Below are 288358 nucleotides of genomic sequence, written 5' to 3'. Positions count from 1 at the left end.
GAAGAAGACTTCAGCAGTTAGTGGTAGATGGGTGACACCCCATTACTAAAACTTAATTACTAAGTATCTTGGCCCAGATATCCTAAATATTTAAATAGTAGCAACAGTTATATACCTGTTTTTTGTAGCTCCACTGACAACATCATTTTGTTCCCAGGCACGCTGACTCATGCCTTTTGTGAAAGTTTTACTCTGTACCAAATGATATTCTGGAAGCAGAAACAGCCTTAAAGTTGAGTGAAGGGACAGAATCCTCCATGGATTGGAAGGATACAGAGTGTACACAGAAGGGCCAGGATCAAGCCCCCTACCATGATGACATAGCTGATTTAAAGAAAGAATAATGGCACCCACACAAATCTGTTACCAGCCAGGTATGTTGAACACCACAAATTTGTTAAGAGAAAAAATGATTTCTATCATCTTTATGCTGATTGATAATCTCTGTAGTATAAATTTTGATAAGGATACTTAAAACGCCAAGCAACAAACTCAGATGGTTTCTGATTCTTCTTAGGGTATATTACATGTAATCTAACCATTCCTAAGGTAAAGATTAGAGTTTATTTATACATGCATACAGATAGCATTGTTTACACAGACGTAGTCTTAAATGCAAAATATCCCTCATGCAATTTCAGTTTATTTTTGCCAATAATGATTAATATATACAAAATTGTTAAGCTATAAGTAAGAATATGAGATATCTATTTTTAAAGATGAGAAAAGTGATGCACAGAAACTGACTTACTAGTTTTGTGGCCTTAAGCCAGTTGTTCAACCATTCTAAACCTCAGATTTTTTATCTGTACAATATGGTCGTTGCGATAAACATATGTGATAATAGATGAAAAATTATCTTTCTCAGTGCCAAGCATACAGAATGAATTCAATCAATTTGACTTTTAACATTCAAATGAAATTTAAATGAATTAAAAAATTTTAAGCCCTCAGTTGAATATCTGATATTATTGCCTCAAGGCAGTAATAGAATTTTATTATTAGATGAAAGTTTGAAGATAATCTCAGACCAATTGCTCCAAGACACAGGAGCTTAAACAAGTTCTGGTCTTACTTGAGAAGGAGTGAAAGATCTTATAGCTGAACATTGACAAGGGTCTAATTTTGGTTTTAAAACAAACAAACAAAAAACAGAACCAGCATATTTAAAAATTAAATCTACATAATTGTAGTTAGCATAACTGGACTGGGTATATCCCATCCCCAAAAATGTGCATCCAAGATACCTGTGCTTCTTAGAAGTGTCCTATTATGTCAAGTAGTTCAGTTTTCCCAGAATCTTTTCACTACCATCCTGCTGGTATTATATTAACAGATAAGTGACATCATTCCACAAGGCCTCCTGCAGATCCTATCTCTGGCTTTAGTCTACCACTTTCAGGCCTGGCCTAATCCTGGGTTTGGACCCATACTGATGAACCATCTGGCAAGAAACCAATATGCTTCTAACCCTGGAAAATACAGGAGAGAACATGATATGGAGGTGGCCAGGGTTCCATTTATGAAGAATGTGTGCAAAAATGCCAGTAGACATGAGGATCTCAGAATCCGCTGGGTAATTTGGGGTCTTTCCACAATTTCTGGCATAAACAATGATTAAAAAAATATTCAGTCATGATTTTTTTTATTTCTAAAACTCTAACATCTATACCCTTTTCCCTTAAAGTTTTAGATGGTAAATGGATATGAGGGGCTCTAATTCAGCCTCCCAAACAACATCCACACTTACAACACTTCCCTTGGATGGCAGCCAGTACCTTGATAGATCCAGTTATTGGAAAGTCCTTAGGAACATTCAACTGAAAAAAAAAATGCTGTTCTGTAACTTCCAGGTGCTAGCCAGAAAGTCAAGCCTAAAACCACAGAGTTTCAAAGTTGGCAAGAATCTCAACATCATTTTACCCTCTGGAACTTCCCTCAAACAAATCAAATTTCTTTTCCATATTAAAGCTTAAATGGGTTACCCTTTCTTGCATAACAAACCATCCCTAAACAACAAACACTTATTGTTTCTTATAATTTTGAGCCTCAGAGCATTAGTCAGCTTTTTATCACCGTGTTGGAATATCTGAGAAAAATAAAAGAGGAAAGATTTACTGTGGCTCACAGTTTCTGAGGTTTCAATCCCTGGTCATCTGGTCCCACTGCTGTGGACCTGTGGTGAGGCAGAACATTATGGAGGAGAAAACACGATAGAACAGATCTGCTCAGCTCATGGCAGCTGGAAAAGAAAAAGAAAAAAGAAGGGGCTGGGGACAAAATATACACTTGCAGGGAACTGTCCCAGTGACTGACTTCCTCCAACTGGGATCAACCACCACCTCTCAATAATGACATCAAAATATGAATCCATCAATGGATTAATCCATTGGTGATGATAGAGCCCTCATGATCTTATCACTTTCCAAAAATCCCCACCTCTGAACATGCTTTCATTGAAGACCAAACCTTCAGAACATGAGCCTAATTCAAACTATAAGAGCCAACTAGATGACTGTTCCAGTTAGCCCAGTGCAGCTGTGACTGGATGGTCTGTAATGATCTTATTCACGTGTCTGGCAATTGTCAGGGCAGTGGTTCTCAAGGTAGCCTCAGCTGGGACAGTCTGTCTTCACTCCACATGGTGTCTCCTCCTCCAGTAAGACATCCTGGGCTTCTTCACCTCGTATCTCAAGGATCCAAAGAGCAATGCTTCTCAAGACTCTGATGCACTGTTTTCTGATGTCCTCTTGCCCCAAAGCAAATCATACCATACACTGGTGTGTTAGATAGTGCTCCCCATTCCAATTAATATCCTTCCCAGAACCTCAGAATGTAAACTTACTTGTAAATAGTGTCTTTGCACATGTAATCAGTTAAGTTAAAGCGAGGTCATCCTGGACTAGGCATGGGTCTTTAATCCAATGTGATTAACATCCTTATAAAAAAAAAAAAGAGAAGAGGTACAGAAACATACAGGAAGAATGTCAAGGGATAACTGAGGTAGAGAATGGAGGGCTATTTCTACAAGCCAAGGAATGTCAAAGACTGGGAGAACCCAGATACTAAGGGAAAGACATGGAGCAGACTCCGCCAGAGTCTTCAAAGAGGGTGTCGCCCTACCAACACCTTGATTTAGGACACCTAGATTTGACAACTATGAATGAATAGATTTCTACTATTTTAAGCCACCCATTTGTGGTAGTTAGGCAGCCCAAGGAAACTAACACACATGGCCAAGTGATGATTCAAGGGATGGCTCACTACTAAATGAGAAGAACTGAATCACCATATTACAAAATGATGTGCACATGGGGGTGAGAAGAGTTTGTGGCCATGTTTTCAATCTACCAGAGATCCCTTCCAGTGTATGACATATTATAATATTTTCCCATTATCATCCTTTCCAGGATAACTCCTAGAACAAGGTTTCAATACCTTTTTTTTTTTTCATGGCAAATATTACCTTTTATTGTTTTTTTTTTATTTTTTTTTATTTTTTTTATTGTTGGTTGTTCAAAACATTACATAGTTCTTGATATATCATCTTTCACACTTTGCTTCAAGTGGGTTATGAACTCCCATTTTTAGCCCATATACAGATTGCAGAATCACATCAATTACACATCCATTGATTTACATATTGCCATACTAGTGACTGTCGTGTTCTGCTACCTTTCCTATCCTCTACTATCCCCCCTCCCCTCCCCTCCCCTCCCCTCTTCTCTCTCTACCCCCTCTACTGACCTTCATTTCTCCCCCTTGTATTATTTTTCCCTTTCCCCTCATTTCCTCTTGTATGTTCTTTTGTATAACCCTGAGGGTCTCCTTCCATTTCCATGCAATTTCCCTTTTCTCTCCCTTTCCCTCCCACCTCTCATCTCTGTTTAATGTTAATCTTCTTCTCATGCTCTTCGTCCCTACTCTGTTCTTAGTTACTCTCCTTATATCAAAGAAGACATTTGGCATTTGTTTTTTAGGGATTGGCTAGCTTCACTTAGCATAATCTGCTCTAGTGCCATCCATTTCCCTGCAAATTCTATGATTTTGTCATTTTTTAATGCAGAGTAATACTCCATTGTGTATAAATGCCACATTTTTTTTATCCATTCGTCTATTGAAGGGCATCTGGGTTGGTTCCACAGTCTTGCTATTGTGAATTGAGCTGCTATGAACATCGATGTAGCAGTGTCCCTGTAGCATGCTCTTTTTAGGTCTTTAGGGAATAGACCAAGAAGGGGAATAGCTGGGTCAAATGGTGGCTCCATTCCCAGCTTTCCAAGAAATCTCCATACTGCTTTCCAAATTGGCTGCACCAATCTGCAGTCCCACCAGCAATGTACAAGTGTACCCTTTTCCCCACATCCTCGCCAGCACTTGTTGTTGTTTGACTTCATAATGGCTGCCAATCTTACTGGAGTGAGATGGTATCTTAGGGTGGTTTTGATTTGCATTTCTCTGACTGCTAGAGATGGTGAGCATTTTTTCATGTACTTGTTGATTGATTGTATGTCCTCCTCTGAGAAGTGTCTGTTCAGGTCCTTGGCCCATTTGTTGATTGGGTTGTTTGTTATCTTATTGTCTAATTTTTTGAGTTCTTTGTATACTCTGGATATTAGGGCTCTATCTGAAGTGTGAGGAGTAAAGATTTGTTCCCAGGATGTAGGCTCTCTATTTACCTCTCTTATTGTTTCTTTTGCTGAGAAAAAACTTTTTAGTTTGACTAAGTCCCATTTGTTGATTCTAGTTATTAACTTTTGTGCTATGGGTGTTCTATTGAGGAATTTGGAGCCCGACCCCACAGTATGTAGATCGTAGCCAACTTTTTCTTCTATCAGACGGCGTGTCTCTGATTTGATATCAAGCTCCTTGATCCATTTTGAATTAACTTTTGTGCATGGCGAGAGAAAGGGATTCAGTTTCATTTTGTTGCATATGGATTTCCAGTTTTCCCAGCACCATTTGTTGAAGATGCTATCCTTCCTCCATTGCATGCTTTTAGCCCCTTTATCAAATATAAGATGGTTGTAGTTTTGTGGATTGGTTTCTGTGTCCTCTATTCTGTACCATTGGTCCACCCGCCTGTTTTGGTACCAGTACCATGCTGTTTTTGTTACTATTGCTCTGTAGTATAGTTTTAAGTCTGGTATCGCTATACTGCCTGATTCACACTTCCTGCTTAGCATTGTTTTTGCTATTCTGGGTCTTTTATTTTTCCATATGAATTTCATGATTGCTTTCTCTATTTCTACAAGAAATGCCGTTGGGATTTTGATTGGCATTGCATTAAACCTATAGAGAACTTTTGGTAATATCGCCATTTTGATGATGTTAGTTCTGCCTATCCATGAACAGGGTATATTTTTCCATCTTCTAAGATCTTCTTCTATTTCTCTCTTTAGGGTTCTGTAGTTTTCATTGTATAAATCTTTTACCTCTATTGTTAGGTTGATTCCCAAGTATTTTATTTTTTTTGAAGATATTGTGAATGGAGTGGTTGTCCTCATTTCCATTTCAGAGGATTTGTCGCTGATATACAGGAATGCCTTTGATTTATGCGTGTTGATTTTATATCCTGCCACTTTGCTGAATTCATTTATTAGCTCTAATAGTTTCTTTGTAGACCCTTTTGGGTCTGCTAGGTATAGAATCATATCATCTGCAAATAGTGATAATTTAAGTTCTTCTTTTCCTATTTTTATGCCTTTAATTTCTTTCGTCTGTCTAATTGCTCTGGCCAGCGTTTCGAGAACTATGTTGAACAGAAGTGGTGAAAGAGGGCATCCCTGTCTTGTTCCAGATTTTAGAGGGAATGCCTTCAATTTTTCTCCATTCAGAATGATGCTAGCCTGAGGCTTAGCATAGATTGCTTTTACAATATTGAGGTATGTTCCTGTTATTCCTAGTTTTTCTAGAGTTTTGAACATAAAGGGATGCTGTACTTTGTCGAATGCTTTTTCCGCATCTATCGAGATGATCATATGGTTCTTATTTTTAAGTCTATTGATGTGGTGAATAACATTTATTGATTTCCATATATTGAACCAGCCTTGCATCCCAGGGATGAATCCTACTTGATCATGGTGCACAATTTTTTTGATATGTTTTTGTATCCGATTCACCAGAATTTTATTGAGGATTTTTGCATCTAGGTTCATTAGAGATATTGGTCTGAAGTTTTCTTTCTTTGAGGGGTCTTTGTCTGGTTTAGGTATCAGGGTGATGTTGGCCTCATAGAATGAATTTGGAAGTTCTCCCTCTTTTTCTATTTCCTGAAGTAGCTTGAAAAGTATTGGTGTTAGTTCCTCTTTAAAGGTTTTGTAAAATTCTGCTGTATACCCATCCGGTCCTGGGCTTTTCTTAGTTGGTAGTCTTTTGATGGTTTCGTCTATTTCCTCGATTGATATTGGTCTGTTTAGGTTGTCTATATCCTCCTGACTCAATCTGGGCAGATCATATGACTTAAGAAATTTATCTGTGCCTTCACTGTCTTCTAATTTATTGGAGTATAAGGATTCAAAATAATTTTTGATTATCTTCTGTATTTCTGAAGTGTCTGTTGTGATATTGCCTTTTTCATCCCGTATGCTAGTAATTTAAGTTCTCTCTCTTCTTCTCTTCGCTAGCATGGCTAAGGGTCTGTCGATTTTGTTTATTTTTTCAAAGAACCAACTTTTAGTTTTGTCAATTTTTTCAATTGTTTCTTTTGTTTCGATTTCATTAATTTCAGCTCTGATTTTAATTATTTCTTGCCTTCTACTTCTTTTGCTGTTGTTTTGCTCTTCTTTTTCTAGGATTTTGAGATGAAGTATGAGATCATTTATTTGTTGGTTTTTTCTTTTTTTAAGGAATGAACTCCAAGCAATGAATTTTCCTCTTAGAACTGCTTTCAGTGTGTCCCATAGATTCCGATATGTTGTGTCTGTGTTTTCATTAATCTCTAAGAATTTTTTAATTTCCTCCTTGATGTCTTCTATAACCCATTGATCATTCAGTAACCTATTGTTCATTCTCCAAGTGATGTATGCTTTTTCCTTCCTTCTTTTATCGTTGATTTTCAGTTTCATTCCATTATGATCAGATAGGATGCATGGTATTATCTCTACTCCTTTATATTGTCTAAGAGTTGCCCTGTGACATAATATATGATCTATTTTTGAGAAGGATCCATGTGCTGCTGAGAAAAAAGTGTAACTGCTTGATGTTGGGTGGTATATTCTATATATGTCAATTAAGTCTAGGTTATTAATTGTGTTATTGAGTTCTATAGTTTCCTTATTCAACTTTTGTTTGGAAGATCTGTCCAGTGGCGAGAGAGGTGTGTTGAAGTCTCCCATGATTATTGTATGGTGGTCTATTAGACTCTTGAACTTGAGAAGAGTTTGTTTGATGAACATAGCTGCACCATTGTTTGGGGCATATATATTTATGATTGTTATGTCTTGTTGGTGTATGGTTCCCTTAAGCAGTATGTAGTGTCCCTCTTTATCCCTTTTGATTAACTTTGGCTTGAAATCTATTTTATTTGATATGAGTATGGACACTCCTGCTTGTTTCCGAAGTCCATATGAGTGATATGATTTTTCCCAACCTTTCACCTTCAGCCTGTGTATGTCTTTTCCTATCAAATGTGTCTCCTGTAGGCAGCATATTGTTGGGTCTTGTTTTGTGATCCATTCTACTAGCCTGTGTCTCTTAATTGGTGAGTTTAAGCCATTAACGTTTAGGGTTAATATTGAGATATGGGTTGTTGTTCCAGCCATATTTGTTTATTTATGTTACTAAACATGGTTTGTTTTCCTCTTTGATTATTCCCCCCCCCCCCTTTACTGTCCTACCTCCCACTGTTGGTTTTCATTGTTATTTTCCATTTCCTCTTCCTGGAATGTTTTGCCAAGGATGTTTTGAAGAGATGGTTTTCTAGCTGCATATTCTTTTAACTTTTGTTTGTCGTGGAAGGTTTTAATTTCATCTTCCATCCTGAAGCTTAATTTCGCTGGATACACAATTCTTGGTTGGAACCCATTTTCTTTCAGTGTTTGAAATATGTTATTCCAGGATCTTCTAGCTTTCAGAGTCTGTGTTGAAAGATCAGCTGTTATCCTGATTGGCTTACCCCTAAATGTAATCTGCTTCCTTTCTCTTGTAGCTTTTAAAATTCTCTCCTTATTCTGTATGTTGGGCATCTTCATTATAATGTGTCTAGGTGTGGATCTCTTATAATTTTGCACATTCGGCATCCTGTAGGCTTCTAGAATTTGGGATTCTGTCTCATTCTTCAAGTCTGGGAAGTTTTCTCGTATTATTTCCTTGAATAAATTGCTCATTCCTTTGGTATGGAGTTCTATACCTTCCTGTATCCCAATGACTCTTAAGTTTGGTCTCTTAATGTTATCCCATATTTCTTGGATGTTCTGCTCATGGTTTCTTAACAGTCTTGCTGAGCTGTCTATGTTCTTTTCCAGTTGAAATACTTTGTCTTCATTGTCTGATGTTCTATCTTCTAAGGGTTCTACTCTGCTGGTAGTATTCTCAATTGAGTTTTTAAGTTGGTTTATTGCTTCCTGCATTTCTAGGATTTCTGTTTGTTTGTTTTTTATAACCTCTATCTCCCTGTATAGTTGATCCTTTGCTTCCTGGATTTGTTTGTGTAATTCATTGTCGAAGTGATCTTTCATTGTCTGATTTTGCTGTCTAATGTTTTCCTTGATACTCCAGATCATCTGAAGCATATATATCCTGAATTCTTTATCTTACATTCCATCTGCTGCAGCTGTTACCTCTTCTAAAGTTGAGTTGACCTGCATTGCTTGTAGTCCTTTCTTTCCTTGTCTTTTCATACTGCTTGCGTTTCTTTCTTCTTGGTAAAACTGTTGTGTTTTTGAAATTTCGCCCCCCCCATATATTTATATTGCTCTTGTATAGTTGAAAAGTCTCCCTTGCAGGTGCGGGCGGGGGCTCTTCTCTGCCCCTCCTCCAATTGGTGTGAGGTGTCTACCACGCCCGCGGACCCCTGGGCCTGATCTGCCGTTCTGTCGCAGGTCTGCCTACCTTGCAGGTGGGGGCGAAGGCTCTGCCCTGCCCCTCCTACCACGCCCGGGGACCGCTGGGCCTGATCTGCAGGTTGGTCACCGGTCTGCCCACCTTGCGGGCACGGGTGGCAGTTCCGCTCCGCCCCCACTCCAATTGGGGTCACTTGACCACCACGCAGGCGGGCCGCTGGGCCTGATCTGGGCGCAGGCGAAGGCTCTGCTCTGCCCCTACTCCAGTGGGGGTGAAGTGTGTACCACGCTGGCAGGCCGCTGGGCCTGATCTGCCGGTCTGTCGCAGGTCTGCTTACCTTGCCGGCGCAGGCGGCAGCTCTGCCCTGCCCCTCCTACCACGCCCGCAGACCGCTGGACCTGATCTGCAGGTTGGTTGCAGGTCTGCCTACCTTGCGGGAGCGGGCGGCGGCCCTGCTCCTCCCCTCTGGCTCGGCGACAAATCGAGAGACTCGGGTATCTGTGACTCACCCTCCCTACCAGGGGACCAACTGTTTCCGTCGCCGCTGGCACCGATGAAGTTCTCTCCTCGGCCGCTCTCCGATGACATCAGATCTCTGCCATGCTGGCATCCCCTGTTCTATGGCTGAATCCCATTTTCTTCTCTTCCAATAGGCGGAGCTGTGCCCTCCGAGCCGAGCTTCTGCCCTCTATGTGCTGACAGAGATCCCTGTAAGGTGGCTCCTGGGAGTCTCTCAATCCTGTTAGTCCAGAGCCCTTTCACTTATCCAGCCCCTCCCCCTGTTCCTCCTCCCAGCCAGCCAGCCAGGTCCTGTTCACCGGAGGCAGTTCCCGAAGGATCTGATTACACTTGCAGCCCCACCGCGTGTCCTATATCCCGAACGATGAACACCCTCTCTGTCATTCATCTAAGCCCCAGTGCTGTGGTGGGGTGATCTGGGAACCAACAGTTTAATTTTTCCGGACCCCTTTGGTGGGCACGCCCCCAGAAACTGGCGGCTAAGATCTTGGGTGTCGCCGCTGGTGTTAAGGGGAGGTGGGGATCTGGAATCCCCTCTGCTTCCCTACAGACACGCCCCCGGAGAGATTCCCGAGGTTTCCTGGCTGCTTGTATCTGGAGGGGGTGGGAGTCACACACCTGCTAACGTGGATTCCGCTGGGAAGGAATTCTGTCGGCGGAACTCTGGTGATGTCACCTCTCTGCTATGGCGGGCCCCAGGCTCCTTGCCGGAGTGTCCGAAGGGAGGGGTGGGACTGGTCTGTCTCTGGTTGGTTTCAGCTCCCGGTTTGCTATTTCATGAAGGCTTGGCGAGAGACCTCTTCCTAGAGTCCCTGCACCGCTCCTGCTGCGCTGCGCCTCGGAGGCTATCCGCCCTGACGTGGGGGCCGCGTGCAGGCAGCCGACAGTCGCCGAGTTGCGCGGGCAGCGGCTGGCGGGTCTGGACCTCTGCGCTGCGTGGCGGAGATTCACTCGTCTAGGGCAAACTGTCACCTCCAAAAATCCTTCCAATTCCCGGCCGGTCTCTCTTTAGTGGAATTTTGCTAGGAGTTTCTCAGCAGGTCGAATCTAAGCGTATCCATGCGTCTCTCTGACCCCGTTGTTGAGGAGGTACTGAAAGCGCTGCCTCCCCACTTGCCGCCATGTTGGATCCCCCTTCAATACCTTTTAAATGTAGGTTACTCTCTAGTAATATTATAATTTCTTCATATTCTTCTTAAAAGGCAGGCCACAGTGTTACTACATACTTCAAAAATATTCTCTTCAGAAATGCTATTCAGTTTCATATTAGTAGGTTGTATTTGGCTGCAAGTGATAGAAACTTCACTAACAGAGGCCTACGTGAAACTTTATTATTTTGCTTAACAAGAACTCTGTTAATAGCTAATCCTGATTAGAAACTTTGTAATGTCCGCTCTTGTATCAAAACCTCTGAAATTCTCTTAGTCTTTCCTGCATCATTGCAAGAAGTCTCCCTGAATATCATACTCTGTATGTAATATTTGTATGTGGTCATGTCCAAATTGAGGTGAAGGGCTGGAGGAAAAAGTAAGAGAGGTTTCCTGTTGTCTTTGTCATATTATCAGGAAGGAAATAGATCTCCCAGAAATTTCCCACAGTCTCTTTGGCCAGACCAAGCCATACCATGACTCCTATCTCCCGGAGACTTTGAAAACTAGTTTCTGCTTTTTTAGTTCCATTGTGGATACCATCAAGGGAGGAAAAGGCTGGGGGATACTTTTGATTATAGTATTTAGACAGCCAACCAGGAGATGAACCTCCTCAAAACACATGAAACTTTGAGGCATGGCATATCGATGTGGTCACTTTTATGGAAGGGGTTTTTAGAAATGACAAAGAAATTGTCATATTGTGTTCATTATAGTAATTAAGCATGAGGGTTCTGGGTTCAGAACCCATCTTCTAATTTACCAGAAAAGTGAGTTCTTATAAATTACTGCACTTATCTAAGGTCTCAGATTCTGCATGTTAAAAATAGAGAGAAAATAATCATAGCTTACATCTTAGAAATAGAAAAAATCATACCTAGACAGTGTTGCAAATATTAAATTTATGGCACTTATTACAATTTCTAGCCCATGGTAAATATTTAAAAATACATATTAGTCTGTTTTCTATGCTACTATAATGAAATACCTGAGGCTAGTTAACTATAAAGAAAGATTCATTTTGGCTTATGGTTCTGGTCCAAGGACAAGGGACCATATCTGGTAATGCCTGACAGAGTTCCAAGGCAACACAAGGTATCACATAGTGAGAGACAGGGAATATACATGCAAGTGTCTTTTATGGTCTAATTTCCTCCTGTTATAAAGCCACCTGTGTTCAATCATGAGAGCTTCATCCTGGTGACCTTATCTAATCCTAGTCACCTCCAAAGTTCCCTCTTCTAAATATCAAATTGTTTCCACCTTCTTAATATGTCAAAATGGGAATAAAATTTCAGCACATGAGCCTTTGGGGACATAGGCACACTCCCACAATTCCATAAGGTAAGGGACAGATATAGGACAAAGAACAACCAGGTTAATTTATACATATCTACATAAAGAAACCTGAAAAAACACATAAGGAACAACTAAAAGTGATTACCCATGGTAGAGAGAACGGAGACTTTCTAATGAATACTTCTAAAGTCTTTTAATTGCATAAATATGTATTTTCTAGTTTAAAAAAAGTTGAATGTCCCCATTATGTATTCAAGTCAATTTGGTTCATGGCTTCACAAAGTCTATCAGGAAAAAACAATTTGCTAAAAATGTTCATGGTAGTTATCTTCCAGTGATTGAGTTAACAATGTTTGTTGTTTGGGCCAAATATAATCAAAAAGGTCCTTATATGCAGAAGAGAGAGGGACAAGAGTCAAAGTCAGCATCATGGAATGTGAGAAAGAGTCTCCTGGCCACTGCTGGTTGTAGGAGGTGGGAGGAGAAATCAGCCAAGTGATCCCTGCAGCTTCCAGAAGATAAAAAGGCAAAAATATGGATTCTCCTTGGAGCTCTAGAAAGGAACATGACTTGCTGACTCCTTGACGTTAGCCCAGTGAGACCTTGTCATAAGCAAGTTGTACCATTAACACAGACAGGACAAATTTGTGTCTTTCCACCATGCCAGAATTTATTGGATAGTGATAAATTTACAAGCTACATTAATTTCATTGGCTTTAATTAACCAAGTACTCTTGGTTTCTCTTGGTATCCATGACCTAGACAATCACAAATCCTTTCATTCCAATCAATTCCTAATATCCTTAACACTCAAGTCACAGATCACACTTGACACAATGATATGCAGGTTTCAGAACAGCTGAGAAAAGATTAAGGCCACTATAGGACTTAAAGAGTAAAAAGATACAAATGCAAAGTCACTGAAAGTGGTCAGGTAAAGATTTAAAGAACCCAGCCACAGAGCTGTCAAGGTGAGGAGCCAGACAGATGGCAGTTCATAAGTGGGCAATGTCACGGGCAGGAAAAACCATGCTGAGCTAAAGCTTGGGGGTGGGCGAAAAGTCACTGATATGACAATCTTCCTGAGCAAGACTCATAATAAGTGACCAGGTGACAAGTCAGTGTGCAGTGCCTAAGTCTTGGGGTACTCATCCTTTTATAAATCTTAGGTAAGGGGGTTGGTTACACCTGGTGTGGTTGATAAGCTCATGTGCCTGTTGTTCCTGATAAAATTTAATACACCCATATGTCCTTGCACTCCTGACTTAATTTAGTAATCTCATAAGTGGTCATTTTTTTGTTAGTACATGTAAATAATTTATTAGTTTGTGACTTAGGGTTATGCTGGGCAAATGATGGTTGTGTACTTGTACAACAAGATATCGAGTCATTCTGCCTGGGCACTTGTACTCAAAATGGAATAACTCAGAGTGAGAGGGGAGTAACCCAGGAGAGCCACAGCCCACACTCTCTGCAGACTTCTACAATTATATGGAAATATGTTTGTGTTAAGTCATTATTTTATTATAATTTATTATAGCAGCAATAGGAAACCAATATAAATCCCCACATATTGAATAATGAATGTTATTTTAAAATCAGAAAAAAATAATATTTTTAAATATTCTGCTTATAAGCAAACTTGAAGTATAACCAGAGCACAACATCAAATTGCTGAGTTCTCTCATGAGATGATATACACCATTAGCTTGTGAGTGTTCAGAGACTTGGCCCCAAGGTAACTGAGCAATCTTCAAAATGCATAAAGTGGCAAAGCATGTGCTCCCAAACTCCTGGTATTGATTTTTTTTTCATTCTTTTGTTCCCTAGTCCTTCACCTACACCTCTCAGATAACAGGCATGTCACATAGCTAGTCTTCAGAAAAAGTGTACATTTTATAAGAAATGTTTTAAAAAATAAAGCTGTAAAAAAGGAAAGACACATATCAAAAAACATCATTTTTAAAAACAGCAGAAAATGTCCTGAAATACCAGACAGAAATCTGTTTCTAATGTGATGTACCTAGTTTTCCAGAGAACAGGAAATTGCCTGTTATAAATGCATTGTCATGATGACAATGGGAAAAAGCACAAGAATTGCACAAATTCCTTTGTGCTTCACTGTACGCTACCAATGTCGAGACCTAGAAAAGCTTTATGTTGTAGTAGCTAGATTTTTTTTAATAAAAAATAAAAGTAGGTTGGAAGGTCTTCTTTAAAGAATACAAGCTAAGTGGTCCTTATGAAAAAAGAATTTAAATTTTTTTAATTGATTATTTTTTCCTGGTTACTCAGATAATACACACTCAATGTAAAAAAGTTAGAAGTTACAAAAAAGTACGTAGAATGTTAATCATTCATCCTAAGAGGAAACCATTTCTAAAATCTCTTGCATTTTTCTTTCATTTATACTTTTTCATAGTAAAGATATAGTAGTAATATATAGCATATATAATTTTTTATCTTGTTCCTTTGCATTAATATTTAAAACAGCAGCCTTTCACTTGGAATATAAAACTGCACAGCCATAATTTTCACATTGCATAATTTTCATATTTGCATCCATCGCGTGCCTATACCAAAAAAAATATTCACACTTTCTTTTGTGTTGAATAATTAGTTTGCTTCTAAGGCTCATTATTTATAAATAGTGCTGCAACAAACAGCTTTATACATAATTATTTTTCTACATTAACGATTATTTCTGTAGAATCAATGCTTAGAAGTGCACTAGCTGTGCTAAAATTTGTGAATATTTTTAAGAATCTAATACATATGACTGTGATTCTTCCAGAAGATTTATCTATTTAACCTTAAGCAATGTTTGAGATTTTTCTCCAATCATTCCTTGGTATTCAGAGATTGATCCCAGGACCCCCAGCAAATACCAAAACTCAAGAATATTCAGTTTCATATAAAACAGTGTAGCATTTGTATGTAACCTACACACATCTCTCCTATACTTTGCATCTCTAGTATAAGATTACTTACAATACCTAAAACAATGTAAATGTATGTAAATAGGTCTTAAATGTATTATTTAGGAAATAGTGACAAGGCAAAAAAGTATTTCTATATACACACGTATATACACACACACAATATTTTTCAAATATCTTCAGTCCATAGTTAGTTGGATCTGTGGATACAGAATCTGTTTATACAGAGAAATAACTATATATTACCAATTCTTAGAAGCACAGATTATTTTTACTTGTAAATTTTTATAAACTTGATAAACAGAATATTTTTATATTTATTTTAATACATTTTAATTAGGACGAATACTCTATTACATACTCTTTCATAAATTTTCTAGTCACATAATTTGTCACTTGTTTTTTAGAGCTAATTTAAACCAACACGAGAGATTACTGTATGGGTGACAAGAGTAATAGTTTATTACGGCATTGGTTTCAGATCCAATGTACCCAGGATATCTTCCCTGATGAGTGAGATATGACCCTTCCAAACATTACCCCCAAACAACATTTATATCTATTTAAAAAATGACTAGTGAATGGCAAGAAATAAATAATTCTCAGAACTTTCCTAAAAAGTATTTCATTCAGAAATTGGTGGTTCAGGACTGGGGTTGTGGCTAACTTGTAGAACTCTTGCCTAGCACATGTGAGGCACTGGGTTTGATCCTCAGCACCACATAAAAAATAAATAAATAAATAAAATAATACTATAAATAAAAAAGAAGCTGGTGGTTCAGAGGAAATCCATATTTATCTAAGAAATTCCTAATGGAAGGAAATGGCAGTAGGCAGAGCAGAGCCAAGAACACAAAATAAGAATCAGAAGGTTCCACAGTATGTTGGATGTTCCAGGAGAGGATTCTCTTTAAGAGATGTTCCCCTATTGAACAAGGCATCCTTATATCCCTATTCTATATACCTGTATGAGGTCTGCTCTTTGAAACTTCCACTTGCCTACTTAGATATGTGTGGCAAAATGCTATTCCTTGCTTAGAATCCTTTTTATAAAAAAGTAAATATTTATGTACTCATCTCTTCAAGAAGACCACAAGACAGGCACCATGTGTATCAGTTAGGATTACTTTGGTTTCTACTAACAGAGAGTCCAACTAAATATGGGTAAAAACAACAAGGGTATTATCATCTTGTATTAAAAGAAGTAGTAAGATAGGCTCTTCCAGGGTGATCAAGTGAGTGGACCAGTATGACTGGCTTTAAGCTGGCATCTCTTTGATCTTAGGAGCGTCATCTTAGAGTTTTCAGATAGCCACCATAACTCTAAATATCCTGTCCTCAAACAACAATGTCAAAGAGGATATTTTATCCACTTTATCAGGAAAAAAAAATATTTCCCACAAGTCCACAGCTGAATTCACCTTTCAATAAACTCATCATAATTGGTCACAAACTACACTCTAAGTAATAGCAAAGGGGAACAGCATTGCTATAATTGTAAAATCACAGTTTGTTGCTGGCCTGGACTTATTTTCTCTTCTATTGTGTTAGTCAGCTTTCCATCAGTATGACAAAATGCCTGAGACAATCAACTTAAAAGAAGGAAAGGTTTATTTTGGCTCATAATTTCAGAGGCTTCAGTCCATGGTTGCTTGGCCCTATTGCTTTGGGCCTGTAGCAGGATAGTACTTCATGGCAGGAGCACATGGCAGAGAGGCTTGTTCTTTTTACAGCAACTAGAAAGCAAAAATAGAAATAAGAAAGTACAGGGTTCCAGTATCCTCAAGGGCATGTGCCCAGGGATCTAGTTCTCTTCCACTAGGCCCTACCTCCCAATGGCTGACAACCAAGCCTTAAGCATAGGGTCCTTTGAGGGTCACTTATTCAAACCATAGCAACTTCACATAGATAAATTCCAGCTTCTGTTTGGATGGGAAAAGCAGAGGACTGACTGATGTGTTAGCAACTAATGTGTCTAACACATCCAGTCTTATCAACTTATATTTCCCCAGAATTTAGTAAAGTCCTCCTTGCATAGTATGTTCAGAGAGAATATTTGTAGGCTAAGTTAATAAATGAAAGAAAAAATATTTGGAATACCTTTGTAAAATATCACCAGTGCATTCCTTTTTACCAAGATTATTCAAGAACTATGAAATAGTATCATATTTTGTAGAATACTAAAAGGTTAACCTTCATGAAAAAATTCATTTTTTTTTGAATGAAGATATATTGTGAATTTGATAGCTTCAAAATTCTTTGAAATTACAAGTAAATAAATGACAAAAAATAGGTCAGACTCGTTTGACAAATTTGGGCAGATTGAAGGAGACATTTCTAAGGGAAATATCAGAACTGTGCCACAGTGGCTTTATTAGTCACCTTTAAATTGACCCCAACAGTAATGCTGCTATTCTATTTTCAGATAATTAAGCTACTTAAATAGTGCCTAATTAGTAAAGTAAAGAAATATTGCATTTGCTATTTATTAGGTTGGTTCCCATCTCTATGATCCCACGAAACCGTCATTGTGACCGACTCTTTGTCGGGTTATACATCCTCAAAGTCAATCTCTTTCCCTCCTCTCTAAGGACAGAGAGAGGTCATATTCAGTGGCTTTTTACAGAGGGCTTTGTGCTTCCAGTCCTGGGCCACAGATATTCTTCAAAGTATATTCTGAAGACATGGTCAGCAGTATCTGTGCTTCACAGTATCTATTTCCTGGTTATTAAGTAACTATCACTCCTTTTTACCCCCAAGAGCACCAGCCCTTTCTTATAGGTGTGGCTGAACCTAGTTGGAAGTTTTTGTTGTTGTTTTTTTTTTTTTTTTCTTTTGATTTGTTTTTTTGCACTTGTAGAAATAGCCTCATCAAATCGCATTGATCCTCAGGGACCTCAGCACCAGCCAGGCCAGTTCGCCCTCTTCAGTCCTTAGGCCATTTGGCATTCTATAACAGACAACTACAGACTGGAGAGGATTCTCTTTAAGAGAGGTTCCCTTATTGGACGAGGTATCCTTATATCCCTATGCTATATACCTCTATGAGGTCTGCTCCTTGAAATTTCCACTTGCCTGCTTACTCCTCACCATTCTGGAGTCTGCAAAGTCCAAGATCAAGGCTGTGGCAGATTGGATACCTGGAGAGGGTGCATTTCTGGCTCAAACATTGTACTGTCATCACTTGGTGGATGGGACAGGGAGTTCTCTGGAGCCTTTTATAAGGACACCAGTTCCATTCACAAGTACTCTACCCTCATGACGTAGTCACCTTCTAAAGGACCCCCCCCTTCCTGAGATCTTCACATTGAGGTGGCGGGAACCAACATTCAGCCTATATCAAGGGCTCTCTTCTGAGCTGAGATGCTAGATCTAGCCAAGCAGGACCCATCCTCAGAGGTACAAATTTCAGACCTACAGGGTGTATCTTCCAAGACTTAAAGTCTTTGCAATTCCAGCCTCTTCCATTTGTTCCCTCAGTCCTAACTGCTTCCTGCAATTGCTATCCTAAAATACCTTAGAACTTTCTTTTGATTGTTTCTGTTGCCTAATTAACAACTTCATCACAATTTTTATATTAAAGTCTCTCTGCTCAAATCTCTTGTTTCCTGACGTTCAGTCTACAGTTACCAATCCATGGCATTAAGCATATACAACGGATGAGCTAAAGCATTGTCATCCCATACTAGGCATATATTGTTTGATATTATGCGGGGCAGGGGGTGGATTCTGAGCTTAGTGGTGCTTGGGGAAGGAGCAAAGAAAGACCAACTGGAACCCCTATCCTTTTCCCTGTATCCCCAAGATGGCCTAAATTTAAGATCAGCAATATGAAGTCTCTACAGTTTCCTAAGCCCCTTTCCTGAGAAGGTAATTTAACAACTTCCTTAACATCATTTAGATATGTCCCTTGAGGTATCTTGCTTTCCCAACCCAAGTGCCTTATTAAGTACCCCCTCTTGTTAAATGCAATATTCCCACAGAAGGAATTCTAGCGATCACATTTCTTCCCCTGTTGCTATAATTCCAATGATATTTTACCACTCCTTGGAGTTCAGCACCATGGAAACAAAAGAATATCAAGGTTACATAATTTGTTCATTTTACATTCAACCACCATCTCATCCCAGGCCCTCTGCTCTTTATCTTTCTACTAGAAACTGATCCTCATACCTGGTTTGCACCAGGAACAGCTCTGATCTGGTGGCCTCACAATTCTCTAGAGAGCAAATACAATCCAAGACTTCCATTTCTTTAATTTTTTTGGTTCAAAACATCCAGAAATGACTGATGAGCCCTAAATAAATCTGAAAATGAATCTTCTCAAGAAAACTTTGTTCAGCAGCCACATAATAATGGACCTTTAAACTAGACTCACACAATTTGGCTAGCTTCTGAAGGAATTTATGACAGACTTTTAAGACACAATGCCAGTTCTTAAGGACACTGACACCCAGGATTGGACACAACAAGTAGCTGCACAAAGCAATAATAGAAAACAAGTGCAATAGACTCCGTGGTAGAGAACTTCCTGAGGGCTGCAGTGATCTGGGAAGGCTTCACAGAGAACCCAAGCCTGAAAGTTGTCCACTAACCCATGAATTAAGTGGGATGTCAATGTTGTTCAACTTGCATCAATGTGGACTCTGAGCATAAAATTGTATCTCGATCTGTCTTCAAAAAGACAACAAAAGATAGAAAATTCAGGCTATAATCTAACACTGTCAGGGCATCTTCTAAAAATCTACTACCTAGGAGTATTGCACAGGATGTTAGTCAGTTTTTCAGGACAGATCAAATTGTGTATTGATTTTCAACTTTGTTAAATCTACTTCCACAGACAATGTCTCTAAGAAATGCTACCATCATGCCATCTGAAAAGGTATTTTGATCTTCATAGTCCAAACAGTTCAAAAGCAGAAAAACATAAAATAGAAGGTATGTAAGCACAAGTGTAAGCCCTCTTTGCTCACAGATCCATCTGCTTCATACAGCAGCAGGGCTGGCCCCTGCAGCCTCTTTCTCAGGCTTCTCTGGCCACTATCTGCCACCTGAGGTCAGCCAGTGGCAGGCTGGAAGAAGGAGAAATCAGGGTATTTCTCCTCTTCCTCACTGCCTCAGCCAGGATCTCTGTAATTCTAGCACCTGCTGAGCAGACCACCTGGTTCAGCTTCTTCTGGGTAACTCCAGTCCCTGGCCCCTGGTAGCATGACTTCCTTCTTCTGTTTAAGGATGGTAATGTATTCCTGCTGCTACTAACCTCCGATTAATCTCTGCTCCTCCACAGGCTGGGTGAACAAATTGCATGCCCTCTGTTAACAACATTAGAAGTAGTTTGTGTTTCTGGTTAAACACAAAGGCTTTCCTATTGTTTCCTGCCATGTGGAAGGAGCTCCGTTATGAGATCATCGTGGCTTCTCTTGGTTCACTTAGCCACTTACAAAGGAGTAAGTGGACTTAATTGGTGAGTGTGGAAAGAGAATCAAGCAGTAAGAACCCAACCTCTTCCTTTAGCCTTTCTTTTGAAGTCAGCCGCCTTCCATTAGTGTGTTCTCTGCTCTGCTCTCAACCACATGGTAGAAAGGTGTGACCCTGGAGAAGATGCCTGCAGGTTTGCAGGGCTGCCTACAGCAGGATAATATTAAATTTCTGGATTGAGAAGCCCAGTTGCCTGGACTTGCAGGTACATTGTATTGTATTAACATTATCAGTACTAAACATGATATTTTGATTCTTCCATCTGTGTCACTTTTGTTTCTTTTATCACATTCAATCCAGTTCTCAAAAAAGGAAGGCCCATATTGAATACATGCTCGGAAACCTAGAATGTATAACATTCATTTACATTATGTTCTAATTACTTGTATTCCTAAAGTTGTTAAATCAATTAAAACTAATATCTAATCTCATAAATAGCTGACATTGTGCCAGGAATCATTCTAAGTCCTTTACATAAGTTTATTTACCTTTCCCAATAATGCAATATTTATTACAGGTGCTCCTTGACATCCACTGCATTCTGATAAACCCATCATAAGTCAAAAAAATGCATGTAATTCACCTCCTATGGTTTGGATATGGATTGTTCCCCAAAGATTCAAGTGTTGGAAGGCTGGTCCCCAGTGTAGCAATGGGAAAGGTGCCGGGACCTATAAGTGGTAGGGCCTGGTGGAATGTGATTACCTCACTGGCAGTGCTGCCCTTGGAAAGAATTAATGCTGGTCTCACAAAGTGAGTTAATTCTCACAAGAGTGGGTTGTTATTAAAAATAAACAAACAAACAAAAAACAATCTTGGCCCCTGTCTTTATCTTTGTGGCTTCTCATCTCACTCTATGATCTTTTCTACATGTGCTTCCACCTTAGGATGCTATCCACTATTACACACTTCACTAGAGTCCACCAGAAGCCAGCACTCTGCCCATGGACCTCCAGAACTGTGAACTAAATAACCCTCTTCTCTTTAAAACTTATCTAGTCTTAGATAATTGTTATAGCAATGAACAACAGACAAAAATGACACTCAACTTACCAAACATCATAGCTTAACAGCACAAAACACTATAGAATATGAGTTGTTCATCCACACATTTGCTTGACCGACTAGAATCTGGCGTCCACTGCTCCTGCCAGCATCACAAGTGCACATCACTAGCTCAGAAAAAGATCAAAATTCAAACTCAAAGCACAAGTCCTACTGAATGTATATTGTTTATGCACTGTCATTTTTTTAAAAAAATCATTAAGTTGAACCATCCTAAGTCAGGGGCCCTCTGTATCAAAAGTCCTGTTTGCATCCAAGAAGACTAGAGCATTGAGATATCATATCCCCATATTTGCCTAAAGTCACACAGAAAATAATTAGTTGAACCTGGAATCAAAGTTTAAACACCAGGCTATAGAATCTGCACATTACAGCACCAGGCTATGCTGCCTAAATTCAAATTTTTAACAAATGAAACTGTACTTCATAAAATATGATTGCATTTTCAGTCTTAGGTATATTATTTTCAAATACCCCTACAGCACAACATGTAGTCTTAGTTTTTGCCACACCTCAGTTTTGATGTAGAACATGACATTATTTCCTTCTCCAAAAAGACCTACTAAGCAATGCTGATTTTACCAGAAATTTCAGATGAAATATGAAAAAGGGAATTTACATCAAGTACCTGATAATAAATTAAAGTGCTTTTAAGCAGTGGATACATTCCTGAAGATTCCTGTTATTCAACTCTTGCCACTTGAAAAATAAGTATCCCATAGAAATAAACATAAAATCAGATCATAATATTTTATTACAGAAGAGGTTGCTAATATTTTCATTATTACACTATTTTGAATTTGAATAGTTAGACTTCTCCTAAAATAAACAAAATGTATATATTTCCTGTATGGCTTTCATAATGGAGATGGGGGAGGGTTCTTTTTCATCTTTCCACAACAGAGCAAGTTAACTCTTGCCTCCCAATTCCTGAAATCTTAACACTATTTGCCTTCCTACCCTCTCTACACTTAGCATTTAGTTCTACCTCTTCCTAAGACCCATTTACCTGTACACACCGTGAGAGTTAGCAAAAAAGGATCTCTCCAGCCACAAGAAGAAAGGGGAAGAAGTGCATATAAACTGCAATTAAAGAAATCTTATTGAAACAAAGATCATAAATACTCTAAACTGATCACTTCATGGTATAAAATAACCGGGACTATCATTACTATAGCTATAATTTACTATTATCTGCCTCTTGAAATTACTCATATTTATTGTATCTATATGGTGACAACACTGTATGAAGTTGTTCTCTTGTGAATCACTTTCTTACTCTGTTTTCAATACTATCACATTGAAGACAATCAGTGGAGGAGAGGAAGAGGACCGAGGAAGGGAAAAATAGTGGAATGAATCTGACCTAACCTTCCTATGTGCATATACGAATATACCACAGTGAAATTCACCATTATGTATATCCACAATACACAATAAGTAAAAAGCAGAAAGACCAGTAGACATAGAGAACTGGGGGAGGGAAAGAAGATGTGCTGAGAACTAAATTAATGCAAATTATATTTCATGCTTTAGTAGTTATGTTAAAGTGAGCCCTAATGTCACATCTAACATAAAAATAAATAGATAGATAGATAGATAGATAGATAGATAAGGGAATGGGGCTTTAGCTAAATGGGGCTTTTGCCTAACATGCACTTGGCCTTGGGTTCAATCTCTGGCAATGATAATAATAATAATGTCACATTGATAGCTTGAAATGGGCCATAGTAGGAGAATTTATGGTACAGAAATTGGCAAAGTTTATAAACAAGAGGTATTTACCCCAGAAAGCCTGTTGTCAATCATTTACTAGCACACACTAGACATTGATAAGATGATTGATAGATTAGGTAGATAGATAGATGTGTATACACTTATATAGTCACACAGACAGACTGAAAGATATACATACATAGGTATGTAGTTAGCTTAATGTTATTTTCCTTACAGAAATACCTCTGTGTTTTCTCTGACAACAAATCTTATAAATTTCAATAAAACTGCTGCATACGTATATTTCCCATTAGAATTTAGAAAACATGGTTTCATGCCGGGAATGAAAAATAAAACACAAACAACCCACTGGACCTCCTTTCATGTAAAGGGACAACAATAGAGAAAGGTAACTAACAATATGAACCATGTAGAACTGGTACAAAGAGCTCTTTGAAAAGCGAGAGGGAAAATGCTGAGCTGACACAAGTCCCAGAGAGCACATTTATGTCTTCTAGATTATAGGCAGTCAGCATAAACATTCTCCAATAGTAGGGTACACTTAGAAACCTTCTCTCTAAACAAGAAAAATGATATTTCAAATTGCAGTGAAGGGTAACCAATTTCTACATAAGAGAGCAAGATGAAGCCAATTTGCAGAAAACTTGAGAACCAGAGAAATGGGGGGTGATTTTCTGGGGAGATTTTATCCACTGCTATCCTACTTCAACAAAAATAAAAATTTATAATGTAATCATATTTTATATCTAAGGGTTTGATTTTATGACAATACATAGCCATAGCGGTGACTATGGCTTGAGACCGCAAAGAGCAGAAACAGTACTGCTTCATGTTTTATTCGAGACAGTACATATGTTCTACAAACATGTTTGCAAATGCAAAGTGCCTTTAATATGAAATGTTACATGTTTTATGACTGTGGTTATAAACGTTAAAATAACCACAGGGTAGAAACAATTCTATTCAAATATTTGCCAAGTTCAAATCTCATCAAGAGGAAGATGTACAGATTATTCCTAAGGGCCCCACATTGCAAATATTCCATGTCATTAGGGAGAAATAAGTGTAACGTGGAAAACCTGCAGAACCAGCTTCGGGTACGAATGTGGTCTCATATTTAATAACCCAGGCACTCCATCCCTGAGTGATCTAAACTCTTTCTCCAGGAAAAAATCTAGCGGGGAAAGGTGCTTACTCAGTTCAAAGAGGACCATTTATGGTTCACAAGACAAAATTAAATTGTTTGATCAGGGAACCATGAACCCCAGTTTATAACTTCCAGTACTTCTGTTGTGATCTCTGAGTGCCACTAATAAAATTGTGTCTTGCTTTTGGCTACTAAGTCATCCCTGGCTGAGTCAGATCTTTGTATAGGTTGCAGAGACACTACAGGCTCTGCTTCCCAAAAGGTCATCTCCTTTGATTTGTGCTCATAAGTTCATAATACCAGTCAATCCAGAGAAGTTTCTAGCTTACGGTAAAGCTCTGTTGGAAAAAAATTAAAAACACTGACCTCCACAAATAGGGACAGTGATGGTGAATCTGTGTCACTGCTCAGATCCACCTTTCTTCATGGTGAACTTCCCTTTGGATCCTTCATTTGCTTTTGGGATGGGGGGCACTACATCATGACCATTTAAATCCATCAGAAAAAAATATACATAAAACCTAAGAAGAAAAGAGGATTGCATTTCAACCTGTCTTCTGAAGATATTCCTTGGCCTCCTTGCAAACATAGTTACCTCTTCATGGTAAAACATCCTAAATATTGTCCATGCAAGTCCACTTTGCAATGGTGCAGCAAAGAGGAAATCGTTAATTCAAGTTATCCCAAAATCTGAAAAAGAAAATCTGTTATGATATATTCTGTATCTTCTAAGACAACTGACCACTTTGGTATCTTTAAAATGTAGAGTCTCGCCAGACATATTGCATCCTAAATAATTTAGAAGACAATCGGGGCTATGATAAATGCATGCACAAATTCAATAGGAGCACAGAGTACAGAGCAATTAAGTTTGACTGAATAGATATGAGCTCCCCAAAGTAAAAACTATGTGATCTGGGACTGAAAAGTGTCAATCATGATAACAGAGAAAGGTGTTTATGGGCCAAAACAGCCTAAGAGAAAAGGATATGTAAATATTTGAAAGTAAAGGCGAGCCATTTACCCAGTGTAGAGACACAGGTTTTATGGGTATCCAGGAATAAAGAGTGTTGAAAAAAGAGAATTACATGTAGACCCATCTTGTGTTCAACTGTGAATACCGAGTTTGAACTCCATGCTGAAAACAATGGGAAGGATGAAGAGCGGAAGGAGTAATGTATGGGAATCTGTAAGTTAGGGAGATAACAAATGCCTGTGCAGAGAGTGGACAGGTGGGGAGGGGAGCCTGAAGTCAAGAATGTGATGTTGTTCTCACTGTCCAGGCCAGAGATGGCACAGCCCTGAGGGTAGGGGCAGTGTGGCAACCAAAGGGAAAAATCTGATTCTAGCAATGCTGCAGGGCAGATTAGCAAGCCCTGGGGAATAGCTGTGTACACAGAGAAATGCAGAGAAAAAGTCAGAAATGATACTGAGGTTATGAAACTGCACTAGGGAACATTAGAGGAGAAGAGTTGTAATGGGGACACACACACACACACAACACACACACATATACACACACACATAAATGGATTTCTTTTGGCACTTCTACTTTGAAGTTCCTGTAGGACATCATATGAAGAAGCACTTTCTAAATTTACTTTTTTAAAAATGATGCTTTCATTTGTCTGGAGGCTCAAACTGGTAATAACTGCTGCAAAGGACATCTAAACACTATAAACCAAACTTCTCATCACACACAAATATACAGCTACAGAAACATTTCACCAGAAATAAAATAGAATAGGTTGAAAATATATATTACTTTCAGATTTTTTTTGTATTTATATAATGAATGAAGCACTACAAATCAATACAAAAGAAAAAAAAAAGATGATTCAATAAATAGCAGAGATTCACATATGGCTATTTGGAAAATATAGATAGATAGATAGATAGATAGATAGATAGATAGATAGATAGATAGATAGATAGATTTAGAGCTTTACCTCATACTATGCACCACATTAAGTTAGAGAAAAGGGGAAAAAATGAAGGTGAATATTTATTCAACCTTTGAACCTCAGGATGGGAAATATTTTTTTATATTTTGGAAAAATCACAAAGTTTATGATTAATAGATTTGACTATGTAAGAACATTTTATCCCTCACCTTCAATGAACAACATTTACTGAGTCAAAAGACATTTAAAGATCTATATATTTCAAAATAATGTATATGCTTTTGTTTACAATCATAAAAAATAGCAAGTGATGTCTAAGTAATAAGAGATGGTTCTATTTTTTAAAATGATCCCTGTTCAACTTCTAGATTTCACCAGTAAAGGGAATGAGTGTACCCCTTTCTTTGGGCTCCTCCCCTTTCATTAGGCTGGAATACAAGGACTAATAGTGGAAGATGGAAGACCCATATTGACAGAAGACCCACAAAATAGAGCCTAGATGCCCAACACAGAGATACCTTCTCCCATGCAGGGTGAGCAGAGACCTACTCAGCTCAGTTTACTATGTGATGACATTGTATAACCATGTATACAACCAACTTCAAAAAATAATAAGCTTGGGCTGGGGTTCTGCCTCAGAGATACAGTAATTGCTTAGCATGTGTGAGGCACTGCGTTTGACTCTCAGCACCACATATAAACAAATGAATAAAATAAAGGTCCATCAACACTAAAAATATTCTTAAAAAATAATAATAATAAACTTTGCCCACCAATTAAATGTGGCAATACACCTGTGAGGATTTCTGGTACCTCTCCATGCCAGAGAACATGGATGAGAAGCATCAGCATGTAGAGCTGTTTCCTGTTCTTACATCATTTAAGAAAGATACCACCCATTCTTATATTTTTAAATAATGTATAAACAAAAATGCACTGAACCATAGAAGAAACTAGATCAAGTTCTTAAAGAGAATGTGTTATCTGTTAAAAAAGCATGCAAGTTGACAATTTCCCCTTGTCAGTACTGATAAACAAAGCCCCTAGATTAAAGTATTTAAAAGTTTTGAGAAATTGCTAATTGTGCCCCAATAGTCATCTTTCCCTACTTCTTTGGTAATAAACCACTAATTTTTATCTTGGAACACAGTGGCCCAAAATAAAATTTACATTTCAGTCTCCCAAAAAGCTACACTTGGCCAGGTGACTAAATTCTGGTCAGTTGGGGTATAAGTAACCTTGAGTTGGAATCCATGTGTTAGGACGGCCGCGAGAGCTCATGGTAAGGAACCTGATCCTCACTATTGATGTCACCTTATTAGTTATGAATTGCGTACTCTGCTCTCTGTTCATGGACAGAGAAAGAAATCTCTTCTTCCTTTGAGCCCACTCTTACCTTGAGCTTTCTGTTATTTCCATTCTAAACCTAAATGTTACAAAGACCAAAAACATATCATTGTTCTATATTCCCAAAAGAATCAGAAAGAAAGGTATGCAATATTAAAACAGTACTATGGAAAAATAAGCACATAATTTAAAGGTCTTTAAAATGGGAGTCAGTATTACAGGTCAGCAACATCCACTATATCTCAAAATCCTTCTTATTTTTCTCGTCTTTTAGTTCTCCAAATGGTAAATCCTGTGATTCATTAAAGTTCCCCAGTCATTGCCTTTCTGCTGACTCAATAATACATTAGAATCACTGCTTTGTTGTTTTGTAGTATACTATAAAGAATTAACTTAGTCTCCTATGTTATTAGAGAAAAAAATTTAAAATAGCTACTTTCAAAAATCAATTGTAAGGCTTTAGAGTGGAATAACAAATTTGGCAATTGGCCCACATTGAAATATTGTATTGACTATTTCCTCCCTACCAGAAAAGCACACTCTAACCAGACAATATGAGAAGGAGCTTATCTCTGTGTTTGAGTTCTAGAAAGAATTGCTTAATGAAAACAAATTTCAGAAAGGTTATTATTAGTCACTCTCACACTTTCCTCAGGTGTATGGCCGCACTGAAAACTATGAACAATGGTAGAACTTAGGCATGTCTCCAGGGAAGCAAGTTAGGAACCAAAGGAAAAACCCAACTGGCCCTTGAGGTGTGGTAAGGAGGACCTGGGAAAAAAACGGGGCTTGGGGAGAGGATGCGGACAGACACAGCTACTGCAAAGTACAAAGGTTCTATGTGTGTGCATGTCCGTATGCACATAGATACATGAAAAAATTAATTCAACAGGCAAGTCTCAAAAATTAGATTGACTGTTTTTAGTAAATCACTATCACTTCCCTTTAAAGGAAATAGAGATATATAGGCAGTTAACTTGAGGTGCAATATTTGATATAGAGATTGCTATCATCAGCAATCACCTTGAGTAGAACAGTAATTGTAATAAAAATTTATATAAAAATTGATTAATTAATGTTTTTTTTTTTTTTTTTTGGTCTCATCTTTGAGGCCTTAACTTTTGTTGGTTACTTTTTTATGGTTTATCAAAAACCCCTGTTTATTATAGATGCCTGCCTCACTCTGATTTCAGAAAATGAAAATAAACAATAAAAAAATTGATAGTTAAAAACCTACCATAAAGAATATTTTTCAGTGGGGACGGGTACTGGGATTGAATCCAACCACTGAGCCACATCCCCAGCCCTTTTTATTTTTTTATTTTGAGACAGGGTTTCACTAAATTGCTTAGGGCCTTGCTAAGTTGCTAAGTTTGGTCTCAAACTTGTAATTTTCCTGTCAGTCTCCTGAGTCACTAGGAATACAGGTGTACTCCACCACACCTGGCTAAAGAATTTAAAACACACACAATTTTATTTTGAAATTCCAACAGCTGAGGGGTTCAAACTCAAAGTATAAATCAACCAGACTAAGATCCCATTAGTAATGTGTTGCTTAACTTGAACACTAGAAATATTTCTTTAAACCTAAGTCAGCATTATTTTGCTGCGGAAAGGACCTTAAGAGACTATACTTTACTCTTTGGGTGGATCAGTGAAGATAAAAATAATCATCAATAATCAGTACTTATCATTTTAGTCAAGGAGTATAGCCTTCACTTGCCCCTCTCACTCAATAAAATCCTGTGGGAACGGTGCTTGAAGGAGAATATCTCCAAATACCACCAACCTTGTAGTTTTGCAGAATAACTTAGCCTGTTTATGTTCTTTGTAAAATTCACACAAAGACTCTCCTTCCTCTGGACTCGAGAGGATCACAGAGATGTAAAAATCCACTAGATCAAGTCTATGGCCCAAAATTTAATTTGATTTCTCTTAAGATCAGAATACAACCACAGGTATTGGAAAAAATTCAAACCTGGAGGATTCTCTCTGTCCATCCTTCCTTCATTTTGCTCAAAAATACCTCAAAAAAGTTCTAAGGAATGATCAAAAAAGGGCTAAATGTCCCATTTGACATACAAATCATCTAATTTTCTCTTTTCTGATTTTTTGTACCTAGGCATAAGTCCTCTGATCATAGTTAGTATTGTTTGACAAAAAAAAAAATTATAATGTATTTCTGCCTCAAAATAATCATAGATTCCCTAACCTGCAACATTAAATAAAAAGATAATATTAAGAATAATGTAATCAAAGTAATGGTGATCATGTATTCATACATATGAACAAAACTGGGGAGAGAAACAGGGAAAATGTTAATGTTGGAGGGGTCTTCTTGCACAAGAATGCCAGTTAATACATGTAGAAGTAATAGAGTCAGAAAAAAATCATTGTTTTGCAACTTCTTATCTGGTAATTGAGACAGAAAGATCCTAAGTGGATACTAAGAGTATACTAAGAGTGAAAATTTGTTGGAGAGCAGGATAATCCTACGGTCTCGAGCTTCCATCCCACAGACTCCTCTTTATTTACAAGGTAAAGGGGTACCTTTATATTGAGAAGACATAGCAGACATGACCTCACTTAGTGGCTAAAGGGTTCGGCATTGATAATGACAGATATGCACCTCCTGATGGGATGCAGCAGGAAGTATGCAGGCAAGAAATGGTCCTTCAGTGAGGGAAGTAGAGCACACTATCAAAATATCAAAAAACAAAAGACTACAAAGGACTGTTCTAAATAGAGGAGATTTAGAAGACTTTATGAAAAAAAAAATACATTGAATAACTTTTGTTGGATTATGAATAGAAAAGCTATGTGGAAATTTTACTGTAATAATTGGGAAATTTTTAATATGAACTGTATATTTGATCATGTTATTGAATCAATGTTAAGCTTATTGGCTATACTAATAGTATTGCAGTTACGTAAGCTAAAGCTCTTATTCTTGTAACTACATACTGAATTATTTAGAGATAAGCGGTTATAATATATGCCTTTGCCTTCAAGTTCAAGAAAATGTATATGTGATACACAAACATACACACACACATGCCACATAACACCAAGAGAAAGGTAACAAGAAGTGACAAACGTTAACTGGTAATGCCAAGAAAATAATTCAGTGTTGTTTACGGAACTCTTCTCTCAACATTTTGCAGCTTTGAAATTTTTCAGAATAAATTGAGGAGGAAAAGGGGGAAGGGAAAAGGAGACGTTGATTGATCTGGAAGCTCTTATGCATAAAATCATATAGAAGATGTTTCCTGAAGAAAGTTAAGAGTATACCACTCCAAAATAGGCTTCTCTGGCACATTGACTATTTTGAATGAAAGGCACTTAAAGAAGACAGGTGCAAGAAGATCTCTCTGACCTTCATTCTATTTCTTAAAAGCAGTAGATGAAATTCTACATGAATGATGTCCTCTCTATCTCAGAAGGAAAACAATGTTCTTATCATCAAGGATGGGCAATTAAATCCAAGGGAAATTCACACATACAAAACTTGTTAAAGTAACCTTCACCTTCTCTACCTAGTTAACCACTCTAGCATTACCCCTTTGCCTCCTCACATTTCATACCTTACTTCTATTACTGTTGCTTTACTGTTTATTGTTTAACTATTATTTAGCAAACGATACCTAACTATTTATTTGCTTTACTATTTATTACATCATTATTCTCTATTATTCCAACTCAGAATCTAAGTAACTGATTCTAACTGCTTCTTTGGATCTGCATTTCCTAGGAGGGCTCCTGTGCAGTCTAAAGCCTATATTAAATTTCTACACTTTTCTCCTGATAAAACCCATCTTATATCAATATAATTTTCCAACCCAGCTGGGACCTTAAGAAGATGAATGTCGAGTTTTGCAACCCTTGCAATCTTGTTACATAATTTAAATCTACATATCAGATACAATAAACACTTCTAGAGAAAATATCCAAACAGTTTAACTAAAAGATTAAATTCTGTTAAAGTTATCTAGAAGTAACGTGGTATATAAGTTTTAGAACCATATGACAATGATTTTTAATATTAATTTTGCCATTTACTATTTATGTAACCTTGGGCATGATACTCATGGTTAACTTGACATCTCTTGCTTTTCTTTTTTATAAAACAAAGAATAATGCTTAATTAATACAGATGTTCTGACTGTTGAATACTAAAATGCCACTGTTCAGTAGTTCTCAAACTATTGTTTGAATCATGGTCACCTGGAAGGTGCCGCAGTCTGGCTGGGCACAAAATAACCAAGCCACCATAAAAACTTGTAGATTCCAACAGCAACTCTTTATTCCCGAACTCTCACCGGCACTCTACACGCACGTTCTGGGAAAATCCACTCCCTTCACAGGCCTCTGCGTACCAATTCTCTCAGAACCCCTGGAGAACTCAACGGGAACTCAAGGAGCGGGCGCCTGAGGCAGCAGGATACGCCCTATTCCCAGAAAGATCCACCCTAAACCTGGAGCCACCCTAATCCAGCAGGATCCACCCTAAACCTGGAGCCACCCTAATCCCTGAGCAGGGTCACCTTAACCAAAAATGCCATGTCATTCCTACTTGGCTATGGCTCTCAGCAGGAAGGCTTATCCCCAAACCCAGACATTCTAAGGCAGGCAATCTGAGATGGGGCCCAAGAACATGCATTTCCAAGTTTCCAACTGATTTTGCTAATTCTGTGGTCTGGGGACCACACTTTGAGAAATAGCACTATAGATATGCAATTAAGTATAGACTCAGAAAGAGAAAGAATTCTATAGAACCAGAACTCTCTGTTAATAGGGCCTGTTACTATTATTACTCCAGCAGGTGAGTGAAGTCTATGCCTTTCTGCTGTGATTTTCCTGATAGCCCACACAGATAAAATTCCATTTACAGTTTCAACCACCTCCCTGTTCCAATGCAATGGAAGCACCTGGCCATATATTTGGAAGTGAATGACCTCTGAAATGAGTCTATCACATCAATACCTATCTGTAAGATGCTCAGAGTACTTTGCACCCTGTAGGCCTTCTGTAAGTGCCCAGCACAAATCCCAGAGCCAGTCCACCAAGCTGCCCTCAGCTCTCATTCCTAACTTTCTTCTGCACTCCCTGCTAAACAAAAAGTATAACCAATACTTGACCTAATTATGTTCAGCCCTTCTTATGTTATACCCAGGGTATGGCCTCAGAGATACACAGAGAAATCAGATTCCTTCACACTGGACCATGAGAATCAGAAAGACCTTATTACTATAGACCTTATGTGCCTCATATTGGAACCTTCTCCTAGTACTGTGCAGACAGTTTTGAGAGTGCTTTGCACTCTGACTTGGATTTTTAGAGCTCAATCCTTCATGGATGTTTATCAGAGGAAGAATGTAATATATTTTAAAGAGCATGGACCCTGGACAACCAAAGATTTCAGTTAGAATCCTGGTTTGATTACTAACTAGGAGGTCCCTGACCAAATTACTTAAGATCACTTGAGCCTCGGTTCACTAAACTATACGCTGGGAATAACATTACTTGACCCATAAGATTAAGTGAGGCAACGCGTAATAAAAGCACTGATCTTGGTGCCTATCCCCACAAGTAAAAGATATATTAGGTTTTATAAAAGTTATAGTGATGGTGAAAATTACAATAACAAATGACAAAGGAGGACAAGGAAGAAAAACATGCCTATTCATGAAGCTAACTCTCCAGCTATCTTCTGGACAGTTGCTGCCCTACTTTCATCCATAGACATTGAATTTCCACCATGCTCATAGCCTCCTTCAAAGGACTTTAAAACTAAAGTAGAACAACAACAACAACAAAAATCATTCTAATGGTTATCCTAAATCTTAATCCCTATGAATGATCATTGTGCTCTCCTGTGGTAGAAAGGGTTTTTTTTTTTTTTTAAGTAATGGAGATTGCTATGCTTCTTGTAATTGCAGAGAATGTTCCCCAGGTCCTCTAGCCAGGCAGGGCCATGAATCTGGAGGACAGAAACATTGCTCTAGGCAAGTTAGGTCACACAGTTATCTATTTTGCATTCTCATGAGACAGAATCCTGAATAAGTAGTAGATGAAAGAACAAGGACTAAGTTAGGGCAGCTGGATTTCAGTCATGATCCGTCACCATTAATTATTTGTGTAGACTTAGACATTATTTGGGGATCCTCACTTTCCCCACATATAAAGCATCTGCTCACACTATGGATCTCTTCTGTTTCACAAATCATGATTGCCTCCACTTTGGCCCTGGCTTAATCTCCCAACTTGGAAGAAGAATCATATGATTGACAATGATTTGTCAATTTCAAAGTTCAATTCATGACAGTCCTGACATTTACACAGTAGCTGGCACCAAGTTCCAGATGGTCACTGTGATGAACCATATTGACTGAAGAGCAGCAGAAAATAATGCTGCATTAAACTGGGTTTTAAGGAAAGGCAGTAAAAAGATCTCATGAATATACATTTATTGTATTGACATTTCTGTCATTCCATTTATGCCCTACAGAACAAAAATAAATGCTTTTGGCCTTTGATAAAGCTATAATCAGGTAACAAAATTAGTTGCACAGCATGACTTAATTATTAAAGAGCATATATAGAGTTGCACACACCAAGATAATAATGGTAGTTAACAATTAATGATAGTTACAGATGTTTTTAAAATTGTTTATTTGTAATTTTTTCTTAGTATTTTCTGATATTCTACCATGTGCAGGTGTTGCTTTGTGAAAATAATTTTTAAAAACCAATATTCCCAATCCTAATTTAATCACTGTCTCACAGCCTTTTACAGTTTCTCTGTCTGGAAAATAATTCAGAATACAACACATCTAATCCTTTTATGGATAAAAATCTTTTTATGAATAAAAAGAGAAAAAAACATTTATAATTCCCTAGCAGCCATGTCTTCCTAACCAAACAATTTTTTCCATCAAACTCTATCCTAGTCTTTTAGAAACTCTCTTACTGAGCAGCTCTTAGATTACTGTCTTTGTTGTCACTGTCCTTCATAAAAAAAAAAGCAGCATGTGCTTAGTCTGTCATAAAGCAGCGTGGTAAATTTCAAAGCTCAGATTCCACTGCTTTTCCTGAAAGTAGTTATGGAGGTTTCATGTTGAGTTCCCCTAATAGCCTGAGGGAGTCAGGACTGGGGGGTTGAGAACCGGGCTTCCAACAGGACTCCAGATTGAACCAGGACTCTGCCACTCTAGCTCTGTGCATCACTGATCCCTATTCAACCTCTGATCCCCTCAGTTTCCTCATCTGCAAAATGAATATGATAATGCCTACCATACCATCTTATTAGCACCAAGTGAGATCCTGCTTGTAAAGAGGCATAGTTCAATGCCTGGAAAATAATACTTGTTATTGGAGCATTCAGTGGCTCAGTAAATTGAACTATAATTTATTTTAAAATGAAACTTCAACTTCTTCACAAATAACTTCAGAGATTCAAAATCCCATCCCCTCCTCATAGGTGTTTTATCTTTGAGAGAAATAAATATAAAGAGTATCTCGTGGAATCTTTCTGCTTTGATTTTGTTATATCAAAACTCTGCCTACACAATTTCTCAATTTGAAAGTTTTCAAACACTCAAGTGAGCAATTTTCTGTTTCTTAATAAAATGATTATTACTTTTCAAGAGTAGAGCTAGTATCTAATCAATCTAATTATACCAACACTTCTCTTTTTTTGAGTTGGAAAGAAATTTAGAAGTAACTGGGTATTTTCTATTCAGACAGTTACTATTAAAATAGACCATGTTTAGATATTCAAAACATTAGTTTTTAAGTTCCTAACACTAAAACAAACAAATAAAAATCATTGTTCAATTTAAAATTCAAAAATTCAAAGGAAATGAATGGTACAGTATCTGTTAGTATATAAATTTAATCTTTCTTAATTTTCAAACAGTATCCGGTAGTTCACTATCAAATGAGACTGGGGGAATATTTAAAAGATCAACTCCATTATTTTTAATATTTCATTAATTTAGTTACTAAAATGTTGTTCTCATAAAGTAAATTATTCTAATAGTTAATACTGCTAGCAATATTCTAGCTATGCTATGTGAATGAGGAAAGTTCTTAGCCCATCTTTAATTGTGTATTATAATTTGTACTTCATAGAGGCATCATGAGAATTAGATGAGAAATACATAAATCATTTAGCAGAAACTGAATATAATAAGTTCTCATTAAATATTATATAATATTATGTCATCATTTTTATGACAGAAAATATAAGCATTAGAAAGGGTAACTTCTTTTCTTTAAAGAAGACTATCTTAGAATAGATTGGGTTCTTATGAAAAGAGAAATTTTTTCTAGTCTATTTTCAAAGTATTATTCAAGAGCAAATTAATTTTTCTAGCTATTCTCTTATTTAGCTTAGGAGAAAACCTCTTGAATTCCTCTTCTCTCATCTTACCCACTATGAGAGTTACATTCATCTGGTTGAATTGCACCCTGCAATTATGATTTTTCACACTGTGAAACCATTTAAACATATAAAAGTATACATAACACAATGTGAAAGACACTCTTATATATGCTGATGTTCAAACACCAAGATTAAGCATATGTTAATATTTTGCTTTGCTTCAACTCCCTAACTTTGTTTTCTAAAGCATGAGATGTTACAGGTACCTATATATCCTGAGCCCATCATCTTTCTCCCCAGAAGCAACCACTACCCTAAAGCAGCCAGTGTGTTATCATTTTCATGGATGTTTTGTGTTTCTGTTACATATGTAGCATCTATAAATAGTAATTGTTTTTTAAATGTACACAAATGTATTTTACTTTAAGTATTCTTTGCAACTTGTTTTTTTTTTAACTCAGCATTGCATGTTTTAAAAATTAACCATTTTTACTTATAGATATCTGGATCATTCATTATAAGTCTTGAAGAGTTACTATTTGAATAAGACATAGCTTATGTACTTATTCACTGTTAGTGGATTGTTTCCCTTGTTACAAACTTGCTTAAACAATTTCCCTATTCCAAATACTTTGGTTTTCCTAGGGTAAAGAAGTGAAATAGTGGGTGATATATGCACCTTCACCTTTACAAAGTATTCCAAAATTGTTTTCCAAGATGGTCAAACCAATTTGCAATCCAACATGAACAGGTCTTCAACCTCCCCCACACCTTCACTAACACTTTGTATCATCAGATAGACTGGATTTTTCCAATTTGTTATTAATCTATCTTGTCACATTTGCCTGAACTATTTGCCAATCCAATCATTTTCCAGGAATTTCATAATATTTTCCAGAATAAAGTCTTTGTAAATATTAGAAAAAAGAACAAATGAACACATGATTCTAAGAATTCAAAGATTGTTGAAGGATATTTATTTTCTTAACTAAAAAGACAAAAATCAAGAATAGGAATGAGTCAGTATCTGAACATGTAAATATGAATAAAAAATCAGTTCTGATCCAGTAAACAAAGAAAATCATCATCAAAAAAAAATCTTCACATTCAATGCCTGCTCTAAAGTTTAGGTTAACTAGATTGTGTTTGTTACTTAAAAAATCAGAAATGCTGTAATTCTCTCTTCGCCTTTCTCAGAGACAGCATACAAATGTATGAAGCCTTCATAGAAATTAATAAATATTGCCTGTTGGGATCTTATTTCCATATTTCATTTATCTGACAAATCAAGATTAGCTCAATAATTTATATATTGGTTGAAGATAAATTAATGAGCTTTGTGCACTAGGGTGCTTTTATGTAAAGGGAAATGAATATGAATTTTCCATGTTACAAATGTTTTGCTGCTAGGTCTTTATAAAAATAAAAACCACAAATGTGAATGCCACTATTATTTTATACAAAGAAATAATAATGTGGTGATAAAATATTACACATTTTGCCTACCAATACTGCAGATGTAATCTACCTGCAGACAGATTATAAAGAGTAGCCTTGTTTTTATAAAAATTAAATGAGTCTTAAGATTTAAAATGTTTCGTTGCTGTTGCTTCTGTCATTTTGTGTTTATTATTCTTCTCTAGTTTATAAATTTTGTCACTGAATGTTGATAATATTCAATTGTGCTCTGTGTCCTTGTATGGTCTAATCATTAGGATTTATTCTAGGTAGCCTTGCCACAAAGTACATGGAAATTTCTAGAAATAATGTCTATACAGACACATTTAAAAAATGAAGCTCATATTTGTTACTGACCTTGTATTTATGACAGCCATGAAGCTGCTCTGATCTTAATCTCAATAAGACACTCTTTGTAGAATGCTAAAAATAATTTCCTAGAGACTTATTAATTTTGGATAAAATACATGGTGTGTCCTTTCATTTTTCACAACTTGTTTCTAACAGAGAGTGGGAAAATATGACTGCTTGATTAAAGGGCCTTTTGAAATTGTCAATGCTTGATCACTTGATATTCAGTAGTGATTCAACTAGTTATTTTTATAAGTGTAATAATGTATGAAGAACCGATTTTTAAAAGATAAAATGTACATATTATTAGTAAAGCAATATAGTGACTTGGGGTACTCAGGATTTTTTTAAAGAATTTACCTTTATTTTATTTATTAGTTTTTATGTGGTACTGAGAATCCAACCCAGTGCCTCACCCATACTAGGCAAGTGCTATACCACCGAGGTACAACCCCAGCCCTGGGGTATTCATTTTTAAACAATGTTGTAGTTACAGTTATTTTCATGAAAAAATTCATACACAAAATTGTTAAAAGTTTATCTAAGGTAAAATTGTATAACTATTAAAAGAAAATAGAATCAAAATTATATATAGCTTATATTCCAGGGCGCATGCATTTCACATAATAGCTAAAAAGCATGGCATAGTTAGTATACTACTGAGAACATTTTAGGATTAAAGAAAAAAAAATAAATAACAGAAAAAAATACTTATATTTTATTTTGGGATTAATTTATTCCCAAATAAAACCATTTTTTCACAAATAAAACCATTCATTAGACTTCTAAATTACTATTGCATCCCTGGAATAAAGTCTACCTGGTCACAGAGTACAATTATTTTTATATATTAATGAATTCTATTTACTAATATCTTAGTAAATATTTTGTTAGGGATTTTTGTGTCTGTATCGATGAGAACTTTTGCATCTGTATTGATGCGGTTTCATTTTTGTAATGTCTTTTTCTGGCTTTAGTATCAGTATCAGGATACTAGCTTCATAAAAATGGATTGAGAAATGTTCTCTCTCTACTGTTTTCTGGGACAGATTGGGTAGAGTTGGTGTTCTTTTATAAATGGCTAGAATTCTCTGGTGAAAGCATCTGGACTTGAAGATTTATCAAGGAGTTTTTAAATTACAGTTTCAATTTATTTAATTGTCATAATGTTATTCAAGCTACTCATTTAGTACTGAATGAGTTGTTGCAGTTTGTGATTTTTGAGAAGTTGGTGCATTTGATCTAAGTTGTCAAGGGTACGTGTAAAGAACCATTTGGAATACTCCCTCATGTGATTTCTAGATGATCCACAGTGGTATCTTCTATTTCATTCCTGATATTGGTAACTTGGGTCTTCTCTCACTTTATTTCTCTGGCAGTTTTCCTACAGAATTGTCAATTTTATTGATCTTTACAAAGATCTAGCTTTTTGTTTTATTGGTTTTCTTTATTATTTCCAATGTCATTGATTTCTGCTCTTATATTTATTACTACTTCCTTTCTTCTGCTTGGTTTGGATTTCTTTTGGTCTTTTGACCAGGCTCTTGAGGTGGGAGCTTAGACCATGGATTTTAGCATAAATATCTTATTCTTCTCTGCTTTAGCTGTATTCCACAGATCATCTTTTTTTTTCGGGGTGTCGGGGAGGTACCAGGGATTGAATTCAGGTGCACTCAACCTCTGAGCCACATCCCCAGCCCTATTTTGTATTTTTTATTTAGAGGCAGGATCTCACTGAGTTGCTTAGGGCCTTGCTAAGTTGCTGAGGCTGTCTTTGAACTCATGATCCTCCTCCAGTCAGCCTCTAGAGCCACTGGGATTATAGGTATGGCGCCTGGCTCCATAGATATCATTGATAAGTGTCATTTCCATGTTCATTCAGTTCAATGCATTTTTTTTCATTTTCCTTAAGATTTTCTCTATGATTATTTAGAAATGTGTTATTTATGTGTGTTGTTCTGTTCTAAGTATTCAGACATTTCCAATCCAATTTTCTATCTCCTTATTAGGATACCAACCAAGTTGGATTTAGGGGCCCCTCTAATCTAATAGAATCTTAACTTGATTATATCTGCAAAGACCCTATTTATAAATAAAGTTACATTTACAGGTTCCAGGGATTGGGACCTGGATATATTTCAGGACCAATATTCATCCTACCTCAGGAACTTGATTTTAACTCTAGAAAAAATATTGGGGAAAGGATTGTTCTCTAATTGGTTTTTTTAAATTATTTTTTATTTGTAAATGTCTTTTTATTTTATTTATGTATTTATATGTGGTGCTGAGGATTGAACCCAGGGCCTCACACATGCCAGGCAAGCACTGTACCACTGAGCCACAATTCCAGCCCCTCTAATTGGGGTTTTGATTTTGTTTTTGTTTAACAAAAACAAATACAGAAACTTTTACTCACAATTATATGATGGGTGAATTTTACTCATGATTATAGGATGGACTATGATGGGTAGAATTTGGATGAGGGGCAGTAAATTAATAATTGGCACAAAACTTATTTTATTTACAAAAATTTCTTCAGTTAATTTGATGATGAATACAGAAAATTCCAAATATAGGACAAATATATCTATTTTCTTTTATAACATAGTCAGACTTTTTATAATGCTAAATGTCCCTGAATAGGTATTACTTTTAAGTTTGTCTTTCTCACTTGAGATGGTTCTTGGGAGCCAGGGTCCTGTCCTGCACAGACGAATCCTAGCCTAGCGCACACAGATGTTCCATTATTAATACACGTGCATTCAGCAGGGTGAATAAATGAAACCAAACACTGTAAGTGATGCAGTTATAAAATTTTCTTTCACAAGACCAATGACAACATCCTCAGCCAGCAGAGGTTATGGCGATGCTTCCACTTTGGTCCTCACCCAGATCCACAGCTCTGGTTATCCTAATGGTCCACATGTAGATCCCACTCAGATCTGTGGTAGTCTGGCTTTTTCTGACAGGCCTTTCTGCTAGTGTGATGTGAGTAAGGTACTCTAAATCTTTCTGTGGGAAAGTCCTCAAAAATTCAGTCCAAAAAATAAGGTAAGAATCTTCTCTAGACATAACTGAAGTCCACGTTAGTCAAAGTTCATCTTTAGCTCCATTCCATTTCACTCTTCCTCCCCCAACCCCATCTCCCCTTTATCAGGACTTCTGGCTGTATATTTTCAGTTCTTTTTAAAGATATATTTACAGTTACCTATTCTATTTATTTTTATATAGTTTGAATAGATCAAGATTTTTAAGTTTTAAATATGAATAGCCAGTTGTCCCCACAGTGGTTTTTTTTAATCTTTTATTTATTGATGTATAATGTTACATTTTTAAAGTTTCCATTTATATTGATGTCTCCTTTTGAACTCGCTTTTTTGTTTCACTAACCTTTTAATTTATTGCTGAACAATAGCAAACTGATTCAATTACTGTAGTTTACAATGAATATTGGTACCTGGTAAAGTAATTCCCGCAAACATGTTCTTTGTCTTGATTATTCTTGGATCTTTAATATTCCTATGTGGTTTTGGATCAGCTCAAAAATTTCATGAGAAAAAAAAAAAAGTCTAATGGGTATTTTGCCTGGAATTGAATTTACTTATAGTTTAGCAGATTTTACATCATTATCAGATTCTTTGAATCTGTATACAGTCAACTCTCCATTTTCAGGTCTTACACTTAACATATATAATATATTTAATATATTTAAAAATACTTAATAACTTTCTCCATAAAGATTTTTTATGACTCCAAACACTGTTCTGAAAAGTTACTTGTGTTTTCTAACTTAATCTTCATAACAACTGAGATAAATAATATTATAATTAATATTATAATTAATATAGATAAGACAACTGAGACACAGATTACCTATTTTGCCCTAAGTCACACATCTAAGGGGCATAACTTGAATTTGAGCACATGTATGTATAATATCACTGGAAGAGAGTCACTGTGTCCTGGCATTAGCTTGCCTGCGAAAGGATGGTAGAACAAGGTCTTCAACAGAACTGGAAACTTGTAGCAACTGTGGCTATAAGTGGAGCCAGCAAGAGGGGTTTTTCCTGCCCAAAACTCTGGAATACAATGAAGTTGGTGTTGTTTTTTTTTTTTGTGTGTGTGTGTGTTCGTGGTTAGAATTACAAACACATATAAACTTGATAAAAATAAAAGCATAAAAAAGAAATACCTAAATAGCCTTAAGAGTTGTGTTATCTAACTGCCTAATCATCTAATAAGAACTGAAGAAAAAACAAAGTGATTTTTGAAATGGACATTTTTTTTTCTAAATTCCATAGGTGCTTTCTAATGGGAGAATCTACCTTATACTAAACATGCCAGTGCAGATCTTTAAGAAAGTTGTTAGAACTGCCACTACAAGCCATTAACACCAGGGTAAATTAATCTCTTCATGAGGCAAAAAGTAATTATTATGAACTCTATCCTGAGCTAGACTCAACATGTTTTCAGATTGATGTCTCCCAAATGAACACTCATAATTTGTTATTGTCTGTCTTGTAATTTTGCTGTAGGCCTACCTGATTTGTTTAGGTTATTTTTACTGTGTTTTATTCATTTGTGAATATTTTTTAAAAATCCTCTTCTCACCATCAGATTCCAGGGTCCTTCTTTGGGTTCTTTTGAGCCCAGCCCCTATGGTTCTGAGATTTTGCCAGATTCTGCAGTCGTCCTTACAAATCACGAGGCAGGCAAGTTCCTGCTGGGAATAAATCTGAGGACTGAGCCTCACAGTCTCAGCAAGGCTCTGCAAAATTTAATTAAGAATCACCTCAAACCTTCACCACAAAAATAAACAATGGCTAGCGAGTCATACCATCTCACTTGCTTCTCATTCCTTGCAGCTCTCATTTTTCAAATAATTATAGAAATTAATGTGCCTGCCTCAAAATGGAATTATTCTCTAAAACCCTAAGGTTATTCCAAAAGCAAAGATAAAGTAATTCTTCTGTGTAGACTATTTTGTAGCATATCTTAATGATTATTTTTAAAACAAAATAACTTTTCTAACTGCAGCTTTACATCTCTTAGGCTAAAGCTCATCCTGCAACATTCTATAAGATTATGTGATAACATTCATCTTCCAATTTAATTAACTTATCCAAATAAAAATTAGTTTTATTTCCCATATGTTAGATTACCAAGATATCCCATATCTCCCCCCAAAACCACTCACTCCTAAATGGCCTAAGAATCTATGAAAGCAGCTCAGGCCAAAGAGGCCAATAGTATTCTGGTGGTAGATGCTATCCTGGTAGCTATTACACTGACCTCTTCTTGCTTTTCACAGAAACTTGATTTTATTAATTGTCCTCCAACTAGCCATTTCCTAGAGGGCACCCATTTCCATCCCAGCAGGTGACTCCTGGTAAGACAGAACCAGTTGTAGTTATTTTATCTCCCTTGGCAAATATTTGATGTGTGGACATCTGACCCTACTGTGTCTGCTAAGATGTCACAAATAGGCTGAAGAATTTTGGGCAATGTTTTCCTTCTCTCAAAACTGACCTAAGCCAGGCATGGTGGCCCATACCTGTAATCCCAGCTCCTCAGGAAGCTGAAGCAGAAGAAAAACATGTACCAGACCAGGTTGGGCAACTTAGCAAGACCTTGTCTCAAAATAAAACGTAGATGTGCTGGGGATGTAACTCAATGGTATAGCACTTGCCTAGCATATGTGAGGACCTGGGTTTGATCTCCAGCACCACAAAAGAAGAAGGAGCAGTAAGAGGAAGAAGAGGAAGAGAAGGAGGAGGGGGAAGAAGAGGAGAAAGAGGAGAAGGAGAAGGAGGAGGAAGAGGATGAGGAGAAGGAGGAGGAGGAGGAGGAGGAGGAGGAGGAGGAGGAGGAGGAGAAGGAGGAAGAGGAGGAGAGAAAGGAAAAAGGAGGAAAGAAAAAAAGGACAGAGAGAAAAAACAAAAAGGTGACTCTATTCAACCATTGAGTTAACCAATAACCAAGTGAAAGTAAATCTTCCATATAGACTATTTGGTAGCATATCTCTAATGATTATTTTTAAAACAAAATAATTCTAACAATAGTTTTTTTCTCTCTTTGATAAGAGTTCATTATACTGCAATATTCTATAAGATTTTTTTTTTTAATTCTCTTCTAACCATAAAATTCTATGGTCCTTGTCTATGTTTGCCTCATGGTTCTGACTCTTCAGTCATCTTTAAAAACCACTGAAGCCAGTGAAATAGTTCTGCCTTCTGAAATTCTGATTATTTAAGGAAATAAACTAAGGAACAGAATTAGTTTAAAGTAATAGAAAATCCAGCTTGCAGGGGTTTAAAAAAATACTTTTTATCTTTCTCTTGCAACACAGTCTAGAGATAGATACAGAACAGGCCTAGAAATGACTGCTATTGGGTAATGTAGAAGGTGCCTACATTAAAGTATTAAGCACTATAGAAAGAAAAATATGGATTTAAAATAGGAAATTAAATACAAGGGAATGTGAATTACCCAGACCACAACATTCAGTCTAGAATAATGACTTGGGCTATGTTGAAGGTTGTGTTTACTTTAATTTGCTACTAATCAGCCAAAAAAACCCAAAAACATGCAAAAGATAAATGTGAGGCGCAAGGAACAAGTGAGTGAACAAACTCCCTGTGATACCCAGTTTGTCAGAGAAATGCTCCAACATATATATAGAATTTGATAGAGTGAAGACTGTCATATATATATATATCTATATATATATATATATATATATATATATATATATATATATATATATATATATATATCTCCAAGAGGCCAGAACTGTAAACTGCCTGTCTTGATACTGTCAATCTACGGAGGAGCAACTCAGGATCAAAGATCTACTCTATGGCCAAAAGAGAAGAAAAAAGTCCTGCCAAGACAAAACATCTTGCTAGCCTTAATTCTGTGAACTTAGAATTGTATTGATAAAAGACCAGACTAGATTTAAAGAAATAGGTATAAAGCAAGAAAGTCAATACAAAACATCAGATCCTTGGAACTGGATTGCTGAGTTCAGAAGACTAAAAATCAAGTCAACGTGGTCTGCCAGATTTTTCTCTTATGTTATAGATCAATCTGTGATGTACAGAGAACCCTCAACCTTGGGAAATACAGAAAATGGTGTATGATGGAAATTTTATATTCATTAAGTTTATTTACTCAACAGTTTCCTACAATCAAGTAAAAAAAATTAAGAGTCAAAGAAATAAGTCAAGCTTAATAAAGTTAATGAACCAAATACACTAGCGAACTGAGTGGCAAGTGAAAGAAACTTTTAAAAAGCAATTGCTGCCATAAATCCACAAACTCACTACCATAGGAAGTGGGCTACAGAGGCTATTAAACTGTGTGTAAAATAATGTTGAAAGCAACAAAATACAAAGGTGGATTCAAGTGACAGCTTGCAGTAAAAACACTATGTAAATATCAGTGTTTAAAATGGGCTAGAGTCATTTCATGTAGGACAGTGGTCCTTAGAGTGTAAACCCTGGACCAGGAGTATCAGCAACATCTTGAACCTAGTGCAGATTCTCAGCTTCCACCAAGAACTACAGAAACAGAACCTCTGTGGCAGAGGCAGAACTCTGCATTCTGACAATACTTCCCTCCAGGGATCCTGATGCACTCACCTTTGAGAATCACTGCTGTGGGGACAAGGAGCCCTAACCAGCAGGCAGTGTGATAAGGTGACCACCAGCTGCGATGTCACACCGACCTGAGTTTGCCTCTCAGATCTATTCTTCTAGCTACATGAAGTTAGGCAGGTACTCACATCCTCTAAGCCTATTTATAAGCATACCTTTCTTAGAGGTTTATTGCAAGGACTGACCCAATAACATCCATGAAATATGCTCAATAAATAATATTTGCTATTGTTTCATCATCAACATCATCGTAATGCTCCCTAAAGGTATGACTATATTATTTCTCTGTATATGAAAACACTGATTATTCAATGTTCTATATATTCTATAAAAGAAAACAAGAAGGTGTCATCTTGTAGCAAGATTTGTGTATTAATGGTTGAATTAATTACAATGATTATTCTATGACACTATATTTGACATTGTTCTAAATGCTTTGCATATATTAAGTCATTATATCCTACTTCATCCTCAAAATAACCCCATAAAGTAAGATCTTTTATTAACCCCACTTTACAGGTGAGAAAGCTGAAGCAACAGAGGCATGGTTAAGTGCCCAAAGTTACAAAACTAGAACTTGATAGTCAAGATTCAAATGCCTTAAAGTTTATGGACTATACTGTATCACTTCTCAAAGCTAAAGATTCTTTGACACTTAAGGCAGGTGTTTCAGTTGTCTAGAAAAATACACTTAAGTGGAATATCTCATTATCCAAGAAATCAAAGAAATGAAACACCCTCATCCTCTGCTACCTGCTCTTTGAATCTCTCTTCCATCTGCATTAATGCACCCAAGCAATTCCACAGATAAGCTAGTAGCCTTCGAATTGCAGTGACTGTTCTCTCTAAAATGGTAGGAAGAACAGAGCTGTGAGAAATGCACACAATGAGAAAATTCATTGAGCTCCCCAGCTTCTCATTTTCTCAGTGCAAGGGCATTCCAGGATAATAGAACAAACTATTACCCTCCGGCAGCAACAGTATCTCTGCTAAGTCTGAGTCAGATGCTCAGGCACTTGAATATACTAGGAGGGAATAAGAGAACAGAACTCAAGGGGTCAGATTACCTTGCTCTGAGCTGCACTCTCTATGCCTGAGCAAACTGCCTGGTTGCCCATGTCTGTCTGGATGTTTGAAGGCTCCCTGACCTTGCTTGATGGATTTTATTGGGCATTTGTCAAGGCTTTCAAAACTTCTCAGTGTCAAAACAAGAGCATTCAGACTCCAAGGCTGCAACAAAAGGAGGCAGTCTTTTGAATCAAGCCAGATCAATTTTACCTCTAACTCTTTCTGTCTCCAGCTTTTGAATGCCTGCCAAGTTCTTTAGGTTTCTTCAAGGTGACCAATCCAAACAATTCACATGCTGTTTCAACGATTCTCAATTGCCAGTATTTCCAGGGAATTCTATGTTGGAATAAGGAGGAAAACTCTCCCTATGTATTTCCTACTGCCAGAAAACAATCTAAAATGAAAGTGAGAAAATGCAAGATTAGGTTTTCCTCTTATTATTTCGGATGAAATATTCATTGGACCAGGTTTTTGGCAGAATAGAAATTTCAGTAAATGTGCTACTCCTCTTGTTAGTACTTACTGAAAATGGCATCTCATTTCTCACGTGCATTCCCTGAACATCTTATCTAATGTGTTATGGAAAAAGACATTCAAAAGGAAATAGCTCTGCTTTACTCTGTAAATTTTTCCACAATCTGATCTACGGAGAAAAAACTAGAAGCAATAAGATTTGTTGTAGGTCAGAGCACAGTGTTTCCTTCTCTGTCTCTGTTCATTTGTGCCAGTGTTAAGTTTTTTGACTCTGAGAAAACTTCCCCTCACTTTCCATCCAAATGGCCTACAAAGAGTTACTGAAAGTAAAAGACCCTTGAGATTATCCTGGATGTGTAACCATATTAAGAAATCAATATTCACTTTTAGCTATGATAATAATATTTTTGTCAAGTCAAAAAATTGTCAATGTCAAAAAAATTTTTTTTAATTGTGATACAGAAATTTGAGGTAAATGTGATGTTTTTATAATCCAAGGAAAAAGGGGGAAAGTTAACTTAATCCCTTCCAGGGAGTCTCTTTGAGGACATACTCCAGTAACTGGTCTTGATCTTGTCTGTTTCATCCTTTTCCCTTCGATGCTCAATTTCAAAGCTTCCCAGGGCAGTTTCTGTTTCCACTTAGGGAAACCATCTCCCCCTGAAGACCAGTGCAACACAGTGGACTCAGGAAGCTGTTTCTCATAGACTGAGTCATTAAAGCTAGGATGAAATAAATAGGGCGAGGCTATGGAGTGGGTGATAGCAGTACCTTGAGGACCTGGCTGGGGCGAGGTCCTTCACTGGTATGTGGCAAAGACATGCCTACTCACTGTTCCTGGTCATTTGAGAAGTAGTCATTGAACAAACTGTGCCTCCTCCTGCCCCCTCTCTCCCTCTCTCTCTCTCTCTCACACACACACAGGAAGCAATTTTCAGAGGTAAACAGAATACATTTATACTGAAGAGAAGTCAGTTTCCTAAAGAGTCAATAATCTTCACTCAGTCACTTTTCCAGTAAGGAGACAGCACTTTTCACAGGTAATGTCCTTTCCAACTACTATCCCCATATTCATCTTCCAGTTTCCAAATCACAAGGAGGGGATAGTTGGTAGGTAAGAAGTTTCCATCTTTTCAAACAGAGCTATCTGTCCTTGCTTGCCAGATTTTGGCCCCCAAAAGACCCACTGAAATCTCTGAATTTCAGATTTTTCTATACTTAAGATTTCAAGTTGCATGTTCCCCTGGGCATGAAGGACAGCACACCCTCCATCCATAAGGCCTGCCAGGGAACAAGGGGCCACTGGAGATGGAGTGAAGGTTCAAAACAGCCACATTCCACCTCCATTCTGGGTCTTTCTTTGATGCAGCTTCCTTTTCCTGGAACCCCTCCCCAACCCTAAAGTCTCCCCCATATTATCCCTCATCACTCCTGTGTTTGCCCTGGGTTTCCTTCAGCCCACCACCACTCTCATACAGCTCTCTTGAGTGTAAGCAAAGACCTAAAACTCAAAGAAACTAGTTTTTTTAAAAAAAAAAAAAAGAAAAAGAAAAAGCATTGAGAGACAAACAGGATCCAATCAGATATCATGAAAAGAACTACAGTTGTCCCTCAGTATCTGTGGAAGATTGGTTCCAGGAACCCCCAGCAGATACCAAAATCTGCAGATGCTCAAGCCCCTTCTATAGAATAGTGTAGTATTTACATATGACCTGCACATCCTCCTGTATGCTTTAAAGCATCTCTAGATGACTTATAATACCCAATAAAATGTAAACCCTGTGTTGTTACAGTGTCATGTTTAGGGAATAATGGCAGCAATGAAAAGTCTGTACATGTTTGGTACAGGTACATTTTTTTCAAATATTTTCCATGTGTGGTTGTTTGAATCTATAGATGTGGAAGGCTGACTGCATACCTGGTACTTGTGATAGGAAAAAATATGAAAAGAATTTAAAGTAGAATGACACAATAATAGAGTAGTTGAAACAAATCACATGGATCAAATGTACACTTTCTGTAGCAGAAAGTATTAAATAATGGATAACTTGAATCTGAAGGATTGAGGCCCATTGAGAGGCAAATGTGTTAGAAAAGTTCCAAAGATTTCTGTAGTTCTAAAGCTCAATGTCCCAGGTAATATATATCTCTGGTTAATATCTGGCCCCTGACATCTGAGAGTGTTACCTCCTAAAGTAATTAAAATACCAAACCTCGCTGACCTGCATGGGAGCTTGGGCTCAGGGTATGCCCAAGTCCATCCCACTAACAGCAGACACCCACCTGAGCTCAGGCCCAGCCCAGACCTGCCTCAATGACCTACACAGAAGCCAGGGCCCAGGATAAGCTTGGGTCCACCCCGCCACCACCACCACCTAGGAGCTCAGGTCTAACTCACTTTCACCTTGAGACACTACAGCCATCCCCATAGCCTTCCCTATGCAGTAGCCTCTATCTTGGGACAACAGACAGGGCTTAGAAGCAGCTGCATCTTGGAGCAGGCATCCCAAAGCCAGTGTAAGGCCAACCCTTTCAGTCCCATCTCTGAAAGAAGTTGCATCCATCTTGGGACACCTCCACTGCTATCTCCAGCTACCTCCTACTATTGCCACTACCACCTATAACTGTAAGAGCATCCATCCTGGGACACCAGCAGGGTCTGGAAGCCCACCACCAAGGTGAGATAGAGATAATCTGCACAGATATTACAAGATTATAGGGTAAAAACTGTAATACCTCAGATCCACACTTCAAGTAAGGAAATCACATAGACAACATGAAAAAACAAGGAGGAAAGTGCCCCAAACAAACCAGGATGCTACAAAAACAGGATCCATGAACAGTGCAGTTGATGAAATGTCAGAGAAGGGGTTCAGCATGTTTATAATTAAAATTATCTGTGAATTAAAGAATGACCTAAATGAGCAAATACAGGCAAAAATTGATCACTCTAACAAAGAGATAAGAGAGTAAATACAGGCAACCATTGATGACACCAATAAACAGATAAGGGAGCAAATACAGGCATCCATTGATCACACCAATAAAGAAAGAAGGGAGCAAATACAGGTGGCAAGAGATCACTTCAAGAAAGAAAGAGAGATTCTGAAAAAAAAATCCTTGAAATGAAGGAAACAATAAAATAAATTTTAAAAACTCAATAGAAAGCATCACCAACAGACTAGATCACTTGGTATAGAGAACGCAATGAGATAATATCAGAAAATTTCCCAAACATGAAAAATGAATTGGAAAATCAAACACAAGAGGCTTATAGGACACCAATGTACAAAATTACAACAGATCGACACCAAGGAACATTATAATAAAAATGCCTAGCATACAGAAAAAGGATAGAATCTTAAAAGCTACAAGAGAGAGGAATCAGATCACATATAGGGGGAGACTAATTTGTATCTCAGCAGATTTTTTTAAGCCAGGAGATCCTGGAACAGAATATACCAAGCTCTGAAAGAAATGAATGCCAATCAAGATCTTATATCCAGCAAAACTAAGCATTAGATTTGATGATGAAATAAAAACCCTCCATGATAAACAAAAGTTAAAAGAATTTACAACTAGAAAGCCTGCACTACAGAACATCCTTGGCAAAATATTCTATGAAGAGGAATTGAAAAACAACAATGAAAATCAGCAAAGGGAGATATTACACTAAAGGAAAAACTAATAAAAGGAGAAACCAAGTCAAGTTAAATACCAAAAGTAAACAAAACTGGATGGGAATACAAATCATGTCTCAATAATAACCCTGAATGTTAATGGCCTAAACTCACCAATCAAAACATATAGACTAGCAGGTTGGATTTAAAAAAAAATAACCAACAATATGCTGCCTCCAAGAGACTCATCTCATGGGAAAAGATATTCACAGACTGAAGGTGAAAAGTTGGAAAAAATCATACCACTCACATGAGCTGCGGAAGCAAGCAGGGGTTTCCACCCTCATATCAAATAAAGTTGACTTCAAGTCAAAGTTAATCAAAAGGGATAAAGAAGTACATTTTATACTGCTTAAGGAAAACATTCATCAATTATAAATATATATTCCCCAAACAATGGAGCATCTATGTTTATAAAACAAATTCTTCTCAAGTGTAAGAGTCAAATACCACAACACAATAATTCTAGGTGACTTTAACACACCTCTTTCACCACTGGATAGGTCTTCCAAACAAAAGCTGAACAAAGAAACTATAAAACTCAATAACACAATAACTTAGACTTAATTGACATGTAAAGAATATTTAATCCTTCAACGAGCAAATACACTTTCTTCTCAGCAGCACATAAATCCTTCTCTAAATAGACCATATACTATGCCACAAAGCAACTCTTAGCAAATACAAAAAAGTAGAGATACTATCATGCATTCTATCAGATCATAATGAAATGAAATTAGAAATCAATGATAAAATAAAACATAAAAACTACTCTAACACCTGGAGACTAAATAATATGCTACTGAATGAACAATGGGTTGCAAAAGACATTAAGAAGGAGATTAAATAATTCTTACAGGGGAATGAGAACACAAATATAACATATCAAAATCTCTGGGACACTATGAAGGTAGTACTAAGAAAGTTCATTGCATGGAGTTCATTCCTTAAAAGAAGAAGACGTCAACAAATAAATGACTTAACATTACATCTCAAAGCCCTAGAAAAAGAAGAACAAATCAATACCAAAAGCAGTAGAAGAGAGGAAATAATTAAAATCAGAGGCTGAAATCATTGAAATTGAAACAAAAGAACAATTTAAAAAATTGACAAAACAAAAAGTTGGTTCTTTGAAAAAAATAAATAAAATTTACAGACCCTTAGCCATACTAATGAAAAGAAGGAGAGAGAAAACTCAAATTACTAACATATGTGATGAAAAAGAAAATATCAGAATGGACACTACAGAAATACAGAATACCATTAGAAATTATTTTGAAAACTTGTACTCAAATAAAATAGAAAATATCAAAGGCATCGACAAATTTCTAGAGTCATATGATTTGCCCAAATTGAATCAGGATGATATACACAATTTAAACAGGTCAATTTCAAGTGATGAAATAGAAAATGCCATCAGAAGCCTACCAATCAAGAAAATCCCAGGACCAAATGGATACACAGTCAAGTTCCATGAGACCTTTAAAGAAGAACTAATACCAATACTCTTCAATTTATTTCAGGAAATAGAAAAGGAGGGAGCACTTCCAAACTCATTCTATGAGGCCAATATCCTGATTCCAAAACCAGGCAAAAATACATCAAAACAAACAAACAAACAAAAACAACAACAACAACAACAAAAAAAAACCTTCAAACCAATATCTCCAATGAACATAGATGCAAAAATTCTCAATAAAATTCTGGCAAATTGAATACAAAAACATATCAAAAAGATAGTACACCACAATCAAGTGGGGTTCATTCCAGCGATGCAAGGTTGGTTCAACAAATGGAAATCAATAAATGTAATTCATTACATCAATAGTCTTAAATATAAGAACCATATGATCATCTCAATAGATGCAGAGAAAGCATTTGACAAAATACAGCACCTCTTCATGTTCAAAACACTAGAAAAACTAGGGATAACAGAAACATATGTCAACATTGTAAAAGCTATCTATGCTAAGCACCAGGCCAACATTATTCTAAATGGACAAAAATTGAAAGCATTCCCTCTAAAAACTGGAACAAGACAGAGATGCCCTCTTTCACCACTTCTATTTAACATAGTTCTTGAAACACTGGCCAGAGCAATTAGACAGACAAAAGAAATTAAAGGAATACCCATAGGAAAAGAAGAACTCAAATTGGCACTATTTGCTGATGATATGATTCTATAGAAGACCCAAAAAATTCCACCAGAAAACTTCTAGAAGTAGAAAGTGAATTCAGCAAAGTAGCAGGAGACAAAATCAACACTCATAAGTTAAAGGCATTTCTGTATATCAGTGACAAATCCTCTGAAAGGGAAATGAGGAAAACTACCCCATTTACAATAGCCTCAAAAAAAATACTCAGGAATCAATTTAATGACAGAGGTGAAGACCTCTACAATGAAAACTACAGAATGCTAAAGAAAGAAATTAAAGAAGACCTTAGAAAATGGAAAGATCTACCTTGTTCATGGATAGACAGAACTGATATTGTCAAAATTACCATACTGCATACCATACTGCATTTTCAATCAAAAGGCCAATGACATTCCTCACAGAAATAGAAAAAGCAGTCATGAAATTCATCTGGAAAATAAGAGACACAGAATAGCTGAAGCAATCCTTACCAAAAGAGTAAAGCAGGTGGAATCACTATACCAGACCTTAAATTATACTACAGAGCAATAGTAATAAAAACAGCATAATATTGGCACCAAAATAAACTTGTAGACCAATGGTACAGAATAGAGGACACAAAGACTAACCCACATAATTACAGTTATCTTACATTAGACAAAGGTGCCAAAAACATACATTGGAGAAAAGATACCCTCTTCAACGAATAGGGCTGGGAATATTGGAAATCCATATGCAACAAAATGAAATTAAATCTCTATTTTTCACCATGCACAATACTCAACTTGAAATGGGTCAAGGACCTAAACTAAACCAGAGACACTGCATCTATTAGAAGAAGTAGGCCCAAATCTCCACCTTACACGATTAGGCCCAACTTCCTATAGCACAAGAATTAATATCAAGAATCAATAAATGGGATGGATTTTAAACTAAAAAGCTTCTTCTCAGCAAAAGAAACAATCAGTGAGGTGAATAGAGAGCTTAGAATTTGGGTACAAATTTTTACCATATGTACATCAGATAGAGCACTAATCTCTAGGATATATAAAGAACTCAAATTTTAACACCAATAAAACAAATAACCCAATTAATAAATGTGCCAAGGAACTGACAGACACTTCTTAGAAGAAGATATATAATCAATCAATAAATATATGAAAAAATGTTCAACATCTCTAGCAATTAGAGACATGCAAATCAAAACTACTCTAAGATTTCACCTCACTCTAGTCTGAATGGCCACAGTGGAGTAAAAGGCACACTCATACATTGTTGGTGGGACTGCAAATTGGTGGAAAGCAGTATGGAGAATCCTTGGAAAACTGGGAATGGAACCACCATTTGACCCAGCTATCCCACTCCTTGGTCTATACCCAAAAGACTTAAAATCAGCATACTACAGGGACACAGCCACATCAACGTTTATAGCAGCACAATTCACAATAGCTAAACTGTAAAACCAACCTAGATGCCCTTCAGTAGATGAATGGATAAAGAAATTTTGTATATACACACATGGAATATTATTCAGCATTAAAAGAGAATAAAATCATGACATTTGCAGGTAAATGGATGGAGTTGGAGAATATAATGATAAGTTAGCCAATCCAAAAAAAAATGCCAAATGTTTTCTCTGATTTAAGGATGCTGATTCATAATGGGGAGGCATGGAAGGATTAGATGAACTCTAGATAGGGCAAAGAGGAAAAGCGGAAGGAGAGGAAGGATTGGGGGGTGGGGGTAGGAAAGACGGTTGAATGAGATGGTCATTATTACCCTAAGTACATGTATGAAGACATGAGCGGTGTGACTCTACTTTGTGTACAACCAGAGATATGAAAAATTGTGCTATATATCTATAATATGAATTGTAATACTTTCTGCTGTCATATATAATAAATGAATGAAAAAAATATCAAACCTAAAATTGTTTGAATGACATAATTTTCCTAAAGAAAATTAATAGCTTTAAACCAGGAGAATAAGTATACATGTGATTAAGTTATTCAAACCTATAGTCCTAATATTTTCAAATATCTTAATCCTTGTACTTAAAGAGAAATTGACCTATTACTAAAGTATATCATCTGTATGATTCAAAATTAAATTGATGGGACTGACTAATTCATTTACATTAAACATCTTACATCAAAATCCATCTGTATAATAAAATTTAAGAAAGCCTAATACTTAATAAACTTTTATGTGAGACTTGAGGGTGACTCCTTAAAGGCATCTGACCCAGTGTGCTGATATCTTTATTCCTTTTCATGTTTTCCAGTGTGTGTGATGGCTGCCGACGAGAGGCCAGCTAAGATCATGAGATGGCCTTAAGGATGGAAGCTATATGTTAAGCATCGCAGAGCACAAACAGCCTTAGATCTCTTTTATTTTATTTTTTAAATATTTTTACCTGTAGATTGACACAATACCTTTATTTATCTAATGTCATATGGTGCTGAGGTTTGAACTCAGTAACTAACAGTGCTAGGTGAGCACTTTATCACTGAGCCACATCCCAGCCAAGGCCATGGATCTCTGATGACAGAATGGAGCCCATCTTACAACTTCTTTAAGAAGTAAGTCTCCATCTTGCTTAAAACCATTGTTATTTGGGGGTTTTATATTACAGGCATTTGAACTTTATCCTAAAAGACATCAGAATATTTACACGTGTTGATAAATTTTGCTAATTTAGCATTCTTGCAACAAGGCTCTTAAAACCAACACATAGAATCTTGCTTTAAAATGCCATACCCAACATTTATGCCATTTGTTAAAAAAAATGATAGATTCTATAAACTTGTGTTACTAATCTATATAAAGTAAGACATTCATAAGGAAAAAAAGCCTTGAGTTCCTTAAATCATTCAATTTTATGTCATAGAGTTAGAAAAGATTTTGAAAGTGAAAATGAGAAAAGTCTGGTCCTGCTACCACCTGATGAAGCCAAAAACTCAAGAGACTGGTGGGAAAAGAAAGAGCTCTAGTGGCAACAATCTGGCAGGTGGAAGATGGAGACTTGATTTCTTCCTGCCAGGGGACAGATTCCCTCTTGTCAAGGGTTGCATGTGTTCAGCTTATAAGGGGTTTCAGGAGAGTCTAATTTTAGCCATAGGCAGGTGGGTGCTGGAACCGTCATTAATTCTTGCCGTCATTCATTCTCTTGATGTGGATTCCAGGATGCCCTCAGGTACCAGGCATTCCAGATTTTCCTGTTTTCTATAAACCTAAATACAGATTACTGTTTAGAAAGTCATGTGACCAGTGTTGTTCTTTCATATTTTCCCTTATTCTACCTTTTAGGCAAGGCTGAGTTTGCCAGTTATTTATCTGGGGGAGTGAAGCAAAACAAAAACAGTGAAAAAAAGACTTGCTAGTACTAGGAATGAGTTAACCCATTCACGGCTTTAGGTGTACTAAATGAAAATGGTAACCACAGCCATAATGTGTATCAGATGTTGCAATAAACTCTCAGGTAGAATTCACAATATTCCTATGAGATAGGTATTATAATTATCCTCATTTTACAAATAAGAAACCTAAGGCACAGAGAAATTGGTAACTTACCCAAATTGATACAGCTGGTAAGAGGTGAAACCGGCATCAGCATCTAGCAGCTTGATGGCAGAGCCAGCAGGCAGGTGAAAGATGGAGACTTGCACCCAAATTCCCACTAAGCAAGTCTAGGTTGAGAAAAGTTTTTTTTTTCTTTTTTAAAATGGTATTTCCAAAATAAAAATAACTAAAAAGTGCCAGAACTGAGGCCCAAATACAGATTTTCTTATTTAAGTTTTTTTCCCATTGAAGCAGCATTGATACCAAGCAGTTTTTAGATTAACCATACTTTTTTAGACTACTGAAATGTTTAGAAGCATTAAAAGATAAATAAAACACTTCCAATAATTAAGCATATGCTCAAGTGTAATACACATTAATCATCTTTCAAAAGAAGCAATAAAGATAATCTCTCCTTGAATGTCAGAATTTCTGATTCAATAGAAATTATCCCAGCATCTAAAAAGTTCCAATAGAGCTCTATCCATATCTAGACTTATGTACAACAGAGAGAAGATTGTATGGTTTTTCTACAGATAAATAGATCTTTGTCTTTTATTGCTAGTTGCCCCAAAAGTATTACCAAAAAAATTGCTTCATATTATGTAACATTTTAATTTTTTTAAATCATTAATTTTAATTTTTTAATCATCATTTTTTCTTCTAATTAAATAGCTTCTTTCACCTCCAGATTTGTCTCTTTACTTCTAACCCATGCTCCATATTCTGTTCAGTGTTCTTTCTCAGTGTTTTCCTTCTGCACAGTCATTTTTAGATCAACAGCAAATCAGGGAATGCCAAAAGACCCCTGAGATGTAGAATTGCACCAACCAGCATGGGAAATTTTGACAGGCTTTGCTTACAATAGATTGCAGCAGCTTCCATTAGAAATGTATGAGTTTCTGAAGCCTGGGAGGCAAACTGGAGTCAGAATATCATGGATTCAGGAACAGAAGGAGAGTGGTTCCAATTTAACTGGCTAAGGTCAGCTTTCCAGAGTTTAGACCAAATGTATGCCATGAGCTGTCCTTTGCAGTCGGCATAGACAAAGAGATCTACAAGAGAGGAGCAGCTTCTGCTCCTGAACTTGACTCCCAAGTGCTCTTACCTCCACTGCCTCCAGCTCCCACAAACTTCTTCTGCTTCTCTCTTTGGTGTTTTCCCTTCCACTGACTTCTTTTCTTTGGTACAAATACCTACATGCAATCCTGGATTAAGTATTGACTCTATCCATTTGGTGGATTTCCTGGATTTCAGAGTTGGCAGGAGTCTAGTGATAACTGCTCCCTCTTTCCAGCAAATGTTCTTTCTGAGACTTTTTGGGGTTAGAGGAAAAAAAAATATTATGATTTTCCGATAATCTACTAAGCACTGCAATGAATTATGAATCTCTGAGCAGAAAGATATATCATCCAAAAGGCCCAAACACGATTGGCAAATCTTTCATTTGAAAGCTATGGCTTATTTCAATTAATTAGGAAACCATCTTATTTAAGTCTAGCATTCTTTCTAAATTAAAAGTTACGGAATTATAAAATTTTATTTGATAATCATGTACATACCACTTATTGCTGTTTTCAATTTGTAATAAAAATTCTGTGGATTTTTCCTACCTCATCATTGCTCCTTTTCCTTCTTGAAATATTGCCTAATCTGACATGGCAACAACAAAAAAAAGTGTGAGATTTTTCTCAAGAGTTCCTTTTCACTTCTAATATTGTCTTCTTGGTCAATGAGAAAATAAATTGTAATCATATTTATTTTCATTACTATTTATCTTTTTTATATACCAAAATTCACACTCATTTCAAGATAAAAGACATAATATATAAAAGAAATGAAGTACTTTTGAAGTGTCCCAGATATAAATGTGAAAACACAGAAATATTTTTTGGGGTAAAATCAATATATAAAGATAGAGACTACCTTCCCTATAGCGTATGGTTGTGATTTTGTACTTATTCACATAATTATTTGATGATTTATATCATTCTGATGTGACATGAATTCTATAAGGATCTGTATCCTGTCTGTTTTGGCTTACCACTCAATCTCCAATATCCATCTCAGTATTAAGAACAGGTAGACACTCAACAAATTGCACTGAAAACATTAAGAAAAGGAATCTTCAGTGACATATAAGAACCATGGCATGGGGCAATACATAACTTTTAGAAGGGACAAATATTTTTATTATTTTGAATGTGGTGATATCAAAGCTTAAAAAAATTCCACAGTTTAAACACCTGAAGTTCATGGTATGTCAATTATATTTCAATAAAACCACTTTTTAAGATATAAAAATCTTGGCAATACTATGCTAATTATACCATCTACAAATTCATGAAATGTTTTATAATAACATTTTACAAAGAAACCAACATTACTAGAATATTGTTTGGTAAATTTTGGAAAAGAAAAACACTTTGAATTAAGTATTAATTTTTTACATCTTGGCTCCAGGTACATAAACATTATTAAAGCAAAAAATCATACCATTTAATTAGCTTTTTATCATCAATTTGAAATAATGCTATTGAATTTAAGATCTTCAAACTAGATATCATGATAACGTGGGTTATTTTCTCTTGAAGGTGCATTTACTTTTTTGAATAAAATACTCAACAAATGTTTTCCCCAAAAGACAGTGTGTGAATTGAATCCTATTGAAAATATACTGGAGGTACTTATTCTTTCTAAATTCCAGAGTATTTTCAATTATAATGAAAAATATTATTACCCATTTTTGTTGGAAATTCCCGGTACATGAGGAAGATAATAATGTTCAAAGACATTACGACTGAATTAAAATATCACTAGTGCTTGAAAAGAGAATGGTACTATAGGCATGAGAAATGAATCACAGGCATGAGACAAAAGGATTGATTTTATCATTATGCATAGTAAGTGACTGAATTATTCATTGACAATAGATTTACAGCTTTTGGTTAAAATCAGTTTCAATTTAAAATCTGATCACTTAATTTTGACAAAACTTTTTGGGACATAAGATTTTTCTGTCTCTCTAGACTTGCATATTTTGAACACATTTTTATATGAAATTATATAATTCGTGGTCCTTTTAATATTTTAAAAGTCATTCATGTTGTAGCATGCATTAGCATTTCATTCCTTTTGACTTCAGAATGATATCCTATTATGTGACTGAACCACATCATATTTATCTATCAACCAGTTGGTGAATAGCTTGGGTTATTTCCTCCTTCTGGCTACAAATAATGTTGCTCTGAACATTCGTGTACAAATTTCTACGTGGATCTCTCTTTTTATTTCCCTTAAGTACATACCCAAGAGTGTAACAGCTAGATACTATGGTAATTTCAAGTTTAGTCATTTGAGGAATTGCTGGATTCCAAAGCAGTGGTACCATTTGCATTCCTATCCACAGTATGTGAGTGTTCCAACTTCTCCACATAATCTCCAACAAGCATTATCTGTATTTTTAAATAGTCATTTGAGTGTATATGAAATGGTATCTTGTGATTTTGATTTGCAGTTCCCTGATAGCTAATGATATTGAGCATCCTTTCATGAGCTTAGTGGTCATTTGCAGATCTTTGGAGAAATGACTATTCAGATTCTTCGCCCATTTTTAAACTAGTTTTTTAAAAATTATTTAGCCATAATAGTTCTTTATATATTCCAAGTACAAGTTGCTTATCAGATATATGATTTACAAAAATCATTCTTTGGGTTAGAGTTTTACTTTCTTGGCATTGTTCTTTGAAGTACAAAACTTTTGTACTTTTAGTTTTTAAGATATCCAGTGTATCTCTGTTTTCCTTTGATGTTCGTGTTTTGGTGTCATATGTAAGGAATTGTTATAGAGTTCAAACAAAATCACTCCTATTTTCCTCCTAAGAGATTTATAGTTGATTTAACTTTTATATTTGGATCTCTGATACATTTTAATTAATTTTGGTATATGGTATGAGGAATAGTCCAGCTTCATTCTTTGACAGGTACATCTCCATTTGTCCAAATATCATTTGTTGAAAAGACTAGTCTCAGCCTTTTCTCCCATTTAATTGCCTAAGCATGGAAACATAATTTCTAATCTTCTTAGCCCTAGTAGTGATGTTCCCTGTGTTCTTTTATTGTATGTTTTCCTTTGGAATATCAACTACTCTTTTAGTCCATTTTCTACTGCTATTACAGAATACCCATGACTGGTAGTTTATAAAAAATAGAGATTTATTTCTTACAGCTCTGGAAGCAGGGAGATCTGATATCTGACATCTAATGAAAACCCTCCTGTTGTGTCATCCCACGGCAGACAGTGGAAGGGAAAAAGGGCATGAGAGAATAGGAAAACAAGAAGGAGATGAACTCCAATTTTTAACAAGCCTATTGCACTATAACATGACATTAATCCATTCATGAGGACAAAGCCTTCATCACCTAATCACCACTTGTTAAATTTCATCTCCCAACGCTGGTAATTGTGTTTCCAGCACAGGAACTTTTGGAGACACATTCAAACTACAGCAACTGTCACCTGACTCTGGGTCCCTGACAATCACTTCTATGTGTCTGAAGTTGAAATCTGGATCCTGGGACCAATAGAGTTTTACTAATGTCTACACCCTGCTATGACGGTAGAACATAGTGGGTGTGTTTGCATACAACTTTATTTTCTCCTATTACTCAATAACACAACCCATCCTAATTCAAAAGGAAAGCTAAGGACATATTTTTCTGTTAATTCCCACATGCCACAGTTGTTCGGAATGTGATGAAAGTTGCAATGTAAAACTTATTATCTTAGAGCATAATTTAGTTGGTAAAACTGAGGAAATTTTTGTGGGGAAATGCAAAGGAAAATGACATTTAATATGCTCAGAACTGGGCATATTGGGACTCCTAATATCATTTGTTTAGAAGGCTAATTAGAAAAAACAAAAGATCTTTATATAATGTTTAAGACTTTCTAAAATCTGGCACCTTTAGTCTCCATCCATGGATTCCCAATGAGAAGCGTTTTTGTAATCAAATCAGTCTATTTGTTTCCCCAAATATATTCTTCTATTATTCCAATTACTTCAGATATTCATCAAACAATTTTTATTGAGTATCCATTAAACGCCAAGCACTCCTACCCTAAAAGAGGTCTCTCGCTCATCTCTATAGACAGAACCCTATTTCAAGATCTGGCTCAACAATGCGGTTCACCGCAGATCTTAGAATCTCTTCTTCTCTCAAGGTCTGCACTTGTTGCTGCTTGTCTATTTGACATTAGGTGCCAGTCATTCTGTTGTACTACTGGTCAGTTTTCATTAGTACCTTGGTAATCTACTAGCACTCTGGCTCAGCACCTCATGTGTGCTGTATACTCTGTATTCAGTATATATTTTGCACATGATGATCAAGAGTGGTCCCTAGAGAAGCTGTCCTTAAATAACCTTCATCTTTCCAAGTTCATCAGCAGTGGTTATAAGACCTGAAAGTTTTAAAATTATCTTGCAGACATCTGAATTCTACTACAGATTTTGTGACAAGTGGGTTCCTCATATTGCTGGAAACAGAGTTCCCTGCCAGGGGTTGGCACACACTGTACTTCTCACACAATGGAAGGTGAGAAGATCTGAGATCTTTGGAATGAAGCAGATGCAGATTAGTGCAATACTCAGTTGCAATCAAGTTTATGAGCCAATAAAAACGTGTGTGGTTTTTAGCAAACAGGAAGGAGTGGTTTTTCAGAAATGTGGGAGTTAGAATACACTTGCAATTATGGATAAAGTGGAAGTATAACCTGGGAAAGGACACATGGTAAGCTATAAACTATACATGCAATGATCTTCTAGGTATGAAAAACCATTTTCATTTCCTGTATGCATGACCTATATTGTCAACCTTGCTGATGAATTGTTAATGGGACACACATATCAAAGAGAATGCTCTATAGAAAACAAATATAACCTCTGAAACTCCTTTCTGATAATTATTATTCGTAAGAAAGCAAAATTGAACTTATTTGAGGGATCATTAGGAATTAAAAAGTAACTGCTCATAAATCACATAGTGTCATGCTGCTATGCACTAATTTTTTGGGGAAAAAAAACAGTTCTGGCTTTATAGAAAATTACACTTCAAATGTTAATCAGAAATGTACTATATTTTCTCCAGTTTATGTTAGCTAACTTCTAAAGCTAATACTTTAAAAAAAAATTTCCTTGCTGAACAAACTTAATTTGCTTCAGATTCATATTCATTGAGCCAGAAGAAGCCTGTTTTATGTCATGAGATCCTGGGACTCAGGAGAAATAAAAATGGCCAGTGATGACAGTCTTGATAAGACTATGTTCATTTTTTACTTTTAGAAGACCATACTTTTAAATCGTGACCATCACTGAAAGGGACACATTTATCTTTGAGTCCTGCTCTGCCCTGAAATATTCTGTGAACACTGGGAACACATTTTCTTTGTTCTGATCCCAGCCCCTGAATGAGAGCCAAGTAGAGTGGGTTCCTCATAAATATGCGTTGACCACCTGCCTGGATATTCCTGTAGAGCTGTACTCCGATTAGCAAATGCTACCTGCAGGAAGCAGAGGAAATACAAATGGAGGTAAGATGCTATCATTTCTTTTCTTTCTTTCTTTTTTTTTTCCTTGAAGCTTGGGTTATGATCACTTCTCAGCTTGAACGCTGCAGATCTCTCACTTCAGGATCTAAATGGAGTTTAAATAAAAGGCTCCTACATGAAGTCCTCTTCCAGTGGGTGCCCGGAGAAAGAAAACAAGATGAAAGAAGAAGTAAAATGCTTCTAACTTAGTTTATTCCGTTCTCTCCAGTTCAGCAGCTTACCAGAATCTATACAGAACCTTAATCCAAACTTGAATGTGAAATCAGGAACAAATAAAAAAATACTGTATTTATTGACGATTTAGTGGCATAAATCTTATTATATGAAATAAAAAGTAATAAGGTTGCAATAGTCTCAAAGATATGGGACACACAATTTAATATCTTTATGTATTTTATAGCAAGATCCTACTCACCTTCTTGGATAAAACTACTGCGTCCAAATTTCTGCAGGTTTAACTAAAAGCAAAAACCTGAACAACACAAATGAACCACCTGCGCAATGATTTAGTTAACTTTAATTGCAATTTCAGAGCTTTATGAAGCTGCAGAGCATAAACTGGTGGGAAGTACCAGGCCCACATGCAGATGGGCCCAGAGGCACCCAGACCCCAGGGGCAGGAAGCGGATCAGCTCTAAAGACCTCAGGTCTCACTGCCTGTTGCTAGTGAGCAAGTGGGACTCAGAATGAGTTCAGCTGACGGTGCTGAGGGTAGGATTCCAACCAGACGGTAAACACGCAGTCCCTTTCCAGCTGGAGCAGGGACCTAAATCTGGTCATCGCAGACCCCTTCTCCAGTCTGCACACTCAAGACCCATCAACACCGCTTTCCAGAGGATGGGAGGCTCCTTTGCAATTAAAAGCCATAGGGTGCCGAGAGGGCATACATAAGCATGCTACCTCCACGACTCCTCTTCCCATCTGGCCAAGATTTGGGAGTGACGCAATGGCATGGATGGCCTTGATGGGGGACACGGAGAACGGACACCGCGGGGAGGATCGAGAGCTACCGGGCTTAGGAGACTGCAACTGTTCTCCCGCCCCCAGGAGTGGTACAGTCCGGGGCGGGGCGGGGCGGAGGAGTCTCTCCGTGGTCTCTCCCCGCCCCTTCCCGCCTCCGAGCCGGGCTGCGGCGGGAGCGAGTAAGCGCGCGTCCGTCAGATCCCTCCCCCGGCGCCGGCGACCGGGCTCCGCCCCTCGCCGAGCCGCCCCCTCCGCGGCTGCAGGGAGAGCTCGCCCAGCTTTGCGGACGCCGCCACCGTCGCCACCGTCGCCACCGTCGCCTCTTCCTGCTACTGCTGGCGTTCCCGGGCCGCTCCCGGTGGCGGCGCTGCCCTGGGTGGGCGGCGGGCCCGGGCGGCAGCTGAGCACCCGGCGCGGCGCATCCAGTTCTCCCGGCCGCGCGGCGCCGTGACAGGTGCAGAGTCTGGGCTGAAGTCTCACCTGCAGCCATCGCCGCGATGCCCACAATGCGGAGAACAGTGTCGGAGATTCGCTCTCGCGCTGAGGGTGAGTGACCACCGCAACAGGGGGGCTGTGCGCGGAGGAGGCGCGGAACCAGCCTGGTGCAGGGCTATGAGTGAGCGAGCGTGCACGCGTGAGTGTGTGTGTGTGTGTGTGTGTGTGTGTGTGTTTATGTTTATCCGGCCAGAAATACCTTGTCCCACCTCTTTCCCTTGACAGTCGCCAGACTGTCGCGCCCGGTCCCTAGCGGACCCTTCTCCCTGCCCTGCCTGCAGTGCTCTCACAAATCCTTTCCAGGGTCCAGACCCTCCGAATTGATACTGGGAGAGAGCCCCAAGGCTTGCTTTACACCGCAGCGTGACCATTAAGTCCAAGTCACCAAGCGCACTTGCTTGCCCAACTCGCCACTAGCCAGCGAACCTCCGGGTTCTTAGCTTCCTCCCCACCCTAAAGAACAGATCGCCAACCCGCCGCCCTCGCCTCCAGCGCCCACCTCTTAACAGCACCCACATCGCAGCTCCAGGGGAAGCGGATTTGCCCTTCACAAAGTGTAAGAGCTTTTGATCCATAGTCCCTTGCCTCTCTAGGCGCGAGGATTCTTAATTGGAGTTCGGTGCTTAGTAGGTGACGTGCATTACGATCTTTCATTCTGTCCTCTGCAGTGAAGTCTCACCTGGCTGAGTCTCTTGGCTGAGGTTTCGTTTTTGTTTTTCCTTATGCCTGAAAACTGCACTTTGGCCAGTTGAGCTGATTTGTAGACGATGTTTTCTTTGCTCCACCCAGGGCCAGCTGTTGAATGGCTACACTTGTCCACTTGTCGGTACTGAGCAACAGATGCCAAGGGTAGAGGCAAGGGAGGTTTGGTGGGCGAAGCACTCGTCATCCCAGCTGAGGAGCCTCAGCATCCTATCTGTCCTGTGGCAGCATTCAGTAAATATTCCTTGATTTTGATCAGGGCAAAGCCAAGACTACATATCCCGAGTTTTGTTTTTCATTGCCATAAACCTATAGTTGAACCCTGCAAAGAGGATAACGTGTTTTTGAGAACTGAGCTATCTTGTCACCATTACTGATTCTCACCCTTCCTCCCCACCCCCACTCTTCAATGTCAGGCTGGTCATAATAGTGGTTTTAGGAGAAAAAGAAATGTGTGTTTTACACACACACACACAAACATACACACACGTGGGGTGGGTGGGGAGTCCAGGGATTTAAGGCAGGGCATTTTATTTTTCCTCTGTAATGTCCTCATTTGAAAATAGAGTTCCTGGGCTCTAATATCTAGGATTTTCTGATTTCAAGACTTAGGAAAATATTAAACTGCTCTGGGGAGAGAGCCACATAGAGTCAAAACTAACCTGTGTCCAACAGGAATTTAATACATACTTATTGTGATAGCAAAAAAAAAAAGTCACTTATAGGACGTTTCAGTTTTATACAGTTGAATAGATAATATTTCTTTTAAAATGTACACAGTAAATATGTACTCATTTTTACACTTCTAAATGAAGTTAATTTTGCTGATCACCCTTTGAACTGTAGAGGTGATAAAAATATAATATAATGGTGATAGTTGGTGTTTTCAAATAATAGCAATTGATGGATCAGATATTGTGGGGAATAGGAACAAGAAGTAAAAAAATCTAAAAGAAATGCAGAAAATCCTGTGGTACATGTGAGGATTTTATTAGCATTGAAGGCCTGCAGTGTTCTTTTTGATTGGCACATGTGTTTTACAAAACACTTTCACAGAGTTTATGGGATCTTATAATGCTCCTAGAGGTTGGCAAAGGTGGAGTACCATCTGCTAGTTGAGGAAATGATGGCTCAGAATGGTTTAGTAACTTGCCCAAGGTCAAGTGGCTAGTTTAGTGACACATTTGGTATACAGCTCTGGGAAAACAAGGGCTGCTTCTTACTTAATCTTTGTATTCCCTGTGCATCTAGCACAGTGTCAGGCGCATTGTGGTGCTTGGTGAATGACCCTTTCCTCCCATATTGGTTGATTTGCTCAGAACTGTGAGGACAAAGTAATAACTGTGTGGGCCAGCAGTGTGGATTGTTGTCTGCTCTTCCCACATCTTTCTTTCCTGAGCAATGTTCTCCTTCCATAGCTCCTGCTTCCTAAAGGGCCTTGCTCTGAACTGCAGTCCTTTGGGCCTCAGCTGATTGGATCAGGCTGGGCTCCTGACCCAAGGGCATCGAATCCATTGGTGACTCACACTTGTAACCTTGTGGTTTGGCTACAAAGATCCTGTGTGTTATTATATCTCTCTTGGGAAGTATTAAGGTTAGAAACTTTTATAGTGAAAATCAAAGCAGAAAGGGGCAGAGGCAAATAATCTGATGGGGGAGAATCTGATGACTGTAATAGGTCATGCTAATTCTGCTGAAATAAATAAACAAAACCCATGAATAGATAGGAAAGAAAATGGAAGAGATAGGAAAATGCAGATGCTGAGAGAAGGTGGCCAGACCTTGGACTTGAAGCCCTTCCTAAGTTTTCTATTCCCAGTTCTCAAGAAGTTTAAAAAAAAAAAAAAAATCTCTGTTTGTCCCCCTTCTTGAAGTTACTTGAATGGGTTTCTGTTCCCTGAATCCAGATTGGCCAGATGCATGACTGTCTTGCCTGTAAGTTGTTTGTAACCAAATTGGAGAGATAGGACTGAAATGAAATAAGGAATAAATAGTCTAAGAGGGGCTGTTGTTAATTGAATATTGTGCTTGTTGTGGGTATTATCTGTCCTGTGCAAGATCAGGAATTTAGTACATGCTTATTCCTGAGCATGTGAATAATTCATTGAAGTATGATTTGATGAGTTCTCCTGCAGTGCTTTTCAAACTTTAAGGCATGTAGGAATCACCTGGGGATCTTGTTAAATAAAGGCTGATTTAGAAGGTCTGGGGTAGGGCTGGAGCTATTAGACTTCTGATAAGCTCACAGTTTATGCTGGAAGTTGCTGGTCTGCAGGTAACAGTTTTTAAAAGATTTTGCCATCTCTTGCAGTGCTTGGGAGGGCATTGAAGGTAAAGAGTAACGACATGAAAACAGCAAATGTGGCTTATTGTAGAGTTGTTAAGGAAATTAGCTAGGAACAAAAGGGAAACTTGGAAAGGAGTAGGATGTAAGTTTGGACAGGTAGAGCACTGCTAGATTACAGAGCATTTTGAATGCCAAGATGAGTCATTTGGATATAGAATCGAATATGTGAACAAGATCTTAGAGTTCATTAATCTAATTTGAGTATGACACTAATGCGTAATAACTGACAGAGCCAGTCTGGAGCCAAATCCTTATAAGAGAGTGACATCCCAGGAGAAGCATCTTAGATAAACTAAGAAATGCTGTGGATGGGCTGGAAGGACACTCACTGAATAGGCTCTATTGCCAATAAAGTCTTAAAATAGCAAAGGTCAGGATTAGCACTGAAATGGAACAGTAAAAATGGGAAGGGAGGAATCAGATTTCTATCACTAAACTCGTTCCACAGGTACTTGGGACTTATCGGTGAGCACAGTGGTAGAAGCCTTGTTCTTGGTGGTGCTTCCTTTCTAGTGAGGCATGAGAAAAAGCAAACACAATAAATAAGCAAATGATAGTAAGTGCTACTGAGGAATAAAGAGAAGGTAAGAAGGTAAGGCCAGTGGATTTCAGTTCTCAGAGGGTTGGTCAGGCTACCCTTCATTGAACAGTTGAGGCAAGACAGTTAGCCTAGTGGGGACCTGGAGGAAGGGTGAGGGAACAGGCAGAGGTAAGGGTCAGACAGAGGCTTCAAGGCAGGAGAGTCTGGAATGTCAAAGGAACAGGGAGGGCGAGAATAGTAGGAAATGAGCCACATGGTGGGACTTAGCTGTATAGAATAAGAGGCAGTTGGATTTTTTTTTTTTTTTTAAAAGCAATTCTCTCAAGCAGTAATTTTGAGTTCTAATGTTTATAATATTCCATGTCTTTAAACCTCATTAAAATGCAGTTTCTTTGGCTGCTTTATGAAGATTCTATTGAGTAGACCTGAGGTGGGCCTGGGGAACTGCAAAACAAATGAGCCCCCTTGGATATTCTGGAGCTGGTTCAACTCTTCTTTACAGTCTTGAGCCAACTGGTTGAGAAAAATTCCAACATCCCCACCTCCCACCCCCAATTCACCACATACCACACATTCTGACTATTGAACCTAGGGCCTTGTGTATGCTAAGCAAGTGCTACATCCCTGATTGAGATAATCTCTTACAAGATAAGGAAGTTGAGAAAGTGGGCCAATACCTTAAGAGAAGATCAAATTTTAATGAAATTGTAAGACATCCAAATTGACAGGCTTTAAAGCTACTTAGGAATTTTGAAGTCAGATGTGGGAAAAAAAAATCATCTTTGGAATCTTGAATTCAGAGATAACACTTGAAACCCAGTCAGTATATAAGTTTGCCCGAAAGCAAGAGTAAAAACCTAAGGTTAAGATTTTAGGTGTCTTCTACCCTGGCTAAATTAAATGGATATCTAAACACAACATCAGTAATCTAGAAACAGGGACTGAAATAAAGGTAGCTTATACACAAACTCATGAGGGATATTGGCTCCTTATTCCTTTTTGCTTCACCATTCTGAGCAGATGACTTCCATAAAGTCACAACAAAATTGCTGGGTGCCAGCCATCTTGTAGAAGTTCCAGGCAGGAAAAAAATGGAAGGGTTGTCCTGAAAAATGCCATACAGAGAATAATGCTTATTTTTGCATTGGCTCCCATCTTCAAGAGAAGCTGGGAAGTGTAGTTTTCCAGCACAGCACATTACTCAGCAGTGCATTACTAAAGGAAAAAGAGAAACCAGTTAAAGGGTAGGCAACAGGCTCAGTCACACCAGGTATTCAGATTGCCAAAAAGTCTTGCTTGAATAAAACAGGAACTGTTTTTAGAGCTTGTGCTTAACAAAATTACAAGCATTAAGTTGTTCAGAACTAAAGAAATGTACTCAGAAAAACACATACCCATCCAATGGTTTGCATTTTCTTCTGCTGAATATGATAATGATAAAATGGAAGGCTGTTCCTGGTTATGTAACACATGTGCTGTGGGATCTGTTTGGAAGTTGTCTTAGTGTCTTAGGGGGTTTACTAAATAACAACTCTAAAATGTTTGCAAGTGTATAGAATACTATGTTTCATTTACTTAAAAGATAACAAAAAGGACAGGAAAATTAATTTCTTGTTAAAGGAAATATTTTAGGAGGCTATTTCAGTTCAGATCAAAGATGACTAAGGTTTTTTTTTCCCTTGGATGAACATGCATTACCTACCTACTGTGTGCAGCTAATCGGGTGATGGGACAAAATGGATGGTGAACGAAGGAGACCCCAGCAAAAATGTGGAGATGTGTTCATGGCTTATAGCTGAAGTGACGCGGAGTGTAGTGATACATCATGTAATTAGTATTTCACATTTTCTAAATATGTCGTTTTATTTCATGTTATTCTAACTGTGTCAGAAATACATTTTTAGGTTTTGTAATCTATGGCATGAAATTCATTATTTTCCTCATCCTCAAAAATAGTGAAAATTGAATTGTGCACCTACATGACAGCCGTGGAAAGTTTGCATATGTCTTAGCAAGCATTTGAAGCTAGTGAAATGTTTGCTATGTGGGTCTCAGGATTTCATTAGAATGGTGGTGCTGGGAAGACATAGCTTTTGCTTTCCTTCTTCACCCCTCACCAAAGCCTATACCTTTCAGTGATCTCATCCTCTGCAGAGTAAAATCCTTCAAGGCACGAGTTTTTGTCTTGTCTTGTTCAGTGACAGGTTGCTCCCTGCAGGACATTAATGGTAGCTCATGTGTTTGTTGAATGAATCTGTGGCCTAGAGATGAGAATGCAGTAGAATCCAGGTTGTGAAATACTCTGAGCTAAGTCCAGATGTACTTAGCACCCTTTTACAAGGAACCCCACACCACCATGAGAGGATTTCTGTGATTTCTTCACTGTTGTACCCTCCCCCATCTCAAGTTCTACAGTTCTGCTTGTTTGTTGAATGAACTGACACAGAGCTTTGTTCTGAATGGAGGAGGAGCTTATTACCTTTGTTCTTTCAATTGTAGAAGTACTGCCTGAGCATTGGTAAATCTCACATCGCACAGAGAGTAAAATCACCCCAGATGATGCCATCGAATATAATCATGTTGTGATTGTACAATTTTATAAATTTTATGTAAGATTTGTATATTTCTTAAATGTTCTCATTTTGTATATGTCCTTCTAGCTATTTTCCAGAAGAGGAGAAAAATAAGATCATACTCTACATTATTTTTAATCTTTTTTCCCGTTACCTAGTATTTCATAGACCTCTATGTCCATATGATCTAGAATTGTGTAAATTCAATGGAGGGTGTGGTTTTTGTCTCTTGTCGCTTCTTACATCTCTAATTCTTAGAGCAGTGATTTGAACTTGCTAGGGGCTCAGTCATTATTTATAGAATGCACAAATTGGTGTCATTGATTTTGTGACAGTTTAGTATTTTTACCTTAAATACAGTTTACTAAGGAATGTCCTGTGAGTGGGCATTTAGGCCATTTCCGTTTTTGTTTGTTTGTTTGTTTGTTTTTGTTTTGGTGTTTTAAGTAGTTGTTTTAAAAAAACACCAAAAAAAGTGTTTGTACACTTCTCAGATTATTTCTTTGCGAAAAGTCTCTAGAAATGGAATTTCTGGGTGAAAAGGATGTCTCTTCTTATGACTTTTTTTTGTTTTGTAACTTAGACATGTAAGCTGGAAGCTATTGGTGTTGAAACCAAACCATTGGTCTGAATTATTTCATTTTAAATACCTTTTCAGTTAATTTTTATCTCTCTGGGTTTTGCAATTATATTGTGTATAATAAAGCGGATTTTTTTTTTTTTTTTAAATCAGGGATTGAACACAGGAGTGCTTAACCACTGTGCCACATCCCCAGCCCTATTTATTTTTTTATTTTGAGACAGGGTCTCGGGGCTGAGGATATAGCTCAATGGGTAGAGTGCTTGCCTTGCATGCACAAGGCCCTGGGTTCAATCCCCAGGATGAGAGAGAGAGAGAGAGAGAGAGAGACTGACTCACTAAGTTGCTTAGGGTCTCAATAAATTGCTGAGGCTGGCTTTGAACTTGTGATCCTCCTGCCTTAGTCTCCTTAGCCACTGGAATTACAGGCATGTTATGCCCAGCTATTTTTTTTATTAGTGCATTATAGTTGTACATAATCATTGGGTTTAATTTGACATAATAATATTGACAGGGAGTTTAATTTACTCCATTTCAGGCCTCAATTTCCCCCCTTTCTCTCCCCTCCTCCTTCTCTAATTTCCATTCTTCTACTCTATTGGTCTACCTTCCACTCATTTATTGATTTTTTTAATTGGTGCTTTATAGATATACATAAAGATAGAATTCACTGTGGTATATTTATACATGCACATAATATAATTTAAGCTAAGTATTTTTAAATGTTTTCAGTTAATTATTATGGGAATAGGTATTTGTTACTTATCCTACAAAAACAACAACAACAAAAAAAAAAAAAAACCCTTTTTTAATCTGCTGGAATACCATGGACTCCAGTTCTGTTTTTAAGGTTTCATACAGTGGCCCCTACATAATAGCTAAGATCTTTCTCATTCTATTAAGAATTAGATCAGAATTTAGACCAGCTGGAGTTTAGCTAATAGTTCCAAGGAATCTTGTTATATCAAATTGGCTTTCATATCTCAAATCAGCACTAAGAAAGAGAAAACATGAGTCACAAATGCTAGACATGTATGCAATGTAAAATATTCTAGTAGACACATTTAAATTATAAAACAGGTACCATTAGTTTTAATAATATATTTATACTACTCAAACCTTAAATATATTAATATAAGTAATATTTATAATGTTAATATATAATAGTAATATAATGTTATAATAATATTTTATTTAGTAATGTATCTAAATAAAACTTAATATATTATAAGCATATGCTTCCTGTAACCCAGTATATTAAAAGTATTATTTCAACATTTATTGATATAAAATTATAAATGAGAGAATTGACATTCCTTTTTTACACTAAGCTTTCTAAGTCTGGTGGTTATGTTGTTTGTACAGTGTATCTAATTTGGATGCGTGCTTGGTAGCCACAGTGACCACTGGCTCCCCTGCCGAACAGCACAGCTATAGATTCACCCTCCAGCTTGTGCTAGCTTTGTAGGACTTCCTAGAATTCTTCAGTATATAAATTTTTTTTAATGAAAACCCAGAGCTCCAAGAAAGCTTATTAAAAATACATGTGTGGATATACTTGTCCTCCAGCTTCCTTGCTGACAACAGGAGGCAGTCACTTATGTCCTCATAAAACCTCACACATTGTGTTTGTGCTTAGATAACACTGCTTTTGACATGGCCCCTGTGGCAATTTAGGGAATTTATGTGAATACATGTGTCATCTTTGGAAGTCTTGTGGTTTTTTTTAAAAAAAAAAAAAAAAAGATTTGGTGGCAAAACCCATCCTGCCTGTCTTCCTATTAGTTTTTATTTAAATGTTAGCATAAATGTGAAATACTTTGAGCAGTACACTTTATGTTCAATATCACCACCTCTTTCGTCAGTGTAAAGGGACTGTGTGTCTGAGCGTCATGGATTATTTACGCCTCTAATTGATGGGGCACAAGGAGGTGTCAATTTATATATATATATATATATATATATATATATATATATATATATATATATATATATATTATTAGTTGCTCAAGACAATACAATGATCTTGACACATCATACATGGTGTCAGTTTTAAATTGAGCCTCTGTTCATTAGTTTGTCTGAGCTATCTTTGAAGGAGGTGACTGATCCATGTAGGGCTGTGCTCAGTAGCATCTGGTTAGTCAGGTGACAGTTCAGGCGGAGACTGCTGCCAGGAAGGACAGAGCTAAAGCTCTCCCAGGTTCTGGACCGGAAACCACTTTAGTTGATCTTTCAGATAAGACTGTTTTTGTGAGTGAAGCCGGTGAGCAGAGGGTAAATCAGAGGTGGTTTGTTCTGACACCAATCTAGACCAGCTGGGTTTCCGGAATGTGTCCTTGTGACTTTCCATGGTCCTGAGGAAAAGCTAATTTGGTGTAAAAGAAGTTTTCTTCCAGCTTCTGCAGACCCTCTTTTCCCTTTGCCCCTCCATCACACCCACATAGACTTAGCCCGATCCCTGACCTGAAAATCTCTGAGGTAGGGGGGCATTTAAGGAGCTCCGACTCCGCACTCTAAAGACCTGAGCACCGTTTCCCTGACCCCTCAGTGCCCGCCACACAGCTCCATGAGAGCTCCCGCCTAAAAACCCTGCCTCGGTCAGGTAGGAGGTGCTGATCACCGCCCCTGGCTGGGACCCCAGGGCTCTGCACTGGCCTGCTAAGGTTTCGGAATATCATGTACCTGCACTTTCTCTCCTGTTGCTCTTGGCAACTCATCCAGACCAACTTGTGGCCCCATGCAGGGCGCCTTTGGTTCTGAATGCATCTGCTGCCCATGACCACTCCTGCTGGCCACGTCCTGCCACTGTCTTCATCTCGGTGGCTGTGAATAGTTGACTCCTTTCAGTTCCCATCTCTCCTTTCCTTCCCCTTTCCTGTCCCAGACCATCTCCTTTCTCTGACCAAAGAAATGAATCAGATCTCAGTATAAATTTGTCCCAAACTGGATGAGTGTCTCTGTACTTTAAGCTTGAGTTGGGTTCATGCCACCGTCTCTGCCGGGATGGTGGTGATAAATGTTGCCAGGTAAACTGGATCAACTTGTCTAACTTTATTTTCACTCTTATGGGTAGACCTTAGAGAAATGACACGGGGAGGACCCTGCCTGCCATCTTCAGTGCAGAGTGTGGACAGGGCAGCGGAGGCTTGTGAAGTGTGGCTTGTTGTATAGCCACATTGTGTACCTCAGTGGTACTCAACCCTGGATGCACAGTGTATCACGTAGGGGTGTTTCTGAACAGTGCCGACACGTGGGTCCATCCTAGTCCAGTGACGTCAGTCTCCTCCGTGGGGATATGGACCAAGTGTTGGTATTTCATCTCCCAGATAATTCTAATGTTCAGGAGTAGTGGAAAGAAGATTAGATTGCATATTTATTTAGCCATATGTAAATACAGTTATTATGTAAATAATTTAATTTATTTAGTTATATGTAAATATGTTTAGTCATATATGTTGCCAGCCAAGAAATCAAGAGCATATGGATATTTCTGTTTTTTTTTTCCCAATCCACCAAATTGCTTGATGGGTCTAATTATATTCCTCTTAATTTTCCCTCTTACAAGTGATGAAGTTCATATGATGATATTTATTCAATTTTGAAGATTTTCTTTAAAATTCTGAATTGAACATTGAATTCAGCACAACCAAATGAAGAGTACAACATGTCTGAGTTTATTTTTAGCTGGTATTATATCTACTCTGGGAGCTTAGTGAATATGAGGTTTTCTGTGGTATCATTACTGGCTTTGTGCTAACCTGCTTACTTTTAGTATATTATAATAATTAATAGCTTTATTCTTCCCATATTGATAGCCCTCAGATTTAGTCATTTGCAGCTAGGAAAAAAAAAAAAAAAGCTAGCTTAACAAGTGGGTAATAGAAGTCTTTGAAACTTCTTTGGTAACCTTACTTCCAAGGGATGTCCTTTCTTCTATTGTGTATTTCTACAGTTATTGATTTATCCCACCATAGTATGAAAAGGTCTTTTATAGGTTAGTGTATCAAGTGTGAAAACTTACCACAAGTTCCAACTTATTTGCCTTTCCTGGTTGTGGATTTGAAGGTCAATATTTGAGACTCTTAGTTTGGGCAGTCTGGGGGCTGTTTGGCCACTTGGATGAGGGCTGTATTCTGGCTTCCGGCTATAGGCGGTGGCCACTGCTGGTGGTGAAGGTTATCATCTGCAGCTCTGAGGACTGGCAAGTAAACACTACAGTGCCTCAGATTGAGTGCACTTGCCCAACATTTGTGTGATTGTTTTTTATTTTATAATTCTCATTTATTTGTTTTTCGTTTACATTTAGACTTGCCTTTATTGGCTGATAGTGTGACTTGTACTTTATAGATGAAAACCTTTTTTAAAAGCCAGGATTTGCCCTCATAGAGGAGAGCGAGGGAAGGTTCTGACTTATTGGCTCGGTTTAACCCTATGGTTGCTTATGCCTGCTTTTGTTTAAAATTCAGTAAAATAATCATTATATAAGTTATCACATGGATTTTTGTGGTTGTTTTGGTGGTACAGGGGATTGAACCCAGGGGTTTTTTACTGAGCTATATCCCAAGCCCTTTTTAGCTTTTATTTTGAGACAGGGTCTCACTAAGTTACCCAGACTGGCCCTGAACTTGTTGTATCCTCCTGCCCCAACCTCCCAAGTCCCTGGGATTAGAGGTGTGTGCCACTGTGCTCAGTATGAGTTGGCTTGTTGTGAACTTCTGCATGAATATAATTAGCAAAGGAGAATTTTTAAAAGCCCTCTTGATTTCCCCAGGTGCCAAGTTGAATTTCCCTTGATCTTATTAAGTGACTTTCCCCATGGAATTTTTTATCCCTGTGGTTCATGAAACACTCATCTATGTACTTTAAGTTTGACTAAGCCTGAATACCAAAGCCTGTGGTCAGAACCTAGTAGTAATTTTTCTTTATGTCAGACATTTTTTCATATGTTCAAATATGATTATTTTACTGAACTTTAAACAAAAGTTTAAACAGCCCCTTTTTTGTTGCTGTTGTTCCACTGGAGCAAACTAATAGAACCACCATCTCCACTGTTTAAGTCTTGTGGGGTTTGGGGTCCTTTCAGTCCTGGCTCTTAGACAGGGTGGCCACCTAATAACCAGTGTGCATTTGTTTTGTGACTTAACACTTGAGGCCATCACTCATTTAGTGCTGTTTCTTCTCACTCGCTTTAGCATCTTAAGCTAATGCCTGCTAAATAATTGACTTGAAGGAAAGTGCAGCTAAGTACTCACAGTTCCCTGTAGTGCTGGAGTGAAACCTGGGTTCTAGTCCTTTCAGGTTGTGTGGCCTTGAGACTGTCTCTGAACCTCTCTGAGAATCCTGTTGTTCTTTGCAGAATGGTAATACCTGTCTGTGAATCAGCTGCCTGTTGGATAGTGAGGAGATGAAGCCTAACCGCACGCTGAAATCTCCCATGGAGCTTTTAACATGCTGACCACTGGGACCCACCGCAGATATTCTGACTAAATCTTAGGAATAAAAGTTGAAACAAGGAGAGGAGAGGAGGCTTGGACCAGTAGGCCTTGTGGAGGTGGTGGAATGTGGTCAGATCAGGAGCTTGAAGGAGGGAGGGTCTAACAGATTGATTGATAGAGAAGGTGTTTCTTCAAAGAAAAAGAGGAGTCGAGAATGGCTAACATTTGAGGCCCTGAGACCCAAATGATGGTGCCATTTACTGAGATAGAAAACACTGAAGGAAGAACAGAAAACTTCCTTATATCTTACAAAAGAGTAAGACAGTCACCATGTGCCAAAACATGTGGACAGTTTTCTTATTCTCTGCAAATGATTATTGCATTTCATCCAGGTTTCATCCTCTCCTTCCCTCATCTTTTTTTTCCCCCTGAATATTCTTTAGAACTTCAGCAAACCTAATTACCAGTGTCTCTTCCCCATTCCCTCTCATTGGAATGGATTTTAGGCATCTGGAAACCTTGTGGATTCAGTCTGTTTGGGAGTGAGAATCTGTTGCCAGGACTCTTGCTCCATAACCAGAGCTGATGAGAACAGTCTCTGATGTCATCTTTGTGCTCTTTTGGCTCTTGAGGTGCTCTAGACTGCAGGGTCATTTTCCGGGACTAAGATGTTAAATGAAAGCACTAGCTAAACAAATGTCACTCGAAACTGCATCTGGTGAGTGATTAGGACAAGATCGAGCTGTTCAGATTTTGAAAGTTGAGTTATTAAAATGCTGGCATGGTTGTGAAATCCCAGGGTGTTTTCTTAGTCTGACACATGTCGTCCTGCTGTACACGGCTCTGTGGTGGCCCAGGTATGCCAGCAGGTCCCGTGGGGACTGACCTCATGATGCCAATTGGTAGAGGCAGCACCAGTAGCTGCAAGCTGAGGAGGCTCTTTTCTGCTCTGGCTGCTCTTTATTTATGGCATTAGAAAATTCTTGAAGCTTTTGTTCCATCCATCTTCTCATCCTTCTTCTACCTGTGAATTGGGTGGGCTGATGGCAGACTCACATTGTGTAGGCGTCCTTGCTGTAATGTCACTGAGCTGGGTCTTTTAAGATTCACAACCCACCAACTGTCATTCACACTCCTAGTTTAATCTGTTCAGTGGAGGTTTCTGTCTTTGGTGGCCACTTCCCCACAAACTGAAGGCTGTCCACCATGCCTTTCCTGCCCTTGGGCATACAAGTGGTGCCTAGATCTTGAAGCCCATCTCGTCTAACCAGTCTTGGTGGGTTCTTAAATACTGCCCCTGGTGCCTATGACAGAGAAGCCATCCCAGAGCCACACCCATTCTCAGGGCCATGCTGGGCACAGTGGAGCTCTCTGGGACACCTGTATGGGTTTCATGTTTTCCTAGTCTTGCTCAGTTGACTTGCTGGGTATTGTGCTGCTGGGTTGCAGTTCTGCTCCTCAGAACCAGGCAGAGGCAGCATCACCCCTTTCTGTATCCTGGGTGGTTTCTATAAAGTTAAAAGCTGTTCTCCTGCTTGTAGGAAGTTCATGTTGCTGTGTGTGCTGTGCTGACGTGCCCACAAAGTCCTATTTGGCAGGTAGGCTTTAGTTTCTTCACCAGGTGTTTTTGATGCTTGAGGCTTTGTTAAAAAAAAAAAAAAAAAAGGTGAACTATTTTTTTTCTCCCTCACAAGTTCACAATGGAGGCAAGAAGCAGGTGCCACTCAAACTCCTCTGACTCATCCTGAGAATAATACAGCATCCAAATGATGTTATTTGGGTATTTTTGCTGCTTTTATTAAAGTGAGGACTAGTTTGTAGGAACCAGTTATGCATCTGCCTGTTTTTGTGTTTAAAAAAATATGTAAATAGTTCTTTAAAAAGGAAGTTGTAATAATAACTCATAAGAATAATAGCTGCTTCTGTGGCAGTTTATTAAATTTTTTCCCGGGGGCCTTTTAAGGGCTAGCTCATTCAGAACAGTTGTGCAGTTGCATCTTCTATGAACAAATTGCCCCTGAAGTCAGCCGGGTTACTTAACTACCCTGCCAACGCCTGCAGCTACTCATTCGGTGGTACTCTTCTGGGTACAGACGGTTAAAAACTTTGTCTGCACAAGGCATTGTGTGAGTGGTTCTCTGATGACCTTATAAGTGTCCTTTAAAAAATCCTCTTGAAAGGATAAAATAATGGAATTCCAGAGTCAGAAGGGGACTTAGAATTCATTTCAGGCAGCACAGTACCTGAGGCAGCCTGCTTGCCATTGACTGTCCATTTCCTGCTTGAGTACCCCTCCATGAAGGGATCGCACCTCCTAAGATAGTTCATTTCATTCTCAGCTCTAATTCTTAGCAAGTTCTTTCTTGCTAAGAAAGCAATAAAAGCTGTACAAACATTCATTTTCTGCATGTCATGCTCTGCCAGATATCCCCATATTATATTTGTACAATTGACATTTTTAGCCCATTGTATAGGACCTTCAAGTTATTCAGCCTCTCAAAATACTCTTGAGTTCTGATCCTTTCATGTCAACTGTCTATTTCTTATGTCATCTCTGTCCTTAAGTTGTCTTTGGAACCCAGGAGTCTGGTTCCAGAATCCTGACCAATTTATGCAGTTCCTCTAGGCAAGGGATCTCCTGGATCACAGCTGAGGCTCATAGGACTCGATCTTTGGGATCTCACTCACTCTGCCCAGTATTGCCTTGTTTTTGTCTCTGTAAATCTGCCCCATTTTCCATTAATATACTTCTGACATGGTGTTAGTCCAATTTTCTTTACTATAATGAAATACCTGAGGCTGGATACATTTATGAAGAAAAGAGGTCCATTTTGGCCCACAGTTGTGGAGGTCCAGACCAAGGGGCCATATCTGGTGATGGCCTTCTTCCTCACAGTGCCCCAAGACAATGCAGAGCATCACATGGCAAGAGACAGGGAATGTGTGTGTGTCTTCTCTGGTCTCTCTCCTCTTCTTATAAAGCCACCAGTATTTCGTCATAGGGCCTCCACCCTGATGTTCTTATCTAATCTTAACACTTTCCAAAGACTCCATCTTCTAATACCATAATCAGGTAAAGTTTCTGCTCTCTTATTGCCTCACAATGGGGATTAAGTTTCAGTACGTGAACCCTGGTGGAAACACTCAAGCCATTACCCAAGCCGTATTGGCATGCATGTGACTTCAGGTGCCAGGATATTCTCCAGTGTGACTCCAGTGAGTCAGGTGACCCTTTCTCTAGGTGGCAAGTTCTCATTCCCAGCAGGACATCTGATTGGCTTGGCTGGTCAGATGCCCAGTGTTGACCCTGACACCTACGGCTGGGTTACCAGACCAGGGGAGGAATAGAGGACCAGGAGGCCAGTGGACCCAGAACTGGCTCTTTAGGGAAAGGTTCTCAGACCTGGTTGGATGCGGGGGACCGGGGGTGGTAGCCAAGGGATAAGCTCCAGTATGAACCTCCTTTCTATATGTTTGTCAGTTAGCGACAATGAATCCATATTGTTACACAGTCATGGAATTGTGTGTCTCTGTCTTATAATAGTAGGGTCTAGCCAGAAGCCTTCCTAAAATCCAGATGCTAGTATTTCAAGAAAAGAAAAAGAGAGGAAGTGAGTCTGTGGAGGCTCACTGGTCTCCAGAGGTCACCACCTCCCTTTAAACCATCCTTCCAATGAAGTGCACTTGGTTTTTGACTGGCATAGACCTCATACTCGCTGGCCAATAATGGTATTGTTCACATTTAGGCTGTGTCAAGGACCTCTTCTGAGAATTCTGGGACGCTCTCCTGTGCTCTGTGTATGCTGCGAGACCCACTTTCACAGCAGTTGAATCCTCCCCAGTGTTACCTGAATTCTCAATGTAAAAGGGAAATATTTTTTTTAACTTCCAAATTAATATTCTCAAAAAATTCCCACTCTGGAACTCTGAAGGCACATGTCTAGGCCGCTGTTTTAATAAACAGTGTTTTATAATGCTCGGGATCTGTTGACTCTCCATTTTAGAACACCGGGGGATATTTTTCAGCTGCATCCCTTGAATCCTCTTTTGTTCACCATTGGTTTTCTTTCTATGAATAGTGATGGTTCCCTTATCCATTCTGAGTATTCTCACAGTTCTCTAGGCCTGTGTGTGTGTGTGTGTGTGTATGCATGTGTGTGTGTGTGTGTGTTGCTGTGAAATAGAATTCTTTTACAGCAACCAGGTGCTGGCTTTTATTTCATTTCTTTTTTTTTTCCTTTTTAAAAAATCATCCCCTGCTTTCTCTTTTGCTTTAGTTATTACAACTCGTGTTCGTTCTGGTTTTTAGATGACTCTCCTTGGTAGACAGTGAGGTGAAGTAGGAGTTGGGAAGTTCTGCTTTTTATTTGATGATCTGTTAACATTGCATCCTGTCCTGCCAGCAGCAGGCCTGTCTCATCAATGCCTTGTATTCAGAATGAAAGGGGGGAAAACATGTGGAGGTCTCTAACATTTTGTAAAACAACTTTCCTACTTCCTGAGGTGTCTGCATCGGTTATCACTCACTCCTGAGCATGGGAATCTATTTCCAGGCTTTCCTTTGGTCTTTCTCTATCTTCTTTCACTTGCTCATGGACTTCCTGTGCAGCGGTTGTGGCCTTTCAGACTAAGCCTGCCTTTTCCCCTCGTCAGGGCCTTTCACAATTCATCAGCATGTTGCTTTAGAAGGCCTTATGGGCTTCTGTCCCTTTGGGGTCTTGATGATAGCTTGAAATGTGTCCTCCTGAAGTCTGGAGCACGTGTCCAGCCTGGCGTGGATTCTCCCTTTTGACAGTCAAAGGTCTTTCATGCTGTCATGGTTTCTAAGACTCTTACTGCTTTACCCCTTTTGTGTCACTTAGCGTCCAATTCACAGGAGCAGTTCCTCATCTTGTTTCCTGTCCCCTGTGGGAGATGAACTTGATGCTAAGGCAAGTCGCCAGTGCTTTTAGCTAATTGAGACTTCTAGGAGATGTCTGGTAGACGTCTGGTAGTTGAAACCCCTCATTGCTAGCACAGTCTGCTTCCGTGGCAGTAGTTTTTTTAAGTCTACACTGGGAACATGCTGTCGGATCAAGACCAAGATCTGTGAGATGTTAAGGCAATGCCATTATTCCCTCTGTAGTTCATTGTTCAACTTGCTTTTCCAGTTAAGCACAATTTAGCATTAGTGAATGTTTTATTGCTGTGTCCAAGCAACTCAGCATGCCCAAGATGATTGTTTTTGTAGGTTAATATCCAAGACTAACTGCCATGGAGTTTGAGTGCTTACTATGTGTGAGGCTTAACATTAGGCAGAAGATATTTTCATGAAATACCACTTAAGGGTGGCCTTTTTTCTGAATGTTAGTACTACTTTTTTCAGTGTCTTCTGCTTAGAATTTGTACTAGTACTTTTGAAGCCTTGTGCAATCCAGTTTGACTTCAGGATGTGTTAAGCCATTAGGTGTTTTTTTTTTTTTTTTTTTTTTTTCTGTTTTAGACAAGATATACTGTTGATGTGTTTTTTATACTTGTTTATTTTTAGGTCACTTTCCACAAAAGCACTTAAAGAAAAATATCAGTTACCATGTATGGTAATGACAGATCCTGATACAAAATATTTGAATGGGTATGAGGATAGAGGCAAGACTATGTAACTTCTGGGAATTTTTGGATAACTGAAAGTAGAAAATTTAGTAAACATTTAGTCAGTGGAAGGGACTTTCCTGTGGTGTTATTTTGTTTTTTTCCCATAGCATCTATTATTCTCAGTTGTGATTTACCTAAATATGTAGGTCAAAAGATTAATGTTGGAGGTGTGGTGATTTTTTACATATGGGATACATTCAGAACTTTCAGAGACAACACTTCAAAGAAGAAGGGTCAAAGAGGGTGCTTTGACATTTAAGTGATACCTAACAGAGCCATGAAGGTAAGACACGTTCTTGACCAGAAGAACGGTGAAGGGGTGGAATAGATCCAGGACAGGAAAAATGGACGTTAAGGGAGATGTGAGATCAATTTCAGTTGTAGTAATGAATACATCAATGTGAGAGCTTTAAAGAAGCAGTGGTCTTTGTCAGTGTCCTGTATTGTCCTGGCTCTACTGCTCACTGGCTCCCTGACCATGAGAGAAGCAAGGTTTTGTCATCTTCATTGTGTTGAGAAGAATTCTTTTAAGAAAGTGAACACTTTTGTATGATGAAAAAAATCAAATTTTTTTTTTAAGCAGAGCATCATGTTTTACGTTATCAAGGATAAGTGTCTCTTTACTACATTTGATTATAATTCAGATGGGCTTGAAGGTAAGGAGCCAGGATCACAGTCACATGGATCAGAGGGTGATGGGGAAGAAGCTGAGATGTGGAAAGCTCTGAGGCTCTTGTGTAAGTTTGTTAGGGTGGCAGCCCACAGTTATCCCAGAGCATACCAGACTCAGAGCATGGTTAGAACATCTGGTAACATGAGAGGAGATCTGATCTAGCAAGTAGGCCCTGCTGTGGAAGGTGCCAGGTAGCCTGGTGATCTCTTGAGCAAGGCAGTACACTGTGGTTTCAGATCATCATTCTGTACAGAACAGAAAATCCAACTAATGAGTGAGGTTCAGGGGACAGAGCTCAGCATATTGAAGAAGGCCATCCAGGTCCTGTAGGATATCAGTGTTCACCGAAGTTAGATGCGCATCGGGACTGGACTGAGCTTCCTGAAGAGGACAAAATGCTTCTGCTAAAATTCCATAATCTGGAAGCTGAGCATATCTTGTAAGTAGGTGGAGTAGTTCCTGGAGTCAAATGTGAACTTCCCAGAAAAGTCCAGGAGGATCCAAGGAAGTTTGACTAATGGGCATTCACTTCAAGATGCCACAGAATTAGGCCTGTGCTCCACCTTCTCACCTGTCCAAGTGGCACATAGTCTGTGATTGGTTTAACTTGGGCCATGTGCCTAGCTTTAAGTCAGAAAGGGGCTCAGTAACTTGATGAGCAGTCCCCCCCGCTGGGTGGCCTGCCAGGGAAGCAAGTTCTCCAGAGGAAAAGCAGGGGCTATTTCCAGGAAAAGCAGAAACTGAGCTGGAAAGAGCAACAGAAGTCCACTGCACAGAACCTGGTAGAGGAGTGAAGTGTTAATGCAATTGCAAATTTAATTTCCTTCCTGGCTATTGCAGTCATGGTCCAGAAATTTGAGAGGTATTGGTATTGCTGAATAGTTTCTATTTAATTTCCATACTTTTTAAAGGTGTTTCATTTCTTTTGTGTCATATTTGAGAATGTAGTATGTGAGCCTTCACTTTCAAAGCACCCTGTTCACTGTTTCCAGAATGTTAATGCCTTCCCATTGTGCTCTGTGTCTCTGACCAGCTGCTGTCAGGCTCACAATCGAACATTTGAAATGACTGTTGTGCTCCAATAATGCAGAACATGGGATTTCAAAACTCCTTTGTAGCTGCAGTAACTGCCTTTGTATTTCTAATTAAATTATCTGTGTAATAAAAAAACATTAAAAATAAAATAAATAAAATACAAACATCTAAATTATTCTTCCGAAGATTGCTTTGATCCAGAAGCTTGGGTCAGGGAGCAGCAGGGAGGGAAAGAAAGAAAAAAAATAGATATTTTTTACATATGTATACATTAGACAGGAACTTTTAATTATTATTTTTCCTAAAGAACAAAAGAAAAATATATTACACTTTTGAAAAAAGACAGTGGGAAATGTTCATAATTTCCTAAGTCACGCCTCGCTTTAATCACACCTCAAGTTCTGCCTCTCAAGTCTCCAGCTAGTTTACCAGTTAATATTCTTTTATTAGATTCTGACTGTTGCAAGCATGACTGTTTATTTAATGACCTCAATCTAGGTCAAGAAACTTGAGCAAATAGTATGGCCTCTTTAATGCCTAATATGGGAAGCCATTGAGTGAAAGGTTATATAATTGGATTCCCTTGAATCTGTTTGGGAGATAATATAATAGGTATTCTGATTCTAATTGCAGCCTTACTTATAATTACAATAGAGTTGAACCTGCAAAAATGTAATGGTTCTATAACTATATTACCAGGCAACAGAATGATTTTGTATCTTTTTCTTTTCTCCCTCCTACCTACCCACCCCTGCGTTTCTATTGCGTAACCCCTATACAGATGACAATTCAAGGAAAACATGTACTTACTTAATATTAACTCACAAAATTGGATGGGAAAATTTATTGTTTTACTAGCCACTTTGATTCACACTGGTCACAACCTTAATTAAATATTATTCAAAACATTTTAATGTTAAATACTTACATTAATGTCTTTGAGACTTCTGTTTTTCCTATATTGAGTATTTTTAAAGGGAGATTAATTTTATACTTTCTGGGGAGGATAGAGTGACAGGGACTATCTGAGTGACAGGTATCATGCTACCTTGCTGCCATCTTCACATCAATAATGTTGATGGATGAGGAAACTGAGGCTCAGATGATAAAATAATGTGCCTGATGTTAGGAAGAAGTACCATAATCAGAATTTGAACACAGATCTGTCTGCAAGTATTCTTCCCCCCACCACAAACACACAGTCTGCCTTTCTTATTTCATAATAGAAAATTATAGCTAGAATTTTCATGTGTATATGAGGAAGCAGGCACTGCCCCAAATATGAACTCATGTAATCCCCACAAAACCTGTGTAAGAAAGTAGGCAGCTAGAGGGTAATTAGTCTAAAGTAACCATAGCTTATAACCTCTTGCTTTTAGGCATGATACTGATGCCTTCCTTAGTTGTATTCTGTACTTAAAATATTATTGATTACTGTGTTTTAATGAGAAAAAGACACATGATTCTTAGGATAGGGCTGTTTGACTGTAAAGAGAAGCCCTCATTAAGTGATTAATTTTTGTTTTAAATCCTACATTAAAAGCAATGGGTCACTAATCTGAACAGTGCATTTTATTTAAGCCAAGATATCCAAAAGATTGTAAATTTATCATGTGATTCCAAAACAAAAAAGATAATTGATAAGATTTTTAAAACTCCTACATCTTTTTCATGTCTTGAGCTTCTGCTTGGAGTGACATAGATGGTAGCTGTGTGTGGTCTGTACAGTGATAACAAGAGACATGGAGAGGCTACAGGGTCAGGCCAGCTCTGCCCTCCAAGAATGCCATGTGCACTTCCACTTCTTTTTATCTCTGTCACCACAGTCCAACCCAGACCCCATCATCTTTTACCTCGATTGTCATGTAACCTCAAAGTGTGGTCTTCCTGCTTAAAACTTGCAGTGGATTCCTACCACGTAAAGAATATGAATTCACATTGCTCATTGTTTCTCCAGTCTGGCCCTCATTTTGTTTTATGAAGAACATTATCTTTTGCTCCTGGAAATGCCAAGTCCATTCTTCCCTCCAGCACTCTGTTCCTGCCACTCTGACTGTTGGTTGGGTTTCCCTGACCTTTCTTTACATATCATCAAGGTCTCAACTCAGCATCCCCTTGATGGATGCCTCCAGTTACTCAGCAGTAGGAGCATGAGGAGCAGTGGTAAAAGCAACAACAATGAGAACAGCTAATATTTACTGAGCTCTCACTACCTGCCAGGCATTATTCTTTTCATTTCTTAACTTATCCCATCCTCACAACCACCCTTTGAGGTAAGGAATTCTTGTTAGGGCTGTTATATAGATGGCAAAACAGAAGCACAGAGAAGTCTATTAATCATTCTTTCAAACACTGGTTTATTTTCTTCATCTATATTACCATGATCTGTAATTATCTTGTACTATTCTAGAAAATAAGTCCAAAATTAGGGACTTTACCTTATTTTCTGCTATTTCTATAGCATTTTAAAAATAGTAGGCACAGAGTAGACGCTTGAGTCTGTTGAATGAATGAATAAACAAATGAAGGAACTAATATGATCTTACTGATTGGATCTTGCTATTTGTGATAAGAAGTAGAAAACTTTAGAGATTATTCTGCTTTCATTGTAGAAGGTCAGAAGCCTTTCACTTGAATAACTACCGAGCATTGTTCTTCGTTACATAGTACTATGTGCTTGTAAACATGTGCTGAGTCTGGGCATAGGAAGGAAGACTGCATGTCAGCATACTCAGTCACTCAGTAACCATTGGTCGGTAGGTTGCAGGTGGTAGTTGGCTTAAATTGTAGTCACTGCTTATCTCTTCAAATATGGAAATTTTGCCAAGATCACAGAGCAGCATTTGGCCTCCTGATAGTGTTGGCTACAGATTAAGGTGACTGTTGCTACGAAACATCTTGATAAAGGCATGAGTAGAATTTTTTATTCTGTTTTCTAAATTTCCCGGGTCTTCTAAACAAATGAACTATTGACATTTTTTCCCCTTCCTGGTGCCTAGTGGATGCAAATTTTACAAGGTTTAAGAGCTTGAAAGAGCACATTAGATTATCAGCGGAGCTTCCTCATTTTACAAGGGAAAAGAATAACCCTCAGGGATCAAGAGGTTTGTGTAGGGTGACATAAACAATTGGTAGAAGAAAGAGAGCTCACCTTGCAGCCATTTTGTGGATTGAATGTTCAGCACTGTTGAGAGGGAGATGAGCACTTGTGCACTTCAGAGTCACAAGTAGGATGCCAACCCACCAGCACCCTAAGTCTTCTCCATAGTGGAAATTATTGCTAGAAGATGAAATTATCACCAGGAGGATGTTGCTTATACGTACTGACACAAAATAATATTCTTCTTGTTAGCCTATGCAGTGTTAAGAAAGATAACGTGGCTATTTATTTCTTTATACTAAATTCTTGGTCCTTCAGAAGTCTAGAAATAGCATTTGTTCATTTTATAACTAAAACTGAAGAATTGGGTATAGTAAAATTCCTGGTTTGGTGTGTGCTTAGGGCATACTAAATAACTTCATCATGAGATGAAATAAAACACAATTCAGAAAACCAAACTGCTTTTCTTCTGGGGGAGAAGAAGAGAATAAGAATCAAACAGAATGTTATAAACACTGAATATGGTATTTTCAATATAGATGGAAATCTGAATTACTGAATCATTGTCTGTTTCATTTGGCATAAATAAGGAAAAGTCTTTCCCTGGCTCATCTTAATGAAAACTGGGCTAGGATAGTTTATTCAGAGAGATTGTGTGATTGTGACTGGTTTTAAGAAATTATAGCCCTTGGAAAGTATGACCTTGAAAGAAGTTGAACTGTGCTTTAATAGAGAAGGAGTCTTGCTTAGTTCCTGAAGGGATGGTTGTGTGAGTGTACCCGCAATTTGTTCTGTAGAACTTTTAGCTTAAAAATACAACTGGGGCTGTGGATGTCAAGTATCTGCTGATTACCGAGGACACAGAAGTAAATGCTTGAGTGATTCTCCTGGAGAATCCAAAATGTGATAAAGGAGTAGATAAAGGTGTCATTATCACTATTAACTTGTGTGTCTGTACTTGAGGACATCTCGAGATACCCCCAACTTGGAAATCAGGAAAATGAGTGCATCTTATTTCTTGAGATCAATACATGTACTATAGTCAACTTTTTTGCTGCTGTGACTAAAAGACCTGGTCAGAAAATTTTAGAGGAGGAAGAGTTTACTTGGGGGCTATGGTTTCAGAGGTCTCAGTTCATAAACAGCTGGCTCCATTCCTCAGGACTCAACTGAGGCAGAACATGATGGCGAAATAGAGTGGCAGAGGGAAGCAGCTCACAGAATGATCAGAGAGCAGAGAGAGAGACGCCACTCACCAGATACAAAATATACACCCCAAAGGCACACCCCCAATAGCCTGGCTCTCCCAGCCACACCCCACCCACCCTCAGTCACCACTCAGTTAATCCTATCAGGGGATTAATTCATTAATTGGGTTAAAGCTCTCATAACCCAATCATTTCTCCGCTAAACCTTCCTGAATTGTCTCACACGTGAACATTGGGGAGACACCTCACATCCAAACCACAACAACATGACAGCAGCAAAGTCACCTGCTGGGGGCAGATTGTTTCCTAGGCCTGCAGGGATTGCTGATATCCCAATGAAAGATTAAATATCAGTTTGAATTTGGAGGTGGAGGTGGTCACAGTAGGGGTGAGTCATTGAGTTAAACCATGGCCTCTCTGTGGTAGGGAGAAATGATAGCGAACAGACCTGATGTATCATGGCCCTGTTGCCAAGGCATTCCAACAAACTTTGAAGAGTTTGGTCCTATGGAGGCATTGCCCTTTTTGTGGGATTGAATTCTTATTTCCTCCAGCCACTGGTGACTGGGTTTCTTTGGTGCTTACCAGACACGTTATCACTTAGTCACTGACTTTCTAGATAGGACAACCAGGGAGAGTTGAATCTATCGCAAGACTGAAGTTACTATAGTTCCTATGACAGTCATTCCTCATCATCATTTACTAATCATTGATTTGAATTGATCCACCAGTCTCTAAGGGTTGGGTAACCCATGTCTACCTGTAACAGAGGGTTCTGTTCTTGATATATGGCTGATCTGATTTTGCTCATGTGTGAATTCAACAGACAGTGAGGGCTTTGAGCTACAGCTATGATAGTCAGAAAACTTTTAGTGTAGCAGGGAAAGCAGAGAAATTGCCACTCTGAGACATTGTTTGGGAGGCTCTACAACTTAATTCATATATTCCATTAACTCTCTGAGTAAAACAGATAACATTTATTATGTGCTTAACAAATATTAGGTATTTTGTTAAGTGCTTTGCATATACACTCTTTCATTTTATACCAACTGTTCCAGGAGGTGTACACATATTTTTGTTTTACAGACTTTTTGCACACTAGGAAGCCTATTGAGAACAAGTAACTATCAGATGTGTCATATTATTGGCCTTGCTGTTAACCAAATACCGTCCATTTAACTATAGTTGATGTGCTGTTTGAATGTATTCCATGGTGGGCTTCACAGTTCAGTCTGGACCACCTCAGTACTAACCCAGCGAAGATGGGTCCCTGAGGGGATCCCAGAAGTAACCAGCTGAATGCTTTGGGGGTGCATGTAGATTAAATGACAACTATTGTATATGTTCTTTGTGTAATATTGGGCTAGAAAAAGCTTCAAAAATACCAGAGAATGTGATTAAGATGCATTTCCTTGTCTCAGCAAACTTAACCTGGCTTAAAAACAAAGATGACTTCTGAGGACCTGATCTACCAGGAAGACTCAGTGGTCACCCTTACTACAGCCACGGCTTTGCTCTCCTTCTTTGCTTCCTGTAAAAATGGCTCAGTACTCTACAGTTTTTAGGACTGTAAACAGGTGGATTAAAAGCTACTAGTAAATTTTAAATGCTTACATTGAACAAGCTTCCAAATCATCAAGCAAATCCTAAAGCAAAGGAGAGAGCCAAGTATGGGAAGGAATGCCAACTGAGCTGGCTTACTTTTGTCTTCTCTGGGATGGAGGTGGGGGGTGGGGGGTTTTCCCTTCAATTGTCTTTGCCACCACTGTACAATAGCTCAGTGAAGTCATCATCCAGGTATACACACACAGCTCTTTATGGGTCATTGTGGCTCATGAAGGTGGTGATTTGCAGAAGAAATAATATTTTTTTAAAAAAAATAGAAGCCTAAAAACAGAGTTGTCTGGTACATATCAAGTAGTTTTTGAATTGAATGTGGGTGTTTAGTCAGTTCCTATTGCTGTGATCAAAAGGCCTAACAACAACAACCTAGAGGAGGAAAAGTTTAATTTGGTTCACTGTGTCAGAGGTTCAGTCCATGGTCAGCTGACTCTATAGCTCTGGGCCCAAGGTGAAGGGCTTGGTGGAGGAAAGCTGCTCAGGACATTGCAGCCAGGAAGCAGAGCAAGATCTCCGCTCATCAAGTGCCAAAGGCACACCTCAGTGACCTTCCTCGTTCAGCCACACCCTGCCTGGCTACAGCTAACACCCAGTTAATCCATTCAAGTGGATTAGTCTACCATTTAGGTTACAGCTCTCATAATCTAATCATTTTACCTCTGAACATTCTTGCATTGTCCCAGGAGCTTTAGGGGAAACCTCATATTTAAACCATAGCAGTAGAAAATGTGTTTTCACTCTTTATTGAGAAGAGTTGTGCAATCAAAACTGCTAGCCACCTCCCTCAAAGTGTGAGTTTGTTAATTTAGATAGAAGAGTCTTACTTCTCTTCCTTACAGAGGAGTGTGGATTGATAGTTTTCCTGTATCTCCAGGTATAACCTGTTTATTTCTACAATACAAATTTATTCAAAATTATAACAGTTAAAAATACTCACATTTCACTTTAGCAGGTCTTTTCCCAAGTTACCTTCTCAAAATATTCCCAAGGACCTCTGAGTTTGCTGTGCCTATTCACTGCTTGATCTAGGCACCAGTGGGCAATTGGGTGCATTACACAGGTGGTACATGAATCCTCTGGCCTTTGGACATCCTGAGAGTGAGCCTCAGGGTGCCTGTGGGGTCCCTGTCACTGCCAAGCTCACAGGAACCCTGATACCACTGAGAAGACAGGAGAGGGTGCCCACCAGCTCCCATAGGCTAAGGACTTCACTCCTTGCTTTTGTGCAAATTCCCCTCCCCCAGTCTCACATCTGGTCAGGGCATCCCAGAGCCCCAAGAGTTCTCCATAAATTCAGCTTCATGAACATCATCTTTCCCAGGCTTTTCTAGAGTGCCTGGGTAAAGAAAGCCTATAGCATCTGCAATATTCTGTGCCCAGAACCATGGAGTCCTTTTGATGGTTCTATTCTAGAGAACAGGTGGGTCACCAGTCTAGATTTTGCCTCTTTTTCTGGATTTTTTTTTTTCTGGGTATGACAGGATCTAATTTGGTGTCATATGACTTCTAGGGTGATGAGGATAACAGGCAAATCTCACCCTGGAATGCTTTCAGTGGCCTGTTGCAAAGCAGAAAATGGACTTCTTCACCAGCAGGAGAGGTTCCATGTGACACCCTCCCTCCCTCCCAGTGCTTCTCGTGTGCTTCAGTAGCACTTCCCTGTTTGCACCCACTTACGGACACATCATCGTGTCCGCACCCCCAGCCCTGTGTCTGTGCTCATGCTCTCACCTTTATAGACCCCCTCAGTGGTTCTCTGATTTCATACAGTATCCAGATGTCACAGGCAAAGCTTTCTTGTACCATTCCTTACCAGCTCTTTCTTGGCTCTCATGCATCTTTATCAGTGGGTGGAGAAGCTTTCTCTTGCCCTCAAAAATAACAGCCAAATAACCGTTCCTTTGTCATTTGTCATGTGTTAATCGGGCAAACATTTGTTGAGTACCTGCTGTTTGCTGGTACTGGGGTTAGGAAGATGAGTAACAACACACAGCCTACAGCCCCAGGGAGCCCCTTTTCTAGTAAGTGGAGACAGACTCCTAAACAGAGAGCATCAAAACCTCCTGGTAAGTGTCTTGCTGGGGCCAGAGTAGGTCAAAGCAGCTTCACCGACTTTAATATTAGAGGCCCTTCAAAAGAGGCCAGGTGTTGGCCGGCTGTGTGGGAGAAGTTGGCATTGGCTGGGCAGAAAAGGGAAGGAAGAGTGGGTACTTCAGATGGAGCGCTGTTGGCGTCCCTTTTTAATAAAAGGGTAAGGCATTCCTTGAATTTTCACTAGAACATACAATAAGCAGTTTAAAATATTTTCTGTTCAAGGCTGTTCTTATAAAACTTATGTGGTTTTTAAAAATGTGTTGTCAGTGTGGCAGCAAGGGATCCTGTTGACTTGAGTTATTCCCATGATTGTGAGATGTCTTCAGATGATCTTGGAACCTTAATACTCAGGAGCCCAAATTCTAATTGAAGGAATGATTAAATGATTGTAGTCAATAAGATCATTGTGGTGGTTGCTTATTTAAAACAGTACTTACTTTTTTTTCTCCTGTTTTCATCCAAAAAGGAAAACATTAAATGTTTAGCTTAAAATCTTAAATATATATTTAGATTAGTTTTGTCTCATTAGTCCATACTGTAATATAAACCAGTAGAGAGTTATTTACTTTTGGGTATATTTTTTTGTAATGGGAAGAAAGATGTTGAACATTTACCTGAGGAAAGTTTTAAATCGATGTTACTGCTTTTGAAATGGATCCATTTTTATGTGACTGTTAAATGACAACACTTACATTTAATAGAAATATTAGATACAGGGATTTTACTTTTTATTATAAAGGAAACAAGCACACCCATAAAGGGCAGCATGTACTTTCAACAGATTTTACATTCTAGAGTAGTAACGGAATGCATGTTCAGTCTGGGTAATAAATGAATCATTTCTTGTCAAATAAAAAGACTTGTCTTTTTTTAAGGTTATGAGAAGACAGATGAAGTTTCAGAGAAGACCTCGCTGGCCGATCAGGAGGAAGTCAGGACTATATTCATCAACCAGCCCCAGCTGACAAAATTCTGCAATAACCATGTCAGGTAGGGACTCCTGCAGGACACTAGAACAACATCAGAACAGCGCTGCAGGTCGGAATGGAACCACTTGCAAAGAGCCTCAGTTCAGTCAGTTAGTTCTTGAGAGCCTCTCACCAGCAGGAATAGGTTGTTTCTCCATCTTCTGTCCAGTAAAGAAGTGTTAATAACAATCTTGAAGTACGAAGGAACAGAAAAGATCAGAACCCTTGTTCTGCCAATTCTGTATGGAAGCTGATCATGTGTAAATGTTCTAAGCCTATGACTAGAGCAGATGTATTATTTATTTATTTATTTATTTTTGGTTAGCAAGTTTTAGCATTTCAGGAGAGATCTTTGCCATTCTGCACCAAGAAAACTCTAACCCCAACCCACAGCAAATCTAAATCTAAAAATTTAAAGAAATATTGTTTTTTGATAGTTGAGGGATACAGCATGCTGCTAGAGGGTGGAGGAATTGCGAGAATGACTTCACTGTAGAGATAGGTTTCCATTGCCAACAATCATGTAGAAAGTATTAGTGTAAGCAAAGTCGCTGAGAGACCTCTTGGTCCACATGAATACCCCCAGTGCTGGCCTATGTTTCTCTGGTGGCAGAATTTCTAGATTCGAGATGTGCCCATTTAAACTAGTATTTGCAACTTCAAATTCTTGAGTAACATTTCTCAGTTTGGGGAGTATGGCACAGGTCTACTTTAATCTCTCTTCTATTTTATAACCAAGACAAAGCTCTGGATGTTTCCAGTACACTATCTTATCTCAAGTTGCTCTTTATAAACTATTCCTAGGGCTGTTAAGCAGGGTGATTGGCCAAAGAGAACAAATGATATTATGCAGAAGAGAAAGCCTATGGTTTTCTCTTTACTATTGACTTAGCCATCTCCTCTCACACTTTTTCATCTAATAACCCTTTGCAAGATTTTTTTCAATTGGAAACATTGAGCAAATGTTCATCTAATTGTGTGTGTGTATGTGTGTGTATGTGGTGGTGGTAATGGAATTTTGTAAATGTGTGTGCTAATTGTGGAGTAATCAATTTCTCTGCTACTTTTCATTTTTGTTTTCTAGCACTGCAAAATACAACATAATCACATTCCTTCCAAGATTCCTCTACTCTCAGTTCAGAAGAGCTGCTAATTCATTTTTTCTCTTTATTGCATTGCTTCAGGTAAAGTCACATCATAAAACCTTAGTTCAAAGTTAAATGTTCAGGTGTTAATATATGTGTTTGTGGAGCCCATGACCAGTCTCCTGAGACTTAGCTGAAAGCAGAGAGGAAGGCTGGTCTGGATGGACATTTTCCTGCTACTGCTGCAAGCAGGACCAGAATTTCACCGCCTCTTCAAGCCTTTTGCTTCATTTTTATCACCATGTTTAGGTGTTCTGTAAATTCAATGTGGCAAGAACTATTCATTTTAAGTGGTATAGAGGCATGAAACTTTTTCCTAAAATTTTACTTTAGTTTTATAGCATTGAAAGTGTCACTTCTGAACTTTAGAATGTAAAAACCTCTTTCAGAGTTAATTATAACTGATTGTTTTAGAAAAAAATGTTTTATTAAAAAGTAGCGGTAGATATCCCTCTAGTCTTTTATTCCCCCTCCAAGCATTATATATTGCTTTAGATAACAAAAAAAGGATCATAGAGCACACATTGTTTCATAGTCTGCTTTATATGCATAATAATATGTGAACATTTTCCTAGGTATTCGCTGTGCTTCTCAGATGCCATTTCTAATTGTTATAAAATATTTTATTACATAACTGCGCTATTATTTATTTAACCAACCCCCCATTGTAGGTTAGCCTGTATGGAATATGCTTGTCATAAAGCTCATTAATATGTTTTTCTAACTACTTGTTAGATAAAAATACACTGCCTCACCCAGTGTTAGTCTGCCAAGATAGTAGAACAAATGAGGCATGTTTTAGAAGTCACTAATACTTTGTTGTTTTAGGTTTAGTATAAACTTTTTGAATCTCATTGGATTTCTCTTGCTTTTTTTTTTTTTTCTTTTCTTTAAATAGCAAATACCTGATGTGTCACCAACAGGTCGTTATACAACACTGGTTCCTCTCTTATTTATTTTAGCTGTGGCAGCTATCAAAGAAATAATAGAAGATATTGTAAGTATTTGAATTTTTTTCACTAATGTGACTTGTGTGTATATGTTTGTATACAGAAGTGTTTTCTTAAGTTATTTAATTCATGACACAGGCTGTAATTTATGCTCATTCAGTTTAGCAATGTATGGAATATATTCCCATCCCTGAAGTTAATTCTTAATAGATTAGATTAGTACTGAGGCATGCTCCTTACAATATTCGCTTATGTTTATAGGTTAGTAATAAAATAGTTTGAATGTAATAATTGGCATAAACTGGAAACCATCCTTGAGCATTGTTTTCAATTAAATGAAGTCGCCTCAAAGTTATCTAAATATAGTTTTTTTTATTCTTTCACTTTTAGATTTAAATACCATAGTTTCTGCCTTATTAAATGCCTTTGATTCTTTCACATCTTATTTTAGTAGTTCTCAATTTCCTTTTCCTTTATCTTATTTTATTACAGTAACAGAAAATTGGCTATTTTTAGCATTCTGTAGTAGTAGAGAAAAGGGGAAGTCAGTTTCCCTTTTGTAAAATAAATTCCCCCCAAATAAATTTGATCTTTTTTTTAAGTCTATAGTTTTAGCATTTTCACTAGTGACTTAGTAGAATATAGTTTCCTATTTTTATGTGTAAGTAACAAGTGGCATATATACTTATTTTCAAATACTCTTAAACTGATGGAGAATTTTAAAAACAAAAGTTATATCATGTCAGCTGCTAAGTAGTGAGAAGGTGTTTATAAAGCTTCAATTTAATAATTCATAAGCATTCATTTCTGTAACAGCATTTCATTAATATTATTAAAAAGAAAACATGAGCCACAGCATCACTAGGGCCATTGGAAATGGGGCAACTAAACATTTAGATCAGCAGTCTCGAAAGCATCTGAGAGTGTAAGAGAAGATTTGGCGTGTGTGCGTGCATATGTGTAGGACAGCAGAGTCCCCTTATTTGGAAATGATGCACTGCACTGGGACCCCTAGTTGAGAAATTTAAGGGACTCTCTTCTGGCTTATATTGATCCATGCAGACTTTGCATCCTTTAAACTATGGTTGGATTTGACAGTTTGCAGGGATTAGAAGTTTAAACTCTTTCATCACCTTATGTACTCACTTTTCTGATTTTGTTTATTCTAATTTTTATGGAGTACCTGTTTTTTCCTAGACATTGTGCTATTATTTCTGCTAATGTGATTTACATTTAGTTCCCTCAATAATTTTGAAAGTTGTATATTAAACTCCATTAAAGATAAGGAAAACTGAGGCTTAGGAAGATCCTATATCTTGTCCAAGCAAGTGGTGGAATTAGAACACCGTTTCATGTAATGCTCTTTGCGCTATGTGGAGAACATGATTGTGGAGAGTCACCAACAATAACATAAATAACATTTTTGTGCTTCTGGGTTCCACATATTTGTACTGTGTTCTTTATTAAATCTTATAACAGCCCTTTAAGGTATGATTGATCTTATCCCCATTTTGCAGATGAGGAGGAACAGAGGACAAGGTAATTTGTCCATGGTCAAGCAGCTAATGACTGGGACTGCTAGATTTCAAACAAGGCTTTTGAGTCTGCATTTCTGCCTTATGAGAACCCTTCTAAACTGCTTCCCTTAATTTAGGTTGTTGTTGTTTTGTTTTTTTGGTTCCCTAGCAAAGTCATAAGCTCTCTAGCTATGTTCTAGTACCCCATCTTTGAAAATACATGGTAAATAAAATTGTATTTGACAAATAATTTTAAATAGAACTCTTATTGGCAATAATATGAGCACTGTTAGAAAGAAACTAATCAATCAGACCCTGAGAAATATAGTAATAGTATCATTAGGTACTAATAATGGCGTAGGAGGTACTTTTTAGTGAAATAGATGTTAAAATATTAACTAAAATTTACCTGTAAGAATATCTAATAAGAAGTTTGTAATGTTTAAAAGTTTAAGCTTGAAATATCATTCTCTAGAAAAAGAAAAATATAAGTGATAGTCGGACAAAAAGCTATCTTTATCAGAAAATATAATGAATATATATACATATATATTCATGCATTCTTTCAACAAAACCAAGCAAGCATTCATTAGGATATACTTCAGGATGTGCTAAATGTTTGTGTGGTAATAAATCATGTTCCAAACATTAGAGGTTTAGTGCATGAATCTTTTGCACTTACTCAAAGACACTGCACGTTGCTGGGAGAATGGAGGGCAGGAGGTGCCCCTGTTCCAGATAGTTCTTCAGGAGCACAGTCTGAATGGAGGTTCTGCTATGTGGAATGTCAGCGGTCATTGGAACAGGAAAGGGGACAGGGAGTGGAACTCTCACATCATACATGTTTTGGCTCCTAAGTGGTGTGCATCACATCTGCTTACAGCCCAGGATTAGAAATAGTGTTATGATAATGAGGAAGGGAATGTTATCCACCCCCCATCCATGGAAGTAGAGAACAGAATGTCTGTGAAGGTTAGTAATGTCCTCCACTCACACCTCAGTGAATAAGACAGAGCTTGTGGTCTAGTAAATCTTCCTTTATATGCTATTGAACAAAATTTTTAAAAATTTTAGAATAAAGCATAGTAAGATTGTCTACTAGTGAGACACTTAAGACATCCATCCCAATGTATTTTAACTCTTGATGCTTTTAACAGCTTAGTATAATACAGTTTCCTATTTTTATGTGTAAGTAACAAGTGGCATGCATACTTATTTGAAAATACTCTTAAATTGTTGGAGAGCTTTAAAAACAAAAGTTATATCATGTCAACTGCTAAGTCTTTTGGAAATGATCAGTTGTTTGTTAAATTGATAGCAAAGAAGGAATGTTTTTAGTAGTGACTATCAACTTGTTAAACACTTGTAGACTTTATTCATTATAAAAATGGATACTTATTTTGAAGTCTATGGTATGCAAGGACCAAAAGTTAGTGACTAAAAGTAGCCTTGATGGAGCTTATAATCCAGTAGAGAAGATGGATGTTAATCAAGTAATCATATTGGGCTATTATTATAGAAGAATGTGCAGTAAGTCCTTAAAATAATGCCTAGTGTATAGTAAACAGTAAGCGGATGTTAGCTATATTGTCATCATTCAAAGATCCTTTTGGTTAAACAACAAAAAATGAATTGGAAGGAAAATTCAAAAAGACTAGTTAGAAGAATATTCTAGTAGTTGGTATAAAAAATGAAAATATGTTAGACTAAGTGATATTGTAGAGATCGTGAAAAGCAGTAAAAGGAAGTCATTACACATTCAAAAGTAAACTTGACCAGACTGATCACTGCCCAACATGCTACATACCCTACTTATTTTCATTCATATTCTATCTGTCTACAGCCAGTAGAGTATAAGTCCCGTGAGAAGGGAGGGGCTCTGGCTCATGTGTTTTTGGGTGTCCTTAGCAGTTGTTAATGAGACCTGGCACATAGTGTTTAGTAAATATTTACTGAATGAAGAAAGAGGTTGGGCAGGGGCAAGAGGAAGAAGAAGGTGCAAGGACAACTCTCAGGGTTCCAGTTTGTAAAAATAAGTGGTGTGTGGTTCTATGCTGAGTCAAGGGTGAAGGTCCCAGGCTGCCTTGTGGACAGTTTGAGATGCCTTTGAGACTGCCAGAGAGAGGTGTCTAGGAGGCAAATGGGTGTGATGATGTGGACTCAGATGAGTGTCTTGCTGGTGTATACTTTCATTTTAGAATGAGTTAAGCCAGAAAAGAACTTAGAGAAGTGATGAAGGCTGGGGAGTAAGCTTGACCAACTGAACCCCATCCCAGAATAATGAGCAAAGAGACCAGAAGGCCTCAAGTGCACCTGGAAAACCTAGGCAGTCATGTGGTAAGATATGCCCAGGTTTGGCTTCAGAAGAGGAATTCTGATCACTTTCTTAGACAAGTTCTATGACCTCTCAAAGCCTTAGCTTCCTTACCCTTAAGAGGATTTAACAGAACTCTCAAAGTTTTTGAGGGAATTAAATGAAAACAAAACAAGATCAGCATTGCAAAATTGAGTATTCTAAAGTTCATAATACTTATTATGATCCAGTTAATGGCGTACTTTCAGTCACACGTCGTTGATAATGTTAAATAATTCACTATCTTTCACTAATATTAAATGAATTTTGGTTATAAGACAGTAGACTTATTTGAATTCAGAAAATGTCTTTTTTCTAAACTCTTAGTTTTAGAAGGAACAATGATCTCTTTATGATACACAGTAAGATGCTTTCTCTTTGTAGTCACAAGATTAGACTCTGGCTAAATGCTTATGTATATTCAGCACATTTCTTTCTTGATAAGTAACCTAATTTATTCCTCGGAGGGAAGGCTAAGAGAGAGATGCTCCAGTGTGAGAATTCTTTGCAGGTGGAAAGTCATGTTTAGGATCATCTTAGGTTTCACTAAGATTAAATTTCCTGTTTGAAGTGGAATGTTTCATTAATTAGCTTTTATTTGTCTCCTTCAGTTGAAAGTCTAACCATTGCCTATCATCTATTGTACATTATTTTGGAAATATTTATACCTCTTTTGAATATCTAAATTTTCCTCGGACTGTTATTTTGAACCAAAATTTACCTTTGATTGCTTTCTAACATTCTTAGAATCTTTATTAACAAAGCAACACACAAAAATGAACCTTTTTGTAGTTTTACAATTATATTCTCTACTGTTGCTATAAGTTTAATAGAACTTCAAGAAATAATTTAAGATTAGTTTCTGGCAAACTAGACTTTCTTTGGGAAGCAGTAATATGCCTATTAAAGGTTGACAAGAATATACTTTTATTAGTGAGTATTTTATGCTGAGAAAGACTTGTAGTGTGTTCCTGCATATGGATTTGGTAAGAATCATTTTCAACACTTTCCACAGAGGAGTTTTAAATGCTCTGTTTACATTTTGTGCAGTTCAATGATGATTGATTGGATGAACCAAGTTTATGCGGCCAGTTATTATTCCACTTCTCCAGGTTGTTGCTGGAACTCAGGATACTGATCTACCACTCTACACTTTTCTCTTGGAGAGTTTTCATGTATGCACTGAGATTACAAAAACCTTGTTATTTTTTTTCTCATATGGAAAACTTTGGAACTCTCTTGTTTTATATTTGTCCCAGCTTCTGTGGTAGTCGGTCATTCACAGCCAAGTTTGACTTTGGGCTTCCTATGATAGGATCTTTGAGCAAAGAGTTAGTTACACTCAGCACTTTCCTGCAGCATTAACAGAGTCTGATGTGTTCTGCTTAATGCTTGCTGTAAGTTTCAACAGAAGCCAGAGAAAACCTCCTCTTGCCACTTAAATTCTCACCTTTTCTCAGACCTCTGTTCCTTTTTTTTTTACCCACTGCTATAAACCCTTGGCTGATGTAACCCTTAAAATTCACCTGCCTGGACTTAGATTACCTCACCTGTTAGCCATTTAATTTTGTAGGTGCCTCTGGGACAAAAGAAAAGAGGACCCTATGATTATGGTCACACGTGGTTGTGGGGGAGGTTGGAAATCCGTGATGAGAGGAGGCTGTGTGAAAGTCGTAGACGTATTAGGTTCTAGTCACTGACAGACATCAGCACATCATTAAATTATAGAGGATATTGTACTCAGCTTAATTAGATAATGAATTTCATAAGAAGCTGAAAATATTACAATACTATTATTAAATGGTAGCTATTATAGATAATTCTCCCAGGCAATTTTTTTAAGTGAGTTATTTAAGCACAAGACTAAATCAGACTTCCAGTTCCAATTGTTCTTGTACATTAAAAGTCTATTCTGTGCTTATGTAAGATCCTTCTGAGGACCACAAACCTGTGCTGACTATGGAGGAGCACTGTGTAATGATTCTGTTACTAGTGCTTTCGGATTTAAAGTTCCTGAGTGCCCTCTCTTCCTTTCCTTCAGTGCACCCCCCCCCCAGAGATGTACATACTGATAACATTGACATCCATTATTGACATGAACCAATGAAACCTGGAGAAACACAACTTAAAGAAAGCTCTTTTTTTTGGGGGGGGGGGTAGGGTGTTCTTTATCAATCTCATTCACTTTTTCACTGTTATTCATTTTGCTTTTAAACTAGAAACGACACAAAGCTGATAATTCGGTGAACAAGAAGCAGACACAAGGTAGGAATTTTCCATCTGTTTTCTCATATTTGTTAAGTCTACTCAGTAATACCTACAAATCTCTTTAATTATGTATAATTCAATGGAGAATACTATGTCTTTAAGTTTTCATTCCAGAGTAGATTGCTTCTTGCTTTGTGGCGTTTGTTAGCATGACATTTGAAGTCGTATTGGAGTGATTTATAGTGGTAATGCTTTTGAAAGACAACATTTTAATGGATTTAAGTGACTCCTAGCAATGTGCTCCCAAGTATTGTCCGTAAAATCTACAGTTATTTTGACAGTGTTAAAAGCTATAAAATGTCTGTTTGTTTGTGATCTACAGATGTTTCCCTAGAAAAGAGTTACAGAAAATAATCTGATATATGGTTACTTGGGTGCAAAGTGTGTGGGAAGCACTTTGAGGTATACTATATATGCAGATGAAATATGCCCCAGAAATAAAGAAAATGATTAAAACCAGGCTAGCTCCTGGGGAGTGTGTGGAATGTTGGCATAGATCTTTTGGTGTGGGTCTCTGTTTGACGCAGCCCAAACCAAAGTGACCTTCAGCATAAGCAAAAAGACTGTCATGTGCTCGGTTTCAAAACAAAACAAAACCCAAGAACTTGCAAAACAGACACCTTATGCCATCCCTCAGCTTGCCCCCTCTGAGAGTTTTGTTTCTCTTTGAATTTCTCTGATATGTTAAGGATCAGCTAAGTTTGCCAACATTGTTTTGTTGCCATTATTTTTGTGAGGCCCTGTTAAAATGCTCTGCTTCTTATCATTTCCCAGCATCGTTGCCTTTTCTGATGATTGTTTTTTGTACACGTGAGGAAGGTACATCTATTAATCTAAAAATTTCCAGAGTATTTACTGAATTTTATTTATTATAAGATATACAAAAAACAATAAATAGGGATTTTAAATTCGAAGAGCTGACAGCCCATTTGTAGAGATAAGTATGTGAATAAACAAATAAAAGTACAAGATATGAGAGGATTTCTATGGAAGATGAAGGGTTCAGATGCATGGTCTCATTGCCTTACTACATCTTTGTGGCAAATGATGTTTTCCATGTCCAATGCTATAGAAATTCAAAAGGAGAAAAAAAATGTAGAGCTTCTTCAGCTAGATCTTGAATTTGGAGGGGATTGTAGATGAGCAGAGAGACGTAGGGAAGTTTTGCACCTAGGTTGAGTAGGAAAGGGGAGGTAAAGTTGTCCTGAATAGAAAGAAGGCTGTTGGATTGCTTTCTTGAACTGTCAGAGTGTCATGTGTGGAAAGGAGATTTATATCAGACAGAACAAACACATGATTTATAAAGGTAGGCTGGGGCCAAACTTTATGAGATCTTGAGTGCCAAGCCAAGGAGATTCTGACTTTTTATATATATATACTAAGTAGCTATTGAAGGTTTATGAATCAAAAGGGAATAGACAGATAGGTTTCAGGATGGAGAGCTGAAGGAATCAGAGTAGGGGACCGTGTCAGTCAACTTTGCATTGCTACGATCAAAATATGTGAAAGAACAACATAAAGGAGGAAAAATTTATTTGGGGCTCAGTTTCAGCGGTTCAGCCCACGTACAGCCAATTCAGTCCCATTGCTGTGGAATTAAGGTGGGGCAGAACATCATGACAGAGGCCATGGCGGGGAAAAGCTGCTCAGCATATGGCAATCAGGAAGCAGGAGGGTAGGGAGGAACTAGGACAAAATGTAATCCTGGAGAGCATCCCCAGTGACCTACTTTCTTCAGCCACATCCCACTTACCTAAAGTTGCCACCCAGTAATCCATTCATATTATTAATCCGGAAAATGACGTTACATCTCTCATAACCTAATCATTTTACCTCTCAACATTCCTGCATCATCTAACACCTGAGCTTTTCGGGAAACCCCTCATATCCAAATCATAACACAGTTTATTAGAAGCCTGGAGACCAAGCTATTCCAGGAGTTTAGGTGTGAAGGGACAATTATAGCAGTTGAAGGGGGAAAAATTCAGATGTTTCAAGTATTGGTATTTTTGGCAATGTGAAGTTTTTGCATTTCTTGCCCTGATGCTCAGAATACTCAGTACAGGTTTTGAAACAGACCTATGTAAATATTTTCTACTCCATCGTGTGTTCTGTAACAGAGACTCTTCTCTTCAGTGACCGGCAGTTGTTTGTTTTCAGGTAGTGGCCCAAGAAGCCCCTGTGGTACAGTGGAAGAACAGTGGTTGTAGCTATGGTGATTTTAGGTGACCACAGCTTGTATTGCTGCTCCCTTCAGAGAAAACATTCTATTTCTTGGTTATCATTGTTGGTTCATCAATCCCCTTCATGGATTAATAGGATTAGTTCTGTGGCTGAAATGAAGAATAGGCAGGTAAGAGGGAAGGATTTTAAGTGTGTATAAAACCATTTCAAAAATAAAATATTAAGACTCAGGTATAAAAACCATTTTAGTCAGCACAATACTAGGAAATCCCATACCCAAGAAATTATGGCTTTTAGGTTGATTCTTGAAGTTATTTTCCAAGGGATTGGCCTCTTTGGTTTTATTTCCTTTTCTTCTCTTTATCCCTCCCCTCCCCTCCCCTCCCTCCTCCTCTTCCCTTCCTGCTCCCCTCCCCCTCCTCTCTCTTCTCTCTTCTCTCTCTCCGCCTAGTTTCAGAATTGGTGGTTTTCTTGCTTGGCAGTTGATAGGTAACAAAATGTTTGAATAGGGTACTGTTTTCTGTCAGATAACTCAAATTGCTGAATACTGAAGCCATCTGTTATCATTAGACCAGAACGAAATTCAATTTACTTTCCTGAATTGAGGCACTAGTGGATGTGTAGGAGTAGGAAGAAGGATATTCATGACAGGTAATTAATTTTTGACAGAGATTTAAATATTAAACTTAAATTTTCATTTTATAAATGTTTACCAAGACCACATAATATGTAAGAGGACATCTTTCCCTCAGATTCAAATATGAACCCTTCAGAGTTTTTGAATACAGAGATGAGTACTTTCTCCCCTTATTTTTCACTGAGGCCCTAAAGCGTATTTTTTTTCCTTCTGTCATTCCCTAGAGCCTTCAAAAATATCAGTTTGTATTTTCAACATTTTCAACCACTTAAGTGCAGACTGGTTCCTGTCTAACACCTCATTTTTACCAATTAAATAACAGAGTTTGAACCTAACTCAGAACTTAACAAATAGGCTTCACAATTGACCTTATCCTCAATACCTGTTTTGAAGGAAAACACTTCTTGCCGTGGAGATATGGAAGCTGGTTAAGCAGATGGTTCAGTGACCAGGCAAATGTAAAATTGCATATTGCTGTCCAGGAACCTTGTTGCCAAGGGAAGGCAGAGTATGGACTGATGCTCAGAAGTCCAAGGATGTGAGTGAGCCTTGAGTTTTGTGGTCCACTCTTACCAAAAAATTGTGACTGCTTCTCTTGGCTCCTGGTGTTTTATTGTTGTTGTTGTTTTGTTGTGTTATGGTTTGTGCAGTCTAGACAGGAACACCACAGAGTACAGGGCCAGCCTCTTACTCACCTTTGTGTTTCCAGTACCTCCCAGCTTAGGGTACTTTCTTAGCAGGTGCTCTGTATGTATAGAGCGGATAAACAGGTGTCCAGAGAGATATTTAAATGTGGACAACAAAGGAAGAACATAAACTAGAAATGTAAGGAGCCTTCTTGAAAACTAATCATCTGGGCTGGGAACAGGATGAAAAGCAGCATCTTCATAACACTGTGTCCCAGACTGTTTCACAGGCACTGATAAATACTAATATGGCAGAAGTTCTTGTTGCTTCTTTGCCTTCTCTGTCAAAGTCATCACATCACCATTCGTGCTTGCTTTGCCCCCCTGTGAATACAGTGCTGTGTCCACTCATCATTTCCATATCACAGAGCCCAGGAGCTCTGAAATATCCAGAGTGCCTGGTTTTCCTTGCATTTAGGCTTACCTTCATTTTCTCTGATTTCCTCCCTTAGGATCTGAACTCAGCTTCTGACATACTGTCTTCCATGTATCTACACGCACAGGAGCCAGTCTCTTGCTGTTTACCCTAAATTGGGTTGTTTTGCCCAGTTTATCTCTGTAGACATTTGTAAATTATAAGTTTATAATTGTTATTACAATATGTAAATTGAAGCCAGACCCCAAATGAATTTATTGCAGTGGTGGTTGAACTAGTTCTCTTTTTTAAATTGTGTAACTATGCTCTCATTGTTCTATGAAATGCTGTGAGGACTAGAATGCTAATATTTGAAGTAAAATGATAGTTTCTCCTAAAATCATAACATAGAGGCTTAGGAAAGAATGGAGCTCATTTGTAGACTAGGGTATTTGGGGGAAATTTAATGAATAGATGTACTTTTAAAAATCCCATGTGCGGATGTACTCCCAGAAGTTGCTGTGTGTACATTCTGCATGTGGGAAGGAGTGGGAGATACAGCAGCCCGTTCATTACCTGGTTTGATGCTGTAGTTGAAGGAGGGGACCAGGGAAACAACTCCACATCATGTACAGCCACAAGAATGGGATCCTAATTAGAATAATTCATACTCCATGTATGTATAATATGTCAAAAAGCACTCTACTGCCATGTATAACTAAAAAGTATTTTTTAAAAGGAGGTGTACCATTACTATGATTAGATTAATACATTGTTTTATTATGATAGTAGGCAATATACTAGAATAAGTCTTAATAACGAAATTTTGTTCCATTATTTAATATATATTTTTTAGAAAGGTCAATATGAAATTCTTTTAAATGAGGCACATAGCTTAAAATAACCAGTCTTGTCCTCTCACCCTGAGTTCCTCCCCAGAGCTTGCCTGGGGTAGAATTGGAGATGGCTGACAGCTACTAACAAGGCTACTTACCTGAAGGAAACCTGGTTGCTTATCTCCCACTGGAAACCCTAGAATCCAGTTCCCTTTTTTTATGGAAAAAGCATTGAGGTGATGTGAATTGCATGTGTTTTAGGGTATTAGGCCTAAAGCAGGGCAGAATCTGTCTAGCTTAGGTCAATTTCTGTGCTGTACAAAAGGGTATGTCATGCTAAGGAATTAACATGGCACCACTTTCGTGACCTAATGAAACAGAGTGCTGGTGTTTTTCTCCCTGGAGGTCCCCCCCCCACACACATGAGAACCATCCAATGGGCCTGAACAGGTGCTCTGCTGCATGTGTATCAACTTACCCATGAATACTTCTTAGCAGTTATAATTTCCATGATGTTCAGGGTTAAAAATCAAACATATAGCCTAAATAATTTCAAACATCTAAAATACTATTAATATTTTCAAATATCACGAATATGTCAGGATTATATAAATTGAACTGGTTAGATATTTTCAACAATAGCTGTGGAAGCTGTGGGTAGGGAGGAAGTATGTATTTGTGGAGAAATATAGCCCCAGCTTGTGTTTCATTTGTCCTAAAAACAAAAGTTGCACACAGGAGTAAAATCCACTGGGGAAATTTGGGAACATAGTTCAAGAGAGAGAGACTGGATTCGGGGTTGGCTTTTGACCCTGCTCTTAGCTTCTTTTCCTGCATGTACATATCTCACTCACTTTGTCTTCTGTTTTTTAATTTAAACAAGTCATTCCACCTTCATGGGTACTTTCCTCCCATGTGTTTTTGCCAAGCCCAAATAAATTGCATGTCCAGATTTCCTGGGGAAAAAAACAGGTGTGAGTCCAAGGTAGAACATTTGTTATTTCACTTCAGTTCGTCTTTATTGAACATTTTCCTTGTGTAAGACTCTGCAGAAAATGCAGAGGGGAGCAAGGCTTCGTTGTTGACCTACAGGAAATTAGAATTATGGGAGGGAAGATAAGGTGAGGTCTGATATACAAGGCAGAAGAAGTAATAAGGACCAAATGAGAGAGGTGGGATTCAGAAGTATCATTTGAGAGGTTCATGAAGGACGGGTAGAATTCCAGTACACAGAGAGCATGAGTGACCCAGGAGGAGGGACTACAGTGGAAGTGGGAAGAATGAGCGTAGTCAGAGAAGCACAAATGGTGCATTTTGATAAAAAAAAAAAAAACATAGATATGTGTCAGGGGCAGGGATGTGGAGGCAAGTTAGGGTCATATTTAGAAGACTTTTGAAAATCATGGTGAGAAATATGTAGGGAATAAATGAAGGGTGTGGAAAGGCTCCCAGTGGACTTTTGAAAGAAGAATCTGATTGGCTGTGTGGGGCTGGTGGGGGGCAGAGAGACTGATTTTGGATTGATTAGGAGGCAGACTGGCTAGAGAGTTGATTAACTGGACTCCTCAGTTGGAGGGTGGTGATGACAAGAAGACAAAGGAAACTATGCAGAGACTGTATGTGGGGGAATGAGAGGCAGAGGGGGAGCCCTGCCCAGCACCAGATGCTGCCAAATCGGTAGCAGCAGCACTGTACACCTGCTAAATCAGCATGAAGAAGACGGAGCATTACTGTTCTTAACCAGAGCTCCAGTTCTTAACTGAAGAGGAGTTGAGCTGTGAAAACTAAACCCACATTGTAAGGAATTGTTGAATGATTGATTAGTGAGGCCGTGGGGGAGCTTTTTCTTTCAAGATATTTTTCAGTTAAGTGAAGGGAAAAGTGAATGATTGATGACTTACATATATATATATATATACATCCGTATTCTTCTTGTGAGTCACTGGTTCTTAAGCTTGAATGTGCCTCACAATGCCCAGGAGGGTTCATTAAAACATAGACTATTCCTGGGAGTCACCCTAGAATTTCTTCAGGCCTCAAATGGGGCCCCAGAATTTCATTCTTAAGAAATGTTCACGGATGCTGGTGGTACTGGTGAGGGCCTGCACTTTGGGGCCTTTGTAAAAGTTTTATAGATGAGTTCAAAGGAATATCAACTGATTTAATACCAATATGAACAACAGAGTCAAGAGAGAGGAATTCAGGAAATTCCCCTTTGTTCTTTGTGTCAGTAGATGATAATGATTCAGCCAAGCTCCTAGTGATTTAATTTCACCTTTATACACAAGTTTACACAAGACAGTCTTGTGCAATGTCAATTTGTGGCACAGTGAGGCTCTTACCTTCAAACTATCTTTGGAAGTAAGATTCTCTTTAATGAATGGTTTATATGGGTATATCGGTTTTCTTTCTTTGCTCAAATCAAAACCGTAGTCTCAGCTGTACTCTCCTGTGATGTAAAATTCCTCTCAAATGCCGACTCTAGGAGCATACTATTCCTCTTGGAGTTTTTCTGCTCTCTGGGGCATCCTTTTGAATAACTTGCCTCTCCTTTCCCACTTAAAAAGTGACCTGTTGCCCAAGACCTGTTGCACTTTGGGTGATGTCCCTAGTGACAGACCATTTTGACTAGGGACTTGGGCTGTGACACTCTCTGAGAATGTAAATGAGCACCTGCACCTGGCAGTGTTGGCTTGAGTACTGAGAGGGCCACTTCATCCAGGGCTTTTGATTGAGAGGTACTCTAACAGAATGCCCAAGGTACTCTAACAGAATGTTTTCACTTCACAAAAGAAACCCATTACAACAAAGCTGCCAACTAGTATTCTGCTAAGTAAAAACAGATTCTCTTTGAGGTATTTGTTGAACGTCTGAGCCCTCGCAGGCATTCTGTCAGACTAATTTGGCTGTGTGGAAACTAGAGCAGGTGTGTTTGGATGCAACTGGGGAGAGGTGGGGGAGTTTTTGCATTTAAAAGCATGAGCTGCCAAAGCACCTAGACAGGCCATTCTGTCCCCCCACATTCCAGTTCCCCTTCACCAGCATCCTTCATCATTTCCTCCAGAAGCAGAGTAGAAGCTCCATGAACTTTTGTCCCAAGAAAGCAAGTCTCAGCAAAGGACCCAGCATTGTTCCCTGCTTCCTTGACATTAGCTGGAACTGGGTCACAGGAGGTCACTGGTTAAAAATAAACTAGGTTGCTATTTCAGTTGCCAGCAGATTACACAGGATGATGTTTATTGTCATTGTTCTAAGAATTGGATGTTTAGGAACCAATTCCAAAAGAAAGATAACAGTGAATCCTGGCGTTGATGTGTGTCCTTGGCCAATGTTTAAGTCTTGTGCAGACACTATATATTGTGAGCTGATTTTTAACTTCACTGGAATCCTGTACTGCTCTCTGTATCCTAAAATTGGTCTAAGGTCATCTGGAGAAGCTGCGTACTTCCTTTCTTGGTTTCTGAGTTTGGTTTTTGTATTTCAAGAACAAAATTAATGGTGTGGGATGGAGAGGGCAGTGGATTAGAAACACCTCTTCATTTATAACAATCTTCTGAGCAACACAGGTCCTACAGACCCAGAGAACAAGTACTTTAAAAAAAGGTGATTCTATTTAGGTCTTAGTGGAGGGACCTAAAGACAATGTACACCTTCATTAATCCAAGCCACTGAAGGCTCCAGTGTAAATACCAAATACTCATCAGATTGACAAAATCCAAGTGATTGTACATGTCTGGTTCTATAGTCAGTGAAACTTGGTATGTTGCTGGTGAGAGGGAAATTGCTGTAGATTCCTAAAGAAGTAGTCTATATCAGATAAAAGTATCAACAAAAATACTCTGGAGCCAGCAATGCTTCTCATAGGATTTACTCCTATAAGATATAATCATGTAAATATATTTCTGTGTTCTTTGTGGTGGTAGGAAAAAAGGAGAAAACCAGAATTTCATCAAGAGAATAGTTGAATGACCTATGATATAGCTATTATCTCTGGGGTACCTGGAAGTCACATGCTAAACCTTGACCACAATAAGGATAAGACAGACTAGCTGGAGATTTATAATGTGCTGTTTAAGGTTTGAAACTCCCCTGGAAGAGCCAAGACTAGCTTCTCTGCTTAGTTTAAGGATGTATATTGATTGATGGTGTACCTGGCTTAAACCGTCACACAGTTTGGCTTGACTAGTTGACTAGAGACCCTGCTGGAAACTTTCGCTCAGGCTTCCCTGAAATTAAGATCTCTTGTACGTGTCCTGGAAGTTCCAAATTTAAGTCTTAGGTGAATGAGAAGGACTCTGGTTGGCTGTGCCTAGAAGTTTCTTAGGTCCCCAGTACTTTTCTGGACTTCCACTTTTCTTCTGTACACACATCTTTTTACCTCCATGAGAGCCTTTTGTGAATACATTCTGTGGAGTCCTGTGAGTCCATTCAGTTTTCCAACCCATTGCCATTGACACATCTATACAATGCAGTATGATTGAGTGAAGTCAAAAAATGAGTTAAGTCTCTCTAGTTTGTCCTTAAAGTATTATATGTTAAGGGGAAAAAACAAGTTGCAGAGAAATAAAATTTAAAAATGAAAGGGAAAAAAGCAAGCCTGTCCACCATTATCTGGGGAATGGTGCATCTATTAGCACTCCTAACCTTGAGAACGTGGCAATGAGATGAAGAGAGACTGTCAGCTTTTCCTTTCTGCCCCTCTGTCATACTTATTGGACACGTGTTGATTTTGTAGTTTGATAGAAAGCATCATAGACTGATTATACATTTAAAAGTTTCTTAGATGTAAATTTTTGCAGGAGGCTAAATTTTTTCTAGTTTCTCCAATAATGGATTGATGGAAACATTTGTGTGGAGGGTGGAATGTACTGTTTGGGTGGAGGCAGAGATCTGAGAAAGGTCAGGTGGGAAGGAGGCAAACAGGTTACAAAGTCTCCACTTTCTAACAGAACTGATCTGTGAGAGGCTGAGAGGAAAAGAGCAGATTCAGAAGACAGAGTTGGGAAGCAGGTTTGGAGAACCACATTCAGTGGTCTTCCGTGAAAGTGCCACTGGCATCCACCATGCAGAGTGAAGACTCCTTGATAAGCCCTGTCTGTTGGGTCTGAGAAGCCTGTTGTGACACTTCTGTCCTGTTGAGTGGAACCAATGAGTAGGCCAGGGCTATTTTTAGATGTGAACGAGCCAACGTCTGTGAAGTGGCAGCATTTCATAGAGGATGAGTTTCGATGGCAGAGCTAGAAGGGGTGGCCCTGAGCTGGCATCAAGCATGTTCGTGTACCTCATGGGTTACGTAACCACGTGCAACTGCTTGCACAGCACGGAAATCTTAGTAACTTATAAAACTGAGAAGTCTATTTTAAACAAATGTTTAAATAGTCCATCGGCATCTTTTTATAGCTATTTTTTTTTCATTCAGTCAAAACTCACAAACCATAAAGTTCACCATGTTAAATCATGAAGTTCAGTGGCCTCTGGTGCATTCACAAGATTATGTGCCCATCACCACTGCCTAACTGCAGAACATTTTCACTACACAGAGCCAGTCAGTTTCTAGCCTCACCTTCCTGGAGGCCCTGACAACCACTAATCTGCCTTCTGTCTCCATGGATTCGTCTAGTCTGGATGTTTTATATCAGTAAGATCATGTAATGGGTGGCCCTTCGTGTCTGTCTTCTGTCACTCAGCCTGTCTTCAGGCTTCATCCAGGTTGTGCTGTCAGCACTTCATCCTCTTTCTAGCTAAATAAGGTTCCACTGAATGGATCTATTTGCTTATCTGTTAATCAGTTGATGGACATTTGGGTTGTTTCCACTTTGAGGCTATTGTTGTGAGAACTGCTGCACAGAACATCCCTGTACAATTTTATATGAAACATGTTTTCAAGCCTCTCAGGTACATGCTTAGGAGTGGAATTTCTGGGCCTGTGGTAGCTTTGTGATTAACTCTTCTAGGAATTGCCAAAGTGTTTGCCTCTACTGCTGTGTGTCCAAAGCCATCTGCATGTTATTTTTAACATGAGATCTACTGGGGAGAGGAGTTTTATCCTTAGTAAATCTATGTTGCTGTTTCCATGGCTTGGCTTCATATGGTCTCAAACACACAGGCATATTAGTGAGTCCAGCATTCCATCTAGCAAGTGCTCTCACTGAGCGCCTTTGTGTTGCTGTGTGGTGGCACTGGGAATGAGTGTGAGCAGAGCAGAGCAGCTCCCTGTTGTCGTGAACTGTATAGTGTCGGGGAGCCACCAGCCATTAAGTAATCCTCTCTCCACTAAATATACAGAAAACCTGGAGTAAATGCTCAGAAGGCAAAGTTCACGGGGGCCCATTTAGATTTGGGGGTAGGGCGAACAACTGGTGTCCACAAAAGGTCCCCTGAGAAAGTGGTGTTCAAGTCAAGATCTGGAAGTTATGTAGAAGTTAGTGAGTTAAGTTAGAAGTTAAGATGGTGGTGAATGGGCTGGTCGAGGGCCCCTGAGTTCAGTCCCTGGTACATGCCCCACTCCCCCCCAAAAAATCTATTACTTACCTGCTTGTGACTCTTTTTTTTTAAAACATTGCTGCTGTTGTAACATCTGAAATATGTCCCTCCCTTTTGCACACATTTTCTCTGGCTTTCTCCTTCAGCCCAGCTCAACTTCCTCTTTGGGCTGAAGGAAGGTTTTGTGACTCTCACGAGATGGCCCTCCATTAATGACAGGTCATTGTTCGAGCTGAAATTGACATCAGAAGTTTGTGTTTCTTTGCATAATTTTACATATCCTTATTATCCTAATTAGTTTTTAAACCTGTAAAATTGCTACTAGCTATTTCATTTGAAGCTGTTCATTTGAATGACTGTTTCATCATAAGTAGCCTTTTCATAGGTAGTGAAAAATGTTCTTACAAATGTCACCTTTTCTCTTTCCAGTTTTGAGAAATGGTGCTTGGGAAATTGTTCACTGGGAAAAGGTATGCATTGATTTTTATTTTGTTCCAGGAGAAGAAATGCATAGAGGTGTATCTAGTAGATGAAATTTTTGTATATGATATAAGCAAAAGACAAGAATTCCACTGATACCAAAGCTATTTATTAATTGATGTTATGACCATATATATGGAGTTTCAGTTAGTCACATCTATTTAGCATTTCTGCTCTATTCTAGAAAGATGACTATTTTAAAAAAGTAATATCTAAAACTCTTTATTTCTCTCATAGTATGTTTTGAGATGTTTTGAGTGCTGTTTTCATAGATTTTATTTAACCATGAGCTGTTTTGTCTCGTAAATTTTGCTTTAATCATCTACTGTCCAAGTAAAATAAATGTTAATGTTCTGATATTTCACATTTGTATTTTTTTACCTCAAATTCATAAAGTGAGAGTGATCACATTCGAATACAACTAATTTCTTTAAAAAAAAAAAAAAGTCGTAAAGCCTAAGCATTGTTGTTCAGTGAACTCAAAATCAGTTACATGGCTTCACAAGTTAATTGGCTCTTAGAACCTCTAGCACAGCAGTTAGTGAACTGAGTCATAATTTAACAAATGTTATCCAGCTGTTCGTTTTCAGACCTCATTTTCAAAAGGTAAGCGAGTATTATTAATTCTCCCTTAATTCTGAAAGATTTACTCTCTAGTCACCCACAGGTGAACAGCCTGTGTAACTTGGTAAATGACTTTTTGGAGGCCAGGCCAGTCTGCCAAGGGGACTTTGTTTCCTGGGATTGCGAGGACACGAGGGGTGCGAGACAGTATCCTGCTAGGACAACACAGGTGTTACCCACAATCAATTTATTTGTACTCCATTTTCTTCTCAGCTGACTTAAATCCTTGTTTTTAATCCTGCCTTGTGGTTTTTGTGGTTACCTGGTGTCCCTGCACAGATTCACCCCTCAATAAAAGCTTCATTGCATTTTTATTGATTTTTAAGTCAGTTGCTAGAATAAGAGACTGACATCTCCTCTTCTGGATAGTAGAAAATTCTCATCTCTCTTCTTTGGTCTTTGACATAAGAGTAACGAAGAGGATAATGCCTTGATTGTGCTTTCATTATTTCTGTCCTAATTGTCTCTGTTTAGGAAGAGCAAAACAAAACCAAAAGTGTTAAAAGCACTTCCAAAGTAAATTTCTTTAATGGTCTTGTATGGCACTTGTGGATTTAAACATCTTGGAGAAAAGACAGGATATAATTAAGTATAACTTGAATTGTATTATATTTTCATTACTGGCATTGTCAGTATAGTTAATATAAATGCACGTCCTAAGAAAATAACTTATCAGTTTATTATCTTCTTACCTAGACTTCTTGCTGAGTAAATAAAGTGATAAAGCCAGGAGATAACCATCTACTACTTCACTCTAAAATTAGCCTTTAAAATTGCTTAGTGGGCAGCCAATCTTTCAAGAATGTGTTACTCTACATGGATGATTGTAATGCTTTGTTAATTTTTTAAAAATATTTTTTTTAGTTGTACGTGGACACAATATCTTTATTTACTTATTTTTATGTGGTGCTGAGGATAGAACCCAGTGCCTCACACATGCGAGATTGGCACTCTCTACCACTGAGCTACAGCCCCAGCCCACTTTGTTAATTTTTGACAGACAAAAATACTAGATCACCAGCCATGTTTACCCATGTTTACCCATCAGGGTAAAAAAACTACCCATCAGGTAGTTTTTTCAGTTATCTTAGAGATCAATGCCACACTTAATGTGGGCATCACTTGTTGAGAGGATCAGATTCTAAGTCACCCAAAGCCACCCGGCTAAAATGAGCTGAAGTTATTTAATAACTAGAATTAGATAATTAATTATAACTCATGAAAATTGATTTGGTCATAAATTCAAGATTAATGTATTCTTGTGTTGGTGATATGGGGAAAAAAGGTCTTCTTCCCACTGACATGTGGGATACTCACAGATAAACTTTAAAACATGTGTATGACTTTTGTAAAGAAATCATCTATCCTTAAGGTATTAAAGATCCACATATATGTACAAAGATGTCATATTCTTTGAAAAATTAAAATATCCATTATTCCAAATTATTAATATACTATAATCTCAGGAAATTTACATTTTTTCCCTCATGGGTTGACTAAATTATCTGATTTCCAAAAATAAACAGTTGAGAAAAATAGAAGAATTGCTTGGAAAATGAAGAACTATGTGCTAAGATTGACTGTAAGTAAGATAGAAAGTTATTGAAAGAAAGTAGATATGTTTCAAATATAGAATAGCAAGGGATAAATAGGAATAATATAGAATAAAATGCAGTGCCTGAATTAAAGTCTGTTTAATCTTTGAAAAAGGTTAAACAAAGCAAAATAATTGGTAAAATGATTAGTTAATAATCACAGAGAAGCAGTTTCAAGTAATAATACTTGAATATTTAGTTTATAGCTAAGTCACTACCTTTGCTAAAAGAAATTCCAATTGGATAAAATAGTTAAATGCTAAAATGCTGTTTTTGAATCACATACAAATAGAATAAAGACATTAATAAATATAAGAATAGTATCTTGAGACCTTTGGTATTTAATTACATAAATCTTAACAACAGAAGTTACCAGTAATAAATAAGCAGGGTATATAAAATGTTTGCACCAAATATGGCAGATTAAGATCTTTGTTATATAAATAGGAAATGAAAGTGGGCAATATGTAGGAGGATATATAATTAACAGCCAGACTCAGAATAATAATCAACCTATTAATAAAAGTTGCAAATTTAAACAACATTGATGTCTTTGCCTGCTATATATTCAATAAAAACAAGTTCACTTGTATTTCAAAAGTTTTATTTTATATTTCATTCACACACTATGTGGATTAGGAGTTTGGCTACTCATATTGAGAAACATAAGAAAAAAATTCTGGGAATTTATCCCAAGAAAATAATTATAATGTAGGAGAAAATATCTATATATCTAAAAATGTTTATTGCAGCATAATTTTGTATACATGATATGTATGCAGTGTTGCTAAAGTAGTTCTTATTTTATAACTAAAATAATTTATAAACAAAATAACTACTTCTTAAAGTAGTTGTATCATAAATAAATTATGGCATTCTACATAGTGTATTTTGTGACAAGTAAAAATTGTGATTTTACACATTGTGGCAGCAATAGAAAAAAATTCTAATATTCGTTCAATAAATGGTAGTTGATAATATGTGCCAGGCAGTCAGCTCATAGCAGAAAACAAGATATGTAAGAGTTTCTGTGTCATAGAATATGATCATGGTTGAAAAGAACAGGTCTCTGAGTGCTGAGATACCAGCCATGTGAAAAATGGCATATTGAACACATGGGCAGGCACAGAGCAAGGTGACATGTTTGGCTTAGCCAGATCACCAGACTTTTTCTTAGTGTATATAATATTTTGTGCAATTAAAAACAAAATCAGTAAACCAACACTTAAAGTGTCGTCCACATGCCGGGGTAATATGAGAAACCTTTGAGTGCTGGGCTTCACTTCAGGGTACTTTCCCAGTCATTCTAAATGTGTGGCTGCTGTGGTTGCTTTTTAATGTTCCTCAGATGGCTTAAAAATTTGCACAGCATACTTATAGTCATGGGCAGACTTTAGCTCTCAAACATTCATAGTTCATCCCTCCAGTTATTGCCCCGAAGTCTTTTCCCTGTTGCAGAAGGTTAAGTTTCAAGTACCTGGTTTTAAAAGAAAGTGTTGAATGACAGAGCCCAGACAAAGAACTGCAGTTCTGCTCTTAAAAATGTCAGCAGTGGCTTCATCCACCCTCTCCACAAAGACCAGTTCTTCACATCAAGAAGCAGCTGAGACTGTTCACAGGTTTCGAGATACATTCAAATAGAGAATTTAGGTGAATAACCCTGAAACAAACACATTCTTCTGACTCCGTGGGGAAGTATGGCGTGGTGGGCCGTGTCGCTCTGTAGAGTTGCTGTAATGCATGAAGTTTCCACCACAAAATGTGTCTTTCTTTGTATTAAGACTCTTATCTCAAAATAATGCTTAATAAAAATATAAATATTCTAAAACCTATAATTGGGCAAAGTTTGATTTTTTTAAATTATTCAATTATAGTTTGATAATCTCATCCTTTTTCATAATTCTCAATCACAGTTGCTCATGGTAGTGACTTGAGAAAGTGAGCCAAAAGCCCAAACTATTACCTTAACTTTGGTATTTGGGAGACTGAAACTGTTTTGTCATGTCCCTCCCATTGTAATACGTGGGCAAAGCATTTTTGCCATCCTGGCTTTTTCTTTTTTTCATTTCTTTTATGCTGAAAAGGAAAATGCCACATTAGGAGCTCAGAGCCCAAAGGAATAAGAAATTCTTAGATACCTTTGAGAAATTTATCTAAAATGTAGGCAGGTAAGTTCCTTGTGTTCTTTAAGGAATGTGAGAACTGCTTTAGCATTTAGTAGTTCTTGGTTTTCCAAGCCACTGGGTAATGACAGTGTGCCCTATAAAGTGTTGATATATTATTCAGTTTAATTACCACAAGGCCTCCTTTTGTCTTATGAAGAATAAAGACGTTGAGAAGCAGTGCAATCAGTTGAGGGTTTTTGTAAGCCTAACTGATCAATTCTAATGATATAGATGGATGAAGTCCTGATTTTATGGAGCGTATAGTTTAATTGGAGAAGAAACATTAACCTATCGGAGGTGATTGCAGAACAATTAAATGGGAACCTGGGTAGCATTATAAATGTCATGACTACAGAGAATTTATTTTTATTATCTTACTGTAAGTGGATGCCATTAGAATACTATCATGGCACATTTTTTTAAAGTTTACATTGATACTTAATTTTTTAAATTTTTTGTGTTTTTTTTTTTTTTTCCTTTTTTGAGGTAGGGAGTTTTAATTTCAAGGTCCTTGGCAGTTTTTCAGCAGTCCAAATTTCAACTAAAACAAATCTTTTTGAGTCAAGGCATCCAGAGTTTCCCTACTTGGGTAACCAGCATACATATATTACATATTAGAAGTTCCCACCCCCCCCACACACACACACACAACTTTCCCTAACCTATTTTTTCCAGCATGTGAAGAGGAACAGAGTGGGTCCCCTCTGGAATAATTTCTTATGTTTGCCACTAAGGACACCATTCTCTCCTTTCCCCCAGTAAACTATCATTTTAGAATTCAAAGATAAGTAGGGAGAGGGAATAACAAAACATCTTTAACAAAAAAAAAAAAGACTCTTCTTCCCTGTACTAAACATAGAAACATTTTTAGGCTCATTTACCTACTAAGAGAGTTACATTTGTGATCTGATAGGAATGGCTACCAGCATAACTTGGTCCACTGAATTAAGCCAGATTGTTACTTAGTTGAAGTTATATTATTTGCCAGAAGCTGCACAACAGACCTGACGCTTAAATTACTTCAAGTCCTGGCCATAGGTCATCTTTAATTTTTCATCATGCCATGCTCAGGAAAAAATGTTAACACATTGGAAAATAAAGAGATTAGGCTGTTTATTTTTAACATGAATTACATTGATAGTTTCAGTAAATTTACTAGTGTAAACATGAAGCTTTGCCAATAATCAGGTAGTCACATGTGCATTAGCTTTTCCACTCACTGATCCTGAGCAAATATTAGAATCTCAGATTCATTTTTTTCCTCTCTAAATTATGAATAGCAACTAATACTTGTTTCCTAGAGGTCATTGTGAAAGATAATGATCACCTATATGATCATTTTTCCAGTCAAGTGGAGATTTCCTTAAGTAGGGTAAAGTTTTAGTGGCTGAATTCCTCCCTTTTACTTTTATGTCAAAGAGAGAGAATATGAGAAATTGAGATGTCAATTAAGTAGGTAAAATGGATCCATTGACTTTATTAAGATAAGTTATTTATAACTGAAAAAAAGCGCAAAGATACAGTGTTCATTTTTTAAAGGATTCTCCCATCTCTGGCCTCACTCTTAGACGGTTTTTTGCCATTTTTGTGAAGACCAGTGGTTCTAGACATTTTTTCCTGTATTCTGTGCTTAAATACAATGGGTTGTGTATTTGTAACTATCTTTCTATGCAGATAATTAACCAATTCCCAGTTTTCTTTCAGGTAAATGTTGGAGATATAGTTATAATAAAAGGCAAAGAGTATATACCTGCTGACACTGTACTTCTCTCATCAAGGTAGAGATACCTACTGATGCTCAAACAGTGTAGAGGATGGTTTCTCTACCCTGCATTGACCTTGTGATTTCTCCAAGGAAATAAGGAATAAACGAAGAATTTTAAACCTCTCCAATGATTTTTAATTAAAGCACTTAAAAACTTGATTGGACTTAAAGGGCTCTTTCATGTTTGCCATATAAAATAAATAACAGGTATTATTATTATAATCCAAAAGTTAAAATTATAATTGAGAGTCTCCTCTTCCTCTGGATGTGTCCAGATTCATGTGTGTGGACCACAAATCTTTTAAATTTCTGATCATTTATTTTATGTAATCCATGGATTGGGTTCTGTTGATTTTATCTTTTGATCCTTGTTCATCATAAATTCCTTTATGATGTGTTCATATATCTCTGCAAAGTTTCTTGATCCTTATGGTGAAACGGCACAAGAAAATGGATGAATGATTTCTTTTTTTGCCATCATACCTTTCAAAATGCCATCCTCTTCCAACCAAAGATTAAGTACTTGCTCTTTTTCTTAAACTCTTTCTGTTACTGAGTTTAGACAATTTTTGTTATACTCGTATTTAAGATAGTCATAAATTAGTATTCAGAACATATGGCAGTTACCCTTCAAAGAATGTGATTTTCAAATGGTTTTATGTTTAAAAACTGTAAAACTAGTCCTAATATAAATTAAGTAGAAATGTTTTTACTATTATAGAGGTTGTTTATCATCATTTCCTTGGACAGTTTTATTTGTAATATCCATATGTAAATATGGAGTGTCCTTTTTTCAAAACCTATTTAATCAGGTCATGATTCAAAGTGATTTGGTTTATGACAGGCTAGTGAAACTTGAGCAAGTAAGAGTTACCCAGATATTTACAGAAGTAAGTCTATAGGTAGTTGAAAAAGCTAGAGGTGGTTCTATTTCCATATTTTATAGTCAGTTACTTTTTGTGCCACATACAGATGGGTTTTTGTTTTCAGAAAAATTAATATGGATTTTTTAAAATCAGCCTTTCTGTTCTTACTTTTCTTTGCTTACAACTATTTGTAGGGGTAAAATTTCTAAAATTGAAGTAAAGCTTTCTGTCTACACTTGGCCATATGATAGCAAACTTAAGGGTGATTTCCTTGCCATTGTCTCAGGTTCTGAGTAATATTGGGTGTTAAAAGGAGCTCTGCTTAGGAGTCAGAAAACCAGAATCCTTTTCCTGGCTTGGTGATTCTGAACAAACTACATAGTCTCATCCTTTCATATAGAGGAAGATGGACTAAGTGATCAAGCCCTGATGTTCCTCAATTTTTTTTAATTGATGAACTTTCAGAGTACCTAATAGAATGATGTACATTTGATGGTTATTAAATGATAAATGTGCTAATGATTGGCCATCTAGATATTATATGTACATAAGAAAGATCAAAGTGATGGTAAAGTCTTCTAGCAATTAAGAAAGTACTGATGTTTTCCTGATTAAACTCTTCAAGACATTACCCTAGAATCATATGTGCTGAGCCATTCATGTACAGTGTTTATTTTTGTCTGCCAGACTATCCTGCCCTGACTTTAATTCTAACTTGAAATTTTTAAAAAAATGTTTGTCATCTTTCTCAATGCAAACCAAGAAGCGCCTTAGCAAGCTCTGTGTTTGTACAGTTGGATGCTCAATGGAAAATTCTATGCAAATATTCCAAAATATGAAAAACTCTGAAATCCGAAACACTCCTGGTCCCAATCATTTCAGATAAAGGCTACTTAATCTTTATTTTTAAAACTTTAGAGCATTTTTTATAGGATTTGTTTTCTAAACATTGAAAACATTTCCTAGTGGCTATCAATATTAGTAGATCAAAATAGCTTTTATGTCTTTCCTCCAAAGATTATCATATTTTTAACAGATTATCTGATCCATTGCTTTGGTTATTTAGTAATATATAGGTTGTGCTACCAGGCAAACATTTCTCCTCAGAAGCACAATACCACCTTTCAGCTGGCATGTTGGTTTACTTATGTAGCTCTTTTGAGACTACATTAACCTTAACAATTAGGTTATAGTTTTTATCATCATTTAACAGAAAGAGAAATTTTGACATTGTTTTACATTTAGCTACTTCAGTGACTAAGTCAAAGTTGAGATATTCCTGATTATCTTTACTATGTCACACTGTCCACTGGCGAAATAAGTTCATGCTGATTTTCACCAGCAAGTAGGCACTGTTAAGCAGTAAGAATAAACAATTGCTTGTAATATTTCTAAATGTTTTTCATTTTTAATTATAGTGCATCTTCTGTGAATTAGTTTGAAATTAAGGCATGAACATGGCTGAAAGTTACTGTGTTTCACTTTTGAAATGGAGAAACTGAAATTTTAGTATAATACATTTATGCGTTGAGAAAGTATAAAATAGAGTAAAATAACTCAAGCTAAATTCAAGTCCAAATATATTCTTAGTATGTCTATTTCATGCCCTCCCTGAAAATTTTTCTCTTGTTTCAAAGGCTTAAACTCCTCTCTACATCCCCCCGCCCCGCTACCACCCCAAACCACAATGTATTACCTAGACTTTGTTATTAGATAACTCCAAATGCTACAATTAAACCTTCTAATTTTTAAGACCCATATCTTTGCTTTTTTGCATTAAAGGTAATACAGTATTTATACAATTAACTTTAAAAACATTTTTGAATCAGAATATTTTTAACAAAGTTTTCCTTTTTTTTTTTTTTTTAGTGTGTTGTGGTTGGAGGAAGCTAGTATAGTATGCTTTGCAAATAACTTCCACAATTGTTTCTTTGCTTTTGGGATAGTATGAGACCTACAGCAGAAGGAATGAGATTAAGGAATTAGATAAAGTAATGTCTATAAGTTAGAGTAGCTCTTTATATGAAGTGTTTTTATTCAATTTGATAAGAAATGCTTATATTGGAAGTTTTTGCATTAAAAATTGAAAATTGGTTTTAAAAGCAAATAAGTAATCCTTATTAAATGTTTTCTTATGCTTTCAGACCTGATTAAAATAAGTTTTGAAAAAAATGGCATTAGACATTTTTATTAACATGTATTATTTTCTATAATAATTTCAAACCTCTGTCTCTTTTGTCCATTTGTTTGTTTTTTTCTTCTCTGTTATTCATTTTTTCCCCACTTTAATTATTTTAAACTGGGACATGTAGGTGGCAGTAGGGGAAATAGTGAAAGTGACCAATGGGGAACATCTCCCAGCAGATCTCATCAGTCTGTCCTCAAGGTTAGAACTACTGAGTTGTACAGGATGTGTGTAAGTGGGTCCTCACCCTAAACCAGAGAACAGTTGCACCCAAATATGCTTGAGTTCTGTGTCTCTTTCTTTTAAATGAACTTTTTTATATTCTTGGTGATGGACATTTCACAGATGTTTTAAAAGCATTTTATGAATACCATATTGGAAGATGTCTGTGCCTCAAGTAGGCAGATTTAACTCCTATTGTAATTGATAGGAGTCCAAGAGACATGCAGTAAAGGTAGATTTTAATTTCCTATGCATCATTAATAATAGCCATATTTAACAACATGCCTCAATACTGAAGCTTAACTTACTACCTCGACAGGATATTGTTTTGAACAGTGTTAAGCTCTTCCTGAAACAGCCATGGAAAATTGATTGTATTTCTTAAATACGTTCTTATTTCTCATATTTGAAATTTTCTACAAGTTCCATAGAATACCTCTAGTGATTATGACTGTAATTTGGGTTTAAATAGGGTTTACAGAGGACCCCCTGCACAAAGCTGGATGTTGTACCTTTTGTACCGCATGCTTTGGGACTAGTTTTTAATCCCACTTGTAACTCGTGACAATGTGCACGTTCCTGTGATAAACTTCAGCCGTCTTCTAGTGTCTGTATTGTGATTTGCATCTTGTTTCATTTCCACTTACTAATCAAGACGCCTGCTTTGCCTCTCTGACTGTAGTTTGTGTTTTGGATGTGATCATATTTGCTGAAGTGTTTCTGATCTGGCATGATTCCTGACTTCTTGCTGCCTTTTCACAGCACTGTTAAGAACTGCTTTCCTCACAGCTGTTTTCAGTGGTTATTAAGAATGTTCTGACTTTGGATGCATATTTATTTGCCCCACTTCAAATGAAATCATCCATTTAAGCTTCATAACTTCTTAGCTATTTAAAGTCTTGGAAAATCTGTTTTGTGAGAAAAAAAAAAAATAGAATGTTATTCTCACTCATTCTGAGACTGGCCTTTGATAAGTGTATCATCAGTAAATTTCAATGCATCTTATCACCAGAATGTAGAATCAGTGTTGTCATTTAGCATTGTTTGTGATCATTCTTCTATAGTATCAAAAGATGTGTTTTATAATTTCATAGATCATTTAATGTTCCAAATGTATATATAAGTAAGTCACAAATTTGAAGCAATTGCTAGGACCAAGTTACTATTGTGACAGTGATTTAAGAAGTAAAGTTTTGAATAATTGATAGAAAATATAAACATTGGAAGACTTTTCTCCAGTTGGGAAAAAGGAGCAGCCTCTATGAATGACCCCATAGGGAAAACTTGCAGTTACTTTAAAATGAGACTGTCAAATATTGGATTAATGTCCATGTGTTTAAGTAGTTTCCACAAATCTTTAGGCTATGAAATTCAGCTAACTGCCCAATTCTGAAATTGTGGAATAGTTTCTTTTTGCACATGTACAAATTGGAAGTTGATTAGAAAATTCCAGGTGTTTGTGACTTGCAAATTTCTTTCCTTGGAAGCTTTGCACACACTCATAAGAAATTATATTCATAACTGCTTACATGACAGCAATTTAGGCTTTTATGTATGCTACTGAGATTGGAATTCAGAATGGTTTTCCATAGAGTTGAGGATCAGATTGTCCAGCTGCACAACCAACTCACATGTCTATTGTTGCTGGGCAGTAAAGTATCATGGGAAGGGAACAATGTAAGACAGGGATATAGCATCTGCAGTAAAACTAAGAACAAAGCTCTTAGGCCACTGCACGCCAGACTTCACTGAAACACTTTGTTGGGGACTCAGGAAGTGGTTCTTTTAGGTTTGAGACAAGGAGCAATAAGGCCAAATTGGCCAATTTTAGTTTTGTCTTTTCCTTTCTCAATTATCTCTGAAGCACTTTGAAGAGAGAGGAAAAAATAGAGGCAGAAAAATATTGTTCACTTTTATTGTGAAATCTATCCATGTAGCTTTTAAAAGGAGGCTTAAATTTTTAATATGACATGCTCCGTATGATACTATTTATTATTATAACTAAAAGGTGAAAAAAAATGCAAGCTTACAGAAGTAGCAATCTGGAATTTTCTAATCAGCTACTTTGCTTAACCAATTTACATGTGGGCCATGAACATGAAATCTTCCTTGATATTTCTGAACTAAAGATAAATCTGGGCACAAACTACTTTACATTTCAGATGCAGTCTGTGTTGTGTCTGTATGGATGAACAATTTAAAAATAACGTGACAGAACCACTCATTTCATTATCTTGAAGACCATTAGTGAGTGTTGTCAGGAAATTGCTTTGGGGTCCTTCTAGCTGGAAAGCTGATCCATGATTTGTCATGCATGGGTTCTGCCTCACAGCATCTTGCTGTTGGAATGAAAAATCATCTAGAAGCTAGGTGACTCTAGCTTTGCCTAGAACAGAAGGCTTTGGTGAGTCTGAACATGTAAATATTCTGCTTTCTTTCTCCCACTAAATCTTTGTGCTTCTCAATTCTAAACAACAGTGAGCCCCAGGCCATGTGCTACATTGAGACATCCAACCTAGATGGTGAAACTAACTTGAAAATTAGACAGGTAAGTTCTGATATAGATTCATCGACTTATTCCTGTTTTAGTACATGGAATGAAAATCTTCTTTCTTAGTATTACTGTCTTCAGGGGAGGTAATTCTGTCCAAGTACTACTTGCTCATTGAGGTTTCATAAACCAGTGTTAAGTAAATGGAATATTCAGATTCACTCGCTGATTAAATATAGTTCATCATATAAGTACTATTTGTAAGATATTTTATGTAATAGCCAACACTTGGGTAATAATAATCATAGTGGTTCTAAGTGCTTTGACATATGGCAGCTTATTTATTTTTCCTATCCACCTGGCCCAAATTATTATTTGGCTTTGCCATATTGAAAAGCTGCAGCTTTCTTTGTTATTCTGAAACTCACTCACCTTGTGGTTTAATATTAGCTTAGATTTCTACAGTTCCTTTTCATACCATCCTAGCAGGAAACAAAAGTCAGTTTCAGCAGACTGAGATTGTATAGTGCTAAACATTGATTTCACTTTAGGAAAGAAATTTCTCCTTGGAGACTTCAGAATATTTTTGTAGACTAGTTTATACTTTAGTACTGTCACAAAAGCTGCCCCAATCTTGTGCTAAAAACCGTGCTCAAGTTGGGAAAGAAGGTAACCCTAAATTGTGATTTGACAAAGTATTGTGTAATGGGAGAGAATTGTTCATAAGATAGTCCTAAGACCTGGATGAATCCCCCAGCCCCAAGCCAAACACAACTTATTTAACATCCTCTTTGCTTATTTAAAAAATTTTAAACAGGGCTTACCAGCAACCTCCGATATCAAAGACATTGACAGTTTGATGAGAATTTCTGGCAAAATTGAGTGTGAGAGTCCAAACAGGCATCTCTACGATTTTGTGGGAAATATAAGGCTTGATGGCCATGGGTATGTAAAAGCACATTTGCTGCATTTTCTTGTGTTGTTGAATGTTTTCCGATTCTGGGTACCTATTATTTTCCTCTGCTCTAAGTTTGAATACTTAAAACCCTTTTATAAGAAAGTCTGTTTTCCAGCCCAAGTCTTATAAAAATGTTGAATCTTAACCCTATTCATGTGGTATAGGCTTTCCTAGGGTTCCTGCCAATATGGTAGTTGGAAGTTTTCAGGGATATTCCACATTCCTGGCAGATTCTTCTGGGGGTAAATTACCTGTGACTTGTCCTTTGACCAGAATACGTGTTATGGGCTTAACTAGCCAGTATTCATGACCTGGGTCCTTTCCTGTGACCTCTGGATGCCTTGGGGAGTTCAGGCTGTATCCCCAAAGTGTTTATTGTACTGGGTGATTTGTTTCCTTCTCTGTGTAATTTTTTTTTATATTGTAGTTGGACACAATACCTTTATTTATTTATTTTTATGTGGTGCTGAGTATCAAACCCAGGGCCTCGCATGTGCTAGGTGAGCGCTCTACCACTGAGCCACAATCCCAGCCCTAGTTTTTTAATTTCTGGGGGAAGGGGGTGTGCTGTGGATTGAACCCAGGGCTTTATGCATGTTGGGCAAGTGCTGTACCACTGAGCTGTACTCCCAGCCCTCACATGCACTTTGCTAAACCATGTTATCATATGTAACATCTTTTGTTTTTCCTTGCTTCCTATCTCTTTCTCCTCTCTTTCCTACCACTTCTCTACCTCTTCCAAGATTCATTCAACCAGTATTTCTTATGCACCTAGAGTGTTAGGCCGTTTACAGATATTAAGGCACCAATGAATAATGCAAATAAGTACTCCTGCCCTAGTGTCTGAGTTCATTCAGGCCACTGTAACAAAATGCCTTAGATTGGACAGTTTATAAACAACAAAAATATATTGCTTGCCATTCTGGAGTCTGGAAAATCCAAGACCAAGGTACCAGCAGACTTGGTGTCAGATGAGGACATGTTTCTCATTGATGGCACTGGCAATATGTCCTCAGATGGTGGAGGCCCTCGGGACTTCCCTGCAAGGGCCCAAATCCCATTCACGAAGGCAGAGCTTTCATGATCTAATCACCTTAAGACCACACCTCCTGATATCACTGTGCTGGATTAGGTTTCAACTTATAAATATTGGGGGCATACAAATATTTAGACCATAACATCTTGTGAGATTACTTTCTCATAGTAAGGGGAAGGGCAGACTGACAAACAATGACACGATAAGTAAGAAAATTCTGCCTCTATTAAAAAGCAACAAATGCTGTGCAAAAGATGTCATAGGATAAGAGAGTGGGAGAAGATGGGAGGGAATCAGGATGGTTGCAGTCAGCCTCATTGAGAAGGTAACATTTGAACAATGATGAGTAGGAGGTGAGGAACTTAGCCATATGAAGATTTGGAAGGAGAGGATTCCAAACAAAAGAAATAGTGCAAGTTTTTAATTATATTATTACAATGATCTTAAAGAGGGAAAATACCTGGAGCAATTTGGGAATGTTAGGCCATTGTGGTTGGAATTGTGTGATCAAGGAAGACAGTAATAGAAGAAAATCCAATAGCAAATAGTGGGCCATATCATAGGAAGCTTTGTAGGTCGTTGTGGGGGTGGATTCAGAATGAAATGGGAATCCACTGAAAGGTTTTGAGGGAGGAAGATCAGCAGTTTGGTTTTGGACTGTTTGTGACGTCCAAACAGAGATGTCCAAGAGACAATTGAATATATATATATATGAAGTTTGGGATAGATGTCTTGGATGAAATAAATTGGGGAGAAGTTGGCAGAGATACATAAAGCCATGTGACTGGGAAAAACCATTGAGAGTGCAAGGGTCTAAGCAGAAAAATTGAAAGATCCAAGGACTCTCCTAGGATTGTCTAATATCAAGAGGTTGTAAAGCTGGGGATATGACTCAGTGGTAGAGTACTTTCCTACTATGCATGAGGCCCTGGGTTCAACCCCCAGAGTGGGAGTAGAGTAGGGGTGAGGTTGATTTAAAAAAAAAAAAAGAAGGACTAGTGAAAGAGACTGAGATCACTTGTAGGGTGAAAAGACAGAGCAAGAGGAAACTGTACCAAGGTAGAGAGCAAAGCACAAAATCGAGTCAGATGTTACTGATGGTCAGGTTGAGGGAAGCTGAATATAGAATCAGTTGGGTTTAGCTAGTGGACATTATTGAACTTGACTGGAACAGGTGGAACCTATGAGCTTGTGTTTGAGATCATAGAAGGAGTTGAGAATCACAAATACACTTCTTTTTCAAGGGTTTTTTTTTTTTTTTTTTTTTTTGCAAAGGGGAATAAAGAATGGGGTAGAACTCCACAGTATACCTTATCTACCAGGCATTTGTAGAGGCCAACTAAATGTAAACTAGATGCACTGATTCAATCCACCAACCTGGGAAAATGTTATTGGTGCTTTCTTCATCTTGTGATTGCAATATTAGAGATTGGAACCCTAAAAGACATTTGAAGTATTCAGATCTACCAAGAGCTTGTCTGCAACCATCAGAGTAATTGTTGTTTAAAATTTTTAACCCAAGTTATCTTTCCCTGAACATATGGTTATATACTACTGATAGCTTTGGCCGTTTATACAAGTAGTGTTTCTTTAGTGTGACATTCCTAACTGGCCAGCTTCCATTTCTTATCAGTTCCCCTTCAAATTGATGCCAAGCAAATTCATGCTGTGAAGGAGAAATTTTGTGTGATGGTGCCAAGATTTAGGATACAGATAGAATTTATATAATAGCATGTTTTGTTTTATATGATATGTAGAAGTAGATCTTAAAGACCTTTAGCACATTTGATTTTGACTGTGATTACCCAGAGATCTGGAGACCCTTTGGAATGAATGAGTATACTTTGATTCTTTTAAGGATGAGGGTCATAGTCTAATGCCAGAAGCTTTGAATTCCAGCTGTGATGAAAACAAATTATTCTTAACTCCTTGTAATTAAAAAGTAGTGCATTTTGCTTTTTAACCGTTTGTACCTATTTCCAGTCAATCCAGACCACAAATTCTGAGTGACAGTTCCTACATTATGCCCTGTTGGAATAAGTGAGGAATAGTGGGTACCTGTGTTACCTAGAGCATAGTCCAGCAGCTTCTCCAGAACTTCATGGAAACCTGCTATAAGCCCAAGGTCCCTCCCAACTCTCAAGTGCACCCCAAATTTTGAGACATATCCAAGAAGGGTTCTTCTGCTGTGGTTTCAATATGATTTATCTCCCAAAAGTTTATGTGCCATAATACCCCAATGTAATGGTATTGAGAGGTGATGGGACCCAGGGGGAGGTAACTAGGTCCTGGGGGCTCCACCCTCAGAAGGATTAATGCCCATATCACAGGGTTAGTCATGGCAAGGACAAGTTGTTATACAGTGAGGCCATCCCATGTGTTTGGCTCCTTTCACACAGCTCTGTGTCACTTGTACTCCTCCCATGTGATGCTATCTGCCATGTTTTGACATAGCATGAAGCTCTTGCCAGATGTGGTCACCTAATCTTGGATTTTTCAACCTTCAAAACCGTAGGTTAAAATAAAAATATTTTCTTATACCTAGTCTTGAGTATTTTTTTAACTAGTCACACAAAATGGACGAAAGTAGCATTCCTTCTGGACCCATACAGTTGGGGGCATGGTGGTGCATGCCTGTAATCCCAGCAACTCGGGAGACTGAGACAGGAGGATCTCGAGTTCTGGACCCATACAGTTGGGTCCATAAGGCATGCTTTTGTACCTAGAGAATGAAAGTTATGGTTGGTTTTCCTTTCTTTAAATTAAAATGCACTCTGTATTAAGGATTCACCTGAGTATTGTTCTCACCCACTCATCTTGATTGATTTCACCTAAGCCAGAGAATTTGTATAGGTCCTGAAAAAATGTCTAAGACCCAAGCTGCTGCTGGCCTCTGAGCTTACTAGATAGAGCATGAAGGCCTTAGTCACAAGAAGGCCTTAGTCACATGAAGCTTTCATTAACAAAGATTCTGTGTTCTCTGTAGACTTTTTGGGGGTGAGGGGGGAGATTGTTTCCTTCTTTCTTTTTAAAAATTTTTTATATTTTTATGTTTGAGTTTTTTGCTGTTTTATTCAGCTTTTTCACTGCTGTGACTAAAATACCCCATAAGAACAATTTTAGAGGAGGAAAAGTTTGTTTGGGGGCTCACAATTTCAGAGGTCTCAGTCTATAGGCAGCTGGCTTCAGTACTTGGGGCTCAAGATGAGACTGAACATCATGGAGTAATAGAGTGGTAGAGGGAAGCAGCTCACATGATGCTCACACCCCCAATGCTCCAGCCACACCATACCCAACTTCATTACTACTCAACTTGTCCCATCAGGGGATTAATTCACTGATTGGGTTAAGGCTGTCATAACCCAATCATTTCTCCTCTGAACCCTCCTGCATTGTCTCACACATGAGCTTTGGGGGACATCTCACATCAAAACCATAACATTTGCTTTTGCTTTTTTTTCCTTATTAAAATGAAAACTAGGTCATAGAAACCCTTGAGCCATTAACTTTGTATATTAAATTTCCATCAAGTAGCCCAACATATCTGTGATAGTGCTGTATCCTTGTATAAGTGTGTATCACTTAATAACTTTCCTTAGAGAGTGGCCTTACAGAAAACCCACAAGTGACCCAACTTGAGTTTTATTCATGAAAATGTGGCTTAAATTACAGGAGATGAATAACTTCAAAATGCTTACCATTTGCTGGGCACACGCCTATAAATCCCAGCGGCTCTGGAGGCTAAGACAGGAGGATCACAAGTTCAAAGTCAGCCTCAGCAAAATCAAGGTGCTAAGCAACTTAGTGAGACCCCATCTTTAAATAAAATACCAAAAAAAAAAAAAAAAAAGCGTTGGGGATGTGGCTCAGTGGTTAAGTGCCATGAATTCAATCCCGGTACCCAAAAAAAAAAAAAAAAAAATGCTTACCATTTCTTGAAAATGTATTTGCAATTCTTAGAGAATTGATCTTCAGGTACTATAAAATAAATGACCTGGAAGTTTAAGTACAGGGACCTGTCTCTGTGGGGGAGATATGGCAGTGCTACATACAGTGAGATCTGTGTATGTATCTTATTGTGTGTGTGTGTGTGTGAGAGAGAGAGAGAGTAAGAGACAGAAAGACAGAGAGACAGACAAGAGAGACAGAATTTGAACCTCTATTATACGTAAAGCTATTTTTAATTTGATGTGTGGGTGTATGTTGGGTGGTATGCTGCAGTTCTCTTAGTCCACCATTTCCAAACATTTCAGGAAACTAAATCAACTTATTAATTTAGGAAAAGTCATAAATAGGCTTAAGAATTAGCCTCTGAATTCCAAAACACTGTCTTGTCTTTGGGATAGCATATTAGTTTGCTCAGGCTGCTATAACAGTATACCACAGACTAGGTAGCTTTCCCAGGAGAAGTTTTTTTCTCACCATTCTGAGTGTTGGAAATCTGAGATCAGGATAGTAGTGTGGTTTGATTCTGATGAGGGTTTTCTTTTTGTCAGTAAAAGATGTCTTCTCACTGTGTCTTCACTTGGTAGAAAGACAGAAAGCTGTCTGGTATCTCCTCTTAGAACAGCAATGATCTCAACATGAAGATCCCACCCTTGTACATTTTTAAAAACCTAATTAACTCCTGAAGTTGCCAACTCCAAATAACATCATATTAGGGGGTTAAAGAACTTCAGCATAGGAATATGAAGCCAGAAGAGGGGGGCAGTGCACAATTCAGTCCATAGGAGATAAAAATATTATAGGACTTGGCTAGTAGGATATTAAGGAGGAGCAACAGCTATTTCCCAACAGTCAATAGTTACTTTCCCAGCAGCTATTCATGTCTAAAACAATAATTCTCTTTGGTGGGAAAATTACTTGCTTTCCAGAAATAAAGCAAATGTGAGAAGAGTTATTTTAATAATATATAGTGACTATATGGTGAACTGTGACTGTGCAGTTCTTAAGCATTTTGGAAAATGTCATTTCTAATGTCAGTATACTCTGTCCTAGCACTGTTCCTCTGGGAGCAGATCAGATTCTTCTTCGAGGTGCTCAGTTGAGAAATACTCAGTGGGTTCATGGAATAGTTGTCTACACTGGACATGACACCAAGCTGATGCAGGTGAGATTTTTATCTATGAAATATCTGGAGCCTCAGTCTTTTGGAAATACATCACTTGTAGCTCTCAGTGCAGTACCCCAAACAGAGCAGACCATCTGTCCCAGATTTCTGAGCCCCGCCCCACATATCCAGAGTCTGGCCCTCCAGGGTGTGTGGGGCCTTTAAATCCCCTCCCTGTGAGAAGGGCTGTGTACACAGGAACACTGGAAATTTCACCAGAGATCACCTGGTGCATGAATGGTTAGATGTGTGATCTGTTGGCAGCATTTTCTAACTATTGGTGATCATTTACGTTGTCAGTAACATGAGTGCTCTGCATTAAAGTATGTGTCTTCTAATTTTATTTTAATGCAATCATCATACTTTAAATTTTATTTTTTCGTGTAATTCAAAGAAAAGTGTGAATCAAATTGCCATTTTTATAGCACTTTTATGTAAGGCTATTTTTGCCATCAGCTTTCATCCTAGCACCAATGTTTACACTTGCCTGCGAGTGCTCCTTCTCTGCATCATGATACCATCTGTGTTCAGTGGTTCCATGGGTATGGGAAACTCACTTTTAAATACCAAGTGAAAATCTACTCTTAAAGGCTAATATCTTTGTACATTGTACAGGCACAAAGATGTTATTAACACGCAAGTGGAATTGTTCTTAATTCTTTTTATCCTTAGCTATTCTGTAAATCTTTGTTTTATACTGTCCTATGGATTCCTTAGTTAGTACAGATCTAGCATAAATAATTTGAAAGGAAACTTTCCTTTGTTAACTTTTATAATCAGGGCTACCTGCATTGCTGCTATGCTCAGGAAAACAATTACCAAATGCCACCAGAAATTTGAAGATGAGAGATTCTTCAAATGTTGCCTTCATAGTTGAGAGTTTCCAGGTGTCTGGTTGTAGGTGCATAGGTCTTGTCTTCTCCTTTCTTGAGCAGACACTCTAACTAGATGTTTCTGCAGTACCTTATTTGCTTAAATAGCCAAGTGCATCTCACCTGCCACAATGTCTATGAAAGAAATATTATTTCATAGAAAACAGGTTTGGAAAGTATAGTAGCCTTGGGGAAAAAGAGGTACCTAAACATTGACACCTGTCCTACCTGGCAAGGGCTTTGCATAATTTACATATACACAACACCTCTTGATACTGACTTGTGACTCATGTTGTCATCCTCATCACATGTCAAGTACACGTCACTAAACTGTACATTTTTTTTAACTATTCATCTTGTTTCTTTTTACAGAATTCAACGAGCCCGCCACTTAAGCTCTCTAATGTGGAACGGATTACAAATGTACAAATATTGATTTTGTTTTGTATCTTAATTGCCATGTCTCTTATCTGTTCCGTGGGCTCAGCCATTTGGAATCGAAAGCACTCTGGAAGAGACTGGTATCTCAATCTGAACTGTAAGCAATGATGTCGTGACTGCACTTTTTTACTTTCGTTAATATGTGATTGTTTCACAATTTATCTGAATTTGTTTTATGAAATTTCCTGTTTCTAAAAAGAAGACCTTGTTGTCAAGATAATTTGACATTTAATGTTTATTTTTCAATGTGGTATCCAATAAAAGTACATAAAATGTTAGGATCTCTAAATTTCAAAATCCTTGGAAACACAATAAACAATCCTTAGTAGTGGAAAATGTTCAGTAAATATAGCCCTTAACATGATATTCATAAGTAAAAGCTATTCTTTAAAAATAGTTATCTGATACAGAAAGTAGATTGTGTGTGTTCTCACATGCATGCATGTTTTATTATAAAGTAGTTTACATACTTTAAAAATGTTTTAATTGAATGCACTTGCATTTGATCTCAGTAATACAGAGAGTCCTATGTTGATGCTCACCTTGACCAGGGGAAAGTGCTGTTAGATTCCCTGTGGAGCATACATCCTTGTGTAGTTGTGGTATTAATGTGCCACCCCTGGGTATTTCTAGGAAGTGGGTTTGCATTTCCATTTGGTAAATACTTAATTTCCAAGTGTAAAAACCAATTCTAGTAAAGTCTTATTGCAAAAACTGATTTTTAAAAATCTGCTTTTTATTACATTTATTTAACTTTGCAGCTCTTCCAAGTCATTTTTATACTCCCTAGTTTATTATTTTAACATGAAAAGTGGTATTATTATCATCAGTTTGTTTCTTCATATTCTTTGCAATTTGTCTGGGATACCTGTTTCACTTTCCTTATTGAGAAGGAAGAGGCCAGGTACATGCCTATTCTCCCAGTGGCTCAGGAGGCTGAGACAGGAGGATCCCAAGTTCAAAGCAAGCCTCAGCAACTTAGTAAGGCCCCAATCAACTCAACAAGGCTCTGTCTCAAAAAATAAAATTAAATTAAAAAAGCTTGGAATGTGTGGTGAAGTACCTCTGACTTCAATCCTTAGTACAAGAGAGAGAGAGAGAGAGAGAGAGAGAAGATAGGAGGATAGAAGAAAGAGTATAATTTACCTATGAATGAATAATACTCCTACAGTTGGAATTGGTTTTGCTGCCACTAATTTTGTTTACTTGCTTGCTTTTTAAAAGTGTGCTTTAAATTGAAAATGCTTTTTGAATTCATATGAAGTCATTCTATGCAATTGAAATTTTACATTTATAAACCTCTGTCTTACCTCTATTGTCTCTGGACTTGTAAAACGTGATTTGCAGTACTTAGTAGTTCTTTCACACTTTAGTACCACTGTGCAGCTCTTAATAGAATTAACAGCATATCAAACACAAGTACAGTTATCCCTCAGTTTCCATGAGTGATTAGTTCCAGGACAGAGCAAGGATGCCAAAATCCACAGATGCTCAAGTCTCTTATATATAGAATGACATAGACTTGGCATGTAACCTATGCACATTCTCCCATATACTTAAATCTCTGCATTATTTATAATACATAATACAATGTATATGCTATGCAAATAGGTGTTATACTGTATTGTTTAGGGAATAATGACAATGAAAGCAGTATGCACATATATAGACAGTTTGTGTTCTTTCCTTCCCCCCACCCCACAAATGCAGAGCCTTCAGATATGGAGGACCAACTGTAGTGTAATTCCATCTTGAAGCATGTATTTGAGAATCAGGACATGTTGTCAGCAAAATGTTCCTCCCAAATTATCCACATAAGCTGTATAATATGAAACATTCTTACTATGCTAAATTTTTATCAGTGCAAATAAAATAAATCTGTAAATTATTCTTCTCATCTCTCCCAACAGATGGTGGTGCTAATAATTTTGGACTGAATTTCTTGACCTTCATCATCCTTTTCAACAATCTCATTCCAATCAGCTTGTTGGTTACATTAGAGGTGGTGAAATTCACCCAGGCATACTTCATAAACTGGGTAAATATGAGTTATTATTGTATAATAACAATACATTTTGTTTTCTTATGATAAGATTTTTTCATCTCCCCGGGAGAAAGAAAATTTTAATTACACCTACCTTTTATTGACTACAAGATGATATTTTTGAGCCTGATGTAATTTTAACAAAATCCCCTCTTCTCAAAAGCATGCATGTTTATAAACTAGGTATCTTGAGAAAAAAATGGTTCTCTAATTCAGGAAACCTATTTTGGGATACTTAGTGGTTGAAAAGGAAGGAGACCATGAGATTGGAATTAATAAATATCTGGATTATAGTTCTAGTATTATAATTTGCTACATATGCAAACTTTGCCTAGTCCCTTGACTTCTTTCAAGTTTATTTTCTTGGCCACTCACATAGGGATGATAAAACATGCCTTACCCACATCTCCCTGTGGCTATATATATCAAGGAGTCTCTTGACATAGCAAAGAACTTCATAAACAATCAAGCACTCTACAAATGATGCTGAGTTTGCTATTGGTAACAACCAAATCATCTCTCATGTTTATTCACATTTATAGTTTATTTTTCCACACTGTTAACAATCTCAGCATGAACTTTTCTTCTTAATTATTTTCTTAAATTTTTATAATTATTGGTAAAATGTATTAGACATCTGTTTTCTAAAAAAAATTAATAAACATTATCATACTTTCAGGTTTAGATTATCAAAGATTTAATTAATTGATCTACATTAAATCCATCAGAAAGTTTGATTTTCTTTACTTTAAGAAATTGTGCTGTTATTTTTTGTTTCTTAAATCATTTAAAGCCTCTCTATATTGACAATATTGGGATTTTTAAAAATTCAGCCTATGATACTATTGCAACTGCTCACTGTCTTCTTGTGGTAAGTGTCAGTCTCTTAATTCCTTGGTTGGAGATCAGTGTCACGTAGACATCTGAAATGAGCTGCAGACATAGCTATCCTCATACAAGGATTACATTGCTGAAGAATTTTGTAATGTGTCCAAATATAATTGAAACTTACTGAAGGGTTCTCATTCAGATATTATAAGGTAATTCACTATGAAGGTCAAATAACTAGTCAATCAATTTGTTATTTTTTATTTGGACTTTCAAAAATAATATTGACTTCAAATAATTATATAAGCTTAGTGTTGGAGAAACACAATAGGCTTAGGCTTTTAAACCACATTTCTTATATACAGATATTTTGTAACATCCCTGATGGATGGAATACTGGAGATGGAAGACTTGTTTTCCACTCTTCCCTTACAAGGCAGCTTTTTCCTTGTATAGAAATGAGATTGGTAATCATCTTCCTTTGATTCTGCTTCTGCCCAATGAATCTGTGTGAAAACATTTTATTTTATTTCTGAATGATAGCCTTCTAAGATATTTGAACTCAGCTTCCATTCCTGCTCTTCTGCCATATCGTTTTCTCCCTAACTAAACATCCCCACCTCCTTTGATTGCTCTTTGTTTCATGAAGTGTCCAGATTACTCTCCATTCTGACCACTCTTCCCTCTTCTCTAAATATAGCCTGGTTGGCTCATGTCTCTCTTAAAATATGGCACATAAAATTCAACAGCCTCTTCCAGAAATGATGCTGATCAGTTCAAAACACAGATCTGAGAGAGATCTGTTTTGATTTAGAGTCTGGCCTTTTCATTTGATGTGTAAAATCATTAAACCACAACCCTGACTTATTGACAAACTTTTCCACTATAGAAAATATTAATTTTGTTGGCTATTAGAGTCAAACAGAACAGATAAGTTCTTTTGGCTTTTGAGAGGTGCATTTGCTTGGCTTTCAAGTATGCTGAATACAAAACTTAGCCCAAAAGGTACAACCAGGTAGAATCTCTTGGACAATTTTCCCAGGGGTTTGACGACCTAATTATTTGAGCAACCTTTAGTTGCCCTTTTCTTTCTCATGTCATTAAGCACCTACCTAGTGTCAGACACTCCATGGAACACATCACATGTGTTATCTTACTTAGTCTTTACAATAGGTCACCTTTACTGAAAACAACCAAATGACAGCCAACCTAGATTGCCTGATTCCAGAGACATACTCTTAACTACCATGTAGTTCTGTCTGCCCTAATGTCATCAGTTTTTGATCCCAAATGGTGTCCTTTTTCCTTCTCAGAATCACAGAATCAATAAATGGACCAAGCCCCAGTTGAGCAATGAAGGAAGGGTTTTCTTTGGCAAAGAATGGGGATGCAGAGAAAAATGCTCACAGATCCGTTTATAGATCTGTTTGGGGCTGGAGGTGATAGATATGGGGTAAGAGAAATTAAGGGTAAAAGAAATCAGGGATATGCTAATAATGGGTATGAATATTCATGGTTATTTTATTTTTTTCTGGGAACAAGTAGAGATTTTCTGGAAATTCGAGTGACACCATTTTTCACTCCTTTTGTTTCTTTCTGGTGACTACCGTGGCAACTGTCAACTTTCATGGCACTGGAGGTGTATCATTTAGCATGCAGATAGGATTATAGTGAAGTTAGAGGTTGTTGGTTGGTCACTCTGGTAGCCACCTAATTAGATCCAACTGGTTTTCCTTAGCCCACCTGAAGATGGACTTCTAGCCTACAAGGTATTCTGTCTTCAAAGATAAGCAAGATTAGGGAAGAAATTCAAAGAGGTCATGTAGGCAGTGCAAGATTAGGGTGGGGTGACACTAACTATGAAATATAATAGTCTATACTGAGTACTTTTCAAGAAAATTAAATAGAATAGAAATAACAAGGAATTAAAATGCTTGCCTATAGCTTATCAGTCAAACAGTGACTTATTAAAGAATAAAGATACTCTTAGACAAAGTCTGTCTTTGCACTGCACAAAAGCCAATAGGGCTAAATTTTAAAAAATTCTAATGTTAGATGCTTCCAATAAACTAATTGTTTTATAATAAAACAAACAAACAAACAAACAAAAAGCCAATAGGGAGGTAAGAAGAGTTGGTGGGAAAGAAATCAGGTTTATTCAAGGGTAAATACCCTGAGAAGATGCGGGGAATCTCATCACACACACACCCCTAAAAAAAAAGAACCTCTTCGACTTCGTAGGGAACTCAGGTAGGTGAAAGGCTCATATAGGGAGGGAGAAGAGATGTAGATACAGTGGACAGGAAGACCACATGCTGGGTGGGGTCTTTGTCATCAAGGGCAAATTTCCTTTTTATTTTGATGAGAAATCACAACTGCACTCAACCTCTTTGTGATAGTTCCTATAATTCTTAGACTTCTTACTTTTCTGCAAGTTAAATGTCACAGTAAGGTACATGTTTGTGTTAGTCTGTGCTCAAGGACTAAAGAATAAGGAGGGGCCTAACACATTCTGATGTTATCCAAAGGTCTCGAGATGTTCTGGGTTTTGTAAATCGGAAGAAAGATTATTTAGCAGTTAACATCTACATCATGTAGGCCTGGTGTTCCTGTAGAATTTAGAATATAAAGGGAGACGAAGCAACTATACAAAGGACAACTCCTAAAGGAGCTGTCACCGTCACAATACTGCTTTCTTTTAAATTTCAACCCAATGCCTTATGACTAGTCGTATTCATTTCTCTGTTTATTTTTTAAGGATCTCGACATGCACTATGAACCCACGGATACTGCTGCTATGGCTCGAACATCTAATCTGAATGAGGAACTTGGCCAGGTAAGTGTTGAATCAGAAGTCAGATTTGGTATAATTCCTGTCATATGTGACAACTTCAGATAAGGTAACGACTCCTAATTTTCCAATATTTGAATAATCCGCATAGGGACATTTTTAGTACATGTCTAACCATCTTCATTTTTAGTAAGTGAAGTTTTCAACACTATTTAAAGCGGATTCTGTGTTTAAGATAAGGTACTGAACAAACCTAGGCATGTCCTCAACTTGTAGCCTGATGAGTACAGAAAATTTTAGAAGTGTAAAATTGTTCATAACTTTCAACTAGAAAGGAAGGGAAAACTCAAGTTGTGCGAGTTTAGTCAAATAGGAATTTTATGTTTACATTTCATAAGTCATACAATACATAACTTAATAGAGATGCATTCTGAAAAATGCATTGTTAGCTGATTTTTGTCATTGTGCAAACAACATAGAATGTACTTACACACACTGATGTCTGGGTCTTACTAGGCAATATAATCTGGTGGTATCACCATCATATTTGTGGTTCTTTGGTGACTCAAAGACCTTATGGCACACAACTGCATGTGTATATCTGTTAATCCACTCATGTAAGCTAGCTGCCTGAGATTTTGTTTTCTTATATCATAACCACTTCCAAAATCTTAGTATTTAAATAGCATGCAGGACAGAATTTTTCTTTTTCTTACCAATTCAGATGTTGTATGAAATTAATTGTACAAGCTATCACAGATTCTACAGTTGGTTGTTATTTTGAGAAATGTTGACAGACATCCCAGTACAGTAGTGATACTCTCTAATGAAAATTCAGACCATACTAAGGCATATTTCTCTCTGCACATAGTATTTTGAATATTTAGATAGTTTTAAATACCAACATGTGAAATAGTTTATTGCTAAAATATTTTTTAAAAGTTGAATATGCGCTCTGATGTATAGGCAAGAACTAGTCAGTTAATAACATTCATTGTACCCCTACAATGTAACAAAGTTGATTTAAAAATATAAAGGGATTTTTCCCCTCTAAAAAATTTGAAACATTAATGAGAAATTTTAACCTTTTTTTTAGGTTAAATACATATTTTCTGACAAAACTGGGACTCTGACATGCAATGTAATGCAGTTTAAGAAGTGCACTATAGCAGGAGTTGCTTATGGGTGAGTTTTTCCCCCCTTTAATGAGAATATGATATACACATTTAATTAATACTAACAGTTTGGTACTCTTGGGAATTCTTATTAGAGGAGGGTTTCGTTCTTGTTTTTTTTTTTTTTCTTTTTCTTTAATCTAGAAAGCAGCTGTTTTAATTTCAGGACACACATCGGGTTTGGTATTCTTTTCACTGAGGATGAAATGAGGTGGGTCTTTGCTCAGTAGGTTTTTCAGTGTTTAGGTTTGTAAAAGGGTCTCCATCTGGCCTTGGTAATAAGAAGTAAATATGTTTCCATTTGCACTGGTGCAGTAAGAGTGCTGCTTGGATGTAGTGAGACAATGCAGTCAGGCCTTGGTCAGTTTTCAAGTTAAAACATTGTCGTTTCTCTTTCAGTTATGATTGTTTTTTCTTGTATCATCTCACCTCTTAGCACTGTAGAGCAATCTAGAATTCTGATGATGCGAAGGAGGTAGGGATATGAACCTTTTTTGTTTTTTTAAAAATCTTTTTTGTGATACTGGGGATTGTACCCAGTGGTGCTCTACCTCTGAGCTACATCCCCAACCCTTTTTATTTTAAAACAGGGTCTCGCTAGGTTGCAAGGCTTGCCTGGAACTTGTAATCCTCCTGCCTCAGCCTCTGAGTCACTGGATATGAAATTCGTTTTAATCTAGAAGATAATTAATATTAATGAAAGTTTCTTATCATCCTGATAATGTTGTTTAGAACATGCTGGTTGGGCACCCATTTAATTTGTATTTTATTTTTAGGTATGCTTGCCTAAACTGTTCAGACTCTTCTCTTAAAAATACTTGTAGAACAATATGAGAAGATTAAATTCTACATTACTAAAAAAGACATGATCAAAAATTGAAACACTCTTCTGGTTGGTTGACATTGGTCTGTCATCAAATTTTACAACTGTTCTTATCTACAGTGAGGCTGGTAAATAATGATCTCTTAATCATACAAATGGGTGCTTGCTTTTGGGTTTTCTGGTTCATACCCACTCTTATTCACACTTTTTCTCTGAGCAGTAAGCCAATATAAAAAGAGTTGAATTTTTTTTAAAAATTTTTTGAGCTAAATTTTGAGTTAAAGTTTGGCTTAAAATTACAAATATTTCATGAAAAATTCTAAAGATACATGGTTATTCCTGGATTCAGGGTCTACAAAGAGAAATAGATGGAGGCAGACATGCTTGTTCTTTGGAACAAGAAAGAGTAAAAAGGACTTAATCTTTGTGTATAAATGAAGTTAAAAGGAGTTGACTGAAGGGCTTCTTCACACTTTGAAGACAGGCTGGTGGTCTGAGAGACATGCTTGCTGTTTCCAGGACTGGATGCTGTCTTTGCATTTTTCCTTTTTATCTGAAGATTTCCTCATCCCTTTAGATCTAAGAAGCTCACCTCTCTGCTTTCCTCCAGTTGCTCCTGGAACAGGAGAGTTTCAGCCACACTCTTTGGCATCTTGTACTTACACATTCTACCCACAGTAATCCCCAAGAATAGAAGCAAAGGCCTAATGTGACTCTTAAGCTTGTCATATTATACATTTGCTGTCAGATTTATGGTGCTGTCTGTTTTTACACAGATTCTATATTCATTCATAGATATTATTTCTACAATGCACCTGTTCCTTGGACTTTACCCAGTTTCCAGTTGAATAAGTGGGTTCTTAGAACTTAGAACTTCATAATTATCAATTGTGAAATTATCAGAGCAGAAAGTTAAAATGAGATCTAGTCTTTCTGCTGCATTTTGTACAGGTTTTTCTCATTCTTGGAACAGGTCTTAAATTACCTGCAGGTGGTAGTTCTCAAGAGCAATGCTCTTCTTGTGTTAGTTGGTATCATTGTTAACAACTGAGAGAACAAGGATGGGTTTGATCAAAGTGTTGTCATATGTAGTTTAAGTTGCCAGTGAGACAAAGTACCTCTTGGGAAAGTAACATTTCTTAATGATGAGGTGCAAACATGGGCATGGGTTCTAGCATTATCTCTAGTTCATCCTGTGACCCTAGAAAATTCCTCCTCAGGTAATCCTGATGCTTAAAATGTAATGAGGCAGGAAATTACACTGTCTCTAACATCCTTCTCCAAATATGGAGTTTAGAAATAAAAATACAGCACTTCTTTTGTTTGAAAAGTTTAATTGTATAAAAAAATGTGTACATGGTTGCTAGCAATGATTATTTTGTAAAAAGCAATGTGCTCTTTGAGTGTTGTAGAATATTTTCAAGAATACCAAAAGCTGTATTGATTAAAACTGGTTGTTAAACTCCTTTGCAAGATTAATGTATTATCTGTGCATTTGCTTTAGGCATACTTAACCCTGACTGAGTTTCTAATTAAGATCCCTGCCCACACATCCTGGTGGACAGTTGGATTGTCAGCATTATAGAGAGCTGTGACTATCTGAAGGCTTTGGGGAAACCATGACTTCTAACAAGCATGTGTATACACATCAGGGTCACACAACTCTGTTATCTAATTCTAGCCAATCTCTATGGTTGAAGGGTGGGGAGAGGAATTACTGTCAATCATGTTACTGTGGGATTTTCTCTGAGCTCTCTTAGGTCATAGGTACCTACACAGGTTCCCATTTGCCCCATAATAGTATTTGATAGTATTTAATATGGGAAACTATTAGACACATGCACTCGTAACCACAGCAGAAGACAGTAAGTTGTCTATCCTCCCAGGAGATAGTAATACAAACTTTCAAACACCAGCCACTGCCTTTGGAGTTACAAGTTTATAGCTCATCCTTCTTCAGTGCATCTATGGAAGATAAAGCTGTTTTATCCTAGATAGAGTCAAAGGTGAGTCCCACTGCATTTAATTAGCTAGAAGGATAAGATATGAAATCTTCAGCTAATTCTGAGAATGTCATAATTTTGTCAAAAGAAAATATTAATGCTTAAAGTAATGCTCTAGAATTTAATTTTAGTAAATTTTCTCTCATGTTGCTTATTTTTGCCCCAAAGTTTGCCCTTTTGGATTCATGATAGGCAGCAAAATAAAAAGAATTGTACACAGTTGCTAGTAATGATTATTTTGTAAAGGTCAACTTTGTGTTAGGGATGCTTCTGCCTAAACTTACTAGATTATTCCATTAGATCTTTTTTATGGGACAGTTACAGTATGATAATTCATTCCTAGGTATCAGCACATTTGTATCGTTAAAACGCTTTTTTCTGATTATGCTTTATGTGTGATTAACTTTGCTGTGGTTTTAGCAAACATTTAAGTTGCTAAGTTTAAACATTTCTTACTGAATCTGAATGCATTACATAAAATCAGTAAATTCCATGGTGAAGAGGCAAATTGGCTACGCAGTTACAGGATACCTTTGTACACCTGCTTAGCTAACCATAAATCATCATATTCTACTTACTATACTAACTGCCATTCTTTCAGACTCAACTAAAAGTCCATTTTCCTAACATTTTGGAGATCCATCTTTCAGCACTTCCTTTATGGTTTTATGCTCCCAGACGTTCTGTGATTATTTTTCCTTTTTCTGTCCTTCCTCTTGCTTTCTGAAGCCATGTCCCTGAACCTGAGGATTATGGGTGCTCTCCTGATGAATGGTAAGCTGTGTGGACCTTGCTGTCTCATTCATCTCTTTGAAAAGGTTTGCGTTCTGTTGTTTTGCTAGACCCATTTCACCGCACTGCTCATCTAGGTTGGGTAAAAAATGCTATGAAGGTCATCTCTTGAAATCTATCACATAGCCTTCATTTTCTATCGAATAACCTTCATAAGCATTTGATAAACATTTAGATTAATGGTTAGACTTGCTGGAGTTTATGTTATTTATCTATAAGAAAGTCTTTAATGATCAATCCTGAGTCTCTGGGCTGTGAACTACCTGATTTCACCTACAGTTCCTAAAGCTTTCCTGGGTTTTTAGCCTAACACTGCCCCCTTCTGGCAATAAGTATCCTCTGCAGAACTGCAAAAAAGTGCTGAAACATCCCAGGCAGTGAAATTTTCTTTTTTATATTTTCCATTATTTTAATATGTCCAGGGGCTATAAAATGAACATTTTTCAGTGAAATGTCTGGAACAAAGATTGGAAGACTGTGATACCCAGGACTAGAGTGAATTTCAATATAATTAATTTTAGACTTATTAAAGACAGCATTTTGTAGGTTTAATTTGGGGATTTGTTTGCTCATTTTACTTTAAAAATTCCATGCCTTTACATTTTCATCTAGGATAATATACATTTTTTATTTATATAATTCATCATGACATGGAAGGAAGTAGAATTTGAAAAAAATGGGTTCCTTTAATGCTGGGGACTTTAGAAAATATTAAGGCTTTATACATGTTTATGTTTTAATTTTCAGACTGTACTTATATTTTGTGAGTAAACCATATATCCAATATGCATTGAAATCCAAAAACATTAATATTTTTAACCTATGATTTAATTCAGTAAAATGAAAATTTGATTTTAAAAATTTTAGTAAACCCCATCCTACCTGGGGTTAATGACAGAAGCAGCTGTTTGACTCAAGACAACTCGTGAGTCATCACATGCTCATGGCCTAGGGTCATATATTTAATACCTACACACCAATAAATTTTCAGCACTCTTTAAAATGTACTACTATTTGTGAATAATCCAACTTTAATGTTACATAAAAACTGAAGATAATAATAATATTTAAAAAATAAACACTAGGGAAGGCTTTTATCACCTTTTATAATGAAGTAAGCTTTATTTTATGTTTGGATTCTTCATCCATAAAATAATTACTTGTAGCCCTGCAAAAATGAAGGAACAAATATTTCTTGAGTGTCCATGTCCTGGGCCATGTCTTTGGATTCCAACTACCCAAGTTCAGATTCTGATCCTACTAGTGCCCTTGAACAAGTTATCTAACTTTGAATGAGTATCCTCATTTGGAAGAATATGCTGCTAATAGTAGTGACATCTCAGGAAGTTTTAAGGATTAAAAGAGTCTGTTTTTAAAATGTTTAGAAAGGTGTTTGGATGCTGTAAGCCCACACTGTGTTAGCTTAGGTGTCTGTCAGTCAATCCTCATGACATACTTGACGTGGCTATTTTAAAGTTGATAAAATTTGGGCAGAAAACTTAGTAAGTGATTTGCCACCCAAAAATATGTCCAGAAACCTGGGAGCCAGAGTTAAAGCCTGGCTTAGATTGGTTACAAAGTGTATTCCGGGTACATTACAGCCTGTAGATTTTAGAGGACTTTAAAGAATATCTGCTTTTAGAGCACAAGATAGCCTTGCATCTTCAGTCATTTTTATCCCTCTGTTTCACTCAAGTTTTTCCAAACTAGAATTTATTTTAGTAAATATCTTGTGTTTTTAAGCAAGAACAAGTACAGCAGGTAAAATCTAATTGAAGAGAGGAAAATTAGCACAGGGGTACACAACCTTGCACATTTCATATTGCCAAGGAAATCAAGATCAAGTCTGATTCTAACTGAATCCTGTGGTCCAGGTATCCAACTGCATCTTCCTGCTGCTGGTCTGTAAGAGTATAGATGCCTCTATGAATAAAAAACTTAAAAATGAATTCCATACTGGTGTTCAACAGCTTTGCCTTCCAATACGGAGTCCACTGAATTCCATGTATAAAACCTATGTTCTGTGCTTAGTGAAATAAGCCAGCCCCCAAACACCAAAGGCCACATGTTCTTTCTGATATGTGGATGCTAACACACAGTAAGAGGTGAGGAGAATAGAAGTTCATTGGATTAGACAAAGGGGAGTGAAGGGAAAAGAGGGGGGATGGGAATAGGAAAGACAATGGAATGAATAGACATACATAACTTTCCTATGTTCACCAATAAATACACAACCAGTGTAACTCCACATCATGTACAACCACAAGAATGGGATCAAAATTGGAATGGGTTGCACTCCATGTATGTACAGTATTTCAAAATACACCCTACTGTCTTGTATATCTACAAACAACAAATTTTTAAAAAATATATGCACTGTATTTATTTTGCTGAATCAGCATTCACCCCAAAAAAGGTCCAGTTAAACACATACTTAGCACTTAAATATATATAGATTACGTACTTACATCTAGTCAAGTTTCAAGACAAACCTGTAATATATTAACACTTTTGAACACATTCTATTGACATTAAAGATAAGTGAATGTGACTAGCTCTCTACTGTCTTAAACATATTAATTTAAATGGTTTACAGAGATAAAATCATATCCTAACCAATGGCTTCTTACTCCAAAATTAGTATTATTTTATTATTATTGCCAAGTACCATCAGCTAGAATGTAACCAGCCTCACAGATTAATTCCTTTCTATTAAAAGGCTGCCACTCAAAATATCATGCTAAGCAAAATAAGCCAATCTCAAAAAACCAGTGGCCGAATGTTTTCTCTGATAAGTGGATACTAATCCATATGGGGTCGGGGAGTACATGGGATAAGTGGAGGAACTTTGGATAGGGCACAGGGGAAGGGGGAGGAGGTAAAGGGATAGGAAAGATGGTGGAATGAGACAGACATCATTACCCTAGGTACCTGTATGATTGCACAAATGGTGTGACTCTACTTCATGCACAATGAGAGAAGTGAAAATTTTTTCATTTGTGCACAGTGGATCAAAGAACTTTCTACTCTTATGTATAACTGATCAGAACTAATAAATAAATAATTTTTTAAAAGGCTGCTATTCTTTGAATTGATAGTATCAATATTTTTGAGATTACAGGGAAACAACTTTTATTTGCAGCATCTGTGTAGCTTTAAGATATGTTGATTTTCCAAAACTTCATAATTTCCCACAACCATTTTTCTCCTTTTATAATTTTTATTGTGGAAAAATTTAAGCATAAGCAAAGATAGAAAATATGTCCATCGTTTGATCCCATGGTATGCACCCAAGACCAACTTCAATCCCTCTGTGCCCTCTCCCCCACTACTATTTTGAAGCAAATCCTAGATGTTATTTTGGTTTTCTTAACTGTTTAATTTATATATATATATATAGTTTATATATATAGTTGCACATTATTCTTGTGATTTTTTTAAGGTGAGGATGAGTCTCCAGATGATCACCTCTGTGCTTCATCATTTCACTGTGGTTTTTAGCATTATCACAGTATCAGCAGATAGTACTATTTTTCTATTCATTTGTTTTCTCACTTTAGCCTATAATTATGTTTGGAGTGAGTGGTATTTATTCTGCTGAAAATGTAGACTCACTAAAACATTCTGCCAGGTGTGACTGTATAATAATGAGATCTAACACATCTAAATTAGCATTAGTCTTCAAAGTAGTCCCCTTGGCAGGTAATTTATTTATTCCAGGGATACAGCCTTTCACAGAATGCTTTTTTTGGAAATCCTCTTTTGTAATTGCCTTCAGAAATACTTTGAGTCACACCGAAAACTGGGACCCATTACTTTGGTCAAAACCGATGTCTAACAAAAATACTATTGAATTGAATCACCTATACATGTTCTTGGACTTGACTCCGACTCTGAATAACAAATTCATTGCTAAAAATTAAATCTCCCAACCAGGAATTTTGGTTTGGAAGCAGTAGTGACATTGAAAAGCATGGAATGCCGACCCTCTCAAGGATAGAGACCCAAACAGCAGAAGTGGATAGGAGGTTGGGGTTTCTGCAGGTTAGGGAAAGGGGTACAGCCCCCAGGTCTTAGAGGGTGCTGACTGGAGCTTGGCTGTAGTTTGCCATGCTCATGGTCTTAGAGAACTGCCACCTGCCTGACAACGAGCTCCACTGAGCACCATCAGGTCTCTACACTAATCAGGGACCAACCCCCCTGGAATGGGTTGTGAGCTCATCCAGAAAACATCCTGCTCTGCCCCCTGCAGGTGGACATGACTACCCCGCACATTCTGTCCTAAATGCATTATGAAGCATGCCCTGAAGCATGTGTCAGTGGCTTGTGTTCACCTGGCCTCCAGAATAGAAGGGACTCCAAGACAGGATGTCATCAGCAAATTTCATTGCTGTTGACACCTAAGAGAGAAAAAACACATGTGCTTTTACTCTGGGATTAAAATTAGGTTAATTCAAAAGAAATCATAAACGTTAGAAGATGAAGTATCACCAAGCTGGGTTTCTGCCTCCTTGTGATAACTATCATAAGGTAATCGTGCACCTTCAGATGTTAGCATGTTAGTGTAACCACCTGCAGGGGGCAGAGCAGGATGTTTTCGGGACAGTGCCCAGTCCAGATCTGGTGGGATGTCATGAATGGCGGTCTTCATGCAGAGGTTTATGTGTGGCTCAGCCTAAGCGCATTGCCTGGGCTTGCATTAGTCTCATTGCCTGGTGTTGGAAATCTCTCTGCCCAGTAGTGCCCATTGGTTTCTTTTGTGTGGAGCAACTAAAGGAGAAATTCAAGAAATCTCTCTTAAAATCCTGTAGAGCTTTGTGCTTTTGTCCACAGTTCAGCCCTTCCCATGGTGTATACCTTGGCATCAGTGGCCCTGAAACAGGACCGTGGACAAAGTTGTTGACTCTGGGTCTCATGATAAATTTGGAGATGTGCCTTCCAGGCTGGCTTGGGGCACAGCACACTCCAGTCCCAGTGCACACCTGACCACTGCAGGGCCCACCTCAGCAGTAGTCCTGCAGGTGGCTGGATGTAAAAGCAGATGCACATACGCCTGTTGATGTGGCTTGGCTGCTGACAACCAGCTGTCTCTTCACTCCTGTACTTAATTACATTAAAACCAGAAAAATGATTTTTAGCACCTTTGTCTCTCTTAGATTGTATGTATGTCCGTATTTTGCAGTGTTTCCCAGTGAGAAAATGGCCTTCAATGGCTCCTTACTCTCTGTCCATATTATAATTAAACACATTTATGACAAGTAAAGGAGCAAATGAAAACTCAGGACTTGCATTTTGTCAGCCTAAACCTTGGCTAGAGAATTCTAGTTTTTTAAAATATGAAGGTATTCAGGCTGTGTTGAAAGTTGTATATTTTTGCCTGGACAATGCGGAGTATGGCCATCATATCCTAAAGAGAGAAGTTTCCTATATGTACATTTTGTCCGGTTAATTGCAATTCTCTTGACTCGGGACATTTGGAATGTTAAAGAATTTGAAGTTTGTCACTGTTTGCTTTTGGAGTGTGCAAACACGTGCTCGGCCAGCAGGACCCATTCTCGAGGTATATCTGGGCTGCCGTGCCTGCTCCCTGCTCACATGCAAGTGCTGAATTTCATTTGAAAAACAAACAGTTATATTCCATGCATGTGTGATTATGTCAGATTGAACCCCAATATTATTTATGATTATAATGCACTAATGAAAACCAAAAAATATCCAAACAACCACGAAAATCCCAGTTCTTCACAGTCACACTGCCTGTCCTTGTATTGCTGTGTATGGTGTGTATCGACATTGAGTGTATGTGGTGGGCACATCTATATTTCAGGTGGCTTACATGAATTTTGTTCTTGTTTTTTTCCTTTTAATTTGATTTTTAAGTTCATAACACATTAATGTGTTGCAAATTCAAAAGGTAAATAAAGGAAAATTCCCCCCTTTTCCTGTCCTCCATGTCCACTTCTAAAGATAAGCAGTATGATTAATTTCAAGTATATCCCTCCAGACCTGTCCTGTGAATATATATTATTTATTCACTTTTTAAATTTTTTTCTCATGCTTTTACAAAAAGCAAAGCATATTGTACACAGTTTTGTACCAGCTTCTCATTTGACAGTGTATCATTGAGTTGTGTTACCAATTTACATTTTTACCAATGATAGGCTTCACGGCTTTTTCACAATTGCAACGGCACAGTTGTCAAACTTTATTTTTTGCCATGTTGATAAACTTAAATTTCACTTCTCTCATGATGAGGTGAGATGGAATAGAGGCTTATAGCTGCTTATATTTTCTGCTTTGTGAGCTGTGTTTGTTGTCTTGCTCCTTGTTCTACTGCAATATTGATTTTTTTAAATGAATGGAGTTATTACTTCATGGAAATTTGCCCTTATTGTGTAAGTTGAAAGGGTTTTTTGCCCCCAGTTTGTTATTTGGCTTTTGACTTTGCTTGCATTAGTTTTTGCTCTGTGAAAATATTTGCTGTTAAACAGTTGTGTTTATCCGCTTGTTTTCTGAACTGTGTATGAAACCTAAGCCTTTCCCACTCCTGAGTTTTTTTTTTCCTCCATGTCTTTAGTGTTTATATTAAATCATTGGTCCATCCAGGGTTTATTTTGATTTTAAGATGAAAAGTACAGCTCCAATCTTTTGTTTCTTTATTTTTCCTTTTATCTTTTGGGTTTCATGTTGATATGAATTTTAAATTTTAAAACTTTCAGAGTCTGCACTATCACATATGAAGATGAGTATTACCAGTTAGGCCATCTACATTTTTGTATGAACTGGAAATAATTATTTTCAACATATTGAGCTTTTAAATCAGGCTGCAAGAAGTTTCAGATTACATGGCATTGTCGATTACATGCTCAATGTTCTCCTTTTTCTACTCTATCACTGAGCTACATTCCTAGCTCTTTTTTTTTTTTTTTTTTTTTTAAGACAGGATCTGACTAAGTTACCCAGGCTGACCTTGAGCTTGAGATCATCCTGCCTCAGTGTCCCGATAGCTCGGATCAGAGATATGTGCCAGTGCACCTGGCTGTTATTTTTACTTTTAATGTAGTTCTTATTTTTAAATGACAAGAGCTTCCTAATTTTATTATTTACTTTGTACTAAAAGTGAGCATTTGGTAATATTTCTGAGCACATTGATGAGTATGTGCCAGAGTCCTCCAAACCAGGCTATCTGATCAGAGGCTGATGTCTGTGGGTCTTGAGAAGGAAGCGCTTTCTGGGAGAGGAGATCTTAGTTAATATCACCCGTGTTGGAGGACTTCCTTGGGGAGCAGACAATGTGAGTAAATATTTCCATAGCATATCTAGAGTTACTCAGCGATAAATTCATTTGAAAGTCATATCAATTATGGCAACTGGGACTTATAAAATTAAAGAATTATTGGTGAGATTAATAAGACATAGTTTAAGATTTATAAAGATTTTTAGTCCGGAATTATTTGGAAAGAAAATAGATTTCCTCATGTATGATGTGACTATGAATATTATTTGACTTTCCAATTTCTCTGACAAATAAAGTAGGAGAATATAACTATGAACCATTAACAAATACATATGGTAAAACTTTATAAAGCCTTAAGTAGTAAACTGTTTTTAGTAAGTGATAATATTTGTAGGAGAAATATACTAGTTTTTCTGTCTACCAATTGATAAGTCATTTAAAAATTCTTAGCTTTTTTCCTCTACCTCCATCTGTAAAACTAAAGCAGTAGAAACAATAATAGTTGTAATTGTTCATTTTGCTTCCTAGGGATATTTTGAGAATCCTAAACTAATATGTTAACAAAGATATTGTAATTTTGAGAACTTTCTTAATAGGCATGTAAATAAAGATGGGTCTTTTTATAAACATTCTAACTTCCTTGGTTATTGGAAGAAATGTATTTCATTGGAGATACTGAGTATGTTCTATTTAAAATTCTTTTTTTTTTTTACAGTGATTTCTCCTTTTTTAATTTTTTGGCTTTAAAATGTGAATGTCATGATATTTGACACACTAGCATCAATAAAACTCTTTGTAGTCTATAAAAATTGTTATTAAAATCTTTCTAGATTGTAATTACTTACTACCAGAGACATTTCTTTTTCTTAGTAATTTCTGAAATTTTCTCCTGTGCTCAAAAGCTCAGATGTATATATTTCACTATACATTTCAAATTATACTTTTTTTTAAACATTGCCATTTAAATGTTTCTTGTTTTTCATTTGAATCTCTTATATGGCATGGCCATGAGAAAGGTAACACTGACTCTGTTTATTTGGTATGAAGTACATAATACATATGCTGATCCAAAGATAGCCACAACACAAAAAATTCTAAAAACTTTTATGATTTGTCTTCCTCATATGTATGGAATAAGTGTGATATGCCCATAAATATTTGTTCAGGTATTTGTTAATGAAAGATGTTGATGTAATCAGTTAACAGTTTATTGTTCATGTTTTAATGTTTTACATAATAGTCCTGCAGTGTTTGTCACTAAAAATAAAGATTTCTCATACAGGTGAAATAAAATAATTATACTTTATAGAAACTTCATTAATAATCAGGATTCTAGAAAAAGGAATATATTGTGGAAACAGAAGAAATTCTCTTCTGGGTATTATAGCAGTTTTCTTTCTTATGTTTTTAAACTAATTTTTAAATTTCATGTGGCTACAATATAATTTGATTCCAAGAAAATGAACTATGAAGCATTATTTTTTTCGTTACACTGCAAATGTCTGTCACATTTTAGAGTGCTTGTGTAGGTTTTATGATATAATCCTGAAATCTGTGATGTCTTATTTAGAAACTCAGGCCAAATTACACTTAATTAAGTTAAGGGTTTGTTGGAATAGCTGTTTACTTAAAAAATGAGGTCCAACTAGATCAGTGGACTGATGGAAATCAACCAGGTTTGCTTTATATTTCCCCCTCTTCAGGCAGAGCTCTCAGCTGGGAGATGAAAAAACATTTAATGATTCATCATTGCTGGAAAATCTCCAAAATAATCATGTAAGCAACATGAAACAATTATCTTTTTTCGTTAATGCATGAAAAATAATAAGTGTTCCTCAACTGTCTTGTGTCTATTTTTTTTTGAACTTTCATAATCATTTTAAATAATTGCCAAAAATCTCATATTGCAAAATTCTTTTTACATGGCTAATGTGAATTCTCGGTAATTGGAAATTTAATTTTATTATTATCATTTGTCAGTATTCTTTTTTTTTTGAAAGTGTTTAATTTTAAATAATTATAGAACCTCAAGTGGAATAACTCACTAATATTAACAATTTCAAAATGTCTATAGAGGAATTACTCAATATCATAAACTAGTGTCAAATCTACACTAGGAACTCCAGAGCCTGCCTGGACCCAGTGTGAACATCCTGCTTAAGAAGTTATTGATGGGGCTGGAGCTGGGGCTTAGTGGTAGTGCTCTTGCCTAGCACATGTGAGGCACTAGGTTTGATCCTCAGGACCCATAAAATAATATTTTTATTTTTTTAAACATGTTTTTAAAGTTATTGCTGCTTATTCAGATTCCACCAGATTAGCCTGTAGATATTCCTGGAATTTAAACTTGTCCTCACTGGCTCAGGCTCAATCATGAGACAGTTGAAACATTTGGGTGTCTAGCACTGGAGGGCTCACATCTGCCCCTGAGTAGAGCCCCGAGCAGTGTGTTCATAGGGGTATTTTTGTATCATTTTTTCTTAAGCGGGCCTTCAACAACATATTATTCTCAGGATCCACCAAGCCTGGACCTAGACCACCTCTTCCCTCTTGTGTTCTCAGTAAATTATGTTGTCACCTGTCTTGTCATTCCGAAACTGAAGGTTTGCCTTGGCTAACTCCTTCTCTCTCCACGTCCAGATCTCCTGAGTCCTGAAGCCCTCATCAGGACTAACACCTAGGGTGTGTCCCAGATGTCTGCTTCAGTCCTCTCACAGTCTCACCACCCATCCAGGCACCAGTATCCCCTCAGTGGGTCACAGCTGTGACCCCCAACCTGTCTCCTTGTTGGCATGTTCACTCCTCATTGTTGTTGCACATGACAAGCTAACAGGATGATCTAACCCCTCTCTGAGTCACCACCTCCCTTTGAGCTCCTTTTCCTTCCTCTCTACTCGGACCATAGGGGCCTTCTTTTATTTTCTGAAACACTTCATCCTTGCCTTCTTCAGGAACTTTTCAGTTATATGCCATTCCTATTCGATGGAAGTCACTTGACTCAGTTCTTGGTGAGACGAAAACCTCACCTGCTTAGACATCTCCTTGTCTTAATGACTGACTCTCCCAAGTCACCATTCATGGTATTTGCTCTTTAGATCCTTAACACACTACCAATGAATAGTACTTGTGTATTACATTCTGTCTCCCCACAGGACTAAGCTTCACATGGCTGGGACCATGCCTGCTTGATCCACTTTTTTAGATTGAACAGTTTTTTTCAAATAATGTTCTCATTTATCATTTCGCTTTTTTTTTTTTTTTAATTTTTTGTTTATTTTTTTCCCCAAGAGCATAGAGCTTTGTTTTTCCTTTATTAATCTGAATGACGTTTCTCTTCATTAGAGGCCGGGAAGATGTTTAATTTTAGATCCTGTCTTCTTGTTTTCTCCTATACACTATCAGCTCCTTGAAGAAAATAATCCATTTTCAGTCTTCCTCAAGCCATTAAAAGTCCACTCTACTGGGGAGTTGGTTTTTTTTTTTTTTTTTTTAACTTAGTAAACTATCAGTAAGGTTAAGGTTACCATTTTTGGAGAGGGGGCAAAGCTTTATGAAATCCCCCATCATCATCATTCCAACCCAAAGTAGGATTAGATGCCTGAAATTTAAAACTGGTCAGGAATTACAGCCAGGTAAGTGAATATTTTAGAATTTCTATCCTCCTAGTACAAATTCATCCTTTTTTAATTTTTTTACTATATTATTTCTATTTGACCACACAAAGTTGTCTTGTATAAATGTTTAGAAAGTGAATGAGGAAGTACAAGAATGAATAAATTGAGTTAAAAACATGTTTTCTTCATAATAGATATTGGCTATAAATCCACAGCCCTGATTATTAATAGATTAATATGAAATAATATTTCTGTCATTAGTGTCAAAATGTTAAGTGAAAATAAATGATGTATTTCTCTCTTGCAGCCGACGGCCCCTATCATATGTGAGTTTCTTACAATGATGGCTGTCTGCCACACAGCGGTGCCAGAGCGGGAAGGTGACAAGATCATTTATCAAGCGGCATCTCCAGGTACAAGTGAAGTGGTCATGAACATTTTTTCCTGTGGAAAATTGTTCTGAAATTTGGGATTATCTAAATAAAATCAATTTTGTCTGAAAAAGTAAGATTACCAAATTGTGCTTTTTAGATAAAAATTTTCATTTACTAATTAGAAAAACCTTGGCTGTCAGGATTCATTGTGTGTGTGTGTGTGTGTGTTGAAACATACATCTTTGTATATGTAATATGTTGGTGTATAACATGCATTACATGGGAATTTGAATAACAAAATAAGTAAATACAAGTACTTTTCTATAAACATGTATTTTCCCTTTATAAATATTAATCAGATTGTTTTGTACATAGGCAGTCATAAAAAGGAAGATCTGTTTGCCTAAAATAGTGATGTACATGGCTTTAGAACACAAATGTTTCTGTTTTCTTTTGAAAATGATAGTCAGGAGGCTTGCTTTGTATTTACTTGGGTGAAGAAACTTTTATTCATGTAAAAGGATCCTATAAAATATTTATTAGCACAATTACTAATATTATTTTGGCTTAATTTTAGACCGCCTTTCAATTTAAAATTGGGTGCCTAATCAATTTGATAATTGTAAAAGTTTTAGAAAAACAATGAATACCCTTTGGAGAACTCTTGTGTTTAAAACTTTATTCTAAATAAACATCTATGCTGTGTAGAGTGAACAAGATTCCTAAAAAGAATAAGAAGATACCACATCTTACATGGTTAGAATAGAACCTAGATGAATATTTTCTCATCCTACACCCTCCCCCAGCAATGCAAGGGTTTACAACACAGAGATGAAAGTGGTTAATATATAATAAAGCATTCATTAATTTTACACTATTTAAATTGAATCCTCAATTAGTAGCATTAGTTTTTCTACATTCAACTCTTTAGAAGGAAGATACTAAATATTTTGTGTGTGTGCGCGCGCTAGGGTTTAATTCAAGGATGCTGGACCACAGAGCCACATTCCCAGCCCTATTTTGTATTTTATTTAGAGACAGGGTCTCACTGAGTTAACTTAGAGCCTCGCCATTGCTGAGGCTGGCTTTGAACTCAGGATCCCCCTGTCTCAGCCTCCCAAGCCGCTGGGATTACAAGCAGGTGCCACCACACCCAGCAATAAAAATTTTTAAAAGACAGTTTTGTGCCATTCATTTGGAGAAGAGTGTTCTGGAGAATATGCTGGTCTAAGGGATACAGTTTTCATTTTTAGGTGTGGGACTAACAATGAGATTTACTATTCAGAAACCTGATGCTGGGGTATATGTCTCAGATACTTTCCATCATTCTCTTCCTTTGGCATTATCATGGAACTTAAAAAGAAATGGATTGCAACAATAGGGACCAACATGAAAAGAATTTTAACTGAAAAAAATTGCATTATATGAATGCTTTTCTGTTGTGTTTCGGGTAACTTTTTCTATCACTTATTTGCTTTTACCTGTTCTGAAACAGATGAGGGAGCTCTGGTCAGAGCAGCCAAGCAATTGAATTTTGTTTTCACTGGAAGAACACCTGACTCGGTCATTATCGATTCAGTAAGTTATTTATGTTTTAAGTTTCTTTTTAACCAAACTAATGCATATGCATAGCTTCAATTATAAGGTAATAAAGTCATAATAAAATGGAAGTTTCCCACACCAAAAGGGAACACTTTCTGTTCTTTCATCTATTTGTTTAAGCATTTGTATATCCAGTACTTTCAAAAAGCGTTATTGATAATATGTTTCATAATAGGTATAATTCTTCAACATTAGACACATCTACTGATTTTCTGTTCTGTTAGAAGGATTTCTCTTTTCCTCCATTTTGCCTATCCTTCCCTGTATTTCTAATATTGTTATAATTAATAAATATTCAGGACTAATTTTTTAATGGGCAGATATGTTACAAAAGATAATGCATGTCTGGCCAGTAAGCACATGAGAAAATACTGCTAGCCATCCAAAAAATGCAAAACTACAGTGTTAGGCCACTGCACTCCTACCAAGAAGGCGAAAATTAAAAATATCCATAGCACCAATGGTGAATGAGAGTGCAGAGCAAGTGGAACAGTCATGAACTGCTGGGTGATAAAATCCATTGTGAAAACCATTTAAGAGTTTCCTAAAAAAAAAAAAAAAAAGATCAGTTTTTTAAATGGGCACCTGACCCAGAACACGTACTCAGTTACCCAGGGGAAATGCAAGTTGACATCCTCAAAATGACTTGGAAAGGAATCTTCATTGCTTTACTCATAGTAGCTAAAAGCTGAAAGAAACCAAATGCTCATCAGTAGGAGAATGGATAAACCAATTGTGATATATTCCTACACTGGTAATATCTAAACAATAAAAAGGAATGTTATCAATTCATCAACAGCATGGCTAAATCTGAAAAACATTATGCTGAGCAAAAAAAGAAGAAGAAGAAAAGCCAGACACAAAGGAGTGCATCCTTTTTAATTTCATTTATATGCAGCTGGAGATCAGGCAGAAGTGATTAATGGTGATAGAATTCGGAACAGTGGTTGCTACAGGCAGAGAGAAGATTGACTGGGAACAGGCTCAAGGGAATTTATGGGTTGGTGGAAATGTTCCGAGTCTTGATCACAGTGGTGTTTACACAGAGTATAACTTTGTCAAACTATATAATTTTTTTTAACTGTACTTTGAAGATATATGCATTTTATTGAATATAAATTGTATCACATTTTACCAATAGTCATAGCTGAATATTATTGTATTCAATATTTTCTTTTACTTTTGTGTCTCCTTACACAAAATTATTTCCCAAGAATAATTTTTCCTTTATTACCTAAAGAGTAGTGGGGATTGAACCCATAGGTGCTCTACCACTGAGCCACATCCCCAATCCATTTTACGTTTTATTTTGAGATAGGGTCTTCCTATGTTGCTTAGGGCCTCACTAAGTTGCTGAGGCTGGCCTCAACCTTGCTGTCCTCCTGCCTCAGCCACTTGAGTTGCTGGAATTACAGATGTGTTCCACAATACCTGATACCTTCTTTTTTTTCATAATTTTCTTAATTGCTTCATTTTATTTCTATTACTAATTTACTTAATTTTCTTTTTTTCTTAATTACTTCATTTCTTTCTACTACTCATTGTTCTTTACACCTTCTACTATACTTTTGCAATACAATCCCACCAGATAATCTGTCTATTGGCAACTCTTGCCTCCTATTTTGGCTGATGTTGTTCAGAGGTCTTCTTCTGTGGCACGTGGAATTCCTTTTGATTTTCTCCTGTTTTTGACACCTTCCATTAACCTGAAAATAAGCTCATATTTCAGGAAAAGAAATTGTGTAGTCATTTTTATGACAAACTTTGTGACCGGTGATTATTTCTAAGAAACTTAAGATATTTCCAACTCTGTGTAATCATATATCCCTTATTTTTATAGCTGGGGCAGGAAGAAAGATATGAATTGCTCAATGTGCTGGAGTTCACCAGGTAAAACTTCTCCTCTGTGTTTTTTCTGGATAAAATAAATTGCTATTCATTTTTCCTTTTTGAATAACTAGAATGTATCCTTTTTAATTTAAATTTAAGCAAAATATTAACTCAAAATCTTTAGTACATTTTTAATTATCTGTAGGTAAATACTAAACTGCTTTCTTCAGAATATTGCAATAGTAGTGATTAAAAAATTGTTTGAAACATAACTAATTCACCAGTCTAGGGCCTAGGGCCAGGAGACTGATAGCTAGTGTGTGAGTTAGTTTTTCATTCCTATAACAAATACCAGAAATTATCAACTTATAAAGAGAAAAGGTTTATGTTGGCTTACAGTTCTCAAGTTTTCAATGTGCAATTCTATAGCCCTGTTGCTTTAAGCCTATGTTGAGGCAGCACACCATGGTGGGAGGGTATGGTAGACCAAAACTGCTCACCCCATGGCCAGGGTGTAAAAGAGGAGGTGAAGACAGGGACGGGATTACACACCCTCAGTAAGCTAAAGAGCTTGCATTAAGCTTCACCCTATGAAGTCTGCACCACCTACCCGCAGCACCTCACTGGGTACTGAGGCTCCAACACATGGGCCCTTGGGGGACCTTCAAGATCCAATCTATGGCAGTTAGTGATCTGGAAACATAGGAAGAGTCACCAAGATTTCTGTGGAGTAATTGGAGTCAGGAAGCCATCATCCTAATTGTGAGCTCATTATATCTAATTGTCCTTGGGATTTCAAAAACCATATGTATATCTCTGTGAGGTGTAAGCCACATACCATCTAGTTAGAAAAGAACAAAAAGCAAAGGGATTGTTCTACTGATTTTATTTCTGAAGTTCAAATAATAGAGTTGTTTAGTTTTAGTAAGGCCTTTAGTAAGGCCTTTCTGTACAAGTTTCCCAACCACCCTACATTCCTGGGACCAAGTAGTCCTTAGCTACAGGATCTTTAAAAAGATTGCATAGCCACCTGCAGGATACTTCAAAACATCAAACCCATGAGGTAGTAGAGCTGTCATTCAAGGAAATAAGTGCCCACCTTTTTTCAAGAAATTTCTCCTACATAAGACAAGCTCATATACTATCATTGAGAGATGTTTCCTTTTCTGTGCCAACTTTGGTTGCTATTTTAATTGGTAGTGATCCCATGCCCATGGTTCATAACAAAAGCAATGGGGTCTGTACAATTAATCTAGCACTATATTAATCAAAGACTGTTTTCTTTACTTATATACTCTGAAAGGCTCAAAGGAAAATAAATAAGAAGTTGGATAATTAACTAGAATAGAGTATTTCCAAAATGCATCCCTCGTCTTTTTCTTTTTATGTTAAAGTGACTGTTTTCCTAACCCTACTATTATAAGTAGTATGTTAATTGGCTCTTAGATACGTCTTTTAAACACACACTTAGAAAGTACTGTGCTAGATGCCATAAAGCAAGCCTAGGGATTTCAGGTCTTTGAGAATACTACAATGAGGGCAGACTTAAGAACGGAAGTGAGAAAAGTGAATATGATGCCGTTAGTCTTGTGAAAACTGGTGGTAGTGTAGACCAGGAGGATGGTAGTGAAATAAAAGGGAAGTTGATGGCACCCATATGCCTTTTAAAGGAAGGTCAGTAGGACTTTGCCATGGGTCGGATATGGAAGGCAGAGAGGGAGAGGTCAGGGCTTCTGGCATGAGCAGTGAATAGAAGTTCTGTTTACATGGATGTTAGAAACAGAAGAGAAATCGATGTGGACATTAAGATGTCTGGAATGAAACATCTTAATGTTTAGGTTTTAGATGCCTGTGAGACATACAAACGGACGTGTCAGGTCAGCAGTTGGATGTAAGTGCCTAAAACCTATGAGAGAAAGCCTATGGCTGAAAGACCATATGGCAGTCATTGGTGAAGAAGTGATATTTAAAGCCATGAAAGTGAATGGGATTGCCTAGAGAGCACACATAAGAGCCCAAGAGAAAATGGAAGGCTGATGACTGAGCCATGAGTAATTCTAACTATGAAGGGTTAGGAAAAGACGAATCAACAAAGGAGAATGCTTTGTTGTTAAAGTCAGGGAGGACAAAGAGGATAATAGGACAAGGCCAAGAGAAGAGCAGTTCAAGCTCACACGGACATCTCTGTCAAAGACTGCTTCAAGCTTAGGTGAGGGGAAGGTCAAAGTGTTCATCAAATGTGACCGTCCATTGGTGTGGTGAGGAGGGAAGCAAAAAGTGAAAGACAGGAATGAAGGGGAGGCCAGTGGAGGCGGTTCAGAGGTGGTGACGGTTCAGAGGAGTTGACCTGTGAAGACCAGTGAAGAAAGATTTGAAAGGGCGTGTGACTCAATGGAAGAGTGCTGGTTGGGGGGAGTTCTGTAGGGCGGCGGGTAGAGTTTAAATACTGACCAGCAGGGTCCAGCTTTGAAGAAGAGGCAGATTCACAGGAGTGAGATTCCTGCAAAAATGGGGTGAAAGGTGGTTCACACACACACAGAAGAGGCCTCTGATAAGAGAAGAAACATTTCCTCCATCATATTGGGGAAATAATGGAGAAGATGGTGCACACCTAGACAGAAATGGAGGCTTTAATGACATAAAGAAAAGGGGTTTCTTGTCTGATGTTTCTATCAAAGTAAATTCCAAAAATTTAAAGAGTCTGGAGTGAGGAGGGAACATAAGACTTGGAGAATGGAGAAGATATACACTGTGGTCTTACAGAGGGTGAGAGAGCAAGCTTCCTTGAGAAATGTAGTAGATAGGTGTTCAGTGATGTGTGGGGCGGAGCATCCCATTGTATCCAGTATCATGTATTTACCAGTCGTCATCACTGGGTGAATCTCAACAATGTCCACTTACTCTGATATACCACAGAAGAGTGTCGGCGTTTACCCTTGGGGATTTTTCCAGGAGAAGAGAAGAGCAAGGAAGTTGATGCGTTTGACACCATTAAATCAAAACTGAATTAAGAAAGGCATGAATCAAGAAGGGCTAAGTTAGAATGCACAGCTGTCATTAAATGTCTTCCTAAATAAAGTACCATATTCACATTCCCTCCTTGTCTGAGGTTTCACTGTCCGTTGAACCAAAATTCTAGAAGTCAACATTTCATAAGTTTTATTAAATGACTTCATTACAGTATACTGCTATAATCATTCTATTTTAATATTGCTGTTAGTCTCTTACCATGCCTAATTTATAAAGTAAGCTGTATCATAGGTTTGTATATCTAGGAACAATACTTGTGAATGTGCATTTGCTGTTGGGTATGATTATGTACTTAAAATTGATTATTTTTATTTTTTAACAAAAATTACCATACACAGTTTCTCTTTTAAGATACTAACTTAAAATATTTTTTCAAATGTGAAAATATTGAACCAGGACTCTCCTCTACTCTGGTGGGTCTTAACTCTCACAGGTTTCTAGGGAACCATTTTGTAAAGTATTCCTCTAGGGCAGAAGATGGTACCCTGATGACTCAAAAAAACATAATGTAACTTTCAAAAGTCCCCAACTGTACATCAGGGGATAATTCATATATGTGGAAGGATTGGGCTCATAATTTGATCAAATTTATTTTTTCACTGTGATTATTAAAATATGTGAGGCATGACAGACATATATGTGCAGATCCTCATTATGGAAATACCTCTTACTTTCAGCGCTCGAAAAAGAATGTCAGTGATTGTTCGCACTCCATCCGGGAAGTTACGTCTTTACTGCAAAGGAGCTGTAAGTCTTTATTTTTGTCTTTTACAGTTTTGATTTATGCTGGTTTATAATGTACGTGTTAGGCATTCTGCTGTGGGAATGTAATGCAGATGTTTAGCATGAAGTTGCTGACATCCACTTTTGCTGGTGTTTTATAGTAACAGGGTTCTGCCTCTTCTGGTCAAATGTGGAATTCCTTCTGGGTAAATTGGGTGCTTTAAAAAAGTTTAGCATAGGTTATTTTTATAATTTAATATTTGCTACATAATATTTGAGTTTCATGGTACATAAACTATGTTAGCAGGCAACTAAATATGGAAAACAATATAATTTTTCAAAGAACATAGAAATAGTCTTTGTTCTTTGGATCATAGTTATTGGTATAATTTCTTCATGTGAAGATCACTGTTTGTCTTGCATTGTTTTAATTATAACAGAATTTCTAATAATTGATTAGCATTGACATATGGGCATGTTATATACTGTGTATTTCTTTTTTAAAAAATTATTTATTTAATTCATTTTAGTTGTTGATGGACATTTATTTTTTTTATTTATATGTGGTGCTGAGAATTGAACCCAGTGACTCACACATTTGAGTCAAGCGCTCTACCACTGAGCCACAACCTCAGCCCCTATACTGTGTATTCTAACTGATTCTCCTAGTTGAAATATGTTTACACTCATGAAAAAATGAGAAATCTACTGACTGGGGCTTTTTTTTTTTAAGGTCAGTCAATATTTTCTTTTTGAATTGCCCTTTCTAGATACCTAGTTTGTAAATTCCCCACCTTGGAACTTTTCAATTTTGAATAGACTCAACAACCTTGCTTTTTCCCATGGAAATTTGGAAACCAAACTTAAGAGGCCCAAGTCTTTTTATTTAAATTCCTGTTGAGAATGTTAGATGCCTTGGTTTTAAATCATTAAAATGCAATTTTGAATGCCTTGGTTTTGAAGCATCCTGGTGGAATGATTTTGCAATGTCTTGTGAATTTCGTTTTGAAATTCCTTTGGTTTTATTTTCCCACTGATTCAAAGACCTGACATTTATTCATTCTGAACATCTTATCACCAGACTTCAAACTGGATTTTGGAGATGCAAAGGAAAAAAACCTAAGATGTGTCAGGAATTTAAGACTAGCCAGGGAAACACATATAAACAGAAGGTTAGGTTACAATACTAAGGTATCGTAAAGATCTTCCAACAGCCCTGTGGGAATATGCACAGTGATAAGGGAATAGGAGAGCCTGCAGACCTCCCACTTCAAACAACTGATAGATGTCTGGTTTAGGCACCCAGATCACATCCATCCTCCTGTGGCTTTGAACATTCTTCTACCTAAAAACTTTGGGAAGTTAAAACATTGAATACAAAGTAAAATTATAGAGACTCTTTTTTTTTTTTAAATAATCTCAGAGAGAGTTTGCATATGTTAACTCGTTTATTGCATTGTTTTTCTTCCCTCCCAAATCGGCTATGAAATGTGGTTCAGTGGTAAAAGGCATAAACATGGAAAGCATGCTTGGGAACTAGCGGTAGGTTGCCAGGGAAGAGCTGGATTTGAGGTAGAAAAGGTCGATGTGAGTTAGGTTTTGTTTTTTTGTTTTCTTTCGTCTTTTACCATCCTTAAGAACTGTACCTTTTTCTTGATTATTCTCATGGCACCTCAGAGGATGATATAAGGCTACCAGTTGAGACCACTGACAACAGTCCATGCAGGAGTTGATATGGAATAACAAGACAGTTGCAGAAAAGACAGAGGAGGATGATTTAGGACTTAATAATTAATTGGTGATGAGGGAAGGGATTATCCAGGATTCTTAGGGGATTTCTGCTTGGCTTGCCAAGGGGACTGAATGATATCACTTCCTCAGATAGAGAGTTGGCCAGCTACATTTTGGCCACAAAGATTTCACAGGGGAAAGAATCTAAATTTCACAGGGGAAGAAATGCAGGGTACAGATACAGCCTAGAATTTAATGTATATAGTTGGAAACTAAAAGCAGGGGATGCAGTCTTGTATGAAGAAATGTTACCTGAAATGAAACAAGAGTATCAAATGAAAAGTAGAAGAACCAGGAAAGCAGATTGTGATTTGGAGGAGAATCTAAGGAGCTTGTGAATTCCTTGATACAGTCAATAATCAACAGATAACAGCTATAGCAGAAGACCTGGGTAAACAGAGCTCATTATGCACTCCAGTCAGGATGGCATAGTATGCCATACTTTGATTTGCATTCTTTGTGCCAAAGTCATGGTGAAGACACATGGAGTTGATATAAGTATAAAGAGAAAATAAAGCTAAAACTACACAAATAGACGTCTGTGTACTCCAAAGTAGAAATAGATTAAAAGTGGTTCATTGATTGAAGGCTTAAGCTGGATGGGGTGGGAGTCCCAGCCCCTGGATTCAGAATGTAGAAGCAGTGCTTAGAGTTTGACTTCTATGAAACCATGGGGCAAGTGTCCTAGATTTGAAATCACATGAGAGCCAGCTTCCTGTCTGAAGTTAAGGACAATGGTGAGCTTCCCCAACGTAAGAAGAGGCTGAGGAAATCTCATGCCAACCTCTGCAGAGGGTTTATAAAATGACCAGGTTGGCATGCCTGCAAAGAGGGACAGAACAGGAGCAAAACTCAGGGACACGTGAAGAATTTTCATGCTAAAAGAGATAACGAGTTCCATAAAAAACTGGGTATTCACTCCAGATTGAATCATTTATATAGACCCATCTGCCAAGGAATGTTTTAAGCTCAACATAATGAAGAAATTCTAACTTTTTTTTTGAGTCAAAAAGAAACAAAGAGGGGTAATATAAACACACACACACACACACACACACACACATTATATATATATATATATATATATATATATATATATATATATATATATATACACACACACAAATTTCTTTAAATAAATAAATGAAGTAAATGCCAGGTTAGACACAGTTCAAGTAGAGTTAGTGAATTTAAAGATAGTACTGAAAATTCCATCCTGAATATGCATAAAAACACAACAGCTCTCTGTATGTATGTATGTGGGGGGGGCGTCAAATAATTTATTTTCCCTACTTCTTCTAGATCTTCTCAATAAAGATGTTTTGCTTTGTTAATTTTTAAATGGAAGAAAGAAACTATATAAAATATACTACATATATATGTACGTATATATAATATTAACTAAAGAAAAAATACATTTATACAAATAAAAATTTATTTAAGGAATAAGGTATTCTATCCCAAATTTATTTACCAGAGAAAAAATTATAAACTTGACTTGTAAACTTAATGCTGTAGAGACCTTAAAGTGATTGAAAATTTCAAATTAGGTGTTCCTTAAATAAAGTTCTGTGCCATATATAAAAAAGACCACATCTGAAATTAGTTGCTTTTATAGCAGTTCACTACCACACCAGGCAAATTTCAGATAATTCTGAATGACACACACAAAAAAGTGTCTGCATATATTTAGATATGGGTGTATCTTACATCTTTGTCAAACATTCCAGGTCAAAGGGACCCAAGCTTCACGTAGCAGGGCAGTCTCACCTTACTTAACCTGACTGCAAGATCAGATTCCTAGTGGCAGTTGTTTAACTTACAGTGTCAAAATCAAACAGAACTATTAAAGACAAATCTCCAAAGAAATGAATGTTCATTTAGAAAGAGAACATAAAAATTAAATTGCAATTCAGGACACACATACACATAGCTCATAATGAATGGTCTTGGGTCTATCCTGTGAACAAAAGGTGAAGGTTTTATTAAGATGGAGAAATCTACACAAATGATTTTGAAAGAAATTTCATTGGCACTTGCAATGGATTGCTGAAGCTGGCAAGCTCTGACTGGGGAGTGGCACGAGTTACTATGTAAAGCTAGCCTTAAAGTCATAACCAGCTGTTTCCTTGTCATTTGCTAAATAAAATTAGTCTTAAAGTCATGGCAGCCCATTTCTTTGGCTCAGTTTTAGGAGATAGTTCCTAGAACAGGTATCTGTGAGTGTCCCCCTCCCCCATGGCCCCTCCACTCCATTTTGCATAATTATTTTCATAATAGTAAGATTATCTAGATAATTTCAGTATTAATTGCGGCACATAAATAAGCAATTATGTTAAGACCTACTTGTTTTCCACCACTGCCATCTTATGCAGATGCCTACATTTTTCTGGTAGTCTTTTTTATTCATTTAAATAATTTTTGAACACCTACCATGTGCAAGGCACTTTGGAGGCAGAGCAGTGTTTGAACTTCAGTATAAAAGACAAAACAAAACCAATTTTCTGAATGAAAATTCTCCCAAGCGGAGTTATTAATCATGAGTTCAACTTTTCTCAAAGCCCTGGATCTTCACACAGTGAATATAACTTGTCTATGTTGTGCCAATCCCATAGCTTCAGCTCACCATGACTCTCTACTTTTACCTTGCTAAGGGCAGCACAGATAACTACATGCAGTGAGGATTTTCCATAAACACAGACTAGACGATTCTGAGTCTCATCCAATGGAGTGTACTCGTTTTAGTGCCTATAAATAACCTGATTTAGCTCCTAACAGTGCACCCAGCACTTGATGTAACCCTCTTAATAAGGGAGTGTTAACTATGGCTGAAAAAATATCTGTAAATAATATTATATTTTTTTGCATGTGATTTTAAAACAAGGATACATTTAATGCAGAAGGCCAAATTCTGTCCTCTGCTTTTCTTAATATTACAAGGAAGTTAGAAACTTAATTTCTCCTATTCAAGGCATCAGTTTCTTCCACTAGAATGTTTGGATATACTGCAGAATTCAGTCCTTCAGATCTTATTACTTATCACTTTTGTTTTTGTTATTGTGATTTTTTTGAAGATTTTTTTGTTTTAAAATGACCTATGTTCATTTCATTAAAAATTTCATTAGCTTCTGGAAAAAAAATAAAGATCATAAGTTAAACTTTTCCTTCTTCTTGAGAAGGGATTGTGAGGGGAAATTATCATTTCCTTTTGCTTTGCCCCCCTTCCCATTCCACCACTGAAAAATGGAAAGAGGTTCATAATTGGAGCTTGGAATATTCCATCTGCTCTGAGGTCACTAAGTTCTATTTCTCTCAAGGGTTCTAAATCATACTCCATTAGTTTGCTTCCAAATCTCAGCCCTGAGACTAGAGACCCCTATATGGGTAATATCACTAAGAAAGTAATTGCAGGTAAATGATTTATTTTTTCCTGGTCTAGTAAAACCATGAAGACTAAACACTAGAATTTTTTAAAACATTAAACCAAAGCCAAAGAATAACTAAAGGAACAATAGGCAGTTTGTAAATGAGCAAAAACTAGAGAAACGTAAGTGGTACATAAAGCTAAAGCTGAAAAGGACTTGAAAAACAATCCAGTAATTTTATTTTACAAGTTAAATCAACTGAGTCTTAAAGTGGCACAATTAGAAACTGCTGTTTAAGGCAGTTCCTGTTTTGTTCAAGGTTCTCTGCACTGTACCACCAGCCCTCTTGAGCAGATTCAGTAGGCCTGTGTTGCTTAAAGTTTATTCTCTGTGAACGCTGATCCCATACAGGGCTCTAGCCCCTGGAAGGTTCTGTGAGCACGTAAGTTGGGACCTGTGCCATACAGTCATTGAGAGACCCACTGCTATTTTTTTTTAATCTATATATAACAGCAGAATACATTACAATTCTTATTCCACATATAGAGCACAATTTTTCATATCTCCAGTTGTATATTCACAACTGGAGTATATTCACACCAATTCGCATCTTCATACCTGTACTTTGGATAATAATGATCATCACATTCCACCATCATTAATTACCCCATACCCCCTCCCTTTCCCTCTAACCCCTCTGCCCTATCTACAGTTCATCTATTCCTCCCATGCTCCTCCTCCCTATACCATTATGAATCACCCTCCTCATATCAAAGAAAACATTTGGTTTGGGGGGATTAGCTAACTTCGCTTAGCATTATCTTCTCTAACTCCATCCATTACCTGCAAATGCCATGATTTTATTCTCTTTTATTGCTGAGTAATCTTCCATTGTGTATATATGCCACACTTTTTTTATCCATTCATATATTGAAGGGCATCTAGGTTGGTTCTACAGTTTAACTATTGTGAATTGTGCTGCTATAAACATTGATGTGGCTGTGTCCCTGTAGTATGCTATTTTTAAGTCCTTTGGGTATAGAACGAGAAAAAGGATAGCTGGGTCAAATGGTGGTTCCATTCCCAATTTTTCAAGAAATCTCCATATTGTTTTCCATATTGGCTGTACCAATTTGCAGTCGCACCAGCAGAGTATGAGTGTACTTTTTTCCCCGCATCCTCGCCAACACTTATTGTTGTTTGTCTTCATAATAGCTGCCATTATGACTGGAGTGAGATGAAATCTTAGAGTGGCTTTGATTTGCATTTCTCTAATTGCTAGTGATGATGAACATTTTTTCATGTATTTGTTGATTGATTATATATCATCTGAGAAGTGTCTCTTCAGGTCCTTGGCCCATTTATTGATTGAGTTATTTGTTTTTGGGGTGTTTAGTTTTTTGAGTTCTTTATATACCCTAGAGATTAGTGCTCTGTCTGATGTGTGAGAGGTAAAGATTTGCTCCCAAGATGTAGGCTTTCTATTCACCTCACAGATTGTTTCTTTTGCTGAGAAGAAGCTTTTTAGTTTGAATCCATCCCATTTATTGATTCGTGATTATAATTTTTGTACTATAGGAGTCTTCTTAAGTAAGTTGGGGCCTAATCCAACATCATGGAGATTTGGGCCTACTTTTTCTTCTATTAGACACAGGGTCTCTGATTTAATTCTTAGGTCCGTGATCCACTTTGAGTTGAGTTTTGCGCATGGTGAGAGATAGGGGTCTAATTTCACTTTGTTACATATGGATTTCCAGTTTTCCAAGCACCATTTGTTGAAAAGGCTATCTTTTCTTCATGTATGTTTTTGGCACCATTGTCTAATAACTGTGCTTATGTGGGTTTGTCTTTGTGTCCTCTATTCTGTATCATTGGTATACCATTCTACTTTGGTGCCAAAACCATGCTGTTTTTGTTACTATTGCTCTGTAGTATAGTTTAAGATGTGGTATAGTGATGTCATCTGCTTCACTCTTCCTACTAAGGTTTGCTGTAGCTATTCTGAGTCTCTTATTTTTCCAGATGAATTTCATGATTGCTTTTTCTATTTCTATGAGGAATGTCATTGGAATTTTGATCAAAATTGCATTAAATGTGTATGGTGCTTTTTTTGCAAGTATGTTCATTTTGATAATATTAATTCTGCCTATCCAAGAGCAAGGTAGATATTTCCATCTTCTAAGGTCTTCTTTGATTTCTTTCTTTAGGGTTCTGTAATTTTCATCATATAGATCTTTCATTAAGTTGATTCCCAACTTTTTTTTTTTTTTTTTTTTTTTGAGGCTATTGAGAATGGGGTAGTTTTCCTTATTTCTCTTTCAGAGTATTTGTCACTGATATACAGAAATGCCTTTGATTTATGAGTGTTGATTTTGTATCCTGCTACTTTTGCTGAATTCACTTTCTACTTCTAGGAGTTTTCTGGTGGAACTTTTAGGGTCTTCCAGGTATAGAATCATATCATCAGCAAATAGTGCCAATTTGAGTTCTTCTTTTTCTATGTGTATCCCTTTAATTTCTTTCATCTAACTGCTCTGGCCAGTGTTTCAAGAACTATGTTAAATAGAAGTGGTGAAAGAGAGCATCCCTTTCTTGTTTCAGTTTTTAGAGGGAATGCCTTCAATTTTTCTCCATTTAGAATGATGTTGGCCTGGGGCTTAACATAAATAGCCTTTATGATATTGAAATATGTTTCTGTTATCCCTAGTTTTTCTAGTGTTTTGGACATAAAGGGGTGCTGTATTTTGTCAAATGCTTTTTCTGTGTCTATTAAGGTGATCATATGATTCTTTAAGTCTATTGATGTGATTTTAAAGGCATGAGAAATATTGCAGCAGGGCCAGCCCATTAGCTCTGTTCAGTCCAGCATCTCCTGGACTTTCTTGAGTTCTGGACCCATTCTTCCTTGTAGCACCTTTTCAGAGTTCTGTAGAACCATTAGGGCTGGGTGAGTATCTTGCAGTATTTGGGAAGTAAATAAGTATTAGTATTCACATTTCAAACATTGGAGTAACTATAGTGGTTTATTCCAAAAGAAAATGAGAATGTAGGCCTAGAACCTCCCCTTAGTATCTACTGGGTATTTTTTCCAGGATCTCCACAGATACTCAAATACAGAGATGCTCAAATCCCTTATATTAGATGACACAGTGCATGCATATAATCTACACACATCTCCTCTGCTACTTTCAATCATCTCTGTGTTGCTTTTAACACTTCACACAATATAAATGCTGTGTAAATAGTTGTTATACTATATTGTTTAGGCAATAAGAAAAATGTCGATACCTGTCCTGTACAAGCAACCATCCAGGGCCTGATGACATCTGTCTGGTTGGTTGAGTCCTTGAATGCAGAACCTGCAGATCCAGAGGTCTGACTGTATTTCTTTGTGACATTAGGGAAACAGTGTTATCTGGAAAAAATACTTCATGCCTTAAAATCAGTGCTAAAAGTGATTGGTTATTTTTATACTGCTTTGATAACTAGTAGTATCCCACCATTAACTTTATTAAACTCAGAATGCTTTATTAAGTACATTATACCTTCTCTTTGTTTTTCAGGACACTGTAATTTATGAACGACTTGCAGAGACTTCAAAATACAAAGAAATTACCCTAAAACATTTAGAACAGTTTGCTACAGAAGGTGAGCATAATAGTGTAGTAAAGTATGATTAAAATACACAGAAATCATATACTCTTGAGAGCTTACAAGGTCACTGGTATTGTTTTACCTAGACATTCCTAAAATAAGGTATCAATATTGAGAGCTTAGATTTTACTATATTCTGTTCCCATACAATATTTTTATTTTATTTAGAAAACTAAAACTGTATTTATTGAAATGTTCAGAGGCTTTATCCCTACATTTTAGGTAGTAAGATCCATTAATCTGTTTACTTTTCAGAATGGATAAATTTACAGTGTAAACACTTTACCTTATATCTCAAGAAATTCATTAGGGAAGAAATGAGTCAAAGAACTGAAATATTCTAATCTGAATAAGAGAGAGAAGAAATAAATAAGCCTATGTGATTATGAAAATGAGTATCAATTTAGTTAGAACTGAAGACTTTTTTTTTAAGGCCCCGACCACATGTCAAGCTCTGTGTTAGACCTGAGAATCGATGATAAAAAAGAAAAAAGCTTAACCCTGTCTCTCTGCCTTGAAATATGATGATGTGTGAAACAAAACAGTACTTGGTCTAGAGAGCTGATCTAGATAGGATGAAAGGGAGTAAGGGTTGTTAAACATTAGGGTCAGTACTACAAGAATTTGTAGTCTTATGTCTGAACTTGGCAGCAGTGGTCACAGCTGTATCTAAATCTCCCATCTCAGTTTTCCCTCCTGTTTCAGCTAGAACAGTCGCCAGGGGTACCAAGCCTGACCCCTGATCAATCCTTTCTTCCTCCTGATCCAAGCTGAGAAAAGATAGAAATGTTTTTTAAAAATCACTAGGAAAAAATTATAATAGACTTTGAAAATCAAGGACACAAAGAACCTCCTCCCAATTCTACAGAAAGCAGGAACACAGAAGCATACATGATGATAGAGCTCAGACCCTCAGACAGGGCCCCAGGCAGGTTCAACCTACCACACACAGCACAGGTATTGTTTGGTTTGGTTTTGCTTGTTGAGGGGTCTGGAGGCATCTTTCTCCTCTGGATATGATGATACACATGCTCTGGCTCTCAGACATATTTGAGTTGGCTCGGCCCCCACCTTCACTCCATTCTTTCTGGCTCTGGGCTGAATGTCACTCCTGCTCCATGGCTCCCCTCAAATAAATTTTCCAGCCAAGTTTCCAAAAGTGAAAAACATGCCCTAATATGGCCCCGTGGATTTAACCTCCACTCTCAGTGATCCAGCAATAGATAACCCTACTCCTTTCTTAGAAAGACCCTCCTGGTATTTTATGTCACAGGTTCTTTGCTTCTTGCTTCTGACATATTGCCTTGAACATATTTTATTTGACAGGATGATGAAGCCTAGAGTCTGGCTCTGATTGTTTTTAGAGTTAAATGACCTTGAGTGAGGCATTCTCTTAGGAACCTAGGTAGCTGCTTCCTTACATGGCTGAGAAGTGCTCTGGCCTCTCTCTTCTTCTAGTTCCTCTACTTTTTTTCTGGCTGAGGGTGAAGTGAGCTATGAAAGCCATAGACACTGAGCTCTGGGAGTAGGTCAGCGCACACATGAGCTTTGACTGCCTTCCCTGAACACGTCTGTTCCTTATTGCCACTGACCCTCCATTTACAAAGATTCTTTTTGCCATAAATTTATAGTGGTAAACAGCAGTGATAAATACAGTCATATAGCCCAGTAAGAGGAAGGCCACCCTCCCAGTTGACTTTAAGGGGTTTCCCTGTCCCTCCTCATAAACATCTGAAGCCACTATTCTGAGTCAGCCACTGTATCTGACAGTGGAGTTACAGATAGGAAGAACTCCAGGTCCCTGCTGTTCAGAAGCCTCAATCTGATAGAGGAGACCATGAGAGCAAACGTATAGAACATTGTTATTCACAACATGAGAGCATTTGGGGATTTCTGCTTGTGTCATCCAGGTGACAGGAGGCTGTTTCAAAACGATGGCTTGAAGAGCTGAGTCTTAAAGTTGATTCCAAACTGACAGTGGCAAGGTATTTGGGAGGGTAGAGTGGAGACCCTGGTATGGAGAAGGTGGCAGCAGGGAAAGAGGTTGAGGCAGTTGATGAAACAAGTAAGAGCCATACATCAGGGTTTACCTCTCATCTTGGAGAATGTTCAGAAGATTTCAAACGAAGGAAGCCCTTAATAAGATCAGGATTTTAGAAGAGTCACTCTAGGTATGGAGGATGGATGAAAAGGACTGGGAATGAGAAGCACAGTGCCAATCTTAAGAGTGAGAGGACATTGATAGATGTTTTATACTGAGGTTTTGTCATAGCCGAGTTGGATTTAGCATATTATTTGAATGCAATTGGTCTTTTCAAATAGGACTTTATTAAACAAAAACAGGAACATCAGACTTCTGAATAAAATCTTTTTTGGTGTGTCGGGGTGTGTGTTTGTTGCCTCTTCCAGGATTAAGAACTTTGTGTTTTGCCGTGGCTGAGATTTCGGAGAGCGACTTTGAGGAGTGGAGAGCTGTCTACCAGCGGGCGTCCACCTCCGTGCAGAACAGACTGTTGAAGCTGGAGGAGAGCTACGAGCTGATCGAAAAGGTGTGTGGGGGGCTGTTGTGGTCCTCCAGAAAGTCAGTCTTTACTCTTGGGACCAATGGAATAAAAAGGAGACCATCTTGATGCAACACTCACCGTTGAATTTCCTCTCACTGTCTAGCATTAATACACCTTCATTAATAACATTTATGAGAGAGAAGTTTACTGAACAGGCACAGGTTTAGACATTACGATGTATAGACCTTCACTCTTACAGTTTGGGATCACAGTTTGGTCTGACGATCTCCTTACCAACTTCTTCCAATGTTTCTGCATCACTGAGGACATGGACCATGCCCACACACACATTATATAAACATACATTTGTGCTTAGAATTAATCTAAGCATATTTAATATGTAATATAAAATCATGATATAGCTTACATAATCTGTAACTAGTAATCAGTAATACTTAAGTGAATAATCCTGGGCGCATACCTGGCCAATTGTTGTACTACACTTATGCACCCCTCTCCTTCTATTATTTTGATCACAAGTATAAATATCCCTCTTTTACAGATGAAGAAACTAAAGCCAGTCAGCCTAAAAGTGATCCATACACTATGGCTGGTGCTATAGAAATAGTAAGATGTTAATTATCAGTGGCAAATAATTTTGTGTACTCTGTGCCAGGTGCTGTTCATAGCACTTTTGTTTATTAACTATTTAATCCCTTTGAAGTGTTAATTATCCTGTTTACAGATGAAGAAATCAAGGCACAGATTAAGTCATCCTGCTAACATTACACAGCTCCTATGAGCAACAGATCTCCCTCCTACCCGTTTTCATGCTCTGAAGCACTCATGTGCCTCCACTCTAACCTTTAACTACCCATTAAATAACTCCCCAGTTGCTCAGTTCCTTCAACATATTCATGTTTGTACAGCATGGAAGCAAACTAGCTCGTCAGCCACAGTTCATCAGATCTCACCTCCAGGTAAGTAAAGGCTGACTTTTTCCTTCTTCCTCTCTATCAAACTAGGTATTTCCCAATATTTCTGTCTTATAAGGCCATGAGCACCACAGGGATGTCCTGGACTATTTCTACTTCTGTTCCCATATGCCCTTTACTACTAGGGAGGGCCATTTTCTAGCTGCAGGTGGTTTCTCTGTCGCGTACACTTGCCACATGTAACTCTAGGTATTGTTCTTCTGTCTCCTCAGTACACTGTGATCACTTCATATGTTGTGTGTTTTATAAGGGAGACATCTAGTCACATAGGTCATACATCATATGCAGAGAGAGAAAGATATATAGATAGAGATATCTACCCCTTATATATGAACTTAATATTTTCTGCACTTTATTCTAAGAAGACACGGGATAGCATATGTAGTACCTTCCAGCTTGGCCCCCCTCACCAAATTTAGCGGTGTGCACACAGCAGGGGCTTGCTATCAATTTATTTATTGAACCTGCATTTTTTTTCTTTTTTGGCCACTTTCTAACATTTATATATGATTATATCTTTGGGGTATTATATGTTGAAATAAAATAATATGGGGCCATGATCGTAATCTCCAATGAAAGTCATGTATTATATCTTACTAATGGTATTGATTTTTATCTTTTGCTTTCCTTACTCTTAAGAATTTTTTTTAATTACCATGTTTGTAAATGATTCTCTTATTCCTGCTATCTTCTCTCCCATGCTAATGATATGGAATTAATGTATAGTGACACTAAAAATACATTTGAAAATGGATTATTAAATTGTTTATACTTGAAGCATGTATAGAAAATTCTTGAGCTGAATTATCAATAAGCCTAACATTCTTACTCTTAATTTCTTAGTATCTATAGGTTAGGTTTTTTAGGATTTACAGTTTTCTTGTTAATGTCTGATTAAAACACCTTAGTACTTTGAGGTTTTTAACAGAAGTAGGTGTTCAATCTTTTTCCAGCAGATGGTGATCATGAGTTGCATTGAAATTTAAGTTGCCTGAGAAAATCCATTGAAAGTTTTTGTTGTTGTTTCTTTGGGTTTGTTTGTTTGATTGTTTAGTTTACCTACATGGAAACCTCCCTTATGATTGCTTTTTAGCTAAAACAAGTGAAAATGGAAAATTAGAGCTAATTTATCTTTACTTCTTGATAAGCCACAGGCTCTCACATGTTAAAAAGTCTTAAGACCCAGAAAGGTGAAGAGATTGGGTCCCTTACTCAGCCAGAGTATTGGGGAGGGGGTTTAGGGACAGGAAAGATGGTGGAATGAGGTAGATATCAATCATTACCCGAGTACATGTATGACTGCACATATGGTGGACACTACATCATGTACAATCAGAGAAATGAAAAGTTGTGCTGCAGTTGTGCACAGTGAATCAAAATGCATTCTGTTGTCATATATACCTAATTAAAATAAATTTATAATTTTTTTTTTAAATTCAGAGAACAAGAGTATACTTCTGGACTTCTGGAAACTTAAAAAAAAATTAGTTTTCTGCATCCTTCTGTATTCCTCAAACTGGGTTTTTATTCAGTTATACATTCAGTTAACTTTCATTAGGCATTTAAAAGGTACTAGATATCCAACTGCCCAAGCCCATGAGGAAAATGGTTTGGGCCCTCTGGGTGCCCTGGTCTGAACAAGTCTCAAGTTGAGGAAACCTCAGGAACCCCCCTGAAGTGATCCACACGCTCCATCTGAAGGAAGCATGCAGAGCGGTGGTAACTTTTGAAAGAGCTTAAAAGAGTGTTGAACCAGGTAGAGGAAAGCAGAAGTCTTTTTTAAAGGAAAAAAGAATGACACAGGGGTCTCTGCAACTGAGCTGTTTTTCTAAAAAGTGGCTCTGCCAACACTGGTCCTTTGAGGACTGTGGGTGGGGTTTTTAGACGTCTATAGAGCCAGGGTGATATCACTTTGTTGTTGGTCTGAGTTTCCATTCTTTGTTAAACTCAGCTGGGGTCAGTTCCGTAGAAGTTTTGATTTACTGCCGTTAAAACCACCCTAGTGAGGCAAGTTTCAACCTGTCAGGCCGCTGATTCTGCTCATGTGTCACCCTGGCTTTAAATTTAGCTGTCACAGCCTTAGAGTTCATCCAATTTGGCTTCTTCCTTACCTACTTTAACAGAGACATGTTGATTAGGCAATCTATTTTTTATATGTTTGGAATCTATTTTTATGTAGACTCTGATGTTGGACTTAACATATAAGGAAATGAATTTTTTTTTTTAACGTGAGAGTGGTTTTCAAGAAAATGTTTTCAGGGCAGAACCCATTTTCCAAACAAAACATTCCCTGAACCATGATAATCATAATTGATAAAAGCAGCGCTGCCCTGGTTGAAAAGTTAAGGGGTGGAGGGAAGCCCCTTGTTGGCTTCCGCTACCCCTCCACCATGGTGGTCCGTGAGGGGCTTTTCAGGACTGGGGGGTCCTCTGAGTACAATTTGAAGACTATATAATGTTACCTCTGTGTGTGGACTTTTTAGAAAATGTGCTTCTCAAAAGATCAGAACTTCATTGTGGTCATACAGAATGTTTCTGAACACATTTGAATCAGTGACCCGGAATGCCATCAACACAGTGATGGTAGTATTACTTCAAAAACAATTCAAAATTTGAAAGATTTATTGAGCATTCCACAAAAACAAGAATGTTTTTGATAAATAAATATTTTACAATATGATTAAGGTTGTGCTTTCAAACCCTGTGTGCTCTCTCTCTCTCTCTCTCCTACCTCCTCTCACCCCTGTCATATTCATTCAAATGAGTAAATTCAGTTTTTAAGATTTAGTTAAAACCATATTCCTTCGGGGGTTATAACTTCTGGTGTGAACTGAAAAAACTACCCAGCTAGACCACAAATATGCAAGAATATGTTGATATCTATCCATAGGTGCAAGGCTGGGTTACTTTTCTACCCCAAGACATCTGAGCACTAGAGTGCACTGCCTTAACCCCACCCCCACCCCCAAGGAAACACTGAAGGGAAGAGAACACAGAGGTATGAAGAATCCTCTGCTAATGGCATCCATGTTGACAGTCATCATTAGAGGAGAGAACTGGGGATTTTTAAATTTATTTAAAATATAATTACATCTGTTGTAATATTGTATTATGTGGGCTCCAACACTTGCATCCATATGGTAAACTTTTCAGAATACTAAAAAAAAATAATTCTTATGCCATGAGTTGTTTCAAGAATCAGTTACTGGTACATTTTCTTTTCTGTTACTAAATATAAGCCAGGGGGTGACATTTGATAGTAGGAGAGTCTTAACTTGTTCAGGAATAAGGTCACTTAGTTAACATGCAAAAGGAACTGTCAGAGTCATCTCCGATGCTCCAGTTGTCTTGACCCACTTGGAAGAGGAATATTACAGCTTCACTCTGGTGCTATGGACAGTAATACCTCCTAGTCCCTCCTCATCACCACTTGAGAGAATTTACAGTTGTCTCATTTTCAGATGACAAACTTGACCTGTTTTGTCTTCCTTAACCTTATTCTTTTGAAATACAGTATAGTTGAATTCATCATTTCAGCTTATGAAACCAGTTATAGTGTTCAGTCTATACTTTTTAAAGCCAGATTATTTTTAAATAAATTTAAATTTAAATTATATCTGCATTTATTTAAAAAGAATTATAAATAACAAAATATTATAAAATCTTAAGTTTTATTGGCAATGGTTTCTCTGAAATTTCTCACCTATTTGCTTTGATCTGTCACTTTAATTTTATTCTAACATTTGAAACACAAATTATTTTTGCCCCATTCATTCTGTTCTGCTGGATTCCTTTGAAATTAATAGTACAGAGAGTTCTGATCTTACTTTCTTATTTTCTAATTAAACCAGTGGTAGAATATGAAGATGTGTCTTCATGGAAGATATAGCTTTTTAAATTTTTTATATTTATTTGTTTCAATCAATGTGATTATATCTTTAGCACTACACAAATTACCTACTAGTAGCTTCTATGTTTATGAAAGCACATTATGTATCTTGAACATCATAGAAAATAAAGCAGTGTGATATAATACTATCTAGATTGAGCATTGTTTGAAGCAGTATTTCCCTAATAGTAAAATTTTTTTCTTGTTTTGAGGGGGGAAAAAAGTAGAAACTTAACTGTGTTGCTTTTATCTGGTGAAGTTTTTAAAAATAGATTGTGGGTCGGAGGATCATTTCTGAACTGGAGAGCAAAACCAGAGTGCTATAATTTTGGCATCGTCTAACTCTCCTTTGATCAAATAGTAGTGTTGTATCTTTTTTTTTTTTTTTTAGTAGTGTTGTATCTTATATGCATTTATAATTTGTGATTAATGTATACCCACTAGATTGAAATTTCATGAGAGCAATCATAATTATCATATTCATCTCTGTATCTCCAGTGCTTGACTGTCTGGCCTATGTTAATCACTCAATAAATATTTGAAGAACAAATGAATAATTCAATTAGATAAATTATTCAGAACCTGGAGCTTAGTAAGTGCTTGCTTAGTGAAAACCTGGTTCCCAGTACCAATATAATTTACACTTTTCACACATTGAAGGCCTTGGTACCAAATGTAATGTCACTAAGGATTAATTTAGGGATATGGCAGAAAAGGAGCTAATAATTTTACAAAATGTATTCTTAAGAAGTTTAGGATCACTCATTTAAAAAAAAAATCTGTCTCCAGAGTTACTTGTATATAAATGTAAGAAGAACATGTTTGAAAAGATTCAACATCACACATTTGAGCACTGGAAAAGGCAGACCCTCTTCTGGTCTCTGGGGCACAGTAGGGGAAAGGATTGAAAAATCTCTACCTTTGTTTGAGTGATAGAAGATAGTAAACTTTTAAATCAAGAAAAAAAAAAGGTGTTTTGTTGTTGTTTTGTTTTGTTGTTTGTTTTTGTAATTTTTCCAGACAGAATTTTGGTGCCCTGTGCACTGAGATAAGGTATCTGGATAGGACAGTGAGGTCATGATCTTTTTTTACATTATTTTCTTTACTTCTCCCTAAAATATGATTTACATTTTGGGGCTCTTTAAAGACTGCCCTGATGTGTTGTAATATTAGATCAACCACTGTGCTGCGTTGCGAACAGTAGTGCATGCCTACAATCCCAGCAGCTTGGGAGGCTGAGGCAGGAGGATTGCAAGTTCAAAGCCAGCCTCAGCAACTTCATGAGGCCCTTCACAAAGCAACTCAGTGAGACCCTGTCTCTAAATAAAATACGAAGTAGGGCTGAGAGTGTGGCTCAGTGGTTGAGTGCCCATGAGTTTAATCCCTGGTACAAAAAAAAAAAAAAAAAGGTCAACCACGGCATTCAGTGTGACTAAACACAACAGTTGGGTACCCTTTGCCATATGTGACAACAAATGGTTTAGAAGATTCCTAGAGAAATATAAAACTTAATGGAAAACAGGACCTTTCTTGAACACTTTTGGCTGCCAAGTTCATAGTAACTTCTGTATGACAAAGGAATGCTCTTCCAGATAAAACTACCACATCTATTCTTAGTAGCTGCAAATATCACTTTCATTTGTACTAAAAGCTAGATGAAAATCTACATGATGTACTGGTGATTTCATGGTTTAAAATTCCAGTGGTTTCCTGTTTTACTGTTTGCTTAAGAACATTTGCAGTTAGTCATCTCACCTACTAACAAGACCTGTCACTTTTTGAGCATTTATTAATCTCTAGGTCCTCTACTTTTTTACCCTGATTATTTAGTTCAGGAGCCTCAGAAGTGAGGTACACAGATGATCCATTGGGGGTGAGCAAGGAAATAGTAGGCCTGTTTTGTTTTTGCTTATATTTTATCTCATTTTAATTTTTCTGCATTTTATAATGCATATGACTTATTAATAGAACAGAAATGTTGTACAAAACATGACTGTGTCATATGTAAATACTCAACATTTTTTCCTAATCTGCTACTCAAAAAAACAGTTTGGGATGACTGACCTAATTTCATCCCCAGAAGAACCCTGTTAAATCAGTATGATTAGGCATTCTGTTGTGGAAATTGATTCTTAGGAAAGTAAAGTTACTTGCTGAAGGACGCATATCCGTGACAGTTGGCACAGCAAGAATTGAAATCCCAGCTCTGCCTTAATAATAGTCCATACATTATGTTGCCAGTGTGGTTTAGAAAAAGGCAGGAATGTGGGCAAAATATTGGAACTTTGAAAAATAAAATAAAATATAATCAAGAATGTAGTTGCATAGTCACTAGATCAGCACTTGGGGTAGGGGAGTGTTGATATTTGGGGCTTCTCCACTTGGTAATCGAGGCAAAAAATATACTTTCTTTTCCTTAAAAATAAGGTTGACATATGTTTGCCATGGTTTTCCCTCAACTTTAGAATCTTCCTATTTAAAGTGTTTAATATTTTCTTATGTCTCTAATCACACGTGCCTTCTCGGGAGCACTCGTGGCCGACTTTCCACACTGGGTAGCTGTCTTCTGACTCAGATAAGATGGATGTGTTGTTTTTGCAAGCTACACCCAACCACTTCTCAAATCCTGATTCCTTTCGGCTGGGTGTGTGAATTCTGGCCTTATGTGCTAAGCCCTTGGCTCTGGGAGTTCAAATGTAATTTCTGTGGTTCGGAAAGCAACCAGCTAAAACCTTTTTCTTGGCCTCAGAAACATTAACCAGTTGCCTGATTTCTTCAGAAGCATGCAAGTGGGTCATTCCAAGGGTTTAATGCTCTCAGCCTTAGTTTCATAGCCCAGTTTAAACTGAAAGGAGAAGAGGTGGGAGGTTCTCTTTTAAATACAACTGTCATCCATCCATACCTGCATCTCTACTAAATGGTGCTAAGAAGAAAAAAGGCTCAAGAGCGAATACCCCCTAATACAAGGCGGAACAGACAGGAGTCCGGCAGTCTGAGATCTTCTGTGGTAGAATGGCTTTGAGAATTCCACAAAACATCCACGTCCCAGGGTCACCACACTTTAAAGCTACAGAGGGTGATGACTGCAGTAGCCTCTTAACTGGTCCGGCAGCCACTATTCTTACCCTCTGGAGTTGGACACTATACTTTCCCAGGTAGAATACTTTCTGAAACATAAATCTGATCCTGAGTCTCCCCTTCTAAAATTCTCACCAGATATCCTTTGCCTTTGGAATCTTCACTGGAACACACTGACCTTGAATTTCCATTCTTCCCCTGCTTTTCCAGCCTCATCTTCCTCACCACCATGCCTCATTTCATTTATTGCTCTCATATTGACTTCATGGCAACTTCTCAAATGCGATAGGCTTTTTCCATACCTCCATCTCTGCACGTGTGATTTGTTCTGTCTAGAATTAACTCTTGACCTCTCCGGATTGACTAAATCTGAAGTCATTGTTTAAGATTTAAAGTCAAGTGTTAACTCACATTAGATGGTTGTGTTTTTTTAACTATCCAGACTAAATCGATACTTCTTTCCTATGTTTGTCATTTGTATACACATGAAAGTACATATGTAGTATACAGAACACAGGACTAGCATAGTATTTTTAAAGATAGGCTATAACATACAGTAATGTGATTAATTGGGGGGAGCATTATTTCTTTGATGATAACCCTACATCACAGTTAAGAAGTTTTGTATGAAATTTAGTGTTGCACAAAGACAAAAAAGGGTAGGTAGGAGCTGGACAAGGGAATATCCAGAGCTATCATGAAGGAGCCACATGCAGAGATGGGACACTCACAAGGTCTGCGAACTTCAGCTCAATGGCCACACCCATGCACTGCCTATTTTTGTTAAGTTTTATTGGAACACAGTAACATCCATTGATTTACATAATATCTTTGGCTGGTTTTCTGCTCAGCAACAGAACTGAGTAGTTGCAGCAGAGAATGTATGACCCTCAATTTACCATCTGTTCTTTTACAGAACATTTTGTCAACCCTGCTATAGGTCAGCAATTTTCAGAGTTACAGTTCTCCAAACAGCAGCATTGCAGCCACTGCACATTCCCAGTCTCACCTGAGACCTATTCAGTGAGCAATTCTGAGTGCAGGGCCTAACAAGGTGGTACTAAGCCTAAGTGATTCTGATGCCTGCTAAAGTATGGAAAGAGTCCTGGCACTGTGGCTAATTACTGCAGGCTTAGTGAGATGTTCTCAGGCAGGTTTAGGTGAAACAGCAATAGAAGATGGGGAGGAATCCAAAGAAGAGTGTCTGCTGATAACTTTCTGAAATGGAAATCCCTTGTTGCAGGAGATCACCCTCATATCCCCAGAACTACATGCTTAGTGCATCTGAATGAGTAAGTGCAGGCTGTGTCTTCTAAAGGAGCTCATCTTCAAATGTGAATGTGGGTCCTGCAGGTGAGAAGAGAATAGGTACATCTGGTAGGACTGAGGCTAACCCCCATTCATAGAAACAAAGTGTTGTTAAAGACTAAGGAGCAGGCTGGGCACGGTGGCGCATGCCTGTAATCTCAAAGCCAGCCTCAGCAAAAGAGAGGCACTAAGCAACTCAGTGAGACCCTGTCTCTAAATAAACTACAAAGTAAGGCTGGGGATGTGGCTCAGTGGTCGAGTGCCCCTGAGTTCAATCTCTGGTACCCAAAAAAAAAGACTAAGGAACAGAGACAGATGTTTAAAAACCCAATGATCTGAATGAAAGTCTTACTTTCATTTCCTCTGTCTTAGTTCCCATTTGCTTCCTTTGGGTATGTAATGATTCTTGGGGTTTCTTTCTTACTATTCTAGTTCAACTGTATCTGTGTGACCTCAGAAAACTGACTCAGCCTCCCAAAAGCTATTAACTGGAACAATAAATGCCAAACACTGAACAGTGTCTGGTCCATTTTCTCTGCTCAGAAAGTGTTAGTTGCTTCTTCGTTTTTACCTACCTAGTTGTTATTTCATGTTGAAATAAAGTTTATATTGCTGGCCTTTATCATATTAATCCAGTGGTAAAAGTTTGCATGCCAATATTACATCTTTGTCTTTAAAGAAACTTTATAAAATTGCCTATGTTGCAGTAACAAGCCTACATTAGTATTATGAACTTGATCATTATATTTTTCTCACTTGGAAACATAACACATGCTTTTAGAAATATATCATCTCCAACACTAACCAAATCTTTGCTCTCATGGAAATATAGGTCACTTTGAGGTTCTGATACTTAGTAAAATATACATGTATTGGGGGAGAAAAAACCCACAATTCCTAAATCTGTCATAATACATTTTACCAGACTACAGAAAGTTTTTGAACACTCTATATGAAGCTTTTTGATCTTCACTAGGGAAGAAATTTTGTATTTATATACCTTTTGTAAAAAGCCTGCATAATTTAGAAACATCTGAAAGAGAAAAATAAGAATATTGGGGACTTTACTAGGTGAATAAATATTATTTCATGATTTTTCAGTGATAACTAAATCTATATTATGTCAAAGAGTCCTCAACCTGAAACCTTTATAACTTTTGGCATGGTGACAGCTTGAAAGTAAAATTAGTATTTTGGATTTTTTTTTAATTCCATAAATGCCATGGGAATTTTATCATGTTTCAACACTTTCTGAATATGTAATTCCCATAGTGCCCATTAGTGACCATCTGTGTAAGGTAATACATATTTGGGATGAAATTGATTACAGCCCGAACACCCTAGTGTTATGATCAGGAAAAGCACGCAAAGTTCACATCTTTTTTCCTAATGATCTCTATGTAGCTGAAGATATTAATTTCCAAAGGCAGAACAGCCTATCACTCAAGATCTTAATCTCACAATAAATGACACCAGGGCAAAAGGATAGGAGTCTGCACAGCCTTGCACTAAAATTAATAAGTGCTGTTCCCGGGAAGCTCTTAGGATAAAGGGGAAATGAACAGATTTTTGGAGCAGAGTGTTTTCTTTTCACACATCAATGTAGGCCCACACCAGTTTTTCTGAACGTTCAGAAATGTTTTATTACCCTTCTAGAAATCCCTATTATCACCAACACACTCCATGATCACCTGCTTGTAACTTTCCTGATCATACCTTGCTAATCCTACGTCTTTGATCCTTTGTGTTAATTTTGCTTGTCTTGAAAATGTTTTCCTTTCACCTGTACAAATCCAGATGCTTTCCTTATTTTAAATATGATTTCAACATGATCTCCAGTGAAGTCAGTTGTGTGTGGTGATGCTTATCTCTATATTTTCTGAATTTTCATTTTTTCCGCTTAAGAGTAGAGCTCATCAAATATATTTGACTATATTTCTAATGAATATTTTGACTCTCTATGTAGTTACGCAGTGTTTTGTGAAATATATTACAAAAAATAATTCTGTTTTGGGGGGAAGGTTTTGGTTTTGGTTTGTTTTAGTTTGGTTTAGAGAATTTTAAGGATTTGTATTACTGAACTATCGCCGCAATCATTAAGAAACCTTATGATATCTTCCATAGAATATTTAAAATTCAAACACAACTACATCCTGCTCCTCACTGGGATGTGAGCCTGAATGATGTAACTGCAAATACCCTAAAAGTAGCTGGAAGAACTGATGGAGTCGTTGTCTAAATGTTGAAATATAGCAATTATAACGCTGGCACAGTTGATGCTGAACTGTTCTTCCTTTTTTTCCTTGAACTTCTTGATGATAATTATCCATCAGGTTATGATAGATTTCAAATCTGCTTCCCATTAAAGGTAATGAAATAATATTATCTTCTTAAAGAAGATGATATTTACTTTCCTGTTTTATATATCATATACCGAGAAGTCATGCATCAAGTGTATCTAACAGCTGTGTGCATTATTTGGAACACACTGAAAAGAAAATGGTCTAGATTGCAGTGATGTTTTTTAACTTTAGGATTATGGATTTTGTTTTTGTTTGTCATGAGCTCACTTAGTGAAAATACTGACTGCTGCCTCAATATTATGGAAATACAAAGATAAATAGGACATGGCCCCTACTTTTGAGGAAAACTACTAGGGTCACACATTTAAACAGCTCAGCTTAATACAGATTGAGTATCCTTTATCTGAAATGCTTATGAATAGATTTCAGATTTTTTTCAGATTTTGGAATATTTTATGTGCATCATGAGATACCTTGAAGAGGAGACCCAAGTGTAAACATAAAATTCTTTTTTTGTATATGCCTCTTTCACAGAGTGTAAAGGTAATTTTATGTTATAAATAGTTATATTTTTTGTACCCAGGTTTTAACTACCACATCACATGAAGTCAGATGTGGATTTTTCCACTCATGGCATCATGTTGGTGTTAAAAGCATTTCAGATTTTGGAGCATTTCAGACTTCAGATTTTCTAATTAGGGATGCTAACCCTGTATGGTAAGATATGGAAAGATGGGCAAATTTCTGAGTACAGCAGAGGGGAAAACTTGTTTTGAAAGGCAAAGGAAAGCTAAAGTAAGCTGTCACTTTTGAGTTTGGTATCACAGAATACACCAGGTTTCACCAGCAAGTAAAGAATATGTGGTATATCTATTAATAGTCAAGATTGTTTGTGTATCCCATGAAAACATCTTGCACATGCACAGCTCTCTCTAAGTCCATTGTGGCAGAGACTGTTGGCTGACTAATTTAACAATCATTCCCATCTGCCTTCTCCCTTGATGTCTCCCCTGTGGAACTGAGAAAAGCTAAATACTGATGGTTAGTGATATCCATGTAACACAATCTGGCTAACTGGCCATGTTTGGAAATATGCTTAGGGTTTTTTAAAATAATTTTGCTTTTTCAGATAAGAGACCCTGTTGATATCACTTCCTTACTCTTGTCTTCAATATGGCTGCTATAATTATACCAGTGAGGGCCACTGAGACATTGAGAGCACTCCGGAAGATGAATGGAGATGTGCTTGAGCCATAACTGCCTACTTCAGTACTACTTATGGGGAAAATCAAATCTTCACTTAAGCCATTGTAGTCAGATTTTTCTATTACTTGCAGCCAGAAGCATTCCTGACTGATACCGGAATTAGCCACACATGCAAGGGTATGGAGAGAGCAAGTCTGCCAGCACCATTTTTCCAACTGCATGTTCTCACTTCAGGTCTCTGTGTTACATCTTGATAATTCTTGCAATATTTCAAGATTTTCCCTCATTGTTATATTTGTTATGGTGATCTATGGTCAAGGATCTTTAATATCATTGTAATTGTTTTGGAGGGCACCACAAATTGTGCCCACATGAGACACTGAAGTTAATCAGTAAATGTTGTGTATGTTCTGACTGTTCCACCAACCAGCCATCCCTCCATCTCTGTCCCTTTCCACAGGCTTCCTTTTTTGAGATACGACAATATTGAAATCAGACGAATCAGTAAACCTACAAAGGTCTCCAAGCATTTAAGTGAAAGGAAGCGTTGCCTGTCTCTCACTTTAAGTCAAAAGCTAGAAATGGGTAAGCTTAGCAAGGAAGGCGTGGCTAAAGACAGGTAGACTGAAAGCTGGTCTCTTGCACCAGTTAGCCAACCAGTGAATGCAGTGGGAATGTCCTCAAAGGACATTAAAGTGTTACTCCAGTGAACATATGAATAATAAGAAAGCAAATCAGGCTTGTTGCTGATATGTCACAGTTTTAGTGATCTGGATAGAAGATGAGACCAACATTCCCTTCGGCCAAAAACAAATCCAGAGAAAGGCCCTAACCCTCTGCAGTTCTGTGAAGGCTGAGAGAGGTGAAGAAATAAGGAAAGAAGAATAAGGAAAGAAGCCATCTCCACAGTTGGAGATGTACAGGGCAAAGCAGCAAGTGCTGGTGAAGAAGCTGCAACACGTTGTCCGAAAGGTCTAGTGGAGATAGATGAAGAAGGGCGCTGCTCTCAACAGCAGGTTTTCAGTGTGGATGCAACAGTCTTATCTTGAAGAAGACACCATCTAGGACTTTCATAAAGTCCTAGGACTTTCTCTGTTGCATTAGAGAGATTTTATATCTGACTTCAAAGGACAGACTGGCTCTCTTATTATGGCCTTCAGCAGCCACCACCCTGATCAGTCAGTGGCCATCCACATCAAGGCCAGATCCTCCACCAGCAAGAAGATGATGACTTGCTGAAGGCTCATGACCATTAGCAATTTTTTAGCAATAAAGTATTTTTAAAGTATTTACATTCTTTTTGTTGGTTGGTTGGTACTGGGGATTGAACCCAGGGGCACTCAACCACTGAACCAGGTCCACATCCCTATTTTATTTTTTTTTATTTTTAGACAGCATCTTACCAAGTTGCTTAGGACCTCACCAAATTGCTAAAGCTGGCTTTGAACTTTCGATTCTTCTGCCTCAGCCTCCGGAGCCACTGGGATTTCAGGCATGTGCTACCATGCCTGGCTACATTGTTTTATACATAATGCTCTTGCATACTTAATACACTATACTATATGATAAACATGACTTTTATGCACACAAAAAAATTCACATGACTTGTTTCATTGTGATATTTGCTTTATCATAGTGGTCTAGAACCAAATCCATAATATCTTCAAAGTACACCTCTATTAGTTGTGTTCAGTCTTGTGTGAAGGATACTGTCTAATGAGCAATACTTCTGTGGTATTCTGACCTTCTCCTGTGCAAAGTGGAACAATGAGAAAAACGCTCAACCTGTTCTTTCTTAAAGATACCAATGCTATAACTTTGTTTACTGCTCTCCTCCTCATTTCTAATTTTATCATGTATACATTCCCTGATAATACTTCAGATTGCAATTTGACAATATTAGTATATATCCTTTTCTTTTTAAACAAATCATTAAGATTGCTTTTCCCCTGTGGTAATCTTCCTTATTCTGTTTTGTCTTTCTTGATAGCTACCTGCTCCTTTTTAACTGACTTTTTCTTTTCCCCTTATAAATATTTTTGGGCTTTGTTTTGTTGGGGTATGGTATTTGTTTGTTTGTTTGTTTGTTTAGAATTTGCTTTTAGGGAGACAGTAAGGTAAGACAGTCTTACTGTCATGGAAAAAATATTCTGGATGAAAGTCAAGGATCCTTAAGAGAGAGAGCTCAGTGGAATAGTTGGAACTTACACCTAAGTCCATGAATTATCATTAAGTCTCTGATTTTCAAACAACTATGTACTTTAATTCTTGTTTTTAAAGAATCTAAACTAGTTGGATTCTTAAAAATTTTACCCCTCATTTTTTTCCAGAACCTTCAGCTACTTGGAGCTACAGCTATTGAGGATAAATTACAAGATCAAGTGCCTGAAACCATAGAAACTCTGATGAAAGCAGATATCAAAATCTGGATCCTCACGGGGGACAAGCAAGAAACTGCCATTAATATTGGTAATTCACTTAATTCAGGTGCTTTTTAACAGATAGATATATTTTAGAAGGTGTGTTTGAGATGTTTCAATATTTGAAAGAGTTGATATATCAAGATTCCAAATTTATATTCTTAGACCTTCCTATTTGTTTGCTTAGAGCTTCAATACTGCCATTAACATTGCAGTGGTTTTATATGCAACCAAAATTGAGCTCTCACAACCTCATATACCCTCTCTCACCTTTGCATCCTGCCTCCTCATGTGGCATTCGTGAGGGACACATGCTGATAATACTTCTGTAGTTGTCTGTGAGGGTCTAGGGATTAGATTTGTGGCGTGCTTGTGTACTGACGCTTGTTTATGTGACCAAATGTTTCTGAGATAGGAAGTAAGAAAGTTGCTAGTTTGTATTCTTCCTACAGTCAATTCAAATTATTTTGGAAAATAAAAAAGTTTGTATTAGCTCAAGCTGCCATAACAGAATATCTTATATAGGGTGACTTAAACAATAGAAACTGATTTTTCTGGAGACTGGAAATGCAAGAGCAGAGTGCCCAGGGTTGGTTTCTGGTGAGGCCTCTCTTCCTGGCTTACAGGTAGCTGCCTTCTCATGTCCTCATGTAGCCTTTGCTCTGTGCACATGCACCACTTGTATCTTTTTCTTGTAAGGACACCGGTTCTGTTGCATTAGAGCCCTGTCTTAGTCTCTTTGCATGGCCAAAAAAAAAAAAAAAAAAAAATGCCCTCAGTCTAATAACTTGTAAAGAGAATAAATTTACATCTCACAGTTCTGGAGCAGAGGTCAAGGCACCACCAGATTCAGTATCAGATGAGGACACACTTTCTGATTTACAGATGGCATCTTCTGTGTCCTCACCTGGTAGAAGGGGCAAGGAAGTTTCGGAGGCCTCTTTTATAAAGGCATTAATCCATTTATAGGGGTAGAGCCATGCCAACAGCCCACCTCCTACTACCATCACACTGGTAATGAGCTTCAGTATTGAATTTTGGGGAGACAAATATTCAGACCATAGCAGGCCCCACACCATGACTCCTTTAGCCTTAATTACCTTTTTAAAGGTCCTGTGTACAAATAGTTACATTGTGGGTTAAGGTTTCAGCATAGGAATTTCAGGGCTGAGAGAAAAATTCAGTTCATAACAAAGGTCTTACTAAGAAGAAAGTTAATATTTGGTATTAGAAGCCTATAGTACCAGTACTACACCAAAAGAAACACCTTTTTTCCCCAAATTCAGTAATAGTAGGTAGCCTGAGCACTGTAAATCTTTGTATAGATTTAACCTCTTATTATTAGTCATATACATTATGTACAGAAATCCTCCAAAGTTACAGAAAACAGGACTGAAGTGTTCACATCATGAAACCACAATTTTGGAAAGTCATTTTTAAGTATTCTCTAAAATACACTTAGCTCATATTCCTTTTGAAAATATTAGCAGTCAGCCTGAAGTATCCTATAGATCGAAAACTCTATACAAAGTTATAGTAAATTAATGTTACTAATAGAATATTATTTATTTTAGGAGAAAAAAGCATACAAATTTATTAACATACATGGGGGAAATTACAGAAGTTTGAATACCCTGAAAATTAATTTTTATTTTAAAAAAATCAACAAATTATGTAGTAGAATGTTAAATTTACAAGCCACACAGTTGTTAATTTTGATCATAAAAATTATCACTGGTGTTTAGAGAAAAAATGAAAAGAAGATGTCTGAGAAGGGAATTATGATAAAATGCAAGATGGGTCAAGAATTGGAAGACCTGAAAACACAGGGTAAAACTTAAGACAACAGATGGAGAAAATATGGTGAAGAGTGAGATGTGAGGAAAGGAGGCACTCAGGAGTCGCAGCGTAGGGTGTGTAGTCACTGTGGGTGATCTAGGAAAGGGAGGAGGGTAGTAATTTCTGGCAATGTTTAGCTTCTAGAATCTTGTGCCATGATTGATTCTAGAAAAAGAGACGAGTTTCATTCAGCAAATGGCTGTGGTGTCCACAGTGCCGGGTTCCAGTGAAGTGCAGGAAACAAGAAGCCAACTCTCTGCCCTTGTGGAAATCAGGTCCTAGTCAGGGAAATAGACAAAGTAAATGAAAAAAAAAAAAAAAAAAAAGCACAGAGTATATTGGATTTCAGTGATTGGTATTACACACACACACACACACACACACACACACACAGTGATAGGGCATCACCCAAAGGAATTCATTGTTAAGTAGGAAGGTCAGGAAGAATTCAAGGTGACATTTGAGAAATTACCTGAGAGAGGAAGGGAGCTTGTCATGGGATGATCAGAGGAAAACTGCTTTCTGTTGTAGAAAGAGCACAGGAGCAGAGCGGGCACGGCAGAGAAGGGTGGGATGGGGCTGCTTAGGGCCTTGTAAGGACTTTGCACTCACTCCAAGTGAACAGGGAAAACACGGGCTGGTTCTCAGCAGAGACAGACATGATCTGACTTCTCTGTGAGGAAAACAGTCACTCTGGCTGCTGGGCCAAGAGGGGGCTGGACTGAGAGGGGAGGCGGTGTGGAAACAGGAGACCAGGGGAGAATCTACTGCATTGAACCAGGGGAATCGCGGTGGTGGCCTAAACTGGTGGCAACATGAGGAGTGGCTGGCTTCTTGATGTGTTTCAAAGGTAGAGCCAGGAGGATTGACTGGTAGATTTCACATAGGGTTTGAGAGAAGGAAAGTAATCAGGGGTGATGACAACACTTTTGGCCTTAGCAACTGAACAATGGTTTTGCCATTAACCAAAATGAGGAAGATAAGTAAGGCAGGTTTTGAGGGGCAAGAGGGGTGCCAGCAGCCTGGGTTTTGCATATACTAAGTGTGAGTTGTCTACTTTGTACCCAAGTGTCTGCTGTTAGGAAGAACTTGGTTATGAGACCCTGGAGGTCAGGAGAGAAGTCTGAGTGGAAAGTAAGAATTTCAGATTGATAAACATTTAAGACTAGAAGTTCAGCTCAGTGGTAGAGCATCTACTTATCATATGTGAGGCCCTGGGTTCTATCCCCAGCATCACAGAAAAATAAATAGGAGAGAGAGAGATCCAGAAGAGTAAACACTTAAGTTGCATTTAAACTCATGAGATAGAATGGAATCACAAAGGGATTCCATTTATTATCTTTTTAATATGAAAGCAGGTTTGCCTGTTTTTCTGCAGCCACATTCAGCTATAGTAACTGGTACAGAATAGGATTTAACAAAGTGGTGATTTTGCCATGTAGAGGGTACAGCAGAACAAGCGAGGGCAGGCAAGGAAAGAATATCATGACTGCTCAGGGCAGGGAGATGGTGGGGTTCAGTGGATCAAGAAAGAGTCAGCCTACCCTCCTCTGCCCATCCTCTATCAACAGCCATCATTTGCTCTTTGTGTTGGTCATCAGGACAAGACACTGAGAATCCTTACCAGTCTCTTTCCTTATTGTTTATTAAAACAGCCTCAAAAGATGTCCTTATATTATATCCATCCTATAGCATGTGAGAGCATTTCATTTTCAATATCCTGTAAGCCTGGAAACAGCTTATTGCCACCATCATTTTTAATAAACTCCTCCTTAAATGTTTCAATAGTATTATTATTTTAATATCTTCTCTTTCATAAAATTAATTGTATTTGTAATTATGTTTGTTCTGTTTGTACATAGGACATTCCTGCAAACTCTTAAAGAAGAACATGGGAATGATTGTTATAAATGAAGGCTCTCTTGATGTAAGTGAAATTCTTTAAAAAAAAAAAACTCTTTTACTAACTTAATCACCTTGTAGTATTTTATTTTATTCAGTTAGCTATATTTTATTTTCCCAAGGCTAACAGATACCCTATCATTGTTGTTCTGCTTTAATATAGTTTTGAATAACATTGATTAAATTGATATACATCTTGGAATTGTATTAACTATAGAAATTGCTAAATAATTTTCTTAAGGTTATAAGACAGAAAAGGCGCTTTATAAAAACATTGTTGGGAAGTTCCTGACGGACTGTAACTTGTTCATATCTGAGTATTGTATTTTGTGTATCAAGCATTTTATGTCCGTTTTAACATCCAGTGCTAATATACGTTTTGCTTCTTTTAGAAAATTGTGAATGTTATTTAACAACACAAAATAATCATTACTGATAAGTTTTGTTTTGATGTGTGTGTTATGTCCTAACTTCTAGGGTAAAATGTAAATTCCTCATATGTATTTTTTCATGGCTTTGATCACCTGATGTCATATTTAGAAAAGAAATAAAGATTATTAGGAGTAGGATATAAAGTATAAGTTCACAAAATAATATGTAGGTCATATGACCTGAAAATATTTTCAAGTTAGGGTGAATATTTGTAATTTAAGGTGGAAGACAGAACAGGAAAGGTGATGATTATACAGCTGCTTGAAATAGTCACTGTGACGCAGAGCCAAGTGGAGAAAACCTGATAATTAGGCATGTTGGTGAAGCTGAGAGGCCAGCTAGGTAGGAGCCACGGTGAGGAGGTGATTGAGGAGGGAGATGTTTAGAAGGTGGCTGCAGAGCAGAGACTGTGTGTAAGCATTTTCTCACTTCAGATTTTTACCTTGAAATGATGGTCTCTTACTCATCCTTCAAACAATCCTCTGGTAATTTTCTCTTTCTCATGAAATCTTTGAGCAACTTGTCATTTAAAGATTAGCGTATGATTTTGCAATTATGTGAGCTGTTTATGCCTTTAATTATTGAACAAGTAGTTTTGGCGAACCAAACTTTAATCCTATTTTAAAACATAAACTCAAAAAATTCATCAATGGGAGCTAATCTGTCTTTCTTATACATTTAGTTGTCCCTCTGCTAGGCACTAAGAATGTACCCCTAAATTGTTGTGCCATGAGCTCTGACCCCTTTAACTTAACAGTTAAATGTGTCTCCATCATCCACATCTTGTGTGTTAATTATTATAGCTGAGTTATTATTACCTTGTGAAAAATTATGAGTAAGAGGACCATGCTCTCATAAGCTTACACAATAAGTGAAATGGCATATATACAAATAACAGTACAAATCAGATATATAAATAAGGTAGATAGTTCACTATGGGGATATTGTGAAGCACGGTGTATTTATAAAGAAAGTGACATCTAGTTAGAAAGAGGTGTGTAATGGAAGAGTGGAAAGTATTTGAAACATGAAAATTCTCACAAGTAAGTTCAAGGCCTATTTGGGGCTTGAGAAGAAAAACAAATTTGAATGCAAGGTTATAATTCTTCAAATATTCTTATTTTGCTTCTTTTTAAAAATTGTGGAAGTTATTAAATAGCACAAAATAACCATTTCTGATAAGTTTTGTTATCCTCAAATATTCTTATTTGAAGAATTATAAGCCATAATGTAAAAATTAAGTTACAGAACAGGAAAAGTACAGATGTTAGAAAGTGAATCTGCACCTTTGCATCTGATCTGCCGGTTTATCTCCCTGGGACAGGCCCCTACTTTCAGATTCTGGAGTTACTCTCAGGAGTGTATGTCAATATACAGACCTTCTGTTGTTAAAACAAGTCATAGCACATTATATACAACACGTTTTATGTACTTTGCTTTTCTCACTTACTATACCTTAGCAAATGTTCTGCAATAGATGTTTGAAGCTATCTAATTTGTTTTAACATGGCATGGTATTTAAAAGGTATCTATAAGTAAATGATAGAGCTAAAACTGAAAAGATGATCTCAGGCCATCTGTGGTAGCCTGGGCCAGGTTAGGGAATGTGCCTGCATAGGAAGAGAGAACCTTCATCAGCTCTGTGCTGAAGAAATATGAGAGACTGTACATAGGCAGCCTTGGAAGAGCAGCAGGCATGGAGTACAGGCAAGGGGCCAGGAGAAGAGTTTAGGTCACCTTGGAGTAGGATTGGTGGCACCAGTACCAGCGATGTGGTGTGAGAAAAATTGGGATGTATGCCATCTGGCCCCTGAAGGAGGAGTCAACAAGGATGTTTCTGGAAGTCCCATTTGGTCAGAGTACTGTTAAAATTGCAATGGAAATAATTCCCACCACCCTTGGTGGTGGTTACTCTTTTTTTTTTTTTTAAACACAATGCCTTTATTGGTTTTTTATTTTAATGTGGTGCCAGGGATCAAACCCAGTGCCTCACGCATGCTAAGCAAGCACTGTACCACTGAGCCACAACCCCAGTCCCATGGTTATGCTTTGGTGGGTAACATGGTTACATGTTTTCTTACAGTCAAAATAAATCAGAGATAGGATCATGATGCAAAAGCAGGACAAGCCATGGCTGGTCTGACAGGGGACCCTTTTCATCTGGATCTAGGCTCCCACCTATGTAGAGTGTGGCAGCATGGCTGCTTTTCTTTTATTCTGTTCCGTCATTTTTTTCCATTCCTTGGATAAATATTCTTTTGAGTGTTTTAAGTATCAAGTAAATAATAATCTCAAGGAAAAAAGAAAAGCAAAATACCAAAAAAATATTCATTGTAGTGCATCAGAGTAGAGTCACAACAGTGGCATTTATTTTCATTTTGAAGTTTCTAAGTTGGTAGCACAAAATTAACAAACACCTCAGGGTACTCGCACTGCCTATTTCTACTGGAGCAGATGTAGTTAAAAGTGTCAGGTAGATAACACAGTGTAGGTGCTATTGTATCTGTCTGTTCAGCTTTAGCCTCTGTCTCAGCGTCCAGAAAACTATCTCATGTGTAAGAATTATGCTATTAATATTTGAGAAGCAAGTTACTGCATAATTGTTAAGAATTCCATTTTTTTAATTGGTGAATTCCATTATTTTTAAAAGTCATGTATCAGTTTTAACTTTGGTAGTACTTCATAATATCTGATGTTTTAAAAGTAGGATAGTTAAGAATCTCCTTATCCATTCAAGTGGCAGGTTGGGGCAGGAGGCAGACTGTATGAATGAATTAGCACTAATTTGTCCAGCTCCTACCCGCCAAGCATTCTGCACCACTGTCTGGGGAAGGCTTTCTCCCAGGGAGTTAAGTGGTGACTACAAATCCGGCTGTTTAGGGTCAGACCTGCTGGGGTGCACTCATTTGTTTCTCAGCAGGAAAGGAAACATCACTTTGCATAGCGACTTCCTATCTTGTGTCATAAAATCCATGGCTGAGGTTTCAGGCAAATCATGTGAAATTCTAGGATGCCCGTAGGAACATCATTATTTGTTTTTCATTGCCACAGAAAAGAAAAACATCCTATCTATGTTTAAATTGTACTGATAGATAATAAGAGGAAATAGGATTATCACTGCATGAGCATAAAGAATAATTAACAAGTAATAAACTTAGGAACATAACATCTTAGGAAATGAATTGTGAGTGTGTGTTTTGTCAAGTGACAATTTTAACGAGCACACTCAAATTATTCTCTGAAACAGCCTAGTGGTTGAGAGCACAGTTCTGTCCCAGACTAACTGTGCAAGTTGAAAAAGCTTCTGTGAGCCAAGTTTTGCTGCCTTTAGAGAGAACATCACGTTTGGCATAGGATTAGTATGGTTAGCCCAATACATAGCCCATGTGAAAAGGAGATGTTATGAAATTTTGTAGAAAGAACAGTATTCCTATTGCTTGTAACTTGTTTTGCATGATGATTATCTTTGTTATAAAAACTATTTTTCCAAGTTTTAATTTTTTCCTAAAGGAACAAATTATAACTGTAGATTCTCTTTTACATAAGTGATACATATTACTATGAACTATTCAAATTTTCTGCAAAATGTTATTCCTACTACTGTTAAAATTGAACAGATCAATCTCTTTCTCTTATATTAAACTTTTACAAAGTATTATATTCAAGGATCTTGAAATTTCACATAGAAATCTGTTTCTTCTAGTGATTCTATTAACAGAGATCATCGTCTCCCAAAATATAGATCATCATCAAAAAAAAAAAAAATGCTACTGGGCTTTCTTTCTTTTGGGGTTTCAGCATGGTTGTTGTGCTGGGGGTAGGGGGCGGGAGTAGCTCTTCCGATGTTTTTTAAATCTTTTAAGTAAATGCATTGAACCAAACTATAGTTGAAGATACAAACAGAAGGAGAGTCTTACTCTGCAGACCTAATAGGGAAACTTGAAAGGTTTGCCTGCCTCCATTTACTCCCAACTACTATCATTGTAAGAGCAGTGCCTCCTCCTTAGACAGTAGACTGTCTAAGGACAGGCTCTTATAAAATGCCCATCATCAAAAGAGTTTCTCAAGCAAAAAGCTTGATTCTTTTTTTTAATTTAGAAAAGAATTTCATAGGTAAAGCTCATCTAAAGTTGATCAGAATTTTCAATAACTATTTCATTTGGGTAATTTGTATAATTTGTTGTATACTATTTGAGCCTCTTTAATAGGAGTTCTGATTATGCTCTTCATATAAGACATTTCCATAAGCATCTGCAAAGACAAGAATTCCAGATTGCTGGCTTGAAGAACATTTTTATACTTCCTCCCTGACTCCACAGCAAAGCTCAGGAAATAGCCCACAAACCTCTCAGAAGCCCCTTCTACTGAATAACCTGTATCTAAGGCATCCCTTTTGCGTCTTTGAGTCATATCTTTGAGTTTGTCATGAAATAATTCCTTCAAAGTCTGTCAAAACTGGAAACATCTAAACTGTGAGCTAAGAACTGGAGAATTTGATACTATGACCCAATTTCTAATTCACTAAAACAGTTCTGGAAGGATTGGGTTTATGATATACTAAGAAATATAGTTTTAATACTATACAAGAGCCTCATAGCATACCAACTCTGTGAATCCCTGGAAATACTTTCAGGCAACTCAAAATCATACTCTTTCATCTTGGTCTGATCAAAGTTTCTACATGATAGAAAAATGATGGAGGTTTGTTTCATTGAGATAGCTCACCACCATGTCATCTGTCAAGCCCAGAGTGTGAAGGATTATCATTTATTATGCTACTCACTGTATGACATAAAGGAATAAATAGATGTCTCCTAGGTACCAAAACCATCTTTCTTGATGTACCCTTAACATAAGACTCACCTTCTAGCATCTCTTTTGTAGAGGGAGCTGTGGAATCTGGTAAAGCTAGAACTTAAATCCATTCTTGCTGTTGTTCCCCCGCCTTTCTGCTGCCAGACTTTCCTGAGAGGTGCAGGGGGAGCAGCCACCACACTTCCTGGGAGAAGCCAAGTATCATTGACCCTACAGAAAAATACAGCTTTCTGACCTCCTATGAAAAGTGAACTCTGACCCCTCTGCAGGATTCTGTGCATGGCTGTTCCGGTCCTAACTAACAAAACCAAGAGCTTATGTGTCTTAAGTGCTTTCTATTTTGGACCTGGTGCTGGATTAAAGCCTTGACACCTGAAAATGTTAGTAGACAGATATAATTATGCCTCAAAATAGGAATCTAGAAAGAGTTTCCTAATCAAAAAGACAGCTAAGCAGCACTGGGGAATGTAGCTAAGTCATTTGATTCTGGAATATAATATAAAAATAACTTTTTCTTACCCTCAGCTGCTACATTTGAAAAATAAGAGTAATGAAAATATTCATTTCCTAGGAATGATCTGAGGGCTAAAGAAGACAGTACTCCTGTTTAATGCTTAGAAATAGTTGACAGGCATGTAGTAAGCACTCAAGAAATATTGACTGTGGTCATGATCCTCATCATTACTATTTCTTCTAGCACTATTATTCCTGGGAGAGGAGAGTTCTTCATTTCCATCTGCTGTAAGAGATAACTTTAAACAGCTGCTTTGCTCTTAAATTACTTAAATTTCTCTACTTAATTTAAGAATATGGCCCCAAACTAGCTGTAGGTTTGATTATGGATACCAGTGTTTCCCCTCCCTCATATATTTTTTTCAGAAAATGAATTGTTGGCCACATTGGATATTACATTAACAAGCATTAAAATACAATTTTTTCAACACCAGAGTAAAAGCAAACCCTTTATGGAATGACTATTCTTTTCTAGCTGTATTTGACTTTCTAATAGCATGTAAGTTTTGACTATAACTTACAGCACATTCAGGACATAAATGCTGAAGTTGTCATCTGTACCCTTTTAAGCTCAACTTGTATATATTATGCAGACAAACCTCACTGTTTTGGGAACTAGCCACTGGTGAATGGCTTCTGAAAGAAATCCAGAATAAGCAAGTTATTGACTTGACTCCAGAAAAGAAGTGGGGTGAGGGGGGAATGTGGGCTACTTCAGGTTTTATTTTGATATGTCCCCTGAGTCTGATACAATACATTTTGTATTGCTTTGACAAATAGTTTAGGCAGGTTTTAAACCACACTGAGTTTCTTTCCACCACCAGTGTTGGCGTTTCAACACCATGAATTTTCTTTTACCATGAGCAAAGCTAGTTCAACTTTGGGCTTGAAATCTTAAGATCTTAGATTAACTTTTAAGGTGTTAGTGTATCTCTGTCAGATACAGAGGTCGTTTTCTGCAGTGCCCCAAGGTAGGAAGATTGTTCATATCCTGTCTGGCACATTGCTTACTCCAAGAAGTCTTCAGTGAAGAGAGCCAAATGCATTACCTTTGAAAGGAATAGGTTAGTGAAAAAATGGAAACATTACTCAAGAATGAAAATGACATTTGAACAAATAATCTATTTTCCTTTCCCCTGATTTAAGACAGTGTCTGCTACAAGCCAAAGTATGTGGTTGAAGAAGTTTCATCAAACCCATTGTTTGGTCTCATGGAACTAAATGTGTCCCCCTTTTCAAACAAAATTCAGTGTGCCCAGTTTGTGTGCAGAGCCCTAAGTGAAGTTGTTCACAAATTCACAGTATTTCTATTTCAAGAAATGCTTCTTCCCCCAAGCCTCAGAATTCTTTTCCTCATTTTGGCTAAATATCTGAACTCTTCCCAGAGTTCCCAAGACCTAGAATTACAGATAAGTGCTTTCTAACCAGTCTGCCCCCTTGCTATCTCCCCACATGCCTGTGGGCATTTCTGAATGGAGAAATTTTCTTATGCCCTCTTCACGTCTCCTGCTCACACCTTTGATGAGTCAGTACATTCATGAAAATAAAGGAGTCTAGGAGACCTACTATGTGCTAGGAGTTTCTGATGCAAAATTCTCTGCTCCCATAGGGCTGGTGCTATATCTTCCCCCTTCCATGTGTACATGGAGACTTTGAGTTCACACAGTTATCTAGTGCAGGATTCTGAATCCCCACCTTGTACTCAAGTAATCCCAATCTCAGAGCTATGTCTTTATTTAGTTTTGTTTTTGTGTTTAAATCACCACACCTTCTCTAATGACAGAAGGACTCGATTGTAGGTAAAAGCATTCTGAGAGGCAACCCCCAGGTGTTCCAGCTTGTTTCATCAACTCATGACCAGGTTCACCCCCACAAAGCCACCAAGGGGTCATCCTGCTACCTTGCACTTACAGAACCAAAGAAAGACCTAGGTGTAGTTTTATCGATAGAACTGAGTATATATGTGAAATAAAGGAAATGGTGTGTACTGGGGATCTACACTGAGAAAATACGGCAGATAACAATTCTTCTGTATTCCTCTAGTAATTAATTCAAGTCATTAAGAAAATGGCCCAACATTAGCTTTCTCTGTGGTTCTGGGAACAGTTTCTCATAGGCTCCAGTTTTTGCCTTCTCCAAATGGTTGATTTGGTAATTTGCTTATTTTCAGAAAACCGGTTGTATATTCTAAGCAACCTCTTCCTGACTGAATTGAAGGCAATGCGAGAGACTGGATGTCTGCCGACCCAGTTCCTCCCAAAATGCTTCCTTTAGCATTTGAGTCACAGCCGCCACTGGAGAATACTTCATACCAAGCTCAAAATCGTGTTTAGGAGGCTTTCAGTGGCGGTTTAGAGTAATTACCACGAGGGCTTTGGTAAAAGCCTTTATCCACAAAACTATTTAAATTATATAATTGTATCCCCTACCTCACTCTTCCTTCCTTTCCCTGGATTTGTCTTTCTCTGCTGCACATCCCTGCCCCACTGCTGAAACCCAGTCTGGACACAGATCTGACACTTCTCTGCCTTTGTTCCCTGAGTGAGAGTAGATGCCTCACGGACTTATTTGCCTCATGGAACCTATCATAATCCCAAATCCCAGGCCTCTCCTAAGGGGCCAAGAGCAATTTCCCCAGTGCTACAACTTCTTCCTCTTACCTGCTTCCATTTTGTGAACCTTGACCTTTTCCAGATGGCATGATCCTTTGGGAGACTGGACTATTTTCTCAATTAGTGCTGTACGTATACCCCGGCTTTGGAAGACCCAATCTGAGTATCAGCAAAGCATGGTTTTTTTTGTTTGTTTTTTTTGTTTTTTTCTGTTTTGTCTCTTTCCCTCTCTCCATTATCTTTAACAACACATATTAATTAAATGCACTTCTTTTGGCTTTTTTCCCACTCAGCCACTTTGGGGGGCCTCTCTGATCATGTGGTTTCAATGACTTCACCTTCTGTCTGCCCCTACCCATTCTGGAAAAATTGTTCTATATTGGTTTGGTTCTATATGCATATGCTTTTAAACATTGTATTCCAGTTTAGGAATTTAGAGACACCAGAGGTCTTTGATCAAAAACTATATCAAAAAGAGCTAGCAATCCTGACTGGGTTGCGTACTAAATGGACCAATTGTAGATGAACATAGTTTCTTTCTATTCTTAAGTGTATGTTCTTTTATCACTGCCTGGAGTAGCTAGAAGAGCCGTTGATAATATGCATTGTGTAGGAGTATATGGAATGTCCAGTATTTCATTGAATCACTAATACATTGTAGAAAAATAAGTTATACCCAATGGTTTATTCAGGTTGTTATCGTGGGAGTCATAACTCACTTTTTAAGAACGTGTCAACATTGTCCATACTTGATATGGTCACAGTATATTATTAGGAATGTTCTTAGAATGTTCAGTTAATTTGTAATTTTAGGGTGTAAACATTTGGAGAGTGTAAAAGAAGAAAAGGAATGAAACATTATTTGGCTGTAAATTTGTAAATACTTGATTTCTTTAAATGATGATGAAGTGGGGCCACAAACCACCAAAATAGCTGATAAAATGTGTTAATTTAAGATTCACGTGTATATCTATGTCCTCTTATTTGACATTTTAGATTAACTTATAGTAGGTTTTAAAAGGCAAATAATTAGCAAACTAAGGTAAATTATCCTCCACCCCACTTTCCAAGGTAAATTTTATTTCTCTGCTTTAAGAACAAACAGTACCTAAGATTTTGACTTGATGATGTTCTATCCCAAGAATATGCCAGCAAGACTAGCCCTGTGTGTTTTCTCTCATCATCAGTTATTTTAAATCAATATATTTTTATTTGATTATCTGTGCAAAAAAAATATACAAAAGGAGAGAAGAAACTCCACATAAGTTTGTCAAAGGAGTCAAAGGAGTTCTCTTAGTTTGGAGGCAGAAATTAAGAGATAAAGAAAAACAGCGGGTGGTTTTATGAATATTTCTTCTCCTGCCATGTGCCAAGCGCTGTGTGCTATAAGAGAAAAGATAATACTCTCATTCCCAGAACTGAAGGGCAGACAGTTTCCCAGAGGTTTTTTGTTTTGTTTTGTTTTTTTGGTATTAGGGATTCAGTGTTTTTTTTCATCTTGAAACTTAGAATCACTAAGTTGCTGAGACTGTCCTTGAATTTACAGTCTCCTGCCTCAGCCTCCCAGTCATTGGGATTACAAGTGTGCACCACTATGCCAGCCAGATATTTTTTATATAATCAAAGAATTAGCTGGTAGAGTTGAATGTTAGCAGTCAAAAGGCAGGTTGACGTAAAATTGGGAGATTTCACAGGAAAACTTAAGATGATTCAGTAATACGCTCCCTGGGTTATACCAGTGTTACGCAGTAGTCCACAGCATGCCGATGTTTCTTCATTATGGGTCGGTACCTTATAGTAGGTTTTTGGGCTTTCTTGGATGTTGGCTTTATGCCAAACTCTGAGCAGGGCACTTTCTTTACAAGTAAAAGAGTCAGCACATTTTATCACTGCAGTCACTCTAAAAAACAGATGTTCCCCCAATCTCACTAATGATAAAACCTCCATTCAAGAAGTTAGGTAACCTGTCTGAAGAAAGAGCCGGCAAGTATCAGCAAGGATGCAACTCAAGCCTCTCTGATACCATATTAATACTCTCAAGAGTGGATCAGATGAAAAGACAAATCATAAGGAGTAAGACATGAAATCAACTTATTCATAATGCTTTTTTTGTTTGTTTTTTTGTTTTGTTTTTGTTTTTATTTTGTTTTGTTTTGTTTTGTTTTTTGGTACCAGGTATTGAACTTAGGGGCACTAAACCACTGAGCCATATCCTAGTCCTTTTTATATTTATTTAGAGACAGGATCTTACTGAGTTGCTTAGGGCCTCACTAAGTTGCTGAGGCTGGCTTTGAAACCTCAATAATCCTGCCTCAGCCTCTGAAGCTGCTGGGATTAAAGGTGTGCACCACTGTGCATAGCTCAAACTGCTTTTTCATGTAATATGTGATATAACCTTTTCTAGAAGACTGAGCCTGTGTAGCTGCCTAATCAAATCCAAGAGGGGTTAAAAATTCTTGTGATCTTAAGTTAGTGGTTGAAAATGCTTCTTATTTCTTGTTTAATTTTTCCATTAAGGAATTTTTCAAAGTAAAGCATATAATTTTCCCTTTTCAAGGTAGATGAAAATGTTTGATTTACCTTGGACTCTACATCCACCTGAAGTTGAAGAGAACTTTTGAGTTGTGAGCCATAGGGTATGTTTTGGCTTCTGGAACTTGGTTCTTTACAATATAGCATCATTTTGTGTCCAGTATTATCAGTGCCCAACAAGTATCATGTGTGCCCCAAATGTTAGCCTCCACTTTCTCACAGCCCAGTTTTATATGGCTGCAAATTTGTACATTCTGGACAGAAAATGCTTTCTCGGTATTAGTTCGTCATCTGTCTGCATGCACTCATGAGTTCTGAAGAGTAGCTCAGCCTCCAGACAGTTACCTTGTTTCAGAGGATTCACCATCTTGGTTCAGCAAGATTTCTGTAAGAGTTTCTAACAGTTCACTGCATTTTGCCCTTTCTAAGGAAACAATGTGGAAAATTGTGGTGCTAATGTTAAGTGGGAAATACAGGCTTCATAAACTTAAGTACCTATTCACAAAGGTGAAAGTTATAAGTCTTTCAAAAGTGATTCAACATTAGCCCTGATTTTATGCTCATTCACTTAATTCGTAAAGGAAAAGAACAAATCCAGGAACAACAAAAGTGCCTTAGTTCAGTCTAGCTGCTATAACAAAACTACCATAGACTGGGTAGCTTTAAACAAGAAACATTTATGTCACACAGTTTTGGAAGCTGGAAAGTCTAACATCATGGTATCAGCAGATTTGGTATCTCTAATGGACCTGCTTCCTGGCTCATAGTGCCTTGTGTTTTTCACATGATGGAATGGGAAGGGAGCCCTCCAGGATCTCTTTTATAAAGACATGAATCCATTCATGAGGTCTCCATTCCTTGATGTAGTTACCTCCCAAACGCCCTGCTTCCTAATATGATCATACTAGGTATACATTTCAACATATGAATTTTGGGGAGACATCAAACATTCATCCCATAACAAATAAATCCATTATTAAACAATGCCTCTAAAAATCAAAGTGATATATATATATATTTTTTTAAATAAAAAAATATATATTTTTTTCCTTCCTGGGAATAGAAACCTTCTTGTAATATAAGTTTATCATCTGTCCTGTACCCACTTAGTAGATGGCTAGGGATAAATACAAATGCCAGATACTTATTTGTATTTGGACCCAAACACCAAAATATGCTTTGAATAAATAAATATAGGTAGGCTTTTTTCCTTTTAACTTTTTTATTTGGGGTTACCCTTGCTGATGGCCGTCCTCTGGAATATATATGAGCAATCACACATTATCAGCTGTCACTGCAAGTAAGTAACTGTGGCCCCAGAGCAAGGTGTGAGAGGCACTACCATTAGGCAATGTGTGTCGGACTCTGCTCACTAACCTTTCTTTGCTCTGTCTCTGCTCTGTGAACTCTTGGCTAACTGTCTTCAAGTTGAAGGCCATGGGCTTTTCCTTCCTTTTCCTTAGGGATACTTCCACATTCTCCACTAGGGTGTTCCTTGGATTTATTCCTAAGTAAAAATATCTTTCCTGTAAACCTCTGAAAGGAATCAGGAAAGAAACAAAGGGACTAGACATTGGAAAAGAGTGAAAAGAGACTTTTTTTTTTTCTTTTTTTGGCAGGTGCTTTTCTGCAACATTACATTTTGGGCCATCAAAAACATAGTTCTTAGGTGGCCTAACATGTTCTTTGCACATCTGGCCTCTGGGTTCTTTAGACTGTTCCAAGCGGAGTTTTGCCAAAGTGAAAATGACAACTTGTGTACTATGATACTTTTCAAACAAATCAGGGCTTCCGATGTAGTTCAGTCTAAAACTGTCAGGTTTCATTGTCTAAGGCGCTCTCTGTGATTTTTATCAAGGGTTTCCTTGTTGGAGGTCATGTAAAAGTAATGAAAAGATTACAATAAGGCTTCCAGTCTGTGATTTCCTAAAGATAGCTGTTGTGTTATATTTTTTTTTTATTGGAGGGTGTTCTGTGAACATGTTAACTGTTTGCCAGGCATGTTTCTTAAAAATCCAGTAGATAATCTTTACTTCTTGGTCAAGTGTTATACCACCTTGATTGATCACTAAGTTGCTAGTCTAGGAGTTCATCCTACTATACTCATTAGATAATTTTTATTATTTGAGGGAGAATTAGATGTTGAGGCCATGCTGGATCCTAATTACCTCTGTGCTCCATGTCCTCTATAATAAGAAAAGCACAGTAACATTTTCTTTATTCTAACTCAGAGTGTTCAAGATTATACAAGAGTTTTACAAGCAGCCGAAAACCATCTTCTGTGTTATCAAGACTGAGGGGAGAAACCGTGTTGATTGCACTGAAACTGAAAAGGCAAGACAGGAAAGCTTGGTGGGAGGCTTGTACTGGGAATGCCTTGCTGGGTAGGGTGCTGGGCACAGGGAGAGTTGACTTGAGTGGCGACTAGAAAGACCCCAGTTTGGTGGTGCACACAAATCCCTCGTCACCTGTGGCTCCTCCTTTATCTGTCTGGCCACCTAAACTCTGGCCTGACCCCTTTCCTACTTGTCCCCCACCTCTCTGATACTCCTTTATATTCAGCCCACAAATAAAAACATGCAGAACAAGAGGATACAGACCTTGGACCATGTTGTGTTCTATGGTCTTTGATCCTCTTTCTGATTTAGCTTCTCAATTATGTATCTTCACTTTCACAAGTCACTAAGTTTAAATATTTAAACATTTCCCCCTTCAGTAGCCAAAGAGAAAAACAAAGCAGCAGCTAATACCGTAATAAATTTATCTGGAGCTACAGGAGATGAGCTTCAATGCAATATGGCCATAAAGTATGACTCCCAGGCTTAGGGGAGAAGCAATCGACTTTCATAAATAAAAGAATTTTAAAATACTCCCGGCAGTAAATAAGGATAAAACATAACTTGTAACTTGCAGCACACAGCCAAGAGCACAGCTACTTATAAAACTGTAAACTAAAATAGGAACATGTTTGCAGCTCTGTCCTTGCTGTTACCTTCACCCTAGGAAGGCTGACAGAAGAGAGGGCTGTGGGAAGGTGTCCACTCCCCTCCTGAAATGTTACCTCTCTTTATCTCCTGACACCTCTTGATTTGTTGAAGATCTGTGATAGTCACCAAGGAAACCCAGGGGTACTGATGCCACAAATAAGAGAGTTTGCAATGAATTTTAAAGTGTGAGAGAATGCCTGAGAAAGGAGGGAGAATGGGGAAGGCAGGACCCACAGGTGGATCTTAATGAGGACAGTTCACAGTGCTGGGTCCACTTAACTTGCTTTTTGCAGCGGATTTTTAAAGAAGCTTAAAGTTCTCCCAGAGTCCTTCTCAGGTTTCATTTCAGGTTGTCAGCTCAGAAGTCACTCAGGTAATAACTTAAAACAAAACAAAACAAATTACAAAAGCAGTTTAGTGAACAATGCCTGTGTTTGAAAGACTGTTGAAGTAATAAATTATTTGTTCCCTAGAAAATTAGGGAATAGGGCTGGAGAGGTGGCTCAGTTGGTGGAGTACTGCCCTAGCATGCAGAAAGTTCTAGGTTCAACCCCCAGCACCATAATAAATAATTAAATAAATTGTAAAAAAAAAAAAAAAAGAAAGAAAGAAAAAAGATAGAAAGGAAGAAAATAAAATTAGAGAACAAGAAAAAGAAGATACATATTCATTCACTACCTCCCTTCCTCTCCCCCCCCCACCCTACCCCTCCTGCCTATAATCAGAAGTGATAATAAAGGGGAAATGGAATGCTGACAGTGGAATGAAATCATTATTTATCAGTTCTCTCATTCAATAACTACGTATTTCCTGAGCACACGTAATTACAGGTACTATTTGTTGCGGGGAGGCAGGTTAGTCCTGATCTCTCTCCTCAAAGGACGCAGGGTTTTGCTAGCAAAGGCTGAGTTACATGGAGTGACCCAGGAGCTCCGTACGTAGGGCAGGCTTCTGGCATTCAGGGAGAGAGAAATGCAAGGGGCACTATGGCAGAGGGTGCTGTGAAGGACCCTAGGTGAGATTAGAGTGTGGGAAACGGTAAGAACCACTTTAAGGAGCTTGGAGGTCATCTCAGCAGCAGTAAGAAGTTCTTTGAAAGATTGTAGAGCAAGAAGAGACATGATTTGTGTTTTAGATTTGTTTGAGAGCTCTATTGGTGGAAAACAAAAAAGATGAAAGGCAAATGAGGAGGGAAACAACTGAAGAAATGGTGTGGGCATTCCATGTATGACTTGCTCTGCCTGGTACTTCCAAAGTATGGTTTCTTTTTCCTGGATTGGGTAGAGAAAGACAAGCTAGCACAAAAATTTAATTCTGAATTTAATTGCAGTTGGATTTTGATCAGGGAACTAAGATATAGGGCTGTCTCATCTTCTTCAACTACAGAAGGGAGATAAATAGCACCTGTGCACAGGCTAAAACTAAGTGTGGACTTAAATGTATACATATAGCCCTTAAAACTGTGACCAGTGTGAGCCAGGCACCATAGCACACGCCTGTAATCCCAGTGGCTCAGGAGGCTGAGGTAGGAGGATGGCAATTTCAAGGCCAGCCTCAGCAACTTAGGCCTTAAGCAACTTAGCAAGACCCTGTTTCAAAATAAAAAAATTAAAAACAGACTGTGAAAGAGCCTCAGTGGTTAAGTGCCACCAGATTCAATCCTTGATACCAAAAAAAAAGGTGCCTGGTGTAAAGCACATACTAAGTATTTTATGTCAGTTCATTGACTTCCTTGTTTGTTCATTTACTCAATACAAAATTGTTTTTAAAACAATCTAGGGTAGTATGCTATAAATTGTCATCAGTAAATTCTGCTTAAAGAACTTCGCGGGTATTTTTCACCTCCTTCTCTTAAATCCTCTTGGGCCAAACATTTCCAGCAGGAAATAGAGTAAGGCCTGTAAATTAAAACAGCCCCCAATGTAAAGTGTGAACAGAAAATTTCTCGAAGAATTCTATCTGGTGGTCCTTTGTGTCACTATAGGTAATGGGGACTGGGGGAGAGGGGAGGGTAGCTGTGAAGCTGTTGAGTGAAGTTCCAGTGTTGGGAAAGTTGGGCAGTCTCATTTTACAGTACAATGTAGTCTATTATTTTGATAAACAGATTCTGAAATTCCAGAACGTAGTGTGAACCACATTTGAATACATTTACAGGAACACCTTCAAAAATCCCCCATATAAAATTTTAATTACCTATGCCTTCACCTCCCTCTTTGTGAATTAACTGTGAAATAACTATGCAACACCCTTAAATTGGAACATTAATTATACAAGCTATCAATATAATAAAAATTATGATGTGAGTGTAATATATTTTTATCATACCTGTATTTTATTATATAAATATATATTTTATTTAATATTTATAACTAAAGACTTAGCCCTCAGAACAATGATCTAATAGGTTCACACACTGAGGTTCATACACTGGGGTAGAATTTGTTAGCAGAGTTTTGTTCCTTGTGTTTCCCTGTGCAGGGACAGTGTTGTGTTTCTTCACAATGTTAGGGCTCATTGAAACAGGAAGTTGACTCCATTAAGTTATAGGAAGTCTATAGGATTTGGGGAGAAAAACTAAATATCTAGAAACTGTTTCCCTCTGAAGAGCTGGGAAGCAATTCTAGACAGAGAAAACAAATGTATCCCTTCTGTAAGGTTGAAGCAAACAGAGCTTTTCTTGATAGTGAAGGTTTTCATTGTGTCTAAAAGTGAAGTCTTCATTGGTGGGAGGGCTTCTTTTATTTGATCCATCAAGATTACCAAACCAAACTGGGCACAACAGCACACATCTGTAACCCCAGTAATTTGGAAGGCTGAGACAGAAGGATGGCAAGTTAGAGGCCAGCCTTGGCAACTTAGTGAGGCCCTAAGCAACTTAACAAGACCCTATCTCAAAAAAAAAAAATTAAAAAGGGATAGGGATGTGGCTCAGTAGTTAAGCACCCCTGGGTTCAATCCCTGATCCAAAAAAAAAAAAAAAAGATTACCAAGCCGCATGTCACCATCTCTAGCTAAAATACAGTATCACAAAATTATGATTAAAGTTGTAGAAGCCAATTCATGAAGTGGCAAGAGATTACAAATCCTGCATTTCCTCCTCAAGGTTTCTGTGAATTAAATTTCAATAGCGTTGAGTACTTTTGAGAGAATACCCATAAATTATTGAAATTGTATTCCCCAACTTTTCCCCTTGGTTCATGGCAAAGCAATTTTGACTAGTTCATAAATTAGAACAGTGGTTTGGTTTTTAACAAGATAATTTACTGAAAATATTCTTGCCGTAGTGTGATTGTGTGGTTAGAATAATGAGCAAAGACTGCAGAGTCAGCCAAGGAATGGGTAACCTGCAGTCCCAGCCCAGCCCTGCTGCCAGCAGATGTGTGACTTCCGTGGAGTTTGTCAGATAACCTTTGTCCAATCTCTTCTAAGGGGCTATTGTGAGACCCAAATGAGTGAAAGTTTGCAAAAGCAATTTGAAAGATAAAAAACAGTAAAGATAACTAAATGTAGTTACCAAACATCCTGAAGGCATGTGAGTAGAACAAACGGAGTAAATGTTGATGGGCTTTGTGTTTAATATTCCAGGCAACCAGGGAAACCCTCAGTCGGCACTGTAATACCCTTGGGGATGCTCTTCGGAAAGAGAACGATTTTGCTCTTATAATTGATGGGAAGACCCTCAAGTATGCCTTGACCTTCGGAGTCCGGCAGTATTTCCTGGATCTAGCTTTGTCGTGCAGAGCTGTCATTTGCTGCAGGTAAATTCTCAATGTTGTCAGATTTCAACAAAAGCAACTTTATCTTTTGATCAAGTTTTTGATCTTTAAAAGGTCCTTGAAGTTATCCTACTCAGAATCTGTAAATGTGAGGTTACTCAATTCATTCACTCAAGACCTGAGGTTCACATACTGGGATGGAATTTGTCAGCAGAGCTTTTGAATGTGAGCCCTAACAATCATCAATAAGTATTATTCATAATTTGAATCCACAGTTTTCTTGCTGTTATTTGTACTTAAAATTGGTTATTGGGGCTAGGGATGCAGCTAGTGGTAGATTGAGTGTTTAATGCACAAGGCTATCACTTTAATCCCAGCACACACATTTGGGGAAAAAAAAAAAAAGATTATTTACCTGCATTTCCATCTTGGGTTATTTCTGTTAGGCTTATGTTTTCTACACTTAAATCTTTGATCCTACTGCCAGAATTTGTTTTGGGGGAATGGCAGGAGGGAAGGTATAAACTGGGTCATTTTCCAAATAGCTGAGCATCTTTCTGAGGACTCATTACTGACTCTATGGTCCCTTGCCTGCTAATTTATAATATTGCCTATATCCTAAATTTAAATCTTCTTTGAGTTATCGTGTTCTAATCCATAAAATTAGTCTAACTAAAATCTGAAATATGCTCATGACAATGCCCCATCTCCTCCCTTCTAATCACCATGAAACCTAAGGATTTTCCTCTTTGTCGTCCACTTATTGAATCTTACCCACTGGGCAGACTAGGCTCAGGGTAGCGCTTTTTCAAATCACTTTATCGTCTTGAGAGACAAGGTGTTAGTAGACTTCCAAAGAAATTTCTCAGAATCTGTGTATTTTACATTATCTTTAAAACTGTCTTGTGCTTTTGTTATTTTTTTAAAAAGTTATAATCACTAATAAAGTGTTATGCTTTTAAAAACTTTGGGAAGGGGGACAGTTCTGGGTTTAGTCACTTAAATATCCTGTATATGATTTTATCTCTGTACTTATAATTCATACCTTATAGATATTCCTAAATTTCAATTGAAATATACTTCCTGAAATAGAATTTAAAGCATACTTAATAAGTATCCTATGTAAGCATCACTTCAACTTATAAACTTAGGTCATATTCAGAGAATTAAGAGCTGCCTATTATTCCCAGAAATCTATTTTAGCCATAGAATCTATTTTTCATCTCTTTGCCATATATTAATAAATAATGTTATTATAAAGCTTTTGGAAAATAGACTGTGCAGATGTTTAATGTTAGTAACAATTAGGTTCTTTGCCTAATCATGAAGAAAGAGTTGGAAATTATTTTGACTCTCATTTTTACTTGGGTAGCCTCATGCTTTTTAAAATCTGCTTTTACAATGACTTTTCTTGGTTCCTTGCTAATATCTTGACAAGGTCTTGCTCACATTTGGCTCTGACACCCTTCCATCAGGATAATTTTGTGCCAGATTTGGTCACTTAATCATTTTCACTAATGGGTTCATAAGGATCAAGAAAAGATTGCTCAAAAGCATGAGTGTTAGCCTAGGGGCTTCTACTTGGAAATAGAACACAGAACAGAAGACAGGGCTATGCAAATAAAGTGGCCAGTTTCCTTAAGAGGGCATCCATGTGTGCCTGCTGTGTGCTGGGCACAGATGCTGTGCTTACAAAGACGAGTAAGACTCACTACCTGCTGTCCTTCTTGCATCTGAAGTTTTGTTTTAAGCAGAGTCACAATGGGTTTGAAAGATGTGGGAGGCCAGTTTTCGTAATGCAATCTTTGCAGCTGAGCTTCATTTTTAAAGCATTGCTTAACACAGTACCTCCCACCATTCTTCAAAAAGTTGAACCACAAAATTAAACAATAGCAGAGGGAGGGAAAAACTAGAAAGCAGAGTCAAGGGAGAAGAAATATGTTCTGTGCTTGTGAAATTCCCTCCCAAGATCCTTGTCCTGTATGCTCACAAGTCACATGGATCTCAGGGCTCCTCCAGGCCCAAGGGACCCTGGGAGGGACTCACACACACTCTGCCATACACGTGCAGCTTAGCTCTGAAACTGAGCTTATAAAGATGTGTGTGGCCCCTTCCTCCCTTGGTTCTGTTTTATGCATGTTTGAGGACCATGAAGGTCCCTATGCAGACACTGAGTTTTATTTCAGGGTTGTGTTTTATTTTTTTTTTTTTTCCTTTAAGTAAAATATCTTTCCTCAGCATTTTTTTTTTCTTTTTTTCTAATTACCTTCATGCTCTCTTTTCCCATAAGGACTATGGTTCAGCTTCCGGCCTGGCTTTGAGAATTGGCCTAAGCCTCTAATTACATCAGTGCCACTGCTGGATTTATGTCTGTGCACCTTCTTGGCCTGGTGCCTCTTGACATTTATAAACTATTGGCACAGACCATCTTCTTGTCATTTCACTCTCCGACCTCCAAGTGTAATTTCCATGATAATGCCTCTGTCACGCGAGGGGAATAGGTGGGCAAGTCTGTGTATCATTCTTGGCGATTAAACCCCAGTGTCAGTTCTCATTTCTCAGATGATTGCAATCTTCCAGCCTCAGGAAATTCTCCATTTTACTCCATTAGATAGACGCTCCAGATAAATACCGAGTATTATTTCAAAATACAGTACGGTACTGTTTCCCAAATTTGTCTGTGTTCATGATGGCTTTCAGGGCTTTTCCCTCAAATTGAAACTGCTTTCCATTCTACTGCCTGTCAATCTACACACAAGAAGATAATTCAGAACCAGACCTTCTGCCGTCTTCTTTCTAGCCACAGCCAGAGTGGAAGCAGCAGGAAGAGACTTCCTGTAATGGATAATAGTCTCTCCATGTTCCTCCCATCTCCAGGATTACATCAGCCACTTTCCTCCCTGACATTATCAGCATCCAGGGCAGAAGGCAGTTTTGAGTGTTTGCCTCATTGACACAGTTATACAGATGAGTGTTTGCCCTTGGGCTTCCCTCTGGGCGGAAAGAAGCCAGTTGCGCTCCATTGGTAGTCATCACCCCTCTCACCACCATTTTCTGAAGGGAATATCCGGAGACAAAACTAATCCCTCCCCGGGCCCCCAAATCGTTCAGGGCTTTGGAGTCCTGGTTTTGGTTTACACAATGTAGGTTGCATGTTATACCTCAAATATGTTTGGTGAAGCATGTCAGACCCAAGAAGTAGAATGTGATCTGTTTTTATCAGTGTTCACAAACGCTGTGTGGCTTGTCTTTTCACTGTGGTGTTCATTTCCCTGGGTAACCTGAGCTATTTCCTGGGAAGCATGCACTCACTTTTCAGGTAGTTTCTGATACATGTTTCTGATTATAGCATCAGCATTTTAGGGATGCTTCCTCCCTCTTACTCCCATTCTTTTTTTTTTTTTTTTTAAGAGAGAGAGAGAGAGAATTTTTTTTAATATTTATTTTTTAGTTTTCAGTGGATATATGTAGTGTTGAGGATCGAACCCTGGCCACACGCATGCCAGGCGAGCGCTCTACCACTTGAGCCACATCCCCAGCCCCTTACTCCCATTCTTTTTTTTTTTTTTTCCCAAGCTCCCTGGATTCTTTTTTTTACTCCCATTCTTTTAAGGTACATCTTTCCTTCTACTTCTCTGGTCAACCCCATTGATTCTTATTTGTGTGATCATTGATACTCTGGAAGAATATCCGTTTCTTCTTCCAGGAGAAACACACATGCACACAAATAGGTGAGCTCACATGCACCATTTTAGGGGCTTCACAGAACCCCTTAAACTCCTTGGACGAGAAAGGAAAAAACTTGCTGTAGGACTTGGAGATTTGTGGACATAGCTGAAATGAACAGCTATCTCAAAGTTCTAGATAAATAATTCCTGATCTCGGTCACCAGTGCCTTATTCCTTGAGGCCTTATAGTTTGTATAGCTGATATCATGGCATTTTGACTGGAGATTCAGGAAATGCTTGTTCTGACTGTCCCTCCCTGGCACTTTGGATACCTACCTAATGGAACCTCACTGGCCTTGGTTTCATGACCTGTGAAATGAAAAGATTAGAATTTAGCCATGATATCAGTCTTCCTGGGGACCTAGACGTATGAGCAGATAAGAGTGAAGCTATTCTGACATGGAAAGGCAGGAAACACACACACACACACACACACACAGAGACCCTTCTTGGGGCGTTCCATCCCAGCTTGAAAGCATCTGGGTCAGAGGACCTCCCATCGCCCTTGCAGTTTCTGGATGAACTCTACTCCTGTTGGCCACTCTGCCGGGAATAGCCTTTCTACTGCTTAGATCAGCTGAATCCCAGGGAGCAGCTGCTCTGCCTCTTTTACTGTTCCCTCCAGCAGACTGGGAATGTTGCAGTGAACTGTTGCTGTGTGTTAAATAGCGTGTGGTTTCTGAGGTCCTCATCAGTTCACATAACCCAGCCTTTCAAAGAATTTTACATTTTTTCTGTAGTTGTCAGTTTAGTTTAAACATATTTTGAAACTTATGTTCTGTGACAGTTGGTTGAAAATTGGCTTAGAGCCTCCAGCTTTTAGACTGTCTAGTAATCACCGTTCTTCTACATAATTTATGTACTCATGTCTTCTGAAAAGCAGAAGTTAAATTGGAGTAAGCATTTTTCCCTACTTGCAACATCCCTAATCAAAGTTAAACCCCTCTTTTAGGCCATTTTCCCGTAGTGCTTAAAAAAACACTTGACTTCATTGAGCATCGTCACTTGGGAGTGGCATTCCAGGCCAAACCTTTCACCTAACTCTGATCAAAGGTTCTCCAAGAAGAGGTCTGAAGGGACACTTTGAATATTTTCTGTCATAGCACGAGTCCATTAAATAAAGGGTCAAAGGCAGATCTACTTCTTGAATCTCTTGGGATTGTCTTTAGCTTTCAAACCTTCTCTAAACAAATGTTCTATTTAAAAGGTAGTCATAAAGCACAAATGAAGCTAATAAATGGTCTACAGACATTCCTGTAAGGAAAAGAAAATTGTGAGCACCATTGGATGCCAAGCAGATGTTTGGCTTTGAAAAGACAAACTGTTAATGAATGTCAACGTTATATTTGCTTCCAAGAAAATATGAATAAATGTTGGAAATGGTGAGGGAATAATTTCTTTCATGTAAGTATGGCTAAAAGAGGACACGGCGAATAAATTTTATAACTTACAAAATGCCCACATTTTTATTTAACATAATCATCTGCTCACCCCTGCCCATCTCATTTTTTTGTCTATCTGGTAATGTTAGAGGAACTGCATGTCTAGTAGCCAGTGCTGATGTGCTACAACAAAAAGTCCATTTTTGACAGTAAAATATCCACAAATACATGAGAAATGGAAGTGCTAGTGAATTCCACCATAATTCAACATTGTATAGTTTTAGATGTGGCTTTTTAAGCCACTATCACCTGTACACACACACACACACACACACACCTTAACACAATTGCAGATTATATAATTCTGGCAGAGTTCCATTGTACTGAGCAGCACATAGACATAATTGCACACAAACTGAATTTTTACCCAGTGCACACACTTCTCACCCAAACATGACCTATACCCCAGAAGCACTTTCATGCTTTCTTTAGTTATTAGCCTTGACGGATAACTGCTATTTTGATATCCATCACCATCGTTCATAAATCATATCTCATTCAGTTGATGCTTTTTCTGTTTCATATTTTACTAACTTTGAATATGCATGTGTATCTCCCACAACTACATTCAAATCCTTGATGAATTTTTTTTCTCCGCAGCAATTTTAAATGCAGAAATCTAGCTTTCCACCAAATACTTCCCTAAAGTTTTGCATAAATTGATAAACTAGGGCTCTAATATAGTCTTCAAATACAAATCTGCCTAACACATTGCTTATAGTTCTCCTTCCGTTATGATTTGCTAAAGACATGATATGTGAAACAGGTGGCATACCTCTGACCCATCGGCCTATTGACCCTATTGTTTGGGAAAGGGAAGCAGAGTTAATTTGGTGTAACTGGTTCTCCATGGACCCAGGATGATTTCCAGTGACACTTTCATTTTATTAAATCAGTGTGGACCATACTAGGGTTCCAGATTTCAAGACCAGGCGAGAGAGTAGGCTTGGCTTTTCCAGCAACTATTGGGCATACAACAGAGAGAAAGGAAACAGTAGTCCTTAGAAAAGATGGTTTTGAAAAACAACAGATGTGTTTCCAAGGAGAGAGCCAAAAAGACAAGAAATGGGTGTAGAATAGGCTTTTAGTTGAGGCATGAATGTTCCAAGTAGCATTCTCAATGAGAAAGGGAATTGGATGGAGTGGGCCAACATTTTCTAAAAAGGCCTGGATAGTAAATATTTTAGGCTTTGCTTGCTGTACAGTCTCTGTCACATTGTGACATGGAGTTGTTGCCTCAACTCTGTGGGTAGAGGAAGAACGCTACTGTAGGCAATATGTAAATGAATGAGTGTGGCTTCGGTGCACTTTGAAGAATAAAAACAGACTGCTGTCTAGATTCAGCCCTGAGACATTCATCTGCCCAACCCTGGAACAGAGTGTCTGTGGCTCTTGAGTGGCCATGGAAGGAGTTGATTCTGACCAAATTTTCCTAAAATCCTGATGGAGTTACCCAAGCCTTCCTGGTTTCCCCAGGGAAAGAGATTTCCAGGCTGTTCCTTCTCTTTACTCAAAAACTGAGGCGTTTGCCCATCTTGCCTCACCTGACTTATGTCCCTTTCTCCATGACGCCTCAAAAATGACTGATATTCTTTCTATGGTACCAGTCTGGTGGTCCTGTGGAATTTCTTTCTCTGTGCTTTTGGTCCAAGAAAACCCCTTAAAATATGGATATTTCCAGAAGTCTGTTTGTTTTAAAATGAGGTGTCAGTAGATAATTTACATATCACAGCAAGAGAGAGATGGGGAGCGTAGGGCCTCAGAAGCATCTGATCCTGCTCTGCAGTGCAGCATCTTACTGCTGTTCTGGGGGGGAGGGAGGGGGCTGCCAGGAAGGGGTTAGAGGACATGCCAGCAAGGGAACCAGGCAGGAGGATCTGCGTACTAATCTCTTCCCCCAAGCAGTAGCCCTCCTAGAATATTGAACTAAAGAATATCCTTCCTTGATTTTTATATATTATGGTTTGCCCTTTATCCCCATTTTAGGAAGCATTCTAAAGGATTTAGCATGTTACCATCTGTTATGGTTAGATACAAGGTGTCCCCCAAAAGCTCATGAGGCAATGACAGAACATTCAGAGGTGAAATGATGAGCCTGTGAGAGCTGTAACCTGACCAGTGGATTAATCAATTTGGTGGATTGATCATTTGAACGTCCTACTGGATGATAACTGTCGGCGGGTGGAATGTGGCTGGAGGTGGTAGGTCAGGTTGCCATGCCTTTGGGGCTTATGTTTTATCCCTAGTTCCCACAGTCCCCCCCTCCTCTGCTTCTCAGCTGCCATAAGCTGAGCCTCTCTCCTCCAGCACACCCTTCCAACTGGAGGTTCTGCCTCACCTCAGGCCCAGAGCAACGGAGTCAGCCAGCCATGGACTGAGACCTCTGAACCACGAGCCCTAATTAAACATTCTCTCCTCTCAGTTGTTCACGTCAGGTGTTTTGGTCCCAGTGATGAAAAACTGACCACCACCCACACCATCCATCTGCCCTACTTTGTGTGTCTATGAAAAACATCTTATTCTGTCTCTATTAAATTGGGGCCTGGGTGTTTGTTTATGATAATAATATTCTAGTATAGTTTTTTTGCCCTTGTTATTGCTTTTGAGGCAGATCCGTGTCACCAAATGTAGAACAAGCTCTCTTCTGCCTGCTGCTTATCATTATACCAGTGCACATTGATCTCTTCTCATGGTGTTAGCCACAGAGGTTGCCTTGGAGTCTTTGCTGCCCTCGAAAGGGCATCAGTGAACATGGCAGGAGTTTCCATAGGCTGTGTATATAGGAAAGGAATGGGGTGCTTGGCTGTGGGGTATATGTGTATTTCATTCCAGTCAGAATTGTCGCAGTTCTCCAAAACAGCTGTGCTAATGTGCACTCCCAGATCCAGGTCAGAGGGTTGTTCTTTCCCTACCTGAACACCAACACTTGGCATTCCCGAATTTATAAATTTGCCAGTTGGATCATTGGAAAATGTCACCTTGTTGTTTTGATGTTCATTTCCCTGATTATTAGGGAAGTTGAGCATCTTTCCTATCAAGGATTCACCTCCAGAAATTTATTTTTGAAATTTATTCATTCACTCATCAGATGTTTTTCTAGCATCTGCTATGTGCCGGGTACCTTTATAAATGCTAGGAAAAAAAAAATCATCCCTGCCTTCCCTTCTACCTGTTGTTCAATAAAACAAACACAAATATTTAAAAGGTAATAATTGCTTGTGTGTATACCTGTGAATGGTAACAGTTGATATACATCTAACAGATATATATAAACTCAATAGTAATATTGCCATAAAGGAAAAGCTGGGTTTTATGTCCTTTCTTTTTTTTAATTTATTTTTTATTAGTTCTAATCAGTTGTACATAACAGCAGAAAGCTTTTCAATTCATTGTACACAAATGCAGCACAATTTTTCATTTCTCTGGTTGTACACACGTGCAGTGATACATGTACTTAGGGTAATGATGTTCATCTCATTCCACCATTTTTCCTACCCTCATGCCCCCTCTCCTTCTCTCTCTCCCCTTGGCCCAATCAAAGTTCCTCCATTCTCCCCCATACACACCCCATTATGGATCAGCATTCACTTACCAAAGAGAATGTTCAGCCTTTGGTTTTTTGGCTAACTTCACTTAGCATGATATTCTCCAACTCCATCCATTTACCTGCAAATGCCATAATTTTATTCTCTTTTAATGCTAAGTAATATTCCATTGTGTATATACACCACAGTTTCTTTATCCATTCATCTTTTTAAGGGCATCTAGGTTGGTTCCACAGTTTAGCTATTGTGAATTATGCAGCTATAAACATTGAAGTGGCTGTGTCATTATAGTATGCTGTTTTTAAGTCCTTTGTGTACCACCCGAGGATTGGGATAGCTGGGTCAAATGGCATTTCCATGCCAAGTTTTCTAAGGATTCTCCATACAGCTTCCCAGATTAGATGCACCAATTTTTCTGTCTCACCAGCAAGGTATGAGGGAGTGTGCCTTTTCCCCCACATCCTCGCCAACACTTATTATTGTTTGTATTCTTGGTAACTGCCATTCTGACTGGAGTGAGATGAAATTTTAGAGTAGTTTTGATTTGCATTTCTCTAACTGCTAGCCATGATGAACATTTTTTCTTGTCCTTTCTTATGTACAAGCATTCTTTGTGTGTTCTGGATATCAATTTTTGGTTGATTGTAATTATAGCAAATATCTTCTAGTGACTCCCTTCTTAATTCTGCCTCTGGTGTTCTTCCTTGGAACAGAAATCATTGACTCTGACATGGTGGACTCTATGAAATTCTTGTATGGTTTGTGTCTTTGGGGTATTAGGGACTTCCCACACACAAAGACACTCTCGTACATTTTCTCCTATTAACTTTACAGCTTTATGTTTTCCATGTAGGTCTTTAATCCATATGGAGTTTATTTTTGTCTATGGTATGAAGGAGGAGGAATCTCATGTTATTTATTTCTACACAGTGAGTAAATTCTCCCATTACCACTTACTAAACAATCCACTGTCCCCGCTGCTTGTGATGCCATATGGTGTAGCACTTAGCACCAGGGCCAGACTCTCCAGAATCCAGGCTCCACCTCTTAGAGGCTGAGTGACAAGTCACTGAATTTCTCTGGCTTTAATTTCTTCCTCTTCAAAATAGAGATTAAAGTAGTCTTTCTCCTGGAGTTATTAGAAGTAAATGAGTTCATACATGGCACCTACGATTAATATTTTTGTTGCTCTTATAAATGGAATCTAATTTTGTTATAGCCTAATTGACTATTTCTGATGAGGAATACTGTCACATGTAAAGATTTCTCTCTTACCATTATGGCCTTTTCTGTGCCTGTATTCTTTTTTGTCTTATATTGAAATTGCTAACTTGGCTTTCCTTTCTTTTCTATATGCTTGTCCTTTTTTTTTTTTTTTCTTTTTTTCTAAATCTTTATTGTTCATTCCTTCTGTCTGAATCCAGACTGCTTCGGTCGAATCCTAGCTTTGCTGGTTGCTGTTTTACCATAATTAAACCATATAATCTGTGCACCTCCATTTCATTATTTGAAAAATGTCAGTAATAGTGACCTGTCAAGGATTGTTCTGAGAATTGAATACATTAAAACAAGTAAAGAACTTAGAACATAGTAGGTGCAAATGAGCATTATCATATCAGTGTCATAAAATGTAACTCTTTTAGACGCCACACTGCTGGATCTTTTTGTTTTAATCCAACCTTTCAATCAATTTAACCCATTCATATTCATCCTAATATTATTTTTTAGACTTCATTTCTTCAATTTTATTTCATTTTCCTTTTGTTTTTTTGTCTCTTTCTTTCTCTCCGTAACTACTAGTACTCTCTAGATTAGATCTTATCCTGCTGGTTTGAAAGTTTCATACTCTCTTCTATATGTGGCTATTTCTGAAGTTTTAATAATTATATTTGTGCTTATTTTCCCCTTTAACTGTATGTATGTATTAGTATCTCTTCCTTTCCCTGCACCCCCATAAGAGACAGGAGCTGAAAGTAAAAAAGTAATTTCATGTGTTTACCCAGTGCCCATCTTATCTTGTTTTGTTAAGTAATCTCCTTTTTCTCTTTAGAAGCTTTTGGAAATTTTTTTTATTCTCAATTTCACCATAATGTGTCTGGGTGTAGAAGTTGTTTTCTCATCTTTATTTTTGGCACTGTATGAGCCCTTCAATCCAAATGTGTGTGTGTGTGTGTGTGTGTGTACACACACATACATATGCATACACACATGTACATATATGATACATGTATGTATATATAGTATATATACATACACAGATATACATACACAGATATCCTTCTTTGTTTTGTGGGGTTTTTTTGGGGGGGGTGTATACCAGGGATTGAACTCTGGGGCACTCAACCACTGAACCACCACATCCCCAGCCCGATTTTCTGTATTTTTTTTTTTTTTTTATTTTAGAGACAGGGTCTCACTGAGTTGTTTAGCGCCTTGCTTTTTGCTGAGGCTGGCTTTGAACTTGGCAATCCTACTGTCTCAGTCTCCAAGCCACTGGGATTACAGGCGTGCACCACTGAGTCCTTCTTAATGCTATTAATCAGTTTTTTTTTATTTTTTATTCTTATATTTTGTCCTTGGACTCCCATATTTTATGTGTACACACACACTTTTATTCCTCCATTTCTTTTCATTTTTCTCACAATCATTCCTTTTCTAATGTCTTCTAGCACATTTTTTATTCAAACTTTCAGGCCCTGTCATCCTGATTTTTCAGTTCACCATTGGATTTTTTATTATAGCAGAAATATTTTTATATGACTATTTCAATTGGTTTTTCATCATAACTGTTTATTCTGGTTGTGTTTCTCTAAAGTCTTCACATATTTCTCCAGTGTAGTTTTGTCATGCTTCTTTTAAATTCTTTTTATATCTGTTTTTACTAACTCTGCTTTCTTTGGTGCTAGGCATTAAACACAGGGCCACATGCATGCTAAGCAAATATGCTACCACCAAGCCACACCCCCAGCCCACTAGCTCTGCTTTCTTTAAGTGGTTGTATTTCTTTTCTGCTGACAATCCTCTCCCTTAGGTTGACCAGAAAGCTTTCGCTCTCCCAATTCGAGGCAGAACGTAGGAACTATTCCTGTGGTCTCACTTTTAGACCACTGGGAATATTACTGTTAGATTTTGGATATTTCGCTTTTTGAGCATGTTATTTGGGGACCTTTGAGTTTTCACAAGTTTCAAACCAAGACGAAGTTTGCAGTTGCCACTTAGTTCCATCCAGCCCAGTCTCATCCACCTCACGATGGTCACCCATCCCACCTGGGCTCCTATGGGGTACCATGGAGAGGAAAGAGTATAGCAGGAAGCTTTCCTGCCCAGCTTTTCCTGCCCTGGCATACCATCTCTTCTTCAGGTCATTTAGTTACTAACACATATTCACCACTCCACATTTCCCCAAAGGCTTCTCACAGATTTTGTTAGTTGATATTTGTGACCTTGAAATTTACTGCCCTCCTGGCTTCTTTAGGGTTAGATTCCAGTTTCTGTCAATAGCCTGAGCTACAGTTTTCCATCGACCACTCGGCTTTTCAGGGGTTTGGGTTTGTTTTTGGTTTCCTCCTTTTTGTTTGAGGGGAATTTATTATGTGTTTTGTGGTGCTGGGGATCAAGCCCTGGCTGCTAGGCATGCTAGGCAAGCCCCCCACTGGGCTACAGTCCTGGTCTATTTATTAGCTATTTTTAAGTTGAGCGTTTCCTTAAAGAAACCTGTCTATATGAGGAATATTAAAAAAAAAAAAAAAAAAAAACGGGGATGGTCTTAGGATAAAGGGCAAGATGGTTTTCTTCCAATAAATAAATAAAGATATATATATCTTTATTTATTTAATAAATATTTATATATTTATTTATATATATATATATATATATATAAATCTGCAGCCCTTCCACACCTCCCTAGTCATGGGAAAGGGGAAAAGGTGGACATGTAGACTCCAACCAGATATCAGTAATGGAAGAAGGTGGAGGCTGTAGGACCTACTACTCTGATCCTAAAGGCACAGCTAGGTTCCATATGATTTTTTTTCAGCTAGAAAGGGAAAACAGAGGTGCTTCACAGTGGGCAGCAAAGCACTCCCATAGGCAAGGTTTCCCAGAGAGAGGCAGGTGGGCCTCATTTTGTGTAGGAAAAATTCCTGTCTCTCTCTACTATCTCTGTCTCCTCAGTGCAGAGATCCATAGAGAGACCATTTTTAGCTGAGTTGCTTAGTGCCTCGCTTTTACTGAGGCTGCCTTTGATCTCCTGCCTCAGCCTCCTGAGTCTCGGCAATCACAGGTGTGCACCACCTCGCCTGGCCCAGCTTTGCACTCTTTTCAAGCTCAATTCTAACTCTGCAGGCAGCATACTCCACTCACTCCACCAGGATATCCCACTGTTCTCCCTCCCAACTTACGAGTATCTAGAACTTCTCCAATAATTTTTCTTTGAAAATCTGCTTCCTGACTCTTTATGGGTAGAGCTTCATTCTTTCAGTCACCCGCATGTGAGACCTCAGAGTCACCTTTGAAACCACTTATTATTCAGAACTGCCTCCGTCACCCCATGACCTTCCTTGTCATTTTCATGGCTCTTGTCCTGGGACATATTCAGATAGATAGAGAGAGAAAGAACAGCTTTTGAGCAACCCAAGTTAATATTTTTTTGATGCTGCTTCTACCATATTCTTTTCTGTCTCAAAGCTTTTAACATTTTCTGTTGCTCACAGCTAGCAGTGACATTAAAAATTTTTTTATCATGACCTACAGAGGCATGTGATCATCTTGCTCTAATCCATACTGAATATACTCATTTTCCTTGAAGAAGTAGATATTTCCTACTCTACCTAATATTTTTTTTCCTCTTTCCCAGCCATAAGAGAAAGCCTACAATACCCAATATCCTTTACATAGTTGCTTATACACTAGAGAGAGCAAATTATGCTGATTTGCTTCCTGTGGTATGGTGGCATAATGAAATGAACTGCTTTCCTATAAAATTTCCAATTATTCAGTTCCACTACCATTTTGATATCTGCTATGTGCTACATACAACACTAGGTTCAATATAATTTTTTTTTCAGCATTGCAGGCAAACTACCTTACCTGGTGTGAATGCAATAATAAAATTTTCTGCTAGGAGTCGTTTTCTTTTTACTGCCATTTTGTAAAGTGTGTTGACCAATTAGTAATTTGGAAAATCTGTGATTACACCCATATACATAATCAAATATACACTATCAATATATGCATTCCCTACTGAAAAAAAAAATACCATCTGATTCATTGAAATTGAAGGCAGTAGTAGTTTATCTATATGACCACATAAATTCCACAAAAGAGAAGTTTTCTATCTAAAGTACATTGTGGAAAGAAATTCCTTCTTGAAATTGAAAAACTGTCTATATTTTATTTCTGTAGACTCAGTGCCTATAATGTAAGGTCTCTTCAATGCCTGTGACTGTTCAGGATATCAACAGATGTTAGTTTTGGAAACTAGAGAGCTAACTCATCAGTCATTTGAATAGCACGGTTCTCTACTTAGAAGTAGGTAAATGTTTCACATGTACTATATGCTAAGTGTCATTTTTAGGATTTGCTATGTAAGCTGCTGTTTTTGTTCCAATAATAAATTCATGATGAGTTCCTGAGTTCTAATATTTATGTAATTTTGGTACATATTACATAAACTTTTTGGCATATTTTAATTTCTTCTCAATTTAAAACTTCATAAATGAACCTAACAAATTTTATTTCAAGAAAATTCAAGTAAGATAAGTTAGATTTTTCTCTTTTTTGCAATTTCTTTGCTAGTCAGCAGAATATGACTCAAAGGTAGGGAACAAACTGATATCCACAAGAGAAACCTTAAGGAGTTTCTTGCAAAGAAAAGTACAGCAGATCTAGTCACCAGGAGTTTACTTGAAGCTTAGGAAGTACCAAGACTTGGTTACTATATAAAATACTTCAGAATAGTTAGAAAATACTATATTCTGCTGGGTACAGTGGCACATACCTGTAATCCAAAAGCTCAGGAGGCTGAGACAAGAGGATCACAAGTTCAAAGTCAGCCTTAGCAACTTAGTGAGGCACTAAGCAACTCAGTAAGACCCTGTCTCAAAATAAAAAATAAAAAGGGCTAGGGAAGTGGCTCAGTGGTTAAGAACCCTCGAGTTCAAAACCTGATATCAAAAAAAAAAAAAAAAAACTATTTCTCTCTTAACCTTTTATAGGTAGCCAAAGTACAATAATTTATCCTTTTACCCTACTAGATTGTGTTTGGGGTAACAACCTAAAAAACTTTCATACATACATTTGAAATTATACCAATAATGTATTATTACTATTAAGTTTTCCACATAAGTCTTTTGACTACCTATAAAAAAATCCCTCAAATTATTCTTGATTATATGTCTGTATATATACATGTCTATATAATCTTTATCCATATTCCATTCAGAAAGGTGATTCATTTAGCTAATCCCATTAAAAGAGTGCAAAACAAGGCTCATGTAAGAGGGGACCACCTATATACTTCTTACTTAAATGGTAAAAATTTCCAGTGCTCTGATCAAATGTTCACAGGGCAGTGAGAGTTACTACATAGCAAATAAGAAAAATAATGAATAACATGTGCAGAAACTGCAGCCAGAATAATATCTGAAAAGCATATTACACTCAGTGAACTTCTAGGTTGTATCAGAGGACCACCCTCTGTTTGTGGAGCCACAGGGAAGCAAAACAGACTTTACACTATACTCTGGATATGTAGTTGGTGTTTTTTTTTTTTTCCCCACAGAGTCTGTAGGAGAACAGGAATAATTTCCATCTTAATGCAGACACACAAGCTTGTATGTACATACATGCATATGTGTGCACATCTATACATGTTTGTAAAAAGAAAAGGCACTGTCGTGATGTTTCTAAATTATACATTTGGTTGCTGTTTGGTACTTGGAAAGTTTAAGTTTTAGATATTCTCACATGGGCATGTGGCTTTTGGTAAGCATAGGGAGTAATTGCCTTCTTGTATAGATGGTTGTTCTAGACTGTTATGGAGGGAGTACAAACATAGAAGCAAGTATACAAAATGTAAGGAAGTAAATAAACTGATGATTGGAGTAGCAAACTTTTAAGAGGTAGAAACACAGTATAGAAAGAAGTATATTCTGGAGGATTTCGAATGTGTAAAGAAGTTTAATATGTTCTATTTCCTTTTCCTCAAGTGAGCTCTCCTCTCCTTGTCAAGGCCAAAGCCAGTTCCACCTTTTCAAGGTGGCCCACACTGATCTCTGTGTCTTCTAGAATTATTAACTACAAGCGGTCCTATCAGAAAGCTTTATGCTACTCTCATCTTTAATGACTTATAATTTTATTCTCTTTGTTATATCCTCCATCTAGCAAGGAACCATTTTATACATGGGTGCTTTGAAAATATTAAAAGTTATGTATCCCTTTGGCTGGGGTTGTGGCTCAGCGGTAGAGCGCTTGCCTAGCACACGCGGGTCCCTGGGTTCAATCCTCAGCACTACATAAAAATAAATAAACAAAATAAAGGTATAAAAAATAAAATAAAAGTTATGGATCCCTTTTCCAAAATCTTGGAACCAGAAGTATTTTAGGTTTGAGATTTTTTTTTCATTCGTTTGTTTCAGATTTTAGAATATTCACGTAGATAATGAGATTATTTTAGGAATAGGACCCAAGTCTAAATGTGAAATTTATTTAGGTTTCATATATACCTTATACACAAAGCCATAAAGTAATTTTATATGATGTTTTTAGTGCCTCTGCACTTTGACTATGACCTGTCACATGAGGTCAGATGTGGAATTTTCCGCCTGTGGCATATCAGCAATCAAAAAGTTTCATGAATCCTGAAGTTTCAGACTAAGAATGCTCAAGCTGTAGATCTTTTTTCTAACTAACTTCAGTTTGACTAACCTGGATCCCCCTAAAGCACATCCCCTCCCTGAGACCTGCTGTCAGATGCCCTCAGTAACCTCTTCCCAGGGCCTGGACACTGTGGTGTGCACTTGTACTTTCCGTGGGTTCCCTTGTGCTTTCCAGGTCATGATCATTCCCTAACACATTTATTCTTGTACTTCTTAATCATCATTAATTAAATATTTCATGAGTCATTTAAGTAATCTAGTTAGATCTAGTTGTGATCTTGCTAGGAAAACCAGGTGTAATGGTCTAAAAAAGATTTTGAGTTGCTAGAAAAAATTAGCTATTGAATTTTAGGGAAGGGGTGTAAGGTAACTATAAACAGGGGTGGAAAGAATCATTACATTCTAGTCTCCACTTTAGTGAAACCACCCATGGATGGTATCTTGTGAGTGAGGTTTCTGCAACAAAAAACAGAATTTCAACCAGCAGAATTCATGCAAACTAAGGTTCTTTGTTGTACGTCACAAGTTTGTACATTTATGTTTTGAGAATGTGGGTGTTTTTTTTTTATGAATCACCAGTTAAATCAACGTCTTTGTTTAGCAACCAGCTGCTACTTCATATTCATTAGAAATGAGGACTTCCTGTTTCTTGGATTATCTTCCAAGGTGGTTTGTCCATATTCAGCTTGGTAAAGGAAGCAGATGCCCTTACTAACAGCTATTATACTGTACCTTGGGGAGTGTCTCTCACTACCTCACCATCTTCTTTTAAAAAGGCAATTTTCTTCCTAAGAGTATTTCTACTCTACTTTTAACATTGAAGTTAGCCATTCCCATGGAGTTGGGGAAATTCTCACTAATTTTAATTGGGGAGTATTAAAAATTGCAGTATCAAGCAATGAAAACAAAGTGGATTGTAATTTAGCTCACTGTGCAGGGTCAGTTCATGAGAAAAAGTATCACTGTGTCCTAACTCCATGGAACCCATAGTGTGACTTTATAATGTATTAATATTGTGAGCCTGCTAAAGGGAATTTGATAAATGTCTTCAAATGCTTCTGTTCATGCCTATTTCTCATTTGCTTTCTAGAGCGTTGCTTGGTGGGCATTCTTTTTTTGACATTTACTAAATGTCAGCTACAGTCCATTTTTAAAACATTGGCCTAGACCCAGTGGCCTTACCAATTTATATTAGCCTGTTAAGAAAAATTAAATAAAGTTGAAAATGAAATGAAAATTGCTTCAAAGGAACACGGAGGGTAACACTGAAATAGCCCATTAGTGGCCTGATAGGTATTCATTCCCTCACTGAGTTCACAGCTGTGTCATTTTGTAATATTGCCAGACTCTGAAAGGAAATCCAAAGAAAAAATTAAAAATAATTCATTCACGTAGCAGCCATTTACTGAGTACCTTTTCTGGATCAGGCACTAAAAATACAAAGAGGAAGAGAGAGACTGGTTCACTCTGCAGGCATCTCACAGGCTCACGCTGTGATTCTCCGGCTTGAAATCAAAGCCAGAGCTGCTCTGATTCATTGTGCTCTTGCAGGCAGTGGGGCCTCTTGAAGGCACATATTCAAGCAGGGTATCCATTGCTAGGAATTTTTTCCTATGGAAATAATCAGGAAAATGTGCAGAGGTGTGTCGATTCTTTTAGAGTAATGATCTTCATTTTTAATAAATTACTTGCCAGATGTTTCATCAGATATTTATTGGACACCTCTACCACTTAACCTTGATGAAGAATTTAACTATGAGATATTCTTCTTGTCCATCAGCATGGCGTGTGCTGGTTGTTTCTTACTATTTAATTATTATCTTAATAGTTGGCTGGACCAGTTCATTGTTTAGTCTTCCTGTCTTTCTCTATAATTCCCAGTACAGTCTGGACAATTTATTAAGTTAATTGCACTGATGTACTCTGTATTAGAACCCTTCTGTCATTGTCTTGGCATTTTTTTCTTAAATGGCTTTTAAGAGTCTGTGAAAAATTACTCCAAATCTAATACCAAATATGATTTTAGTATAGTTCAACATATAGTAGGCTGATGTCTTTTATTCCTGACCATGTTTTTATAAAAGGTTGATTGATTTTTACTTGTGCATCAGTGGCTTTGGAAGAAAGTGAAGCACACAAACTATATTAAGCACTTGGTGGTTTTACTATGATGGGGATTCACAGTGGTGTCTGAGAACAGGTGTAAGGATTAGCCACTCTGACTATTAATTTAAGTAGAGTTTCAAGTTGTTTTAAGCATGTAATACATTATGTAAGACCAGCTTTCAGAAGCTCAGAACTTTTACTTTCCAGGTACTGTATAGAATTTAATTATTGTCTGGAAAACTACTAACAACCTTGATGACCTTCTCTTTAATTCAAAAGTGAAAAATTAGAAATTTGGTTGTGATTTGTTGGAAAGAAATGGTATTTCTGGACTCAAATGTTTTTTTTTTTTCTTTAACAAATTAATAAGAACATCCTGGTCAGCCAGTGCTTACCAAAGAATAATATCTTCTAGCTGTCATTTAAAGATTTGCTTCTATGACTTCATTTCCCCCCCTACTTAAAGTAGCAACCAGGTTAACTGAGAACTAAACATTTCAAAATGAGACTTTTCCATGATGGTTCTTCAGAGAACGACCCATTTTGGAGCTTTTGCTTTTTTTATCCTTCAAAACAATGGCATTTCAAAATTCCTTTTTTTTTTTTTTAAGAAAACAGAGATAACTGATAATTTGTTCTAATTTAAGGGTTTCTCCTCTTCAAAAATCTGAAGTCGTTGAGATGGTTAAGAAACAAGTCAAAGTCATAACACTGGCAATTGGTGATGGAGCAAATGACGTGAGCATGATACAGACAGCCCACGTCGGTGTCGGGATAAGCGGCAACGAAGGCTTGCAGGCGGCGAATTCCTCAGACTACTCCATAGCCCAGGTAAAGCATCACTACTGCAAAACAGGACCCACTCCTTTTTGCCAACTAACACTATGAAGAGGAAATAATAATTTTTTTCCCTACTCTTCTTCTAGTTCAAGTATTTGAAGAACTTACTGATGGTTCATGGTGCCTGGAACTATAACAGAGTGTCCAAGTGCATCCTGTACTGCTTCTACAAGAACATAGTCCTCTATATTATTGAGGTAATAGCAGGCTACATTTAAAGTCCTTGTCACTTGCATACATATTTAAAGACATTTTCTTTATGAAGACATTTTCTCATTGTTTTCATTAATACTTCATTTGCTCACTTACTTTTTATTATGTCTAAATGTATTCAAACAAAAAGGCTGTCAGCCATGGCGAACAATTAATGTTTAAATTCTAGCTAAAAATGTTATATTGCTTTCCTAGCAGTATTGGATTAGAATTGCTGATGAGGTAGTGTTTTCAGTTTAAAAAGCTACAAACTATATTTTTTATAAAGCTCAAAAACATACTAAAAAGAACAACTCACTGTTGAAGGATAATGAACATATGGAAAATTGTGTCTAAAAAGACAAGTAATGTTCCCCGGCACCACAGGAATAAAATTTTTTTAAAGAAAAGTAAAGGGATGATAAACACAAAACTGAGAATAAGTTCTAATTCTGGGGGTGGAATCAGAAAGAGTATACAATAGCTTTGCTGGTATTGGTTGTCTAGTGGGTTTTTTATTTTTTGTTTGTTTGTTTTTTGAAAACTTAGATCTATGTTACATACAGGTATCCCTTGCTATCCAGACTTGTCTTGGTTTCTAAGTTTGGTAAGTAACAAGAGTTCAGATAATATGGGCTTTACCTAGAAATTATATCCGTGTGTGGATAGCAAGGGATTTCTGCGATCTTTTTTGTGTATCAAATGTAGCCTTATTTTAAAAATGAAAACCTGGATCAGGAATGTCACTTCTAAAATAAAAAGAAAAAGAAGAAAAGAAAAAAATACTTTTTCTTCTATGAACATCTTTGCAGCACCTGCGAGGAGCCAGGCTCCAGGCTTAGTCCAACAGCTACAATATAAATGTAGCATGATTTCTGTCCTCCAGAACCTTGCCAATTGAATACAATGGAAGCCACATGTCTAATTTCAAATTTTCCAGGAGCTACATTAGCAAAATACTGAAATTAAAGTTCAAATTTGTTTCAATATCATATTCTATTTAACTCAATGTATTTCAAAGTATCATTTTCAACATTAATTACTATAAAATTAATAATAAATATTTTATATTCTATATTATTTTCTCCATATTAAGTGTTTAGAATTTGGTATGTATTTTAGACCTACAGTACATCTGTATTTAGACTAGTCCCATTTGAAGTGCTTGAGAGTCCCATGTGGCCAGTGACTACCATATTGTAGAGCATAGCACTAGTGGACAAATAAATGAACCTAAAGGTTACTCAGGATGTAACAAATAATTTATTTACCTTTTTTTTTTTAACATTTTGCCTTTGAATCATCAGAAGCTATATTTGTAATAATGAAACTCTAAATGTTATCAGTTTCATGTTCCTGTTGCAACTCTGTAGGACAAGGAGGTCCTAGTAGCCTGGTAAAAAAAAAACCTGCCTTCACTGCTGCAGAACATACCCCCATAGCTCTTCTGAGGACTTCCTTACAGAAGTTGGTGCCACCTTGCTGTCTGTTCTGTTGGCTATTTCTACACATCTATCAGAAGGGGCACAACCTAACTATTTGCTATGTGGAAATAAGATCTCATATTTTACACCAGAGAAGTAGCACTATAAAAAAAAAATCAGTAGATCCCACATCTGCCCTGTTATTTGGGGACTGATATATGTTTGGCTCAGCTATTCTTTACCTCTGTCAGAATGCTTTTATCCTTAGTAAAGTGTTGACTGAGCATAGTTTTATTATGAGCCAGGTTAGTAAAATTGAATTGTTTTGAATATACAAGCAGCTTGCTTCATTTATTAATCACTAAAGATCCATTATTAGGTTACAGCCTATTAGATAAAATAATCAAATATTTAGAAACAAAAATAAGATACTTCATGAACTTACTTATTATTTATTACTGCCAGGTTTGGTTTGGAACAATCTGCTTTAAGACAAAATGTGCTTCCAGAATGGTTTATAAAATCAAAAATATTATTTTTTATATATGTTTGTGGTTCTTTTCTACAAAATGTATATATTTTTGGTTCATCTCTCCTTCTATATATCTAACTATTCTAACTAAACACTTTTAAAAGAATATTATAGTTTATTTATATATATTTTTGAAGACTTTTAAATCAGAATTTTAAAACCAGTGCCAGTAATAAATCTGCTAATAAAAATTTAATTTTACAAAATGAAATAAGTCTAGATTTTAAATGTAGATTAATTGGCAACAATGAAATGGGCAAAATTTATGTACTAATGGGAAAAATAAAATAAACTGAAATGAAAGCTGAATCTGCATGCTATTTTTCAAACCCAGGGTTGTGTGATTTGTGGTTGATTACCCCTAAATTTCACTTGGCTTTTCATGTAAAGCCTCTTCATGAGATATTTAACACTGATCACATTCTTTACACATGAAAAAGGAAGCGAGTTCTAAACTTTACTGGAAATCTCATTTTTATTTTTCTTTTAGCACTTTATGGAAATGTATTTTGAATATAATTCAGCTGTCTTGGAAATGAATTGACCTTTTAAATCAATTCCCAGATACCCAACTTTTGCCAGTTAAAACAAGTTCTGCAGATGTTAATGGCTCATGTCAATACTGCGAATGAATAGACAGAAAACACATCGGTGAATGTCTCTAGTGAGGACAGCTACCAGTCTTGAATCTTTCCTTTCAGTTTTTTGTGCTGATCAGGCGTGGGAGCAGAGAACTCATTGACTGTTTGTAAGCTGCTGTTTAATATGCAGAAATGCTCCATGAGGAAATGTCTGTCAAGCTTTAGCTGCCACGCCTCTGCTGCGAGGTGGAATTTAGGAAATAATACCAGGAGAGGCAGGTCTGAAGTTTCTTTACTAATAAAGGCATAGTCTCAAACACTGTGGGTTTTATAGATTATCTGCAAAAAAATTGCTTTCCCATCATTGAATCACCAGAAATATCCCTGTCGAGCTCCTGTGTTGCTGTAAATTACAGCTACACAAATAAATACCCATTTAGCAGGTGGTGGTTTAAAGTTCTTAACTCCTGGTAGCTGCCTGGCAGCAGCTCTAGGTGTTGGTTTACATTATTGGCTCTTTCTAAAGAGATTTTTTTTTTATTTCTCTGAAATGTCTGACTCCATCCTAACAAAATAAGACTTTTTTTTTTTTTCCAAATGATTGGCTGTATCCAAGTTTTTCTGTCAAGACCCCCAAACAATGTCGTGTTTTTAGTTTCCAGAAGCTGAGCTTAAATTCAATAAGGTGATACTTTCCCAGCCAGTTGAACTGAGAGATGGATTCCCTGTGAACTGAAATAATGTAGACACCTCCCCCAGAGGGCCTGGGGTTTTTCTTTCTCCATCATTGACTTTGGTTGAGTCAAAGGAGGGACTTTTGCATGTTTATGGAATTTAGATGTTATCTTATTTAGCATGGGATATGTTTCTAATATATCATTTAACTACAGATCTCAGACTAACCTGAAATCAGGTTTCTGGTAAACTACTTCACTGTTAAAGACCATATCTTTCTTCTTTTTTTAATTTTTTTTTTTTTTTAGTTGTCAATGGACCTTTATTTATTTTTTTTATTTACTTATGCAGTGCTGAGAACCAAACCCAGTGCCTCACACATGCTAGGCAGGCGCTCTACCACTGAGCCACAACCCCAGCCCTCTTCTTTAATAAGTAAACTTGACTGCCAGAATATTTGTGTGAAGATATAGGGTAGTATATTGAAAGGTTTTATTCTTATCTAGTCATTTCTTTCTCCTTTTAAAAAAATGAAATTAGAATATGAACTTTTTAAAATGCTGAAAGTAAATCTCTAAAAAAATGTTCACCTACTTTTCAATAGGAAAAATAAATGGTAAAAATGTGTTAACATTCAACTTAAAATTTTTCTGTCATAAAGCAGTTAATTTGTGTATTTTAAAATACACTTTGAACCAGACGTGTTGGTTTATTTGCAAATAAATTTGAACTTGAAATTGTGTATACATTCATTGATTTAAGAGAGGGCCTTGTTTTTAAGCTCATGGTAGCAGTAACTTTTGAATCAGCACCAAATGTGATATACACAGAAGCCAGGGGACCACTAAAATTTACAAATATTTACCTACTACTCACACACAAATTTATTAGCAAAAACTTCCAATAGCATACAGTATTCATGACTGCAAATGTGTTTAGAACTGTAATATTTTGAGGCAAATCATGTCCTTTAGGAAAATTTGGTATGCATAGAATCCTGACTTTCTTCAGACCAACAAAGATTAGACTATGTCTTCATCGACGAGAGAGGCCGTAATCAGTTTGTGTTTAAAAATTCCTTATATTTCCATACCCCAAAAATCAGAAAGAGCTTCTTAGAATATATTACTACAACAGATCACAGTTGCTGTCAGAAAAATCATAACCATCACCTGGAATATCACAAACATGTATTAATGTATGCCACAACTCAAAAAGACCAAATGAAAAAACACAATGGGTGTGGGGGGCACTAAAGTCTGTTTCACCAACTCGTATATACTCCCAAGGGAAGAATAAACTTCAGTTTGCATGCACAAATGATCTAGCTTCTTGTTGAAGGCAAATGTTCAAAAATTTCTGTAAAAATATGGAACACAAAAGAAAGGAAAGATTTCAGATTCGACCCCAATTTCTATGCTTTTGTTATTGTTGTTAATGTGTATTACAACCTACCACCATTGGGGATTTATTTTTCATGTTATTGCCACTTTGTTTTCTTTTCCATCTCATGAAGCAGACATTCATTTTTACACATGCTCGATCAGTCCCTTCCACTATGAAAAGGAAGATCAGTGTGGGTACAGAGGCTCTTCACAGGGAGGCCAGCCTGGGTACATATTGATAAATGGTGAATTTGTAGCAATTCACGCTTCCATAATGAGGTTAAATGAAACGTGAAGTGTAGCGAAGTCCCTGTGACTCCCATTCAAAATTCACTCGAGCCGCTTGTCAAGACCGCTTCCCCTACGAGTTTTGTGGTTGTGTTGTGTTTTTGTGCTTGTGTTTTGTGTAATCTCATTTCTAGTCCAGCCTTTTTACTCTTCCAGGTCAGCTTGACTTTTAGTTATACTCAGGTCTTCTTTTTATTTAAAAAAAAAACAACTCATAGTAATGTTGGTATTACTCACTCAGTGATAGTCTCATTTTCCATTTTAAATATGTTGGAGAAAAACTTCTCCTTGTTGTTCTTAAATTGTGTTTAGAAAGTTAAGGCTTTAAAGAGAATGGTAAAATACATAAGAATGTTATGCTTTAATGTAAAGATTTGATTTTTATCAAAGCATGAAATTTAAGTTGAAAGTATTTTAATAGGTATATTCAAATTTAACATTCTGATGGCAGTAATTAACAAGAACTGTGAAAATATTTAACACACTCACCTACTTTGACCCATAAATTGTATGTTAAGAATTTATTCTAAGGAAAAAGAGATGGGTAAGGTTCAGTTTGGAATCATTTCTAATAGCAAAATCTTTAAGCAACCTAATATCCAAAATATTTACATCCACACTTTAGAAGTTCTACATCCATTAATGGCATATTAAAGGATATAGAACAACTTAAGAAAATGCATATTTTGTAATGTGAAGAGGAAAGAGCAAGATGTAACTCTATGTACATAAAATTTTAAATAAATTTGTGAATGTGTTTAAATAAACTGATACAAAAGGAAATATTGATTCTATTATAGGATATTATTTTCTAAGTAGATGTTAGTTATAATTAAAAATTGCACTTTAACTACATCCTGATAGTATTTTTTAAATGTAATTAAAGCTATAAAAATTTAGTGATGTATGTAAATATAGTCCCTTTTAAAAACAAATTGTTTTTTGTTTGTTTGTTTATTTTTGACTGGGTATTGAACCCAGGGGTGCTTTACCACTGAGCTATATTGCCAGTTCTTTTTATTTAATTTTTTTTTAATTGGAGGCAGACTCTCTATAAATTGCTAAGGGCCTTGCTAAGTTGCTGAGACTGATCTCAAACTTGCCATCTCCCTGCCTCAGCCTCCCAAGTCACTGGGATTACAGGTGTGTTCCCTGCACCTGGTTTTTAATTTTTTATCAGTGGTTGCTTATTCATAGCCCTGATATAACTTGACAAATAGAACCAATTCTGACTTGAGTAGCACATGCCTTATGAAGGTATCCCTCTAAATCAAAAAAAGTAAAGCAAAGAAGTCGTCTTCAAGAGCATCCTAAAAATATGTTAATGCTGTAGTTTTGCAAAATTGAATATACAATAGATTCTAAGCAATACATTGATTCTTTTGTGTTCTAATTTTGGGGTTTTGGGGTTGTTTTCTTCCTAGATCTGGTTTGCCTTTGTTAATGGCTTTTCTGGACAGATCCTCTTTGAAAGATGGTGTATAGGTCTTTATAATGTGGTAAGTTTTATACATTTGGTAATAATGCCTGTTTTATTGAATAGTCTGAAATAAAGATGCACCCTGCATTTGGCTGTGTGGTATAATGACCGATTTGTTACTTCAGCTGTTTACAGCAATGCCTCCCTTAACTCTTGGAATATTTGAGAGATCATGCAGAAAAGAGAATATGTTGAAGTATCCTGAACTGTACAAAACGTCCCAGAATGCTCTGGACTTCAATACCAAGGTAGGAGCCATTGTCCAGGCACAGATTCAGTGGGGCTGCTTGATTGCTCTGACTACTTAGGGCAGCTTGTTTTCAAAGCCAAGGAGACTCCAGCCTGAGGCAGGTGAGGGGGTGCCCACCAGGGTGAGTCATCCTTCTTAAAGTTCTGATACAGCAGGGAAGGCTTTTCATCGGTTGGTTTGATTTTGCTTGAGTTAGTCATTTTGTGTTATAAAATTAAAATGAAATCACCATCTGCGGGGATTTTTGAGGCAGCGTTGGGCTGATCTAGGAGACAGAAGTCACTGAATGTTTGGTCTCTGACTTCTGTTTTTTGCAGCCTTGTAAGGAAATGCTCACTCCTCATGGCATTCATTCATACAGGACTGCCAAGGGTTAGCTTTACAGGGAAATGGGTGAGAGGGATGATATCATTTCTAACTCACCTTCTGTTTTGTGAAATAACTCTTTTGTCTTCATTAGAATTTTACATTAATTGGCTCAGACATTAACATTACAGACTCCAGGAAATAACATTGTTTAATCATAGTGCTCTGTATTTCCAAACTTAAAAATTAAAAATACAAGGTAAGCTGGGGATATAGCTCAGTTGGTAGAGTGCTTGGCTCACATGCACAAGGCCCAGGTTCAATCCCCAGCACCACAAAAAAATAAAATAAAATAATAATAATAATAATAATAGATAAAATAGCCAACATTTTATCTAAAAATCACAGTCTGGGTTTATATGCCATATAACAGTCAGAGGCTGTTGTCATCTCTTGTGATTTGTAATACTTGTTGTTCATCCTGGCAACAAAAGGTATCTTATTTTCTGCAAAGTTTATTTCCTGAATGTAAGTATTCCAAAGAATCTCTATAGGGATTTGTTAATTATTCAAGTTCCTTAGTAGTGCAAGTGCGAGAGAAATGAATTTTAATCATAACAATCAAAGTAAATACCATTTTGAATCTCTATCATTCGAATATTTCATTAGTGTTATAAAAGCCCCTGGTATAATATACCCTCACAGAATCATTTTCATTTAATATAGTGCATGTTTATTAGCATGTGATTGATAATTGTATGTAACTTTAGTTCAGTGTACTAAATTTAGGACAGTTAATGTGGGATATTTTTATTATATTCATAAAGCTCTCCAATGCCATTTATTTTGCTGAAAATAAAGTGAAACAGGTGTTTTGGGCCTCTAACCTCACACCATAAATGATAGGGTTAAGTTTATAGCCAAGAGGTTATTCTTCTGAGACTCATCTCCACTAATACACTGTGCATGAATGTCCAGCCGCATATGTGAATACAACTTAATGGTTTCATGTCTTAGTTAATTAAAATAACAAATACACTTACGGTTCTTTAACTTATACCACTGTTTTTTAAAAGTATTTCTAGTCATCCTTTTTAAAACTATTATTATTGATGACATTCAGTATCCAAGCTCATATTTTAAATGTTTTATTTTTGAATTTTTAAAATGAATTTATCATGCCCAGTTTGTATTAAATTCTACTGCATTTCTATAGTGTTTTTCGTTACCTGTGATGGGTATTCTGAAATGACCCAAAGCTACAGTCTGGGCACATACAATGGAAGTGAGCTCTTGTTTCCCTTAAAAAGTGATCCAAGAGCTAGGAAAGCCCCAGGCCTACTACTACTATATTAAGAGTAATTCCCACCAACCCAGACGGTGGTATCAGCCTCAGCCACGGGTCTCTGGGGTCTCTGTCAGCAGCAGCTCGGCCTCCTGGGTGCCGTCTCAGGAGGTGACTTTCCAGCCAGAACTTGGCCACCTCACTCTTGCTTAAAAACGTTAACTCGATAATTGTCGTTCTAACTGGAGTGAGATGAAATCTTAGAGTAGTTTTTGATTTGGATTTCTCAAAAACACCAAAGGCCAAATATTTTCTCTGATATGTGGATGCTGATCCATAATGGGGGGCGCCTGGGGGAGAAGCGGGTTGGGGGGAAAAGGGAAGAATGAGGAACTTTGGGTGGAAGGAAGTAAAGGGAGGGGAGGGGGCATGGGGGTTGGAAAGATGGTGGAATGAGACGGACATCATTACCCTAAGTACATACATGATTGCACAAATGGTGTGACTCTACCCTATGTACAACGAGAGAAATGTGTACTATGAATCCAAATGCATTCTGTTGTCGTGCATAACTAATTAGAACAAATAAAAGAAAAAAGAAACATAACTCCATCCTCCCAGGACTATCCAAAGTCATTCCCACAGTGCTGCATCCTTTCCTACTCCTTCTGCATGATAACGAGGACACAGTTCTGTGGCCGGGGAAAGGGTCCAGCAGGTAGTAGGCAGTTTTAGTGCAGGGCATTTATTATTTTTTGTATCTTTTGTGGTTGAAAACAACTGGCATTCTGAAAAATCATCAGATTGGCTCAAATAAGTTATACAGTTTCCATATTTGTTTGAATATTGGCTGTTCATATACACACGTCGCCAACTATTTTTTGATAGGATATGAGGGGTTTTCTAAAGATTGCTGGGAAGTTTGTTTTTCTTTTTTTTTTTAATTAAATCTCATATAAGTGCTTTAAAACTTGGGGACAAATGGCTACCAAATGCATAGTTGTGCACCCAGCAGTTGCTGTGTGTCCCCAGCGTGGAAGCATTGTTGTGGTGAATGATGGCGCTTACGTTTGTTATGGTAAAAAGGGTCGGAGGTTCTGAGGTCGTGACAGGGGTTAAAGGATTAGCATGTGACAATAAGTATCGGTCAGGAAAATGGAAAAGTAGAACTAATTTTTCTTGCACCCACCTGTGCTTTCTGTCAAATAAAAACTTGTGGTAATGACACAGTGAGGAGAAGCGACAAAGGTTAATGAGTAACACAAGTTCAAATGTGTAATGTGTTGGGGCGTAAATTGGATCATACAATCCAGTGTGGCCCGGTGAACTAACAAAGGAGATTGAGACCCCAGTGGAAAATTTGGGGAGGCAGGCGACTTAATTTCTGTTGTTTGAACAGCTTTAAACTATTAATACGTGCCAATTTTGTTTAGTATGAGTTTTGTTTGCAAGAGGCACTTTTAAATGACAAAACTACAACTGTTCAGAGGGCCCATAAGAATTCTAAACAGTTCTTCTATAACTTAATCTTTCACATTCATGCTACATAAAAAGTAGTCCTCGCTCTCTTGTTCTTAAAATACGACAGACATGAAAAGTCATATTGTTATTAAATGGTGTTATAATGATATGAAATTTGGTATTGACGGGTGTTTTAAAAAGCTGCGAAAAGTATTATTTTAAACGTTGTACTTGCTATTTTTAACATAACATGTATATCTGTGTGTTTCTATAGCAAAAGAGAGAGTGAGCATCCTATCTTGTTATCATTTAAAAGTTGACACTTGTATGTACCTGGGGAACAGAAAGGGATTTCCCCCAATTACAGTCTTAAAAAAAAAAAAAAAAACTCTGTTCTTCTGGGATTATGAAAATAGTCCCACCTAAGGAATCTCAAGATCTGCATTTATTGTAAATTTTATTTTCTTTTTCAGGCAGAAATTTAAACTTTTGATACTTTTTTTTTTTTTTTAAAGTAGTGGAAAAAATTCAAGAGAAGCTGAAAAAACATTTTGAGAAACATAAAAATAAATAAATGATCCATGAAAGTCTAAGAGGCAGAAAGTGTCTGTCAGTTCTATTAATTCACAGTGGTGGCCTGACAGAAACACGTTTTGTGAATCTAGCTCATAGATAAAAAGAAAGGTCAGAGTTCACAGAGCTAGTTTATCGCAAATGGTTCTCATGGATTTTTGTTTTCCCTCAGGTTTTCTGGGTTCATTGTTTAAATGGCCTCTTCCACTCCGTTATTCTGTTTTGGTTTCCATTAAAAGCCCTTCAGTATGGTAAGTAGAAAAGAGATGAATGCTAAAAGATGACTTTTTACTTTTTTAGAAAAGGAACACACTCTAAATATATGTTTTTTAAAAAAAAAAAATTGTAGCAGTATTTTCCTTAACCTAGAATGTACGCATCCCAAAGTCCTACACACTTTAAAGATTTTTATTATTCCTCTGGGAGCAAAGTGATTTAATGTATGCAAAGCCTTTCTTCTTTACTTCTCATGTTTTCCAGACTTGCAGAGAGTTAAATTTTAGGGCTCTTTTTCTCCCCCTTTGTTGATGTATAGCTTGAAGACAATAAGTGCTAATATTTTATGTAGTCTAATTATTATACCTGTGAGATTTGGTCAAGCACTTTATGCGCAGCCTAATCAGACTGGCTAGTATTTTCAACTAGATTCGAGCCAATTTGGAGTGAGGTTTTTAATTCGTTCTTATGTTCATCTTGGAGTGCAAACTTCGGCTCTGCTCATTTCAAGGGAGTGATTTTATTCTGTCCGTTTTGACAGATAGGATCATGACATACTTCCCATCACATAAAAATGATTCAGTAGCCACTTTAGGAAAGAGGTCCACGGGACACACTAGCTTCTGTGTCCTGGAGCAGACCTTGCCCTGAGATGCTAGGGAAGACCACCGGCCATTCCATGCCGGTGCTCCAAGACTACTGCAGTAAAATCCTGCAAGTACCCCACCCCCCATGTGAAGATGCCAGTCCTTCCGAAGTGCAAGCCACACCTTCCGTCTGAGCTTCTGGTTGTCAGCCAGAGCCTGCATCCTGCTCTTTACTGCAGGAAGGATCCCTATAAACACAAATCAAGACAGGTGTCTCCCTCCTGGGGAACCACAGACTCACCATATTTAGAATTCAATCCTCCACCTCCATACCATTGCTTCTTCCTCACCATAGTCTAGTGGTTCCCTCTGCCCCCAGGTGTGCTCAGAGAGGCCCTCTAGGGTCTCCCAGGGCAAAACAGAGGGGTCACTCTGCCCCACTGTTCCTGTCGCTCCAGCCCTTTGTTGTCCCTGTGTTTCTCCATGGTACTTGTCTATCAAGGTGTGATGTATTTGTTTTTTGATTTTTGGGGGGTATTTGTCTTTCTCCTCTATTCAGAAGGGCATGGAATCAGTGGCTCTGTTGTGTTTGCTTTGCATAGAACAATTCCCAGCTTCTCATAGGTGCTCAGTAAATTATGGATGAATTACCGGGAGCATGCAGTGTGAATAAGCAAGTGCTACGTAGAAGACAGTGGGTTCACATCCTAGTGTAGTTTTTAATCTCCTTTATTAATTGCTCAGTAAATTATAGCAGTTAAATACTTTCACTTTCTAGGCCATGGGAATATTTGTTTCTGAGATACATTTCACATCCATAAAGTTCACCATTTTAAAGTGTATAATTCAGTGGATTTTTGGATTTTCAGGGACCTCGCAGATGTCACCATTATCAATGCCAGAACCTTTTCATCATTCAGTAGAGAAACTCTGTGCCTATTAGCAATCACTCCCTGTTTCTCCTAAGCTTCCTCCAATCCTCTGGCAACCACTGATTTTTCTGTCTCAGTGCTTTTCATATAAGTGAAATTATATAACTGACCTTAATTTATCCATGTTGCAGCATGAATCAGAACTTTATTCCTTTTTATAGCTGAATAATATTCCACTGTATACATCCAACACATTTTGTTTGTCTATTATTCAGTTGATGAACATTTGTGTTGTTTCTACTTTTTGGAGCCATGGGACCTTGAAGTTCAGGGTATAATTCAGGACACCCCAACCTTAGATAAGTTCTACAGGTAAAGTTAATCTTCAAAATACAAAATCAATATAGGTGTAAAAGACAGAAGTTGGTTCACCAGTCAAGTTTCTTGTTCCATGTTGGCTTTTAGAAATTTGTTTTTGGGGGGCTTATCTGTATAGCAACTTTGTGAGACTAGAAATGGTGTTTTTCTACATTAACCTCATTTCTGGCTCCAATGTTCATCCCTTGTTTTCCCCTGTTTTGTTCAAAATTTCTAAATTGAATTTTCTTTCCTAGAACCTCAATCATTTTTTCTAACAAGTCTGTCTTCTCTTGCAGGTAATGTATTCGGAAATGGGAAAACTTCCGATTACCTGCTTCTGGGAAATTTTGTGTACACTGTGAGTACAGAAGGGCATTTGCCTTGTTTGCATATAAAACCAAGCCTTTCATCTGTGCACATTTTATTTTTAAATTTAAAATTTCCTAGGCTTAAATGTTAGTTCCCTTTAAAAATGAAATAAGGTATTTTGACTTTTTAGAGATTCTCTATATTAGCTTTTTAAAATGTCGCTTGGGTTTACTGACTTAAAAGGACTTCGCATGCTTTTGTTTTCAGTATTTCCTTTTTATTCTTACTGCCCTGATTTGAGTTTTTTTTTTTTTCTTTCTTTCCATTTTCCTTTCTCCTCAAATTTATTTTACGGCCATAGTTAATATTTTCTTGCATTCCTGAATTTGTGGCAAATTTTATCAAAGCACTCTTGGGTATGTAGCCAGTTATTATTTTGAGGCTCTTAATAACTGAAATGTGAGGGATCTCCAGGCTCCGGTGAGGGTGTGCAACACTAGCTCTTGCACCATGGGTACGTACACAGTCTGAGCTTTCCTGCCTCTAACAAGCTGAAAAGTGTTTTTAAACCATCTCCCTTTAAAGCCAGGAGCCCTAGTGGGTGCTGCTGCCTGAGGTCAGTGTCTGATGACCTGGGTATCTGATAAAGGGTCACTTCAACCTTCAACTCTGAACTCTGCTAGGATAGCTCTGGCCACACCCTCTGTGTCGCATTCCTTGTCCTCTGGACAGACAGTGTGTTTTCCAGTGGCCATTGTGCGGCTAACTCAGTTGATAGAAAAGCTGTAATAGGGTGTTTAAATGTCAGGGGTTGTGGGCTGGCCGTGTAGCTCAGTGGTAAAGCACGCACTTACCATGTATGAGATTCCCCATGCAGTCCCCAGCACCCAAACACAAAAAGGATCCATCTCAAGTGTTTCAATAGGTGAATAATGGGAAGTTAAGATCATTCGATAACAGAGTTATTGAGGCTCTAGCAAATCTGGGGGATGTCCTTTCCATTGACACCAACCCATTGAAGTAGTAAAAGAAAAGCAAAAGCAGGTTGGAGGGACTGGGGCTTCCTTCTATTAACAACACGAATGCAAAACAGAAATAGGTAAATACTTAATGGCATAGGTAGAAATAAGTCAGTGTATATGTCATGGACGTTGCTTAGGAACCTTTAAAGTGCTCAAGTCTCAGGAGAGTATTTTTTCTATGATTTTACATGTCAAACTACATTTTATTTTAGAACTTTTTATGCAGCTTAATTAACATTTACATTTTAATAAGAGTTTTATTTCTACAGATATTAATCCAAACTTGCCACTAGATCTCCTGCTGAGAAAGCCCACTGTCTTCCTTTAACCTAACTTTAAGACCCCATTGGGAAGCGTCTAAGCAAATGCTGGGCTCAAACCCTGCAAGTGCCTTAAAGTAGGGCTGGGAACTTGGGGCATTTATTAGTCACCAGTGCCAGGCAAACATCTTACTTCCATCACCAGCAACTACTCAAAGTGCCCAGAGTTCCCTTGACTACTAATAGCATTTAAAATTTTATTATTAGTTTTACATAGACCATAATAAATAGTATTCCAGTGCCAAGCATGGTTCCCAATGTTTTATATTAGTGTTTTGACCTCAAGCATAAAACACAACCCCTACAAGGTAGGTAAGCTTTATCAGAGCCAGTTTATGGATAGAGCTAAGACACACACAGATAAAGTAACTTGCCTTATTCATTAACCAAAGCAGCAACTAGGGGCAGAATCTTGGGCACAGACAATCTGACTCCAGAGCAAACAAATGTAACCATGGGAAACAGCAGTGAGGGTAGTCCCGGTTCCCTCCACTCCGAATTATCGTCATAGTCATCGTCAAGGTGTGTGTCATGGAAGGGTAACAGACTCTCACAACTAGCTACATAAACGTTACGTTTTAAGGGCATAAAGTTGCAGAACGAGTGTTTAGATTTCTAAATACCATTATTTCATTTTTATAACTTATCTTTGAAATTCAGAAAGGTGGGCTTTTAGTATGAAACATGATTTAAAATTCAGTTAAAGGCAGCTTGAAAACCCAAGTTAACACTGTGCTGTCACTATTCATGAATTGTACAAAAAGCAGGCAGACATGTCCTCGGGAGCCTCATGGATGGACTCTTAGACTGTGGACTTGAGGAGAGGCAGGGACAGGCGATAGGAGTCCTGTGCTGCAAACAGGCAGCTCTGGCTGACCTCGTCCTAATGTGAGCCAGCCGGCTGGCTGATCTCATTTTTTTGCTTGTGCAGACAAAGCAAGCAACAAATAATTTACAGTCCCACGGTTTAATTCAATGCTATCTGTTCTTTATAAATCTTACTCTCAGGCCAGGCATGGTGGTGCACACCTGTAATCCCAGCAGCTCAGGAGGCTAAGGCAGGAGGATCCAGAGTTCAAAGCCAGCCTCAGCAACTTAGCGAGACCCTGTTTCAAAATACAAAATATAAAGGGGCTGGATGTGACTCAGTGGTTAAGCTCCCCTAGGTTCAATTGCTGCTACAAAAAAAAAAAATCTCAGTCACTTGATAAATTCATATTTATGAAATAAAATGACATTTTCCCTTTCTGTTTCAGTTTGTAGTGATAACTGTGTGTTTGAAAGCTGGACTGGAGACATCGTATTGGACATGGGTAAGAGAATCTCTGATTACACCTAAGAATTGTCACATTTGCTTGTTCATTCTTTCCAATTTTTTTTTATATTTTTTAATTCTAAATTGATATGTCCCTTTATTCTCATCTAGAGATTGTTAACTGTGGGGAGTTGAGAGTGGAGGGAAGAGAATTAAGAATTCTAGTTTGGAAACACTGAGTTAAGCAAACAAGTTTATTATCACAAAATTTTTCAGTATTATGTATTGTGACTATCCCAGGAAATAGGCAAACTTCCCAACTTCCCAACTTATGTGTCCATGAAACTTTTCTTAGAGTGTCACAGACACAGACACATTGGAAAATAATTCTGAAGACCAGTAATATTAATGAACTATCTATCCTCAGATATTTATAAATTCCCAGTTTGGATAAAACAAGTTCTATTTTCATTATGTTAGCTTTGCAGTATCTCCCTGTTTAGGTAGAAAGACATAGAGGAAAAAAATCAAAGTTTGATAATCAGGGGAAAGATTGGCACAAAAAATCAGGATTTGGCAGTTTGGGGCATCCACGTAATATTCTTAAAAGGATCTGTCTTCTTTTGTGGGGAGCAAAAATAAAGGAGGCTTAAAGGTAACAGGTAAAGAAGTAAATAGTCACTACAGGAGATCAGAGAAGAATGGGTAGTTGAAATTCCAGTCCCACAAACGTTGTTACTGTTGTAGAAGAGATTAGCACTTAATGAAAGATGCAGTAAAACACATTCACACGGGCAATTATGTAGCAATTCCTATAGATAATATTTTTGTGACTGTAGTAAAAAATTAATAAGGGAATTTGTGAAGTTTCACTAGTGTTTTCACACTCAGCTGGCCGGAGTTGGCTTTGACTCAGATTTCCTTGCTTTGCAGTTCAGCCACATAGCAATCTGGGGCAGTATCGCGCTCTGGGTGGTGTTTTTTGGAATCTACTCATCTCTGTGGCCTGCTGTTCCGATGGCCCCTGATATGTCTGGAGAGGTAATGTTCACTAATGACTTGTGATCCACTGATATTCGTTAATGAACTTGCATCGTTTAGCATGATTTTCCATTTTGTTGATTTATGTTCAAATAGCATTTAACCATTCAAAAGCTATTTTTAAATTCCACAGTTGGGAATGATGAATCTTTATAGAATATTTTAAGCATGAACATTTAACTTAAATCTGATTTTATCCTTTCAAAAACAACTGGAACAATAAAATATGGTGGTTAGGAGTTTGAATCATGTTAGGAATATCCATGTAGAAGATGCCATTTTAAAATTAGACTGTAAATCCACAAGTACATTCTGGGTAAGAGGTTTGGGGGGACGGTGTGTTTCTGTCTTTGGGGCAGTCTGTCATTTCTTAAATTATCTCTTATTCTAAAGAAAAGCCTGCCATCGCTAGATTAAATGCGCTTTCCAAGTTGTCTTAATGACATCAGTTTGGTTCTCATTTTGAAAGAATTAGGGCACATGACATTTCAGCCTTATCATAGTCCATTTTCCATTCTGTGTCTCAGTTTCTTGTTACTCTGGTAGAAATTGAGTTATTAGGTGTTCATGGGGGAGTGTCAAAAGATCTCCTTTCCTTCAGAAGAGAATCCAGCAGTAGGAGGGTTTATGATTTCAATTGCAGGAAATTTGACATAAAATGTATAAAAGAAAATGTGGAAAACATTTCGGGATTTCCTGTGACCTCACAGTAACTTGCAAATCAAGGTAACATGAGCCCTGTTACAGGACATTGTTTTACCACAGTCACAGGAGCCCTTTCCAGTGGTTTCCATGTATTTCTTGCCCCTAAGTACTGCCTGAGTACCTTTCACTTTTGACAGTCTGGTTTATAGATCATTTTCATGAAATTTTATCTGACAGCATCCTGCTTTTTATAAATTAGCAGAATGCAGGCACATTTAAAAACTTTTTTGTGGTTAAGTTTATTGGAGGCATCACATGCCATTACAGCCAATCCAGATGCATCAGGAGCAAGTACTTTCTTCCACCACATGCAAAGGCATCTTTTAAACATGCACTGTGAACCCTAGAAAATGTACAGCATGTATTTTAAGAATAGAGGGAAGGCTGTGAATTGTGAAAACATCTCCTCCTTGCCTTGGTTCCTGAGTCCTTTTTTCTGAAGAAAAATTTACATACATATAAATGGTGTGTGTGTGTGTGTGTCTCAGATGATACCTCTTGGGAAACCCAGTTCTATTCTTTGTTCCTGTTTGATATGTTCTATCTAGTCTGAACCTGCTTTTCCCCAAGATCAATTCTAACATAATATCTTCTTTTCATTTTATCTCACTCTGTGTTGTTTATTTTATCTTCAAAATGAGTAACACAAAAGATTCTGAGACCCAGATAGTTGAAGCAAATGTAGCCAGTAGGACCACCTTCTCTAAGACAAGTGTGAAGTTTGACTGGCTTTGTGCCAACCAAATATAATTCTACCCATGCCTGTGGAATTCCCAGCATTACTCAAACACAGAACTTAATATCGTCCCTTGAGACTTACGGCAATGCTATATTTAATTCAAAGTGAAATGAATGTCAGTACTCCATCACATTTTCACTCACATCAGAGATGGTGGGAAGTGCTAACAGGGGTTCTGTTTCTTGTTGTTTTATTACTACTGAAACTGTGAGTCAAGTGTTTAAATAACTGATGCTTCATTGAAAATGTAAAGAATGAATTAATTCCACCATTGGCTTTATTAGCTTATCTGAAATAAGTTACACAAAGAAAGGAACAGTGCTTTAAATTTTTGTAGTATGTTAGTGCGTAAGTATAAGCCCGTGTAAATGAACACTATGCCAACTCCAAACTAAGGGTATAACAGAATGCAACTCAAGGATAGATCATCTTCCTTTATTGTTTCTTGGGCACTTGGGTAGCAGATTCCATAAAATGTTGTAGCTGTGCTCAATTTTTATCATTTTTTATAGATGCAGAGTCCCTAGTTATATTACAAACCAGATAATTTCAGGAAGAAGTGACTACCCATAGGTTTATACTTTTCTAATCTTAAAATTCTATATTTCAGGGCTGGGGCTGCAGCTCAGTGGTAGAACACTTGCCTAGCATGTGTGAGGCACTAGGTTCTATCCTTAGCACCACATAAAAATTAAAAAATAAAGGCATGCTGTCCATCCACAAGTACAAAAAATTTTTTTTAAAATCTACATTTCAATCAAGATTATAGTCCAATACATACATGCAAATAGACATGCATGTATACATATATCCAAAATATTCATTTATATGCCAACATTTATACCTGTATGTATGTAAAATTGGCTGATTGTTTAAAGTTCATTCCTCTTTCATCTCAATATGTCATATATTATATATGCATTATTATATATTACACATAGTAATATTGTAAGTAACAGCAACATAAGTATAAATATTACCCTCTGCTGCCTGATGTTTTATATAATGAAACACTGCCCAGGTTAGCTCCCAGAACTGTTCCACAGGACTCCTGATGTGTGTAGGGCACTTTCTGTCACCACCACTAATAGGGTCATGTGTGTCTAAACCAAAGACTGTTCATAATGCTTACAATCCCAGTCCTTTCCTCTGTTGGCTTAATAGAAACTCTGTCCACAACTAAAAATTAGTTAATTTTGTACATAATTATGTTTTGGTTGCATAAGAGCCTAACTCAAGGCCTCCGGGATGCTATGGCCTAGAGGTGGAGTAGACAGACTGAACACAGCAGCCCCGAGCAGCTCTGTAGTTTATATGTAGTTCAAAGGGGCTTTGACTGATAGAGGAGTGATTTGAGAAGGCAGCCATCATCTGGGAAGAATCATGATGCCCATAAGTCCTAACGGACACTGAAGACTCGCCTCGCCCCAGGCGTTCTCTAAGTACTTCACACGGATTCTTTTAGCCAATTCAAGGGCTGGTATGGCGATGCTTCTATGTGGCAGGCACTGTTCTAGGCACTGTGGCTTCAGAACTGAATAAAATGAAGAAAAGGCCACATCTTCTAGTGGAAGGAGAAAGACCATAAATAAAATAATTTCATGAATGGGCAGAATTAAAGGCTCTAGAGAAAAGTACAGCGGGCAAAGGGAGCCGAGAGCCCAGCTTGCAGACGTTCCCTGTAGAACCATGAAGGCTTTACTCACGGTTACGTAACCAGCCACTGGAGGCTTGAGAGAGAAGTGTCGTGACCTGACCCAAGTTTTCCCAGCAGGGCTCTGACTGCCACTTTTTGAACCACCTAGAAGGTTATTGCCACAAACCAAGTGAGAGGGAACCGTGTCTTGGGCCAGGAGAGTGTCAGTGCCGAGAAGCTGTCAGATTCAGAATATGGCTGGAAGGGCAAGCCACAGGATCTGCTGACAGGTTGGACGTGAGGGACGGAGGTCAGGGCAGACTCCCATGTTCACCATGAGCATCGTGAGGGCATGTTAGATACTATCCCATTAATCCTCAAGCAAACTTGGTATAGAACCCAACTTGCAGATGAGACATCAAGTCTGACCTCCCGTGTACAGGAAGTGACAGAGGGAAGATTTTGCCTCACATGTACTGCTTCTCTGATGTCAGTCATTGATGAATCCAGAAGTCAGAAGTCTGCACCCACCAGCCTCTCCCATCGAAACTGCAGCACTCCTTCCCCAGGGACCACTGCCTCTTCGTCACTCACTCAGACATGACACTGTCAGTCTCCCAATGCCCCATATGGCACACTAAGCTTTTGTTCAAAACTGTCCTTGATTCTTTGTGGTAGACAAACAAATAAGAAACACTGAGGTACAGGTTCCAAAGAGGCAGATGTCAGTTCAAATAAGTACATCTTTCCCCACATCTAGCCATTTCCAGCAGATAGACCAGGCTGCTGCTGGTCTTAACTAATAATCCTTCCCTTGCCAGGCAGTGACCAGCTCTGGACCACTAGGGACACTTAGGCCACTCTTTATCCATTCTACACCTCCAAGGTCACCTTCCAGTTTTTTTCCTAACATTGCACTTCTCCCGTGTGCTTCTCCTTACTGTGTCCTCTCCAGAGGAGCATCTGGAATGGTAAAAAGGTGCAGACTACTTTGCTCTAATTAACAGGATCTCAGGGTGCAAACTGTACAAATCAGGCAACTTACAAGTACAAGTCTCGTGCTTCCAAATTCAGCTTGATAGAGACTCACAGATCAGGATTTTATTGTCATTTCCAGTTTGTATTCTTGGTTCATCTTTGCAGCTCCTTTCTGAAGACAAAGCCATTTCTTGCAATGACTTGAAAGAAAACCCTTGCTCAGTAAGAGGGGGAAGGAAAGAAACCAGCATTTATTATGCACCCACTATGCTCGCCTGTCAACATGCTAAATGCCAGGCATGCCTCACTTTAGTTAAATCCACATTGGAAACCTTTGTGGCAAGCAGAGAAATAGCCAGTGACCCAGAACTTTCAACCCAGAACTTTCTTTTCAAATCCCAATGGGATTTTCCTCTAATATCCTGAGGAATTCAATACCTTCTCTACGGGGCTCATTGCTCTCTGTTATTCCCAGGTGAGAACTCTTTCTTTTCATATTGCAACCGTCTTCCTGCTGATCTGCTTCCATCTGATCTACTATTGCTCAGCTTACCCAGGGCCCTGATCAGTTTCCCTGAGTTAGTCAGAGGTAGAAGTGGTCCCATCTCTTTAAAACATACCCTTCCTTCATCAGTACCCACCTCACTCTCTCAATTCCAGTTACAGAAATCCCTTCTCACTTCATATCCCCACTTTTTACCTCTTCTTAATAGAAATATTCACATCAATAATTCCTGTCTAATTTTTTTAAAAGCCTATGCAATATAAAATTCAGTCATTCCACATCATCAGAGAAGGCATGCTGGCCAGTCTGCTATCTCAGGGTGCCAAGTGCGGGGGACAGTCGCTCTTAGAAGCATTTTTCATATAGTCACTCATTTACTGTTCACAGCAACACTTTGGGATGGGTCCTGTTGTACATTTCATAACCACAGAGTGGTTAAATAGCTTTCTCAAGGTTACACAGCTCCTAAGTATCTGAGCTGCCATCTGAACCCAGGGAGCATCTGTCCCTTTCACCACCATGCACATGGACATCTGTTGCTTTTGCCTTTCTTCTCTCACATCTCCTTTTCCCTCCACGATGGCTTTTGCCCACCCTCATCTGCTTTAAAGGATTAACACCCTGTTAGTGTCAACACCAGCAATCAGAGTCCTTATTTCCAATCCGGTCCGCCAGTGTGCTGTCTCCATGTAATGTTTCCATCTTCAGCTGTCTTTGGCTGCCTCTCCCACGGATGGGGTTTCTTCTCACACCACCAAACAGCTTCTTTTCCCATTACTTCAGCTCATTCTCCTTGCCTGAAGTTGCCAGAAAGCCACTCCCCAGATACCTCAGGGTGCAGTGGGGACTTCACTGACTGGCCTCTGCCAGCACGGCTTGCTCTCTGTTGGTGGGCAGGGTGTTCCCATTTGCGAAACATTCCTTCTTGGAGCTTTGCACCATCTCCATTGACAGTAAATCTGCGTCTCTGCCTGTGATCATGATTCAAGTGATAGTTATTGACAAGTGTGTGCATACCACGCGATATCGAAAAGGAATTGTGACATTGGTCATGGAAAGTGGATCCTACAAAGGTAGACAATTGGGGTGAGGAACATAAAGAGAAAACAGTGTGCTAAGCCTGGCCGTGACTTTAAATATGCCGCTGTCTTCCTCTCCTCTCACAAATATGGTTGTGATTTAAGAGAGAACTTTTTGTTCAGGCTTGTGTTTTTTCACACCAGTACAACAATTTATGGAGCAAGGTAGGCCCTGGGGAAAAGCGCTATGTTATATAAACACATGCTGGCCCACTTGTCCAACTTGTCTCAGTGATGATCCTTGGGTGTTTTCTGAATTTCCAGGAGAAAAATCTTTTTAGACAATATAATTATTAAGCCAGAATAAGAAATTTAAAAACAAGCCATATCAAGGATCATTTCATATCAGGATTAATACCAGAAGCTCAGTATCGGCAAAACTTTTAAATTTATTGTGGCATCGCAGACACACACCGTAAAGTCCTCCCAAGCGCCATCTGTTTCTGCTCTCCCTGGCCTAAGGGATCTATAAAACTACTGAAGGAAATTGAAGTTAAGGAACGAGCATGTGTTTTACAGAATTTTAGATCTCTTGATTGAGGTTTGTAAAGTCACTCTGAAAACCAATAAAAATCTTTGTTGGGCTCTTTGGTGTCACCCTCATAGGAAAGGTATTAATAAACTACAGTAGTGATGCGATTTTCCCAAATTGTGCTGTTGCCCATTTTGTGCAGCATAATAAATCACTTTTCATATGAGGAATTTCCTGGTTAAAATAGTCCTTACTCATCTATCAGTTTTTAATTACCTACAACGCCTATAATAATTTATTGGTCATAAGACCAGCCTTGTTGCTGGGGTGGGGCAGTATTATGACACTGTGGCATTTTATCCAAGGTTACTGCGTTCACCAAGTGGCCTGGAGGGAACAACTATCCTAAACTCTCTCAGATGTTCTTCAACGAGCCAGCAATTGGGAGCCCATCCAGTAAAACATGCCACTGGGCACAGTCCCTGTGCCCTTGACAGCAACTCAGACAGGTGAATCTCCACACTTCTTCAGGCCGCAGGATGATGGCCACTTCCAAGCCAAAAAAAAAAAAAAAAAAATCTAGAAATGCTGAGAAAGCAAGACTTAGGTATGACAAATGTAATAGTGATTCAGGACATTCACATGCAATTTAAAATCACCGCTTTCTTTAGAGTCATTATGAGAACTGGCATTGCTTTTTGTAGCCATAGCATCTTTTCCTACAACATACAGCAAATGTATGTTGAGTGTCTAATGTGTGCCAGGCTCTGTGAGAGGGACTGAAGGATGCAGAGATAAGCAGAATTGGTCCTTGTCCTTGGGGATCTCATTGCTAATGAAGAAACACTGATGTGTGCAAGGGGCTATAGTTGTACCCCGACACCCTAGTGGAGGGCAAGATGTGAGAAGAGGAGGAAGCCTGCTTGCTTAACGTGACAGAGCTTCAGCCATCGGCCTCTAGGGTCAACTCATTCTCCCATTCATTCATTCCAGAAGTATGAAGTCTCCATCAGGGCCAGGCACTGCGCCTAGGTACCAGGCTAATTCAGCAGGATCCCCATTGCCATTCAGAGTGAGAGGACCAGGGGAGAGCAAGGAGAAGCAGTCACTAAACTCGTTAATTAATGACCAAATGATGAAAGAGTAAGCACTGTATAAAAAAAAAAAGTGATAGGAGGAAAATGAGGTGATGTGGCCAAGGACAGGACTTATACTAGGTGCTCCGAGGAGGTCTTCTTGTAGCAGGGACAGAAGCTCAGGTGATGTGGGGATATCTGTTGTATGGAGAGGAGTATTTCAGGCTTGAGGAGCAGCAGGTGCCTGTGCTCTGAGGCAGGAGTGAGCCTTTCCTTTCAAAGACAAGACCAGTATGGCTAGACTGAGAGGGCTGGAAAGAGCACTGTGAGGTGAGCCAGGGAGGGGGCAGAGCGCAGGTCACCCCTCCAGGCCAGCAGTCTAGCTTATGAGGACAGGATCATTTGTATTTGAATTACATGCCAGGGATTCCATCAAGAAGTCTCACAAAAGAAACTGAATGTCATTGTGCCATCTGTTCCAATAAAGCTCATTATGAGACAATTCTTGCGCTCCATGATGTAGTTAAGGTAAAAGAATCATCAGTGAGGAGCCTAATGATGCTTTATTCTAAGCCATCTCTGCAGTTTTGCAGCATGTTGTTAGTCTGCTTTCCATCACTATAATCAAATACCTGACTGAGAGAATTAAGTTATAAAAAGAAAAGGTTTATCTTGGTTCCCAGAGGGGAGGTTCTGCTCCATGGTTGATTGGCTCTTATGCTTTGGGCCTATGGTGAGGCCGTGCATCATGGCAGGAACACGTGGCAGAGTAAAATCACATCGTAAGCTAGGGGGCAAGGAGGGGGCTGGGTTCCACTGTCCCCTTAGGACTTGTAGACCTTCCACTAGTTCCTGCCTCTTAAAGGTTCTGCCACCTCCTGATAGTGGCATCTTGGGGATCAAACCTTTGACACGTGGGCCTTTGGGGACACAATATTCATACTGTAGCTCTAGTGTTATCCAAACCCAGTCATTTGGGGTTATATTTTTCAATGTGTGTTTTAAACAAGACAAAGAAGTCAGGTAAGGGCTATTGCTGTAGCTCAGTGGCAGAGCGCTTGCCTAGCATGTATGAGGCACTGGGTTCGATCCTCAGCACCATATAAAAATAAATAAAATAAGGGTATTATGTTCATCTACAACCACGAAAATTTTTTTTTAAAAAAGAAGTCAGGTAAGAGGGGCTGGGGTTGTGGCTCAGAGGTAAAGCGTTGGCCTAGCGTGTGTGAGGTCCTGGGCTCAATCCTCAGCATCACATAAAAATAAATAAATAAAGATATTGTATCCACCTATAACTAAAAAATAAATATTAAAAAAAAAAAAAAGTCAGGTAAGGGACAGGAATTCCATGTCTGATGTGGCAACCACTCAGTCATCAGAGGCCATATTTCTTCTGTCTTATTGAACTGACAACCTTAGCCTGCTTCCTCTAGTCTAGTCATTTTACCCATAGTCCAGCCAACTAGAGAGGGAAGAAAGATCGCTCCTTTCTCATTAAGACTCTTCCTAGATGTTGCCTCTACATTTCCACTTAGGGCTCATTAGCGAAAAGCTGATCACATGGCCACAACAAAGGAGTGTAGTCTTTGGCGAAAGGGTATCCAGCAAAGGATGGAGTTGCATCTTAAGACGATGGGGAGGAAGCATAGCTGATAGTCTTAGCTATAGAAGTCAGTAACTTTTACATAAGCCATACATCAGCTTTTATATGTCTTTCTATGGGTAAGAGTCTTTTGAAGTTTTGGGGGTTTTTTTTTTAGTTTTTTTAAGGGGGAGGGAGGTGGGTCCTAGGGATTGAACTCAGGAGCACTTGACCATTGAACCACATCCCCAGCACTATTTTATATTTTATTTAGAGATAGGGTCTTACTGAGTTGCTTAATGCCTTACTTTTAGTGAGGTTGGCTTTGAACTCTAGATCCTCCTGCCTCAGCCTCCCAAGCTGCTGAGATAACAGACATGTGCCACCATGCCTAACAAGTTTTGAGTTTTTTAAAAATCATTTCACTTAGTCTTGAAATATAGGTATTTTTGTTTTCCAGATTGAATTATTCATAAACAAGTGATGCTTTATGGGATTATTTTTAAAAAAAATAAGACTACAGAACCATCACAAAATTATGAAAACCTATAAAAATGATGTAACAAGTAAAAATATTGAGCAAAGAGATAAAATACCCTTGCCTATACAATATACGTCATAACATTTTTGGAATTGTATTTCTCATAATAAAAGTATGTTGTTACTAATTCTGCCCTCATTTTTATGTTACTTTTAAGTTGTTTAAATAGCACAATAAAGAAGATTAAAATAAAGCCACAAATTCTGTTCTTAATTATTTTTACTATTCTGGGAATTATGTTCCTAGAAAACATTTCAGAACCACACGTTTCCTAGCATTCTTGATGTGTTTTTAGACACACTATTTTCTTTTGCATATTGTTCTCAAGTATACATTTATATGTAGTGAAATTTTACTTTTGGGGGGAAAAATTAACTTCTGATTGATCTAGATCCCAGCTGACTCTTCCTTTCTCCTGAAAACATCTCTCTTAGTCACTGTCCTTGTCTTCATCCCTTTGCCAGACGGGGTGCAGAGGTGGCCCCTCTTGTCTTACATCCTACAGCAGACTTGAGCATTGGTTCTGAGCCCACTGGGCACTGACCCATCCACCCCTCACCATCACCCCAGAAACTTCCACAGGAAAGAAACACATAAATGCTGTGTGCTGGCATCTAATTTGCATATTTTTCTAAGATTTTTGTTTGTTTGTTTGGGATAACCCCAGCCAAGGGTTTCTCTGTCTCTGAGTAATCAAGAGCTGCTGGAAATAATTGCAAACATATTGGGGTTTATCTGAAACACCCTTATCCTTAGTTATTTTTTTGGGTGTTCTGCCCTGTCTATTTTTATGGAGAAAGTAATAATTCATCTTATACAAGAGCCAATTCAGCTCAATCCAACTGAGATTTATGGAGGGCCTATGTGTCAGGGCTTAGGCTGGGTGTTGGTGGATTAGAAGGGTACCTGAATATCATGAATATTGTAACTTTAAGCAATAGATAGTTTTTTATTATGGAATAGACAGTATTCCAGAGAGTACCAGAAGCCATAGAATAAGATTTGAGTCAAAGGAAATGATAAATACATGTTAGTGGTAAGTTAGTCACACACACACACACAAAAAAAAAAAAAAAAAACACTTAAGTTTTGACATGAATATGTATCATATGACATCAAAAATTTGCAAGAATTCTCTTTGGCTAAAACAAGATATCAAAGACATTTCTCAGTGCTGGACACCATAGCATAGAACTGGCATTTGCTTTATTCTGTCTTCAAGTTTTCTCAGCAAGTTTTCAGACAGACTACCCAAGAGTATTTGTCTCAGGTTAAAGTGGAAGGTGGCAAATTCTTCACTGAGCCCTGACCCAGTGAGTTTAATCTGTGCCCAGTACCACAAAAGATCAGCCTCTAGGAAAGGGTCAGATCACTCAGAGACCTTTGCAATGTCACACTATGGTGTTTTGCAAACCCAGAACACAAAGATGTTTTCAGAAATACAGGTTTAAATTCAAGTAACACAGTTTTTCTGTGTCTAAAAGCAGAGTTGGTTCTGATGAGCTGATGTAAAGTGCCCATACATCGGCAGTAGCGTTGCCAGGAAAGGGCACGCTAATATTCATAAAATTTATATTTTGCCATAAAAATATAGACATTAAACTTGTGGATTTCAGCTTTCAAGGTATGAAAGATTATATTTGTATCTCGGGTTCAGTGAACCAGCTCTTTTCATTCCACTGAGATGGAATGATAGGAAAGGAGGGACCCCAGGAGAAAAGGCCCTGTGGGTGACTGAGGGGGGATGCAATGGGACGGGCTGAAACTGGGACACGGCAGCACAGAGTTGTCCTCTTCCATGGAAATATCCCACTCCTGGAGCCTAGGCAAAGCCTGGAGGAGCTGCCAAGAGGGAAGAGCCGCTGCTTGTTTGAAAGATCCAGGAAGTTTGTATGAAAAGAAGCAACACCTACAAATTCGAAGTTAAGCACTGAAGGGTCTTTGTTGTTTTTGTTATTAATGATGATTTCAGGAAGAAGGTGCTTCCTAAGGAGATCAGAAGGATTAAGGGAAACACAGGAGGAGACAAGAGAAATGAGCTGATCTCCTGGTGTAGGAGATGGTTTTAAAAGAGAGGGAGGCGTGGGAGTTGTGGGTTTGGGGATCACAGTACAATACAAGCCTTCTCTAAGAGTTGCTCTACCAGGATGAGTTAGAGGAGTCACAGCCAGAAAGAAGAGTTAACCTTTTGGATCTGATTTGATCATTGTGTAACCAGATCCTAAGAAACACATAACGACTTGCTTGTCGAGTTTTCTCTTAACTTGTTCACTCCCTTGAAAAAGCTTTAAATCTTTAAAGATAAAGTAGCTCTACTGCACAAAGAAAAATGAAAGTTTCCATTCACAGGACCAACAAAGAGAAACGTTAGCCAGACACATGTATGGCTAATGGGAAGAAAACTAGAAAATGTAGTAAAAATGAAGAAATGTAAAAAAAATGAGTTATATAAATAAACAGACCATTCTCTGAATAGGAGGATCATTCCTTAATCGTTGTTTATTCCCAGTTAACCATTTGGGAGGAAATTTAAAAAAAAAAAAAATCTCATAATATTTCTAGGAAAACAATGCAGAAAAGAAATTAGGGTCTGACTGATAGTGGTGGCTTTATTATAACTATTTTGAGTGCTTTTTCTATCAGTGAAAATTGATGACTTCTTAAATAAAATTCATAGGAAAAAGGTTCTCAATAATGTGAGTAACTTAGAATCATTGAATAAATATCAGAAAATAGAGGAAATGGGAAAGGAGAAAAAAAATAGCAGACGTACTTACTACCCAAAGATAATCACTGTTTATTAGTCTCACCTTTTCCTGTCCTTAATTTGTATACCTGTCTTTGAGCAATTTATTCATTCAACAAATATACATCAAAGCACTATTCTAGTTGCTAGCGATGCAACTGTGAACAAGAAAGACAAGCTGTACCTTGGAGCTTATAATTTTAGAGCAACAACAAGCACCATATAGGATAGGGCAGGCTGCACAACCCCTGGGTAAGGATGACAGGCGACAGGCAGGGAGGAGGGCAGAGTCTCTGGAGCAGGAGGCGTGCTCTTTTAAGTGGGGTGGTCATGAAGGCTCTTACTCCAAAGATGACCTTTGAGCTAAAACCTGATGATTCATGAGTAGATCTGTGGCTCTCTGGAGGAAGAGAATCCCAGATGGAAAATAGATAAATCCTGAAACCCTGCGGGAACCTGAGTGGCCTCTTGTGAGGGAGTAAAGGAGTGGCAAAGAGCAGAGAGATGGGGATTCAGCGATAGGGCCTCCAACCAGGAGGCATTTGTAGAGATTCCTTCTTCCTCTGGGTCCCTGGAGGGTTGAGCAGAGTCATAATCTGACTGTTTAAATGACTACTCTGGGTGTTCTGTTGAGAATAGACGGTACAGGCTGGAGAAAAGGGAAGGGACCATGTATAAGTCCACTGCTTTGATCTGCGGGGGATGGCAGCAGTTCAAGCCAGGGTGGAAGGGCAAGGAATGGGTAGATTCTGTATCTTGGGGTGGGGGGGTGAGTGTGCTGTCCATCTCCAGTTATTTTTTAATCTCCTCACTGACCCCACCTTCATTAAACAATCTTCATCCTCCCTTTCCCAGCCCCTGGCCATTCTGCCTTTTCTCTCTGAACATGACTCTTCTAGTTGTTACATGTAAGTGGAATCATAGTATTTGTCCTTCTGTGAGTAGCCTACTTCACTTAGTGCAGTGTCCTCAAGGCTTACCCATCAGTTCCCTTCCTTTGAACACTCCCTATCTTTCCATGCATGTATGTCCACGTTGGGGCTTTTCCTTTCACGTGTTGGTATTGTTTCCACCTTTGGGTGATTGTGAATAGTGCGACCCTGAACATTCGGGAGATAGGACTGGGAAGGCTAGAGAAGTCAGTTTTTGAAGTAGTACAGATAAGATCTGCCATTGGATTGAATATACAGCTTGAGAGAAAGGAGGAAACAAGGATAACCTCTGTTTTTTTGGCCCAAGCAGTTGGAAGGATACAGTTTACATTTGCCAAGCTGAGGAAAACTGGGGTTTTGTGTTCTGCTCCCTTTTATTTTACGTGGTGAAAGTATTCATGTCATGTAGTTAATAAACCATCTTCAGTAATACTGGTACAAGACCTCCCTTCTCTTCCTGCCAATTCTACATCTCTTTCCCACTCCCACCCCCAGAAAGAGCTATATTCTAAGTTTCATACTTTCCTTGGACTCCACAAAATATTTCTGTTGATTCAGACTTGGCAGGGATGTGGGGAGGTAGTTTAACATACTTAACTTTTAGTGCATGTCACTCAACCTTTTTTTTTTTTTAAGAAAAAAGACAATCTATATTGGAATAGGGTGTTTAGGGGGCTGAGTCAATCTCTTCCCCTCGTTTTCTCCAGAACTCATAAATATCTAGCTGTAACTCTCCCCCAAAAAAAAACTTCATGCCAACACACCAGAAAACTAAGTAGACATAATTACCATATCTCCAGAATGGAGTCCCTGAGGTCTGGTGATTTTTACCTAATTCCTCCAAACACTAGGTTGTAAGAACTTATTTATCCAACAGTTATTTATTGAACATCTGCTTGGTGGTTAAGTACTTGGGTGGTTAGACTTAATCAAGATATATATCTTCCTATGATAGAAAGTATAGTCTAACAGGAAAATAAAGGAACGACTCAAAAATGAGCCATAGATGCCCACATACTGCAAATCCCGAAGTAGGATCAGCTAACCTAGTCCAGGGAGGATATGATCACTTATGTGCAAATTAAAGGGCAAGTAGGAGTCACAGATATAAGGCTCCAAGTGAGAGCGAGCACGACCACCTTCCAGGAACTGAAAAACATGGTATATAACTAGAGATGGGGACCAGCTTGGGAGATAGGACTGGGAAGCCTAGAGAAGTCAGATAGGAGAAGTCTATAAGTCATATCAAGAATTTTGTACTCTATCCCAAGTACAGGGAACTTATCCTCCTAGTCAGGGTCATCTATGACAACTTTGGCATCATGGAAGAACCCATGACCACAATCTAAGCCACACTGCCCCCCAGAAGACCAATGATGACCACCTCTGGAAAAGTGGCATGATGCAGATAGGGTTGCCAGAGCATCATCTCTGCATCCACTGGCTCTGCCAAGGCTGTGGGCAAAGTCATCCCTGAACTGAATGGGGAGCCTACTGGCACGGCCTTCTGTGTGCCCACCCCCAAAGTGTCAGTAGTGGATCTGACCTTCCACCTAAAGAAAGATATCAGATGTCATGACTTCAAGAAGCTAGAGAAGCAGGCATCAGAGGGCCCCCTCAAAGGCTTCCTGGGTTACACCAGGGATGAGGTTGTCTCCTCCAACTTTAACAGTGATACACCAACTCCTCTACCTTAGATGCTGGGGCCAGCATTGCCTTCAAGGACCACTTGATCAAACTCCTATCCTGGTGTGACAATGAATTTGGCTACAGCAACAGGATAGTGGACATTATAGTCCATGTGGCCTCCCTCACCCAACTCAGTCCCAAACATGCTGAGAATCTCCCCTTCTCCCAGTTTCCATTCCAGGCCTCCCTGAACAGAGAGGGAGGGGCTTAGGGAGTTCTCCTGTCATGTGCATGCCATCAGGTAAAGCCCACTGCACGCCAGAAAATATCGTTCCATGGGGTTATTTCCTATGGCTTCTAGAAGACTGACCTAAATTACTCTGCACTTGACTCTCCCACAGACTGCTGCTGCAGTTTCTTTACATCTTTACTAAACCTCGGGACATGAGCCCTTCTGCAGGGAGGAATGCTTTCAAGACTAGTGACCACAGAACAGTTTCGTGAGACATTAACCTACAAGCAAAAGCAGTGCCTGACTTCAACACATAGTTCAGAAACTGAATTATCAAATTAGCAGGAATGAAAGGTTGTGACATGGATACACATTGTCAAATGCCTTTTTCAAAAGCTAATATATGGCTGGTGATAAGATAAATTGTACAGATCTATCTGTTCCACCATGACCCAATCTCACCCCCTTCCAACGGTGGTAGTGAGTTTTTAAAATCTGATGTAATTTGGTGCTGTTTTATGCCCAGAGAGGCCCAGCACTGTCTTATTAATTGCTTGCTGCCACTTCAGTGAATACTTTCCAGGTCTTCTGCCAATCTCTTGGGATCTCATCTATTCTTACAAAGAAAAGTTGGTTATTTTTATGATCAGAGATATTAACAGAATTTTATCTGTTTTTACCACTCATTCTCCTTTTCTTTAAGTTCTTTGTGAACATACGGAAGTTTTACGTTTTTTGGTGAACATTTCCCTTTGTGGGGTTGTTGTATTTTTTCTTCTTCATTTTTAATCTTAGAAAGCCAGACACTTTTTTTGGTTGTTGTTTTTATTGTTTTTAGTGTCGTTGCTGCTAGCATTAACTCTTGATGCCTTTAAAATTTATATTAATTTCACTTCCTGCATTCTCCTCTAAAAATAACAATCCAAGTTTGGCAGCACTGTTTTCTGAATAATTTTCCCACCGTAATATATTTTGCCTGTGCAGTTAGTAATAATTTCTATTAAAAAAAAAAAAACTTATCTCCATTTCCTAAATTAACAAATTGAGATGGATGGCACTTTTATCAGTGATCAGTTACTTTGACCTGTATTTCAGTATTACATTTTGAAATATTAGATGACACAGCATATGTAATGATCTTGCTGTGTAAACTATGAAATTTATAAACTTACACTTAATTTGATATTGAGATAAAAAACTTCCTTCCTTGACCCTCATTGGACAGATCACTAAAAAGAACAAGAGATGAGTGTTGAAAGAAATATGAAAATTAATGAAGAAAGGGAAATTGGTTAATAATCAATATTTTTAAAGTGGCCACATTATTGGTTACTCTTGGGTTTGATTCTTGCAGTCAACTAATAGCTGAGGAGACTGAGGCTAAGGTTGAGAAGTAACTTCCCCAGTCTGATTGCTGGGAGGGGACCATTTCTAAAGCTGCTTATCACTGGACCTGCTCTTGATGGGGTCCGTGGATATAATCTTAGGTTCTCCAAAGGACCTTCTTTTATGAAAAGTCATCTGTCATTATCCAAGAGTAAGAGACAGCACACCTCTCTGAGCTTTCTGGTGAAAAAGGAGAGGTAGGCAAGGACCATGTTCTAAAGGTTGTAAGTAGGTGGCAGGTTGAACTCTGTCTCCTAAAAGAATGAACTTGGGCACAAGGAAAGTGAATTTCCCTCTCGGGTTGGAAATGTAGGTGCCAACAATAATGGATCACTGCCTTGTGGGTGGGACGGTAAGACCCTCTTACCTCTCCATGCCCCAGGCTTGACCCAATGTACAGCAAGCTCATATTTCCCCATTCTTTCCCTACACGTTCACATGGAAATTTCAGAACAATTTCTCTGCTGCAATTGCGTTTTCAGTCAGCATTGGTTTATTTTTGAAGCCCTTGTGGTCCGATTTAGAGCCAGCGTCCTCTGCAGAGACAAGCAGTTGCTTGTTCCCCATGCAGGGCCCATGCCCTCCTGTTTACCAGCTTTGTGCCCCCACCCACCCCAGGCTGATCCCTTCTCAAGCCCCCTCGGGGCCACTTTTGTGGCAAATTTCACAGGGTCTCCAGGAGGGGTGCTGGGGGCCACTTGGCACAGCCCACCAATCTCCCACATTCGGGGGGGGGGGGGGGTTTGCAGACTGCTCTCGGAGGAAGCCTGAGTCCAGCTCCGAACAGGCTGCTCCTGTTACCCCCATTGTCTTCTTTTCCCAGCTGACCTGCCTGTGAGTGGGGAGATGAGGAAAGTTAGAAACAAAACTGGTTTCTACGGAGCGAGGGGGAGCTTTCTTGTACAGAAAGGAAGGAAATACCTCTGTGGGATTTTATTTTTTCCCCCCTCCTCGTCATCCAAAAAATACAAAGAGACTCTCTGTCTTAAATGCGAATGTCGGCTTTAAATCTTTTAGGTTTGGATTAACTCTGCAAAAGAAAAAAAAAATCTGACAGGCTTTCAGATATGACGCAGAAAAACTTTTCTCCCCTCAATTCATGTCGTTCATTTGTAAAGCCAAAGGCTGGTGGACTGAATAGTGGGCGCCAGTTGCCCCTCCATTCATAGTTAGCATCACAATAGTCAGAATTAGCAGCCCCAAGTCTGTCCACCACTTTCGCCTTTTCCGCCAGCAGACATTTAATTCAAGGTGGTGAAGGCAAGAATAAATCTTTCTTCTCTTGCCCCCCACATTAAAATATATTAAAAGTAAGCCAAGTAAATGTGGTATTTTTGGTTACATGACTTAGAATCTGATCTTACCTTTTCCCCCCAGAAGGAAAAGAAATGTGGGGGTTATTTATTTTTTACAGCCATTAACCTTACTAGAAAACTTCCTTCAATCTAAACAAAACCACTGACTTGATAGACATTTCCTATTACATAGTTATTGTTGGTTTTCACTATTGAGGATGTCAGCAAACATGTCCAGGATCATGTCTTGCTTATTAAATAAAGTGACTTTTATGTGAATATTTTTTTACCTTATTGTTGTTTAGCATATGGATACTATTCTGTGCAACCCCCATGGCAAATTTTTATTTTCTGAAATTTTTTGTAGTGGCGTGTTTTTATTTTAAATGTGCTCAGAGTTCTTCAGTCCTATATAGCAAAAAAACCTTAGCATGCTTGAACTAAGGGTCTCTATCAATAAACATGTATTAGTACAGAAAAAAATTAAGCAGTTTCTGGTCCTTAGTTGAGAGTCAAAATGAGTAAGTAATCTGAAATATCAATTTTAAATTAATTGTCTTTATATTTGCTAAGGATTGATTAATTTAGATTATTTATGTGTAATTGTGAAACTGCATAGAAGGATTAAGCTAGGTCATTTTTTAATTCCTCAGCCATATCTGGTAAAAAATGAAAAAGAAATTTCCTGTGTGATTTATAGCAGGATGTGAATGTGCATGTGTTAGTTGATTACTTTTTAATGGAATTATAACAATACACTTAGGAATTTAGATGGGTACTCCAAATTTATTCTTGATAAACAAATAGACTCAAAGAAATAAAACCAAAATATTTCCTTAGGTTTTATTGTGCAACACTATTTCTTTTAAGCTCTGTATAATATAATTACATTACAACCTGAAAGGCTTTGATATGGCAATGTGAGATTTAAATAAAATGGAATTATTAAAGATATTTTAATATACTTGTATTTGGATTTTACACACTAGATATTTGTTTGACTTGAGCATAATTGATATACACTAATACAAGTTATATAAATCATTGAACAAAAACTCAGATTATTCCTAATAGCCCAAAACTAATCAAAGTGTGATTTTCATAGTAATGATTTATCCAGATGTTTAATCTCTTTTAATTTGATACAAAAGTAGAGTTGATTTTCATTTGCAAGAATTAGTAAATTTAGTGTGAGATTCATTTATATTATTATAATTTAATCCAGAATGTAATTTAAATTTGCTCCAAAAAATTGATGTTGATATTCTAAGTTGTAAAAGATGAAGGTTTATCACTCCATATACTGACCACAATAATAAAACTTTCTTTTAAAACTATTAGCTGCTTGAGAGCAGGGGAAAAGATTGGTAAATGAATGTTTTAACACATGCAGCTTTAAATTCCAAATGTTTTCACAAGTTTGAACTCTCAGTTACAGTTACAGAATTATATCCTTAAAATTATTTGACTGAAGTCATAATAAGAACTGAACATGAACAATGTCTTTCTTGGTTTTTGAAGTATTGTTTCTGATGATTGATTGATGCAGGCAGCCATGCTGTTCAGTTCAGGAGTCTTTTGGACGGGCTTGCTATTTATTCCTGTGGCATCTTTGCTTCTGGACGTGATGTACAAGGTGTAAGTATTAACACCTGGTTCTACACACGGAAACACAGGTGCATATTGACCCTCACATTTCTCTGATGGAGACATCAACTCAAGCATGTAGTTTGCAAATTGTGAACTAGTGATATTAATTTTAAGTAAAGAAGAAAGCATGATTTAGGCACTAAAAAATTAGCTTAGAAGATCAAATGGGAAGTAAAGCAGTTACTTTAATATTAGGAAGAAGTGAATTGATCGAATTGGAGAAAATTACATTAGGAAGTATTATTTAGAAATCAGCCAAAAACTGCACATAGAGGGAGGGAAAACTTATTGTCTCCAAATACATTTTTTTTAATAATTATGAAAAGAAAGTTTTTGCTTATCTGATTCTCAACACATATATATAAGATAGAGAATGGAAAAAACAAAAATTTTTCTCAAGGGTTATAATTTTAAAACATCTCTTCCTATTAAAAAAAGATTATTGAAGTTAATATCACTCTAGGAGTTTTAATATTGTAAATCTAAACTATTTATTTAAGACTATTCCTATAACTAATGCTCAGTTTTACTCTAATTTTTAAAATTTTAATGAAACATTTTGTACTCCAGTTACTGTTGTACTTATCAACAGCCTGGTAATAAACTAAACACTAGTTTTATGGTCGCATAAGCATTTCCATGCAAATCCTTTTACCTTTCCCCTCCTGCCCCAGTATCAAGAGGACCGCTTTTAAAACCTTAGTAGATGAAGTTCAGGAGCTTGAAGCCAAATCTCAAGACCCAGGAGCAGTTGTGCTTGGGAAAAGGTAAGATGCATATTATGTGTGTTCTTTTCCAAGTGAAAGTTAGTGGTTGGAAATAAATGGCAAAATGTTTACTTATCCCGTACAATGAAACTGGCAGAATTATTGACAGATTTTGGAAGCAGAGAGATGTGGACTGTATCTGTCACTTACTAAGCTATGTGCAACCTTAGCCAAGTTGCTTAATGTTACTGAGCCTCGATTTTTAACAAATAAAATGGGAATGATAATTATACTGTGAGAACTGAATAAAATACTATCAAGCATGTAGCATAGTGCACAGAACTTACAATGAGCATTCAGTAAATGGTAGTTATAAATATTATTGTTATTTAAATAAAAAGGATGAAAAAGGCTTTTAGCTTGAAACATCAATAATAAAATAGTATATAATCCACATCATAGAGTAACTTAGGGCAAAGTCGTGTGTCAGTGTGGCTCAGTGTGTCAGATATCAGCCTAGATACACATCATCTATGAAGTGAATTTTATCTCCAAGTTTCCTTCCTCACCACCACCACCACCCACCAAAAAAAGCCAAGTTAGCTAATTGAGTTCACTAAATTCTCAAAGCATTATTAAAAAGGAAATTAATTGAAAGCACTCTGTAAAATAATCAATTATGAAAATAGTCCCATTTTTTTTTTCCTTTCATCATATTAAAGGGAACAGAAGTTTTGTCTGAACCATAGGAACTGTTTTACCCTGGTGTATGTCACCTTAATCCTGATTCGGTATTTTCACAATGACACAATGGAGTAGGTGCCAGACTGGGGACTCAAGCTGAGCCTTGGCCTCCAGTTCTGTCTTCCTCTCCTTAGGCCAAAGGGCATATTGCACACCTGTGTGAGTCTCTCTTTAGAAAATAATAGCACTAACATTTGTTGAGCACTCACTACCTTCCAGGTGCTTCACTTGCAGTGAACATGCACTATCTCATTGAATCCCTATAACAACCCTGTGTAGATAGATCATCTCCATTTTTTCCCAGATGATGAAACTGAGGCCTAGAAAGACTAAGTTCCCATGTCTATCAGAGGTGGGCCATGAGTCCGTGCCAGTTCATTATAGAGCTCCCACTGTAAACCATTTGCTATTCTGCCTCTTTTGGCTGATTTTTCGAGTGTGGTACAGTAGCAAAAACAGCCCTCTGGTATCCCGACAAAGTACATAACCTCTTAAGCCAGTGGCCCTGTGTGTCAATGAGAATGGCAATACTTACTTTCAGAGTTGCAGGCTTTCTCCTCCCTCCACCTCCCGCTCCATCTGAAAATCTGCCTCTTGGGAAAGCATGCAGTCCCTGGTCTGGCATCCCAATCCTTTAATAAGGTTTTCTTTCTCACCCCCCACATCCACCCCCATCTCACACTAAAAAGGGTCTGGTAAGAGTTCTCAGAAAATAGTGAATAAAACTGTTTAGTAACAATTATTAGAGAAAGATTACAGATGACACTGTTCCTATCCTTTGAAGTAAATTTCTCACATATTTGTGTCTTAATAAGCTTACATTAAGCCCCTCTCCATGACACTAAGTTTGCCTGATTTGCAGTGAATCAGAGACTTTGACAATTAATAATCAGGCTGGAGGCTGATATGATGACTTCCAAGTCTGAAAGATTCAATGAGTCTGTGGTGTATGTAATCTCTTCCATTAAATAAAATAAACCAGTGAGTCTATAAAGGACAGAACTAGATTCGACCATAAATGATTACCAACTTCTCCACAGAAAATATTTCAGATAAATTTCCCTGCTGCTGCCCAGATTGCTTGCCTAAAATAGCCATTCATCTTTTCTGAAGAACTCAGGAATGAGTTAGCTGTTAGGTGAATACCACAAACACCTGGTACAGCCCAGAACTCCCTTTTGCCATCTCTGCCTGCTGGTGATCAGGTTGGTGATTAGCATGAGCATAGTGGCTTCATGCTAGAGGATAACTTAGGAGGGGTTTTTGAAAATGGTCTGGGAGAGAGGAAAGATAGCAGCTGGACAGAAAAGTTCTTGTGCTAAACCAGTTACATTCTAAGGCAGGTAAAGAATTGTCAGATAGGTTGTAGGACCAGGATTATTTGGGGAATGTTAAAGAATAAAATTGATGGGTCAGATTTCAAAACACCAAATTTTATCTACACTATGAAAAGTGGAGAAATTAGGATTTCTATATATTCTAGCAGTCTCAGATGTCTTTTGTTCCAAAACACCGTGATATTTTATGCCTCCCAGTCTGACCATGTACTCTTCCCTTGTCCGGGAGCCAATTCCCCTGTTACAAACTGGGCACTCCAGTTCCTACCTTTCAAAAGCCAGTTCAGACGCAGTTTTGTCAACTTTTCACATATAAAATTAAAGAATTCCTAGCCTAGTGTCTTTGTATTTTGTATAAACTTCCGTTGTTACATTTATTGCATTGCAATAAATTGTATGGTCTACCATAGGTACATTTGTTTACCCTACTAGATTGAGCGCCTTAAAGGAAAGGCCTGTCTTAGTCACTATTGCGACCCAACAGCTAACCCAGCTCCAGGAACTCAGTAGCACTCTGTAAATACTTGTTGAGCAGATGAATGAATCACCAAAGAAATAAACTAAGGAATGAATGAAAATGGGTGGTTGAATGAATGAGTGCAAGGTGGGTGATGAATCCATGCTTGACATGTAGGGAATGAAATAATCATACATGAAACATGGAATTATAGAACTTATTCTTCCAAAAGTAGGTCAAGTCCAAAGCAGCAGTTGTTTACTTTGTCATAAGGTGAGTCAGCTCTTTAGAAAAATCTTCTCTGAGTTGATCATCCCAACAGACTGCTGTCATGCTCAAATTATGTATGGAATGCAAATATGTCAAAGCTAAACATGTGAATATTAATATTTATAATAATTTCTCATCTTTTTATTTTCAAACATGAGAATGTCGGTGGTGCTGGGGTGTGGCTCAGTGATAGAATGCTCACCTAGCACGGGTGAGGCACTAGGTTCGATCCTCAGCACCACATAAAAAAATAAATAAAAATAAAGTCATGTGTCCACCTACAACTAAAAACATTTTTTTAAAAAAGAGAATGTCTTTGTATAATAACTAATCCTTTCTAGTAATAATAGTATGCCACTTACCATGTCATCTAGGAAATTGGATATGTTCCATTAAATTAAAGGAAAAAAGTATGTTTCATCAATCTAAGTATATTACCCATGAGCCATAGATGATGGTAGAAAGCAATTAAAGTCTGAAATGTTGGAAAATAGCCCAAACTTATTCTTGATTGGTGTAAGCCTTGGCTTCTTTTTTTTTTTTTTTTTTTTTTGGAGGGTGGGGAATACCAGGGATTTAACTCAGGGGCACTCAACCTCACCACTGAGTTACATCCCCAGCCCTATTTTGTATTTTATTTAGAGACAGGGTCTCACTGAGTTGCTTAGTGCCTCTCTTTTGCTGAGGCTGGCTTTGAACTCATGATCCTCCTGCCGCAGCCTCCCAGGCTACTGAGATTACAGGCATGTGCCACAGAGCCCAGCACTGGCTTCTTGTTTATGGAAGAGAAAATTGCTCCTAATGGTGAAACCCTGTGCTTTGCAGTAGCTGCCACATGATAGCTATTACATGAACGTGCTCCAACATTAGGGACCAGAAACTTCTACATTTCCAAAATTTTTTAAAACTCTTGAGATCAAACATTCCTTTTCTACATATTTTAAATAAACATTTGCTAGAAAACTCTGGGCCATTTGTCCTATTAGTAGTATAAAGACATTTGTAGTGTTTATTCTACAGTGTAAAGGTTTGTACTTCTATATCAGAAATATTAACTTTTTTGGAAAATGAGCCTTCCAGATCCCACTTCAGTATTACTTTCATAGGATGCATATAACATCTTACCATTTCTGAAACAAACAAAAAAAAAATTGAATTCAAAAACTTAAGGTTTATAGTGAGAGATTATAGACACTGTGTGCTGTTGGAGATGGGGCAACTATTCTAGAGTATCATCAGAGTGTGTGTGAAGCCTTGCATCTTACAGACAGGCAGATGTGGTCATAAGACTCTGGATTTTCTTGATTTTTCTAGCTGTAGACATTACCAGCATAGCCTCACCAGCCTCCACTAACTAGAAGCTCATGCTAAGATCTTCAGGCCTGTCCTCACCAATTTGCCCGTCACATTGTCTGACCCCACAGCCTTTAGCATAAAAGAGCACAGGGGATGTGGAGCATCAGATCGCTTGGTCACATGGACAGTGAGGTGGCTCGCTCCCAGCCTCTGTATTGTTTATCTTAACCAAAGGCAATTTTATTGTCACCTCAGAACTAATAGAAATTGTATTACTCGATTTCACACTTAATTTTATGTCAGTAGGATGTAAATACCGGAGGGGATTGAAGGTAGAGGGATGTGTCAAATGTTTTTCCTCATCCTACTCTCATCAGAGGAAATGTTTCTTCCCAGCATTTATAAAGAAAAGGGACAGACGGATGAAATGTTATCTCTTCCAGGGCAGAGACCAGGCCTGTTACAATCATTCATCTTCTCACCACCACTCCTGCTTAGCACAGGATAGCTGTCACATTCTGTTCTTTAAACATTCAATAAATAAATTTCTGGAGATTCATTTTAATGAGTCAACAAAAATAGCTTGCCTATCCAATATATAAACAAATGCCAAGTTTACCACCCTTCAAATATCACTTAAATTACCTTAAAGCAGTGTATTCCAGTACATTCCAGAAATGTCAATGGATTTTTACAAGCACTATTTCTTTTAGTGTGTCTAAGAAAAATATTACATTCAAATGTAGTATCTTTTCACTTTCCTCCACCAAATAACCAAGTTGCAACATTTTCCAGGGTTTGGAAATAGAGTAGCAATATTTAAATGGGAGTTGCTGTGTAATTTCATCAAACAAACTTAGAATTTGCATAGCTTGGTATGTAAATGAAAGGCCGGACAGATTGAGTAAAACTACTAGGTACAAGTTGTGAATTGATGAGGTTTTAGTGAGAAGTTATCTTCGTTTCTTTCTTTTTTTCTTTTTTTTTTATTTTCTCATACTGTTAAGCTGTTCAACAAAAACTGAATTTTTAATAGATCTATTAATATTAATGTGTTCAGTACCTTTTATTATGTGACTTGGTAGTTATTATATCAGTACCTATAAATATTAGTGACACAGAATTGCATACATTCTGAAATGACTAGTAGTTCCCTAATATTTGGATAGGGCTGGAGGAATTCAATTCCCTATCACTTCTTATTTATGAAGCACCCTCCTAAGAATGGCGTTTATATTCTGGAGGAGGGACTCTTCTCTCTCTACAAGAACTAAAGCAAGAAGTTCAAAGTAACTAGGGAAAGACAAAGCAAAACAACAAGAGCCCAGTCTTTTCCTTAGAAAAAGATGGAATGAGGCTATAGAAATTAAAACCCATGTATGGCAATAGACATCTTGCATTGAGCTAACAAAGTACATTTTGTGATGATCTCTGTTCCAGTTGTTCTTTATAATAAATTCCTTAGGATCTGGGGGGATAAAGGGTGGGAGTGACTAGCATTTGTTGAGTGCTTCCTAAGTTTCAGTCACTATGCTGACAGGTTCCTAAACCCTCACAGTCTGCCTGAGTTTTACGTATTGTCCTCTCCCTGTTACGTATGAGATGACTGACTGAGAAAGGTTTACCTATAATAAGGAGCAGACTCAAAATCAAACCAAAATAAGACTCCAAAGCCTAAGCTTTTCTTGAGTAATGTACTACTTTCACAAGAAAGATTTTTTTAGTGCTAAAAAAAAAAAAAAAAAAAAAATGACATCATCTTATATGTTTCGGTTGCCATTAACATGAAAGGTAGAATTCTTCTTTCTTCATTAACACTTTAGTGTTATAGTATTAAAGGTCTAGTGCATTTAGGAAATCCAGCCTGAAGCCTGAAAAGTATATTTGGGGCAGAAGAAGATGGCATCATGATACATTGCCATCCCCCAGTCCTCTGTAGTCATCTCAAACACCAGAGATGGCTAGGCACCCCATCCTCAAAAGCTCTGCTCACAAAATAAGGCCACCTGCTGTTAAGCCAGCCCACTTCCTCAGAGCAGTTACATATTTTAGTATCCCTCAGAGTCCAGGGGCCTGTAATGTTAGAGCATTTAAAGGGTAGAGTAAGAAAAGGGACTTGGTTCAAATGGCCCTTTCTCATTCTTTATAGCTGTTTATGTCACTGACAGGAACAAGTTTTGCAACTGATTACAGAACCACTGGAGTCTTAGATTCGTTTTTCTGGTTTTAATGCAGCTAATTCCCAGTGACAATAAAATATGTCTAATAAGTATTAGTTAATATCCCCAGACTTTTAAAAAAATGTGTAGAAGATTACTACAGATGTCAACATTTCTAAATATTTTTCCTTCAATTTTTGCCTAAATGTATGTGTGATTCATTTACACAGTGAATTCACTTTGTAGAAGATTCTTTATATATTTATAGGGCATTATTCCATTTCAGCATCTCAAAAAAATTGGTAAAAACAGAACCAACATTATTTCATGTAAATTGCTGTAAGTGACTTAACTAAAGCTTTTTTAGTGGGAGAAAAGCAAGATAGAAATTTTTCAACTGAGTCAGATCCAGTTATTAAAACAAAATCATATAAACATTTGCTCTAACACATGTGAATAACTGGTAGTGCTTATTGCATCCTTTGATATCAAAGCAAAGTTTTGAGTAAGTCAACCAGTAGAGGAATGGGAAGATTAATGATGTTGTTCAGTACATTTCAGAATTACTCAAATTCATCTATTCCACAAATATTTGAGTTGCTATCATGTGAGGCACTGTTTTATGTGCATTGGGGTGGTGGGGCGGGGTAGATGCATGATCTTCACAGCGTGGGTTTAGAAGTGGCCTAATTTGATTTCAAGATTTATATCTGTAGAGATCATTCTAAACATTTATGGAAAAATAAATATTTTTCCTTGTTCTTTAACCTACTATAATTTTTTCCGAAAATACTTTTCTATTTTAAGATGAAATTAAGATACATTTTAAACCCTAGTAGAATGGTAATGGAATGCTTCTAATTAAAAAGTCTGTAAAATGTGTTCTTTGCATAATTTTAGGATTTCTACTAACACTATTATGTTGTACCGGTTCTGAATTTCCATTTGACTTCATAGAACACAGAGGATTGAGGAAATCTCACTTTTTACTGGATTTTTATTAGAGACAAAACTCTTCCTTAGCTATGTCTTCCCAAAGACATGAAATCTCATTTGCTGTTGGAGAAAATGGAGTAAAAGGAATGGTGGGGCTGGAGTGCTCTTTTGTTTGAGTCTACTTTCCCTGGTGCTCCCGGGGGACCCACTGGCTCCGCTGAGTTGATAATTCATTTCACACGTTTGCACCTGTTCCCGCAGCCTCACCGAAAGAGCACAACTGCTCAAGAACGTCTTTAAGAAGAACCATGTAAATTTGTACCGCTCGGAGTCATTGCAACAAAACCTGCTCCGTAAGTATTTACTTTAAATAAATTCTCTTTCTCTTCTATTACTGTCTCCTGGCATTTATCAGAGCAGTATTTTGACTTAACTATTTAAAATCAACACCTAAGTCAAGTTTTTCATATCTGCAACATGTTATCTAAATAATTAACAAGCACTCATGGATCACAACCATCTTACTATTTATAAATGGAGCATTTTTAAATCTCTCTGTTTTGCTTAAAAGAAAAACAAGGATATTTCCACATTCCTTGTTTCCTTAAATCTTCAAAAGAACCAGTAAGATAAATCTTAACTCCTAAAAGCTGCCTCTCTGTTGTTATCTTTTCTACTTGAATAACTTTGCTAGAGCTTTTCAGCTTTCATATAGCACAAGGAAACATATATTTTCCTCCTCAAAAATATTTATGAATAGAGTTGTAAGAAATAATTCTCTAAACATTTCAAGGATCTAAAAGAGAAACTAATATATAAAGCTCCATAGTGAAATTATTTGAGTTAGTAATATATCTTTGGTTTCATGTTGTTTCCACATATGATTTATGTTTATATATATATATTTTTCAAATGTTTAATGCTTTTGCTCATTTTACTTCTGGTGGCCTTTTCTAAAGATGTAATCCCCTTACGGGTCACTTCTTATCTCCAAACTCCCTCCAACCATGTTGGGACATAAGTGAGTTCTTTTATAGACACTAAGAGCCCAGGAGAAGGTCACCCATAGGAAGCAACCACTTTCCCACCATCAGCAGCTATTTGTGTGTCTCTCCTCTGCCATTTTTTTTAATGAACAAATAATTGTATATACTTATGGAGAACGATGTGATGTTTTGACATGTTTACATGGTGGAAGTATTAAATCAAGCTAACCGTGCCTCCCTCCCTTCCTGCACATGGCTTTTCCATCCCTCTCACCCACCTGACCCATCTAGAAATGTGTGCACCTGCTCCCCTAGATTCCCTCACCCACTCCAGTAGTGGGGAGACAAAAAGAAGTGGGGAGGGTGGACTTGAGAAGCAGAGCAAAGGGCTGAGGGGGATTTGAGGGCACCTGCCCAGTTGAACACAGAGCAGAAGACATAAAAACTACGTGAGCAACCTAGTCATTCCACTCTCCATTTTGCAGCTGAGTCTGTGTCTTTTTCCAAACATTAAAAATTAGTGTCTTGTGCCTTTGAAGGTGGTGAGGATTCATTAGTACTTCAACTTAGACAATATGTACTCAAAACTCAGAATAACAGTGATTTCCAGCAACTTCATGATGATGATTTCTGTTTTATCCTTAACATACAGATGGGTATGCTTTCTCTCAAGATGAAAATGGAATCGTTTCACAGTCTGAAGTGATTAGAGCCTATGATACCACAAAACAGAGGCCTGATGAGTGGTGATGGGGAGGGGCTGAGAGGCCGGCCCTGCTACATCTCTAAAGAGAGCCACTGCAACCTAAGGTCGTCACTGCAATCTGCTGACCAATTCCAGTCTGGTCTATGGAGAGGAAAGGTGGATCTGAGCTCATCTCGTTGATGGGCCTTCAGATCCACGTACATTACAGACATAGTGCTGTGTAGCTGCACTGTAACACCATCTTTCTCGGATTTTTAAAGTGTCCGCTAAGGCTTTGTATACAGAAATTAAAAATGACCTCGTGTCTTGCCGGAGTGTTTTCTTAATCCAAGAGCAGGTTGGTCTTCTCACACCATTGCTCTGGGTCTGTAACTGTCAGTTCACTGGCTGTACCACAAGGCGACCAGCCATTTGGAAGCTCTAAAAATGGTGTTCAGCTAAAGGTACTCTTGATATCCAGACCTAGATTTCAGGATATGCTGAAGTAAACCAGCATTCTTAAGGAACTGACTCACCTTACTGAGCATTTCTAAACAAGGCATTAATAAGTGTTTGTGTCAAAAATTGTCTTGATAAATGTTTGCCAAAGAAGTTCAGTAAGTGTATTTCTCATTCAGTAGTCATTTGCCCAGAAATTTAAGAGAAAGTTTACTTCCAGTTCTGCTGTAAGATCTGCATGCTTGACTTTTCAAATGTGAGAGTGATTTGCAAAAATTAATATTTCAAGGCATTTGCTACTCCAATCTGTGATGTTGCACCTTCGGCCTTACAAGTGCTTCTTTGTTGTTTGTGTTGTTTCTTTGTTCAAGTTAAAGGGCACGTGTGCTAATGTGACTGTCGTTACAATGCTGATTTTTAAAATTTTATTTATGTCTCAGTCATTTCTGATAGTCTCATCATCCCTTAGACTTTTCTAAAAGTCTGGCTTCTGCTGTAGATTGAGTGATGTCATTTTGTCTTAAAGTTTTTCCTTGTAAGAAAATTATGCTTATTACACATTTATGTGGGGTTTCCAAAGCTTTATGTTAAGATACTTGGACTAATGTGTCAGATCAATGCATGGGCTTCTGTAATGTGCATAGGCTCAGCTCTTGTAATGTGTTTTGTTCTCACTATTTGTTCCCACTAGAGATGCCTGCTCACTTATGTAGCATACTATGTGTTACGGTGACTGTCTCTGTCCTTAAGACTTGATTATTTCACAGTTCACTCATCAAGCCGTTTCCAAAATTGGTCATGTACTGCTTATTAGGACAAATAAGTAGTACACTTTTCCCATTTTAAAAAATACCTATTTTACCCAAGCCCATAATGCTACAAAGAACATTTTCATCATGAATAGGGTTCATTTAATGTGTTTTAAAATGTATGTTGAGCTTAATTTTTTTCAGCATTTCCATGATGTCTCCTGAAAATGCCTATTTTGCTACCAACGATAAATGGTGAAGGGGCTGTTTAAAAAACACAACCAGTTTTCTACACTATTTTTAGAATAATGCTTTCATTTAAAAAGAAAAAAAAAGGAATTCTAGTTTTCAGATATATTTCAGAGATAGAAGCAAACTTTTTTGCCTTTTATTCAAAAGCCTGTTTGCCTTTAAGTGGACTTACCAGCAAAATAGGTAATACTTCAAAGAAAATCCACTAGAATTGAGAAGAGAGATGATTTCCCAAACTGTCCCCTGAGTTTAATCACTTCATATTTTTCCCCCTTTTTCTGGATCAAGATTTAAAATTATAATGTATACTGTTTCTTCCTCTGTATGTGCAGCCAAATACCAGTATGTACATTTCTACAAATAAGAGGTCATAACACATACACACAGTTCTCACCTAAAGGAAACACGGGGGTTTACACACTTCAATTTTCAGACCCTCCCATTTTGGGATTCAGATTAAGAGAATCATGAATCAAAACATCTAGCAAGACCCCGGGTGTAGAATCTTAAGACCATCTTTGAAATTCTGAAATCACAGACTTGAACTGTCTGTCAAATGGATGTTCAGAGAGGCTCTTCCTGGGTCTCCCCGGGTGGTAGTTGAGGCCAAACCACAAAAATCCACAAGAATGAAGAGCATCCCTCCAGAGAAATACTCCAGAGCACTTGCAGAGAAGAGCTGTTTCCCTGTGCCACACCTCATCAGTGGCATCCTTCTCCAAAATTTTAGGATCAAATCATTAGAATAGAACTGAATTTTCCAACTGAAACATGAAAATTGAAAATTTTAATTTTATCTTGAAACATGGGTTGTTTTGGTGGAGCTCTTCAACATGAAAAGAATACTCCTGGTTAATCAATATACACCTTCGTGATCTGAAATGTGACTAATTTATGCCTTTTCATCCCATGATTATTTTTGAATTATTGATGTTAAGTCAATCTCTTTGCTTATTGGGTGGGGTTAGGGATAGGAGGCAGGGAGTGACCATTTTGATAAAACTTGAAATATAGCATTGCAATTGCAGTAACTTTATAGTAGTACTTAAATTAGAGAAAATACTCCCCCCCAAGTCTTTAACCTTCCTGAATTGGTAAAAAGACACATGGTTTTACTAGGATGAAAATAACCAGTCAAAGTGACTTTTAACATGTATATTCTGAAACAAAGGACACGTACTCTTCAGTTTAAAAGTCCCTCGTAGGGACCCTGGCAAATGCTAACAATGTTTACAATTCAGAAAATACTATGTGTAGTAGAAAATCCTCACTCCTTTAGCATTGGAAAGTTGGGAGGTACTTCTTTAATGTTGGATAGTACAGAGTGGTATTATTATGGAATTTCTAAATGTTTTTATATATACATATAAAAATCTGTCGGTGTCTCACACCCAGAAAGATGCTATATTGTAGAATTTATAAGCAGGAAAACAGTGTTTCTCAGGAATGTAGTAAATTTTAAATTATGAGTGTGCTTCCTGTCCTCCCGCCTCCACTCCAGGCTCTCGAGAGACAGTGCCAGCACTGTTGCTAACTCACTGGAAAACTTTCTCCTAAGCGAGTCAGGTTCGTGTGTATTCTGCTAAGTAGGGTGAGCCATTTACACGAGTTGTATAATCAGTGAGTGGAATCAGTGATTCCTCTTAATTTCTGGGGAGGGGGTGAATTATAGAAATCAGTCAGTATTCTATCATTAAATTTTATATTTTAATCTTTCAATTCAGCCTTCTAACTATCCAGTAGGAAAGTCACATGATAGTTTGTCCTACATTGTATGCACTTACAACCTGTCATTTAAAACGTTCTTTTGGGAAATGAATGCTAGTCAAAAAGTAATAGATTGTATGTTTGTAATTTATAAATTATTTATAATAGTGTCATAAGTATTACCGGTATTACAAATCATCGAGGTTTATTTTCATGCAGTTGCCCTTGGTTTTAAAATTTATTTCATTAAATAAATCTTTAATCTTATAAAGAAACATCTACACAAAAATTGACCATGAAAATGCCCAGCCCACTCACATCACAATGACCAGGTCTATGGAAATCTTTTTGGAAATTACTGACAGTAACATCATGCAGTTCAGTGCCTAATAAATGCTTTTTAATAATGAACATTTCTATAATGCCTCTTAAAGATACCATACTCTGATTTTTCTCACATTAAAATAACTGAGGTCCCTTGTGAAACTTAGTACTACTTTGCTGCATTTTAATTAACCTTCAACAGCTATTAAAATGGAATGTAAGCTAAATTTTGAAGGAAAGGAAATAAATGTTTTCCATTTTTCATCTTGATTTATTTTCTGTATGAGAGCAGCTGTGTTTTTGATAGGTTTATGGTTTGCATGAATTAATATTTAAAGTGATCTAGGCCAGTGCATGGCTATTGCTATAAATCTAATGTTTATTTCTGCCTTATCAAATCCTGTCATGGCCTATCTGAAATTTAATATTCAGTGGACACATTAATTGATCCTCCATACAACATTTTTAATAAATAAATAAATTTTACAAACAAATTTAATTGATTCTTTTGTTTAACTTGCCTCTGAGAACTTTTCTTAATAAAGCTCACAAAACTTCTCAGCAAATAAATCTCCCTTAAATAGGAAAAAAACTAGATTTCACATTTGCTTATTTTGAATTAACAACAACTTTCCATAGGTAAGTCTGCCCTTGCAAAGATGTGGGCAGAATATTAAAAATATCTATTTTTATGTTTCATGGTTCTAGAATAGAAGCCATAAATGTAGTAAATACTGTTTGTTGTTTAACTACTTCAAGCTTCATTTTTCACATTTTGAGGTTTATTAGGTAAAAATAAAAAGGCAGCCTTGGAAGGCAGCTATGGAAAACTGCAGTTTGCATTAAAGATAAAGTAGTATTTTCAGCTCCATAAGAAACCATTCCTGCTGAAACTGCTGTAGAAATTGTAAAGCTGCATGAGTGAGGAGTGTCGATTTTGTGATTATAGTAGTTTTCTCAGGTTTGTTTATCTTGATGTAAAATGCACTGTGTTTTATAAATAGTTATTAAAGTTGAGTAATATTCATTTCTATGCAGTGTTACATGTCTTTGGCCTTTTGTGAATGTGCATGTTTTAAACTGCAAATTTTAAACATTTTGTCCTCTGATTGTTATTCAAAATGAAATAAACTTTACCATTACATAAAGAAAGTTGTAGAAGTTTTGTTTGCTAGTTTTAGATTTATATCCCTTTATAAATTCTTCAAATCCCAGCAACTAGTCTGAGAAGGTATATCCATTTAATAGCATTTTAATATATTTTGTCTACACCCCCCGTGGTACACAGAATATCCCTTCATTTTAATCCAACTAAGTGAAACATGAGATGAAGTATATTAACTCCAATTTGGTAAGAGGAATTTTGCATCTTCAGTCAGAAAGCCTCCCAGGATTGTCCCCATTACATATTTAAATCAACTTGCAAGTGAACAGCTAATTCATGTCTCCATTCTTTCCTGTTAGGTGAATCTCTTAGGTTTTCTAAACTGATTTTTTTTTTCTAGTGCATGAGAAAGTGGCCAACTTTCACCAATAACATTTGAAGGAGGTAACCAGAAAGTGATAAAATTGAACATATAAACCAAAAGTGCAGGAAAATACCAGAAATAAGAACAATAGCTTTATGAAAAATAAGCATTCTTGAGCTGGGAATATAGCTCAGTTGGTAGAGTCCTTGCCTCGTATACACAAGGCTCTGGGTTCTAATCCCCAGCACCACAAAAAAAAAAAAAAAAAAAGACTCCTTTTGTAAAAGCCAAATCAATGAGGCTTCAATTCAAATCAGTAATTTGCTGGAATAGGATTATTTCACAGAGGGGCACCCGAGTAGCAATTTGATGAGCCTCTGATTTTATTAGACTGAGGCCACAAGTGTTTAGTTGTTTGGGCTCCCTGGTCCTCTTCACAGTCTTCCCAGGGACAATTGGGTGTGGGTCTACAGGCAAAGATACAATTTCTGGAAAAGTTACCGTGAATTGTATCATATAATGTTTATATTCAGTACCATCCCCTTAAAACAAGCTGTGTTTATACTGACTGGTTCATTTAAGATACCTTTACCTACCATAAAGGAAACAGCAAATTTGAAATATATTCCCATAAATCCAATACATCACCCCACTTAAAGTTTGTTTTTTGTGCTTATGGCATTTCTCACCTAAAGCTTCCGTTTCAGTCACACACAGCCACCTCACTTTAATGAAGAAATGTCGTCCTCACCTGGATAATTTCACAAGCCACTAATAAAAAATTGCTAGAAAACATGAAATACTTCTTAACATTCAGTCTATCACTTTCAAGTATAAACTGTGTAACTTGCAAGTCAAAGAATTCCCTATCGTAACTAATTAAAACAATAATAAAAAAAAGCAAAAAAAAAAAGAATTCCCCTATCAGAATAATTTCATTAACAATGAACATTTAATTACAATCTTAAAATAGCCCCGCACATATAAAAATGTTAAGTTTGTTCCTTTAATCGCTTAACATGCCTGTTAATTCTTACTTTTCCTGAACATATGCTAAATAAACTTTTTATATTATGCAAAAGTAAACTGAGCCCAACCCAATGAAATGGACCAAATTCTTAGTTGTGTTTATATACACTTTCAGAAAGTTTTTTGGATGACTTTCTCATTTTAAAACATTTCCCATAGATTCATCTCAATCTGATAAATTCTCCAGCAGAAGTAGCTCATAATAACATCAATAAAGAGTAAATATGAGAAAAATAAGAGGAAAAATCTGTTCATTGGGACAACAAAAGCATATTGATCTTAAAATGAATAATAAATTTACAAATTTACTATGTTAAATATGTTTTCTGAAGCACAGGATAAATAGCCCATGCTATAGTTTGGATCTTGAATGTCCCCAAAGGCTCTTGTGTTAAAGGCTTGGTCCTCAGAGTGGTGATGTTGGAAGGTGGTGGAAATTCTAGGAGGTGGGGGCCTAATGAGAGGTCCTTAGATCACTGGGGACATCCTTTCAGAGGGGGTTGGGCAACCCTGGCCCTCCTTCATTCTTGCTTTGCTCTCCGACTCATGGTGTAAGCAGTTTCGCTGTGACACACATTTCTACCATGATGTGCCCAAAGCCATAGGGTGACTTATCATGTTCTGAAACCTCCAAAGCTGAGAGTCAAGGTAAAGCTTTTTAACTTTGGCACAGATATTTCATTCTAGTAATAGAAAGCTGACCAATGCCAACTATGAGTTCCCACCATGGCGGAGGCCTTGGCAGTAACAGGAAGTTAGCCAGATGTCAAAAGGGACCATGGGTTATCAAGGACTAGCTCTATCAAAAATGGGTCATTTTCTCTGCTCCCTGCCCCTCATCAAGAATGATGTCTGCCTTCCCACAGTATTCAGTCTTTCATTTTTATCCTATGTTATTTCCTCTGTGATTTATCATTAACTTACTAAAAGCCCCTCCCTGCTAGAATGCAAATAATTTGAGATAGTCTCTTAACTGCTTATTAAGACAACCCTGAGCAAAAAGGTACTATTAATATCCCTGATTTACAAATGAGGAAACAGCAGGGGCACAAAGTCAGTACTCTTTTAAGTAACAGAGCCAGAAAGCTATAACCCAGAAGCTGGCTCAAAATCCATGCTTAACTCCCCTCTGAAGTCCTAAGTTTCTGACATGTAATGGGAGAAATGTTTACCATAGGATATATCTTTTCATGTTTTTGGTACACATTTTCTTAATGTAGCACAAACTCTATTACAACCCCAGGATATGTATGAATTACATAATCATTTTTTCCCAAAGTCGATTTTCTGAAAAGGAGGTTGGATTATTTTTCCTGAGAAAATTAGGCCATCAAAGACTAATGTCACAAAGAATATGCAATTGATAAGTAGACCACCTATATTCAAATCTTGGCTCTACTATTATTGTCTATGTGCCCTTGGACATGGTATTTAACTGTCCTGCCTTGATTTCTTTGTCTCTTAAGATAGGCCTGGTAACAGTCCACACTTCATATGAAAAGATACAGTTCATAAATCATTTGGGACATACATGGTGCTTAATAAGTGATTTCCCATTACTGGCATAACTAACTACTTTTCAGAACAGAATTCTATTTTTCCCAATAATCATGGTTTTAGGAGATTGTACTCAAATTCTTTATGAAAGCTTCAAAAAATGTACACTGGATTTTGTGGTAGTGGCAGGTGGTGGGGAGCATGTCCTTGGAAATTTCAAATGTTAAGCAAAATAAGCCAAATTCAGAAAATCAAAGATGGTATGTTTTCTCTCATGGAAGCTAGAGAGAAAAATGAAAAAGGTGGCAGAGGTGTTGGGGCAGAGCTCATTAAAATCTACGGGAGATCAGCAGAGGGACCAGGGAAAGAGAAGAGAGGAGAGAGAGGGGAAATACTGGGGAATGATACTGGTTTAATTATATTGTTCTATTGTGTGTGTATGACTACGTAACAACAAATCCCACCATTATGTACAACTATAATGCACCATTAAAAATATGGAAGGAAAAAATGAATACCATATTATGAGGTACACAATATCTCCCTAATTTTAAACAATTTATGGCCAGTTAACTTGATTGATTGGGGCATCCTGCTAAGACAAGCAAAATTACAGATACAAGCTCTCTATGAATTCCTTAACCTTTGTGCCACTAATGGACATCAACTGCTCTCCAAAGGAATGGCAAATAAAAGCACAACCACTAGAGAAACCTGGTGAACTAGATAGTCCTCAGAAGGAGCAGTCTCCAGAGGACACTGTGGAATGGTGTGTTGGGGGAGAGGGGGTCTTTGGTGAAGAATGTTTGGGGTGGTGGTGGGTGTGCTCCTGGCTTTCATTGTAAGGAACTTTGTTATAACAGAGATCCTATACAAGGCATGGGGCAGTCTGCACAATAAAGACTTATTATCCATCAGCATGACTTTGGAATGTCCCACCATTCCCATCAGTGGAAAACCCAATCCCACTCTGCCTGTGGACAAAGTACTTTTTGCACTACCTTCATTTTAGATTGAATTTTCCAGCTATACAACTACAGTACAAATCAAAAGAAAATCAAACTTTGCTTTGTTTGAAGAATTCACATTAATAGCTATAGTGCAACTGCTTTGAGTTGCCAGTCTAATAAACCTGCATCCATCTGTAATTGGAGCTGTTACAACACTGTGATACTGTATAAGGGATTAGCATCTGAGTCCTTTGTGAAGTCTGTCCAAGTTGTTACACTTTGTAATAAGTTAACATCCTTTTCTTTCTCCTTTCTATTTACCATCAGGGCATTGCATTGATTTTTTTAAAATTATGGGTATTGTGAGTTATATTCTCTATGAATTTCATTCTCAAACAGTGAAAGTAATGTCATAAAATATTTGTTCTAAGGAAAATCCATTGAGTTCAATGAGGTTGAGAATCACCACCCTAGAGGCCAGTCCTCATGCCTTTGAAATCTCCATTGTATTTTGTACCTAGAAGCATCAACATCTCAAAGCAGGTACCCCTGATGTTTGAATCTGTTTTTTCATACCAACTCCAGTACTGACTAGTTGTGGGTGGGACTCTGGGCAAGTTACTGCATGCCTCTGTTACCAAATCTGTAAAATAAGAATTCTTATAAAATAGGAAGTATAAATCCTCCTTGTTGAGGTTGTTTGGAGGATGGAGTGAGTAAACATATGTAAGTGTATAGCAGAGTGTTTGGCTCATAATGACAAATCAATAAGGTTAACTTAAAACTATAAAAGGAAGCCAGGCACAGTGATGCACACCTGTAATCCCAGCGGCTCAGGAGGCTGAGCCAGGAGGATCCCAAGTTCAAAGTCAGTCATCAGCAATGGTGATGCACTAAGCAACTCAGTGAGACCCTGTCTCTAAATAAAATACAAAATAGGGATGGTAATGTTGCTCTGTGGTCGAATGCCCTTGAGTTCAATCCCTGGCACCCCCCTCTCCAAAAAAAATAATCTATAAAAGGAGCAGCAAATATTAATAAAATGATACAGGAGCATGCTCTAAAGCATGCTCACAAATGTTTTTTCCTTTTACATTCAGCTGTTTCTTTAAATTATTTTGAAAAATGGGATGTCTGGAAGTCTAGCCACTTCTAAATATGGGAAAAACAGCACTCCTCTACCACTGGACTGGGCAAGAGCAAAAGTCTTTGAACTGGTTTCCTCAACAGAAAAACAAAAAAGCAGGCTGCTCAACTCTAGGTCAGAATTCTACCTCTATCTAGTTTTGAAAAGGAATACTGAGGGTGCTATGTGATAGTATAAACATGCCAGCAGGAGAGAAAACATAACTAAAGGAGCAGGAGGAAGGCCAGGTAGGGGAGACCAGGCAGGCGTTCTGTCTGAGAGGGCTGCTGGACCCCACGGCAGCATAGGACTCACAGTGCCACATCTTCTATATGTCATGAGAAGCCAGAAATGCAGATCCTTAGGAGAATGTCCAGATTTTTAAACTCTCATAGGCCAAATGACACATCTAAGGGCTGCAAGCAGCCCATAGTCTAAGATGGCTATAAAAATTTACCTTCTTTGTGGTTTTCACAAGCCCTGATACAGATATTTCTTTTAATTTTAAAATATGAGCTATGTGTTAAGTAAAGGCATTTCCTTTTATTGAAAAGCAAAGAATCATCACTAAGGAGATAAAATGAAGAACTTTCATTTAATATTTCAGACAGAGTTCATGAAAACATACTTTATTTATTCTAACCCCGCAGCATATATACCCAAATACGTAGTCATCAGACATGGAATTCAGTGGCACTTGAGATACATAACATTAGGGAGGATTATAGCAATAGCTAGACTTTGAATTCCACAGTTGCTATTAACATAAAAATTACAGTGTGACTACTAAATAATTAGTATCGTCAATGTGGTAAATACATTAAATTACAAATCTTTACATTTATACATAACTCATTTTACAAATACAGGTTTTAAGACTCAATTGTCCAACTTTCATTTAAACACTAAATGTTGCTGAACAAAAAGTCTGCAATAAATATTCCCTCGGTGGGAGGGGGAAGCGATTTTACGCAGAATCTGTGTTACAATGAACGTCTATGTATTTAAAACTTTAAACTCTTCATGTGGTTACTGAAACCTTGTATTCTGAAAAGAACTCACTATAAACAAAATTTAGTTATTAATTTAAAAAGTAAATGTTCTCATCATGCTAATATTATTCATGATTAGGTTATTCCCCAAATCATAAATAGATGGTTCACTGCCCCCTCAATTCACTTAATAGTTAATTTTTAAGTGAACCTTTGATAATTACAATTAGGTCTTTTTCCTTCCTTATTCACGTATGCATTTGTATTACAACTCGATAAGCATATAAAAAAAGAACATGTAGTCATTTTCTAGGCAGTATAGCTGAGTTATGCAGTGAAATATTTTCAGCGAGTTTGCAACTTTAAAGTCAAACTGCTACATATTTTGAATAAAAGGAGCAAACACTGAAATGCAGTGGTCACCAGGTTTGCAAATCCAGACCTTCTGCGATTAGACCCAGGAACCTTAAGACTAGAAGGCGCTGTATTTTCCTAACACTCTCTTCCAGGACAAGTATATCAGGGAAAAGTCCTCAGAAATGAGTGTGGCAATTGCAGCAGTGTGCCATCTGTCTGCCATTTTACTGTGGTGGGTTCTTGGCCATGACCTGTCAACTGGAACTGAAGTCTGGACAGCTCTTCCCAGGCAATGGGGGCTCCTGTTGAAGTGGGTAGGCAAAATATTGGGGTGACACCAGGAAACCTGACGGTTGGGTCAGGTGGATTGGATGGCCCGTAGTGTAAGGTGGGGGTGGTGAGGGCACAAGGCAGCTAGGTTCAGCCCTGGCGAAGGAGAACCTACGGATGGAGCCACCCGTGGAGCTGGAGCTGGTGGCTGTGCTGGACTGCCTAGAAGGTGCCCTGAGGTTTGTGGAGGTCAAGATCATGGGCAAGGTCTCTGTCTGATAGCTGCGGAGTGAGAAGCGGATGGGCTGCTGCGAGGGCTCCTTGGGTCTCAAACAGGTGCAACAATAAATAGCCACTAATGAGCCCAGGATGATGAATGCAATGAAGATGGAGCCGACGATCAGGAAAGGGACATACACGGGCTCTAAAAGGCAAAAACAAACATACACGGATGCTCAGATAAGAGGTTCTTAAGCTTGAGCTGTGCTTGGGCAGCTTAGGGGTGGGAGGCAAGAGGTCACTATTACCACTACTGCAAGCTCAGTTTTCCAGAGTTACTACTGGTAACCTCCAAAGTGCAAACTGTAATGACAATATGTTCTTGCTACTCCTTGCAGGGAGGAAGCAAACTGATAGTGTAGCCTCTGTTAGCAATTAGCCATAGTATTGCACATCTGGAAGTCAGTAAACAACAGAATCTATTCTCCAGTACACACAATGGAGGGCAAGGGTGATTTTTGATGGTCACTATAACTGGGTTTAAATCCAGGTTTTAGTAGTATCATGGTGGGGGACTTAGGACTTTAATCCATCTCTTAGTCTGACAACCCATCTCCTTCCCAAGAATCTAAAATCTAAGCAAAGAGAATCCAACCTGTTAAATGAGACCCCTGGGATCTATGAAACACCAGAAATAGCAGCATAAAGAAGTCCATAGTGGGCCCCAATTTACTATGTCTCCTCTTGCATCACAAATTGTCAGCTCTGACTGCTTCTATTCAAAAGTGATTTGGGATACCTAGTCCACCTGACACATCTCTTTTCATTCCTGCCCAAACTCTGGGAAGGTCAAGGTGAACTGTTGATAGATCTGGATGCAACCGGGACTTTCTGTAAGAGCAACCATCAAACAGAGCAAACTCCAGTTTCCTTCTCCCTCTACAGGACAGACAGTTTTCCAGGTCTCTCTCCTGTCTAACAGAACCACACTGGGATGCAGCCTACAATTTAGATGTAGAAGACAGAAAGCCTTTGACTAAGGCTCTACTGTGTGCCTGGCTTACTTTTCCTGATTCAAGTCTCATGAAGACCCTGTGGGATGGGCAAGCTCTGATGTGGAAATCTATCAGTTCTTTACTTCCCACAGTCACAGTCAGTGAGTGGCAGATAACCATCAAATACCTTTCAGTGTCCCTCCTTCTCCCATGTTAACAGCACTGGTGTGGAAGGTACACAGTGAAGGTGAATACCACTTTCTGATCACTGTGATAAGCATTTATATACACTCCTTTAATCAGCAGACTAACTCCTTTGAGAGCAATATGCCTATTTTAAAATTGGGAATAAGCCCAGAGCTGTTAAGTAATTTGCCCCAGGTTGCACTACTGGAAAGTAACCGCATTTCCACCCATCAAGGGTATGCCTGATTTCAGACTCCATAGGTAGGGAGATTGATCAGTGCTCTTCCCTGCTGTCCTCTGGCATCAGAGCAGCCAGATAGGAATCCCTGCTGAGAGAAACCTGTTTCCCAGGGCAAGTGGAGGGAAGCCAAAGTCTATATTTTGCTAACACGCCAGAACTGCCTAGAGTTCCCTACCTTCCACTTCTTTTTCTCCAGGAACTGCTTCCCATATCTAGATGGGAAAATTTGACACCCACTCCCAAATTAAATCCCAGGAGAGTCTGACGGAATACTGAAGGAGAGCAGGCTCCCCTTTCCTCTGGGTCATCTGTTTGGGGGACTGGGGACCCAGGCACTGTTAAAGAACTCTCCAGCTTCTCCCAGACTTTCCCTAGGACCTTCCCTTGCCGGCTTCTGGTCTTAGTCAGGAGTCCTGGGGAGTCACCACTTTCAGCTCCGCCTGCTTCTCCGGTTTCCGGGCCATAAAACCATCGCCTGGAGCTCTAAAAGTTTTCCCTGATGTTCTGATTCAGGTGGAAAACTTTTTTCCAAGGTGTAAATTTCCTCTGCTGGGGTCGTGATTTATTCTGCTCTGAAGTGAGCGGAAATTCGACCCGTGTTTTCCGACGTGAGAATAGGGGGCGGGCAAGCCCCCAGCGACCCTGTTTTCTAAATCTCCACCTAGAAGACCTGGCTATTTCTGAAAGGCATGACAATAGGGGGTGGGCCGGAGAGGGTAATACGATGCTGAGAAATGAAAGGAAGTCGGGAGAATGGGGCATGGGCTTAGAAACGCTACCAAAGGATAAAAGGGGACTGAGGGGGCTGGTAAAAAGAATTTTAAAAAAAGGAATGGCTGAAGTTTCTTACCCCTACGGAGCCACAGATGAGCGCCTGACAAGAGTCGCGCTCCCCGGGCAACGGAACTTCCCAAAACTCCTGAAGTGACTGTGGAGCGCGT

The 288358-nt window shown here is 37.7% G+C and overlaps 2 protein-coding genes across 4 annotated transcripts in view; one reads left to right on the top strand and one right to left on the bottom strand.

Annotated features, from left to right (window-relative positions):
- The first annotated feature begins 64220 nt into the window (after positions 1-64220).
- On the top strand, positions 64221-274926 carry Atp8a1 (ATPase phospholipid transporting 8A1). 3 transcript variants are annotated; one of them, XM_071614255.1, is made up of 36 exons: positions 64221-64473; positions 92840-92954; positions 94017-94116; positions 94976-95074; positions 101117-101162; positions 112776-112816; positions 122154-122227; positions 124727-124796; positions 125557-125684; positions 131732-131843; positions 133088-133253; positions 135067-135194; positions 138787-138864; positions 139916-140004; positions 152553-152625; positions 154771-154876; positions 156333-156415; positions 158280-158329; positions 161977-162046; positions 170742-170826; positions 173242-173381; positions 188446-188584; positions 192237-192301; positions 209753-209925; positions 229229-229412; positions 229508-229618; positions 235923-235997; positions 236104-236226; positions 240026-240104; positions 242185-242246; positions 244796-244852; positions 245728-245835; positions 264918-265006; positions 265693-265785; positions 273186-273277; positions 274563-274926. In XM_071614255.1, exons 1-36 carry the CDS (start codon positions 64425-64427, stop codon positions 274658-274660), a joined length of 3450 nt encoding a protein of 1149 aa, XP_071470356.1. In that variant the 5' UTR covers positions 64221-64424; the 3' UTR covers positions 274661-274926. The 3 variants fall into 3 exon arrangements, with proteins under 3 accessions (XP_071470356.1, XP_027794253.2, XP_071470357.1); XM_027938452.2 differs by lacking the exon at positions 122154-122227 and adding an exon at positions 118915-118988; XM_071614256.1 differs by lacking the exons at positions 64221-64473; positions 92840-92954; positions 94017-94116; positions 122154-122227 and having other exon boundaries at positions 95032-95074.
- Positions 274927-284770: 9844 nt separating this feature from the next.
- The window catches only part of Shisa3 (shisa family member 3), a 4682-nt gene continuing 1094 nt past the window's right edge, over positions 284771-288358 (bottom strand). The window contains exon 2 of the mRNA XM_027936007.2: positions 284771-286200. Coding sequence (XP_027791808.1) covers positions 285761-286200 — 440 coding nt within the window. The 3' untranslated portion in view covers positions 284771-285760. The remainder of the gene's footprint in view (positions 286201-288358) is intronic.

The sequence above is a fragment of the Marmota flaviventris genome, chromosome 7 (assembly GCF_047511675.1).
Source record: "Marmota flaviventris isolate mMarFla1 chromosome 7, mMarFla1.hap1, whole genome shotgun sequence".
NCBI lineage: Eukaryota > Metazoa > Chordata > Mammalia > Rodentia > Sciuridae > Marmota > Marmota flaviventris.
Note: the sequence above shows the minus strand (reverse complement) of the source record. Positions and strands in the feature narration are given on the sequence as shown.

Excerpts from the sequence above, each read along its gene's own strand:
- Atp8a1 (XM_071614255.1), top strand. The coding sequence starts at position 64,425 with ATGCCCACAATGCGGAGAACAGTGTCGGAGATTCGCTCTCGCGCTGAG. Across the intron at positions 94,117-94,975 it reads TCTTTATTGCATTGCTTCAG|CAAATACCTGATGTGTCACC; the intron begins GTAAAGTCACAT and ends TTCTTTAAATAG. Across the intron at positions 101,163-112,775 it reads GAACAAGAAGCAGACACAAG|TTTTGAGAAATGGTGCTTGG; the intron begins GTAGGAATTTTC and ends TTCTCTTTCCAG.